This window comes from Lithobates pipiens, unplaced genomic scaffold (genome assembly GCF_037356315.1).
Source record: "Lithobates pipiens isolate NorthernLeopardFrog02 unplaced genomic scaffold, aLitPip1_a1.2 Scaffold_28, whole genome shotgun sequence".
In the NCBI taxonomy this organism is placed as follows: domain Eukaryota; kingdom Metazoa; phylum Chordata; class Amphibia; order Anura; family Ranidae; genus Lithobates; species Lithobates pipiens.
In genome coordinates, this window is record NW_027507789.1 from 184,613,757 (window position 1) to 184,902,114 (window position 288,358).

Genomic DNA, 288,358 nt, shown 5'->3' on the forward strand with positions numbered 1-288,358 from the left:
GGGTCATGGAACAGAAACAGCTCTCCTCAAGATTTGGGATGACGCCCTCGAAGTAGCAGATGACGGAGAGCCGTGTCTCCTCGTACTGCTAGACCTAAGTGCAGCGTTTGATACAGTAGATCACAATACTCTACTCGTCCGCCTCACAGAAGTAGCCGGAGTCCAAGACATAGATCTCCATTGGTTCGCGTCCTTCCTAGGAAATCGGTCACAGACAGTGAAACTAGGAAAATTCCTCTCCGAAACTCGGGCAGTCACCTGCGGAGTCCCTCAAGGCTCTCCGTTGTCACCCGTTCTCTTCAACATTTACATTCGCCCACTCCTTCAAATCATCAGATGCTCAGATCTCTGCTTCCACTCTTACGCTGACGACACGCAACTTTATTTCCGGATCAATGGAAAAAAAGATCACCAACAACAACTTGAAAACTGCCTCAAATCAATAGAGGACTGGATGACCACCAACTCCCTCCAGCTGAACCAATCAAAGACAGAGCTTCTTATCTTACACCCAAATCATAAGCCCGCAACCAAAACCTCCTGGTCTCCACCAACTGTCTTTGGGCAGACTATCTCCCCAAAGACCAAAGCGAAGAGTCTCGGGGTTATTTTAGACGCACAAATGTCAATGGATGCGCAAATAGGATCTGTAGTCAGTCGATCTCACCATCTACTGCGCATGCTTCGCAGACTCATCCCTTTTATCCCAAAGAATGACAAAGCAGTGGTAGTTGGAACAATCATTAATTCAGGACTGGACTACGCAAACTCGCTTTACATAGGATTACCACAATATCAACTTGCGCGATTACAACTGATCCAAAACACGGCGGCAAGGCTGATAACAGGAAAAAAACCCTGGGAATCCATTTCTCCTTCACTGAGGAGCTTACATTGGCTAACCGTAAAAAATCGGATCACGTTCAAGACCCTTTGCCTCACCCACAAATGCGTGCATAGAGAAGCTCCGCAATACCTAATGGAGAAAATAAATCATTACACACCAAACCGCAGTCTTCGATCAGCCAACAAAAACCTCCTCCTCGTGCCCAAAGCCCGGTATAAATCCAAGGGTGATCGGAGATTCGCTGTCCAAGGGCCTTTGCTATGGAATGCTCTACCAATCAACATCCGCCTGGAAAAAAATCACCTGGCTTTTAGGAAAAGACTCAAGACCTTCCTCTTTTAGCAGATGATCAAAGCTCGCCACAGCGCCTAGAGGCGATTCAGTTCGCATTGTGCGCTATATAAGTATTTCATTCATTCATTCATTCAACCAGTCAGTAAGTGGTAATGATATGCTGTAACCTCTGGCAACCAATTGTAATTGCTGTCTGATCTGCTGCAGTAAACTGATTTTGAGTCTACCTGCTACTTTTTGTATGTCTCAGAGGAGGTGGAGATAGAGAAATTGCATAGTGGGCACCAAGGGGTGGTGGTGTTGGGCTGGGGGGGGGGGGGGGAAATGTTTGCCCAGGGTCCAATCGATATTATAGACGCCCCTGAGGTAGAGTTGTGAAGAAGGCTGCTTGTAGTTAGCAGCAGGAGCTGTGGAGAAGGCTGAGTGTAGCTAGGGACAATTGTAGAGAAACCTGGGTGCAGCTAGTAACAAGGGTTGTGGAAATTGGGTGTAGTTAGTGATGGTAGTACAGTAGTAATAATGACTGTAGAGATGGCTGAGTGTAGGTAGGTGTTAATTGACAACACATGGTGTAGTGAGTGAATATATTGGTACATAAAGTTGGTGGTATCTAGTATTGGAGAAGGGTGAACTTACTTAGTAACCACTAGTAAGAAAGATGCTGTAATGATTCAGGAAACAGTGGAGCCTGTCTTCTACAAGTAAGACACAGGCTGAGTCATATGTGAGAGGATGTTGCAGAGAAGGAATACACATAGCAAAAGAAGAGTAGTCAGTTTCTGCTTTATTTGTAGCTGGACTGATCGCATCATGCTGCTGTGTCTGCTGCTTCTCATTCTCCCCTATACCCACTCCTTGAATCTGGATAAGCTGAACCCCCAAAACTTTTCTGGACCCCATGGAAGCTACTTTGGATTCTCCTTTGATTTCTACAAGTCAGCAGATAACAAGTAAGTGCACAGAATATGCTGGGCTTGTACAATGTGTACAATACAGGAGAGAGCTAGATGGGAATTAAACAAACCTGTCATAGAAGGTTACACTCAACTTTTTTTGAGGCCCGTTAAATCTTATCTATAGTCTGGAGGCTGCAGGTGAGAACACCTTGTCTCAGTCTGTATGAATGAGACAGATGTATTAAGTTACTGTTTACTCAAAAATGTTTACTATAATATTTTTTCTTCCCCCGTTTTATTTAACTATTTTAGCGCTTACAGTGTTAGTCCACCCAAAACAGATTTTTTGAATTTGGGTGGGTATTGGCTAAGAAACCCACCATCAACCTACTTTTGTTGTAGACCAAGATGTCATACTTTAGGTGGGTATGGGCTGAGAAACCCACCATCAACCTACTTTTTTTGTAGACCAAGATGTCATACTTTGAGTGGGTATTGGCTGAGAAACCAACCATTAACCTACTTTTTTTGTAGACCAAGATGTCATACTTTAGGTGGGTATTGGCTAAGGAACCCACCATCAACCTATTTTTGTTGTAGACCAAGATGTCATATTTTGGGTGGGTATTGGCTGAGAAACCCATCATCAACCTACTTTTTTTGTAGACCAAGATGTAATACTTTGAGTGGGTATTGGCTGAGAAGCCAATCATCAACCTACTTTTTTTGTAGACCAAGATGTCATACTTTAGGTGGGTATTGGCTGAGAAACCCACCATCAACCTACTTTTTTTTGTAGACCAAGATGTCATACTTTGAGTGGGTATTGGCTGAGAAACCAACCATTAACCTACTTTTTTTCGTAGACCAAGATGTCATACTTTGAGTGGGTATTGGCTCAGAAATCAATCATCAACCTACTTTTTTTGTAGACCAAGATGTCATACTTTAGGTGGGTATTGGCTGAGAAACCCACCATCAACCTACTTTTGTTGCAGACCAAGATGTCATATTTTGGGTGGGTATTGGCTGGGAAACCCACCATCAACCTACTTTTTTGTAGACCAAGATGTCATACTTTAGGTGGGTATGGGCTGAGAAACCCACCATCAACCTACTTTTTTTGTAGACCAAGATGTCATACTTTTAGTGGGTATTGGCTGAGAAACCAACCATTAACCTACTTTTTTTGTAGACCAAGATGTCATACTTTAGGTGGGTATTGGCTAAGGAACCCACCATCAACCTATTTTTGTTGTAGACCAAGATGTCATATTTTGGGTGGGTATTGGCTAAGAAACCCACCATCAACCTACTTTTTTTGTAGACCAAGATGTCATACTTTAGGTGGGTATTGTCGGAGAAACCCACCATCAACCTACTTTTTTTGTAGACCAAGATGTCATACTTTAGGTGGGTATTGGCTGAGAAACCCACCATCAACCTACTTTTTTTGTAGACCAAGATGTCATACTTTGAGTGGGTATTGGCTGAGAAACCCACCATCAACCTACTTTTTTTGTAGACCAAGATGTCGTACTTTGAGTGGGTATTGGCTGAGAAAACCAACCATCAACCTACTTTTTTTGTAGACCAAGATGTCGTACTTTGGGTGGCTATTGGCTGAGAAACCCACCCTTACTTTTTTGTACACCAAGATGTCATATCTTTGCCTTTTTGATTTTCAAGCTTATTCCACCAGTCACAGCCTTTTTTTTATGAAGTTCTTGCTCTACTCTTGCCTTGTATTGCTGTGCCCTTACAGAATATGCAGCAAGAGGAGTAAGGCTCCCAAGAAGTCCGAGCTGGGAACTTTGACGAGGAGATTTTACCAATATACTGCCTTGGAGACAACCACCAGCATTTTTCTGTAGCTCAAAATTCATCCTTTAAAAGTTTCCTTCCTTGTAAGGAAGTTTTATCTGCTCGTTAAATGTTTGATTCACATTAGCATGTTAGGGTGAATTCTGTGATCTGGTCAGCTCTTTTACTTTGATTTCTGTCACTTACCTCTTAGAAGCCTTTCTCAAGCATCACTGAATCGAAAGTGCTATACACTAAAAAGAAAGACTTATCAACCTAAAAATTCCCCCGAGGTCTGTTAGTAACCAAAATAGCTGCACTGCATAAACAGAGTTTAATTTTAGACAAGGACGGCCCTCTTTTTCAAAGAATCCAGTGACGGCTCAACAGCTAGCAACTAAATACCAGAATTTTTACAACTTTATAGAACCGAGCAGCGTCTGAAAGATGGTGGAACAGGTTGAAAACTTCGGAAACTGAAAGGCTTTTTTTATCTGTGCAGCAAATAACAATACTCCAGGATGTACAAAATCAATCACACTAGCACATATACTTTACATGTCAATGTACTGAGGCCCCTCCATGGCATTAGCTGTTGCAAGGAGGCTTTGCTTGACAACTACTGTCTTTACATGCAGCAAGGTGAAATCTCCCAAAATGGGATGCAGGGTGGATAAAAATTGATGCTTTTTAAAAAAAAAATATATATTTTTTTATTTTTATCAAATTTATTTTAATAAAATGCTTTTGGAGTAAAAATCTATCTAAAGATAGTTTTCTATTTAAGATACATTAATAATTTAGTTTATTCAGCATGAAATGGAGTTAAGTTGTGTAGCATGAGGCATTATATTCTGCAATATTTTAATCTTTTGGTAAACTCATTCAATGAATCCAAGCTCTGCAGGCTGAGATACCATGCACTGCATTGATGCATTCACGCAATTTCTTAGTACCGATGAGATAAAAAAAAGTTCAGGAATATTCCTTTATTCCATTGTTTTGCAAATCTATGTACACTGCAAACTGTATGATTGAATTGGTTCTGATATTGCTGTTTTACTAACCCGACAACTTATTATTATAATTTTATTCTAATTTTATTCAAATTTTGTTTGCAAACATTAAACATTCTAACTACCAGCAACAATAAGTCCTTACATTTAAAGAGCACCTGTCACCTGTCACCACGTCCCTCACCTTGTGTCACTGCTGCATTCCATTAAAGTGAATGGGACTGTTGGTGAGTCAACAGCGGGTCAGAGGAGGAGCCGCTGCGGGACAGAGATGACAATTGCCCTTTAACCACTTAAAGACCAGCCGCCGCAGTTATATTGTGGCAGGTTGGCTCTCATGGTCGAATCGCTGTCATGGTACGTTTGTCTCTTTAAGCCCTTGTACACACGATCAGACATTCCGACAACCAAATCCGTCGGATTTTGTCCGAAACTGGTGTTGCATACACACGGCCGGACAAAGTTGTGGGAAAATCTGATCGTTCAGAAAATGATGACGTTATTTAGTTACGACGGGACTACGTTCAGGCTAGTAGCCAATAGCTTTGGTCTAGGAATTTGATCTGAGCATGCGTGGCACTTTGACCGATCAGAATTCTCTACAAACGATCAGACAAAGTCCGATCGGATCATGTTGTCGGAAAATTTTATAGCCCAGCTCTAAAACTTTGTCGGTCGGATATTCCGACGGAAACAGTCCGATGGAGCCCACACACGGTCGGATTATCCGACAACACGGTCCGATCGGACATTTTCCGTCGGAATGTCCGACCGTGTGTACAAGGGCTTAGACCGCCGGCCACCCGCGACCGCTCCTGAGAGAGACAGAAGAGAGATCTGTCAATGTAAACAGACAGATCCCTGTTCTGTCAGGGGAGGATACACAGATCGTCTGTTCCTAGTGATTAGGAACAGCAATCTGTCTCTTCCCCCAGTCACTACACTGCCCCCACAGTTAGAAACACCTCCTTAGGGAACATTTAGCCCCTTGAACAAAATATTACAGCGCACACATGCAAAAAAACGGCATTTACCTCCTGCAATGCAATTTAAAACACCTAGACATTTTCAAAAAACATTATCAAAAAATATGGGGATTTGGTCACACCATATTTCTATATGGTGCTTAACCTGCATGTCGTTTTATGCAAAAGACACTGTGGGTGTGCATGCCATGGGAGCACACGCGTGGGTCTTGTGGACTCTACGACTGCCGGCCACCCGCACACAGAGGCAGAACGGGGATCTGCCTAGGTAAACAAGGCAGATCTCTGTTCTGACAGGGAACAACATGGAGATCTGCTGTTCTTAGTGATCAGGAACAGCGATCTCTGTGTTGTCCCAGTGAGCCCAGCCCCCACACAATTAGAACACACCCAGCGAACACAGTTAACCCCTTGATCGCCCCTAGTGTTAACCCCTTCCCCGCCAGTGACATTTATACAGTAATCAGTGGCTATTATTAGCTCTGATCGCTGTATAAATGTCAATGGTCCCAAAAAAGTGTTTGATCTGTCTGCCGCAATGTTGCAGTCCCGCTAAAAATTGCTGATCACCGCCATTACTAGTAAAACAAAAAATTTGAATAAAAATGACACAAGCTATCCCGTAGTTTGTAGATGCGTAAACCAATCAATATACGAATATTGCGATTTATTTTTTACCAAAAAATATGTAGAAGAATATATATTGACCTAAACTGATGAATTAATTGTTTTTTTTTATATTTTTTTGGGGATATGTATTATAGCAGAAAGTAAAGACTTTTTTTTTTTTTTTTTTAATTGTTGGTCTTTTTTTGTTTATAGCACAAAAAATAAAAACCGCAGAGATAATATAATACCATGGAAAGAAAGCTCTATTTGTGGGTAAAAAAAAGGACATCAATTTTGTCTGGGTACAACATCACACGACCGTGCAATTGTCAGTTAAAGCGACATAGTGCTGTATCGCAATAAATGGCCTGGTCATTAAGGGGGCAAATCCTTTCGGGGCTGAAGTGGTTAAATCAACTTGATTTAAATCAAATCCACCCTGGATGCAGATGACATTAACCACTTGCCACTCAGTCCATTTCTGACATTTCCCTCGTACATGTAAAAGATGGCATTTTTTTGCTAGAAAATTACTTAGAAGTTGGGACCCCCAAACATTATGTAGAGACCCTGGAGAATAAAATGGTGGGTGTTGTTTGTCACATAATATTTGCTCAGCTGTTTTTCAAACACCCATTTTTTTGAAAAAATAAACTTTAATGAATTTTAGTGAACATAGACACAATATAATGGAAATAAAAATAAAAATAAAAGGATAGGGCGCGCTATGGAATTTGTTTAACAGGAAGTATATGTAATGTAATATAATGTAGGTAAGAGCAGCCTCTATTTTGTTTCCGTCCTATTGGATGGAACAGTAAGAAAAGTGGGGTAGAAAAAATAGATATGGCGCTATACCTTTTTGGACTCACTAAATTTAAATATCATAGGAATGTACAGATTTTTCAGCTTGCTGGCTAATGGTTTTAAACTCTATAAACTCTAAACAATCCTGAATGGACCAAAATATACTGGTATGATAAACCCAATAAATAATGTATCAATCAATATTAAATTATACATACAAAAAATAAAATACATATAAATATAAATTTTCCAGCGTGCTGGTTAATAAATGAAAAAATATGAAAATAGAGTGGGAATAAGAGTTGGAATAAAAATATATATATATAAATGTGAATTACTCAATAAATAATGCTAGTGTGCTAAACTCAGTCTATAGTCAACAGTGAAACTTCTTTAAAAAATATTTTAAAATTATATACTGAAAAACCCAATGTGCCTGTGACTATGGTGATGGCGTAACCCAAAGACTTTGGTATACAGATTCAATCAAATAACCATAAAGTAAAAACCAAAAAATTCAAATTTGTACAATTGTAGAACACAAGTGAAAAAGTGAAATATGAAAAGTGCAACAAATATATACACACTGTGTTAAATTTCGAAAAATTCCCAATTTTAGATATGAAAATTGGGAAGAAACAAGAAAAATTAAAGATATTAGTCCATAATACAAAAAATGTAAAAAATGTAAAAAATCTATAAGAAATATATAAGAAATAGAGGTTTAGTCCATAATATAAAAAATGGAAATTAAATAGTGGAAAAAGAGAGATTTTCTATGTATAAAAGAAGAATGGAGGGAGTAACTTCGCTTATCCGTTCCTGTTTATGAATTTTGCTCTCACCAGAAATACGACCCCGTCCGGGGTGGGTCAGCCTCCACAGTATAAGCCACTGTGTCGCTTCTTGGGCTGTCTTTGCTGGAATGCTGGGGAGATCCCTCGTTCTTCCGTGGGGGTGTTGTACCTCGTATTACATAAGGTAAAGAAGAGGACTTTCCATGGTATAGTATGTTTGCAACTCAGTTTATTTGTAACAACTTAAAAGTACTCACATTTAGTACGATAAAACAGGTATTGTAAAAAAGCGTTCGGAACTTCCGCTCGGCTAGCACGCCGTTTGCACTAAAGGTGTACGTATCTGGCCACGCCCTACGCGTTTCGTCATTCAGACGTCATCTGGAGCGGCCATCTTCATACACCTTTCCACTTATATAGGGTGTAGTTACCAATTGCGCATGCGCGGAAATTAGCCGCCATGCTTGCTAAGGGAATACCCATTTTATGCCGGCTATATAGGAAATGTGTTATTGTGTCTGCTATAAATCAGCTGTAAATAGACGCAGTTTGGGCTCATCTCCTATATAAGTGGAATATATACTATGACATCCTTAGTACTTCTAGCTCAATATCAGCATAGAAATTCCAATCAATACACAATATCTCTAAAACAGTATCTATGAAAAACTCTAAACGGGAAAAGGGAAAACTGGAATATTAAAAATGTGTATATGCTTTATCATACAGTACAAAATATAGAAACAGTTAACTAAAAATTCCAATTGAAATTACACTGAACGACGTCTCTGGTGTGCAGGTAGCTACTTAAATTCTAAAAATATAAAAGAATAAGTAAATATCTAAAAATAAGAAAATTACTTAGAAGTTGGGACCCCCAAACATTATGTAGAGACCCTGGAGAATAAAATGGTGGGTGTTGTTTGTCACATAATATTTGCTCAGCTGTTTTTCAAACACCCATTTTTTTGAAAAAATAAACTTTAATGAATTTTAGTGAACATAGACACAATATAATACCCCATTTTTTTGGGTAAAATATAAATGATTATGTTACACCAAGTAAATAGATACCAAATATGTCTCGCTTTAAAATTGCATGGGACGGCAACAAACTACTTTAAAATCTCCATAGGTGATGCTTTAAAGCAGAGCTCCACTTAAAAAGGGAAGCTCCGCTTATCTGCCTCCTCCCCTTTCGGTGCAACATAGTAAATATAGGGGGCTGGGAGTGATTTCATTTTTTTAATTATTTTATTATTTATTTAATTTAACCACTTCTGGAAGGTTTTACTCCCTTCATGACCAGGGCATTTTTTTTTCTATTCAGCCCTGTGCTACCCTACCTGGCAATTGCTCAGTCATGCAACACTGTACAAATATGAAATTTATATCATTTTTTTTTCCGCACAAATAGAACTTTCTTTTAGTGGTAATTGATCACCATTGAGTTTGACATTTTTTATTAAATAAACGAAAAAAGGCCAAACATTTTGAAGAAAAAAAACTATATTTTCTTATTAAACATATCCAATAAAAAAAAGGGATAGATATATGGACTTTTATTTTATTTTTTTAATGTTTTTACTGGTAATGACGGCGATCTGCGATTTTTAGCAGGACTGCGACATTGTGGCGTACAAATCTGACCCCAAGTTCAGTGATCAGTGCTAAAAAAAAAGCACTAATCAATGTATAAATGACACTAGCAGGAAGGGGTTAACACTAGGGAACGATCAAGGGGTTAACTGTGTTCCCTGGGTGTGTTCTAATTATGTGGGGGCTGGGCTCACAGGAACAACACAGAGATCACTGTTCCTAATCACTGGGAACAGCAGATCTCCATGTTGTCCCCTGTCAGAACAGGGATATGCCTTGTTTACATAGGCTTATCCTTGTTCTGCCTCTGTTTGCGGGTGGCCTTTGCCTTTTATGTTGCTACATGCTTTTCCAGGGTTTGTGGATAGGCAGCATTGAATTCAGACATAGTCTGGCAACTAGCACTTTCAGGAGTAGTGATGGACGAACTTCCGACGGGACGTTTTGCGAACGCGGACCGGGAACGCGGCCGATAGTTCGCAAACCTTAACGTTCGCGGCGGGCCCCATTGACTTCAATGGGAGGCGAACTTCGCAAACCTACAGGTCAAATGTGCAGCCACAAAATAATTAATAGCTGTGCAAACATAGTCCCACCACATGGCCAATGACATAACACATGTATGAGGTAAATCTGGGATCGACAACTACAAGCATTCTTTTTTTATATGGGAAATTGTTGTGACAATTCAGGACTGTGGAGCGCATGAAGGCAATGGAGGAGAGGGAAGGTCAGGGTAGGCAAAGAAGAGGGTGCAGGAGATGATCACCAGCAGCGTGACATACAGCAATGACACCTGCACCAAGATAGAGTCATCTGACACCAGCACCGTGATAGAGAGCACTGACATCAGCAGCGTGACATACAGCAATGACACCTGCACCGTGATAGAGTGATCTGACAACAGCACCGTGATAGAGAGCACTGACATCAGCAGCGTGACATAAAGCACTAACACCAGCACCGTGACATACAGCACTGACAGCAGCACAGTGATAGAGAGCACTGACATCAGCAGCGTGACATAAAGCACTAACACCAGCACCGTGAAATACAGCACTAACACCAGCACCGTGATAGAGAGCACTGACAGCAGCACCGTGATAGAGAGTACTGACATCAGCACCGTGATATACAGCACTGACACCTGCACCGTAAGCAGCCTCAGGAGGAAGTCAGCATAGCACAGAGATGGTGGGGAACCCCTCATAATGAGCATAGCACAGGGATGGTGGGAGCCCCTCATAATGAGCATAGCACAGGGATGGTGGGAGCCCCTCATAATGAGCATAGCACAGGGATGGTGGGAGCCCCTCATAATAAGCAGCCCCAGGAGGATGTCAGCATAGCACAGGGATGGTGGGAGCCCCTCATAATAAGCAGCCTCAGGAGGAAGTCAGCACAGCACAGGAATGGTGGGAGCCCCTCATAATGAGCATAGCACAGGGATGGTGGGAGCACCTCAAAATATGCACAGCAGAGGTACAGCCCCAGGAGGAAGTCAGCACAGCACAGGGATGGTGGGAGCCCCTCATAATATGCACAGCAGAGGTACAGCCCCAGGAGGATGTCAGCACAGCACAGGGATGGTGGGAGCCCCTCATAATAAGCAGCCCCAGTAGAAATATGACACCGCTCAACCTCTTCAAAGAGGAGGGTACGGGCATATAGTACGGTGTGCTTTTTTTGGACAAGGAAGTGAGCCAAATGAAGAAAGAAGGTCTCTGTGCTCGATTAAAAAAGTTGTTAATAGACATATACATGGTCTACTGGTCACATGTGTTGAATTCCTCCGAGATCCATGCCTCATTCATTTTTAGAAATGTGAGGTAGTTAACACTGTCGTGAGCTAGGCGAGTACGCTTATCGGTCACGATCCCCCCTGCTGCGCTGAACGTCCTTTCGGACAGGACACTGGACGAGGGGCAAGCCAACAGTTCGATTGAAAATTGGGCAAGCTCTGGCCAGAGGTCAAGCCTGCCCACCCAGTAGTCCAGGGGTTAATCACTCCTCACAGCGTCCACATCGGCCGTTAACCCGATGTAGTCGGACACCTGACGGTCTAGGCGTTCCCTGATAATGGATCCGGGTGACACCTGTCGATGGGTCGGCTGAAAGAATGACCTCATATCCGAAGTCACCAACACATCTTCAAACCGGCCTCTTCTTGCAGGCGCTGTTGGATTGGTACCCGCAACTCCTTCTCTGGGAGTGGGAATTGCTCCTCTGCCAGCGCACGCAAAAGCATAATGCAGCATTTCTCGAAGCAAGGCCTGGAAGTGCTCCATTCTGCCAGCCCTCTGTGACGGCGGTAACATTTCCGCCATTTTGTGTTTGTACCGGGGGTCTAAGTACATTGCCACCCAGTACTGGTCCTTGACCCTTATGCTTTTTATACGGGGGTCCCTATTAAAACACTGGAGCATGAAGGCCCCCATTTGCACTAAACTGGAAGCGGTGTGGTGGCCTGGCTCCTGCTCATCATCCAGGATAATGTCGTCCTCTTCATTCTCCTCTCCCCATCCACGCACAACAGGGATCCCAGAAAGGTTTAAAGTATGCTCTTCTTGCTCCTCCTCATCCGCCCCGGCACCATCCTCCTCTGACTCCTCTTCAGACTCCTGTTGTTGACTTGTCTCAGATAGCGTAGCCCCCCCTGAGAATTCATCCAGCATTGCGACTTCCTCATCTTCCCGCTCCTGCTCCTCCACAGTTTGATCAATGACATGACGCAATGCACGCTCCATAAAGAAGGCATAAGGTACCATGTCACTGATGGCGCCATAGCTGCGACTGACCAGTTTGGTGATCTCCTCAAATGGGCACAGAAGTCTGCATGCGTCGCGCATGAGCAGCCACTGGCGCAGTGAAAAAAAACCCAGCTCCCCAGAACTTGTTCTGCCGCAGAGTTCATACAGGTAGACGTTAACTGCACATTTCTGCTGGAGCAGCCTATCAAGCATATAGAAGGTTGAGTTCCATCGCGTCGGGCAATCGCAAATAAGACGTCTGACCGGCAAATTGTGTCGCCGCTGAATGTCAGCAAGGCAAGCCATGGCCGTGTAAGATCTTCTGAAATGGGCCGAGATTTTCCTTGCCTGCCGCAAGATGTCCTGGACCCCAGGGTATTTGACAACGAATCGCTGCACGACCAAGTTTAAGACGTGTGCCATGCATGGCATGTGCGTGATTTTGCCCTGTTTCAATGCGCTAAGCAGATTGGCACTGTTGTCACACACCACTTTACCAACTGTCAAATTGAGCGGTGTTAGCCACTGATCTGCCTGTGAACGCAAAGCTGAAAGGAGTGCCGGGCCAGTGTGGCTCTTGGCTTCTAGCCACAACAGACGCAGCACGGCATGGCAACGTCTCACCTGGCATGTCGAATAGGTTCTGGGGAGCTTGGGCGGTGCAGCGGAAGAGACGCTAGCAGCGGAAAAGGAGGAGTCAGCCGAGGAGGAGAGGGAGGAGGATGGAGTAGGAGGAGGAGGAGAAGAAGAGTCAGGCCTGCATGCAATCCATGGCGGTAAAACCAAATCTACATGGGTGCCACGGGTTACATGCTTGACGGCCGTCAGAAGGTTCACCCAGTGGGCAGTAAAAGTGATATACCTTCCCTGCCCGTGTTTGCTAGACCACGTGTCTGTGGTCAGATGTATCTTGGCACCGACACTGTGTGCCAGAGATACATTCACTTGCCGCTGAACATGGCCATATAGCTCTGGGATGCCCTTCTCCGAGAAATAATTCCTTCCTGGGACCTTCCATTGTGGTGTTCCAATGGCCACAAATTTGCGAAAGGCCTCCGAGTCTACCAGTTTATATGGCAGTAGTTCCACGACTAATCTGTTGACTGCAAAGATTGCAGATGGCAACGCTATTGTCAGCAGCGGACACGTTTAATAAAAGCCCACACTGCGGAGCCATGTGCCGGTGTCCTGGGAGCGCCAGATGTGACCGTACATGGTCGATGACTCGCTCCTGATACATTTGCATTCTGCTTTGTCCCTCCTGTGCAATGTAAGTTATTCCTGCTTCTCCTCCCTATCTGCTGGTCCATATCTCCCTCTGAACTCCCCTCCTCTTCCTCTCTTGTGGGCACCCACGTGACATCACTAGACACGTCATCATCAACGTCACCTTCCCCACCGCTATAAGTAGAGATCTCGGAGTAGGCAGCAACACCGGGGACCAACCTCCTCCTTGGGCTGATCTGGGTACTGTCGTCAGACTGCTGAGTAGCGGTTGTTTCTACCTCCTCTTCCTGATCCAATACCAAGAGTGGCTGCGCATCAGAAATGTCTTCTTGATATGGATCGGAAAATAATTCCTGTGACTCAAGCGGAAGGTATGTGGTGGTGGTGTTGGTGGTGGTGGTGTTGTTGGTGGTAGTGTCTTTGGGAGTGCACATAGCAGAGATTGAAGAAGAGGGTGCAGATCGAGAGGATGAGGAGGGTGCAGAAGAGTAAGGCTGAGCGAGCCACTCAACCAAGTCTGGTGCGTCCTTTAAAGTAATTGAACGCACCTTCTGCAACTTCCCACTTTGGCTCAAGCCTGTTGCTCCTGCCCTACCCCTACCACCCCTGCAGAAGGGCCTGCCTCTTCCTCTGCCTGTCATTTTTTAAATGACCCTGTGACAAAACTCTCAGTCCCTATACCGATGAAGGACTGCTGCAGTATAGGGCAGCGGTCAGCAGTAGTGCACCTCAACCCTATGTATTGTGGACCTATACCAGTCCTTATAGAATAGCAGACTGTACCTCACTCAACCCTATGTACTATAGCACCCTACACCAGGTTATTACCAGTCCTTATAAGGACCTTTGTGGAACAATTAGGTTGTGTGTGAGTGATTAGCAGACTGTACGTCAGTCCCTATACCGATGAAGGACTGCTGCAGTATAGGGCACATTGGGGAGCATCAGGGCACATTGGGGCACATCAGGGCATATTGGAGCACATCGGGGCACATCAGGGCACATCGGGGCATATCAGGGCATATTGGAGCACATTGGGACACATTGGGGAACATCAGGGCACATTGGGGAACATCAGGGCACAGCGTTTACCAGCCAGCATGCAGAGTAGCGCAGGAAGCGTGTGTAATAAGTTCTCTCTCCGCTCCTCCCTGGTGGCACCTCCTCTCTTCTTGTCCATCCCAGATGATGTCACAAGCAAATAGGGGTAGATGAGAAGCGAGAGGAGGGATTGTGTGGAGGAGGGACAGGGACCAACTACTAAGACCAAATGGCCATCTCTTCTGCAGACAGTCAGTTCAAGGAATATTCAGAGTGAGGGAGGGGTACCCCAGCTTTGGCAAATTTATTTTCAAAAATGCTAACTGCTCCATTAGCTGGGGGGACAACTGGGATCTTTGGGGTGACAGGATGTTTCCCGTCACAGAAAACACCCGCTCACTCTGGACACTTGTCGGAGGGCAGGACAGTAGCTCCTTGGCAATATCTGCGAGGGCAGGCCACTCCTCGCTCTTCCCCTGCCAAAAAAACATTGGATCTGTGGTGGGGTGCACTGGTGGGGCTGACAAATAGGACATGACAACCTCCTTTGCTGATATGGGTGTCTTGGGGTGCACTATGCTGGAGGTTCCCATTAGGGTGTAAAGTGCCTCAGCCAAGACAGAAGATGCTCCGCTGACAGGAGCTCTGCTCACTTCACTAGATGTAGATGATGCATGGGAGAGGGGGTCTTCAATATCTTCTTCCTCCTCTTCCTCTTCTCCCAGACTTACCATCTGCCTTTCCCTCTGACGCACCCTGTCGATTAGTCTGTCCCACCATGTTGTCAGAGCACTACACTGCACAGCCATTTTGCACTTGATGCGAGGGTCACACATGGCAGCCAGCATCAGTTCTGGGCAAGAGGCGGTCAACTCCTGCGTGCGCCTGCCCAACTCCATCAGAAATGTGTTTAGCAGAGCCAACACATCAGGTTGAGGGCCACCACCAGGCAAAGGTTTCTCAGCCGACTTGAACTGCTCCAATTTGCTCTGAAGGTGGTTGAAGAGTGGGAGCACATGACCAATGCTGGCATCCTCGCGGCTTAGGTGTTCTGTGACAGAGAGGAAAGGTTTGAGGACTGCCACAATCTGCCCGATTATGGCCCAGTCCTCCCTGCCTAAAGGTCTCTCTATGCCAATGTTATGATCACAGGCCATGGCATGGAGAGCCTTCTGCTGCTCAAGGATGCGTTCCAGCATTGCTAGGGTTGAATTCCACCTAGTCCCCACATCCTGTTTTAGGCAGTGTTCTGGAAGGCCTGCCTTCCTCTGTTCCACCCTGAGGAGGTGGCTGTCCCTCACACTCCGATGGAAGTGGCCAGCCATCTTCCGACAAGAGTCCACCACTTTGGACAGCCTTCCATCGCCGCCAGAAATGGTCTCCACCAACCGAAAACTGTCAGTTCCCACCTGGTGGAGCGCACACCCACAAAGCTGCCATCCCTTACAGCCTTCACCATGTTGCTGCCTCCATTAGTGACAACATAGCCAATCCGGTAGTTGCTGTCTGCCTGTCCAAACCACTGCAACAACATTTTCTGCAGGGCTTGCAGGATGTTTCGCGCTGTGTGCTTTTCATCAAGCACCTCAGCGTGCAGGAGGAAGGAACGGTACCCATGTTTGTCAACTACTGACGAGGATCCAGATGTTTGAACTACATCATGGGACACCTTGGCCTGCCACCAATGTGCCGTCAGGGACAGGAAGGCATGCTGGGCACTACACGCACTCCACAGGTCAGTGGTCAGGTGCACTGCCTGTCCACCTGCCCTTCCAATCTCCTCCTTGAGCACCCCGACACTAGACCTGTATAAGGCTGGCACCACAGTTTGGCTGAAGGTCGTACGTGATGGCACACGGTACTGTGGTGCAACAGCCTGCATCAATTGCTTGAAGGGCTCACCTTCCACCATGTTGAAAGGTGCTCCTCCAACTGCAATGAGCTGGCCAATCAGGTGTGTTATTTTATGCACCTGCGCCCGAGACATACCCTTACTCTGAAAGCCACCAAAATCTTCCAGGGTGGCCTGGCTGGTATGGATTGGATGCGGGATGGTAACAGCATTTTTTTCTGCCTTAAACTGGCTGGTGGTGCTGGCACTCATGGTGGCTGTGGCGGTGCCACTATTGATTCCCCTTTTGGTGTTTGGAGGAGTGGCCATAATACTTTTTTCCCCTAACAGCACTGCATGGTGGTGCACAGGCATGTGCTGGTTCATGCCACTGTTACTGAGATGCCCTATGTCTCGGCCCTGGCTGACCTCCCTGCCACAGTGATTGCATTTGGCCTTCTGACCGACACCAATTCTTTTAAAATGCTGCCAAATGCTGGAACGGCAGCCACCACCTCGGACACTGCCTGATGGAATACCTTCCACTGCAGTGGTCACAATCTCTTTCTGAGGTTCGGCAGGAGCGGGAGGAAGAGACCTGAACATCCCAGGTATATTGGGTGCTGTGATGGATTGAGGTCTAATGGTTGCATTGGCCCATTCTGATGCTGGAGGCTTAGAAAGCACTTGGGCAGGGGTCTTTTCAGGAGAAAAAAGTAGTGGGGACTGAGGGGAGATACTTTCTGGGCTGTCGGTGGTGCCAACATGGATAGCGGGCTGGAAATTAAATTTGTCTACAACAATGTCAGGAAAGCCTGTTTCCACCTCTTTCACATTGACAAGGGAACAGTGATCATTAGAAGCAGTAAACTCTGTCTCCTTGCTGACCACTGCCAAGTTCCCTGTAGTGCTGATGGTGATGGCACTGGCAGCAATGGTGGTGGTGACATCATCATGAGCCTCGGCCTCCTGACATGTTTCCTGCTGCATGGCCAGGATCTCCAGCTTTGGCTGCACAAATGTATGTGCACTAGGAACCCCTTTGGCCTGCCCTCTTCCATAAAAGGTACCAATGGGCAGCATGTTACCAGCAGCAGTGGCAGAGGTGGTAGCGCCACTTTTGCTATGAATTGTGCTGCTGGTTCTAGGAGGTAAATCCTGGAACAGCTGGCGACATGCAAATGTCTGCTGTTTGCCAGGCCCTTTACCACCAGCATTCTTCACTCCCAGTCGCCTCAGCTTTATGGGAGGTGAGCTGAGCTCAGAGGGCGCAGAGATAGAACTTCCCACCTGCTGCACATGTACACGGCTCATAGCTCTCCCTCTCCCAGCAGCACTCTTACTGCTTTTTTGGCCTTGTTTGCTGCTCATTTTTCCTTTAAAAGTTAGAAAAATGTAGTAAAAAAAAAAATATGATTTTGATTGCAGCAAACTAACACCAAAATCACCAAATGTACAAAAAAAATATTATACAAACAGAAAATAACAAAATATTAACTAAATGAAACAAGAAATGAAAAAAAAAAATTATCTCTCAAAACCAACCAAAAAAGGAATAAAACCAGAAACTAAACACTAAGGCCGCGTACACATGGGCGGACTGTTCGCTCAACTTTGTCCGCTGAACAGTGTTTCAGCGGACAGTCCGCTCGTGTGTGGAGCTTCAGCGGACAGTTTCAGCGGACAGTTTGACGAACAAAGTTTTTCGGAAATTCCGAAAAACTGTCCGCTGAAACTTGGTTTGAGCAGACAGTCCGCCCGTGTGTAGGCCACTTTCGAAATGAGCAAACTGTTCCCGCTCGGAGGAAAGTCTGCTCATTTCGAGCGCGTGTGCAGGTAGGCGGGGCCCGCGAAGGAGACGTCGCGGGCCCCGCCGCCTGGTATGGACTTAAAGGGGAACCCCCAACGCCGAAAAAAATCGGCGTGGGGGTCCCCCCAAAGTCCACAACAGACCCTTGTCCGAGCACGCTACCCGGCCGGCCAGGAAAGGGGGGCGAGCGAGCGCGCCCCCCCTCCCGAGCCGTACCAGGCCGCGTGCCCTCAACATGCGGGGTGCCTTGGGGAAGGGGGGGCCGCGCGGCCCCCCCACCCCAAAGCACCTTGTCCCCATGTTGATGAGGACAAGGGCCTCTTCCCGACAACCCTGGCCGTTGGTTGTCGGGGTCTGCGGGCGGGGGGCTTATCGGAATCCGGGAGCCCCCTTTAATAAGCCCCCTTCCCCAAGGCACCCCGCATGTTGAGGGCACGCGGCCCGGTACGGCTCGGTACGGCTCGGGAGGGGGGGCGCGCTCGCTCGCCCCCCTTTCCTGGCCGGCCGGGTAGCGTGCTCGGACAAGGGTCTGTTGTGGACTTTGGGGGGACCCCCACGCCGATTTTTTTCGGCGTTGGGGGTTCCCCTTTAAGTCCATACCAGGCGGCGGGGCCCGCGACGTCTCCTTCGCGGGCCCCGCCTACCTGCACACGCGCTCGAAATGAGCGGACTGTTGCCTCGTGTGTGGGTGAGTCCGTTCATTTCAAAAGTTGCGCGGACTTAGTATGACGAACAAAGTTTGCCGTATTTGTCCGCTCAAAAAGTGCCGTGTGTGGGCGTGTTCGTTCATTCAAAAGTTTGAGCGGACTGTTTGACGAACTTAGTTTCGGCAGACAGTCCCCGCGTGTGTACGCGGCCTAAGAGATGATACACTTGCAAACTACAACTGATATAAACTAAAATGAACAATGAAAAACTAAGGATTGCAAAGATATTCGCTCAGATGCACAGACAAATAATCGTGTGATCTGCTCCACTACACTAACTAACCCACAAAGGGAATTCACATGATCGGGCCTGCCCTGTAGGCCTCAGCAGCAGAAGAAAACCTCTGATTGGTCAACCAAGTCACATGTTGTTTCCGTAGTAACGAAATTTGGACATATTGTCATATTGAGGTATATATTTTTTCCTTTAAATTCATCGTAAAGAACGTTCATACAAGTTAACGAACCTAACGACAATTCGTATTTCGTATGAATTGAAATTGAATTTCGGACACGAAATACGAAGTACGAATTAATTCTAACACGAACCGGAACAGAACGGAACGAAACAAATTTATTGACGGCGCCCATGTCTATTGTGGACCTATACCAGTCCTTATAGAATAGCAGACTGTACTTTACTCAACCCTTTGTACTATAGCACCCTACACCAGGTTATTACCAGTCCTTATAAGGACCTTTGTGGAACAATTAGGTTGTGTGTGAGTGATTAGCAGACTGTACGTCAGTCCCTATACCGATGAAGGACTGCTGCAGTATAGGGCAGCGGTCAGCAGTAGTGCACCTCAACCCTATGTATTGTGGACCTATACCAGTCCTTATAGAATAGCAGACTGTACCTCACTCAACCCTATGTACTATAGCACCCTACACCAGGTTATTACCAGTCCTTATAAGGACCTTTGTGGAACAATTAGGTTGTGTGTGAGTGATGAGCAGACTGTACGTCAGTCCCTATACCGATGAAGGACTGCTGCAGTATAGGGCAGCGGTCAGCAGTAGTGCACCTCAACCCTATGTATTGTGGACCTATACCAGTCCTTATAGAATAGCAGACTGTACCTCACTCAACCCTATGTACTATAGCACCCTACACCAGGTTATTACCAGTCCATATAAGGACCTTTGTGGAACAATTAGGTTGTGTGTGAGTGATTAGCAGACTGCAGCAGAAGGGCAGCAGTCAAGTATAATATTCTTTCTATATTTGGAAGAAAGAATATTATACGTGTACAAGCCTATTACCATACCAGTCCTGAAAATAACCTTTGTGGAACTAATAGTAACAGCTACTGATTAAACTGACCCTCACTGCCTCACACACTGCTTCCTGCCTGTCCTTATATAAACTGACAAAACAGAGGCTACTGGAACAATAACTGGAATATCACTTTTGTGGACCTGATAGTAACAGCTAATGACTAAACTGGCTGTCCCTGCAGCACACACCGTCCTGTCCCTTTCTCTAAACTGACAAAGGACACTCAGGCTGCTGCAACAATCACTAGGACAGCACTGCCTATCCTGAACTACACCTAACACCTATACCAGTCCTGAAAAGAACTTTTGTGTACCAAATAGCTAGCGATTTGGGTCACTGCAATCTCTCCCTGCTCCACACAGCAACCTCTCCCTATAGTGACAGAAGAAAGAATGTAAAATGGCCGCCGGATCGTATTTATAAGTTAGGGGGAATGTCCAAGTGTCCATGTGCTGTAATATCTCAATTGGCTGTCCTGTACCCCATGATGGATGTGTCATCATAGGTCAAAGTTCTTTTACACAGTAAACATGGAAGTCCGCCGGGCGAAGGGCGCCAATAGTCCGCCAAACGGGTGGACCGCGAACAGCCGAAATTCGCCGCGAAACGACCGCCGGGCGAACCGTTCGGCCATCACTATTCAGGAGGCAAGCAACAGCTTATTTCATATTTCTGCCTTGATACAAAATATGAGACTATGAGAAGAACCACTGCTTTGCCATAAAAAGCATAGACACAATCCAAAAAAAACTCTTGCTATTCTGTCAATTGAAAAAATGCAGTGTGCTCAATGATCCGATAGTTTTCAAGGAAATGGAATCTGAGCTACGCACATTCTTACAGGAAAATCGGCCCTTGGATACCTCCACGACTACGAATTGGACAGCCCACAAGGTTACTATTCGGGGTAGAATTCTCCAAATAGCAGCATGAATAAAGCGTAATTGAGAGATCATAATTAAGCAAAAGGAGGAGGAACTTCAAACTCTTTTAAAAGAACAACGCAAATCTCCACAAGTCGACATCCGACATGAAATTAATATGGCAAGAACAGTATTAAACTTACCTTACCACCCATGCGCAAAAAGTTATCTGTTAGTCATGTCATAAATTTTTAAACAATGGGAGATAAACCCGCTACCTTATTAGCGAAAAAACTGACTCTGAATGTATACTCACTGACCTTAAATAAACTGAGATTGAAGAATGGTCATCCAACCCAAAACCCCGAGCTGATTGTAAATAACTTCTACTCCACTTTATATGCTAAACCAGAGAATAGGGAAGATGCATTTTTTCATGCCTTACCTTCTCTGACACAGGCTCATATGGAGCTTATGGATAAAGAATTCTCAGAGACAGAAATTAATCTAGCAATAAAAAATTTACATCTGTCTAAGGCCGCGGGCCCAGATGTTTTTTAGGCACTTACAATAAGAAGTACCGCGAGATCCTGGCTCCACACCTCTGTTCATTTTTTTATGAACTTAGGCAAGGAACCCACCTACGCACAAAATACGGTGTATATACATGCAATACCAAAACCAGATAAGGACCATGGAGGTTGTGCAAACTATCTACTTCATTGATAAATGTTGACCTTAAAATAATGTCCAAAATAGTAGCAGCAAGACTAAACTTGTTCCTTAGCCAGTATATCCATCCTGATTAGGCACAAATATTACCCAACCACCAGGCATCTGACCAAACTAGGAGAGTGATAGATGCAATCACAGAAATTCATTCCAACTGGGAGGAGCAGGGGATTTGACGGGGCATGTTGTTATCCTTAGACATACATAAAGCCTTTGATTCATTGTCCTGGGACTATCTGTTGCATGTCTTGTCTCGGGTTGGCTTTGGACTGCGATTTTTGTTGCTGTTATAAGTTTTATACAGTTCGCCAACCACATCCTTACTGGTAAAGGGTTAGGCCGCGTACACACGCGGGGACTGTTCGCCCAACTTTGTCCGCTGAACAGTGTTTCGGCGGACAGTCCGCCCGTGTGTGGGCTTTCAGCGGACAGTTTCAGCGAACAGTCTGCTGAACAAAGTTTTTCGGAAATTCCGAAAAACTGTCCGCTGAAACTTGGTTTCAGCGAACAGTCCCCTCGTGTGTAGGCTTGTTCGTCAAACTAAGTTCCACGCATGCTCAGAAAGGATTTACACACCGAAAGTTGTAATGCAGTGTATAGGACGTCGTATTTTCCGTCCCGTCGTACGTGCCGTTCACGTCATCGCGCACGGTTTCAGCAAACTGTTCGTTCGTCGTGTGTGGGCAAGTCCGTCCATGCTAATATTGAGCGGACTGTTCGCTGAAACTGTTTGACGGACAAAGTTGAGCGAACAGTCCCCGCGTGTGTACGCGGCCTTACTCTTTGAAGGACGACCTCTGTCCCCACTGTTATTTGTCCTGGAGCTAGAACCACTTGCCATTAAAATACTCAACAGCATAGATATTAAGGGGATTAAGTGCGGAGAAAGGGAACATAAATGTGCCCTCTTTGTGGATGACGTTCATCCTCCAAACCGTTTTTCTATACTCCAACCTTTCTCAATAATATCTCATCTTAGAACAAACCATGATAAGTCTCAGGCAAAGAATATATCTTTACAAGAAAATATAGTTGTGACCCTCAAGCAATCCTATAGTTTCCACTTGAAATCCGAGGCTCTCCCATGCTTAGGAATAAACATTACCCCCTCCTTGCACACTCTATATTCCAGAAATTATCCCACCCTATACAGATGCCTCACTGCCGAGATGGCTAAATGGCAACTTCACCTTCCATCATGGTTTGGCAGACTGCACTCTCTGAAGATGAATATCCTTCCAAGGATATTATATTTTTTCCGTACCATCCCGGTGGCGCTGGTTTGATCTGACTTTGCAGCTTTCCAAAAAAGGTAATTTAGTTTATCTTGGGTGACAAGAGACCGAGGGTAAACATACGCACCTTATTTACACCCAAAAGACAGGAGGTTTAGGGGTTTCGGATCTACTTAAATGCTTTCAAGCAGCCCAGCTGGTTGAGCTGATCACATTTAATTCTCACCAGCCCTACCCCCTGTGGATGGGAGCGGAGTCTTAGGCCGCGTACACACGCGCGGACTGTTCGCCCAACCTTGTCCGCTGAACAGTGTTTGGGCGGACAGTCCGCTCGTGTGTGGGGCTTCAGCGGACAGTTTCAGCGGACAGTTGGCCGAACAAGGTCTTACGGAAATTCCGAAAAACTGTCCGCTGAAACCTTGTTTCAGCGGACTGTTCGCTCGTGTGTAGGCTTGTTCGGCCAACTAAGTCTCGCGCATGCTCAGAAAGGATTTCCACGTCGGAAGGTTGCATTGCAGTGTATAGGACGTCGTATTTTTCGTCCCGTCGTACGTGCCGTTCACGTCATCGCGCACGGTTTCAGCAAACTGTTCGTCCGTCGTGTGTGGCCATGTCCGTCCATGCTAAGTTTGAGCGGACTGTTCGCTCAAACTGTTGGACGGACAAAGTTGGGCCAACAGTCCGCGCGTGTGTACGCGGCCTTACTCTTGCAAGTCGGGACCGATTTCCCATGTCATGGTTACCCACAAAAGAATGGCCTGCAATTTTATGCCCTGCCCTTCCCTTCCCTTTCACTTTCACTGGGAATCTGGGACAGACTCTCTAGAGTTCATAAATTTAAATCTTCTAATAGCCTAAAATCTCCTGTGTTGCTCTAGAACAGAGAGTTCACCCCGGGCCTCTCACCACAGACTTTTGATTGGTGGACTAATAAAGGTTTTCTACGCATAGCTGAACTTTTTCATCATAAAGGTATTTTAACAAAACAAGCCTTAGTGGAGAAATATCAGCTGCCGAATTCAGAACATTTTAGATATGCTCAGATAGCACATTTTTTGAGTACAATATCTTGTAAATCTGATATCGTTACTATGACATCAATGGAATATCTATGCCACAAAGGCCGCGTACACACGCGGGGACTGTTCGCCCAACTTTGTCCGCTGAACAGTGTTTCGGCGGACAGTCCGCCCGTGTGTGGGCTTTCAGCGGACAGTTTCAGCGAACAGTTTGCTGAACAAGGTTTTTCGGAATTTCCGAAAAACTGTCCGCTGAAACTTGGTTTCAGCGAACAGTCCCCTCGTGTGTAGGCTTGTTCGTCAAACTAAGTTCCGCGCATGCTCAGAAAGGATTTACACGCCGAAAGTTGTAATGCAGTGTATAGGACGTTGTATTTTCCGTCCCGTCGTACGTGCCGTTCACGTCATCGCGCACGGTTTCAGCAAACTGTTCGTTCGTCGTGTGTGGGCAAGTCCGTCCATGCTAATTTTGAGCGGACTGTTTGCTGAAACTGTTTGACGGACAAAGTTGGGGCGAACAGTCCCCGCGTGTGTACGCGGCCAAATACTACAAAATCTGAGGTCACATATCAGAGATTTATGGTATTTTAACTTCTAACTCAACTATATTGTGCTATATGGAAAAATGGGAGCAGGAGATCAACGAGACTCTCGAGCTTAATAAATGGCATTCAATAGCTCAAGCAGCCTCGAGGTCTCTTATAAAGAACTCCATTATAGAGACAAAACACAATATATTATATATAAATATATATATATATTGTGAGGGGGTTAGCTCGGCAGCGGGTGTGTGTGACCCCCTGGATGGGTTCACAACACAAAATTAGGCACAGCAGACAGCGTTGTAGGTGCAAAAAAACAAAAGATGCGGTTTATTTATGCTACATGCAGTGAAACATATAACATTCAAACAAAAATAAAACATTAAAATAAATCCTGGTCAGCTTGACCTCTAATTACACACTTAGATTCCCTGTCTACCAACTGAGTGCAGCCTTGTGCTGCACCAGTCCCTGTCTCTGTTGTAGAGGTTTGCCACACAGGCGTTAACTCACCACACAGAACAGGTGTCACACTCCCCAGTCTATACAAACACAAAACTGGTTCCAGGATGGAGCATCTCCCTAAGCATGCTGGGGTTTTTTGTAGAGGTCTTAATGAGCCCACTTACTTCAGCTGGGCTCATTAACTCTTCCCCTCTAATTATACAAGTCTGCATAAAGCCTGAATCTAGGGCACACATATTTCCCATCCTGGATACAACCAGGTGACTTTACCTGCGTGCTGCCACATACCCCCCCCCCCTCTTGTTTCAACCTTGGGGTTGTAGCACAAGCAGTCAGACATGCATGTATCCGAGACAAAGCATCCACATTCCCCATTTTAACACCAGGGCGATGCTTAACTGTAAAGTTAAATTCTTGTAGGGCCAGGAACCACCTATTTACCCTTCTATTGGTCTCCTTGTTCTGAGCCATCCACTTTAAAGGAGCGTGATCAGTCACCAGGTCAAAGTGCCTACCTAGCAGATAGTACCGAAGGGAATCTAGAGCCCACTTCACTGCTAAACATTCCTTCTCAATCGTGGCGTAATTTACCTCATGGGACTTCAACTTCCTGCTGAGGTAAATGACTGGGTGCTCTTACCCGTTCCAGACCTAGGATAACACTGCTCCTAACCCAACGTCTGATGCATCAGTTTGTACAACGAAGTCCTTAGAGAAGTCTGGCTGGCTAAATAAGGCTGTTTTTAAGGACTGAAATGCTTCTTCAGCCTCTGGGGACCATTTAACCATGACAGACTCTTTCCCTTTTATCAGGTTGGTGAGGGGCACAGCCTGAGAAGCAAAATGGGGAATGAATCGTCGATAATAGCCAGCGATTCCCAGAAAGGCTCGTACCTGTTTCTTGCTGTTGGGACGTGGCCAACTCTGTATGGCCTCGACTTTATTGACTTGGGGTTTTATCACCCCCCTCCCAATAGTGTACCCAAGATATTTGGCCCCCTCCTGTCCAATGGTACACTTCTTTGGATTGGCCGTAAACCCAGCTTCCCGGATAGAGTCTAGGACTGCTTGTACTTTTGGCAAATGTGAGACCCAGTCTGTGCTATGGATAATCACATCATCCAAGTAAGCTTCAGCATATTTTTGATGGGGCCTCAGAATCTTGTCCCTTTTCCGCTGGAATGTTGCCGGTGCATTCTGTAACCCAAACGGCATTCTCTTATATTGGAATGCCCCATCTGGGGTTACAAACGCAGTTTTCTCCTTGGCCGACTCGGCCAGGGGAATTTGCCAATACCCTTTGGTGAGATCAAGAGTTGTCATGGGGTAGGTGTCAAATTTTGTAACTTTATTCAATTGTCGAAAATCGTTACAAAACCGCCAGCTCCCATCAGGTTTGGGCACTAGTACGATAGGACTGGACCAATCACTCTGGGACTTCTCTATCACACCCAATTCCAGCATCCTTTGAACCTCCCCACGTATTGCCTCCCGTCGGGCCTCTGGTATTCTATAAGGTTTTAGTTTTACCCTTTCTCCTGGCGGGGTGATAATGTCATGCTCTACGCCAGATGTTTGTCCCTGCAGCTCAGAGAAAATCTCTTTGTTACGAAGTACAAACTATTTAACCTCCTGTTGTTGGGCTTTCGATAAGGTGTCTGCTATTCCAACCTCAGGAACTAAGCAATCAGGCTGTGCTTGTGACAAAGTCTCTGCGACTAGGGATTCCCTATCCCTCCAGGCTTTCAGCAGATTGACGTGATAGATCTGCTCCGGCTTTCGCCTTCCTGGCTGTCTAACCCTGTAGTTCACCTCACTAATTTTTTCAACCGTAGGGACTAGCACCAAGACCCTATCCCCCGGGGAAAAAGTACGGGTCTTGGCCCCACGGTTGTTCACCCTCTGCTGTGCTAACTGCGCTTGGGTTAAATGTTCCTTTACAATTGGCATTACCTGTGCAATCCTATCTTGCATCAGGGCGACATGCTCAATCACACTCCTGTGAGGAGAACTCTCATTTTCCCAAGTTTCATTGGCGATATCCAGCAGCCCTCTTGGGTGTCTCCCATAGAGCAACTCGAAGGGTGAGAAACCCGTAGAGGATTGGGGTACCTCCCTAATGGCAAACATCAGATAGGGTATTAGACAGTCCCAATTCTTTCCATCTCTATCCACCACCTTCTTTAACATTTGTTTTAGGGTTTTGTTGAATCTTTCAACCAACCCATCTGTTTGGGGATGATACACAGATGTACGCAATTGTGTCACTTTGTACAACTTGCATAATTCTTTCATAACCCTGGACATAAAGGGTGTACCTTGGTCCGTAAGCAGTTCCTTACAGATACCCACGCGGCTAAAAACAAGAGATAGCTCTTTGGCTATGGTTTTGGCCGAGGTATTTCGAAGAGGAATTGCTTCCGGATAACGGGTGGCATAGTCCAATATAACCAAAATGTACTGATGCCCCCTAGCAGACTTCATTATCGGACCTACCAAATCCATTGCGATCCTCTCAAAGGGGACCTCAATGATAGGAAGAGGTACCAGCGGGTTACGAAAATGTGGCATAGGTGCCGACTTCTGACACACAGGGCAGGAGGAACAATAATTTTCTGTTTCCTTCATGACCCCAGGCCAATAGAATCTCTGCAGTAGGGATGAGCTTCGTGTTCGAGTCGAACGTACGTTCGACTCGAACATTGGCTGTTCGTCCGTTCGGCGAAATCCGAACTCTTGGTCCGTTCGCGTCAAAATTCGTGTGGCGCTCATGGCCCACAATGCACTGCGATGGCGCAGTGCATTGCTGGCTCATGATTGGCCAAGCATGCACTGTGACCTCGCATGCTTGGCCAATCGCAGCGCCAGCAGCGAGGAGAGCCATGATTGGTCACAGGCAGGATGCCTGTGGCCAATCATAGCTCAGGCTGTGTAGTGCACGCCCCACACTATATAAGGCCGCCATTGAGGCGGCCTCGTGTAGTGTGTTGGCATCTGAAGCAGTGGGTGTTCTGTGTACCTTCAACACAGTACACACCGATCGTTTTTGGCTGATTTCCTATCTTGCTCTTGTGTAGTGGTTATTGTCTGTGCCCTGACCGCAGTATACACCACTATATTCACCTCACCTATATAGCTAGTGATCTATCTTTAATAATAGAGCTTGCAGTCAGTAGTGTTAGGAGATAGTGCGTGCTGTCTGCGTGCTCTGTACCCAGTACATACCGCTATAATCCACCTACATAGCTCTTCTCTATTTGAGCCCACTTGCCATCTGCAGGAGTTATTGGAAGTTGTGTGTGCCTCCAGCACAGCACAGTATACATCTGTATACAGTGGTGTGAAAAAGTGTTTGCCCCCTTCCTCATTTCCTGTTCCTTTGCATGTTTGTCACACTTAAGTGTTTCGGAACATCAAACCAATTTAAACAATAGTCAAGGACAACACAAGTAAACACAAAATGCAATTTGTAAATGAAGGTGTTTATTATTAAAGGTGAAAAAAAATCCAAACCATCATGGCCCTGTGTGAAAAAGTGATTGCCCCCTAAACCTAATAACTGGTTGGGCCACCCTTAGCAGCAACAACTGCAACCAAGCGTTTGCGATAACGTGCAATGAGGCTTTTACAGCGTCCTGGAGGAATTTTGGCCCACTCATCTTTGCAGAATTGTCCTAATTCAGTTACATTAGAGGGTTTTCCAGCATGAACGGCCTTTTTAAGGTCATACCACAACATCTCAATAGGATTCAGGTCAGGACTTTGGCTAGGCCACTCCAAAGTCTTCATTTTGTTTTTCTTCAGCCATTCGGTGGTGGACTTGCTGGTGTGTTTAGGATCATTGTCCTGCTGCAGAACCCAAGTTGGTTTCAGCTTGAGTACACGAACAGATGGTCGGACATTCTCCTTCAGGATCTCTTGGTAGACAGCAGAATTCATAGTTCCTTTTATCACGGCAAGTCTTCCAGGTCCTGAAGCAGCAAAACAGCCCCAGACCATCACACTACCACCACCATATTTTACTGTTGGTATAATGTTCTTTTTATGAAATGCAGTGTTCCTTCTACGCCAGATATACTTGGACACACACCTTCCAAAGAGTTCCACTTTTGTCTCATCGGTCCACAGAATGTTGTCCCAAAAGTCTTGGGGATCATCAAGATGTGTTGTGGAGAAATTGAGACGAGCTTTGATGTTCTTTTTGCTCAGCAGTGGTTTTCTCCTTGGAACTCTGCCATGCAGGCCATTTTTGCCCAGTCTTTTCCTGATGGTGGAGGCATGAACGCTGACCTTAACTGAGGCAAGTGAGGCCTGCAGTTCCTTGGACGTTGTTGTGGGGTCTTTTATGACCTCTTGGATGAGTCGTCGCTGCGCTCTTGGGGTAATTTTGGGCGGCCGGCCACTCCTGGGAAGGTTCACCACTGTTCCATGTCTTCGCCATTTGTGGATAATGGCTCTCACTGTGGTTCGCTGGATTCCCAAAGCTTTGGAAATGGCTTTATAACCCTTTCCAGACTGATAGATCTCAATTACTTTCTTTCTCAATTGTTCCTGAATTTCTTTGGGTCTCGGCATGATGTGTAGCTTTTAAGGATCTTCTGGTGGACCTTACTGTGTCAAGCAGCTCCTATTTAAGTGATGCCTTGATTGTGAACAGGTGTGGCAATAATCAGGCCTGGGTGTGGCTAGAGAAATTGAACTTAGGTGTGGACAACCACAGTTATAGTATGTTTTAACAAGGGGGGCAATCACTTTTTCACACAGGGCCATGATGGTTTGGATTTTTTTTCACCTTTAATAATAAACACCTTCATTTACAAATTACATTTTGTGTTTACTTGTGTTGTCCTTGACTATTGTTTAAATTGGTTTGATGTTCCGAAACACTTAAGTGTGACAAACATGCAAAGGAACAGGAAATGAGGAAGGGGGCAAACACTTTTTCACACCACTGTAGGGCCTGGGGGCCACACGCATTTCCTTTTTTTAATATGGGTACAGGGTTCCCCTTAATATGCGTACAAGACCCAAATAGGCTGGTAATGGGCAGGGAGGGCTACCCATGCCATTTTTCTCAATAATTTTCAACCATATTGCAGGAACCAGATATAACATTAAAACCGCAAGCAGTTTTAAATGGTGTTATTTCCGTTTAATGTAATTTTGTGCAGGGACTGTTCTAAACACGGGAAATACGTGGCACTTCACAGGCATACTACAGACACCCCCCAGGCACCATATTTAAAGGAATATTTCACTTTTTTTTTTCACTTTCATTGTCAGTAAAATCAGTGCTCCCGCCAAAACGGCCATTTTTAAAAACATTTTAGGCATTGACCCATGTCCCCTGGGGCAGGAGGCAGGTCCCCAAACCCTTTTTAGGACAGTATCTTGCATATTAGCCGTTAAAATTAGCACTTTCCATTTCGAACGTTCGAGTCCCATAGACTTCAATGGGGTTCTAACGTTCGTAACGAACGTGGGGTCCGTTCGAAAGTTCTGGTACGAACCGAACCGGGGGGTGTTCGGCTCATCCCTACTCTGCAGTACCCTCTCTCTGGTTTTCTCGGCCCCCAGATGACCTCCCAGAATGTGCCCATGGGCCAATTCTAACACCAACTTCCTGTAAGGTTTGGGCACCACAAGTTGCTCAATGGTTTCTTCTGCCCTTTGAGACACTCGATACAGCAGGTCCCTTTCCATAGTGAAGTACGGGTAAGTGCAAATCTTATCTGGGTTCACTAACTCGCCATCTATTTTCACCACATTTTCCCGTGCCTTTATTAGGGTGGGGTCTTTTAACTGTTCTGTGGCAAAATTTTCCCGGTGAACCTCAAGATCCGAAAACTCCACAGACGGCATGTTTTCATCTGAGGATGTTGGCTTCTCCCCAGTTTCTCGAGTTTCCCCCGCCAATACCGACAAGGGAAATTCAGGAGAGTCCTCACCACTCCCAGAGGAATTCTGGTCATCTTCCTGGTCTATAGGGGCACCAGTGGGGGGCTCAGGACAATCCCAGAGTTCCCAGAATTTTGGAAAATCCCTTCCCACAATAGCATCATGTGGTAAGTGAGACACTAACCCCACCTGATGAGAGAGGTTACCTTTGGGGGTCTCAAAAAACACTGAAGTTACAGGATACTCTCGGGTGTCCCCATGCACACAAATAACAGCCACCTTCCCAGAGACCTTTGTAGTAACTAATTCAGCTTTTATCAATGTTACAAGGCTACCTGAATCCAGCAACACATCAACATTTCTACCATTAATACGCATTTTACATAAATGTTTCTCAGGTCCCCGAATGGCAGTGCATGCAACTGTCGCAAACAGCGACTGACGTCTCTCCCTTCTAAAGTCACATTGCATAGGCTCATCCACAACTGGGCAATTGGCTGCAATATGTCCCTCTTGCCGGCAGCGGTAGCAAATAATCTTTTTCGCTGCCTCTTGCAGCCTGGGCTTCCCGGGCTGCTCCCGCCAGACCTTATGTAGAACTCCCATCCTCTCACTCTCTCCACCCTCACCCCTTGGAGTCATCTTTTTTTTTTTTTTTTTTTTTTAACAGAAAATTTTATTAGACAAATCAGCATTACATTGCAAAGTACAGTAGATCCGATATTACACAGTTGTAGAAAGGAAAAGAAAAACCACCTTCATCCAGTATCCATTCATATATCAATAATCCAGCAGTACAGATAACAGGAGTATCCATTACCCTATCATAAATGCAGGACATCCCCAGCGGAACTTCACAGCCATCATGCAGGTACCTAACATTTGCGCGAGCCCGCGGAAGGGGGAGGCCAGGGAGGAAATGGCATTGGAGTCATCTTACCCGCCACTGGGGATGATCTGGTCTTAGGGTGGAAAGTCCGTGAGTCCCTGGAAGAGGTGGTCAGGCTCTCTGTAGCCAAGTACCTCTCAACCAGATCCACAAGTTTATCTGCATTTTCTGGGTCTCCATGGCTTACCCATTTTTGGATGGCAGTAGGAAGAGCTCTCAGGAAACGATCCATAACAACACGTTCCACAATGTTTGGTGCGGTCAAAGTCTCTGGCTGCAGCCACTTCCTGCTCAGGTGAATGAGATCATACATTTGAGACCTGGGGGGTTTTCCAACCTGAAAAGTCCAATTATGCACACGCTGAGCCCGGATGGCCAGGGTAACACCCAGCCATGCCAATATTTCTGTTTTTAGCACCACATAGTCTTTTGCTTGGTCAGGCTCTAGGTCATAATAAGCTTTCTGCGATTCCCCAGTTAACAGAGGGGCCACCAGTCCAGCCCATTGCTCCTTAGGCCACTTTTCCCTTTCAGCAGTCCTTTCAAATGTGGTCAAAAACACCTCCGGATCATCCTCTCCAGTCATTTTTGTCAGTAAACGGCTCACACCAAAGGATGAGGTATTATTGTAACCACTTGCCTCATTGGTCTGCGGACGTTGCTGTATTAATGTCTCTATTTGCTGTTGAAAACACTGCTCTTGCTTCTGCAACAGGTCTATGAAGCAGGCTTCAGATTGCTTCTGGGCTTGTTGCTGAGCTTCCAGACTATGCAGGTGAGCTTTCTGCTGAGCTTCCAGACTCTGCTGGTGAGCTTTCTGCTGAGCTTCCAGACTCTGCTGCAAAGTTGCATTTGTCTGCTGCTGGGCTGCAAGGCTCTGTTGTTGAGCTGCAAGGCTCTTTTGTAAACCTGCATTTGTTTGCTGCTGATTTGCATTTGCTTGCTGCTGGTTTGCATTTGCTAGAGCCAGCTGTCTCAGTATCTCCTCCATGCTGGCCTTAAAAAATAAATTAAAAAAACCTGCCAAAATTCTCCACCAACTGTGAGGGGGTTAGCTCGGCAGCGGGTGTGTGTGACCCCCTGGATGGGTTCACAACACAAAATTAGGCACAGCAGACAGCGTTGTAGGTGCAAAAAAACAAAAGATGCGGTTTATTTATGCTACATGCAGTGAAACATATAACATTCAAACAAAAATAAAACATGAAAATAAATCCTGGTCAGCTTGACCTCTAATTACACACTTAGATTCCCTGTCTACCAACTGAGTGCAGCCTTGTGCTGCACCAGTCCCTGTCTCTGTTGTAGAGGTTTGCCACACAGGCGTTAACTCACCGCACAGAACAGGTGTCACACTCCCCAGTCTATACAAACACAAAACTGGTTCCAGGGTGGAGCATCTCCCTAAGCATGCTGGGGTTTTTTGTAGAGGTCTTAATGAGCCCACTTACTTCAGCTGGGCTCATTAACTCTTCCCCTCTAATTATACAAGTCTGCATAAAGCCTGAATCTAGGGCACACATATTTCCCATCCTGGATACAACCAGGTGACTTTACCTGCGTGCTGCCACAATATATATATATATATATATATATATATATATATATATATATATATATATATATTATATTATATTATATAAACTATAAAATATGGTGGCCGTGCCCCAGAAGTGAGGTGTTTTTGGATAAGAGTATATTATAACATTTTTCCCTCACACAAATTAACCTGATCAAATCTCCAAAACAGTCGTTAATAGGTAGTGTGGTGGAGGAGACACTGAGACATCAGAGGAGTCTCATCACCTTTATATTTGTGTCTGCAAAAATTATAATTTCCAAGTACTCTCCTGGATTATGATAAATGAAAGGTTAACGGCTACCTTACAGGACAAAATTAAGCTGTTTTAAAAGGTGTGGGATCCTAGTATAAGATTGTAGATTCTATAATAAATTCTTTTTTTTTTTCTTTTTTTTTTTTTTAACTATATTCTTGATAATAATTAAGACCTTTTTTTTAATCTGAGGTCATCTTATATTAACCTAGTCTAAGTTGGTTTTATCCTTTCTTATACAACGTATGACATAATCTTTTAAGCAGTTAGATCCATGCTAAAATTGTTTTAGTTAAGCTACTTTTAGTTTATGTTGGAAGTACAACTCAATATTATTACCATATATGTGATCTTTTCTTTTGCTGCCACCATACAGTATGTACTTATGTATGCTAATTGTTAAAATTCTATAAACAAATTTGACAAGGAAAAAAAAAAGGTGTGGGATCCATGGATCAACTATCCGACTACTGATCCCAGGACTTTGCCCGCTTAGATTGTCTATTAGTGTCTATTAGACAGTGAAGGTTGGAGAATGGAGTTCCTTACCCCCTTTCCCCTTCATCTGGCCCCCTTTCTCCATTTGTAACTATACTCCTTTCTATTGTTAACTAAGGGAATAGGCTACTATTGGTGGCTTACATAATGAGATTGCCCCCCCCCGTGACGGAGGCTGATCATCATTGAGAATTTGACAAGGAAACTGAGGGATTAACCATTTTACTCACCTGAGCCCATTCGTTCCCTCGGCGGAGACACGCTCTACTGCTCATTGGATAGATTTATAGCAGTGCAGCCATTGGCTCCCGCTGCTATCAATCAAATGATGGGGGGGCGGGGCTGAGTCCTGCAGTCTGTGTGAATGTACACAGAAGCAGGACTCGGGAGGGCGCCAGCACGGGTGTCCACCTTAGGAGAGCCTTCTCCAAAGTGGGCACTCGATGCCGGGAGGAGCTACTAGCGCCACCGGGGATCCCAGAAGTTGATGAACTGAACAGTGGAGGCAAGTATGTTTTGTTATTTAAAAAAAAAAAGTGAGGGTTTACAACCCCTTTAAGTCTAACCAGACTATTGGCATACTTCTCTTGCTTCTAACATTAACTATAACTAGATACTCTCCTCAATAGGTCATGTTTGTTATAGCCCTTGTGTTTTCCTTTGACATATAATTTTTTACAATGGAGAATGTGCTTACTTGTCAATTCTACTGTCTTTGGATTGATATATTGCAACCTGTCTATTTTTCATCTATTTTGTAAAATTTTCAATAAAAAATATCGAAAGAGAAAAAATGCAGTGTAGGTGTCAGCATACAATTCACCGAGTGTGTCTCTTGTTGGAAAAGGTCGATGAAAGTTACAGACATAATAATAAATGTCCTTGGTAAAAACTTTTTATAGCTTCAATCAATTATGAACATGTACATGTAAAATGTATACTGTATGTTCATAATGAAATGTAAAATTATTGTAAAATTAACACAGTCACTTCATATATGGAAGGTATGGCCTTGTTTTTTAGCAAGAAATATCTGTTTGGAACATTATAATATGCAATCTGCATCCTTCCACAATTAAATCTTGTAACTGTAGCACCCTCTACCTTGGATAGGTAGGTGCTAGTGTAGGTTTTTGTGTAAGTTGCCAGTGCAGGTAAATTTAAGCACGCCTATGCTACGAGCTAGGCCTGTTTATTTTCATCTGGGGGCAGGGGAGTGGTTTAGTATAGCAGTAGGTGTCTGACATGTACTTCAGCTCTTGGGTGCCTCCTCTGTTTCCAGGGAGAATGTTCTGGAAAAGGGGTAGGGCAGAGAGCTGGAGTGACATGGGGTGCATGTGAGGAGCTCTGACCAATCCCCAACTAGGACTGGCAGGGGGCAGGCCTCCTACATATACCCATGGTCAGCCTATTCAGGGGGGGGAGTTGTCAGCTGGGTGAACTGGATAATGGAGTGTTAGACTATCATGTCTGAGGGAACCCCTATTTCTGGGGGGGGTGTACCTAAGGCGGGGAGCTCTGGAGCTGGTAGGGAGCCTCTCCTTAGAGGGTCATGGAGAGGTGTCCTGGAACAAGAGCTGGAGGACAGTTGGTCCGGAGTAAAGTCATTCAGGAAGGATCCAGGACAGGTGTCGTGAGTGGAAAGCACAGTGGAATGATCTGGAAGAGACATTCCAGGGGAGCTGGATGTAGAGCCAGAGGGAGAGACTGTGGGAGTTTGTGTCAAGTCGCTGCAGCCAGGAGGGAGGGCAGGATTTGCACGTTGGACTTGCTGGGATCAGTAGTACATCTACATATATTCTTCTCAAGTAAATCAGTTGCTACTACAAAGGGATTCTGCAGGCCCCCTTCTACAAAGTGTGTGATTTGAGGCTAGGACGGAGGTTCACCTTGCAGCAGGACAATGACCCCAAACACACTGCTAAAGCAACACTTGAGTGGTTTAAGGGGAAACATGTAAATGTGTTGGAATGACCTAGTCAAAGCCAGACCTCAATCCAATAGAAAATCTGTGGTCAGACTTAAAGATTGCTGTTGACAAGCGCAAACCATCCAACTTGAAGGAGCTGGAGCAGCTTTGCAAGGAAGAATGGGCAAAAATCCCAGTGGTAAGATGTGGCAAGCTCATAAAGACTTATCTAAAGTGACTTGGAGCTGTGATAGCCGCAAAGGTGGCGCTACAAAGTATTGCCTTTAGGGGGGTGAATAGTTATGGACATTGACTTTTTCTGTTATTTTGTCCTATCTGTTGCTTCACAATAAAAAAAAAAAAATGTCTTCAAAGTTGTGGGCATGTTCTGTAAATGAAATTAAAATCCTCAAACAATCCATGTTAATTCCAGGTTGTGAGATAACAAAACATGAAAAATGCCAAGAAGGTGAATACTTTTGCAAGGCACTGTATATGGAAATATACATCGTCTATTGTTAAAATGTATTTTACTATTTCCTAATTCAAAACAATAAAAATCATTGGAAAAGTTAAAATTAACACAGCTTGAAAAAATGTTTGTTGTTCGATTTTTCTAGCTTTTTAAGTACCGTACATGATACATGTCTGCATGACACATAAATCTTCCTGCTTTCTTCTCATAGAATGAACATAGTTGTGGGGGCTCCCAAACTGAACACATTGGTTGCGAATGTCAGTAGTGGCGGAGGTGTGTTCTTATGTCCATGGGGGTCACAGACCAGCAGCTGCTCCCTTATACCTTTTGACGATAAATCAGGTAAAGTTGAACATGAGTTGAATAAAGTGTATAATAATATAATTATTTTCTATATATCACTAGTACATTCTTTAAGTTCTTTATAAGAATGAACATCTATGGGCAGCAGAGTTTCCCCCTTGGCAACATTTCTAACCCCTTCTCTAACCCACCAATTGACATAGATAATGCCAAGTACACATGATCGTCTGTTTTTTTTTCTTTTCGCATGCTAGTCGCCATATAGAAAATTAAGAGGTTACTAAAGTTACAAAAATTCTTGTACGACAGAATAAAAATGAGAAAACTATGTAATGTATTGTATTTGTATTGTTTTGGATGAAAACTGTACTGATTAAACAGAAAACATATGATCTGGTATAGTAGAAAATTTTTCATGCTTGTCTCATTGGATATTTTTGCATGACCGGTCGCGATCGGTTCTTGAAAGCCATGTACTAACGATCAGTTTATCGTACAATCGCTTCATTTTTCACACAATTTTCTGATTGGTGTGTACGGCAAGGATTGCAATAATTACATTGTAGCTGGGGCCCCCTGGATGTCCACCAAGGTTGCCTTGTGCATGATCTGGCTCTGGGCAGCAGTATGCACAAACAGAGATAATCTTGAAATTGTAATTGTTTAAAAAAATGTGCTCCTGTCTACTTTAGATACCTGCAGTTTGTTTTACCAGTTTTTTCAGATTTTTCCATTCTGGGCACCCCTGTCTGTCCTTATGCTCTCAACCACTGAGACACTGATACTATATTCTAAATCTGGTATTTGTTCCTTCTGCCATTCACAGGAGACACATTTAATAACGGCGAAGGGAGAATAACCATTTATAAGTCCGATCAGTGGCTTGGAGCAACTGTCAAAACTTGGGAGTCCAGCATAGTGGTATGATTCTATTTTTTTTACTCTGTTATAATATATATAGACGCGGCATCACCCAGATAAGTGTATAAGTAACACACCTATCACAGGGAACCAAAGTTAAAAATTAGGCATGATTATTTTAAAGTAACTGTATAGTGGTTTTGTACAAATTTTCTTTATTTTATCATGATCAGGACTCAAAAAACAAAAATGTTATACATGTTTTTAGGTTAGGTAACTATAGAATATTGCGTAGTAATATTATATAGTGTTCTATTGAGCCAACAGGTGGTGCTCTAGTCTCATTTTTCAAAGCAAAGCAATGTATCATTCTCAGTAATCGGACTAAGGGAGATTATTTTGTCTGCTGTGCTGCCTCTATAGCTACCCTATTTTGTTTAGTGCTCTGGGAATTCTCTGATATGTATTATACATGTTCTTTATAACAACAAAAAATTGTTCTTGTGCACTACAAACTGCAGACAAAACATGTGAGCCCATCATTAACTACTTGCTTACTGGGCATTTAAACCCCCCTCCTGCTCAGAGCAATTTTTAGCTTTCAGCGCTGTCAAACTTTGAATGACAATTGTGTGGTCAATGCTACGCTGTGCTCAAATTACATTTTTATCATTTTTTTCACACAAATTGAACTTTCTTGAAAAACAAACAAACATGTTTCATAGTTTGTTTTTGCAAACGGGTAATTTCATTGATATTTGTAGAAAATTTCCCACTTCTTTCTGACACCTCCAACACTTACTTGATGTATGAGGGAAATATTTTTGAAGTTTTTCTGGTGTTCTGTACCACTGTGAAATTATTTTATAATTAGTTTCTTGTAGTTTTGTACATGTTGATGTTTTAAAGATAGATTGTATCATATTTTTCTTCTGCTCCTCGGAAAAAGTCCTTCCTAGGTCTATTTCCCACTTCCGAAAGAAGGGTAGCTGAAAATTTTCTACTGGTTTAATCAATAACGCGTACATTTTCGAAATTACATGCGTAATTGGCTCCTTTTCCATACAGATTTTCCCAAATGGCGTGTAGCCACGGTCTAATAACTCTGGCACTATCTCTGTACTTAAAAAATGTCCTAGTTGTGCCGCCTGCCAGAAATCTAATTGGAAGGGGCCTTTTCTATCCATCATCTCCTGCATTGTTGGCCATTTGCCTATTTTTATGAAATGCGAGGCTTGATATATTCCTTTTTTAATCAGCTTGTCAAAAGGTCCTTTCTGTATGCCTGGTATGAATCGGGGATTACCTAATATAGGGACTAGAGGGGATATCTGTGTTGATATCTTATTCTTAACTAAGAGATTGTAACATATCTGTAGTGTGGGTCCTATTGTAGGATGTAACTTCGTATCCGATGTGAGGTTTCTATAGCACCAAGGTGCCCTATGTAATAGCTCCCTACATTGTGCTTGCTCTAAATTTACCCATATTTTCTGGTCTCCATGTCGACACCAGTCCAACAGTCGGCCTAGATGTATTGCCTGATAATATTTATATATGTCCGGTGTTGCCAGTCCCCCGTATTGCTTCGGTAATGTTAATAGTGTCCTCCGTATCCTTGGTTGTTTATCTGCCCATATAAATTTCATGAATAATGTTTGTATAGTTCTAAAAAATTTCCTTGGCATTAGAATTGGAATTGCCTGGAGGAGGTACAGGAGTTTTGGCAGAATATTCATCTTGATTATATTATTTCTTCCAAACCAAGAATGTATTCCCCTATGCCATCTCTCCAGGCATCCACGTACCATCTTCAATACCGGTGCAAAATTTAATTCATATATTTTATTGGGGTCTGTTGCAATCATTATTCCTAAATATTTCAGGCCTTGATCCGTCCAATTAAATTTGTAATTTAGTTTTATTAATCTCGTCATTTTCTCTGGGACTGCTATCATCAAGGCTTCTGACTTGGAACAGTTTATTTTAAAGTAGGATAGTATACTGTATGCCTCAATTTCCTTAAATAGATTTGGGAGCGAAATTGTCGGATTCGTCACTGTAAAAAGCGTATCATCTGCATATGCTGCCACTTTATTATGAGTTCCTCCTATGGTTATTCCTTGGATATGCCTGTTAAGCCTTACTCTACATAGCAGTGGTTCGAGGGTCAACGCGAATAACAAAGGGGACAGTGGACATCCCTGTCTGGTCCCATTTGTTATCGGAAAGGATGAAGATACCACTCCGTTTACTCTTACTTGAGCTGTAGGTTTTTCATACAAACTTGCTATCCAGCCTATCATTTTCCCCCCTAACTTTATATGTCGGAGTACCGAGAACATGAACCCCCACCCTACCCGGTCAAAAGCCTTTTCTGCATCTGTTCTGCATTTGAAATTTTCTACATATATTTTGGTCATGCCCAAAAATTGAGAAATATTGGAAGGACGTACGAGAGATTATTCAACAATTCAGTGAAGTAGAAATACGGGAGGACCCAGCAGTATTTCTCTTGCATTTGTCAGAGATCCCGGGGAACATATATAGGAATTCCATCCTGTGTCACTTGGTAAACACAGCCAAGGCATGTATAACACTTAGGTGGAAACAGACACAACCCCCTAGTGTGAGCATGTGGCTGAAGAAAGTTGAGGAGGTGAACAGGATGGAAGACCTAATATGGACAGCTAGGAAAAGAAGAAAAACCTACTTAGAAATATGGACACCATGGAATCTTTATATCTCTTCGGAGGAGGGAAAGAGACAGATTGATGCGATCTAAGGGGGAGGAGGGGGAGATATAGGGGAAGGAGATGAGAATTTCCACTCTCCCCCTCCCCTTCTTGGTTTGTGGGTGTGTTGAGGGGGGTGGTTTGGGGTGGGATTTAAATTTTTTTTTGGGGGGGGGTAAACAAGGATGGAAATAAAGGGGGGAGATGAGAAATAGGAAGATAACAATAAAACTTTGGCCTGGCTGGGAATAGTACCAACCCAGGACCAGACATAGGGTATGTGGGACCGAATTCAGAGGGAGGAGTTTCCTCGACGTCGTCCCCATACATTACCATCAACTTAGCTTTTTTTTTTTTTCTTGGATTTATATATTACACTATAAGGGAAGCAAGAGGTAAAGGAAATAGAAGGAATTGTTATGTTTTTCTTTTTACTATGTATAAATATGGAAATTCGATGTATGATATTCAGACTGTTTATGTAAAATTCCATTCTTGTATTGCAAAAAATGTCATTGATATTTGCTGATGAGGCTGCACTGATGGGCACTGATGGGCTGCATTCAAGGGCACTTATGGGCTGCACTGATGGACACTGATGGGCTGCGCTGATGGGCACGGATAAGGCAACACTGATAGGCACTGATAAGGCGGCACTGATGGGCACTGATAAGACGGTACTATTGGGCCCTGATAGGGGGCACTGATGGGTGGCACTGATGAGTGGCAATTATGGGTGGCACTGATGGGTAGCACTGATGGGCACTGGTAGGTGGCACTCATGGGCACTGGTAGGTGGTATTGATAGGCAGCACTGGTGATGAGGCACTGATTGGTGACATTTATAGGGCACTGATGGTTGGTACTGTGTGCACTGGTAGATGGCACTGGTGGCCACTGGTAGGTGGCACAGGTGGGCACAGAAGCCTCTTCAGAGGCTCTCCACGGTCGGAACTGAGGTCCCTCTCAAAGCCGCCGGAAAAAATTGCCTATTACCTGCTCTTTTTATATCACATGCTCAGCTGTCATTGGCTGACAGTTGATCATGTTGTAAGGGGTCAGAATCGACCCTTTACTCCAATCTGTGATCAGCCAAGTCTCATAGACTCATAGGGTGCACAGGGCGCTCAAGCAGGAGAGGACGTCTATAGACGCCCTCCCGGCAAAGTAGGTCTACCCTGTAGCCGTCTTTCAGCTATAGAGCAGACGGGAAGAGGTTAAAAGATAAGGCAAAATCTAAAAAAACAAAAAAACACAAGGAATATAGCAACACTAATAACTTGTTAAAACAACAAAAAAACACTTGGAAGTGTACAATTCCTCTAAAAGAGAATTTTAATGTATACCGTGCTGCTTTCAAACAATATAAAACTAGTTAAACTACCATTTTGTAACCTTTATGCTATTTGAAGGGCATGAATAATTGTAGAGCCGGAGTTGAGGAGTTCAAAATCCATTTGACCTTGTTGTCCTGTTCTTCCAGGCCTGCGCTCCCCTTCAGCATTATAACTTTGAGGACCTCAGTTCTAGCAAAACAGGGGATTCGGGGACGACTCCATCAGGGGCATGCTACTTTACTGAGGACCTGAAAAATTTCTATGAGTTTGCTCCTTGTCGACAAACCAAGACGGAGAGACTTTTCAGATGGGATCGCTATGGTGTGTGACATTTAGCAACTGGATATATCTTAATAGATGCAAGAAAAAGTGTCCGCAGAAATGGTTCTTGACTCACATATCCATAAAGAGGAAGTTCACCCTGTGCATGTTAATTGAGTTACCAACAGCAAGGAAACACTAGTTCCTTACCAAATGCATTCCTGTTTGCTGTCCATGTTTTTGTTCCTATGCTTTTGGAGTGCCAATTGTGTCCAGTGACACCAAGCTCCCCATGGTGTCGCGTACCCCCTCTCCTCCTATCCTCTGCCTTTGATCTGTGCTGTGAAATGAGGGTGCGAGGCACAATAGTAGAGCTGTGTGCGATCATCCATGCAAGATCACCCAGGTGCTTTCTACCTAGTCCACTGGGGACAGAGTCCCTCTGTGTTTACATCCCAGCTAGCTGAATCTACCTAATCCAAAATTTTAATAAAAAAAAAAAAAAGTTATTAAAAAATATCTAAAGGTGTTTTTTTTTTTAAACAAACATGTCATACTTACCCTCCTGCTCAGCAGGTGCCCAGGCCCCACTTTTGAATCGCTGAGGCCTGGGCCCAGTACAGGAGGGCTGGCTGTACTGCCTTATCAGCGGTAAGTGTATCCCTCCCAAAGCCCCACCCCAAATATATATATTTTTTAATACTTTGCTTTTTCAAGCCAATGAAATTACGAGCAGGGACCTCTGCGGATTTTCTCTGCAGAACTCTCGGCGTCACAACACTGAGTGCAGGACACCATGGTGATGTCCTCTCAAGGGGAAGGTGCATTCCATTCACTTTTTTCTTAAAATACTCTTTAAAAAAAAACAAAAAAAAACTCGATAAGCAATATAACTTCCACCTACGATAATTCGATTTTAGCTTACCGATGGCTGATAAGATAAAGGCATTCTAAATGGCTTCTATGCATTACTGTCCTTTTTACATTGCACTGCCCTGTACAAAAGAATAACTGAAATGTGGAAATGTCTTTGTGTCTTCTATTATACAGCAAAAGATAACCGCTACTGTGAGATTGGATTTAGCACAGAAATAAGCAAGGTAAGTTCAATTCCTATAGTTATAAAAACAAAAAAAAAGAATGCCAATTAACAACATACTGTATACCTGCTTCTTTCTGCACCTCTCCATAACGAAATATATTTAAAGCAAATCTCCAGGTATAAAAAAAATTAATGCAACTCTATTTAACCACTTCAGCCCCGGAAGGATTTGCCCCCTTAATGATCAGGCCATTTTTTTGCGATACGGCACTGCGTCGCTTTAAATGACAATTGCGCGGTTGTGCGACACTGTACTGTACCAAAATGATGTCCTTTTTTACCCAAAAATAGAGCTTTATTTTGATGGTATGTGATCACATCTGTGGTTTTTATTTTTTGTGCTATAAACAAAAAAAAGACCATTTAAAAAAACAAAAAAAAAACTTTTTTTTTTTAACTTTCTGCTATAATACATATCCAAAAAAAAATATAAAACTGTATTCATCAGTTTAGGCCGAAAATATTCGTCTACATATTTTTGGTAAAAAAAAAGAAATTGCAATAGGCGTATATTGATTGGTTTGCACAAATTATCACGTCTACAAACTACGGGATAGATTTAGGGACTTTTTTTTATTGTTATTACTGGTAATGGCAAATGATCTGCAATTTTTTGCGGGACTGTGATATTTCGGCGGACAAATCTGACCCCAAATTACACTTTTTGGGGACCAGTGACATTATTACTCTATTACTTGCTATAAAAAGGCACTGATCAATGTAAAAATGACACTGGCAGGGAAGGGGTTAACACTAGGGGGTGATCAAGGGGTTAAGTGTGTTCCCTGGGTGTGTTCTAACTTAGGGGGGATGGGCTCACTAGGACATTACAGAGATCACTGTTCCCGATTATTGGGAACAGAAGATCTCTGACATGTCATTAGGCAGAACTTGGAATCGCCTTGTTTACATAGGCAGTTCCCTGTTCTGGCTCTGTACACAGTAATTGCGAGACACCGGCGGACATCAAGTCCGCAGGACCTGCCGGCACCCTCCCGCAGCGCCATCCACCTAAACTGACAGGCCGGGCAAATAGAACATTAGTCAGAGAAGCAGCTAAGAGGCCAATGGTAACCCTGAAGGAGCTGCAGAGATCCACAGCTCAGGTGGGAGAATCTGTCCACAGGACAACTAATACTTGTGCACACCACAAATCTGGCCTTTATGGAAGAGTGGCAAGAAGAAAGCCATTGTTGAAAGAAGGCCATAAGAAGTCCCATTTGCAGAAGCCATGTGGGGGACACAGTAAATGTGTGGAAGAAGGTGCTCTGGTCAGATGAGACCATAATTGAACTTTTTGGACAAAAAACAAAATGCTATGTGTGATGGAAAACTAACACTGCACATCACCCTGAACACACCACCCCCATTGTGAAACATGGTGGTGGCAGCATAATGTTGTGGGCACACCAAAGGTTTTAATAAGAAAACATGCAATAAATTAGAAATACACATTGAAGGAAGGAAGATATAATGTGTAGGCCACTGTTTTGATCTTACGAAAGATACAGAAAGGCCCAGTATACCGAGTGCAAGTTTTAGTGAAGAAACTTGGTAGGAGGGTGCAGGTAGATGTTGGCGGTCAGCATGCAGTCTGTATCTATCACTGTCACATTGTAAGGATTCTTGGATCTGCACCCAAGTGGAACAAAGTTCACAAAGATGTTCCTCTAATGCAGGGATTTCTTGTGGAACAAATGTGTCAGGCGACATGGATGGCTGGAACCCATAATTTGCCGTAAATGGATACAATCGGGAAGTGGCATTGATGGCACTATTGTGAGCAAACTTCATCCAAGGTAACAGGTCTGACCAGTTGTTATGGTGGTCAGAAATATAGCAATGTAGGAACTGCTCCAAGGCTTGTTTGGTCCGTTCTGCGGCCCCATTGAATTGCTGGAGATATGCCAAGGAGAAGGAAAGTTGAATTCCCAACTGTGCACAAAAAGCTCACCAAAACCTAGACACAAACTGGCTGCCCTTTTCCGAGATGATAACCTTAGGTGACCATGTAACCGAAAGACCTCTCGAGCGAAAATTGATGGCAGTTCTTTGGACGTAGGCCTCTTCTTTAGAGGAATACAATGAGACATTTTCGAAAAACCAGTCAACCACATTAAGAATAACTGTGTTGCTTTGGTAGTTGGATAAATCCACAATAAAATCAATAGACAAGTGGGTCCAAGGCCTCTCTCCACTGAGTATGTGTTGTAGGAGGTCCAGTGGAAGGTGTCGGTGTCATGGTGAGCACACATGGGACAAGCGGCTACAAAGGCAGTTACATCAGCGCTGAGACTAGGCAACCATAATTGTTGGGACGTAGACCATATGAGTTGATTCTTCCCTGGGTAACCAGCTGCCTTGGGAGAATGATAGGTCTGGAGCAAAGCAGTGCAGAGATTCTGAGGGACAAGGCAGTGGTCATGAGGTTTTTCAGGTGGAGAATGGATCGGAGAGGCAAGAAATGTGCTTAATGTTAATCATTAAGCACATTTCTGTTATGTGAAATGTGTCTATCTTGACCACTGCTGGTGTCCTCTGGTGTCATTTTGGATATTTTCATATTCCAATAAACTTTACTTGGAGCCCAGGTGAGGTGCAGCCGTTTCTTATTTTGACAATTTACCACAGAGGCGAGCTGGGGCTAGCACTCCGGTGTGTGTTCCAGTGAGCGTATTAGTTACACCTGGAGCGGTTAGTTCATTTCATTAGGTATGGGAGGTGAAGGAAACATTTGTGGGAATGCAAAGCTCGGAGAAAAACATACAGGTGGCTTCCGCAATCACCCGTTAATGGAAGGTCTCTCTCGGAGTCTGGTATCAATAAAAATGGCAAACGAGATCAACTCAAGATTCCTAGATACAGTATGTCTCAACATTCCTAGATATGTCTACGGCTGCAATCTCATCTTTAATGTTATCCAAGAAACCATGAGGGCCTCATTGTTCCAACCAAGTTCTGCTGCCAGAGTACAGAATTTAATGGCATAGTTGGCAACAGTTCTCGTACTCTGATGGACATGGGGCTTTTGGCAGCAGAAGTGGAGCTAGACGGAATATCAAATACCCTTTTAAAGGAGGCCACAAACTCAGGGTAATTCTGAACAACAGAATTTTGCATCTCCCATAGAGGGTTTGCCCAAGCCAAGGCTCTATCAGAAGCAAAGAAAGAATGATGCCTATTTTGCTTCTGTCTAGGGAACGTCTGGGGCAGCAACTCAAAATATATTCCAACCTGGTTGAGAAACCTTATGCAGTGAACTGGATCACCCCCAAAAAGCAGAGTAGAACCAGTCATACCTCTCACAGAGGTGATATTAGAGGCAGGTGCCTGCACAGAGATGGGAGCAACAGCAGAGACGACCTGCGACGCTGGCTGTACTGGAACAGCCAGGGTGGGAGGATCCAGGTGAGGAGTTTGAATCAGGAGCATCTGTAACGCTATGGCAAATTGATTCATTCAATCTGGAAAAAATATTACATTTAGGTGGATTGCCTGCATCTTCTGAATTCATGGCCTTTGCCTAATGTCAGAGACCATGAACCAGGCAGAGACAGAAAATGCAACAAATCACACTTTTAATGTAATAGTATGAAACATAATACAAATCATGACTGTAGTCAAAAACAAAAACCAGGGTAAGGAAGCCAAAATGGGTAGTCAGACATGTCGGTGTTCGGGGCTAGGAATCAGTGTTGTCAGAGGCCAAAGATCAGGATCAGGAACCTGAAGAAAAGTCAGCCAGGCAAAAGTCAAACAAGAACACAGCAGAGAAACACACTGGATATGTTGACCAGGTGAAGGCCCTGAAGGAATGTGCAAGGTAGCTTAAATAGCCAAAAGGGACTGGCTGTAATGGTAACCAGGTGAGTCACTGAGGAACCAATAAGTGGCTGGTAATTATCTGACAGCCGAACAGCCTGAGCACTGAGAAGAGAGCTGTAAAAAGCTCAGCCCTGACACTGACAGAGCTTGAGGTAGTTTGCAAAGAAGAATGGGCAAAGATTTCACTCTCTACATGTGGTAGAGACATACCCAAAAAGATTTTCAGCTGTAATTACAGTGAAAGGTGGTTCTAGAAAGTTCTGACTTGGGGGAGGGGGGCTGAATACAAATCCCCACAACACTTTTTAGATAATTATTTGTAAAACATTTTGAAAAGCACTTATCATTTTCCTGCCATTTCACAATTATGTGCCACTTTGTGTTGGTCTATCACGTAAAATCCCAATGAATACATTTACATTTTTCATTACATGACAAAATGTGGAAAATTTCAGGGGGTATGAATACTTATTCAAGGCACAGTATGAATATTTTATTTTTGCTTGCCTGGAGTTTAGTTTTAAGAAAAAAAATGAGAATCATGAAATCTGTCAGTAATCCTACTGAAGACGGCTACAGACAGAAAATGTTATTATCTTCCTAGTCAGCAATCGCTGGAGAATAGGTTTAAAGTGTACCTATGGTTTTGTAGCACACAACGTAAAAGATATTAGTATCCATGATTCTTTTCACTATGAAGGTTTTAGTGCAAGTTAAACGAATGACACCTCCCACCACCAAGGCTCACCCTCTTAATAAAGTATATGTATGCTACTACAGAAGTTTTTAGCAGTTAGGTTGGAGATGAGTTAGGCATGTCAACCATTTTTAAAGGAAAGCTCCAGGGTGAAAACTGAAGGTGAAAATGGTTTTAGAACCAGACAGCAAATTACACATTCTTTCCTAATGCATTTTTCTGAATACAAGATGACCCTGTCACACAAACTTATTTAATAGCATTACACAATTAATAGTGATAGCTGTTTTATGAATGATAATTTATCCCAGTATCAATGGTAAATGGGGGCATCAGATCCCTGCCCTCATCACCAACTCGTGACAAAGGACTAGCCAATTTCACACCACGCTGTCACTTATGCAAAAATGCCACTCTCATCTGCACCCTGCACAAAGATTTTTGAGCTTGTGGGACCACAATCTAGGTGCCAGCAGCTTGAGAGTGATCATCACTGGATTAAATTAATTAAGCAGTTAACCTGTCATGGTTATGCAGTAATCTTCCTCTGTCTGCTTACCTCACCTCATGTGTTCAGACTAAGAGGCCAGCCACTTCCACCTGGTGGTTTTTATAACCTCTCCTCTAAGCATGGCTCAACCCCAGGCCCTATCAGGGAACTCTATATTAACCTGCGCACTGCAAGCCAGCGGTGCTGATCAACCATTGTGTATTCACTGTGTGTTTGGCTTCCTGTTTCTTGCTTGCCATGTGCTCTACGTTTGTCTCTGTTACCGACCTTGGCGTGTTCTCGATTATTCCTGTCTGCTCGTGACCTGACCTTTTGGCATGTCCCCGACCATCCCTGTCTGCCTGTGACCCTGAACCTTTGTCGTGTACTCTGTTGTTCCTGTCTGCTAGTTGCCCTGACCTCTGCCTTATCCCTTTACTATCCTTGTTGTTCCAGCCTGCTGTTTACTTCTCCTGTAGTCTACCGTGACCTGTGAGACCCTAGGGGGTGCGACCTGGAGCCAGACTGCAGCGCAGTCCATCCTCACCACTACAGGCTCTGGTGAACACCTGCTGGCTCTTAGACTCCGCGCCCTGGGGAATCTATGCTCTAGCTCCAACTGGGATCTGTGTTATGATCCAGTAGACCTGCTTCCTGAACCTCCCTGGGTACTATCCGCAGCAGTCAGTCCCAGGGTCCACTATCTTAGCGGTGCACTTCCGATTCCTACAGAGTGCATCTGTCACCTGGTCTCAGGTGACCTGACATAACCCTTTAAACTCCAAACTGCCACCAGATCACTTTTGGGCCTATAAACCCTTCACAATATTAGCAAGAACAATTGTGAAAAATAAATGTCTGTACACACACTGTCACCATAGACAGGTATATTCAGAGATCTACTGTATATAGTAGCGCCCTTCAAGAGACAGAGATTCATTTAGTTTGCATTAAAGGCTTAGGGACAAGGTTAACACTTTTCAAAATAAGGTTTAATAATGAAAAGGTGAAAAGGTCCAAAAAAAAAAGAAAAAAGAAAACTAACAGAAAAGGGGTGTTACAAGCAATAAAGAGACAATAAAACAACAGAGAAATAAGAAAAGGGTTGGAAAAGAAGAATACTTGTAGTGTCTTTGATTTTAGCAGAGTTCAAGTTCAGTGCAAGGTGTTATTGGCTTTCATAACTTGACAGATGTTCCTTGGTTGATGGGACATGAGCGCTGTCCAAATGTGGATGCATTCCACTTTTCTTCACATCAAGGGGGGTGTTGACAGAGACCATCTGACCAATCATCTGGTCTAAGGGGTGGTGGCTGGGATGTCACCACGTTTACGACCACGTCCAGGATACAGTTTTCTATAAGTAGTCATACCTCTGAATATCTACAGTTTACATTTTTCTAACCAGCAGATTATTGTCCAGTGTGAAATTTGCTTTGAAATATAAATATGGCAGGTTTCAGATGTCTACTTTACTTTGGAGGGATAAGGGATGCCAGTGGTTCTCCATATGATCTGACATAGGGGTGTCTGGACTTGAAAGGTTACACATTAACTGAGAAAAGTATATATGACTATATTCTGGCTGCACTGTTATTTTAGAAGTTATGATTCCATAACTCTACCTAGAGGTAGATATGTGTATTGTACGGATTCCAACTGAAGTATTTATGACCCAACATCTGTTAACTCTCTCATTCCTCAAGCAGGCAAGCTCGACAGTTTTATAGCCCCTGAGATGTGTATTGAAAGATTGATAAGAGAGGACTGCATTGCTGCTCAGGGTTGTGGATTGTATGGACTGAAAGGAGGGGGAAGAGAGGAAAAGGTTACTGTGCCCATGCCCTTCACATGGCAACATGGCTGATATGAGCTGAGACATGAACAAAATGGTTGCTACACACACAGCTATATGTGTGCCCTGTATGCATGACCATTACACTGGAGGGGGGGCTATAAAAGTTGCAAAGCCTATGTACATGGTCTTTTTTTCTGTCAGAATCACCTTTCTTCCAATTCCAAGCCAATTGGAATGCAGAGGCAGCTTGATGAAGGTCAGTATGAGGTTTAGATGCATTTGTAAAGGAACCCAGATGAAACTTAAGCTCATCATACACTGTGCAAATTCCACCTGGTTTCTTAGGGATTGGCCAAAATTAGCTCAGTGGGTGATTCTTCCAGTTTTGCTTCATTCAACAAAAGTTAATCATTTAATCAACTTTTTTCATAGAGCCTGCTGGTAAATTTCCAGTCAGTCAGCAGCTGCATCCATCAGGGCATTTTGACAGCCTACAGGGCCAGCTGTGAAAATACATAGCCCCAGCACAAGATCCATCCATTGTCACTGTGTAGCATGGATAGAGGAATCTGTTTGTTTTTTGTTCAGCCCATAGGATGAAAAAAATGATCGTTGTGTGGCCAGCTTAAGCCCTTGTACACACGGTCGGACATTCCGATGGACAATGTCCGATCGGACCGTGTTGTTGGATAATCCGACCGTGTGTGGGCTCCATCGGACTGTTTTTGTCGGAATATCTGATGGACAAAGTTTTAGAGCTGGGCTATAAAACTTTCCGACAACATGATCCGATCGGACTTTGTCCGATCATGTGTAGAGAATTCCGATCGGACAAAGTGCCACGCCTGCTCAGATCAAATTACTAACAAAATAACATCATCACGTTACGTATGATCAGATTTTCCAACAACCTTGTCTGACCGTGTGTATGCAACACAAGTTTCGGACAAAATCCGATGGATTTTGTTGTCGGAATGTCCGACCATGTGTACAAGGGCTTAGAGGTATTTCAAAGTGAATGCCTTTGAAAACATGCTGCATTTACCTCTCAACACAAGCCCTTGGGCAGCTATGCACAACCATATAAAGGATGTTTACTTCAAGCTTTTTCAGCTACTGTTGATTAAGCAACTGTACAAAGTTCTCTTTTTCTTCTTTTTTTTTTATAGAAAGGTGTTTTGCTAGCTGGAGGACCTGGCGGGTATTATTTTGATGGTAAGTATTCCGCAGTAGCTTTATAAAAAGCACATTTTAGGTTTCTTTATTTCTATTAGTGTCCACATACTCAGAATAAAATGGCCAATGCGCAGAATAAGCCAATGACCTTTATAAATAATGCAACCAAAAAAATACGCTTTTCCCCTGATAGTATAGATATGCAAGCCTCTGTTCCATGAGGACCTTGAACTGTGACCCTAGTGCTTTTCTATATACTGTGGGGAAAATAATTATTTGATCCCCTGCAGATTTTTTAAGTTTGCCCACTTACAAAGAATGAATGAATGAATGAATGAAATACTTGTATAGCGCACAATGCGAACTGAATCGCCTGCTAGAAATGAAGGGTCTATAGTTTTTATCATAGGTGTATTCTAAATGGTAAAGACAGAATATGAATGTGCTTGCCAACAAGGGTTTCTCCACCAAGTACTAAGTCGTGTTTTGCTTGGGGATCAAATACTTATTTTATCACCTGAACTGCAACTCAATTTATAACATTTGTATGATGTATTTTTTCTGGAATTTTGGTTTATATTCTGTCTCTATCATTTAAAATACACATATAATAAAAATGATAGACCCTTCATTTCTTTGCAAGTGGGCAAACTTACAAAATCTGTAGGGGATCAAATTATTATTTTCCCCACTGCACATATCTAAATCCATAAACGTACCATATTGCACCTTTCCATTCTTTAGATGTGGTGCCTACTTTGTTTTCTCAGACTTTTTTCCTTTAGTTTCACCTTGTCATCCTGCCAGTAACCCACTTCCTGGCCTAAGGTGACAACATTCACTGCCTGTAATGCATTAGGGTAATAAAGGCTCATCGGCTAGACTTGCTTTACCAGGAAAACCTTCCCACTACTTCTTGCCTGTGAAGTTCTCATGCAATGGCCATCTTATGTCTAATAAAGGCTATGTTCAGCCAAAATTGATGTTTTTGGTGTCTGATGGATGCTGCCAGGCAGCCTCACTCTTTGACTTGTTGCATTTTTCTTGGCCTCCAGCAAAAGACACTGTGTGAAACTAAAGATCTTATCAAAAACCGAATAAAAATGTAAAAGTTGATTGAAGCAGATGGCAACGTTATTTTTGGTTTTGGCGTTTCCTGTAAATCTGGCTTTGCAGCAATGACTATATTTAGTTACATTCTAGGATAAAGAGATTTTATAGCACATTTAAGTTGCATCTCTAATGCTTTAAACTTTGACATAGTGGTGTTCAAGCAGAAACCCCAATTAGTGGGTTAAATGTTTACCCAATCAATAAGCATTTTCATTATATTCTGGTGTCCGTGCCTCATTGTTTTTTCTGTCATCCAGGACTCTACGTTACAATCCCTCTTTCCAGTATCCTAAGAAATTCTGCAGCCATAAGAGAATTTTCTGACCTCTACATGTCAGAGGAAGTTTCGTATTCGTCTAACGCCTATAAAGGTATAAAAACTTGAGCGTGTTCATAGGGTATATAAAGAGTTTTATGCAGCATTTATAGCAATATATCTCTTAGCCCTTGTACACACGGTCAGACATTCCGACAGAAAATGTCCGATCGGACCGTGTGGTCAGATAATCCGACCATGTGTGGGCTACATCAGACTTTTTCCGTCGGAATGTCCGACCAACAAAATTTGAGAGCTGGATGCAAAATTTTCTGACAACATGATCCGATCGGACTTTGTCCAATTGTTTGTAGAGAATTCCGATCGGACAAAGTGCCAAGCATGCTCAGATCAAATTACGAGACCAAAGCTATTGGCTACTAGCCTGAATGTAGTCCCGTCGTAACGAAATAACGTCATCACGTTCCGAACGATCGGATTTTGCAACAACTTTGTCCGACCGTGTGTATGCAACACCAGTTTCGGACAAAATGCGTCGGAATGTCCGACCGTGTGTACGGGGGCTTAGACATCTCAGCCAAGCTACAGTATTGATGAGACTAACCAAGTGTTTGGTTTTATCGCTGCTGTAGATGTAAATTAGCACTAGTATCATTACACTGGATAATAGTTTATTATAGCATATTATAGCAAATGAGCCTGGTAGTCTACATATAACCAAACCTTTTTCAGACTAGGGAAGGGTTTAAAGTGGAGGGCCACCCTAAAATAAAAAAAATTATATTCTTAAAAAAAATAAAAAATATATATATTTTTAACTTACCAGAAACCCCTGTTACTAGGCAGTCTTCCTAATCTGCCTCTTCCTATTCCACGGTGCTTCCTCCTCTTCGGCGATCGGCCCCGTTACCTTCTGGGACATGTGTGTGTCCCAGAAAACAATGGGGCCATTCACAAAGTGCCGCGTAACTCGCGCATGTGCAGTGGGAAACGGGCAGTGAAGCCGCAAGGCTCCACTGCCTGTTTCCCTTCATTAAGATGGCGGCGCCAACAGCCGATCTGATGGACAGATCGGCCTCCGGGGGGCCGACATAGCGGGCTCACTGGACAGGTAAGTGTCCTTTTTAAAAGTCAGCAGCTACAGTGTTTGTAGCTGCTGACTTAAAAAAAAAAAAAAAACGCGGCCGGAACGCCCCTTTAACCTCTGTCAAGTTTATATTGTTAGAAAGAAACAGAAACGGGAGGCTCTTAGCCCTTGTACACACGGTCGGAGAATCCGTCGGAATGTGTCCTATCGGACCGTGTCGTCGGATAATCCGACTGTGTGTGGTATGCATCGGACTGATTCCGTCAGAATATCCTTCGGACCCAATTTTCCAACATGTTGGAAATATTTCCCGACCAACTGGGCCAGTCGGACATACTCCGATCATGTGTAGAGAATTTTGATCGGACCAAGTGCCACGCATGCTCAGATCAAATTCCTACATCAAAGCTATTGGCTACTAGCCTGAATGTAGTCCCATCGTAACGAAATTACGTCATCACGTTCTGAAAGATCAGATTTTTCGCCAACTTTGTCCGACTGTGTGTATGCAACAGTTTTGGACAAGATCCGACGGACAAAATCCGATGGGCAAAATCCGACGGATTTGGTTTTGGAAATCTCCGACCGTGTGTACAGGGGCTAAGAGTAACAGTAGGTTAACAGTTAAAGTGTAACTAAACCCAGGACCCTGCATTCACTATATCTGGTCTCCCACAGTACACAGAACATGGAAATACAATTATTTTAGTAAATATGAACTGCCACATACCTTTTCTCATCAGCAATATATAGAAGTCTTGTGACTTCTAATGCCGCGTACACACGATCAGATATTCCGACAACAAAATCCTGGATTTATTTCCAACGGATGTTCAACGGAAGTTCAATAGCCAGTGCGGCTCTTCTGCTTGATTCCGAGCATGCATGGAATTTTGTGTGTCGGAATTGTGTACACACGATCGTAATTTCCGAGAACGGATTTTGTTGTCAGAAAATTTGAGATCCAGCTCTCAAATTTTTGTTGTTGGGAATTGGCGACAGCAAATGTCCGATGGAGCCTACACATGGTCGGAATTACAACAAGCTCACATCAAACATTTGTTGTCGGACAGTCCGAACGTGTGTACGCGGCATTTCAGTGTTTGGCCGAGCACTGGTTATCTTGTAAGAGGAGTTTTCCTTCTCCTCTGACTGTCCTATGAGGCTGCATGGCACCTGAACCCCTGTCTCAGGGCCGGTGATAAGGCAGTACAGTTGACCCTCCTGTACAGGGCCCAGACCCAATCGGTTCAAAAGGTGGGTCCGGGTACCTGCCGAGCAGGAGGGCCAGCTGTATTGCCTTGGGACTCTTATGAATCCCCCTGCAGCACTGCCTGCTGGCTTTCTCCCTCTGGCTGACGGAGGCAATATGCCACCTCACCACCTGATTTAACCCCACACTAATGCACCACAATAGCATGGTTTGCACATGGTTGCAGGGCACTTGCAGGGCACTTGTAGAGCAGCACAATTTACGTGAATGGGTCAATTTTGTCGTGCAGAGTATTGAAATAATGCACTGGACACTTCTTGTATACAGCAATACGCTTTACTTTCATGGAGAAATTTCAGAACATGTCTTTTCATGTAACAGAAAGCAGGAATATAAGAGAACACAAACACTGAGAAAGATAACACTTCCTTTGATTACATTACCATAGATAGACACTACAGTGCCACTTGCTGGATAGATAGGTATAATGCATACGGTATACAGTTGTGCTCATAAGTTTACATACCCTGGCACAATTTATGATTTCTTGGCCATTTCAGGAGCCATCACATTACCAGCAGGCTCCCATGGCCCAGCTGTTGTTGGTGCTCCCTACACTCTACCTTCAGCAGCTATTCGCTGACACAAGAGAGTCGGAGCTGCGGGTTCACATGACTGGACTGGAGCAGATCAAAAATCAGTACATTCACACATCTTCTCTTTTTATACAGATTTTAGATAGACGGAATGGGGAGAGAACCTTTTTAAGAACAATTTAAATGCTGAAAATTTAATATTTTTTTTTAATAATTTGGATTAATTTATTTCTTTTAGGTTTTGCAGTTGCTTATGGTGAATTTACGGGGGATGACTCTCCAGGTAGGGTAAAGGATAGAGATGCTATATTGATGTTAACAGAATATTTTGAAAACTAGAATCTTCCACAGTCCACACCATATCTGTCCCACAATAAAGCCTATCAAGGCAGTAGACCTAGTGATACATGACCTTCTATGCAAATCAGGAGTCCCTAAACCTGGTGCACATAATATGACACTATTGACCTACAACTCAGTAACTATAACACTGCCCCCCTAAAATTATTTCTTTCTAGAAGTCATTAATTGAATGGAAGGACGTTGGCTCTGATTTTTGAACCGGAGGTTGCCAAAGCCATAGAGAGGAAGACACTATACAAAAAAAAGGCATGTGTAGGCACCTCTGAGTGACTGCGTTTATTCTGGCTATGTTGGCTTCATGGGTTTTACTGTGGAACAGGTTTGCTTTAAATTAACATAAGTCTATGAAAAGGTAAATATTGTATGTGGTTGGAAAAAGAAGAAACCCCCTGGGAGTGGGACTTTAAGGGCACTACCATAGAAATCAATGATATAAAATAAAACATTTATTGAAAAAGTATGTCATAGACAAAAATACTGAACATGGTCATGAATACTAGAAAAGGATAATATACAACAACTGGAGATACAATATCCTGTATCCAATGCTTTTCAGAGCTGATTGTCGTCTCTTTCATCAGGGATTAACAGATGTATATAATCTATGAAATTCAAATACAAACAGTCAACAGTATGTGTCGGTTCACACTACAGCGACTTGGCATCTGACTTGTCACACCTCAAGTCACTGGACATAAGAAAATCCATTGAAGTGAATGAGAACTGTCTTAATGTACACTACTGAAGTCGCTCCGACTTCAGAAAAGGTTCCTGTACTACTTCAAGGCAACTTCTAGGCGACTTGTACCCATAGAATTCAATGGAAGTTGCCTCCAAGTCGGATCTCCAGCTATATTGAAGCGACTTTACAGGCAAACCCCAGAGAGATGATTACAGCCAAAGTCGCCTGTCCTGGAGGCAACCTTAAGTCGCGCTGAAGTCGCCTCCAAATCGCCTTGCAAAGTCGTGCTGTAAGTCGGGTTGCCCCTGTGTGAACAGAGCCTTAGTTTAAACATTTCTCTAGTCACATACAAATATTAGAGAAACGTATGTTCAACAACTCACATCTGGTTCAGTTGTATAGGCATGAAAAATCCATGTTCACATTAAAAACACTGTCACGTGAAATCTCCAGCGACTCTGCCCACTTTGTGCCTGCTTTAAGATAAATATTTGCAATGGAAATGCCCCATTGTAAACTGTTGTTTCTGAAAAAATATATGATTGTGATAAAATGATGGGACTATGCCCAACCGAAAGAAAGAATTGGAAAAAGGGTCTGGACAAGTCCTTATAGAAACCACCCCCCGAACACCGGGGCCTGAGAGAGGGGAGATCTGGAAAAGAAGCAGATGGACAAATAGATGTATATACAGTATCTCACAAAAGTGAGTACATCCCTCACATTTTTGTAAATATTTTATTATATCTTTTCATGTGACAACACTGAAGAAATGACACTTTGCTACAATGTAAAGTAGTGCGTGTACAGATTGTATAACAGTGTAAATTTGCTGTCCCCTCAAAATAACTCAACACACAGCCATTAATGTCTAAACTGCTGGCAACAAAAGTGAGTACATCCCTAAGTGAAAATGTCCAAATTGGGCCCAATTAGCCATTTTCCCTCCCTGGTGTCATGGACTTGTTAGTGTTAGAAGGTCTCAGGTGTGAATGAGGAGCCGGTGTGTTAAATTTGGTGTAATCGCTCTCACTCTCTCATACGTTCAACATGGCACCTCATGGCAAAGAACTCTCTGAGGATCTGAAAAAAAGAATTGTTGCTCTACGTAGAGTTGACCTAGGCTATAAGAAAATTGCCAAAACCCTGAAACTGAGTTGCAGCATGGTGGCCAAGACCATACAGTGTTTTAACAGAGTGGGTTCCACTCATAACAGGCCTCACCATGGTTGACCAAAGATGTTGAGTGCACATGCTCAGCGTCATATCCAGAGAATGTCTTTGGGAAATAGATGTATAAGTGCTGCCAGCATTGCTGCAGAGGTTGAAGGGGTGGGGGGGTCAGCCTGTCAGTGCACAGCCCATACGCCGCACACTGCATCAAATTGGTCTGTATGACTGTTGTCCCAGAAGAAAGCCTCTTCTAAAGATGATGCTCAAGAAAGCCTGCAAACAGTTTGCTGAAGACAAGCAGACTAAGGACATGGATTACTGGAACCATGTCCTGTGGTCTGATGAGACCAAGATAAACTTATTTGATTCAGATGGTGTCAAGCGTGTGTGGTAGCAAATATGTGAGGAGTACAAAGACAAGTGTGTCTTACCTACAGTCAAGCATGGTGGTGGGAGTGTCATGGCCTGGGGCTGCATAAGTGCTGCCAGCACTGGGAGCTACAGTTCATTGAGGGAAACATGAATGGCAACATGTATTGTGACATACTGAAACAGAGCATGATCCCCTCCCTTAGGAGATTGGGCCGCAGGGCAGTATTCCGACATGATAACGACCCCAAACACACCTCCAAGATGACCACTGCCTTGCTAAAGAAGCTGAGGATAAAGGCAATGGACTGGCCAAGCATTTCTGCAGACCTAAACCCTATTGAGCATCTGTGGGGCATCCTCAAATGGAAGGTGGAAGAGCGCAAGGTCTCTAACATCCACCAGCTCCACGATGTTGTCATGGAGGAGTGGAAGAGGACTCCAGTGGCAACCTGTGAAGCTCTGGTGAACTCCATGCCCAAGAGGGTTAAGAGGGTTAAGGCAGTGCTGGAAAATAATAGTGGCCACACAAAATATTGACACTTAAGGCCCAATTTGGACATTTTCACCTAGGGGTGTACTCACTTTTGTTGCCCGAAGTTTAGACATGAATGGCTATATGTTGAGTTATTTTGAGGGGACAGGAAATTTACACTGTAATACAAGCTGTGCACTGCTTTGCATTACATTGCAGCAAAAGTGTGATTTCTTCAGTGTTGTCACATGAAAAATAATCAATTATTTACAAAAATGTGAGGGGCGTACTCACTTCTGTGAGATACTGTAAGTACAAAAAAGTTAAAAAAAATGCTAAGTGAACAATGGAAAAAATGCTGATGATACCCTACCTAGCATATATGGTCACTACTGGACCCTGATGTCAAAGCCTGGGAAGGTTGAAAATCAGCAACTGCTGAAAAGGAACCCAAAAATGTGAAGTAAGTATTGCTGCTGTGGAAAGACAGACAGTACACATCCCTGAGTTGATATATATAATGTTCAAAAAGGGCATTGAAACCACTTGAAGCAGGGAATAACACTAGATAAATAGCACTCAGGAGAGGACAGTCATGTTCCATCAGTCAACAAAATGGTAACGGAGGATGAAAAAAAGGTTACTTACTGGTGTTAAACTCCAGACATGAAAAGACATCACCGGCTTGTCCTGTCAGTGGCCATATAGCCATTGAGCAAGGCCAGGATATATAAAGGAAAATCAGCTGGCCTTTATATATCCTGGCCGTGCTCAATGACAATATGGCCACTGACAGGACGAGCCGGTGATGTCTTTTCATGTCTGAAGTTTAACATCAGTAAGTAACCTTTTTTTTATCCTCTGTTACCATTTTGTTACCATTTTGTTGACTGATGGAACATGACGTTCCTCTCCTGAGTGTTATTTATCTAGTGTTATTCCCTGTTTCAAAAGGTTAATGCCCCTTTTGAGCATTATAAACTCAGGGATGTGTACCGTCTGTCTTTCCACAGCAGCAATACTTCAAATTTTTGGGTTCTTTTTCAGCAGTTGCAGATTTTCAACCTTCCCAGGCTTTGATATCACGGTCCGATAGTGATGTTATGCTAGGTATGGTATCACCAGCATTTTTCTATTGTTGACTTAGCATTTTTTTGTACTTTTCTGTACTTATATACATCTATTTGTCCATTTGCTTCTTTCCCAGGTCTTCCCTCTCTCAGGCCCCAGTGTTTTTGGAGTTTTTCTATAAGGACTCTTCCAGACCCTTTTTCAATTCTTTGTTTGGGTTGGGAAGAATCCCCTCATTTTTTCACAATCATATTTTTTCAGAAACAACAGTTTTTTACAATGGGACATTTTCGTTGCAAATATTTATCTTAAAGCAGGCACAAAGTGGGCAGAGTCGCTGGAGACTTCATGTGACAGTGTTTTTAATGTGAATAGGGATTTTTCATGCATATACAACTGAACCAGATGTGAGTTTCTGAACATATGTTTCTCTCATATTTGTATGTGACTAGAGAAATGAACTTAATGTTGACTGTTTGTATTTGAATTTTATAGATTATATACATCCTGTTAACCCATGATGAAAGAGACGACAATCGGCTCTGAAACACGTCGGATAAAGGATATTGTATCTACAGTTGATGTATATTATCCTCTTCTGGTATTCATGACCATGTTCAGTATTTTTGTCTATGACATATTTTTTCAATAAATTATTTTTTATTTTATATCATTGATTTCTTAGTGCCCTTAAAATCCCACTCCTAGGGGTTTTCTTCTTTTTCCTGTCTCTATGGGATGTGGCACACTGGGAATTTTATATCATTAGAACCCCCTTCATATTGTATGTGGTTATTCATTTGATGCTGGTTTCAATGTCTTATAAATGTCATGTTTAAAGCCTATCGTGAGCATGTGTGCCTCAATATCATGGCATCATTAGCAAGTCAGGCTATTGGAGATTTAAGCTGGCCATACACCAGCAGGAATTTGTTCGAACATTCACACAGAAATTCTGAAAAATCACTTGTCAGAGCCAACTAATTTTGTTGAAAATCCCTTAAATTTTTGTCCACATCTAGTACTTGTATGGAATCCTAGACTTATTGAACGTGAGCATTACAATATGTACAATTTTTCCTGAACAAAGATTACATTCACAGTAAGAATTTTGTTTATTCAGGAAAATTTTCCATCCTGCTCCTTTGACTTTTCTTGTCGCTAAGGTCTTGTCATGGTCATGCAATAGAGTTCGTCTGCTTACCTGTCTCCATGTGTTCATTTCTAGAGACCAGCCGAGCCTCACCTGACTGCTTTTATAATCCATCCTCTGGCATGGCTCCACCCTAGCTCCTATCAGACTACTCTATATTAACCTGTGCACTGCTAGCCAATCCTGCTGATCAACCTTTGTGTGTTAGCTTCCTGTTACCTGCCGTGTGCTCGTCTACTGTTTTCCGTTACCGACTTTGGCGTGTCCTGACTATCCCTGTTTGCCTGTGATCCTGACCTTTTGGCGTGTCTCCGACTATTGTCTGCTTGTGGCCCCGACCTTGGCTTTGTCCCTCACCATCCCTATCCTCCTGTTGCCTACTGTGGGTGTGAGCTGGGGGACCCTGGGGGTCATGACCTGGAGCCAGTTGCAGCCAAGTCCATCCTCACCACTCGAGGCTCTGGTGAACACCTGCTGGCTCTTAGACTCCGCGCCCCAGGGAATCTTACGCTCTAACCCCGGTGGGATCTGTCTTGGTGTTCTGGCGGCCCTGCCTTCCTATCACCTTGATATCTGTCCGCAGCAGTCAGCCGTAGGATCCACAACCTTGCGGTGCACTCCTAAGCCCTACGGTGTGCATCTGTCACCTGGGCTCTAGGTGACCTGACAGTTTGATCAGCCATGGACCCGGCTGACGTGCCGCTTCCTGCAGTCGATCCTTTGCAGGGCATAGTTCGGAGACTTGAAACCCAGGAATCTAATCAGACTCAGGTGATGCAATTCCTTCAAGATCTGGCTTCCCGCTTCAAGCAGCTACAGGCTTCCTTGGGGACCCCGAATCTGCAGCCTCAAGTACAGTCTGCGACTGCACCTATCGCACCAGTCGCATCCACGCATTCTTTAGTACTGCCAGCTCCGTCCCGTTTCTCTCGGGACTCCAAGGCCTGCAGGGGCTTCCTCAGCCAATGCACCATTCATTTTGAGCTCCAGACTCAAAACTTTCTGTCTGATCATGCAAAGGTAGCCTATATAATTTCCCTCCTCTCCAATGAAGCTTTAGCCTGGGCTGCTCCCCTGTGGGAGAAAAATGATCCAGTGGTTTCCAGCCTGTCCAACTTCTTGAAGCTCTTTCGTAACATCTTCGAGGAGCCAGCTCGGGTTTCTTCTGCGGCTAGTGCCCTTTTATGCCTTCGCCAAGAATCTTGTTCAGTGGGCCAATATGCACTTCAGTTCTGTATCCTTACAGCAGAATTGAGCTGGAACAATGAGGCCCTGGTCGAAACCTTTTTACATGGCCTCTCTGATCGAGTAAAGGACGAATTAGCAGGAAGAGCTATCCCCGCCGGTCTGTAGCTACACAATGAAGACTCTCGACAAAGTATTAAAATGCAAACAAATTAGACTCTAAACGAAGATCAGACTTGTCTATGCACTAATTTTCTTACCTGCCAGTTACGGTTGTGAAAGCTGGACATGACTGAAATAGGATAGAAAGAAGATCAAATCATTTGAGCATTGGTGCCTAGGAAGGATTTTATGTGTGCCGTGGACAGCATGTAAAACTAATACCGGTACATTGATTTTGGAAGAGATCAAACCGACTATGTCACAAGAAGCCCAAATTATGACGTTACGACTAACATATTTTGGTCACACTGTCAGAAGAAGAGAGATCACTAGAGAAAGATAATGTTTGAGAAGATCGAAGGAACAAGGCGAAGAGTAGGGATGAGCTTCGTGTGGCCAGTCATAGCTCAGGCTGTGTAGTACACGCCCCACACTATATAAGGCCGCCAGCGCGGCGGCCTTGTGTAGTGTGTTGGCGTCTGTAGCAGTTAGTGGGTGTTCTGTGTACCTTCAACACAGTATACACCGATCGTTATCGGCTGATTTTTCGTTCTTGCTCTTCTGTAGTGGTTGTTGTCTGCATGCCCTGACCGCAGTATTTCACTACATTCACCTATATAGCTAGCGATATATAGATCTTTTATAATAGAGCTTGCAGTCAGTGTTAGGAGATTGTGCGTGCTGTCTGCGTGCTCTGAACGCAGTATACACCGCTATAGCCACCTATATAGCTAACTATCTTGCTCGTTTTAAATAGAGCTTGCAGTCAGTGTTAGGAGATTGTGCGTGCTGTCTGCGTGCTCTGAACGCAGTATACACCGCTATATCCACCTATATAGCTAACTATCTTGCTCGTTTTAAATAGAGCTTTCAGTCAGTGTTAGGAGATTGTGCATGCTGTCTGCGTACTCTGAACCCAGTATACACCGCTATATCCACCTATATAGCTAACTATCTTGCTCGTTTTAAATAGAGCTTGCAGTAGGCGGTAGGAGATTGTGCGTGCTGTCTGCGTGCTCTGAACCCAGTATACACCGCTATATCCACCTATATAGCTAACTATCTTGCTCGTTTTAAATAGAGCTTGCAGTCAGCGGTAGGAGATTGTGCGTGCTGTCTGCGTGCTCTGAACCCAGTATACACCGCTATATCCACCTATATAGCTAACTATCTTGCTCGTTTTAAATAGAGCTTGCAGTCAGCGTTAGGAGATTGTGCGTGCTGTCTGCGTGCTCTGAACCCAGTATACACCGCTATATCCATCTATATAGCTAACTATCTTGCTCGTTTTAAATAGAGCTTGCAGTCAGCGGTAGGAGATTGTGCGTGCTGTCTGCGTGCTCTGAACCCAGTATACACCACTATATCCACCTATATAGCTAACTATCTTGCTCGTTTTAAATAGAGCTTGCAGTCAGCGGTAGGAGATTGTGCGTGCTGTCTGCGTGCTCTGAACCCAGTATACACCGCTATATCCACCTACATAGCTCTTCTCTATTTGAGCCATCTACCATCTGCAGGAGTTAGTGGAAGTTGTGTGTGCCTCCAGCACAATATACACTACCCAATTGCTGGTTTCCCCAACTCCCTTCAGGCCAGTACCATGTCTGGAAGGCCAGCAAGGAGAGGCAGACAGGCGCGAGCCGATAAAAGAGGGCAAGCAGGCTCTGTGTCTAGAGACAACAGTGCTGGTCGTGGACGCGGTGTATGGTCATCATCAGCACGTGGCCATGGGACACGCTTGTCCTTCTTTTCGGCAGCTGGACATGTTGAGCCGCAACATGCCAACGACTTGGTAGAGTGGATGACCAAGCCCTCGTCATCCTCCTCATCCTCTCTCACCCAGGCTCAGGGTACTAGCAAAGCAGCTGCCAACGCATCGTCTTCCCTCCTCTCAATGTCATCATCAGTGACTCCTTCCCTAGACCCACCACGTCCTCCTGAGGAGTCTGAACGCTTTGAGCACAGTGTTGGGTACATGCTCCAGGAGGATGCCCAGTGTTTTGTAGGCTCTGATGATGATACTCAGCTAGAGGAAGGCAGTAACGTGAATGCAGAGAGAGGGGATGCTCAAGAAGGACAGCAATCTGGCAGTCATGTTCCACAAGCTGCAGCATACTGCCAGGTTTGCTCCAGCAATGAAGAGGAAGGGGATGATGAGGGCACTGACTCCACGTGGGTGCCTGGTAGGAGAGAGGAGGAGGAGGAGGAGGCACATGTCCAACGAGGCAGGATGCCCTCTGGGGGCCAGCTTAGGGGCAGCACAGTCTTTTGAAGATTACTGTACAGCTGGGCAGAGTTTAGAGAGGGTAGGATAAGCAACACAAGTAACCAATCAGTTGTGCTGCCAGAGAAGGAGCATGCTGATAGGAGGAGAGAGCAGAATGACAGCTATTAGTTCTTTGGTGTGCTGCTTATCCTTTCACTGTCCAACCACAGGCTGGGGTGGTAGACCCATATGTGAAAGTGAAGTTGCAGCAGAAAAAGATTTGGTCCCCTTACCTACCAGACAGAACTGTGCTGTTTGGCAGAGCTGTGTAAATCTTAGGGCTGGATAAAAAGATACACATTATTTGGCAGGTAAAACTGTTCCCTTTTATGTATTTCAAATGGATATTTAGCGGTTTGCCTAGAGTTTGCCAAGAGTGTTGTCTACAGGGCAGCGCACTCCTGAACCCTGCACTCTCTACTGTATGTAATGCACTGCCAAACTCTGCACTCTGTATGTCTGTATGTAGCGCACTCCTGAACCCTACACTCTGGTATTTAACATTGCCCCATTAAGTCCCACCCACTGTTAGTGCAATTTGGCCACACCTACCATTTGATGAAGCATGAGGGGGGGGGGGTGTTAATGATGGGTGGTGCAATTGGGGTGTAGTGAGTTCCTGTGTGAATTTTCTGAGAAAGAGAACCTTTCTTCCTTACCCTTACAAATTATTTTCAAAAGAACAACGGTTTCACTTTAACACAGCTGACTATTTCCTTTCTTGTAGAAATTGTTCTTGGAAGCCCAACCCACTCAAGCAGAGGCATGGTAAGTAGTGATGGCCGAACGGTTCGCCCGGCGGTCGTTTCGCGGCGAATTTCCGACATTCGCGGTCCGCACGTTCGAACGCCTTTTTCCGTCGTTCGCCGCGGCGGACTTACGTGTTTAATGTATACAAGAACTTTAACCTTTGGTGACACGTTTATCATGTGATACAGGACAGCCAATTGAGACATGACAGCACATGGACACTTGTACATTCCCCCTAACCTATAAATACACCCGATCCGGTGGCCATTTTACATTCTTTCTTCTGTTAAGATAGGGACAGGTTCCTGTGTGGAGTAGGGAGAGATAAACCACTAGCTATTTGGTACACAAAAGTTCTTTTCAGGACTGGTATAGGTGTTAGGTGTTGATAGGTTTGCTGTGCTGCTGATTCTTGCAGCAGCCTGAGTGTCTTTTGTTAGTTTAGAGAAAGGGAAAGGACGGTGTATGCTACAGGGACAGCCAGATTAGTCTTTCATCATCATCATCATCATCATCATCATTAGCTGTTACTATCAAGGTCCACAAAAGAGCTGTTCCAGTAACCACTAATCGTTCTCTTTTTTTGCCAATTTGTATAGGGACAGGAAGGAAGCAGTGTTGTCAGGCAGTGAGGGTAATTTTAAAGACTTGCTGTTATTATTAGTTCCACAAAGGTTCTTTTCAGGACTGGTATCAGTGGTACAGTAATAGGCTTGTACATGTATAATATTCTTTCTTCCAAATATAGAAAGGATATTATACTTGACTGCTGCCCTTCTGCTGCAGTCTGCTAAACATTCACAACTCACTTGTTCCACAAAAGTTCTTATAAGGACTGGTAACTTGGTATAGGGTGCTACGGTACATAGGCTTGAGTGCGGTACAGTCTGCTGTTCTGTAAGGACCGCTATCGGTCCACAATAGATAGGGTTGACGTGCACCACTGCTGACCGCTGCCCTATACTGCAGCAGTCCTTCAGCGGTATAGGGACTGACGTACAGTCTGCTAATCACTAACACACAACCTGCTTGTTCCACAAAAGTTCTTATAAGGACTGGTAACTTGGTATAGGGTGCTACGGTACATAGGCTTGAGTGCGGTACAGTCTGCTGTTCTGTAAGGACCGCTATCGGTCCACAATAGATAGGGTTGACGTGCACCACTGCTGACCGCTGCCCTATACTGCAGCAGTCCTTCAGCGGTATAGGGACTGACGTACAGTCTGCTAAACACTAATACACAACCTGCTTGGTCCACAAAAGTTCTTATAAGGACTGGTAACTTGGTATAGGGTGCTACGGTACATAGGCTTGAGTGCGGTACAGTCTGCTGTTCTGTAAGGACCGCTATCGGTCCACAATAGATAGGGTTGACGTGCACCACTGCTGACCGCTGCCCTATACTGCAGCAGTCCTTCAGCGGTATAGGGACTGACGTACAGTCTGCTAAACACTAATACACAACCTGCTTGGTCCACAAAAGTTCTTATAAGGACTGGTAACTTGGTATAGGGTGCTACGGTACATAGGCTTGAGTGCGGTACAGTCTGCTGTTCTGTAAGGACCGCTATCGGTCCACAATAGATAGGGTTGACGTGCACCACTGCTGACCGCTCACCTATACTGCAGCAGTCCTTCAGCGGTATAGGGACTGACGTACAGTCTGCTAATCACTAACACACAACCTGCTTGTTCCACAAAAGTTCTTATAAGGACTGGTAACTTGGTATAGGGTGCTACGGTACATAGGCTTGAGTGCGGTACAGTCTGCTGTTCTGTAAGGACCGCTATCGGTCCACAATAGATAGGGTTGACGTGCACCACTGCTGACCGCTGCCCTATACTGCAGCAGTCCTTCAGCGGTATAGGGACTGACGTACAGTCTGCTAAACACTAACACACAACCTGCTTGGTCCACAAAAGTTCTTATAAGGACTGGTAACTTGGTATAGGGTGCTACGGTACATAGGCTTGAGTGCGGTACAGTCTGCTGTTCTGTAAGGACCGCTATCGGTCCACAATAGATAGGGTTGACGTGCACCACTGCTGACCGCTGCCCTATACTGCAGCAGTCCTTCAGCGGTATAGGGACTGACGTACAGTCTGCTAAACACTAATACACAACCTGCTTGGTCCACAAAAGTTCTTATAAGGACTGGTAACTTGGTATAGGGTGCTACGGTACATAGGCTTGAGTGCGGTACAGTCTGCTGTTCTGTAAGGACCGCTATCGGTCCACAATAGATAGGGTTGACGTGCACCACTGCTGACCGCTCACCTATACTGCAGCAGTCCTTCAGCGGTATAGGGACTGACGTACAGTCTGCTAATCACTAACACACAACCTGCTTGTTCCACAAAAGTTCTTATAAGGACTGGTAACTTGGTATAGGGTGCTACGGTACATAGGCTTGAGTGCGGTACAGTCTGCTGTTCTGTAAGGACCGCTATCGGTCCACAATAGATAGGGTTGACGTGCACCACTGCTGACCGCTGCCCTATACTGCAGCAGTCCTTCAGCGGTATAGGGACTGACGTACAGTCTGCTAAACACTAATACACAACCTGCTTGGTCCACAAAAGTTCTTATAAGGACTGGTAACTTGGTATAGGGTGCTACGGTACATAGGCTTGAGTGCGGTACAGTCTGCTGTTCTGTAAGGACCGCTATCGGTCCACAATAGATAGGGTTGACGTGCACCACTGCTGACCGCTGCCCTATACTGCAGCAGTCCTTCAGCGGTATAGGGACTGACGTACAGTCTGCTAAACACTAATACACAACCTGCTTGGTCCACAAAAGTTCTTATAAGGACTGGTAACTTGGTATAGGGTGCTACGGTACATAGGCTTGAGTGCGGTACAGTCTGCTGTTCTGTAAGGACCGCTATCGGTCCACAATAGATAGGGTTGACGTGCACCACTGCTGACCGCTGCCCTATACTGCAGCAGTCCTTCAGCGGTATAGGGACTGACGTACAGTCTGCTAAACACTAATACACAACCTGCTTGGTCCACAAAAGTTCTTATAAGGACTGGTAACTTGGTATAGGGTGCTACGGTACATAGGCTTGAGTGCGGTACAGTCTGCTGTTCTGTAAGGACCGCTATCGGTCCACAATAGATAGGGTTGACGTGCACCACTGCTGACCGCTCACCTATACTGCAGCAGTCCTTCAGCGGTATAGGGACTGACGTACAGTCTGCTAATCACTAACACACAACCTGCTTGTTCCACAAAAGTTCTTATAAGGACTGGTAACTTGGTATAGGGTGCTACGGTACATAGGCTTGAGTGCGGTACAGTCTGCTGTTCTGTAAGGACCGCTATCGGTCCACAATAGATAGGGTTGACGTGCACCACTGCTGACCGCTGCCCTATACTGCAGCAGTCCTTCAGCGGTATAGGGACTGACGTACAGTCTGCTAATCACTAACACACAACCTGCTTGTTCCACAAAAGTTCTTATAAGGACTGGTAACTTGGTATAGGGTGCTACGGTACATAGGCTTGAGTGCGGTACAGTCTGCTGTTCTGTAAGGACCGCTATCGGTCCACAATAGATAGGGTTGACGTGCACCACTGCTGACCGCTGCCCTATACTGCAGCAGTCCTTCAGCGGTATAGGGACTGACGTACAGTCTGCTAAACACTAATACACAACCTGCTTGGTCCACAAAAGTTCTTATAAGGACTGGTAACTTGGTATAGGGTGCTACGGTACATAGGCTTGAGTGCGGTACAGTCTGCTGTTCTGTAAGGACCGCTATCGGTCCACAATAGATAGGGTTGACGTGCACCACTGCTGACCGCTGCCCTATACTGCAGCAGTCCTTCAGCGGTATAGGGACTGACGTACAGTCTGCTAAACACTAATACACAACCTGCTTGGTCCACAAAAGTTCTTATAAGGACTGGTAACTTGGTATAGGGTGCTACGGTACATAGGCTTGAGTGCGGTACAGTCTGCTGTTCTGTAAGGACCGCTATCGGTCCACAATAGATAGGGTTGACGTGCACCACTGCTGACCGCTCACCTATACTGCAGCAGTCCTTCAGCGGTATAGGGACTGACGTACAGTCTGCTAATCACTAACACACAACCTGCTTGTTCCACAAAAGTTCTTATAAGGACTGGTAACTTGGTATAGGGTGCTACGGTACATAGGCTTGAGTGCGGTACAGTCTGCTGTTCTGTAAGGACCGCTATCGGTCCACAATAGATAGGGTTGACGTGCACCACTGCTGACCGCTGCCCTATACTGCAGCAGTCCTTCAGCGGTATAGGGACTGACGTACAGTCTGCTAAACACTAACACACAACCTGCTTGGTCCACAAAAGTTCTTATAAGGACTGGTAACTTGGTATAGGGTGCTACGGTACATAGGCTTGAGTGCGGTACAGTCTGCTGTTCTGTAAGGACCGCTATCGGTCCACAATAGATAGGGTTGACGTGCACCACTGCTGACCGCTGCCCTATACTGCAGCAGTCCTTCAGCGGTATAGGGACTGACGTACAGTCTGCTAAACACTAATACACAACCTGCTTGGTCCACAAAAGTTCTTATAAGGACTGGTAACTTGGTATAGGGTGCTACGGTACATAGGCTTGAGTGCGGTACAGTCTGCTGTTCTGTAAGGACCGCTATCGGTCCACAATAGATAGGGTTGACGTGCACCACTGCTGACCGCTCACCTATACTGCAGCAGTCCTTCAGCGGTATAGGGACTGACGTACAGTCTGCTAATCACTAACACACAACCTGCTTGTTCCACAAAAGTTCTTATAAGGACTGGTAACTTGGTATAGGGTGCTACGGTACATAGGCTTGAGTGCGGTACAGTCTGCTGTTCTGTAAGGACCGCTATCGGTCCACAATAGATAGGGTTGACGTGCACCACTGCTGACCGCTGCCCTATACTGCAGCAGTCCTTCAGCGGTATAGGGACTGACGTACAGTCTGCTAAACACTAATACACAACCTGCTTGGTCCACAAAAGTTCTTATAAGGACTGGTAACTTGGTATAGGGTGCTACGGTACATAGGCTTGAGTGCGGTACAGTCTGCTGTTCTGTAAGGACCGCTATCGGTCCACAATAGATAGGGTTGACGTGCACCACTGCTGACCGCTGCCCTATACTGCAGCAGTCCTTCAGCGGTATAGGGACTGACGTACAGTCTGCTAAACACTAATACACAACCTGCTTGGTCCACAAAAGTTCTTATAAGGACTGGTAACTTGGTATAGGGTGCTACGGTACATAGGCTTGAGTGCGGTACAGTCTGCTGTTCTGTAAGGACCGCTATAGGTCCACAATAGATAGGGTTGACGTGCACCACTGCTGACCGCTCACCTATACTGCAGCAGTCCTTCAGCGGTATAGGGACTAAGAGTTTTGTCACAGGGTCATTTAAAAAATGACATGCAGAGGAAGAGGCAGGCCCTTCCGCAGGGGTGGTAGGGGTAGGGCAGGAGCAACAGGCTTGAGCCAAAGTGGGAAGTTGCAGAAGGTGCGTTCAATTACTTTAAAGGATGCACCAGACTTGGTTGAGTGGCTCGCTCAGCCTTACTCTTCTGCACCCTCCTCATCCTCTCGATCTGCACCCTCTTCTTCACTCTCTGCTATGTGCACCCCCAAAGACACTACCACCAACAACACGACCACCACCACCACCACCACATACCTTCCGCTTGAGTCACTGGAATTATTTTCCGATCCATATCAAGAGGACATTTCTGATGCGCAGCCACTCTTGGTATTGGATCAGGAAGAGGAGGTAGCAACAAGCGCTACTCAGCAGTCTGACGCCAGTACCCAGATCAGCCCAAGGAGGAGGTTGGTCCCCGGTGTTGCTGCCTACTCTACTTATAGCGGTGGGGAAGGTGACGTTGATGATGACGTGTCTAGTGATGTCACGTGGGTGCCCACAAGAGAGGAAGAGGAGGGGAGTTCAGAGGGAGATATGGACCAGCAGATAGGGAGGAGAAGCAGCAATGACTTACATTGCACAGCAGGGACAAAGCAGACTGCAAATGTATCAGGAGCGAGTCATCGACCATGTACGGTCACATCTGGCGCTCCCAGGACACCGGCACATGGCTCCGCAGTGTGGGCTTTTTTTAACGTGTCCGCTGCTGACAATAGCGTTGCCATCTGCAATCTTTGCAGTCAACGCGTTAGTCGCGGTAAGCCCAATACTCACCTAGGGACGACCGCCTTAAGAAGGCACATGAGCAGCCATCACCGAGCCCAGTGGGAGCAACGGAACACACAAAGCCACACTGCAGGCTCTCACCGTCCAGCCTCGTCTTCTACTTCTCCTTCTCCTCTCTCCTCACAATTGTCCTCCACTCCACCTTCCATCACGCCAAGCTCACATTTTTCTGCAAAAAGGCAGGCTTCCGTGGGCCTAATGTTTGAGCGTAAAAAAATGATGACGCCGGATAACCCTCTTGCCCAACGGTTGGCGGCTGGCTTGTCAGAACTCATAGCCCGCCAACTACTGCCATATAAACTGGTGGACTCGGAGGCCTTTCGCAAATTTGTGGCCATTGGAACACCACAATGGAAGGTCCCAGGAAGGAAGTATTTCTCAGAGAAGGGCATCCCAGAGCTATATGGCCATGTTCAGCGGCAAGTGAATGTATCTCTGGCACACAGTGTCGGTGCCAAGATACATCTGACCACAGACACGTGGTCTAGCAAACACGGGCAGGGAAGGTATATCAGTTTTACTGCCCACTGGGTGAACCTTCTGACGGCCGTCAAGCATGTAACCCGTGGCACCCGTGTAGATTTGGTTTTACCGCCACGGATTGCATGCAGGCCTGACTCTTCTTCTCCTCCTCCTACTCCATCCTCCTCCCTCTCCTCCTCAGCTGCCTCCTCCTTTTCCGCTGCTAGCGTCTCTTCCACTGCACCGCCCAAGCTCCCCAGAACCTATTCCACATGCCAGGTGAGACGTTGCCATGCCGTGCTGCGTCTGTTGTGCCTGGAAGCAAAGAGCCACACTGGCCCGGCACTCCTTTCAGCTTTGCGTTCACAGGCAGATGAGTGGCTAACACCGCTCAATTTGACAGTTGGTAAAGTGGTGTGTGACAACGGTGCCAATCTGCTTAGCGCATTGAAACAGGGCAAAATCACGCACGTGCCGTGCATGGCACACGTCTTAAACTTGGTCGTGCAGCGATTCCTTGTCAAATACCCTGGGGTCCAGGACATCTTGCGGCAGGCAAGGAAAATCTCGGCCCATTTCAGAAGATCTTACACGGCCATGGCTCGCCTTGCTGACATTCAGCGGCGACACCATCTGCCGGTCAGACGTCTTATTTGCGATTGCCCGACGCGATGGAACTCAACCTTCTATATGCTTGATAGGCTGCTCCAGCAGAAACGTGCAGTTAACGTCTACCTGTATGAACTCTGCGAAAGAAACGGTTCTGGGGAGCTGGGTTTTTTTTCACCGCGCCAGTGGCTGCTCATGCGCGACACATGCAGACTTCTGCGGCCATTTGAGGAGATCACCAAACTGGTCAGTCGCAGCCATGGCGCCATCAGTGACATGGTACCTTATGCCTTCTTTCTGGAGCGTGCATTGCGTCGTGTCATTGATCAGGCTGTGGAGGAGCAGGAGCGGGAAGATGAGGAAGTCGCAATGCTGGATGAATTCCCAGGGGGGGCTACTCTATCTGAGACAAGTCAACAACAGGAGTCTGATGAGGAGTCAGAGGAGGATGGTGCCGGGGCGGATGAGCAGGAGCAAGAAGAGCATGCTTTAAACCTTTCTGGGATCCCTGTTGTGCGAGGATGGGGAGAGGAGAATGAAGAGGACGACATTATCCTGGATGATGAGCAGGAGCCAGGCCACCACACCGCTTCCACTTTAGTGCAAATGGGGGCCTTCATGCTCCAGTGTTTTAATAGGGACCCCCGTATAAAAAGCATGAGGGTCAAGGACCAGTACTGGGTGGCAACGTACTTAGACCCCCGGTACAAACACAAAATGGCGGAAATGTTACCGCCGTCGCAGAGGGCTGTCAGAATGCAGCACTTCCAGGCCTTGCTTCGAGAAATGCTGCATTCTGCTTTTGCGTGCGCTGGCAGAGGAGCAATTCCCACTCCCAGAGAAGGATTTGCGGGTACCAATCCAACAGCGCCTGCAAGAAGAGGCCGGTTTGAAGATGTGTTGGTGACTTCGGATATGAGGTCATTCTTTCAGCCGACCCATCGACAGGTGTCATCCGGATCCAGCATCAGGGAACGCCTAGACCGTCAGGTGTCCGACTACATTGGGTTAACGGCCGATGTGGACGCTCTGAGGAGTGATGAACCCCTAGACTACTGGGTGGGCAGGCTTGACCTCTGGCCAGAGCTTGCCCAATTTGCAATCGAACTGTTGGCTTGCCCCTCATCCAGTGTCCTGTCCGAAAGGACGTTCAGCGCAGCAGGGGGGATTGTGACCGATAAGCGTACTCGCCTAGCTCACCACAGTGTTAACTACCTCACATTTCTAAAAATGAATGAGGCATGGATCTCGGAGGAATTCAACACATGTGATCAGTAGACCATGTATATGTCTATAAACAATTTTTGGAATCAAGCACACAGACCTTCTTAATTCATTTGGCTCACTTCCCTGACCCAAAAAAGCACACCGTACTATATGCCCCTACCCTCCTCTTTGAAGAGGTTGAGCGGTGTCATATTTCTACTGGGGCTGCTTATTATGAGGGGTTCCCACCATCCCTGTGCTGTGCTGACTTCCTCCTGGGTGTTCTTATTATGAGGGGCTCCCACCATCCCTGTGCTGTGCTGACTTCCTCCTGGGGGTTCTTATTATGAGGGGATCACACCATCCCTGTGCTGTGCTGACTTCCTCCTGGGGCTGCTTACGGTGCTGCTGTCAGCGCTGTATGTCACGGAGCTGCTGTCAGCGCTGTATGTCACGGAGCTGCTGTCAGCGCTGTATGTCACGGAGCTGCTGTCAGCGCTGTATGTCACGGAGCTGCTGTCAGCGCTGTATGTCACGGAGCTGCTGTCAGCGCTGTATGTCACGGAGCTGCTGTCAGCGCTGTATGTCACGGAGCTGCTGTCAGCGCTGTATGTCACGGAGCTGCTGTCAGCGCTGTATGTCACGGAGCTGCTGTCAGCGCTGTATGTCACGGAGCTGCTGTCAGCGCTGTATGTCACGGAGCTGCTGTCAGCGCTGTATGTCACGGTGCTGCTGTCAGCGCTGTATGTCACGGAGCTGCTGTCAGCGCTGTATGTCACGGAGCTGCTGTCAGTGCTGTATGTCACGGAGCTGCTGTCAGCGCTGTATGTCACGGAGCTGCTGTCAGCGCTGTATGTCACGGAGCTGCTGTCAGCGCTGTATGTCACGGTGCTGCTGTCAGCGCTGTATGTCACGGAGCTGCTGTCAGCGCTGTATGTCACGGAGCTGCTGTCAGCGCTGTATGTCACGGAGCTGCTGTCAGCGCTGTATGTCACGGAGCTGCTGTCAGCGCTGTATGTCACGGAGCTGCTGTCAGCGCTGTATGTCACGGTGCTGATGTCAGTGCTCTGTATTACGGTGCTGCTGTCAGTGCTCTGTATCTCCTGCACCCTCTTGTTTGCCTACCCTGGTCCCTGACCTTCCCTCTCCTCCATTGCCTTCATTAGCTCCATAGTCCTGAATTGTCAGAACAATTTCCCAAATAAAAAAAAAATGCTTGTAGTTATCGATCCCAAATTCACCTCATACATGTATTATGCTATTGTCCAGGTGGTGGGACTACGTGCTACCCCCTAATAATTACCCCGTGGCCGCAAATTCGACCTAAAGGTTTGCGAAATTCGCCTCCCATTGAAGTCAATGGAGCCCGCGGCGAACGGTCGTTTTCGCGAACGTTTGTGTCCGTTCGCGTTTCGCGTTCGCGAAACGTCCCGTCGGAAGTTCGTCCATCACTAATGGTAAGTGCTGAATGTGGAATGTATCTGTTGAGAAGTCTTATAATATGATGTCCAGTACAATCCACTGACCTACAATTCAATGTGTGGAGCTGGGCAGTTTGTGTATATTTATGTTGACCAGACATGCATCTATTTTTCATATGATTGATCATTCAGTCTGATTTAATTTAGTCCTTTGGATATCTGTTAGGTCACTTGCAACCAGACCAGTCACTTTCCAAACTAGACGTTTTAGAATAATTTGGTTGCTTCACATAATAATCAATTTTCTGTCAAAATATTGAAACAATTGATTCATCAAACAATAGCCAGTGCTACAGAAATGAGTAAAACAAGGAGTATTGAAAATGAACAAAATGACTCAAAGTAACCAATTCGATTTTAGTTTTTTGGACTTTTGATGGGTTGCTGTGGTCTACTGCAATGGTCTCCAAACTGCGGCCTGGGATGCTGGATGTGGCCCTTTGATTTCCCTCATCCAGCCCTACTATTTCTCCTACTGATTTGAGGCAATATTCCTCCCACTGATCCCAACAATAGGGCATAATTCTGGCCACTGACACCATCAATGGCATACTGTTCCTCCTATTGACATAACCAATGAGGCACTATTCCTCACCCTAAGACAAAAGATGGGGCATTGTTAATATCACTGATGCAGGACACTTTCTACTCCCACTGGCCACAGTCCAGCTCCCCCCTAAAGTCTGAAGGACAGTAAACTGACCCTTTGTTTAGAAAGTTGAGACCCCTGATCTACAGTATTTTACAATATTTTTTCTATGATTTGATCATAAGAACATTATTTTATCCAATATATACTGTAGTTCCGAATTTGTGACTGCACTGCCAGGGAGTCATTTCCAAATGATTTGTTGGTGCCTAAGCTTTTGACTACAAAGAAGTTATTGGCAGGAATTGATGAAACGCCTAAATTTAAGTATAAAATCACTTTCATTAATGCTGAGAGATGCACATTCTTTACAATAAATGCCAAGCCTCTTGCTTTTTACATCCAGTATGAAATATTGAATAGTTTGTTTGTAGACTAAAATCAATGTCTTATCGGTCACAGGTTGAAATCTATTCAAACAGGAAAAAAATGATTAGCTTCAGAGGAGAACAGGTGAGCATAATGACAAGTAAGTTTGTGGTCCTAGGAGGATCTTATTTGTAAACCATCAGCTGCTTTAGACAAAATTGGTTCAGGGCTGGTTCACACTGGTCCGCCATGAGCCCTGACTTCCATAGCACAAGTCGCATTACATGTCAAAATGAATGGTTCCCTGTGAGCACCATTTTAACTTGCCCGGCTTGTATCAGTCCGACTTCCTGCACTACTTTGGTCTGGCTTGGGTACGATTTCAGACCACTGATTTGAAAGTAAGTTGCATGCAAGTCCGATCATCGTCTTAACTGATCCGACTTGTGGCATGCGACTTGTGCTCTGAGGATCTTGAAGGGGAACCCCATGCCAAAAAATAAATAAAAATGGCGTGGGGTTTCCACCACAAAGCACCTTGTCCCCATGTTGATGGGGACAAGGGCCTCTTCCCAACATACCTGAGTGGTGGTTGTGGGGTTCTGCGGACGGGGGGCTTATGGTAATCTGGAAGCCCCCTTTAACAAGGGGGCCCCCAGATCCCCCCATGTGAATAATTATGGGGTACATCGTACCCCTACCCATTCACCAAAAAATGTAAAAAAATTTATAAAAACAGTAAACAATCCTTTATTAAAACTAGTCCCAACATGTCTTCTTTCTCCAGTGATGTCTTCTCCCTCCTTCGATTCTTCTCCCTCCGTTGCCCATGTCTTCTCCCTCCTCTGGTTCTTCTCCCTCCACTGCCAAGTCTCCTTCCTCCGGTTCTTCTCTCTCCGCTTACGATGTCTTCTTCCTCCAGTTCTTCTCCCTCCGCTTCCAATGTCTGTTTCCTCTGGTTCTTCTCCCTCTGCTGCTGAAGTCTTATTTGGCTCTTCTGCTTGTTCTTCTCCCAACACAAGCTCCCACAGTTGTGCCAGCTCCACTCTCCGATGGTCCTTTTATAGACGTGGAGCGTGGCCATCCAGTGATGTCATCCGGGTGACCCACCCCTTATGAAGTTACCACCCAAAGTATGATGGGGCAGTGATGTTATAAGGGGGCAGGGTCTCCAGATGTCGACACCCATTCACTGAAGTTGCATGAAAGTCGGACATGAAGTTGCAGGGCAAAGTCGGATCAGAAGTCGTGCAACTTCCATGAATAGTGTGAACATAGCCTCAAGCAGAAAGGTTACTTAGATTATGATGAGATTTATCGACTGACATAAAACAGTGGACCTTTAGACTACTTTCACACTGAGCCGCCCGGCCGTTGTGGCTCTTTAGCGCTGTTTTAGCCGCTTTTAGGCTGTTAGCAGAGCGTTTTTTATCCCACAAAAAAGGTAAAAACTACAGTTTTGCATCATTTTCAAATCGCTTTTCAGGCGCTTTGGAAGCACTGCCTATTAATTTCAAAAGGCAATGTTCTGCAAGACTTTTCATAACTTCCCGCAATCGCACTGCCCCAGTGTGAAAAGACACACTGCAATGAATGGGAGGCGGTTTCAGACGCTTTGCAGAGGCTATTTATAGTGCTAAAGTGCCTGAAAACTGCCCCAGTGTTAAAGGGGTCTTAACCACTTCATCCCCGGAATGATTTACCCCCTACCTGACCAGAGCGTTTTTTGTGATTCGGCACACGTCGCTTTAACTGACAATTGTGCAGTCGTGCGACGTGGCTCCCAAACAAAATTGACGTCCTTTTTTTCCCACAAATAGAGCTTTATTTTGGTGGTATTTGATCACCTCTACGGTTTTTAGTTTTTGCGCTATAAGCAAAAAAAAGAGTGCCAAATTTGAAAAAAACGCATTATTTTTTACTTTTTGATATAATATGTATCGCCCAAAAATATATAAAAAAACATTTTTTTCCTCAGTTTAGGCCGATACATATTCTTCTATATATTTTTGGTAAAAAAAAAATCGCAATAAACGTTTATTGATTGGTTTGCGCAAAAGTTATAGCATCTACAAAATAGGGGATAGTTTTATGGCATTTTTATTAATAATTTTTTTTACTAGTAATGCTGGTTATCAGTGTTTTTATCATGACTGTTACATTATGGCGGACACATCGGACAATTTTGACACATTTTTGGGACATTGGCATTAATACAGCGGTCAATGCTATAAAATTGCATTGATTACTGTAAAAATGTCACTGGTAGTAAAGGGGTTAACCACTAGGGGGCGGGGAGGGGTTAAGTGTATCCTAGGGGCATATTTCGAACTGACTGGGGGCATGGCTGTGTGTGGCACCACACTGATCGCTGCTCCTGATGACAGGGAGCAGACGATCAGTGTGCTGTCATTAGGCAGAACGGGGAGATGCTGTTTACATCAGCATCTCCCTGTTCTTGAGCTCCATGACACGATCACGGGTATCCCCGCAGTGATCGAGTCCGCGGGACCCACGTGCACGGTCATGGAGCTTGCGGCAGGATGTTCAACCCCACTATAACTTCAGTCATCTCAGAGATGTGCACTGAGAGGAATGAAGGTGTAGAATTAGGTGTTCCAAGCACTTCCGGTCAATCTGCTAGCGGTACACCAACATCCGATTGTAGCAGGCAAATTTCCCTACCACAGTTGCTAAACTGGCGAAAGAAATTCAGTCCCAGCCATCCACATACTCAGCGGCTGAATGAAATTTGGCTAAATGCTAGTTTGGCTAAATTGCTAGCACTATAACTGCTGCCTTTTGAGCTGGTAGACTCTGCCCCCTTTTGAGAATTTGTGAAAATGTGCGGTACCTCAGTGGCAGGTTCCCAAACGCCTTTTTTTTTTCTCGGAAGGCCATTCCGGCTCCCTACCGACATGTGGAAGGCCAGGAAAGTCTATAGGTATTTCCGGTCATATAATGCCAGTGCTCGGCTGGCTGACCTCCAAAAGGAATGCAACCTGCCCAAGAAACGCCTCATCTGTGATATGCCCACCAGGTGGAACTCAATGTTGGCAATGGTGCAGCGGCTGCATATGCAGCAGAGGGCCATCAATGACTACCTGTGTGAGTATGGCACCAGGACAGGGTCAGGGGAGCTTGGCTTTTTTTTGCCACGCCAGTGGCTCATGTTCAAGGATGCATGCACTGTCCTGTCACCATTTGAGAAGGCCACGAGGATGGTGAGCAGTGACAGCGCATGCATCAGTGATAATGTTCCTCTTGTCTACCTGTTGGGGCACACGCTGCGTGGAATAATGGACAGGGCACTTGAGGCAGAACAGAGGGAGGAAGAGGAGGACTTCCTTACCTCTCAAGGCCCCCCTTTATCCAGACAGTATTCCTACGGCCCGCTGATCTCACAGGAAGAAGAGGAGGAGGAGGATGAGGATTGTATCAGAATGGAGGTGGAGCCTAGCACTCAGCATCACCAACAGTCTTCAAGGGATCGTTTTCAGTCCCCAGAAACCCATAGACTTGTACGTGGCTGGTAGGAGGAGGCTACGGATCAGGTCGTCCTTAGTGACCTGGAGGACTCCGGACTGAATGCCTCAGCAAACCTACGCTGCATGGCCTCCCTGATCCTGCAAAGCCTGCAAAAGGACCCTCGGATTTCTGGGATCAAGGAGAGGAATCAGTACTGGCTGGCAAACCTTCATGATCCACGTTACAAGGGCTATAGTGGCGGAACTTAATCCAGTCATAGCAGAGGGATCAGAAGATGAAACATCTTCGGGAGGCCCTGCAGAAAGGTTTGTGCAATGCGTTTTCAGAGCCTGGGAGGTTACAATTTCCTGTTCCTCCTGGACAACGTGTTGCTGAGGCTTCAGTCAGTCACAGAAGGAGCGGTGGAGAAGGTGGCCATCTGACCGATGCGTTCAGACAATTTTTTAGTCCGCAGCCCCAAGGTCTGATCGGTTCCAGCAACCATCACCAATATCTGTTGTACATGGTGCAGGAATACCTAGGGGCAAGATCAGACATGGAGACCTTTCCAACTGAAAATCCACTAAGTTACTGGGTCTTGAGGATGGATCACTGGCCAGAGCTTGCACAGTATGCGATTGAGCTACTGACCTGTCCTGCATCCAGTGTTCTTTCGGAACGCACCTTTAGTGCTGCTAGAGGCTTTGTAACCGATCACAGAGTACACCTGCTACCAAGCACCTGATGCTGATGTAACCAATTAATTTTTTTATGAATGTGAGATCCCTTCGGAGACTGCCTATGCTGATGCTGAGTGACTATCCTTTTATGCTAAGTGACTGAGTGATCCTATTCCTCCTCAATGTTCATGTTGATAGCTTCTAAGACCATTTTTGGTTCTGGGCACAACCACCAGTGGTTAAGGCCCAATTTTTACTGTAATATTTTGCAGCGGTGCTCGTTCCTGCGCTCAACAAGAGTATCTGTGAGGGGCGCAGTGTTGTGGCACCACCACTGCCTAAGGCCCAATTTTTCTGCCCATGTTTTATAAGGGTGTGCAATTACAACTTTTGATCTAATGTTTCACAGCAGGGCCTGCTCCTGCGCTCAACAAAAGTATCTGTGAGGCTTCCACCACTACCACCGCCTAAGGCCCAATTTGTCTGCCCCTGTTTAACAGGGGCATGTAATTACAATTCTTGATATAATATTTCACAGCAGGGTCCGTTCCAGCACCCACCAAGAGTAACTGTGAGGGCTTACAGTGTATTGGTACCACCAATACCTAAGGCCCAATTTTCCACAGAGTGTATAGGGCAGGCCGTATAGTATATACAGGCGGTCCCCTATTTTCAAAATTCCGACTTACAAACTCTCTCCTGTAAGGGTTAATATGGGAAAAAGATGTCTCCTCCACTGATTTATCACTAATCCTTGTTTCGGTTTTTCGGTTGTCTCACTGATTTTCATCCATATTGCCGGAACCAGACATTACATTAAAGCCTCAAGACGTTTTAAATTACTTTTATTCCTTTAAAAATTTAATTTTGTGCAGGGACTGCACGGGAGGCACGCGCCACTTTAAAGGCATAGCATTGACACCCCCCAGGTACGATATTTAAAGGAATATTTAACTTTTATTTTTTCACTTTAAGCATCATTAAAATCACTGCTCACGAAAAAACGTCAGTTTTTAAAACGTATTTTTTCCATTGATACATGTCTCCTAGGGCAGCACCCGGGTCCCCAAACCCTTTTTAGGACAATAACTTGCATATTAGCCTTTAAAATGTGCACTTTTGATTTCTCACGTTTGAGTCCCATAGACTTTAACAGTGTTCGAATGCGAACTGACTTCGGTCCGTTCGCATATTCTGGGTGCGAACCAAACCATTCGGCCCATCCCTAATGTATAATAATCGATTTGTGTGAAAGGTAAAGCATCACATTTCTAGTGTGACTGTGATAATGTGACGGGCAATCAGGGACTGGCACTAACTGACGCTAGCTTCAAGAACATTAACTGACTCTGACATCACTAGTGACACCAATACAGTGATCATTGATAAAATATTCATACCCTTTTAAATTTTCCACATTTTGTCATGTTACAACCAAAAACGTAAATGTGTTTTATTGGGATTTTATGTGATAGATCAACACAAAATGGCACATAATTGTGAAGTGGAAGGAAAATAATAAATGGTTTTCACATTTCAAATCAATATCTGAAAAGTGTGGCGTGCATTTGTATTCAGCCCCCTTTACTCTGATACCCCTAACTAAAATTTAGTGGAACCAATTACCTTCAGAAGTCACCTAATTAGTAAATATAGTCCACCTGTGTGTAATTTAATCTCAAGTCTATCGCACAAAAGTCCATGCATGCTCAGAATCAAGTACGAGCCGGAAGCACTCGGTCTTGTAAAACTAGCATTTGTAATGGAGATATCACATATGTCTTGTACGTCACTACGTTCGTAATTGTTGGCCAACATTTGTGTGACCGTGTGTATGCAAGACAAGTTGGAGACAACAACCTTCGAACAAAAATCCATGGTTTTGTTGTCGGAAAGTCTGATCGCGTACAGAAAACCTGTTAGGCCGCGTACACACGGGCGGACTGTTCGCTCAACTTTGTCCGCTGAACAGTGTTTCAGCGGACAGTCCGCTCGTGTGTGGGGCTTCAGCGGACAGTTTCAGCGGACAGTTTGACGAACAAAGTTTTTCGGAAATTCCGAAAAACTGTCCGCTGAAACTTGGTTTGAGCGGACAGTCCGCCCGTGTGTAGGCCACTTTCGAAATGAGCAAACTGTTCCCGCTCGGAGGAAAGTCTGCTCATTTCGAGCGCGTCCCCAGGTAGGTGGGGCCCGCGAGGGAGACGTCGCGGGCCCCGCGCCTGGTATGGACTTAAAGGGGAACCCCAACGCCGAAAAAAATCGGCGTGGGGGTCCCCCCCAAAGTCCACAACAGACCCTTGTCCGAGCACGCTACCCGGCCGGCAGGGAAAGGGGGGCGAGCGAGCACGCCCCCCCTCCCGAGCCGTACCAGGCCGCGTGCCCTCAACATGGGGGGTGCCTTGGGGAAGGGGGGGCCGCGCGGCCCCCCCACCCCAAAGCACCTTGTCCCCATGTTGATGAGGACAAGGGCCTCTTCCCGACAACCCTGGCCGTTGGTTGTCGGGGTCTGCGGGCGGGGGGCTTATCGGAATCCGGGAGCCCCCTTTAATAAGGGGGCCCCCGGATACCGGCTCCCCACCCTATGTGAATGAGTATGGGGTACAATGTACCCCTACCCATTCACCTGTAAAATAAAAGTACCCAAAAAAAAACACAACACACGAGATAAAATATTTTATTGCACAGCTCCGGGGGTCTTCCGTCTTCGGGGGTCTTCTCGCCGGACTCCTCCGCTATCTTCTTGTAGCTCTTTTGCTAGCGGAGGAGTCCGGCTTTCTTCCTCCCCGCCGCTGGCCTCTTCTCCCGACTTCGGGGGTCTTGTCCCCCTCTTCGGTTCTTCTGCCGGGCCACCGCGCCTTCTTATAGCTCTTTTGCAGGCGGTGGCCCGGTCTTCTGTCGCCGCTGTCGCCTTCCGGACGCCTTCCGGTCGCCTTCCGTTCTTCTTCTTCTTCTTCTCCAGGAGATGTTGACACGTCGCTCTCTCCGGCCGGAATGCCAGAGCCGCGCTGTGCGGCCACTTATATAGTGACAATGGGGCGGTGTCACATGGTATATGTCACATGGGTTGATGTCACATGGGGACTATGACATCGTAAGGGGGCGGGGTCACCATGTGACCAACCCATGTGACATATACCATGTGACACCGCCCCATTGTCACTATATAAGTGGCCGCACAGCGTGGCTCTGGCATTCCGGCCGGAGAGAGCGACGTGTCAACATCTCCTGGAGAAGAAGAAGAAGAAGAAGAAGAACAAGAAGAAGAATGGAAGGCGACCGGAAGGCGACAGCGGCGACAGAAGACCGGGCCACCGCCTGCAAAAGAGCTATAAGAAGGCGCAGTGGCCCGGCAGAAGAACCGAAGAGGGGGACAAGACCCCCGAAGTCGGGAGAAGAGGCCGGCGGCGGGGAGGAAGAAAGCCGGACTCCTCCGCTAGCAAAAGAGCTACAAGAAGATAGCGGAGGAGTCCGGCGAGAAGACCCCCGAAGACGGAAGACCCCCGGAGCTGTGCAATAAAATATTTTATCTCGTGTGTTGTGTTTTTTTTTTGGGTACTTTTATTTTACAGGTGAATGGGTAGGGGTACATTGTACCCCATACTCATTCACATAGGGTGGGGGGCCGGTATCCGGGGGCCCCCTTATTAAAGGGGGCTCCCGGATTCCGATAAGCCCCCCGCCCGCAGACCCCGACAACCAGCGGCCAGGGTTGTCGGGAAGAGGCCCTTATCCTCATCAACATGGGGACGCGCGGCCCCCCCTTCCCCAAGGCACCCCCCATGTTGAGGGCACGCGGCCTGGTACGGCTCGGGAGGGGGGGGCGCGCTCGCTCGCCCCCCTTTCCTGGCCGGCCGGGTAGCGTGCTCGGACAAGGGTCTGTTGTGGAAATTGGGGGGACCCCCACGCCGATTTTTTTCAGCGTTGGGGTTCCCCTTTAAGTACATTCCAGGCGGCGGAGCCCGCGACGTCTCCGTCGCGGGCCCCGCCTACCTGCACACGCGCTCGAAATGAGCGGACTGTTGCCTCGTGTGTGGGCGAGTCCGTTCATTTCAAAAGTTGCGCGGACTTAGTACGACGAACAAAGTTTGCCGTATTTGTCCGCTCAAAAAGTGCCGTGTGTGGGCGTGTTCGTTCATTCAAAAGTTTGAGCGGACTGTTTGACGAACTTAGTTTCGGCAGACAGTCCCCGCGTGTGTACGCGGCCTTAGAGTCTGCAAAAGACTTGAGACTGGAGCAGAGGTTCACCTTCCAGCAGGACAACGACCCTAAACCTACAGACAGAGCTACAATGGAATGGTTTATATCAAAACATATTCATATGTTATAATGGCCCAGTCAAAGTCCAGACCTAAATCCAATTAGGAATGTGTGGCAAGACTTGAAAATTGCTGTTCAGAGGCGCTCTCCATCCAATCTGACAGAGCTTGAGCTATTTTGCAAAGAGGAATGGGCAAACATTTCATTCTCTAGATGAGCAAAGCTGGTAGAGATATCCCCAAAAAGACTTGCAGCTGTAATTGCAGCAAAAGTTGGTTCTACAAAGTATTGACACGGGGGGATGAATACAAATACATGCTTTTCAGATATTTATTTGTAAAAAAAATTAAAAAACATTTATTGTTTTCCTTCTACTTCACAATTCTGTAACACTTCGTGTTGGTATATCACATAAAATCCCAGTAGAAATACATTTACGTTCTTGGTTGTAACATGACAGTGTGGAAAGTTCAAGAAGTATGAAAACTTTTTCAAGGCACTGTACACTGTCACTGTACTAATGACACTGGGTGACAGGGGTGATCAGGGGGGCAATCAAGGGGTTAACTGTGTGCCTAACACGTGTTTGTGTGCTGATTTTAGTCACAGACAGTCTGGCTTTTCTCCCTAAACAATAAGTGAGACCAGAAATATATAACCAACCAAATTTATGTTCTGCGTGTTCTTACTTGTTCTTATTCGGTTGTCGCAGCTGTTTAAAAGGGGACTTTTTTGTTTTTTTGTCGGCCCCTACGTGGTTGCTGTGTAGTCCACCTATTCTGCTCTACTTGCCTCTCTAGTGGCACCCTCACCAAGAAACCAAAAACCAAGTGAAGAGAATCTTATCAATGGGCTCACAGAATGTTAAATATCACCTTAGAGATTCTTATCCACTAAAAACTGAAACAATAAAAAAAAAATGCTGGTGGTGGATTATAAGGTAGCGCCGGCTCCTGACGATCATGTGCTCTGTGTTTTTTTCAATTTAATGTTCCTAAAACTACAGTTGGGTTTTAGGGTTAATTATGTCAAATTATGGTTTCAGTACCAGTCTAGCTGGATTGCACTGGGTTCTCCTTGGCCACAGGTGTCGCTGTCACTCCTGGAAAGTGTGAGAATGCAGTTTAGCTAGGTGTATTGTGTGCCATTCTTTCTCGGAACCAGCCCAGTGGGTGTGTCATCCTGCTGCGCATTCTGGGAAAGGGTATTTAAGGTACTGAGATCACGTGCTTCCGGTTTCCGGTCCAGAAGATCTTTCTGTCTGTTTGGTCCTGGTCCTCCTGACCAGCCCCCATGGCCCTCATGGCCTGGGGTGTGGATCCATCCAATTCCGAGTCTCGGGGATGGATAGCCTGGGGTGAAGTAACTGAAAGGAGGATTCAAAGGTGGTCCGGTGCCGTCTCATCTGTGGAGAGGCCCAGCAACTGGAGAAGCACCCAGGGGTGGACTCTTCGGGAGAAGGCCATGCATAAGGCTGGCTTCTCAGAAAGAGCCTGGAGGCTCAGTTGAAGGGCACTAAATGGATCTACACTCATTCTGTATCGCGGGACCGGCTGCAAGATACTGGTGCCGTATGATAGTTCTCTAAGTTTGTCTATATCCCTCAGTTACATTCAAGTCTGTGGCAGAGACTTTATTCAAGTATTCTACATCCAAGTCTGTGGCAGAGACTTTGCTTTACTTAAACACTCTATTGGCTACTAGGCCTAGTGAGAGGAGGACTATCCGGTAGCTGTGAGAATCCAGTTGTGAACGGTAATTCTCTGGATTTCTATAGTGAGAGACTTCCTATCTTTTACAGTTCCAAAAGTACCTGAACTTCCTTCCTAACCCTCTACCCTTCATCGAGAAGTGGTTTTACCTATTTTTTCTAATAAATATTCCAAAAAGAGGATCCAGTGTCAGTTTCTACAATTCTTTGGGCCATCTACCTTGGGAAACCCCTAGACACACACAAGGTCAAGAAGGTAACGGTAAGCCCAATAAAACCAGCAGCTCCTTCGGGGGTCAGTGCTACAATAAAAAAACAGAGAAATCAGGGGGTTCTTTAACATTTTTGGAAACTCCCTCTTTTAATGGCACATCCAACATATAACGTGTTGTTCAGTACCGTATTTACATTTTGTTTTCTGCAGATTGCCTCCTATTTTGGCCATTCAGTAGCTGTTACAGATATCAATGGAGATGGGTGAGTCTCATTTGTTGCAAAATATAATTTCACTTGAATGTAGAGCCATCTAGTGTTACAATCTGATTGTCTACAGATTCAGTATAAAGAAAACCTCTCTGTTATATTACATAATTTAACCACTTGCCGACCGCCTAACGCCGATGTACGTCATCAGAATGGCACGGGCAGGCATAAGCACGTAGATGTACGTGATTTGCCTCCCGCGGGTCGGGGGCCCGATCGGGCCCCCGCCCGGTGCCTGCGGCGGTCGGTTTTCGTTCGGGAGCGATCCCGGACGAGGGGACGGCCATTCATTCATGGCCACCCCCTCGCGATCGCTCCCGACGAATGGAAATCCCCGGTGACATCACTTCCTCTCCTGTAATGTAAACACAGGAGAGGAAGTGATGTATTCTCTCCTCCGTGTCGGTATTTTTCGTTCCGACACGGAGGAGAGCGGATCAGTGAGTTGCACCAACACATCCCACACACAGTAGAACATGCCAGGCACACTCACACCCCCCCTTTACCCCCCGATCACCCCCCCAATTACCCCTGCCCCCCAGTCACAGTGACACCAATGTCATTTTTTTTTTTTTTTTTTTTTTTTTTGCATTGGTGTCATTTGTGACTGTAATAACTGTTAGGGCAGTTAGGGTTAGCCCCCTTTAGTTCTAATGTACCCCCCTAACCCCCCCAATAAAGGTTTAACCCCGTGATCACCCCCCGTCGCCAGTGTCACTAAGGCTGGGTTCACATTGCAGCGGTTTATGAGAACGAATGTGATTCGCACCGCACTGCAGTGCAAATCACATCCGATCTCTGTGCGATTCGAGTTCAGCCATTCGCCGCACCCGCCGCACCCGCCACACCCGCCGCACCCGCCGCAAATTCGCACGGGACCCTTTTTTTGGCCCGCAGCAGAATCGGATCGCATGGGTGTTCACACCATGCGATCCGAGTTTGCAGATCGCACTGCGATATGCGAACTGATCTGGGGGTGTCAGTAACATTTCACTGACACTCCCAGCAGTTCGCATAGGGCAGTGTGAACTGCCGCCGGGAGGCATGCGATGCGGGAACCCGCCGCGGATTCGCGGCGTTTCCGCATCGCTCCAGTGTGAACCCAGCCTAATAAGCGATCATTTTTCTGATCGCCGTATTAGTGTCACAGGTGACGCTAGTTAGGCAGGTAGGTATTTAGGTTCGCCGCAGCTTTTTATAGCGCTAGGGACCCCCATATACTACCGCATAAAGCCCCCTGATTGCCCCCTAGTTAACCCTTTCACCAGTGATCACCATATAACTGTTACAGGTGACGCTGGTTGGTTAGTTATTTTTTTATAGTTTCAGGGCACCCGCCATTTATTACCTAATAAAGGTTTAACCCCCTGATCACCCGGCAGGTGTCATTTGTGACTAATAACTATTAGGGCAGTTAGGGTTAGCCCCCTTTAGTTCTAAGGTACCCCCCTAACCCCCCCAATAAAGGTTTAACCCCGTGATCACCCCCCGTCGCCAGTGTCACTAAGGCTGGGTTCACATTGCAGCGGTTTATGAGAACGGATGTGATTCGCACCGCACTGCAGTGCAAATCACATCCGATCTCTGTGCGATTCGAGTTCAGCTATACAGATAGTATGGCTGAATTCGTGTCGCACCCGCCGCACCCGCCGCAAACTCGCACGGGACCCTTTTTTTGGTCCGCAGCAGAATCGGATCGCATGGGTGTTCACACCATGCGATCCAAGTTTGCAGATCGCACTGCGATATGCGAACTGATCTGGGGGTGTCATTAACATTTCACTGACACTCCCAGCAGTTCGCATAGGGCAGTGTGAACTGCCGCCGGGAGGCATGCGATGCGGGAACCCGCCGCGCATTCGTGGCGTTCCCGCATCGCTCCAGTGTGAACCCAGCCTAATAAGCGATCGTTTTTCTGATCGCTGTATTAGTGTCACAGGTGACGCTAGTTAGGCAGGTAGGTATTTAGGTTCGCCGCAGCTTTTTATAGCGCCAGGGACCCCCATATACTACCGCATAAAGCCCCCTGATTGCCCCCTAGTTAACCCTTTCACCAGTGATCACCATATAACTGTTACAGGTGACGCTGGTTGGTTAGTTATTTTTTTATAGTTTCAGGGCACCCGCCATTTATTACCTAGTCTCACTAGTGTACCCCTAAATTTAGGGGTGTCTACTTTCTAAAATGGGGTCATTTGGGGGGGGGGGTTTGTGCCATCTTGGCATTTTATGGCCTTCAAAACTGTAACGCCCTTAGAAAGCCTGAAGGCGGTGCTTGGTTTTTGGGGCCCCGTACGCGGCTAGGCTCCCAAAAAGTCCCACATATGTGGTATCCCCGTACTCAGGAGAAGCAGCAGAATTTATTTTGGGGTGTCATTTCACATATGCCCATGGCATGCGTGAGCAATATATCATTTAGTGACAACTTTGTGAAAAAAAAAAAAAGTTTGTAATTTTCCCGCAACTTGTGGCAAAATATAAAATATTCCATGGACTCAACATGCCTCTCAGCAAATAGCTTGGGGTGTCTACTTTCTAAAATGGGGTCATTTGTGGGGGTTTTGTGCCATCTTGGCATTTTATGGCCTTCAAAACTGTAATAGGTAGTGAGAAGTGAACTCAAAAAATTACGCCCTTAGAAAGCCTGAAGGCGGTGCTTGGTTTTCGGGGCCCCGTACGCGGCTAGGCTCCCAAAAAGTCCCACATATGTGGTATCCCCGTACTCAGGAGAAGCAGCAGAATTTATTTTGGGGTGTCATTTCACATATGCCCATGGCATGCATGAGCAATATATCATTTAGTGACAACTTTGTGAAAAAAAAAAAAAAAAAAAAAAGTTTGTAATTTTCCCGCAACTTGTGGCAAAATATAAAATATTCCATGGACTCAACATGCCTCTCAGCAAATAGCTTGGGGTGTCTACTTTCTAAAATGGGGTCATTTGTGGGGGTTTTGTGCCATCTTGGCATTTTATGGCCTTCAAAACTGTAATAGGTAGTGAGGCGTGAAATCAAAAATTTACGCCCTTAGAAAGCCTGAAGGCGGTGCTTGGATTTCGGGGCCCTGTACGCGGCTAGGCTCCCAAAAAGTCCCACATATGTGGTATCCCCGTACTCAGGAGAAGCAGCAGAATTTATTTTGGGGTGTCATTTCACATACGCCCATAGCATGTGTGAGCAATATATCATTTAGTGACAACTTTGTGTAAAAAAAAAAAAAAAATTTTTTTTTTGTCATTATTCAATCGCTTGAGGCAAAAAAATAAAATATTCAATGGGCTCAACATGCCTCTTATCAATTTCCTTAGGGGGTCTACTTTCCAAAATGGGGTCATTTGGGGGGGTTTTGTACTGCCCTGTCATTTTAGCACCTCAAGAAATGAGATAGGCAGTCGTAAACTAAAAGCTGCGTAAATTCCAGAAAACGTACCTTAGTTTGTAGATGTGACAACTTTTGCGCAAACCAATAAATATACAATTATTGACTTTTTTTTTACCAAAGACATGTGGCTGAATACATTTTGTCCTAAATGTATGACTAAAATTGAGTTTATTGGATTTTTCTAATAACAAAAAGTAGAAAATATCATTTTTTTTCAAAATTTGCGGTCTTTTTACGTTTATATCGCAAAAAATAAAAATCGCAGAGGCAATCAAATACCATCAAAAGAAAGCTCTATTTGTGGGAAGAAAAGGACGCAAATTTTGTTTGGGTACAACATTGCATGACCGCGCAATTACCAGTTAAAGCAGCGCAGTGCCAAAGTGTAAAAAGACCTCTGGTCATTTACCAGCAAAATGGTCCGGTCTGAAAGTGGTTAAGAAATAGGCTTTCAGTAGCTTTGAGAAAATAATGTGTTTTGAATTTTATTATGGTAATTGTATGAAAGGATTTGTTAGACAAACCCTATTTTATTTGACATTTGTGAGAACAGGGATCCAAACTCAAAGTAATCGCTGGGTACATTTGGGTCCTGAGCCGTTGGGTGAGGATTACTTTATTAGAGAATAAACTTTATTCATATGGATGCCGAATCAAGCTTTTGGTCCTGATATATCAGTATTTTCTGTGTTGGAATTCAGACAACAAACAGGTTTAATGTTAATTTAAAGGTAGCTGAGTAAGAGTTTGAACTTGAATGATAGCGGAGTAAGAATATGTTTATACACTATATTACCAAAAGTATTGGGATGCCTGCCTTTACACGCACATGAACTTGAATGGGTTCAATATTGAGTTGGCCCATCGTTTGCAGCTATAACAGCTTCAACTCTTCTGGGAAGATTGTCCATAAGGTTTATGTGTGTGTCTATGAGAATGTTTGACCATTCTTCCAGAAGCACATTTGTGAGGTCAGATACTGGTGTGGACGAGAAGGCCTGGCTTGTAGTCTCCATTTTAGCTCATCCCAAAGGTGTTCTATCAGGTCAAGTTTCTCCACCCCAAACTCGCTCATCCATGTCTTTATGGACCTTGCTTTGTGCACTGGTGCGCAGTCATGTTGAAACAGGAAAGGCCAACCCCAAACTGTTCCCACAAAGTTGGGAGCATGAAATTGTCCAAAATGTCTTGGTATGCTGATGCCTTAAGAGTCTCCTTGACTGGAAATAAGGGGCCAAGCCCAACCCCTGAAAAACAACCCCACACCATAATCCCCCCTCCACCAAATATTTTGGACCAGTGCTTAAAGCAAATTCCATAAAGACAGGATGAGCAAGTTTGGGGTGGAGGAACTTGACTGGCCTGCACAGAGTCCTGACCTCAACCTTTGGGATGTATTCGAGCGCAGACTGTGAGCCAGGCCTTCTCTCCAACATCAGTGCCTGACCTCACAAAGGCGCTTCTGCAAGAATGGTCAAACATTCCCATGGACACACTCCTAAACCTTGTGGACAGGCTTCTCAGAAGAGTTGAAGCTGTTATAACAGCAAAGGGTGGGCCAACCCAATATTGAACCCTATGGACTAAGACTGGGATGCCATTAAAGTTCATGTGTGTGTAAAAGCAGGTGACCCAATACTTTTGGTAATATAGTGTATAGCTGATCTTTGCTGTCCAATCAGAATGACAGCTACTGTACAAAAGCTCTCACTTGTTGACATTGATTCTATATGTTTATTTGCAGGCTTGATGATCTACTGGTGGGAGCTCCCCTTTTTATGGAGCGCAAGTCAGGTGGAAAGTTCCTGGAAGTTGGGCAAGTCTACATATATCTGCAGAAGAGGGCCAGGATTCTGGACAGGAGCTCTCAGATCCTCATGGGGAATCGTGTGTATGGACGTTTTGGTGCATCCATTGCTCCTCTAGGAGACCTGGATCAAGATGGATACAATGGTATCAGGCGACACTTATTTGTGTGTATTCTCAAAAAAAAAAAAAAACACTTTATTCTAAAGATAACAATAAATCTAGATTGGAAAGAGACAAATGTCCATTAAATCCAACCATAACAAAATATAAATCTTTATATAAAAAAATAAAAGCTTGCATCCCAACCCCTAACCATTAGTTAATCCAGAAGAAGTAAAAATAAAAAAACCTTTATATTCCATTAAAGGAGCTTGACATCTTTTTAAAGGTTGGTCCATACCGAACATTTTTGGCAAATTTAGAAATCTAGTGTTTAGTTGACTAACCTCAGTCGTCTTATATCTAAATCAATGATAATCTCTACTTCATTCTCCATAATTATTTAAAGGTCAAATAAATACGCAGAAGAAGAGCAGGACACCTTGTGAAGGCCGTGATGGTGGCTGGAGCTTGAAATCTCCACTTCATAGTTGCATAGTGATATAAGAAGCTACAGTTAGTTCAGTTTGGAAGAAATGGAAAATTGTGCTGGGAGTCTAGGGTTATCCTATTGCTAAAGGAGTTATAGTAGTAGTTGGACAAAGTATCTAGATTATGGGCTGGCAGCTTCACCACACCAGAGGGGCTTCCATTGTTTCTTTGGTATGTAACTTGAGTCAATCTAAGACTGAAGCACCACCCTTCATGTTAAATGTCTAGATATTTAACTACTTCAGCCCCGGAAGATTTTACCCCCTTCCTGACCAGAGCACATTTGACAATTTGGCACTGCATCGCTTTAACTGGTAATTGCATAGTAATGCAATGCTGTACCCAAAGAAACATTTTTCCACAAATAGAGCTTTCCTTTGGTGGCATTTTATCACCTCTGCGGTTTTAATTTTTTGTGATATAAACGAAAAAAGACTGAAAATTTTGAAAAAAAAAAAGATATTTTCTACTTTTTGTTATAAAAAATACAATAAATTCAATTTTAGTCATACATTTAGACCAAAATGCATTCAGCTGAATGAAAAAAGAGATTGATTAGTGGGTATGCCCACCATTAGAATACCGGCCTGCATCCACCCACTGCTAATGATGGACTTGCAGTTTTTTTAACTATGGAGGTGAAATCACCTCCTACAGCACTGGAGTCGCTGATTTAGGCATCGTAACAACAAACGCTGTTGCTGTCAAGATAAATAAATCAGTGCTGCAGCTGAATGGTGTACCTGAAAAGCAAACAATGGTAACAATAAAACATTAACTCAATAAAACAACAACAATCTGTGCCAAAAAAAGAGTAAAAAATATATGCCGACGCATGGGGGCAATCCACCCCTGATGTTAGGAGCAAATCGCCCCTCCACCCCTGCCCACAATGCTTCGGCATATATGCTCCTTTTTGGTGAAATCATCTCCGAAAGCGCTCGAGTTGCTCCCTATGTAGTCTGGGCAGTTCTTGGGCTCCATGTGACTATCTTTTCCCTCATAAACCATAGTACTATATGTATAGCCTGTTACCCTTTCACAGAGCTTATACATCTTGACCCCATATCTGGCAAGCTTGCTGGGAATATACTGTTTGAAAGACAAGCGGCCAGAAAATTTAATTAGGGACTCATCAATGCAGACAAATTGATCGAGGGTAAACAAGGCTGCAAACTGTTGGTTGCAGTGGTTTACGAGGGGCTGAATTTTGTAACAAGCGAATGAATATTCGCTTTCTAACACTGAACTGCCTCTCCACCAATCAGGAAACACGGGTGTGTTATCCATCACCTGATTGGCTAAAACGACAAGTGCTATGACTGGATGCCTATCAGGAGGAGGAGAGGAGATGCATGGTGGACACAGCTCACAGCCGTCACCCGCTGTCCCACCGAGATAGGGTAAGTGCCGGGCAGACAGCGGGCGGGGGGGTGTTACAGTGTTAACTTTTAAATGGGCACAGTGGCTGCTTTTGATGGCACAGTGGCTGCAACTGATTTTATTTATAAAAAAAATTATTTATTTATACAGGTGTGTGGAGGGCTGACATATATACAGGGATGAGTGGGCTGACATATATACAGGTGTGTGGGGAGATTGACATATATACAGGTGTGAGGGGGCTGACATATAAATAGGTGAGTGTAGGGGGGCTAGCATATATACAGGTGTGTGGGGGGCTGACATATATACAGGTGTGTGGGGGGCTGGCATATATACAGGTGTGTGGGGGGGGGGCTGGCATATATACAGGATTGAGGGGGGCTAAGTGTGTACAAGTGCTCTGACAACGGAGTAGCAGTCCCTGCTAAGGACAGGCGTACCCGACCCGACCCTGTTCTTCTGTTGTTGAGGTGCAAGAACCACAGGGCTCCCGTATGAAGCAGAGAGGCAGTACTAGTGCTGTTCATCCTTCTGGTGAACTGGCAAGCACCAATGGCCTAGTACACCCTGGTCTTACATCCAGCATAGCAGTATCACGTGGTGATTGTGGCGAGTTCCATAAGCGCAGTTCAAGCTGGTGTGGTGGCTAGCACAAGTAGTGTCCAGCAGCCACCAAGAAGACAAATACAGACCTGTCAAGCCCATAGTGCCCTTCCTGCAGAATATACCAATCCTAATTGGGAGCCCACATGGGCGTCCGCAGAACTTTTTTCAAGGGGGGGGCATCATTTTAGGGTCACCCATGCACCGCCCCTTTTGGACAATGTAATTATCACATTATCATGACTACAGATGTAGTATCGTTCCTAGGATAAGTAATGAATAATGGCCAACAGACCCTCTTACCAGACCCAGCAAAACTACAGCAATGATCCCTCCGGCTGGACAATTGCTCACTGTGGGTTCCCCGGGGGCGATTCTGGTCAGTAGTATAGCATGTCTGTACCCTGGTAGTGGCTCAGTCTTTCTCTCTGGTAGTGCTAGGCAGCGTGGCTCTCTATGATGGTGCTGGGCAGCGTGGCTCTCTCTGGTGGTGGTGGGCAGCATGGCTCTCTGGTGGCGCTGGGCAGCATGGCTCTCTCTCTGGCTTCCGCCCACCACACTCCTTATTCTTTTTCCTGTAGTGCTCTCGCCCTCAGCTTTTTTCCAGGCTGCAGTCTCTCAATCTCTCTCTTGATCTAGCTGTAGCCTCCTCCCTGTGGAAAATGGGGCCGGCAATCTTTGGGACTACATGTTCCATGATGCTCTCCTCTCCTAGTCTCCTTTGATTGGCCCTCAGTTATGGCCAATAGGAAAGGAATGGAGCAGGCAAGAAGCTGGGCAGGGAATCTGGTAAGAGCCGCCATCTCTTTTCCCTGACAGGAGAAGGGGGGTGAGTGGGGGAAACCTCTGATAGTCCGCAGCTCGCCTTTCTCCTGTCACAGTGCCGCCGAGTTCTCTGCTGGACTGAGCAGGGAAAAGAACCCGAAGTCACACTACACTGATGTAGGGGCTTAACAGCACCTTAAAGGGATTGTAAAGTTATTTTTTTTTTAAATAACAAACTTGTTATACTTACCTCCACTGTGCAGCTCGTTTTGCACAGAGTGACCCCAAACCTGTTCTTCTAGGGTCCCTCGGCGGCTGTCTCTACTTCCTCCCGCAAGTACTTCTCATGTTCATGCGAGCTCCCTTGCATGGTGAGAAGCACTTGCGGGCACGCTCCCGTGATACAGCCGGCGGCTATAGCTGCTCACTGTATCACGCGGTCCCGCCCCCCCGGCGTGCAGCATCATTGGATGGGATTGACAGCAGCGCGAGCCAATGGCTGCGCTGCTTTCAATCCATCCACTCCAGCCAATCAGCGGCCAGGCTGAGTGGCAAAGAGGACGTCGGGGGTGAGCGTGGGACTTTCGAGGGGTCAGGTAAGTAAAACGGGAGGACTGGGGGCGCCGGCACTGTCAGATGTTTTTTCACCTTAATGCATAGAATACATTAAGGTGAAAACACATTTACCTTTACAACCCCTTTAATGGTGGCACCCGGGTGTGGGCTGCCCACACCCCGATAGCAACGCAACTGTGCTGAATTTAAGATCCAATTCCTGATTCCGGGGGGGGCACTTGACTCCCCTTGCCCCTACCTGTGGCCGTCCATGGGAGCCCACCACTTCTGCAGCACCAGTACTCCCCCCATTCACTAGCCAACACAGAATTCAGGTAGAAACTGTTGATTTTACATCACTTGATTTTTATTCGCTGTTCTTCACGGAAGATTTCTATAGATCTATTGTGGACCAAAGCAATTTGTATGTCAATTCATCACCGCTAATTCCCAGTTGACCCATGCCAGAGATTGGAAACCTACTACGGTTTCTGAATTTAGTACCTTTCTGGGCCTATCCCTCCTCATGGGCATAACTCACTTTTTTTAGTTATGCCCATGAGGAGGTATAGGCCCAGAAAGGTCCACTGACCCAATTCACCATATGCCTGTGTTCTCTGCATCCATGACCAGGGCTAGATACGAGCTGATCTTGCAGTTCATGCATTTTAATGACAATGAACTCTGTCGTCCTTGGGGTGACCCTGAATACGAGCTGCTCCAAAAAATTAAGCCCCTCGTAAACCACTTTAACCAACAGTTTGCAGCCTTGTAATTCAGGCATCCAAAAAGGGGCCAGGCGCCTGAATAGGGGGTGTCTACAGTGGCCATGAATAGATTCATGCAATGCAATGCATGAATCTATCCATGATACATAGAGGTGGGTGGAGAGAGAGGAAGGCTACGGTGTGCCCACACCACCACTGTCTGTTTATATGACAGCCCCCCACACACACATATATATATGGCAGCCCTCCAAATACACAAATCTGTAAACACACAAGGCTCTGGCCCCTCCCTGTACACAATCAGCCCCCCTCCATTTCCTTCACAGCCCATACTTGTAAAGAACTTCTTCCTACCTGGTCCGAGCTCGTTTTCACAAAGCTGACATTTTGCTTGCACAGAAAAGCCCAGTACACGAGGGGTGCACATGCACATAGTATCCAGAGGTGGCAGTAAAGAGCTCAATGTCAGAGCTCAATGACACAGAGAGCACACGCTGTGAGGTAATTTCTGTAATGCACAGCACAGCTCCCCTTCACCCATCCTGCCTTCTTCTGGTCCAGGGCCCCTTATAGTTGGAACAGCTGTACCCGTTGACCTCTAAATTTACAGGTACAACTAGTGTGACTCACAGGCAAAAGGAGCAACTGGTTGTCAGCTACTGCTTCAATCTCTACCAAAAAAACTGTTAGCATTCGCAGGGATCAGTCCTGGCTTTGCGAATGCTGCAGTTATGTGTGTTGTGTTTTGTAAGTGACAGTGATCAATTGATACTGCATTTGGGTGGGCTGGGCTGGGCAGAGGGGCTATATGCAGGTGCTAGCATGTATCTGGGCTGATCCCACTAACACCGCATTTTTGGGAACCCTAAACTACTGTGGATGCTAGTATAGATCTGATCAAATCAAAGATATTGATCTGTTCAGACACTATACTACTAAGAGAGGTGTATGGTGTGTGTGTGGGTGTTAGCGCTACTGGCACTAATCTGACGCTGCCTGGGGGTGGCGCTGACCCCATCTCAGCCCTCGAAATTTGTGCTCGCCTGCTCACATTTGGCGAGTAAAAAATTAGGAGGGCTAGTATGGACAGCTATGCTGTCCCAGAAATGTATTGCCAGTGCCCCCTGCCGCGCTGCGATCCTCTACACACAATCACACCAAAGTCTGACAGATACGATGATGACGTATCGCCGAACTAAAATAAGGAAGTTCATAGCCAGTATCCAATAGCTGCCCTAGCATCGGTTTTGGTCTGTCAGACTAGCATACAGACGAACTGATTTTTCGACCGGACTCAAGTCATTTGGAAAGATTTGAAACATGTTCTAAATCTAAAGTCTGTCTGATTTTTTGGCAGCAAAGGTCCGATGAAGCCCCCACACGGTCAAATTGACAGATTTGTTCCGTCAGACCTTTGCTGTCAAAGTCTGGCCGTGTGTACACGGCATAAGAATACTCAGGTGGTTCAGTATGTCACTGTCATTTCCTCAATCCTGAAATATTACATTTGGTTCTGTCCTTTGCAATTATTTTTCTTCTCTAGATGTGGCTGTAGGCTCTCCTTTTGGAGGTCAATCTGGAGCTGGCTGTGTTTACATTTACAAGGGTGAAAAGTCAGGGTTGTCGACACATCCATCGCAGATCTTGGAGAGCCCCCAAGTGGCACCATCCAGTTTTGGCTTTTCATTGAGAGGAGGGAAAGACATTGATCACAATGGATATCCAGGTAATGAACAAAATGCAACCATATAACCCCCAATGGAATTTCAGAGAACCTACCAGCCTTTTTACTATTCAGTATCATGCATCCAAGTACTGTGCTCACCCTTCTTTCTTCAGCACCACTAAAAACTGAACTCTTTGTCTTGCAGATTTGGTAGTTGGAGCTTTTGAAGCCGACACAGTCTATGTCTTCAGGTAAGAGATTTTACATTGATTTCCTTGTAAAAATATTACATGGGATTTTTATAGGATATATTGTGTATTTGCATACCTGGAAGTGACCCCCACTCCATGTGCATTCTTCAAAAATAATACATCTTGTTATAGATGTTCTAGAAAAATGTTTTTTATGTATAATTTGTGATTATGGTACACTGAGGTCGCCATATTTTTTTTTTCAATTTATGATCAGACATGGAGTGTCTGCGGGCAACAGTGAAGCATGTTGGAGGTTCCTTGCAAGTTTGGGGCTTTGTTTCTGCCAATGGAGTTGGAGATTTGGTCAGGATCAATGGTGTCCTCAAAGCTGAGAAATACAGGCAGATAATTATCCACCATGCCATACCATTAGGAAAGCATCTAATTGGCCCCAAATTTATTCTTCAGCAGGACAATGACTCCAAACATGCAGCCAATGTCATTAAAAACTATCTTCAAAGTAAGGAAGAACACAGAGTCCTGGAAGTGATGGTTTGGCCCCCACAGAGCCGTGATCTCACCATCATCGAGTATGTCTGTGTTTACAGTGCCTATAAAAAGTATTTATCTATTTATTTTTTAACATTTTGTCATGTTACAACCAAAAACGTAAATGTATTTTATTGGGATTTTATGTGATAGACCAACACAAAGTGGCAATTGTGAAATAGAAGGAAAATGATAAATGGTTTTCAAACTTTACAAATATATATGTGAAAAGTGTGGTGTGTATTTGTATTCAGCCCCCCTGAGTCAATACTTTGTAGAGCCACCTTTCGCTGCAATTACAGCTGCAAGTCTTTTTGGGGATGTCTCTACCAGCTTTGCACATCTAGAAAGTTCAATTTTTTCCTATTCTTCTTCGCTAAAAATCTCAAGCTCCATCAGATTAGATGGAGAACAGCAAGTCTTGCCACAGATTCTCAATTGGATTTAGGTCTGGGCTTTTTAGTGGGCTATTCTAACACATGAATATGCTTTAATCTCAGCCATTCCATTGTAGCTCTGTCTGTATGTTTAAGGTCATTGTCCTGCTGGAAGGTGATTCTCCACCCCAGTCTCAAGTCTTTGGCAGACTCTAACAGGTTTTCTTCTAAGATTGCCCTGTATTTGGCTTCATCCATCTTTCCATCAACTCTGACCATCTTCCCTTTCCCTGCTGAAGAAAAACATCCCAACAACATGCTGCTGCCACCACCATGTTTCACGGTGGGGATGATGTGTTCAGGGTAATGTGCAGTGTTATGCCCCATACACACGATCAGATTTTCTGACAACAAAATTCATGTTTTTTTCCGACTGATGTTGGCTCAAACTTGTCTTGCATACACACGGCAACACAAATCTTGTCGGAAATTCCAATCGGCAAGAACGCGGTGACGTACACGTACATCGAGCCAAAAAAAATTAAGTTAGAATAGCCAGTGCGGCTCTTCTGTTTGATTCCGAACATGCATGGAACTTTGTGCGTTGGAATTGTGTACACACGACCGGACTTTACGACAACAGATTTTGTTGTCAGAAAATTTGAGATCCAGCTCTCAAATTTTGTTTGGCGGAAAATCCGATGGAAATTTGTGCGATGGAGTCTACACAAGGTCAGAATTTCCAACAACAAGCTCCCATCAAACATTTCCCATTGGAAAATCCGACCGTGTGTAAGCGGCATAAGTTTTCCGCCACACATAGCGTTTTGCTTTTAGGCCAAAAAGTTCAATTTTGGTCTCTTCTGACCAGAGCACCTTCCACAAGTTTGCTGTGTCCCCCACATGACTTCTTGCAAACTGCAAATGGGACTTCTTATGGCTTTCTTTCAACAATGGCTTTCTTTTTGGCACTCTTCCATAAATGCCAAATTTGTGGAGTGCACAACTAATAGTTGTCCTGTGGACAGATTCTCCCACCTGAGATGTGGATCTCTGCAGCTCCTCCAGAGTTACCATGGGATGCTTGGCTGCTTCTCTGATTAATGCTCTCCTTGCCCAACCTGTCAGTTTAGGTGGATGGTAAGTTTGCAGTTGTGCCATACTCTTTCCATTTTCGGATGATGGATTGAACAGTGCTCCATGAGATGTCCTAAGCTTGGGATATTTTTTTTATAACCTAACCCTGCTTTAAACTTCTCCAAAATGTTATCCCTGACCTGTCTGGTGTGTTCCTTGGCCTTCATGATTTTGTTTGTTTACTAAGGTTCTCTGAGGGCTTCACGGAACAGCTGTAATGATACTGAGATTAAATTACACACAGGTGGACTCTATTTACTAATTGGGTGACTTCTGAAGGCAATTGGTTCCACTAGATTTTAGTTAGGGGTATCAAAGTAAAAGGGGGCTGAATACAAATGAATGCTGCATTTTTCAGATATTTATTTGTAAAAAAAATTGAAAACCATTTATCATTTTCCTTCCACTTCACAATTATGTGCCGCTTTGTGTTGGTCTAGCACATAAAGTCCCAATAAAATACATTTACGTTTTTGGTTGTAACATGACAAAATGAGGAAAATTTCAAGGGGTATGCATACATTTTTTAAGGCACTGTAGTTCTCCAAGATGTTTGGAACAACCTACCGACTAGAAGAATTGATGCTGGTTTAAACCAAAGGGAAGTCACACCAAATATTTATTTGGTTTAGATTTTTCTTCTGTGCTTCTTACTTTGAATTTTGTAAATTGATAAAAATAAAAAATAAATATAAATAAATAAATAAATATATATATATATATATATATATATATATATATATATATATATATATATATATATATTGGAAAGTATTCTTACTTTACAGCATTTCTTTGCATCTGCCTAAAACTTTTGCACAGTACTGTATATATACCGTACAGTATATACATTATTTTAAAGAGAACTTTATACGTTGTAGAAAGGTAAAATTATTTTGATGCTATAGTCTCCTTCTTTGATCCTAATTTTTTTGTATTCTTTGTTCCAGAGCCCAACCTGTAGTTCTGCTTCATACTTCCTTGATGTTCACTCCAGATTCCTTGAACCCGGACCTGAAGAACTGTAAACATTCCGGTAGTGATGTCAGCTGGTGAGTCAGCTGTTAGAGCAGCTTAATTTTTCTGACATTTTCTGTGATCTTTATCATATGGATTAGGAAAATATATAAATAAAATAAAATGGTGTTCCACCAGGTCAAATAATGGGGCGGGATTGTGTATTTAGAAAGCCAGCTCAAAGGGATCTTGGGATGGTGTCACTAGAGTTGAATCACCCAGATCCTCTTAAGATGTTCCTCCACTGCCCACGATATGCTTAATGCTCTCATAAAGGTATGGAGGGATAAAAGGAGCATATCAGACTGTAGTATGTTCAATAAAATGTATTGTTTAAAAAGTATTACACTTACTTGGTAAAAGATCAAATCAGGCATCAGTGCAAAAGAAACAGAAGCTTCTAACCATCAAAATGACCGCCACATACTGGTAAACACGATGACATCACATGTCATGACTCCTCCCTGCACGTTTAGTCATCAATGACGTTGTCAGGGGCGTGGTCAGCACACAACATTGTGCTTTATATATAAGACAACCGGGGTGGAAGTAATTGCGTTCCACTGACAGGAAGAAGAGGGGACATTCCTCCCGTACTAGTGGAATATGTATAACCTGTGCGGTCCACACACAGGATGTTGAAACAGCGAACCTCCCGTTCCGTTCAAGAGAGGCAAGCAGAAACACACTCTATATTAAAAAATGACAAGAGGTAATAATTGAAAAAAATATCAATGGGAAGAATAGTGCCCTGTCATTGGTTTCAGTGCTAATAATAATGCCCCATCATTGGTATCAATAGGATTAATAGTGCCCCATTGTTGGTATCAATGGGCGGTATAGTGCACAATTATTGGAATCAGTGGGAGGAATAGTGCTCCATCATTGGTGTCAGTGATATTAATATTGCCCCATCGTTGGTATCAGTGGGAGGAATAATGCCCCATCATTGGTATCGATTGGAGGAATAGTGCCATCATTGGTTGCTGACAGTGGGGGGAATAATTTCCCAAGGGCCAGGTAAAAGCAAGAAAAGGGCCGAATCTGGTCCCCGTGCCGCAGTTTGGAGACCACTGATCTATGATAAACTCAGGTTACTTGACCCCCACTGTGCTTTGGGACACAAGAGAAGGGAAAAAGTAATAACAGGAAAACCCGAATTCTGCAGGAATTAGCACCTTCAGCTTTTCTTATTATGAGGTTCAAGGGGCATCGGTTGAATCTACAAGTAAAGTAAAAACCAAATTTGGGAAGGGCCAGTGGCCTCCCAGATTACTACATTAGTAAAATTTGTAGATATATAACATTCCTGTGTATTCATTAAAGTGATTGATATGTCTGTGATTTCTTTAGTTTCACAGTGAGCGTTTGTGTCCAGACCTCTGGGAAAAGTCTACCCAGCACCTTGAGTAAGAATAATTCATATACCTTTTTTACATAGCATGTACCTACTCTTATAGGGCTTGTATATACTGCCAATTTTCCTTACCCATGTTCAACTGTACTTAACATACTGTGCCCCAAATTAGACTGGTGTAGCATGTAAGTCATCCCTTGCTAGAATTTAACGCTACCCATACACTTTAGAACCTGATTGTATAACATTTTTAGAAGTATCAAAAAGTATCAAAGCTATGTAGCATGAGGATTTGCCTTTAAATTTATAATAAAGGATATTTTTTTTAAATTAAAATAAAAAAAGATGTTACCTGCTCTGTACAATTCAGTCCCTCAGCTCGTCTTTTTTTGTCCCACACTGGGACTGTCCACTCCTCATTCCTCCGGATGCCCCCTTAGCACGCCGTGTACTATGGGGGCACCTGTGCAGACACGCTCCCGATCCAAGCTGTGTACGTCCACACACAACGACGGTAGGCCACACCCCTGCACCTTCCTAACAAGAGTTTGCCAGCAGCAGAATCCTATGGCTCCCTCTGCTCTGCCCTCAGTGTCTCCTGTGAGACCAGGAAGTGAGGAGAACGGTGCTGAAGCGGGGACAGTGCTGGATCAATGAGAGGAGCCAGGTAAGTGTTTAGGGGCAGGGGAGGCTAGGACAGATAGTGGAGCATTTTTTTACCTTAATGCAGGGAATGTGTTAAAGTAAAATATAAGTTTGAACCACTTCACACATTCAATTTAATTTATATTCAGTCAGACTCGCTCTCACTCTACACAGTTATTTGTAGATCTAATGAAGATTGTACAATCCAGTTGTGTTGTATATGCTCAGCTTGAGGCTCATAAATAATAGCAGTGTAATAAAATATCAGAAATCCAGTTGATTGCTCATTTATCTAAAGCTGGCTACACACAAAATTACAAACATTACAATCAAATTGTACAATATTTGGAAATCTTCTTAGATACAACGGCTGTGCAGTATCTTACCTGACTGGATACAAATTGAATAGATGGTTTAGGCCTTGTCTGGTGATGGTAGGCCCCTGCACTATCTGTATGTACACTATATTGTCAAAAGTATTGCGACACACCTGCCTTTACACCCACATGAACTTTAGTGGCATCCCAGTCTTCGTCTGTAGGGTTCAATATTGAGTTGGATCACCCTTCGCAGCTGTAACAGCTTCAACTCTTCTGGGAAGGCCGTCCACAAGGCCTAGGAGTGTGTCTATAGGAATGTTTGACCGTTCTTCAAGAAGAGCATTTGTGAGGTCAGGCAGTGATGTTGGGGTGGGGTGGAGGCACTTGACTGTCCTGTACAAAGTCCTGACCTCAACCCAATAGAACACCTTTGGGATGAATAATCCCAACATCAGTGCTTGACCTCACAAATGCGCTTCTGGAAGAATGGGCAAACATTCCCATAGACACACTCTTATGCCTTGTGGACAGCCTTCCCAGAAGAGTTGAAGCTGTTATAGCTGCAAAGGGTGGGCCAACTCAATATTGAACATTACAGACTAAGACCAGGGCCGTCTTTAAGGCAGGGCAAAAGGGGCAGCTGCCCTGGGACCTGTCATTGTTGTGGGGCCCAAAGCAGCTGCCTCATACTTGCCAGCTATCCCAGTTTACATTCCCTTGTCCTTTGAAGTTTTAGTCCTGTGCTGCTACTAATGCTGCCCAGTTCTGCCCTATTGTTGTGTACAGATGACTCACCTGCAGACCTGTGTTTACATGTAAATACTGGCATTCATATGTAAATAGCAGTGACATGCATATGTAAATAGATGAGGCCAACTGCATTGATATGTAAATAAAGGCAGCATTCATAGGTTTATCATGCCCCCTTGCAGTGAGGAGAAGATGTGCTGTAACCTATAGCAACCAGTAAGCAGCATTACTGTACAGTCAATCAACAAGCAGAAATGTGCTGTAACCTCTAGCAACTAATCAGTCAGCCTTAAGGAGTGCTGTAACCTCTAGCAACCAGTCAGTAAGCAGTAATGATATGCTGTAACCTCTGGCAACCAGTCGCAATCGCTGCCTGATCTGATACAGTAAACTGATTTTAAGTCTAGCTGCTATTTTTTGTATGTCTCAGAGAAGGTGGAGAGCGAAATTGCATGGGGGGAGGGGGGCCCTAAGAAAATTTTTGCCCAGGGTCCAATCAATATTAAAGACGGCCCTGACTGAGACTGGGATGCCATTAAACTTCATGTGCGTGCAAAGGCAGGCGTCCCAATACTTTTCACAATATAGTGTGTGTGTGTGTATATATATATATATATATATATATATTTGTACAGTTGTACCTGACTGTTTGTCGATTCCTTGGGTAAGCTTGTTCGTTGACTCCTTGGGTAAGCTCTAGGGACCTGGACTGGTACACTTGAATGCCTTTTCTTGACAATTTTTTTATGAGGTAGATCACCAGGTCTTTCCTCAACCCATCCCAATTGCTCAGGCTTGGGAACGGCATGTAGACTGTGATAACACATGTGAAAAGCCAAATTGTACCACTAGGGCCTCGCATTGTATATATTAGGGTCAATTTAGACAGGAACCAAATGAGAAATACACTGACACAAAGTCAGTGAGCCAACCAGGAAACAGAGGGGGCAGAGCTTAACCATGGCTCAGTAACTGAATGGACACACAGAGCAGTGACTTGGCTCAGATGCCCCCATAACAAGTTGCTTGCTGTAGGGGCACTCGGCAGGAGGGAGGGGCCAGGAGCATCGGCGAGGGACCAGAGAAGAGGAGGATCTGGACTGCTCTGTGCAAAACCACTGTACAAAGCAGTTAAGTATAACATGTTTATTATTTTCAAACAGAAAAAAACAAGACTTTAATATCACCTTAAAGTGGTTGTATACCCAAATTTTGAACTTTTACCTACTTGCTTATTATAGGCTTACCTGTAGGTAAAATGAATATCTCTTAAACCTGTACGGTTTAGGAGATATTCACTTTGCATGCACCCGCTGGCCTCAGCGGCGCATGCGCTGTGAATGCCCGGCTGAAGGTCTGGCAAACGCTGCCAGACCTTGCCGGGAAGAAAACTCCCATGCGCATGCGTGGGAGTGATGTCATTGCGGCTCCGGTGCTGTGAGTGCAAGACACGCCATGGGCCAAATTTCAGCTCCCTTTTCATGGACCGGGTGAGATACTGACACCTCGTTCTAAGGTAAGTATTTCATAATGAGTTAGTATGCGCTGAATACTAGCTCATTATGTCTTTTCCTGACATGTTTTTTTTTTTCTTTTTTTTTCTTTTGTCCTGCGGATATACAACTGCTTTAAGCTACCAGCACGTCTTTGTAGTGTGGGAAAAAGACTCATGCAAGTACTGGGATTACATGCAAACTTGATGCAGGTAATGTCCTGGCTGAAATTCTAACCAAGGACTGCAGTGTTGAAAGGCACCTGCAGTATATAGTGGCTGATAAATCTAAAGGAGAGATTATACAAAATAATTCCAATGATAATGTTCATCTTTAGAATATTCTAAAAAAATATATATATATATTCTGGAAAGATCAGTTGTAGGAAAGATCTTTCTGTAGCTGGCCATACACATTACAATGTGATTGTACAATCTTCATTATCCTGAGATATATTTTCACATTCATTCATTCATTCTTCATTTGCTGACCTGGGGCAATGCCGCATTGCAATAAATCAGCTTCCAGCTAGAGATAGGAGTTGGTAATGGTTTGAATCTAATTGGTGGCTGGGGTGATTGGAGGCAATGGTAAACATGGGTAAAGGTTTGTTAGTAAGGTTTAATAAGGTTTGTTTGTTTAATGCAGAGATGTTGGGTATCATTCTTGCCTAACTGAACACCCGTTATGTCACCTTGTCTCTTTATCAAGGCCTGTCTGCTGACATCCAGCTTGACAGTCAGAAGAGCCGATTTTTCCGCAGAACCCTCTTCACCGATTCATTGCAGCCCAGCAAAAAAATCACTATGGAGAGCCAGAGCAATTCACAGCGGACCTGCACCAATATCAAGGCCTATCTGCGGGTGTGTGTCTGTCATCAAATTTCACAACCTTAATCAGCTTAGCACTTGTTAGCATTACCAAATCATGATGTTATTTTGAGTAAAGTACCCTTTTATTGTTGTGAACAGTTGCTTCCTTTAATAATTCTGGCCATATATTATGTAATAGCTTGTAGGGGAGGTAGGTGTTGTGTGGTGGTTGTCAGGTCCTCTATGTTCCCCTCCTTGTTGGGCACCAAGTGAAGGTCACATGAGAGGCCTACCCCGGGGTGGATTCTTCTGGGCTAAGCTAAGCACTTTGTACAGGGTCACTGACGTGCAGATAGGGTACCTTTACTTGATAGCGTACCTTTACTTGAGCCACGCTCATGACAAGGTAGATGACAGACATGAACGAACTATAATAAGCTCTCACTTGATGTACTAATTATCACCTTGGTTACTTGTGCATTTAGGAGAGACACACAGAGCCAATGCCCTCTTCACCTGTCCACCTGTATCATCACTACCTCACTCCCAGTAACGGGTCCTGCCGTGCACCTAGTGCAGACTCAATGCACTAAACTCTTCCTCTTTCGTACCTGTGTACAGGATGAGAGCCCTGGTCATGCAGATCTGCTCCTGTTGCTATGGGAGATGAAACACGGCCAAAGGAGTGCGCACAATATCTCCCTCGTTGAAAGAGGCTATCTCACCTGCCACACGTATTCACTTAATGACAGACTGCTAGAGAAACCTTTGTTAGCCTTGGTAACCATTTGTGTCTTTCCAATTGTACTGATGACTTCATATCCCAATGTTTTAGTGACCCAAGCTGTAGGCTTTATGTTGCGGTTACATACATTCCACCCCTTTAGTATCTTCGGACCAGGCAAAAGCAAAGTTTCAAAAGCTTTCCCTAAAGTATAAATTAACATGATGGCAACGACAAGTGACTGACAAGATAAAGTGCAAACATTCCCTAACATCCCTAGTCCCAGTAACTACAGGTTTATGGCTGCCCCAGCATACCTGTGCAAGTAAAGTCCAATGTTGGTTAAGTCTATGTCTGGAATTTAGCTCCAGCTTCCGCAGGACATGGGTCATTCAGACTCCAGCAACGTCACCAGGCAGAGCATTGCTCTCTGAGTGTGTGTAAGGCCTGTCCCCCCTCCTTTTATAGCACACAGGACAAGAAGATCGGACCCAAGTCAATCCGAGAGTAAAGTTAACCCCTAACTTCCCACTCTGGCAGCAATAACCACTACCTACCTACACGCTTGATTCCTTAATCAACACAGTCAGTCTTCATAGGGGAATCTCTCCTGCTGCACAATTGTATTCTGACAGCAGGAGGTTTCCCTGCTGTCAGAATACAATGATCACTTCTGCCTGCTATAGCCCACCAAAAAAAAACAACTTCAGTACAACCAGCCTGACCATAGATTAATCAAAATTTGGCCAGTACCTGCTGAACAAATTTCAATCCGTCCATGGTCAGCTTAACCTAAAGCAGACAGCCTGGGTCCCACTGAATCTTAGCACTGTGATAATTTCATAGCAATATACTGTATATATGTATGTGAACACAAGTTAATTAACCCGACAACAAGAAGATCTAGGGGTGCTCTATTTGCATATGGCATTTCAAGAGGGATTTCTGCCCCACCATATGTCTCAATCCAATGTACAGAGCCTAAAACTAACCTGAGCCTATATAAATTCTATCCTGTGTTTATTTCAGGGTGAAAGTGAGTTTAAGGATAAGCTGAGCCCAATAGTTGTCAGTGTGAACTTCAGTTTGAACACTGCGCCATCTTCTAGCGTCTTACCACCTATAATACACGGGAACACCTTCCTACAAGAGCAGGTGAGCTATGGATAATGTAGACCCAGAGCCAGGTACACTGATACTAATATAAGTACTTGCGAGAAGTCTCATGGTGTAATTAATCAAATCCATTTTGTGAAAAATGTATTTCCCTGGCCTTGTGTTTTAGATACATATATTACTGGATTGTGGAGAAGACAATATCTGCATTCCTGACCTACAGCTAAAGGCCAGCTGGTGAGTTCTCCTCCAACATATCATGATCAGTCCTCCCAGCCTTGAGTTCCCTTGCCTTAAATTAGACCTTCCAGTAGCTTTACAGTTCTGCAAAGGGCTTTTTTTCTGGGGGAACTTGGGGGAACTCAGTTCCACCACCTCTGGCTCAGACCCTTTGGTGCCTGCTCACCACAATCACTTGTAAACACAGAAGTCTGGTTTCTCTGTTTACAAGTGACAGCTCTGCATTCTGCATGTAATGCAATCCTAGTATTGAATGCCCCTTTAAGACTCTCCTACTGTTTTTGTGAAATCTGACTGAACACACCTACCATTTGATATGATTTGGAGGGTGTGTGCAGGGGGAGGGGTTTTGTGGGGCCGTGGTTAAGTTCCAGCACCTATTGTTTGAGAAAAAAAAGCCCTGGTTCTCCATAAATACATTCTTGGTATGTCATAATATACAGAAATAAGAACATGCCACCTTCATCATTAAAAAGTAGTCTGAGTTCCGGTCTATTGACTTTATCTAGGATGCAAAGATGTCATCAGTCTGCTGAAGGCAGGAGGGTGCACTTCTTCAAATACAAGTGGAGGCGCAAAAACTTGGAACCATAAGTAGGGTTGCCACCTGTCCAGGGTTCACCCGGACAGTTCAAGTTTGGAACTATGCGTCCAGGTTTGAGACTGCCTGAAACCCGGACACATTATTCAGACTGGACCATGGCTTCCCAGCAGGGTTACTGGCTGCAGTTATTTAAGCTGAGAGTGTCTGTTACACCCTCTTTCACACTGCCTAAAGCCAGCACCCCCCCCCCCTCCCAAACACACAGACAGGAAAGGAGAGAGGGCTTGATCTGTATCTCTTACTCTCTTAATTAGAAGTCCAGCAGCCTCAGATACATCTGGGTGAGAGGTGCTGACTGCCAAGGGGTGAGTGAGCTCACCATCCATCCCTGTCTGTGACTGAAGTCTCTCCCCTTCTCTCTCCTGCCTCTGAGAGAGTACACTTAGGTAAATCAGGGTTCTCAGAGCACCCTTTACATCAGAGTTCCCCTTTCTACCAAAGGGCACACTGATCCTTCTTACATCAAAGTCCTCTCCGTACATCAGAGGTCTTAGTGTTCCACCTTAACTCAGGGTTCCCAGAACATCCCTTATGTTAGAGTCCCCAAAGTTCTCCCTTACAGCAAACAGGGCTGCCATCATATCGGAGCTGAAACCAAGTTCCAGGAGCTTGGGTGCACTTCTTCAGTCTCTACTCTCCTACTGATCAGACTGTTCATTATATCTTTTGTAGCAAGTCACAAAGTGAGGGGTTGCAGTAGGGGCTGATCTGTGTCAGACACACAGCCAACAACTGCACAAGCAGCTCAACCCAGGGAGTAAATGTTGACCCTGGATGAGGCTTGAACACAGATGGATCAGTTCTTCTGGAAAGAAACACAGCTGTCAGGGGAAGTACTGTGATCGCAATTTGAGATATTCAGCACCTCAAGGTGTTACAATTTTCAATCAAATTACTTAGCATACAAGCTTTTACCATGTAAATATATATCTGATGCTATGTCCACGTTAAGCAATATTTTAAACAACAATCATCTCATTATAAGACATTGCTGATTTATGTTTGATAAATAATTTGGAGGAATGTTTAGTCTTTCACAATGTATTAGCAGAATATTATATCACCCACACAATGCACTGTTGAGGCATTGGATCCATTGTTGTTGGATTATACATGTAGCTGGGTGCTTAGCTAGCAGGGATGAAGCAACTACTGAGACATCAAGTTGCAGCTGCTCTATGTGTTCACATGGGACGTCTGTGCTGATCTAGCCAGTGCTGTTTCGCTTCCAACCACTAGAGGGAGCCTGTAGGACATGAAGCACCTGAGAGACTCTGATGCATAACAGTTATGGCTTGTGGGAAACCAAGATCACCGAAGGGACTCGGCTATTGTGGCAGATGGGGGAAAGACTTCAATAGCCAGGAGCGGGTTTAACAAGGGAAGAACCAGAGTTAGTTTTTCCTGGACAGAAAAGGAAGGGCAGGCTTTTCGCGAGAACCAAGGCAGTGCACACCTCAGCTGTGTCCAGTAAAGCACCATCATCTTTGAGTCTGTCGGGAACCGGTTACACAGAGAGGAGACTCATGCTGAGAATATTGCCACAGGAGTCCATGTTTGCCTAGGATCTGAACCAGAGTTTTCTGTGCACCCAGGACTGGTGAGCAGCTACTGGTTGGCTCTACATTAGCTCTGCTAACAGTGTGAGACCAACTGTCCTGCAGGGACATTGTAACACTGTATGCTGAATTCTTCAAGGAATAGTATTTTAAGTGCACCAACACAAAATTTGGGCCCCACCAAATAGCCAACAGAAGGTTGAGAGGGGAGAGTCTACTAACTACTGACTGCTATCACAGTGTTTGCCCATAGGTCTTTCCCTAGCCAAGGACACACTTTGCAGGTTATATACAGAAAGTGCACCATTGGAACAATTACTGATTGCTGACAGACAGGTCAACTGTTTAGCCACTGTCTTATCATTATTTGACACTATTTATTGCTGCTGTTTTTTTTTTATGTATTCGTATGTATAACTGCCAATTGTGAATTGCTATAACCTGATGCTTTTTAACTGTTACTCAACTTAGGGTAATAACTTTTCCCACTGACCGATTCATTATTGCACAGTTTCTTACATCATGTGCTCCCTTCGGGGATAGGCGATACATGTGGACATTTTTTTGTTTGTCTTCTTTTATAGGAGTAAAGATCCCCTTGTTATTGGAGCGGACAATCTTGTACAAATCCACTTTGATGCAGGAAACCTTGGAGAAGGGGCTTACGAAGCAGAATTGCATGCTACACTTCCCCCTGGGGCTCATTATATGCAGATTTTGGGAGAAGCTGAGGTGTGTATATTTATAAAAATAGGCCTGATCACTTGGAGAACCTGGGACATACCCTTGATGGTGATATTGGTTTATCTCACAAAACACCGGCCTCGAGTAGAGTAGTGAAAATGGCAGAGTGGGCCTAACCCTCTAACTCAACATTCCTTTTGCCAACATCTTCCATTACTCAATAACCTGTTGGCTATTTGGATGGTGTTATGCCTACATCTGTAACCATAGTTCCATAAATGATGACAATGAACTTCTGTCTCTTTTAACATTTTATGTTACTATGGATTTCTAGGAGAAGATTTTGTGCACTCCAAGAAAAGCGAATGACACAGAACTTGTGGTGTGTGAGCTGGGTAACCCCATGAAGAATGGAGCACAGGTGAGACATACAAGAGTGTGGATGGAACAAGGAGATGTACCACTACAGGGTAGAGCAGTAGTGGTTAATTTACATGTTATAGGGGCCTCAACTGCAGCCCTTAACACCAACTTAAGTGGCCACATATACTATTCAGTATATGTAATTCTACAGAAGACTGATAGGGACTGAGCACATGCAACAGGAGATGGTCAATATCTGTGGACGTGTTACAGGGGAGATTGGAAACACGGTCACACAAGACTGTTAGAGATCACTTCCATTACAAGCCCTTTACAATCAAATGTCCCCACTCCCACTAAGGACTGGTAGGGTCTAGGAGCCGCACAACAAGTACAAAGGGGCCACATGTGGCCAAGGGTCTGCAGATGGGGCCCTAGCGGAGTAGAGGCTTTAAAGAATCAGAAGATTAATACTTCAAGGAACCATTTTTGAGACTCCATTAGGAACTTAAATACGTGTGCTTATATTGAGCTTAACTTATGAGACCATTCATTTTGATTTCCAACCAAACAAGTAACCAAATAAAGTAGTCATACAGTCAAACTCTTGACAGTATAGAACTGACCATTGAGTTTTTTTTGACAAATATGCTTTCCAGAGACCAGATTAGCTTTTTTTTTGTGTTAAGATATTCTTCCTCTGCCCCATGGTTTACAGGTAAGTTAAAGCAGTAAAATGATTTGAACCTGTGTGGACATGGAATTACATTTTGGCTGCGGTTTGCAAGCCACCTTAACCATGTGCTGCTTGTCCTCTTCTTTTCCATGTATAGATCAATGCAGAGCTTCTACTTAGCATCAGTGCCCTGGAAGACAGTGAAGGCAACTTCTCCTTCCCAATGCAAATCAAAAGGTGAGACCTCCAATCTGTCATATGGTTTTTAATGAAAAAAAAAAAGAAAAAAAAACTTCAATCGCGCAACCTGAATAAATTGTGCTCACAAATTTCCGTGCCCAAACCACTCCAAAAAGATCAATAATCAGTTAATCAGTGATAAAAAAATACTTATTGTTGATGAAAAATATCCCTGTTATACCACTCATAAAATATATAAAAAAATATAAATCAATATGTGAAATATATGGTGAATCTGCCTCTCACGCAAACCAGCAACAACAAAGAAATTTTTTTATTAATTAAACCAATAAATAGAGTCCCCTGTGTTGTGCCAAACACTCTCACTCAATAGAACTACAAGTTTTAAACATCAGATTTGTGATCTTAACAATTTATCCTAAATGATCAAAATGAATAGTTTGCCTTAACATAATGCACATCAACTCATGAAATAACGCACATTAATGAGTGTGCAGTAAAACATTACAAGGGTTCAAAAGGCCCCCTAAATTCACAAGCATACAGTGGGTATAGATAAGAATCATGCCCCCTCCCACCTTAAAATCACATTTTGTTGCTTTTCAGCCCGAAATGAAGACAGGCACAGTTTTTGCTTTATCTAGCTGTATTTACTAGTGCAACTTATAACAACCAAATGAAAGATATAACACCAACGTGTCAGAAAAAAATTTAAAACCTTCAAAAACAGAATCACTGAGTTAGGTGTAGCTAGTCACCGTTTTAATGGCACACAAAACCATTTGACTTTCAGCTATGATCAGCTGTGGTCATTTTGATCAACTCAGCATGAAAAGAGCTTTTCTGGAGCATTTCAGTCCCTGGTAGTGCAACTGAAGCAATCGACTACAAGTGGCAGGGCAATGTCACTGGGATCTACGGGATAAAGTTGTAGACAGGCACAAGTCAGGAGATTAATACAAACAAAAAAATGTCAAAGGCTTTATCAATGCCTGGAAGCACAGTGAAGTCTATTATTAGGAAGTGGAAGGTACAAAAAAAGCCACTCCTCAAAAAAGGCTGCAGCTAAAAAGTGAGCTTTGCCAGAAGGACCCTTTAAAACTCTGAGGCCACATGGGAAAATGTGTTATGGTCGGATGAGAGTAAAATTTAATTATTTGGCCTCCACATAAAACGAAATGTCTGGCGGAAATCCAATACAGCTCACCATACAAATAACAACATTCCTACAGTAAAGCATGAAGGTGGTAATATACTGTTATGGGGATGTTTCTCTGACGCAGGGACTGGACCAGTTGTCACTAGGGATGCGCTTCGAGTTTGCCTGTTCGCCTGTTCAGTGAACAGTGAACAATTTGGGCTGTTCGCTGTTGGGCTGTTGGGCTGTTCCCAGCAAATTCGAAAAGCCGGAACACCCTATACAAGTCTATGGGAGAAATCTAAAGTGCTAATTTTAAAGGCTAATATGCAAGTTACTGTCCTAAAAAGTGTTTGGGGACCCGGGTCCTGCCCCAGGGGACATGGATCAATGCAAAAAAAAGTTTTAAAAACGGACGTTTTTTCAGGAGCAGTGATTTTAATAATGATTAAAGTGAAACAATAAAAGTGTAATATTCCTTAAAATGTGGTACCTGGGGGGTGTCTATAGTATGCCTGTGAAGGGGTGCATGTTTCCCGTGCTTAGAACTGTCCCTGCACAAAGTGTCATTTGTGCAGGAAAAAAAGTCTTTTAAAATCACTTGCGGCTATATTGTCGGCTCCCATAATACAGAGAACACTCAATGAGTGTTCTCTGTATTAGCCGACAATTCATTCATTCATTGATTAAAAAAAAAAAAAAGCGTGGGGGTTCCCCTTAAATTCAATTACCAGGCCTTTCAGGTCTAGTATGGATATTAAGGGGAACCCTGTGTCAAATTAAAAAAAAAAATTGACGTGGGGGTCCCCCTAAATATCCATACCAGACCCTTAAGGTCTGGTATGGATATTAAGGGGATCTCGCATCAAATTTAAAAAAACATTTGACGTGGGGGTCCCCCTAAAAATCCATACCAGACCCTTTATCCAAGCACGCAACCTGGCAGGCCACAGGAAAAGAGGGGGGACGAGAGAGCAGCGACGGGGGATCTCTCAGTCCAGCGCTGTCCATGCATCCGTCTTCTATCTCCACTGCGGAGACACTGCGGGGATTCCAGCGCTGACATTTCTTATATTAGGAGGGCGGTGCCACCCGTCACCTGTCCCCACCCCCTCTGACGCTGGTGAGGAAAGCTATGGGGTTCCCCAGTGACGTATGGGTGACCCCGCCCCCTCTGATGTAACGCAGGTTTCCTTTACATCAGAGGGGGCGGGGTCACCCATACGTCATTAGGGAATCCCTGGCTCCCCTCACCAGCATCAGAGGGGGCGAGGTCAGGTGACGGGTGGCCCCGCCCTCCTAATATAAGAAACATCAGCGCTGGGATCTCTGCAGTGTCTCCGCAGTGGAGACAGAAGACGGATGCATGGACAGCGCTGGACTGAGAGATCCCCGTCGCTGGATATAATCATCCATCGCTGGACCCCGGAGATCCGTCGCTGGATAGCAAGAGTGGATTAGCACCGCTGGAATCTTTTTTTTTATTTTTTTTATTTTTAATACAGGAATTTTTCAAAAGTGTGTTTGTCTTATTTAACCATTTTTACACTTTCTTTGTGAAATGGTAGGGGTACTTTTGTACCCCCTTACCATTTTAAACAGGGGGGGTGGGATCTGGGGGTCCCCTTGTTAAAGGGGGCTTCCAGATTCTGATAAGCCCCCTGCCCGCAGACCCCCACAACCACCGCTCAGGGTTGTGGGGATGAGGCCCTTGTCCACATCAACATGGGGACAAGGTGCTTTGAGGAGTCACAGACCCCTAAAGCATCCTCCCAATGTTGAGGGCATGTGACCTGGTACGGTTCAGGAGGGGGGGCACTCTCTCGTCCCCCCTCTTTTCCTGCGGCCTGCCAGGTTGCGTGCTCGGATAAAGGGTCTGGTATGGATTTTTAGGGGGACCCCCACGTCAATTTTTTTTTTTATTTGATGCGGGGTTCCCCTTAATATCCATACCAGACCTGAAGGGCCTGGTAATTGAATTTAAGGGAACCCCCACGCTTTTTATTTTTTTATTTTTTAATCAATGAATGAATTAATGAATTGTCGGCTAATACAGAGATCACTCATTGAGTGTTCTCTGTATTACGGGATTTGACAATATAGCCACAAGTGAATTTAAAAGACTTTTTTTCCTGCACAAATGACACTTTGTGCAGGGACAGTTCTAAGCACGGAAAACATGCACCCCTTCACAGGCATACTACAGACACCCCCCAGGTACCACATTTAAAGGAATATTACACTTTTATTGTTTCACTTTAATCATTATTAAAATCACTGCTCCTGAAAAAACGGCCGTTTTAAAAAAAAATTTTTGGATTGATCCATGTCCCCTTGGGCAGGACCCAGGTCCCCAAACACTTTTTAGGGCAGTAACTTGCATATTAGCCTTTAAAATTAGCACTTTAGATTGTGAACATTTGAGTCCCATAGACTTTAATAGGGTTCTAAAGTTCACACAAAAAGTTTAGGTCTGTTCGCAGGTTCTGGTGCGAACCGAACAGGGGGGTGTTCGGCTCATCCCTAGTTGTCACAATAGAAGAAAAATGGATGAGGCAAAATATTGTCAAATTCTTAAGGAAATCTCTTGTCTCCTGCCAGAAAGTTGTCATTGGGAAGAAGGTTTACCTTCCAACATGACAATGACCCAAAGCACAGAGCAAAAATGACCACACAGTGGCTGAAGGAGAAAAAGGTGAATGTACTTCATTGCCTAGTCAGAGCCCAGACTTAAACCACATTGAAAATCCGTGGCATGACTTGAAGACTACTATCCACAAACATTAACTGAACTTTGCAGTTCTACAAAGAAGAGTGGGCATATATTGCAAAGTCTAGATGTGCAAAGTTAGTAGAGACATATCCCAACAAACTAAAAGATAATTAAAGCAAAATGCGGTTCAACAAAATACTGACACAAGGGGGTGATCCTTTTTCCAACTGATTTTGATTATTTTTTTCTGACATGTTTGTGTTCTATCCTTCACTTGGATGTTATATGTTGCAAATACAGCTGGATAAAACAGAAACGGTGTATGTCACCATTTCCATCTGCAAAGCAACAAAATGTGATTATTTTAAAGGGGTGATTCTTTTCTATACCCACTGTACATTTGTTTTAACTTGGTACTGTAAATGAGCTAGTGGTTGCTCAATTTTCATGTTGTGGTTAAATGTTTTTTCTTGTTTGTTTCAGCCGCAACAGTCAGAATTCAAGCAGTTCGGTTGTATGGGTGCATTTAATTGTGACAGTTAAAATATTACTAGATCTTCGGGGGTAAGTGTATTAAGACTTTACTGCTGAACTACTTTACTGTTGAACTGCTGAGGCTACATTGCAACAATACATGGCTGAAGTACAGGTAATGCAGTTGCTTTAGGTTACAAGTGGAAAAGGACCACTTTGGCATTCTTTGCATTCTTCTTCATTGTTTCTTGATCTAACACACCCTGGCAACAGGAAAGTGAGGAGCTGATTGGTTGATCAAACTATGTGCAGAGCAAAACAATGATCTTCTCGTAGTTTCTACCTTTGGGTCTGTTAAATTTGCCACTGAAAGTGTTTTGTTATATCGGTTTCCTAAGTGCAAATAAAAATACATGGTTCACCATGTTAGGTCCATCGTGCCCTGTGCACTCTTCCTGGAGTATAGTTAGCTCTCTCAGTTATTTTCTTTGGACCAGGGGTCTGCAAACTTTCTAAATCAATGGCTGGTTTATTGTCCTTCAGACTTTAGGGGGGCCGGGCCATGGCCAGCAAGAGTGGAAATTTTCCTATTATTAGTGGGAGTAAACATTTGGTATTAGGGGGAACAATAGTGCCCAAGCATTGGTATCATAGGGAGGAATAGTGCCCCATTATTGGTGTCATAGGGAGGAATAGTGCCCCATTGTTGGTGTCATAAGGAGGAATAATGTCCCATTAATTGTGTCAGAGGGAGAAATGGTGCCCCATTGTTGGTCTCGAATGGCAGAATAGTATCAGTGGGAGGAATAGTGCCCCAAGGCAAGGCAAGCAAAGGGCTGCAGTTCGGAGACCACTGCTTTGGACTATAGAATAGTGTCTATGTTGTGGAGATTGGGATGGGGGAGTTAAGTAGTTCACAGGACACAGTATGGGAGCAGGGTCAAGCAAAAGGAACCACAGCGTGAAAAAAAGGGGCTGGGTGTATAGGGGCAGGGAATTGGGTAAGAGGGGAAGAAGCCTTCCCACAGTCTAAACTTTGCCACTCTTGCCATCAGGAGGTGGTTGATGAAGGAAATGTCAGTATTTTAAGGGTAGGCACGTACTTGGACCCACAGGTCTACCTTGGCTGCTTAAAACAAAGACTGTGTCCAGATGAAACAAAAAAACTGGTACATTGTTTAGGAGGTGAGGTCTGTTAAATAGGTGAAAGAAAGGGTCAATCTAATAAAACCATGTTTTTCAAATTTGCTCTTCCGTGTGGTTTGCAGAGACAAAAAATGTCCTCCATCTGATTTAGTTCTCTGATTATATGTTATCAAACATTCATTGGTAGAGATATTGACTGCTTTCAATAGAGAGGGATGCAAGCCTTTGTCGCATTTAACAGTTGTGGCATAAGCAATCTTTTATAGCGTTTTGATGACATAGGAGTCAGATGAAGTAAGTGCCTCTGGGTCATCCCCCAACTGGTCATCAATAAGTTTGATCTCCAGATCAGGTACTCCAGACCAGAAAGGTCTCAGAATTGGACAACTCTAAAATATATGCAAGTACAGCCGGGCCAAAGTTTTTGAGAATTAAACAAATATTAATTTTCACAAACTCTGCTGCTTCAGTGTTTTTAGATCTTTTTGTCAGATGCTACTATGGTATACTGAAGTATAATTACAAGCATTTCATAAGTGTCAAAGGCTTTTATTGATAATTACATTAAGTTTATGCTGAGTCAATATTTGCAGTGTTGACTCTTTTTTAAGACCTCTGTAATTTGCCCTGGCATGCTGTCAATCAGCTTTTGGACTACATCCTGACTGATGGCAACCCATTCTTGCATAACCAATGGTTGGAGTTCGACAGAATTTGTGTTTTTCATTTTTTTTTGTTCACCTGCCTCTTGAGGATTGACCACAAGTTCTGAATGGCATTAAGGTCTGGGGAGTTTCCTGGCCATGGACCCATCATTTCAATGTTTTGTTCCCCAAGCCACTTAGTTATCACTTTTGCCTTATGGCAAGATGCTCCATAATGCTGGAAAAGGCATTGTTTGTCACAAAACTGTTCTTAGATGGTTGGGAGAAGTTGCTCTTGGATGATGTTTTTGTACTAAACTTTATTCATGGCTTCTTAGGAAACATGGTGAGTGAGCCCACTACCTTGGCTGAGAAGCAACACCACACATGAATGGTCTCAGGATGCTTTATTGTTGGTACGACACAGGACTGATGGTAGCACTCAACTTTTCTTCTCCGGACAATGATTTTTCCGGATGCCCCAAACAATCGTAGGGCATTCAGCTAAGAAAATTACTTTACCCCAGTCCTCAGCAGTCCGATCACTGTATTTTTTGCAGAATATCAGTCTGTCCCTGATGTTTTTCTTGGAGAGAAGTGGCTTCTTTGTTGCCCTTCTTGACACCAGGCCTCAGAAGCACTCACACCTGCCAGCCACCATTCTTGAGTAAGCTCTGCACTGGTGGTTCCCCAGATCCCACAGCTGGATCAACTGTTGGAGATGGTCCTGACACTTGCTGGACTTTCTTGGGCTCCCTGAAGCCTTCTTCACAAATGCAGTGGAAATGTTTTTTGGGGATTAAGTTCATTTTCATGGCAAAGAGGGAATTTGCAATTAATTGCAATTCATCTGATCACTCTTCATAACGTTCTGGAGGATATGCAAATTGCCATCACAAAACCTGAGGCAGCAGACTTGTGAAAATTAACATTTGTGTCATTCTCAAAACCTTTGGCCATGGCTGTATGTGTCCTCTTGTTGGAGACAATGCCAACACTGAGAGAGCACCTGCGGTAACATTTTTTTTCAAGGGTTGATGGGTTCCTGTGCCAGCATCTCAAAAAATGTAAAGTACGTTTCTTGAATGTAACAGAAAGATGAGGCATGGGTAAGGCACTATACTTTTCTTATGGTGTCCTGAAAGACTGATGCCCAAGTCAGTCTCCCACTCTATGACATTTGATTGTTTTTTAATATATATAAAGAGTCGCTTTAACAGTTGTTCTGATAAGATACCAGCCACACAGGAGGGGGATTGTCAAATGTCGGACATACAGTACAATGTAAGAGGGAGCAGTGAGGCACAGCCATTGTGTAGCACTTTAAAGCAGGAAGCAAAACATGGGTATGCAATGAGCAATCATGGCTGCCCCCCCTCCCCCCCCCGTGTACATATATAATTACAAATTATAAAAAGAAACAAGTTTTGTAACATATTAACACACACTATCACTAATCAGATTATTTACATCAAGCTGACCACTTTAACATTGAATGTACTATAAAATTGTTTCATAAAATTTTAAGCTAATTCAAAAAAACACAAAGCAATCACTCAGGTGTTAAAGGTATTCATTTATTGCATGCATTTAGAGGAATAACGCTGAAAAAAGTAATACTCCATATCATCGCTATTATCATGCTATTACCTTTTGTACCACCACCCCCTCCCTTTAGAATGTAAGCTCTACGAGCCGGGCCCTCCTGTACCTTTTGTATTGTACTGTAATTGTGTTGTTCCCCCCTATACATTGTAAAGCGCTGCGTAAACTGTTGGCGCTATATAAATCAATAATAATAATAATAATATCATTCCCCAGGAATTCACACCCTTCTGATGTTGTACTCCCCTTACCCAACTGGAACCCTAAAGAAGAATCTGATAAACCACTGGATAAAGGGGAGATAGTGACCCATGTCTACGAGGTAATCAGTTAAAGGGTTTTTCCATATTTTATAACCCATACCTCCCAATCGTCCCTCATTTAGAAAGACTGTTTCCCTACTGGAACCAAATCCATTTGTTGTCTTCTTTCCTCAGTTGTCCTTTCATTTGATCTGATGCATAGACCTTAATAAAAATACCGTATATAATTTAAAGTGTATGTAAATTCCAACAATAAACATCTTGTGTGCTTTCTTTTGGTCTGTTAATAATACCACTAAAAGCGAGGGATCTTATGTATTTCTGTGCACTCTGCAAGGAGCGTTTGTTGACACCCTAGGTCAGGACTACAGAACACCTCCCTTTATGTTATCAAAGATGATGAAGGGGGATGTTTTCTGTAATCCTGTCCTAAGGTGGCAATGCTGCTCCTCCATAAATACAATACAATGAGTGAGTGTCGCCACCCTAGGATAAGAAGTGTGATACTGGCAGGATCACCAGGTGAAAATAAACCTGAATGAGAACTAATATAACCACCAGAGTAAGTGGCATTATATGACATTTGTGTTCTTGGCAAAACTGAGATTGTTAAAGATTGGCTGGGGGTTTGGGATTAGTTAGGATTTTGAATTTGCAATGGAATTGGTATGATGGTGTCAAATAAAAGTGTAGCACCCCAACAATAACTCTATTTTTATCCTTACCATTAGTTGCACAATGCTGGTCCAGGCACTGTCCACGTCAAGTTGGTTATTGAGAGTCCTGAACGCTATGAAGAGGACATTTTCCTATATCCACTGCGTCTGAAGCCTGATGAACAACTGAATTGCACCTCTGCCAATCTCAACCTTTTGCAGGTCAGGAGTGTAATGCTCAAATCATAAGACTTAGGCCCCTTTCACACGGGGACGCTTTGCAGGCGATACAACGCTAAAAATAGCGCCTGCAAAGTGCCCTGAAACAGCCGCTGCTGTGACTCCAATATGAAAGCCCGAGGGCTTTCACACTGGAATGGTGTGCTTACAGGACGGTCCAAAAAATCCTGCAAGCCACATCTTTGGAGCGCTGTAGGAGCGGTGTATTTACCGCTCCTAAAGCACCCCTTTCCATTGAAAACAACGGGGCAGCGCTACAAACCTCCGCTGCAGCGGCGCTTTGCAGGCAGTTTTAACCCTTTTTCGGATGCCAGTGGGGGGTTAAAGCCGCCCCGCTAACGGCTGCTTTACTGCCGATTTACTGCCAGCGACCGCAACTCTTCAGTGTGAAAGTAGCCTAAAGGGTGGTGTTATCGACTTTATAGTCGTGGGTAAAACTCAGACTTGCCATAATTATGCTAGAGGGAAATTAGGACACAGTAAAAAAGGCTTTAGTTGTTTACTTAAGGAAGAAAGTGGGAAATGAGAGGAAGCTGTAAAGAAAAAAACTGAAGGAAGAGATACAAAAATAAAAACAAAGTCCAAAAGTCTTGCATGACAGGGACAGAACGTTGCCACTCTTTAACATGAAGTGCTTAAACAAGAACCTTCATGGCTGGATCACCACCAATTATTTTAATGAGAGGTACAGATTAGAAAATTACTTTTGAAGTTACCTCAACATGCTAAAGATTTTATGGAATTTTAATGATTGGATTTGCATATCCAAAAAAAAAAAATATATATATATATATATATATATATATATATATATATATATATATGCATACATACACTATATTGCCAAAAGTATTGGGATGCCTGCCTTTACACGCACATGAATTTTAATGGCATCCCAGTCTTAGTGTGTAGAGTTCAATATTGAGTTGGCCCACCCTTTGCAGCTATAACAGCTTCAACTCTTCTGGGAAGGCTGTCCACAAGGTTTAGGAGTGTGTCTATGCGAATGTTTGACCATTCTTCCAGAAGTGCATTTGTGAGGTCAGGCACTGATGTTGGATTAGAAGGCCTGCCTCGCAGTCTATGCTCTAATGCATCCCTTGTTCTATTGGGTTGAGGTCAGGGCTCTGTGCAGGTCAGTCAAGTTCCTCCACCCCAAATTCGCTTAACCATGTCTTTATGGACTTTCCTTTATGCACTGGTCCAAATAATTTGGTGGAGAGGGGATTATGGTGTGGGGTTGTTTTTCAGGGGTTGGGGTTGGCCCCTTATTTCCAGTCAAGGGAAATCTTAAGGCATCAGCATACCAAGACATTTTGGACAATTTCATGCTCCCAACTTTGTGGGAACAGTTTGGGGATGGCCCCTTCCTGTTCCAACATGACTGTGCACCGGTGCAAACCCCCCCCCCCCCCCCCCCCCCGTAGCCAGCCTATTGAGAATCGTTCATAGTGGAAGCTCTGCTGATTTTATCATCCAATCATGTGCAAGATATGCTGTTTTTTATTTTCCTTGCATGTCCCCCTCGGATCTACAGCGACTGCACTTCCAAGTGCACTTGCAATGCAAAGTGGATTTTTCTTTAGTAAATAAACCCCATAGTGATAGTTTTGATAATGTTATAAATTTGAATTTGAATGTAGCCAACTGGCATTGGCTAAAATTGTACTTATTATTTGTGCTTCTCAGCTGGACGTTGCAGAACCAACTAAAACACCTTCAAACTTCACTAAGGGAGGTGATCATAACGTGAGGAAGAGAGAGGTGTCAGGAATGGATCAAGATGGTGGGACTACAGGGACCGAAAACAGTACAAGCACCAAAGATGGACCCAAGCACAAACAGCCTATTACGCTGGTAACAATCATTACTGTATCTTCCATGACCCATATCTACACTGTTTGGTTCGGTAGGACAGAAAACTACATAGAACCAGCAAGGAAAGATCTGTGCCAATGTAATTGTAACCTGCTAATTGTATGCATCAGTCTACAGCAGATGTAGCTGATCCCTACACATCCTCCATGTCATTTCAGACATCTGGATCTGCACATATGTGGACTTAGGGGTCTATGCATAAAAAATTAGCCGTGATTATATATATATATATATATATTTTACAGGGCTGCAGTGACTCAGCTTGCTGGAAGGCTGAGTGTGTCATTGAGAATCTGGATAAGGGAAAGAGGGTGACGGTAGCACTTGAGTCCGTACTATGGATTTCCAGCTTCATGAAGGTAAGTGTAAACATTTATTGGTGATTACCAACCAGGGTCTGCTTAAAATAGTCCCCATGTTTCTCAGGGGCTTGTAAGTAAAATATATTTGTTAAAGGAAACTTGTACTAAGAAAAATACAACATCTGCTGATCTATGCTAGTCACCCGTTTGTCATTTTAATCCTCTCTCTTCAATAACTGCTGAGGCACTGCTCAGGAACAAAGTATGCAGGTCAGGAGATCACGATCAGTGGCAAAGTTATCACACTAGGTTTCCGATTTATATTTAATAAATTGTGATCTACTGGAGGAGCTAGAAGCCATATGGAAAGCCTTAAAATGAACCTGTGCTTTGACCATGCAAGGTAGTAAATCATACTGGGCCCTCCGTGTGGGCTCAGCCTTTCGTGCGTTAGCCCTTGTACACATGGTCGGACATTCTGACAACCAAATTCGTTGGATTTTGTACCGACGGATTCTGTCCAAAACTGTTGCATACACACAGTAGGACAAAGTTGTCAGAAAATCCGATCGTACTTAACGTGATGACGTTATTTCATTAGGACGGGACTACGTTCAGGCTAGTAGCCAATAGCTTTGGTCTAGGAATTTGATCTGAGCATGCGTGGCACTTTGTCCGATCGGAATTCTCTACACATGATCGGACAAAGTCCGATCGGATCATGTTGTCGGAAGATTTTATAGCCCAGCTGGAAAACAGTCCGATGGAGCCCACACACTGTCGGATTATCCGACAACACGGTCCTATCGGACATTGTCCATCGGAATGTCTGACCGTGTGTACAAGGGCTAAGAGGTTCCATTTGTAAAGTAGAGGTCTATATACAGTGGGGAAAATAAATATTTGATCCCCTGCAGATTTTCGTAAGTTTGCCCACTCAAAAAGAAATGAAGGGTCTATAATTTTTATCATAGGTGTATTTTAAATGATATAGAGACAGAATATCAACCAAAGATCCTGAAAAAAACACATGATACAAATGTTATAAATTGAGTTGCAGTTCAGTGATTAAAATAAGTATTTGATCCCCTACCAACCAACAATGATTTTGGCTCCCACAGACTAGCTACATTATGTACTCACGTGGTACACAGATTAGTCCGGTCAATTTAAGAAGGTGCTCCTAATGACAACCCCTTATGTGTATAAAAGACACCTGTCCACAAAATCTCTTTCTTCCATTCAAACCTCACCATCATGGGCAAGACCAAAGAGCTGTGAAAGAACAACAGGGACAAGATTGTAGACCTGCACAAGGCTGGAATGGGCTACAAGACCATCAGCAAGAAGCTTGGTGAGAAGAAGACAACTCTTTTGCCCCATACACACGGTCGGACATTCCAACCACAAAATCTGTCAGATTTTTTCCGATGGATTTTGGCCAAAACTTGTCTTGCATACACACGGTCACACAAAGTTGTCGGAAAATCCGATTGTTCGGAACGAGGTGACATTATACACGTACGATGGGACTACGTAGAGGTCAGTAGCCAATAGCTGTCATCTCCAATTTTTTCTCCAATTTTTTTCTGAGCATGTGTGGCACTTTGTGCGTCAGAATTCTCTACACACGATCGGAAAAAGTCAGATTGGATTTTGTTGTCGGAAAATTTTAGATCCAGTTCTCAAACTTTTTCTGTCGGAGCCCACACACGATCAGATTTTCCAAAAAACTAATCCGATCAGACTTTTTCCGTCTGAATTTCCGACCGTGTGTATGGGGCATAAGAGCGATTATTCAATTATTCGCAAAAGAAAGAAACACAGAATAACCATCAGTCAGTCAACCTTTGTGGTGATCATGACAAAGTTGGGACCACAGTCACCAAACAAACCATTGGTAACACAATATGCTGCCATGTATTGAAATCCTGCAGCACCTGCAAGGTTCCCCTCCACAAGAAAGGCACATGTACAGGTCCGTCTGAAGTCTGCCAATGAGCATCCAAATGATTCAAAGAAGGAATGGGAGAAAGTGGTCAGATGAGACCAAAATTGAGCGCTTTGGCATTAACTTGACTTGCTGTGTTTGGAGGAAGAAAAATGCTGACTTTGACCCTAAGAACACCATCCCTACAGTCAAGCACGGAGGTGGAAACATTATTCTCTGGGACTTTGCTAAAGGTACAGGCCGACTTTGCCACATTGGGGGGCCTATAGACGAATTCATGAATTGGATTCGGCCTCAGATTTAAAAAAAATGTAATATTACTTTTGAAATGACACTAACATATCAAAGCTAATATGTGAATTTTGATGATTGGGTTTTTCATATAATTTATATTTCCTCCTAAATATTATTTTTCTTCAACAGAGACCTCAGCAGCCGTTCAACCTGACTTCCCGAGGTTACTTCCAGGTGACCGGTGTCCCCTACAGGATAAAACCTACCACTGTTAAGGACACAGAAAAGCAAGTACGTTCCGTGGGGTCCCTATTTGTGAGCACTTTTGGAGGTCCATTAAACACAATTGTCAATAAATTGCTTATGCAGCTCAGCTTACAGTGTCGGGACAGTCTCTGAGTGCTGGGATGATGGCATTCTGCACATGCGCAGGATTGACATCATCCCCCGCTGGCCAATGAAGAGGCACAAAGACCAGCACTCTGAAGAAGATGCCGGAGCTGGTGCAGGACCATTGAACAGTGACTGTTTGTGATGGCGAACAAGAGGGAGTAATTTAGACAAATTGACTTTCACAGTGTTTAATTCGTTTTTTTTTTTAAAGCTTTTAAAAGACATATAGAAAGTAAAATAATTAACCACTTGCCTGCCGGGCACTTTCACCCCCTTCCTGCTCAGGCCAAAATTTTAATGATAAAGTGGCACTGATGGCACTAATGGTCACTGATATGTGGCACTGATTAGGTGGCAGTGATGTACACTGATGAAGCGGGACTGATGAGGCTGCACTGATAAGTGACACTGATAGGCACTGATAGGTGACACTGATGAGGAGGCACTGATTGGCAGCACTGGTGGGCACTGATTGGCAGCAATGATGGGCATTGATTGACAGCACTGGTGGGCACTATTAGGACTGCACTAATAATCAGAACACTGATAATCAGTGCCCTGATTATCAGTGCAGATGTCCCTTTAACACAATTCGGTTATCGGCTCACTTCTCTCTTCCTCACACTGTCAGCATGAGGAAAGAATAGCTGATAACCAGCTTGTGTTTACATCCGTGATCTGCTGTGTGCAATGAAAGCTGATCATGGATGTAAACACAAGCCAGTTATGGCTGCCGTGTTTGGCCCTTTACCCCGATCTGTGATCAGCTGAGTTGGAAGGACACCCCACTGGCAAAGTAAGCCTGCATTGTAGCCATCTTTTGGTTATAGCATGGACGAGAAGGGTTAAAGAATATTTCCAGGTATTGGTATGTTATACATAGTTACATTGGTCCAGCTTGGAATACATAATAATACATATCTGGCCGATGCTGCTTCAAGTTGGAAATCACTGAAGTAGACTTCGCTACTCCAGTGATCTTCACTTGCTTCTGGGCCCCATTCCGAGCAGCTGGTCTGATGCATTGTGAGCACAGTAGGCTGGCTGCTCAGCACAGGCGCCATTCAGAGAATGCTTTGTATTTTACTGAATGAATGCAAAGCATTCTCTGATTGGACAAGGTGAAGAGGTGGGGTGGTGATGTTACACTTTCCACCTCGTCCTCATTTTGCATTCATTCAGAAAATGCAAAGCATTCTCTAAATAGTGCCTATGCTGAATGGCCGACCTACCGTCTTCACAATTCACAACCGCTCAACGCTGAGCCCAGAAGTAAATGGAGATGACTGGAGTAGTGGTGTATTCTTCAGTGATTTCCACTTTCCGGCAGCATCAGCCAGGTATGTCATATATTGTACATAGGTGCAGTATCCCACAAAAGTGAGTACACCCCTCACATTTATTTTATACACATAATATTTTATTACATCTTTTCATGTGACAACACTGAACAAATGATACGTTGCTACAATGTAAAGTTTGTATAACAGTGTAAATTTGCTGTCCCCTCAAAATAACTCAACACACAGCCATTAATGTCTAAACTGCTGGCAACAAAAGTGAAAATGTCCTAATTGGTCCCAAAGTATCAATATTTTGTGTGGCCACAATTATTTTCCAGCACTGCCTTAACCCTCTTGGGCATGGAGTTCACCAGAACTTCACAGGTTGCCACTGGAGTCCTGTTCCACTACTCGATGACGACATCACGGAGCTGGTGGATGTTAGAGACCTTGCGCTCCTCCACCTTCCTTTTGAGGATGCCCCACAGATGTTCAATAGGGTTTAGGTCAGGAGATATGCTTGGCCAGTCCATCACCTTTACCCTCAGCTTTAGCAAGGCAGTGGTCTTCTTGGAGGTGTGTTTGGGGTTGTTATCATGTTGGAATACTGCCCTGCGGCCCAGTCTCCAAAGGGAGGGGATCATGCATTGCTTCAGTATGTCACAGTACATGTTGCTATTCATGGTTATCTCAATGAACTGTAGCTCCCCAGTGGTGGCAGCACTCATGTAGAGCCAGACCATGACACTCCCACCACCATGCTTGACTGCAGGCAAGACACACTTGTCTTTGTACTCCTCACCTGGTTGCCGCCACACACGCTTGACACCATCTGAACCAAATAAGTTTATCTTAGTCTCATCAGACCACAGGACACGGTTCCAGTAATCCATATCCTTAGTCTGCTTGTCTTCAGCAAACCGTTTGTTGGCTTTCTTGTGCATCATCTTTAGAAGAGGCTTCCTTCTGGGATGACAGCCATGCAGACCAATTTGATGCAGTGTGCGGAGTATGGTCTGAGCACTGACAGGCTGACGCCCCACCCCTTTAACCTCTGCAGCAATGCTGGCAGAACTCATACGTCTATTTCCCAAAGACAACCTCTGGATATGACGCTGAGCACGTGCACACATATTCTTTGGTTGACCATAGCGAGGCCTGTTCTGAGTGGAACCCGTCCTGTTAAACCGCTGTATGGTCTTGGCCACCGTGCTGTGGCTCAGTTTCAGGGTCTTGGCAATTTTCTTATAGCCTAGGCCATCTTTATGTAGAGCAACACTTCTTTTTTCAGATTCTCAGATAGTTCTTTGCCATGAGGTGCCATGTTGAACTTCCAGTGACCAGTATGAGAGAGCAAGAGTGATAACACCAAATTTAACACACCTGCTCCCCATTCACACCTGAGACCTTGTAACACAAATGAGTCACATGACACCGGGGAGGGAAAATGGCTAATTGGGCCCAATTTGGACATTTTCAGTTAGGGGACAGAAAATTTACACTGTTGTGCAACCTGTACACTCACTACTTTACATTGTAGCAAAGTTTCATTTCTTCAGTGTTGTCACATGAAAAGATATAATGAAATATTTACAAAAATGTGAGGGGTGTACTCACTTTTGTGAGATACTGTGCATTGATCCAATCTGAACCAAAGTAACTGTATATTATAACAATAACTTGAATTATTCTTAAAAAACCACAAGGATACAGATAGACAATAATGTGGTTACAGAGCATCAAGATAAGCAGAAAATATTACAGTATGTATTGGCCTGGTTGGATAAAGTGGTTGTAAACCCTTACAAACCACTTTGACCTACAGGTAAGCCTAGATTAAGGCTTACATGTAGGTCCAAGAAATATCTCCTAAACCTACATGGTTTAGGAGATATTTGCCAAAACACAGGCACCGCTGTCGACAGGGCATGCGCCGTCGACAGCGGCGCGCAGGCACAATGAGCGTGCCGCTGTCAATGGCGATATGCCAGGAGTGGCGGCTCCCGTGCGCATGCGCGGGAGTGACGTCATCGTGGCTTCGTTGAATGACAGTGGCGGAGCAGCGAGACTCACTGAGAAGATGGATGCTCAAGACTACAGGGGACAGCGGTGACTTTGCTGGATCCTATGTCAGGTAAGTGACACATAATGGACTACTATGCGATGCATAGTAGTCCATTATGCTTTACCTTTGCAGGGAATCAAAGCGGAAGTAAACCCATCAGGGTTTACTTCCTCTTTAAGAGGACAACTGGCAACTGTGGTTTGGATTAAAGTGGTACAGTATGCTAGGTTTATGTGTGTTGAAGGTCGTAGTGATGGTGGTGATTGTTATGTTGCAGGATTGTACATCATATGGCATTTATCGCTATTGCTAGTAGAAAGAGCAGAAAGAATAGGAAAAAGCATAGGTCAAAAAGAATCCAGCTGAAGGATGGAGAAAAGAAAGAGTAGTGGAAAAGAAAAGAAGAGTGGAAGAATAAGAGGAGGGATGGGGTTTAGCGGGATGGAAAAAATTAAGAATGAGAAATTAAGGGACAGGAGTTGTAAACCAGCCGGGTCTAGCCAGGCATATGGCAGCCTTGGTTTTGGGGAGGATGAGGTGGTCTCAGAGCGAGAGAAAGGAATGATCTAGGTTTATACAGTGATTGTATTCTATCCATGGGTACCCTTTTTTAAAAAAAATTCAGGATAGGTGTCATTAAGAATGGCAGTAAATGTATTGTGTACCATAGTGACTGTTTCACCTCCACAAAGTTAAGGGTCAGTTGCTTCCAAGATTTGGCCACCTTGCAACAAGAAATATGAAAGACGCTCATTTCTTTCCGCATATGCAAAGGTCAGAGATTGGCTTATGTGTCAAAGCTTCCCAGGGATTGCACATCTGTAGTTTATAAGACAGGCTCTGTGAAATGTATGACACAGCAATGCCTACTACAGGAATACAAGGAAGTAAATGTGTAGGGAACTTCACAAAGTTTACAAAGGTCAAGCTTGTTCAAATTAACAGGGAGAGGTTATGGGTCATTGAAAAACAATGTGGTAATCAATGTAATGATTTTAAATTTTAGACATATATAAAACTTAAGCTATGATTTCTTACAGTATTTTTCCTCTCTGATATCCCTTCCTCTTACCTCAGGCAGTCACGGTGGTTCAGTGGGTGACTCCGGATGGACAGAAAGAGATTCCTACATGGTGGATAATCCTAGGAGTTCTCGGGGGGCTGCTTATCTTGGCATTGTTTGTATTTGTCATGTGGAAGGTGAGCTGCAAAATGGCCGCTGTCATGTCAACTGCTTTCCCATGAAAGTCAATCTAAGACATTTTTGATTTACTTATTATAAATAAATATTAATGTTTTATCATTTTATTTTGTAGCTGGGATTCTTCAGAAGGACACGACCTCCATCAGAAGATCAGGAAGATTTAACGGCAGATAAATAATGGACTATTTACATTTTATTGCCTGTGCTTTTAAAAATAAAAAAAGAAATTAAACACAAATGCATTATAGTTTTGTACAGTATTGTGAACACCGGTAACTGTTTACCATTGCCAACTTGATATTAAAGTACTGAAGTGTTAGCCTTTGTAGCCTTCATGTTGTATGTGTTATACTTGTAGATTCTCTATAGTTAAAATGGAACTAAACCCATTGATTTAACTAACGGTTTCCCAAAACATTGCATTCAAGGCATGCCAGAAATGATAACCATCACAGTTGCTTGTGCATGGATACCAGTTTAAATGTGCAGCAAAATGGCAACTGCAGATCAAACATAGGCTAAGATATTTTTATGTGTAGCACTGACCCCCAAAGGAGCTGCTGGTTTGATTGGGCTTACCGTTACCTTCTTCTCCTCGATTTGTGTCTAGGGGTTTCCCGTGGTAGATGGCCCAGAAACTTGAGAGACTGACGACAGATCCGCATAAAGGGATTTTTATTTGCAAAACGTAGACAACGAACAGTCTCTTAAAATAGGATCAGAGGGTTAGGAAGGAAGTTCATGTACTCGAATGCCGCGTACACACGATCGGAATTCCGGCCAGAAAAAGACCGATGAAAGCTTTTCATCGGAAAATGCGACCGTGTGTATGCTCCATTGGAATTTAGCTGTCAGAATTTCCGCCAGCCAAAAATTTATAGCATGATCTCAATTTTCCAGACGGAAAAACTTTCTATTGGTAATTCTGATTGTGTGTATGCAATTCCGACACGCCAAAAATCACGCATGCTCAGATTCAACTACGAGATAGAAGCTATTGGCTACTGGCTATTGAACTTCCTTTTTCTAGTCACGTCGTCACGTGTTCTAGTCACGTCGTATGTGTTGTACATCACCGCGTTATCGGAATTTGATGTGACTGGGTGTAGGCAAGACAGCTTGAGCAGAATTCCGTCTGAATTCCGTCGGGAAAACCATCAGAGCTTTTTCCGACGAGAATTCCGGTCATGTGTGAAGGGGTTAAAAATCAGGCGGCATTAGGGTCAAAGTCAATAATGAAGGACTTGCTTACTTTGACTAAATACAGAGAATAGCCATTCACAACTAGATGTTCACTCAAGTTGGATAGTCCCTCTCTCACAAGGCCTAGCAGCCAACAAGGTGCTTTACTAGGGAACAAGTCTCTGCCACAGACGTTGCTGTAGAACATACAGGAATAAGTCTCTGCCACAGATGTTGTTGTAGAACATACAGGAAACTAGAACTTGTGGAACACTCGTGTGATACCTGGATCTTTCAGCCAGCTTGGCGATACCCACAAGACTGGATTCACTTAGGTACTTCATCCCCACCAGGATCTTGCTAAGAAACCAACCGTGCGTGCCCTTCTTCTGAAGAATCCTCCCCTGGATAGCTACGAAGTTACTGGGCCTCTCCAACTACCGGAGATGGCCCCGGACCACCTCGGAATCCTTCTTTAGTTTCCTTGCCTCGGGCTAGCCAGCCCTGAGATAATAAATCCGCACCCCAGGCCATAGCCTTCCTGGGGGCTGGTCAGGAGGACCAGGACCATGGAGTTAGAACATCCTTCTGGACCAGAACCCCGAACCACATGACATCCGCATCTTAAGTACCCTCTCCCAGGAAGCACAGCAAGAGTGACACTCCCACTGGGCGGGCCCCCGAGAGAAAGGTAACCTTAAAGCACCCAACCAGATTGTGGTTCCGTGCCTGCCAGAAGAGACAGTGCTCCCTGTGGCCAGGCTGAACATCCTATAGTCCAGTCAGACTGATGCTGAGGTCCAAATTTGGAACAATTGTACCCAAACCAAACTGCAGTTTAGGTGTAACATTAACTTTCAAAAAACATAGCGCGTGCTCTTCAGGAGCGGGCGCTACATATGTATTATGTGTAGCGGCCACAACCTTTGCTGTGCGGCCATGATTTGTTGGGCTTACCATTTACCTTCTCCTGGCCTGCTCCTCCGCTTCTAGGGGTTCCCAGGGTTGATACCCAACGACTTGTACACTGATACAGACAAAGTCCTTTCAAAAAGGTTTATTTTGCAGTAGAACTTTCACAACACAGTCTCTTAGGGAACAGAAGGCACGGGTGAAGAACTCAGGCACCTTGAACTGCAGGTTTAACATAGTCTCTATTTCCACCCAGAGAGTAGCCACTCGCAGCTGGGCACTTCAAGGCTGAACAGATCTCTAGCCAGAGATCATGGCAGTCAGCACGTTGATTCAAAACTTGAACAATAAACTGAAAGCATACAGGAACCTTTTTCCAACCATACCTGGAACGTTTCCCACTTCCTTTGTGGTACTGGAAAAGTGTGAATTCGTAAATGTCCTTCCCAACTCAGTACCCAGGCACTTCTCAGGATGCCACTTGCCGGTCCTCCTCCGAAGAGTCCTCCCCGGTCACTTCCACGAGCTGTGGTGTCCCTCCAAGCCGAGAGTACACCTGGACACTTTGAATCCTCCCTCAGTTACAGCGCCTCGGACCAGCAGGTTCCGAGACTCGGGAACGGATGGATCCCTACCCCAGACCGTACTGGTCTATCAGGGGCCACTGACAGGAACATGTTGCAGGATGTCGAACACCCCGTGACCAGGACAACTCATGGGGCTACCCCGGTCCTGGAACCAGAATAGACCACATGGGTCTCACGAACAACTCCGGAACCCCGAACACGTGACCCACACCTGTTTAAGTACCCCCTCCCAGACTCCTTAGTGGGCCCCGGCACTCCCGCTGATTGGCTCCGAGAAGGCCGATACCAAAACATCCAATCAGACTTGGTTCTGGCCTGTCATGTGCTCCTCACCGTTCGCATGACCAGGCAGAACTTCTAAACACAGCCTGGCCAGACTGGCGTTAGGCCTACCTACAATAATTAACCCTCAGAACCTTTATTGTCCTGAGGATAAAAACTAAAATTTACAATGCGTGTGACATTTGATCCCAAATGTCATCCGCTACACATCCCCCCAGCCATTTAGACAATGTCCCCATCGCCTGGGTAACAACCGGGTTAAAAATCTTATTCAGTAACAAAAACTAACAGCGCCTGAGTTCTTGTTTTTAGTGTTGGGGAAGGGAAAGAAAAAGAAACATGTTCAAACATTTAACATTTATCACAATGTCACATCAATGCTGTATGCTCACCACCCAACTAGCTATCCAGCCCACCCACTCCTCCGATGATCTTGATAGCTGATCTCCATGTATCCTGAAAAAGAAAACATAATGCAAAAGGCAACACTGTACACTATACACCCTAAAGTTTGAAGGGCAAAATTCCGGCGTGTATACATCGGAATTTCCTCCTTCAACAGCATATGAAATGTCCACTCTAACACCTTCTAATCATTAGTGAAAGAAAAAGTCTCTGCGCACTATCACTATTTCCTGCCGACTCACGCCACCTAGTGGTCAGAGCTGCTGTAACTACAAGTCCTTTAACAAGTGAACACGTTGGGCCCAAAAGCCTGAAGAACTTGACATGCATTCTGTTGTGGAACCACCTGTCTAACTACCCCAGAGTCTTTGTGAATTGCAGAAACACTGAAAAATTTAAAGACACAAGGAAACTCCTCCTTTTCTTGCTGCAAACTTTCTCAAAACTTTGCTCCAGAAACAGTTCACCAATAGAACCTTGGGTCAGGTAGACTCAGATCTTTCCCATTGGCATCAACTGTAGTGATGAAGTAGATAGCGCTTTCTTTTTCCGGGCGGCATTTTATAATTTTGTCACTGTAGATGTGCCGACCGTAGCTCCAGTGTAACAAACAGTCCCCTAATCCATTTAGCATTTCTCATATGGCAACATCTCTTACGGGGACTATGAGACCTTCAACCGGTCCCAACATTTTCCTTATGTCCCCTTTGTAATGTCCATGACTTCACCCAACTCCGAAGAAATCAAGTCCATACTCTGTTGCCGCCCGCTTAACCACTTGCTTACTGGGCACTTAAACACCATTCTGCCCAGACCAATTTTCAGCTTTCGGTGCTCTCACACTTTGAATGACAATTACTCAGTCATGCAACACTGTACCCAAATGAATTTTGTGTCCTTTTTTTCCCACAAATAGAGCTTTCTTTTGGTGGTATTTGATCACCTCTGGGGTTTTTATTTTTTGCGCTATAAATAAAAAAAGACCGAAAATTTTGAAAAAAAACGCATATTTCTTTGTTTCTGTGACAGAATTATGCAAATTATTAATTTTTCTTCATAAATTTTGGCCACAATTTATACTAATACATATCTTTGGTAAAAATAACCCAAATTAGTGGATATTATTTGGTCTTTGTGAAAGTTAGAGAGTCTACAAGCTGTGGTGCGAATCGCACAAAATGTATCACATCTGATGTACTGGTGGCCAATCTCATTTCTTGTGACCCGAACAAGTCAGGAAAGTACAAATACCCCCCAAATGACCCCTTTTTGGAAAGTAGACATTCCAAGGTATTTAGTAAGAGGCATAGTGAGCTTTTTGATGTTGTCATTTTTTTCCCACAATTCTTTGTAAAATTAAGATTTTTCATTTTTTTTTTCTTCACAAAATTGTCATTGTAATAGGTTATTTCTCTCACATGGCACGTGTATACCACAAATGACACCCCCCAAAAAATTCTGCTACTCCTCCTGAGTATTACAATACCACATGTGTGTGACTTTTTCACAGCCTGGCCACATAGAGAGGCCCAACATGCAGGTAGCGCCATCATGTGTTCTAGGAACATAAATTACACATCTAATTTGTTGACTATTTATTACACTTTTGAAGCACCAGGACAATGACACGTGACACTGATGACAGATGGCACTGATACGTGGCAATGATGACAGGTGGCACTGATGACAGATGGCACTAATATGTGGAACTGATGACACATGGCACTAATATGTGGCACTGATGACACATGGCACTTATACGTGGCACTGATGACATGTGGCACTTATACGTGGCACTGATGACACGTGGCACTTATACGTGGCACTGAAGACACGTGGCACTGAAGACACGTGGCACTAATACGTGCCACTGATGAAAGATGGCACTAATACGTGGCACTAATACGTGCCACCGATGACAGATGCCACTAATACATGGCACAGATGATGCGTGCCGCTGCAGCCGTTCATCTCTCCCCTCTCACACTGTCTGTGCGAGGAGGGAGAGCGGCGCTGAGAGATGATCTCATATGTTTACATATGAGATCATCTCCCATTGGACACGCCGATCACGCTGTAAACGGCCGCTGTGATTGGCCGTTTACAGCGATCTGTGTTTGCCTGTCCCCTGGGGACACAGCGAACACAGAACTTCCGCGATGCGCGCCCGCAGCGGCGCGCATTGCGGAAGTAAACATCAGGACGTCCAGGGACGACCACCCAGACGAACGCGCCTGCTCTACGGCCGTCATTCGGCCATAGGGCGGGCGCGAGGTGGTTAATAAAAAGTCTCTGGGATGATGTACACAACCTCCTTTGTGAAATGAACCTCACATTAGAGATCCTCCATCCCATCAGAGGTCCCTCCCTTCACATCAGTGGTCCCTCCCTTCACATCAGTGGTCCCTACCTTTACAATCAGAGGTCCCTCCCTTCACATCAGTGGTCCCTACCTTTACAATCAGAGGTTCCCTTATTACATTAGAAGTTCCTCATCACATGACAGGTTCCACCACCACATCAGCGGTCCTCCCATTACATCAGAAGCTGCACTTCACATTATAGGCCCTACCATCACATCAGAGGTCCCCCCATTACTACAGAGGTCTCGCCATCGCATCAAAAGTTCACCCATCACAGTCAACCTTATACATGGCTAAACACGAGTCCTCCATTCACATCAGAGTTTCCCCCATCACATCAGAAGTTCCCACATCACATCAGAGGTCCACCATTACATCACAGTCACCCTTTACATGGGCTGGCTATATATGATTCCTTCAATCATATAAGTGTCCTCCCATCACAGAGCTCCCCAATCAAAGAGCCCCCATCCCACAGCCTCCCCCCATTCACATGGTCCCCTCTTTACATCAGAGCCCTACCTTTTGCCTCCAGTAGTGTTTGGGGGGGAGAGAGGAGGAGGTCTGCATGAGGCAGACTTCCATCATCCCCTGAATGTTAGGGGCAGCTGGGTATGTCGCCTGCCCTAAATCAGAATCATGCATTGTCATGGTGCAGGTGAGCTGCTCGCCATCACCATAGAAATGAATGATGCCATGTTACATAGTAAGGTTGAATTAAGACACCAGTCCATCTAGTTCAACCTGAGTGAGCGTTGGTGTGTGTCTACAATTGTCCCTATCCCTGTACATTGTGTTTAATTAAGATGCTCACCTATTATATTATCATTTATTTAAGGTCAATTTACACAGCGCTCCACACATACATCACACACTCACATTGGTCCCTACCCTCAAGGAGCCCACATTCCAAGGTCCCAACATTCCAAGGTCCCAACATTCCAAGGTCCCAACATTCCAAGGTCCCAACTCACATTCATATACTAGAGCCAATTTTGGACAGAAGCCAGTTAACCAACCAGCATGTCTTTGGCGTGTAGGAGGAAACCGGAGTACCCAGAGGAAACCCACACAGCCAAAACATGCAAACTCCAGACAGGTAGTGTCATGGTTGGGATTTGAACCAGCGGCCCTTACTGCTAGGTGAGAGTGCTACCCACTACACCACTGTACCGCTCATGTGTCCTAGAATTAGATTGTTACTGGTTGTTATGGTGCTGGAAGCCGGCCCGCCTGCACTGCGCCAACTCATAATGCAGATTCAAGGCAAACTGAGTCCCATGCTCGCGGCACCCCATGGGAAGCCAGAAAACCCCCCCGGTTAAGAAACACTGAGCTAGAGCTCTGCTTTGATACTGCTATTGATAGATGGGGGATATATAATGCTTTACTTTACTGTACACCATTAGAAATGAATGGAGACTGCCATTGCTGACCTCTCCTTCTGGGAATCTCACTTCTCTGGCTGTCAAGTTGATGCTAAAGTTTCAGAGCTGTGATAACAAATTATAACATTTTTTTATGCACATTCATAGCATGAGTGTTCTGTAAACCAAAAAGGTGTTATAGCCAGACACAGCCAGGCAATTAGTATTTTTCATAAGGATGCCAGTACTCTTGGTTCCCATACTTTTCAGAAAACAGACTTCTAAGAGGTTTAGTATTTATACAAGGGTGCCATCTAGTGGAATATATTGTGTATGACAGCCATTGCAAAACAAAAACAATCTCTTCTTGTGAACACAATAGCACTGGAAAATATGTACTAAATTTGAAGCAGCATTAAAACAGGAGGATTGTCAATGATTTTTTTTTCTACTCCAGTACTGCTTATGCACTTTCAGAAATCACTCACACACAGAAAATACACTTTAAACCCTAATGGAGGACATACACGCTTTGATAAATGATCAATTTAATTTCTGATTGATCTCCTTTAATAGGAATAACCAATCTATAGATGACAACTCATTCAATCTATAGAAAACATTTGGGGAAGTGGATTTCAATCAAAAGGATAAAATTGTTATAGATCATAAATGCAATCACATGCATTTCTGTTTCCATCATGTAATCCCATAATCTGATTGGTCACAATAGTAGAGTGGGAGTGGTTTAGATCCCTCTGACAGGTCTTTATCACTGTCTGGGTCCCCATTGTGGAGATTTACCCCTCACTCCCTCCGGGGTCAGAAGGACAGGAAGTGAGCGGAATTTCTCCCATAGCTACCCAGACAGCAATAAATAAGGGGATAAGGAGCATATACTGTACACAGGGCGCCCGATGTGAATTACAGAGTCTCTTTCCAGGGGTGAATGCTTTAGGGAACTACTAGGATCCCCCAAATGGTTAGAAGGGAACCCATCCTGAGAGAAATATGAAGAAGTCCATTTCTGACCATCCTCTGAAAATGCTAGACTCCTGGCTGGCTCTGGCTTCCAAGCTTTCTTCATCACCGCATGTTTATTCAGAACTTCTGTTCTCACTTGATCCCAATCAGTGATGGAGAATGAACAGAAACCAATGGATCAGGATAACAGCCAGGCAACTAGTATATTCAGAAGGAGACGTCGGCAGTCCCAGTCTCTGTATTCTCCCAGGACAGGTTTCCCATAATAAACAATCCAGGGACTTTACAATAGGGTTGCCACCTGTCCGGTTTTGACCTGGACAGTCTGGGTTTGGACACATGTGCCCGGTTTTCAAGCCGTCTGAAACCCGGGCACATATAGCATCAGTTCGAACTTGATTGGCGCATCCCGATTCCCACGCCCGCCATCAGTGTTACACATTTATTACTGCCTGTGCGCTCTGCCTCCAAGCCGAACTCAGCGTTGGGCAGCAGGCGTACCTATTCAGCCTGTGATTGGCTGAATAGGTCACATGCAGGCGGTGGAAATGAGGATCTCTGACTGGTCCGGTAGACCTGATCACTTATGGAGGCGGGGCTGCATTGTGGGTGATTGCGGCTGCCCGAAGTCCCGACACCTTACCTAGCGTGTGCTGTGCTGTGTCTCCTCAAGACCTCACTGAGTGAGGTATCTTTCTCTCTCTGCCCTCTCATCCCCCTCTGTAAGCCACTCCCCATCTGTCAGCTCCCCTCCCCTGTCAGCTCCCCTCCCCCTGTCAGTTACCCCCCTCTATTAGCTCCCCTCCCCTGTCAGCAACCCCCCTGTCAGTTACCCCCTCTGTTAGTTACCCCCCTGTCAGTTACCCCCTCTCTGTTACCTCCCCTCTGTCAGCTACCCTCCCCAGTCAACTACCCCCCCTCTGTCAGCTGCTCCCCTGCCCTGTCAGGTACCCCCCTCTGTCAGCTACCACCCTCTGTCAGTTACCCCCCTCTATTAGCTCCCCTCTCCAGTCAACTACCCCCCCTCATTCAGCTATTCTCCCCCCGTCAGCTACTCCCCCCCTCTGTCAGCTCCCCTCCCCGGTCAACTACCCCACCTTATTTAGCTATTCTCCCCCCTCATTCAGCTATTCTCCTCCTCTGTCAGCTATTCTCCCCCTCTGTCAGGTACTCTCCCCATCTGTCAGCTTCCATCCCCTGTCAGTTACCCCCCTGTCAGCTCCTCTCCCCTGTCAGCTCCCCTCCCCTGTCAGTTACCCCCCTCTGTCAGTTACCCCCCTGTCAGCTCCCCTCCCCTGCTGTCAGCTACCCCCTCTGTCAGTTACCCCCCTCTGTCAGTTACCCCCCCTGTCAGCTCCCCTCCCCAGTCAACTACCCCCCTCATTCAGCTATTCCCCCCATCAGCTACTCCCCTCTCTGTCAGATACTCCCCCCGTCAGCTCCCCCTTATTCAGCTATTCTCCCCCCTCATTCAGCTACTCTCCCCCCTTTGTCAGTTACCCCCCCTGTCAGTTACCCCCCTCTGTCAGCTCCCCTCCCCTTGTTAGCTCCCCCCGTCAGTTATCCCCCTGTCAGTTACCCCCCTCTGTCAGCTCCTCCCCCCTCTGTCAGGTACTCCCCCCTCTGTCAGCTACTCTCCCCCCTCTGTCAACAACTCCGCCCCCTGTCAGCTACTCCTCCCCTCTGTCAACGACTCCTCCCCCTCTGTCAGCTACTCTCCCCGCTTCTGTCGGCTACTCTCCCCCCCTCTGTCGGCTACCCCCCTCTGTCGGCTACTCCCCCCTCTGTCTGCTACTCTCCCCCCTCTGTCGGCTACTTTCCCCCCTCCCCCTGTCGGCTAATCTTCCCCCTGTCAGCTACTCTCCCCCCTCTGTCAGCTACCCCCCTTTGTCAGCTTCCATCCCCTGTCAGTTACACCCCCTCTGTCAGCTCCCCTCCACTGTCAGCTACCCCCCTCTGTCAGTTACCCACCCTCTGTCAGCTCCCCTCCCCAGTCAGCTACCCCCCTCTGTCAGCTACTCCCCCCCCTCTGTCAGCTACTCTCCCTCTGTCAGTTACCCCCCTCTGTGAGCTACTCCCCCCCCTCTGTCAGCTACTCTCCCTCTGCCAGTTACCCCCCTGTCAGTTCCCCCCCTGTCAGTTACCCCTCTCTGTCATCTACTCCCCCTGTTTGTCAGCTACCCACATCTTTTTACCACCTTTCTCTCTCACCCCTCCTCCCTCTCAGCCCCCTTTTCTCTCCCACCCTCTTCTCTCTCTCTCTCTCACCCCACACCCCCAACACTCTCTTCTGCCTCCTCTCCCCCTCACCTCCTCCTCTCACCCTTTCTCACTTCCCTCTCCCACCTCTTCTCCCCATCAGGGGGCGAGGTCCCCATTATTCCTAACAGCGGCCCTGTGAGTGAGTGCACAAGTTTGGATGTATTTTGATTCCTGTGTCCTGCCGACGCACTGGGCACAGCGATGCAGCACCTGCCTCTACTTTGCCTACTCTCCAAGCCCCCCAACACAATGGAACCAAAGAAGGACAATAGCACTACAGTAGAGCAGCTTTGCTCCGCTCTCACACTTCCTGGCTCAAAACAGCTCTCGGTAAGGCAGTCTAATGTGGGTATTTAGGGGCAAGGGACACTTATGGGGGGGTTCCCTGATCTAATAGAGGTCTCTAATTGGGGTGCTAATAGGGGTCTAGGGGGGCTGATATAAGGGGACCTAATGGGGTGTCCTCTATGGGGGGCCCCTACATTTTGGAGGGGGTAACGTTGACCCATATTTTATGAAGGGGGGTGACAATGACCCCTGTGTTATAGGAGGTAACACTGTTCAATAAAGCATGACACATTATTGCTTGTCCTTAATTGGACAAGATAAAGTTAGTATCTGATTGGCTACCATGCACAGCTGCATCAGATTTTGCACTCTCAATTTTAGTAAATCAACCCCATAGTCTGCTTCTAGATTTATGTCCTATCTGTTCTCTCGCTACAGTGAAATGAAGGAAGAAGAGATCGGCTCTAGTCTGTATTGGGAGAGCTGATAATTATTAAACAATTAGTCCAGAGATCTATAAACATTGAATATGACGCATTGTGTTTTCTTTTTACAGCCCCTGGACATGGAAATGGACGACCGACTTTCTCCATCGGCTATAATGCCAAAAACATCAAAGAATCCAGGAGAGGAGATATACTTACCCCAGTTCACATACATCAACAGCATGTGGGCACGCATGTGAATCTGCATTAGACAATGACATCGTCCTGAGAAGATTCGGAAATAACAATTCTACGCATGTTTGACAACTTCGTAACATCAGAGAATTTTTACCACCATCGTTTACACCGCAGATGGCTGATCCAGGGAGTAATCCGATCGCCTTCGGGGGTCAGGAAGGAATTTTTTCCCTATTGGAGTAAATTATACCATAAGGGCTTCATAAGGGTTTTTTGCCTTCCTCTGGATCAATAGGTGAGTTCCATACTGTACCATCAGCTGTACTTACCTCCCAGGGTGATGAACTGTTAGTGCCCACAGAGCCTGTGTAGTGGTCCGGGGATTTGAAATCCTTGCCCTTCTCCGTCCGGATTTCAAAGCTACTACACAGGCAATGTGCCCACTGACAGCGCACCACAGATGGTTGATCCACATAATAATCCGATCAACTGGGAGTTATGGAATTCACCTGCAAAACATGCCATCATCAATTCCTATACATACAGAAGAGACCACCAAGGACTTGTGTCCTGCACCTACAGCGTCTCTCTAGAAACCATCAAGCTTTGTGCCCTGTGTCAAAATACAAGATGACACCACCAAGAATTTCTTCCCTGTAGCTGCAGTGTTTTTATACTGGAACCGCTACGCTTTGCTCTATATGTATAGGAAAAAAAAAAAAAAACTGGCCAGAGAGGGATTACTTTGACGCAGTTGGCCAGCTTAAACATGTATTGCGATACATGTGAACCAAAAATCCCTTTTTATGCAACGTTTATTTGAAATGGAAAGGGTGTATAGCAATGTGCAGAGCATTGATTTATAGATTCTTTTCTCCCAACACAGGTTTTCAAGAGCTGTCAACCTTGGCACCGCCCAATGCAATCTTTCGCCAATCAGAACGTGTTTTTGTGATTTTCTGTCTCCTCATCCCCCCCCCAGTCTCCTGCATACTTGCTCTGTGTGTCGTGCTGAATCCCCCCCTTCTCTATCTTCAGTGCCATATGATGAGAGAACCCAGAGGAGGAGCACAGCTATTCTGCTCACAGGACATGCAGGGAGAGAGGTGAGCTGAGGGAGGATCATCAGTTTGGGGTGGTAAGCTGAGCACAATATCTGGCAAAGCTTAATGCCAGGAGGGAAGTTTATGTGGAAATTTGTGAAGGGTTGGAATAGCAGCGAGTGTGTGTTGGAGCCCTGCAGAGTTTGCAGCCCCCCCCCAAGCTAACATACATCTCCTAAGCAGGAACACATCACTATCTCCCCAAGCATTCTGTCCAGATAATGTGCAGTTTATTTATGACCTTTCCATTTAACCCTGTGTTATCCAAACTCTGTTCAATGAAAAGTGTAAACTCACCACATAAACACTCTATATACAAAATAACATTCCTCAATAAAGATCAGAACACACATTTGCCTGGAAGCACAATAGAATGAATGCTGATTATTCAGAGAATTACTGTATTTATGTTTATTGGTGATTGTTTTGTTTTTATGTACTAACAGTTAAGCTTCATACACACAATACGAAAATTGGATGAAAAATACCACTTTTGAAGTGTTTGTGCATATGAGCGTATCATTTTTATTTTTTTTTGGTGGGGGAGTGGATCTTGGGTGGGACTTTCCACACTTTTTTTCCACAGGACTTGACCCCTGGATGATAGTAATGATAAAGTTTGACAGGGGTTGTCCTGAGTTATAAAGGGGGGTGTTATTGATGACGTGGGTTGTCCCAGGTTATGCGGGGATCTTAGTAATGGTGGGGTTTTCCCAGTTATAAGGGGTGTAGCAGAAAACCTCTAGTGTTGAATCACTATCGTTAATTCAATCATATGTGGCCTATGCATTGATTAGCCAATAATAATCTTTTTTGTACCAGTATCTTGTTTGGAGGTTATTTTTTATATGGTGAAAATGTGGACTAGACTCCCTCAAGAGCTGGTTCTGGCCAGCTCAGTAAATTGCTTTAACCACCTCAATACAGTGCAGTTACACCCCCTTCCTGACCAGACCAATTTTCAGCTTTCAGTGCTCTCACAGTTTGAATGACAATTACTCAGTCATCCAACACTGTACCCATATGAAACTTGCGTCCTTTTTTCCACACCAATAGAGCTTGCTTTTAGTGGTATTTAATCACTAGTGGGGTTTTTTTTTGTGCTATAAATAAAATAAAACTTAAATTTTGTGAAAAAAAATGCCTTTTTCTTTGTTTCTGTCATAAATTTTTGCTAATTAGTAATTTTTCTTCATACATTTTGGCCAAAATTTATACTGCTACATATCTTTGGTAAAAATAACCCACATTAGTGTATATTATTTGGTCTTTGTGAAAGTTATAGAGTCTACAAACTATGGTGCCAATCACTGAAAATTGATCACATCTGATCAGGCCTTCAGTATATCAGGTGAATCTCATTTCTTGAGACACTAATGCCCCATACACACGATGAGATTATCGGACGAATGAACGTCCGTTTTTTATTGCATGCTAATCTCAGATCGAATCTGATGAGTTTACTAAAGTCACGAAAATTCCCGCACGACATAAAAAAAATTCGTACGTGGTGTCATGTGTTGTAATGCATTTGTATTGCATTTTCGAACGATAGCTGTACTGATTACACGAAAATCGTACGATCTAGCATCGTACGAAAAAAATTTCAGTGCACGTCCGATAGAATAATATCGGATGTACTGTTCGAATCGGCTCTCGAAAGCTCTGTACTAACGATCCGATTATCGTACGATCGCATCGAAAGCGGTATTTTCCGTACGATTTTCGTATCGTGTGTACGGGGCATAACAAGTCAGGAAAGTACAAATACCTCCCAAATGACCCATTTTTACAAAGTAGACATTCCAAGGTATTAAGTAAGTAGCATGGTGAGTTTTTTTAAGTTGTCATTTTTTCCCACAATTCTTTGCAAAATTAAGATTTTTTTTATTATTATTTTTTTTTTTACAAAATTGTCATATTATCAGGTTATTTCTCACACACAGCATATGCATACAACAAATTACACCCAAAACACATTCTGCTACTCTTCCCGAGTACGGCGATACCACATGTGTGAGACTTTTACACAGCCTGGCCACATACAGAGCACCAACATTGAAGTAGTACCTTCAGACGTTCTACGAGCAAAAATGACTTGATCTTAACTTAACTAACAGTTATAGGTAAAGTTGATCCAGGGTATATCCGATTGCTTCTCGGGGGGGTCAGGAAGGATTTTTCCCCTGCTGGAGCAAATTGGATCATGCTGTGCTGGGGTTTTTGCCTTCCTCTGGATCAACTGTGGGTATAGGATTGTCTAATTTTTTTTCCCCCTTTTATTTGCTGAGCTAGATGGACTTTTTTCAACCTGACTAACTATCTAACTATTTGTTAAAGTTTTTTTTCTTCTTGAATGTCTATGTGTTCTGACTTTTCCCTCTTGCATTAAACAAAATGATTTGAATTGGTCCTCCAGCCAACTTGCACCATGTAACAGATCTCTTCTGCATCATCTGTACATTTCACTGGGTTTCCTCCGTGGAATTTCCCTAAAATATGGCAAGAATGCTAGTTTAAGGATCAGCACTTCTTTCTCTGGTATTTAGCAGTAAATTCCAGCCGTGTCCCACCACCTGCTAAAAGCCGATAAAAGTACACAGTCTTATTGCATTATTGGTTCACCAGAAATGGAGGGTCTGTACATATTCAATGGGGGGGATTTACTAAAACTGGAGAGTGCAAAATCTGGTACAGCTCTGCATAGAAACCAATCAGCTTCCAGGTTTTTTTTTTTGTCAAAGCTTAACTGAACAAGCTGAAGTAAGAAGCTGATTGGCTATCATGCACAGCTACACCAGATTCTGGGTGCACCGGTTTTAGTAAATTTCCCCAAAGTGTGTTCTTCTTGGTGCTGTTTGTTTGGTCGTCCTCAGACTTATTAAAAAAACAAAGTACAGTAAGGCTCCATTCACACCAGAGCGTAGCAATTTACTGGCATTTTTGGGTGTTTTTGCAACTTTTTACAAGCGTTTTACAGCTTCAGGAGTTTTTGTTTGGCCAATAGAAAGCACTAGAGGAAGGAGAGGGAAAGGAGATTAGGGGTGGAAAACGAGTGACAAAACATGTAAACCGCTCAAGTCAGGCATTTCTATTGAAGTCTATGGGGCCAAAAAACACTTGTAATCTGCAAAAAAGAAGCTCATGCACTTTTTGGAGGTTCAAGCTTTTTGCTTCAGTTTACAGAATACGTGTATGTGAACAGAGGCCATTGAAATAAATGGGATTTGGTTTGCTGAGCATTTTAGAGCTTCAAGCAGAAAACCTCTCAGGTGTGAGCGGGGCCTTAGCCCTTGTACACACGGTCGGACATTCCGACGGAAAAGGTCCGATGGGACTGTGTTGTCGGATAATCTGACCGTGTGTGGGCTCCATCGGACTGTTTCCGCCGGAATATCCGACCAACAAAGTTTTAGAGCAGGGCTACAAAAATTTCCGACAACATGATCCGATTGGACTTTGTCCGATCATGTTTAGAGAATTTAGTGCCACGCATGCTCAGATGAAATTCCTAGACCAAAGCTATTGGCTACTAGCCTGAACGTAGTCCCATCGTAATGAAATAACGTCATCACGTTCTGAACGATCGGATTGTCCGACAACTTTGTCCGAGTGTGTATGCAACAGTTTCGGACAAAATCTGTCGGACAAAATCCAACAGATTTGGTTGTCAGAATGTCCGACCGTGTGTACAAGGGTCTGATGAGGTTTGTAATGCATTGGCCCATTCCAACCAAATACATTAGTGATAAAACAGCGAGGGAGAGTTTTCTTCCTGCTGTTCTTCCTCCTTCCCTTCCTTGCCTCTTCCCCTACCTTCCTTTACTCCTTTCCTTCCACCTTCCCTTCTTTTGTTCCTTCCTTCCTTCCACCCATCATCCCTTCCCTTGCATCCTTTCTTTGACCCTTTCTTTCACTTCAGTCCCTTTCTTTCTTTTTCCCTTTCCTACTTCTCTTCCTTCTTTCTGCCATCCCTTCTCCAGCTTCCTTTCTTTGAAGCTTTCTGCAACTGCAATTCTTTTCTTCCTTTTTTTATCTTCCCCTCCCCTCTCATCATCCCCTGTCCCCCTTCTTAAAGGGGAACATTATAGTGTCTCTTACTCTGAATCAGCTTGGCTTACTGACACCTCATCAAAGATAGTGGCCCCCAGCAGAAGTCTCAGGGCTTTTGAATGCCTACACTAATAAACAGCATACATAAAAATACACTAAATGCACATATAATCTTATATGTACTGCCCACCACACTTAGGTGGGTGCTAAATAGGTTTAGAGTAAGTGTTAGGTAAATTTAACCAGGGCCTTGCACTTTTAGGCCTGGTTGTTTGGTTTGGACGGGAGGAGGGTAGAGAGGGGAGGGTGTGGCCACCTGCATTCTGACCCTGAAAGATCTCCCTTACCTTCCATTGGAAATGTTCTGGAAGGAAGGCGGACTGGGGTGCAGGCAGCTTGTATGGAGAGCTCTGGACCAATCATTAAATTGTATTGGCAGGGGCAGGACTCGCATATAAGCTGGGGGTCACATGCTCTGGGGGAGGAGAGAAGGAGCAGAAATGTAAGCAAGAAGGAGCGGGCTTGAAGGCCTGGGGGTTCAGAGACCCCAGCGCTGGATAGCAGGAAGGGGCTTGAAGGCCTGAGGGATCAGAGACCTCAGTGCCGGATAGTCATTACAACCACCACAATGTACTCTGCAGGAGTGGACCAGGCATCACAGCTTAGGATGTATCTGACCATGCGGAGCGGGAAGTAGCTACAAAAAGGACGGAGTAAATTGGGATCGACTTTCGTGGCCATCATGGACTGTTGATGGGAGAGAGCAAAGGGAGTGCAACCCAGCAGTGCTTATCCTTCAAGGACTTTCCTGAACTGACGCCGGGGGGATTGCAGGAGTCAGAATAGGCAGATGAGGCCTGGGGCTTCCAGTATCCCCATACCACAATGTCTTTCAGAGGGGCATTGGTCAGTTCACTATAGGAAAGGATATGGGGACAGAAATGGGAACCAGAGTTTAGAGGCAACTCATATCCTCTAACAGCAATGTAACATTCTCTAAGCAAGAAATAAAAATTTTCAAAGTTCAATGGACTGTCTGCTGTTTGTGAAATTCGTGCAGGGGTGGAAGAACGGAAGCAGTTAACAGAAAGGTATGAACACAGCCAGCAGCACCCATGTAGTGTGCTACATATAGAAAGATGGTTGCTGAAATGGTCTGTTTACAGGGTCTCTTTAAGGAAATCACGATTGCATTAAAAGACAACTTGCTAGTTGTACAAACTTCAAGGGTCAAAAGGTAATGGTCTCTAGGGGATAAATTGGCATATGGCATGGTAAAGAAATTGCTGATAGTAGAGGAAATAGTGCAAAAATAAACATGAGAAAGAGCATGTGATAAAATCAGTGATGGGACGATATAGCACGGTACGGTACGGTGGTGTTAAGGGAAGTTACTGAGAAGTAGCATAGAGGTGGGAGCTGTAGAGAAGATATGTGCTGATATATATGTTTAGATTATAGGAGGAGGAGAGCTCTGAGTGTGAAGGAGAGCTCTGAGCAACTCACTGTTGTAACGGAACTGAACACCATGCTGCTCTTTCTGCTACCTCTGGTGCTTTTCTATACTCATGCCCTAAATCTGGATATACACAACCCACAGATCTTTTATGGACCTAAAGGAAGCTACTTTGGATTTTCCATTGACTTCTACCAAACTGCAGATAAACGGTATGTATATCAAATGAGAATCGCTCAACATGCTTTATAGTAGAGAGTGATGGCTTCCCTTTAGCAGTCATTCCATCCATCATAGATATTTCAGGCAAACGATAATCTGCCATTGAGCGATATAAGGCCCACCCAGCTACCAAGGTCGTTTCAATTAGCTTTACCTGACATATTAGGTTTTTCATTCATGTTTTAGTTACTAAGACTGCATCAGAAGGACTACTCCCATCATTGCTAACATCCCCCTTATAACCCTGGACAATCGCTCTCAACCCCCTCCATCACTAACACCCTCTCGTAACTGTGGACTACTCCCTCCATCACTAACATTGCCCTTTAAAACCCTGGTCATTCCCTGTCAGTGCCCGTCATCACTAACCCCCTTCATATCCAGGATCAACCCTTATCATCACTAACATAACCCCCCATAATCTGGTACAACCTTTGTCAACCCCCCTATCACTGACACATAACCCCTTTTAACTCGAGACAACCCCCATCATCGCTAATACCTCCATCGCTTACAACCTGGTCAGGACAACTCCTCCATCACTAACACCCCCTTGTAACTCGAGACTTCTCCCTCCATCACTAACATTGCCCCTTAAAATCCTAGTCATCACTAACCCATTCCTTATCCGGGAGCAAACCCCCCTATAACCTGGTACAACCCTTGTCACCCCCTTCTGTCACTAACACATAACCCCTCTTAACTTGGGACAACCTCCATCACCACTAATACCTCCGCCACTTATAACCAGGTCAGAGCAACCCCCTCCATCATTAACACCCCCTTGTAACTACTCCCTCCATCACTAACATTGCCCTTTAAAACCCTAGTCATCACTAACCCCCCCCCCCCCCATATCCAGGAGGAACAAACTCCCTAATAAGATGGTACAACCCTTGTCAACCCTCTCTATCACTAACCCCCTTTAACTCAGGACAACCCCTGTCATCACTAATACCTCTGCCCAGTGGTGTATTTTGGTTTTGTGCTGCCCTAGGCAAGACTAAGATTGGACAGACGCCCCCCATCTAGATTTGTCACACTACTTCCTTTCATATGAGCAGTCCAATTTGAAATTGAGGAATTTCTCCTCTATGGAGCAGCAGGTGCAATCTCCAATCTACTCCGGTCCCCTAAAAACAAACCGCCTGGGCGGATCGGATCAGATCGCAGTCAAGTGTAAATGGACAGCAGAGTTTGTTTACATCTGACCACCCATAGAGCAGAGCGGGCTCCGCAGAGGGTGTGCATGGCGCACTGCACAGCAACAGACAAGCAGGTAAGTAACTTTAATGCAGAAGGGACGAAAGATGTCTGTTCTGCGTTAAAATCCCTGCCTGTCCGCACATTTTAAAACTCAGAACTAAACTTCCACTTTAATATAGGTCTTACAGTTTCAGGCAGGTTCTCCCCTTTAAATTCATGCTGTGGCTGAGGTGCCCCACTTTCTGCCAGAGAATGCGTATGGTAGCATGATGCAATGTGGGCAGGACCTATGCTGGAGGAGTGTGACCTCACAGGGTACAATTGCTAAATCACTCCGCTCCTCCTGCCCACCCCATAGAAAGGTTTTCTTAGTGACACTGCAAATACTGTTGCAGTGTAGCTAAGCAACAGTAATTGCAGTGTCACTAATGCCGCATACAAACGACCGGACTTTCCGGCAGACTAGGTCCGACTGGATCAGTCCGTCGGACATTCTGATATCGTGTGTGCTAATCCGATCGGTTTTCATTCAAAAAAATCCGATGGACCTAGAAATAGAACATGTTTCAAATCTGACTCAATCTCTATCGGGAAAACCGTTTGTCTGTATGCTGGTCCGACAGACCAAATACGACGCAAGGGAAGCTATTGGCTACTGGCTATTGAACTTCCTTTTTCAGTCCCATCTTACGTCATCACGTTCAAAATGAACGGACTTTCGAACTGACTTAGTCCGTTCGTGTGTGGGCATGTCTGTTTGATCAGAAGTCCGTCGGAACTATGCCAAAATTCGGGAAGACTGTTGGACCTTTTCTGCCGGAAAGTCCGGTCGTGCGTATGCGGCATAAGAATGCTTTTCTATGGGGTGGGCAGGAGGAGCGGAGTGATTTAACAATTGTACCCTGTGAGGTGCTGGCACCACTGTGAGTAACCAGACAAGCTAACAACAGTGTGTGTCACAAGACTTTATCTGCATTGGCAACCTATGAGCTGTAGTACCTAGTGTGAGCCACCCCCCCTGCACTCCCTGGGTATGCCACTACCCCTCATTCTCCCCTCATTGCAGAACTCCCCCCCCCCCCCATTAAACTGAGTGCCCACCCTCTGCTGCAAAGTTTACTACTACTGATTATACTTACTTCAGTTTATCTGCGCCAAGCTCCCTTCTTCTGCCATTTGGATGACGTCACCTCAGAGGCCGGGACTAGACGTCACCTGTCAGGTGGGATCTCACTCTGCTGACAGAGAATGCAAAGTAGTTTAGACTGGTGTGGGGTGCAGGAGCGCACTCGACACCCCACTACAGCTCTGCTTTCTGTGTCATGTATCTTCAGCTGGGAGACTTTAACCCTGGGGCTGCCTGCACACTGAACCCGGTCTGCATCCACCTATTCTTCCAGTTGTTATGCCCAGAGCTTCTGCCCCTTCCACATCCCGTAGTCCCGGCCCTGCTGCCTGTCACCATGTTCTGCTGTGCTGGATAAATGTGCGATCAGGCTGGGGGTGGCGCCGCCCCCCGGCAAGTGCCACCCTAGGCCTGGGCTTTGTTGGCCTAGACTAAAATACAGCACTGCAACTGCCACATATAACCTGGTCAGGTCAACCCCCTTCATCACTGATACCCCTCCTCCTTAGAATTCAGGACAACCCCCATCATCACTAACTGCCCAATTCTTACTTGTGTGGTCTGATACAGCATGTTAACCATAGATATATCGCATGTTAATGTGTTCTGCACACAATGAGTAGTAATGCATTGCTGTGTGTTGTCACATGCTGCTGGTTTAGTGCATTTGGGTGACATTCCAAAGGTGTTGCGGTGCATTGCAGTAGTGTGTGCATTAGAATGTATACTATGCAATGTAGGTAGATCATGGGTGATGGAAGATGCTAGAAGGTTGCTGTGTTTAGCTTCCTAAAAACATCACAGCCCCCTACCTCAGTACTCCTCTCAAGATACCTCAACCATGATTCATACCTTCCAACTTTCTAAAATATAAAAGAAGGACACTTTATATCAAAAGGTGTGTCACAGTACACAGTACAAATAGAGAGGGTTTTTATCCCAAATAGAAACACAAACACCAATAAAATTTTTACAAAAAGTCTAATGCCACGAACACAACATCGGAATTCTCGTCAGAAAAAGCTCTGATGGTTTTCCCGACGGAATTCAGCTCAAGCTGTCTTGCCTACACACGGTCACACCAAATTCTGATCGTTTAGAACGCGGTGACGTACAACACGTACGACAGGACTAGAAAAAGGAAGTTCAATAGTCAGTAGCCAATAGCTTCCATCTCGTAGTTGAATCTGAGCATGAGTGATTTTTGGTGTGTCGGAATTGCATACACACGATCGGAATTTCCTATAGAAAGTTTTTCCATCGGGAAAATTGAGAACATGCTCCCATGGAGCATACACTGGGTCGCATTTTCCGATGAAAAGCTCTCATTGGTCTTTTTCTGGCCAGAATTCCGATCGTGTATACGTGGCATTACCCTTCCCCACTCAAAAAACTAGAAATAAAAGTTGTTCCCTTACAATACACTTTAATGTCTTTTTTATGTCCCTCAAAACCAGCGTTTCTCAACCTTTTTACCCCAGGGGAACCCTTAAACTAATCTTCAGGTCTTGGGGAACGCCTGATAAAACCATTCATTGGGGGTCAGTGGGAACAATGCCCCTTACTTTGGTGGTCAGTGAGAAGAATGCCATTTTTTACAGTGGTGGTAAGAATGGCCCTCTTACAGAAAGCTATAAAAATCATTGGTGTCCTACAAGTGGCATTGGCTCAGAAGTATGTAGGTACCATCAAACAAGAGGTAAATCAACCCCTAGCCATCTCTGGAGGAACCCTGGTTGAGAATGGCTGCTCAAAACACTAGCCCGAGACTGGAGCAAACCAGGATCTTCCCACAATGCAATGCCAAGGTATCAGAGGCCTAATCCTGGGATTATGAAGAGGAGGGTGGCGTGTCCCTCCTACATTTGCTGTAAGGGCACTCTAAAGTGCAGCAAACAGAAAATACTTATTGGTGCCTGCTGGAGCCTGGCAACCAAGTGTTAGATTTTAGCATTTTTAGAGATTAAGGAGTTGCTTTTAGGCCCCATTCACACCTGAGCGTTTTGTAGCTTGAAGCCTGAAGCTACAAAACGCTGGAGGGGAAAAAAATCTATTATTCTCTATGGAGATGGTTCACATCTCCACTCCAAGTCGCTGAAGCCGAACGCCTGAAGCTCAAACAAGTTCTGGACCGTTTTTTGACGCTCGAATCGGGCAGATTCTCCTTCGCTGCTAGAAGCCATTCCACCTAACAGGTACTTGCTACTGATAGTCTGCTATTAATACATGAACTTTAATGGCATCCCAGTCTTATGTCCTGTACACGCGGTCGGATATTCCGACGACAAAATCCGTCTGATTTTTTTCTGACTGATTTTGCCCCAAACTAGTCTTGCATAAACGCGATCGCACAAAGTTGTTGGAAAATCTGATCGTTCAGAACGAGGTGACGTAAACCACGTACCACAGGACTATAAAGAGGCCAGTAGCCAATAGCTTTCATCTCGTAATTTATTCTGAGCATGCACTTTGTGCATCGGAATTGTATACACTCGATCGGAATTTAAACAATCAGATTTTGTTGTCGGAAAATTTTAGATCCAAATCTCAAACTTTGTGTGTCGGAAATTCAGACGGAAAAAGTCGATGGAGCCCACACACGATCAGAATTTCCAACAACACAGTCCGATCGTACATTTTCCGTCGGAAAGTCCGACTGTGTATACAGGGCATTAGTCTGTAGGGTTCAATACTGAGTTGGTCCACCCTTTGCGGCTAAATAGCTTCAATTCTTCTGGGAAGGCTGTCACAATTCCTCTGGGAAGGCTGTTGTGTATGCATTAACCCTCCCCCCTACTTTTTAATAACGCCTTTTTTGTATTTTTGTATCATAAGCCGTTGTTGACCATTCCCTTTTATTTTGCTTTCTTGGGACTCTCTTGTCCCTCCTCCTCGTGTTTTTTCATACTAATGTGGACAAGGAGGCCTGGCTCACAATCTCCACCTTAATTCATTCCAAAGGTGTTCTGTCGGGTTGAGGTCATTGTGCAGGCCAGTCAAGTTCCTCCACTCCAAGCCCGCTCATCCATGTCTTTATGGACTCTGCTTTGTGCACTAGTCCAAATAATTTGGCGGAGGGGGGATTATGGTGTTGGGATGTTTTTCAGGGGCTGGGCTTGGCCCCTTAGTTCTAGTGAAGGGAACTCCAAGACAGAAATGTCCAAGACATTTTGGACAATTTCATGCTCCCAACTTGTTGGGTATGGCCCCTTCCTGTTCCAACATGACTGCACACCAGTGCTCAAAGCAAGGTCCATAAAGACATGAATGAGTGAGTTTGGAGTGGAGGAACTTGACTGGCCTGCACAGAGCCCTGACCTCAACCCAATAGAACACCTTTGGGATGAATTAGAGCGGAGACTGCAAGCCAGGCCTTCTCATCCAACATCAGTGCCTGACCTCACAAAGGAGCTTCTGGAAGAACGGTCAAACATTCCCATAGACACCCTCCTAAACCTTGTGGACAGACTTCCTAGAATAGTTGAAGCTGTTATAGCTGCAAAGGGTGGGCCAACTCAATATTGAACCCTACGGACTAAGACTGGGATGCCATAAAAGTTCATCTGCATGTAAAGGCAGGTATCTCAATACTTTTGACAATATAGTGTATATTTTGGCCTAAATTTATGAAGAAATTAGATTTTATTGGATAATTTTTATAACCGAAAGTAGAAAATATCAGGTTTTTTTCCAAATTTTCGGTTTTCATTTATATAATAAAAAATTAAAAACCTTGTGGTGATCAAATACCACCAAAAGAACGTTCTGTTTGTGTGAAATAAAGGATAGAAATTTCATTTGTGTACAGTGTTGCATGACCGAGCAATTGTCAGTTAACGTAGTACAGTGCTGAATAGCACAAAATGTCCTGGTCATGAAGGGGGTAGAACCTCCGGTGGGCAAGAGGTTAACTTGTATCTATATAGTCCATTGTATAATTATACTGCACAGCATGGATTATATACCCTGGTCATTTTTATTTTAGGATGAACATTATTGTTGGGGCTCCCAGATTGAACTCATCAGAAGAGGATGTCCGTAATACTGGAGGCGTATTCCTGTGTCCATGGGGGTTAGAGGCCACAAATTGCTCCATGATACCCTTTGATCAAACAGGTGACAACCCAATATTTCAGATATGTTTGCTGGCAACCTGAATCACATACTAACCTATTCTATTTCTTGAATACACCCCAGTGGAATTATTTAGAATAATTTAGCCACATCCACGTTTTGCTGATGCAAAAGCCACTACCAGGGAGATGTCACCCTTTCCCTGGTAGGGTACCCATTGCATTATGTTGCCTAAGGGCCCATGATGCTATTAACATGGCTCTGCCCAGTTCTGAGATCCCCTGACAACAATTTTCATTTACACCTACCTTCTGCAGCTATTACAAAGTCAAATGAGGGTGTCATGCAGCCCTGATGGATGCTGTAAATTGTCAAGCAAATTGAGGGACACCCTTGTAATAGCCACAGCAGAGCGAAACTGCAGATTCCAGAATGTATTAGTATTATTTAACTCCTCTATGTGTTCCTCCTTCTGTTTAGCTATATATGTCTAAACGGCATATCTTGATATAAAAATTGCCATTTTCATAGTTTGAATACAAATGTGCACACAGGCACTGGCGCTGAGTTTAATGTGGAACAGTAGGCTGTGTGTAGATGGGTGCAGCGTGTTTTCTGCGACAATAACACACATAGTCCAAGTGCAATTTGAAGAACTCTTATTGAAATAAGGCAAAACAGTTCACAATAAACCCAGTTGGAAGACAACCCAACTGGGGTCACTCACAAATCCCAACAGGGTATAGAGGGCAGTTTTCATCCGAAATAGCGCCTGTTAAGAAGCGCAGAATGTGGCCTGGCCATATCGTGCCCAAATGGGAAGATGTCCAGAGAAGTTGCTCATCAGGAACCTTTCCTGCTACTAGTACTGTCCCTGACGTACAAGGTACCTATCACGATGATACCCACTCGTGAATGCACGTGAAGCTTGGAGGCCAGGGCCATAAATAGGCTCTGCCTCACCCAAGATGGCCATCAACATCACATGGGGTGGCAGCATCCAATCGGATAGCTTCCCCAGTGATCAAGGAAATAATAGAGGAACCATGTTCCTCTTGACTTCCTCTCCAAATGCAATGCCACTGCAGACCAGTGATACCTACAGTGGAGAAAGTAGACCTCATCTACCTACGTGCGCTACTCAATGTCAGGGCAGCAGCTACAAAAGCATACAAAATACTGGGGAAATTTGGAAAATGTTTAAAAGGTTTAAAGGTGGTAACTACATGAATAAAAATGTGAGAGGTTTAATTCATAAAGCAAGTTTGGAAGACTAGATTCTAGCTGTCAATGACAGCCTGTCTTGTCACTAATATGGATTAGCAAATTACTACAAGCATCTCATTGACTACTTTTCTTTTCACTCAGTTTTGATATATAAAACCATGGATTACAAGACTGAAATCAATAATAGTCTATCAAGTGTTTTCTTGTATAGGTGACCAGGCAGAAACTGAAGATGGCAAAATGAGCATTGATAGGTCTGATCAATGGCTTGGAGCAACTGTTAGAGCTTGGAACACCAGCATTGTGGTAGGTGTTATTTTAAGTCTATTGAGCTGGTCAAAGACTTTGAATGGCAAGTGGACGTTTCATTCGGCAAACTGTCGCTCATACAAACAGTTGTTCCATTAACATAGATGCTGGGATTACCTTGTCCTACAGAATTATCCAGACACCGGTTTACTCTCATGGGAAGCAATAGTAATAGACCAAACACAAAAACACTGAAGCTGGTTAGTTTCCCCAGAGATGGGCAGGGGTTTTGCTGCTAACTAGACATGACCATCATCACCCTAATCAGCCAGCTATTTAAAAATTTTCATATTTAGATGGCAACAATGTATTCAACTGTGTTTTACAGAGAACATAGATGTTTAACAGAAGCTCCCAAGAACCATTTTGGTCAGAAACCAATCATTCTACCAACCAAAGGACAACGCACAAACACAGAAAATACATACATTGTTGATACAAATAAAACGCTTTGTTGGAGTTGAGGCAAAGACCCCTAGGTGCATAGTAGGGGTACAATTTAGCCATTGTGCTAACTGGATCTTTTGTTAATTAAAGTGGAGCTGGCAAAGCCTTTGTTTTTCTGGATAGAGTAAGGGAAGGATATAATCCCTGTCACATTTGTTTGCCATCTGTGCTGCATTAGCAGGATTTCCCTTAGTGTCTATAACTATAACAAAGTGAGAGAAAATCCCACCAATGTATGGGAATCCCTGGTAATCACCAGCGTTACCATCAGCTAGAGTCCCCATTAGAAGATTTCCCCTCTATTCTTGTTCTGATGATTACGCAAAATGTGGGATTTTCTTTCACTTTCCATTATAATGGTCACCAGGATAAATAGGTCCCAGAGCTGTGTCCCAGAAGGCAATACTGTTCCTATAAGTAAGGTGTGAGAGGGTATGACCAGAGACCTCTCACTGGCTCCTAGAATGTTGACTTGGCTCTTCCTACTCTCTCTGAGGCTCAGCGGTGTCAGGTGAAGTGATGACCTCCTTACGATCAGGCGGTGACACCAGGCTCAATAGTGGCGTTCCCACAAACCAGGAGATGTCCACTTCTCAGCCTTTCTGCATCTCCACCATGACCCAACACCAGCCTTTTACACAATGTGTTTTTTCCACCATATCATCTATGCAACTCCTGAGTTCCGGAATTGTCCTTCCATTTTTTCCCCATAGAGCTGTAATCCCAGAGCCAATCTGTAATGCAGGCTTTATCTCATTGGGGACCACATTCCCCACAAGTCATAGTTGCTCCCAGCAGGCTCTGTGCTTCCCAAAATCCACAGCAGCTCCGTTTCCTCTTCCTCTCTGTGATCCAGGGTGATGGGCAGGGCTTTCCTCCAGCTCTCTCTATGGCTACATACAGTCTTCCATACATATCGGCTTACTCAGAATAGCTACACCCAAGGTTGTAGAAACTCCAAAGCCGAGTATCGTTAAAGGTTTTTCCCAAAATGTTCATTATAACTCAGCATTGCAGTTAATTCATCTAAACCCCCCTTGTGTCACAGGTAAGGAGCAAAGCTTCCAAACAGGGAAAATGTTTGTAACCACTAGCAAACCTGGCTACATACAATTCAATTTATATCAATAAATATGAAGCATAGTTTTTTTTTTAAATTATAGTGGGAGAAGGTATCTTACAATACAGCTGAAGTGTTTTTATAATTGTAGGTCCAAGGTACTCAACCATAACATGAACTGATATATACCACATTTCAGTGAAATTGAACTTTTTTGTAACTAATACCAGTGTCTTATTTTCTGTGACTACTAATGTCCTAACCTTTGTTATCACCCCCAGGCCTGTGCCCCATTCCAGCGTTATAACTTTGTGAATCGCAATGATAATTCTGATGAATCAGGGAAAACACCCACTGGGGCCTGTTATTTCACTGGCAACCTGAAGAACTTCCATGAATTTGCTCCTTGCCGTGACACTAAGACAGAAAGATATCACTTCTTTGAGGACTCAGGTCTGTTTGTCACTACATGTGGTGTCTTTAGATCACTATTAGCCCAGGAGGAAGGGTCAATGGTACATTTCATGTGATGTCATTAAATCACCAGTAGTCCAGGAGATGGGAACATGGTAAACTCCATGTGATGTTATTAGATCACTAGTAGTTCAGGATGTGAGCCAAAAGTACACTCTGTGTAATTCCATTAAATCTCTAGTAGTCCAAAAGGTGGGGCAATGGTATACTCCATGAGATGTCATTAGATCACTATTAATTCAGGAAGTGATGTCAGATGACTAGCATTATTGGTGGCATGGCAATCGGAATGCTCTATGCGATGTACTTAGATCACTAGTATTCCAGGTGGCAAGGCAATGGTACTTTCCATGTGATGTCATTAGATCACTATTATTCCAGGTGGCAGGGCAATGGTACCTTCCATGTGATGTCATTAGAGCACTAGTGTTCCAGGTGGCAGGGCAATTTTACCTTCAATTTGTTGTCAGCACAGTGGTGTAGTGGTTAGCACTCTCACCTAACAGTAAATAGGGTCACTGGTTCGAATCCCAACCACGACACTACCTGCCTGGAGTTTGCATGTTCTCCCTGTGCCTGTGTGGGCTTCCTCCCACACTCCAAAGACATGCAGGTAGGTTAATTGGCTTCTGTCCAAAATTGGCCCTAGTATATGAATGGGGACCTTGGATTGTGGGCTCCTTGAGGGTAGGGACCGACATGAGTGTGCAATGTACAGGGATAGGAAAAATTGTAGACACTCACTCAGGTTGGACTGGATGGACTGGTGTCTTTATTCAACCTAACTAACTATGAAACTATGTCATTAGAGCACTAGTGTTCCAGGTGGCAGGGCAATGGTACCCATCATGTGATGTTATTAGATCAATATTATTCCAGGTGTCAGGGCAATGCTACTTTCCATGTAATGTAATTTGATCACTAGCAATTCAGGTGGCAGGGCAATGGTACCTTCCATGTGATGTCATTAGACCACTAATATTCCAGCTGGCAGAGCAATTGTAACCTCCATGTGATGTCATTATATCACTAGCATTCCAGGTGGCAGGAAAATGGTACCCTCTATGTGAAGTCATTAGACCACTAATATTCCAGGTGGTTGGGCAATGGTACCTACCATGAAATGTCATTGGATTACTAGTACTCCAGGCCACAGGACAATGGTACACACTTTATAAATCATGCCAAAAAGGGCATAAAAACAAATCAATGTAAAGTGCAGTAAACCATAGCAAACAATCGCAAATCATCTTCCATCAGTTTGACCTGCAAATTCTGACAAAAAATGTAGTTGAATGGCTACGCACGGGTATATCAGCAAACTCCCCCTGTACACTATAACATCATAAAAAAAAAACAATGATGCAGATACCCCCGACTGCCTCCCCTCCTCTCTTTCCAACCTGTCCCCGCTCTGTCTATGTTCACTTATCTACTCCTTTTTTATTCTTTCTATCTCCATAAAACATTGTGCTCATTGGCATAACTACTACTGGTGGCAGGCCTCAACCTTTGTCCTTGAAGATAGCACAACCATTATGATCTATTACAACACTCAACTTAATTGTCTACAGATGCTTTTTGTATGGGTGTTTAAGAGCTGCTGAGCCACCTTTGGAAATTTTGCTACCTGTTACTGTACACATCAGTGACCATGGATGTAATATTGTATGTTTCCAATGATCCTTCCTGAAGTGCCTTGCTGTACTTATTCGTTTATGTAAAAAACAATAAAAATATTGAAAAAAAAAAACCCAATGAACTTATCACTGTGCTAATACTACCCATATTGTTCTGCAAACTGCTCGGACAATATGCCTCTATTTTACAACAATTGAAAGCAGTTGAGCTCAGACTTCCCACAAACTCCCTTGTAGGTACAGCATAGTAATGTTATTACTGAGCGGGTAACCAGGACCTAAAACAAACATTGTGTAATTGTATCGCATTTATTTTTCAGCGCAAGATAACCGGTTCTGTGAGATTGGATTCAGCGCAGATATAAGCAAGGTGATTTTATAACAAGGATCAGATTGGGTTTGGGGGTGGTTGAAGGTTTTTGGTCTTCAATCAAGGCTCCCAAGGAAGGTCTGACTTTGCTGGTGGAGGATCTGGGTAAATCTGAGTGTAGGAACATCAAACCTACACAATCTGGCCAGAGGCTGCTTATAATTTCTTCCTTTTATTTGTTCTAAAATTTATAAAACATGCCAATGTGTAATGAGAGCAGTGTTTCAGTTGGAGTCCTCTATGTCCTACTATGATACTACCAACCATAGGACTGCTCTGATAGATGCTTCATGAGATCTTCATGCAGACATACCAACAAACTGTTTCCACAAATTAGCTTTTTGCAGATCTCTGGACTTTTAAACCCTGAAAAAGTTGGCATGCTTGTGGGGAGGCGCAGCATGGTGTGGCATCAGTAAAAAGTAACTCCAGCTGCAGAGAAAATAACTCGCATTAATGTAGAATCCAGTAATTCACAACCCCAGCAGGAATGCATCCGACCGGGAACACTTGCGACATATAACAGAAATGTGCAGTGGAGCAAATCTCAGATGTGCCCACAGCATCTGTCTTGATTGCGACCTGGCCATTCCATACCCAATTAGGGCAGTCTCCAGGTAGGATGGCATGTTCTTATCCTTTCCCTGCTCATCTGGAACCTCCTCCTGCTGCTAATCACTGTCTCTGTCAGACGGGTGACCTGTCCCTACACTATTCACATGTGAAATGCATGCCTAGCATGGAATCAGGGCCTTAAATAGGCTTTGCCTGACTCAAGATGGCTGCTAGAATCACATGGGGTGGCAGCATCCAATCAGAAAGCTTCCCCAGTGACCTAGGAAACCGTAGAGGAACTAAGTTCCTCTTGACTTCCTCTCCTCCTGCAATGGAGCTGCAGTTGAGTGCCACCTGCAGTGGAGAAAGTAAACTGCACCTGCCTACACGCTAAGACCCCAAAAACACATAGGGGAGTTTTATGAATGTTTGAGCAAATAAAAAAAGACAACCTAAATATCTGGAATTCAGATTGTTTTTCTGGGAATCTTAGGTTTATATGCAGCAAGGGGCACTATGTCTTGTTTCCCACATACAGTATAAATTTTATTTCCCCTCTTTTGGGACAGTTTAAACTATTGGATCAGTGGGTTTCACTGGCATTGGGAGCAATCATTTTGAAAAGTTATAAAATAAAACAAAATAATGAAGTGGACCAAAAAACATTACAATTTCCCTTGAATATAAGAATCAGTTTTATATATATATATATATATATATATATACATATACATATTTCTTTTACAGAAGGGTGTACTACTAGCAGGAGCACCTGGAGGCTACTATTTCGAAGGTAGGTATTCTGCAAGAGAATATAGTTGACTGAGTTTTGTTATTCTGGTTGGTCCTTGGCAGAGGAGAAGTAAAAAGCCAGACCTTTTGTGTATGTAATATGTATTTGATGTTTGCTAAATTCATATTCTGTGACTTTCCTGGATGTGCAGGATATTTTGTCATTATATAAGTAAATACTTGGCAGTATTGTTCTGTTTCAAATGGTGCTTTGGGCATCGACATTCCTCCTCAGACCCAGTCTGTCACCTGCTGACTTGGCACTATCCACAGGCAGCTTAAAGCGGTTGCATAGTCAATTGTATAACTTTTACCTACAGGTAAGCCTATAATAAGGCTTACCTGTAGGTAAAAAGAATATCTCCTAAACCTGTACGAATTAGGAGATATTGCCCCTGCAATGAGCTGCTGACTTCAGCGGTGCATGCGCACAGGGGATTCTCGGCTGAAAGCCCAGCAGATGCTGGACTTTGCCAGAAAGAAGTCTCCGGCGAGCATGCGTGGCAGTGACGACATTGCGGCTCCAGCCACTTACAGCGCTGTAGTCACGATACCCGGAAGACACGCTGAGGCAACATGTCAGCTCCCTATTCCCAATTCTGTGCAGTCAGTGTTGTAAAACCTCTGCCAGGCAGCACAGCCAGGGAGATCACTCTACTACTTCTTGCTTTAGCTTTACTGCTTCCTGGATCACCTACCAGTTAATTAGACAGAGGTAAGAAAGGCATCTGTATAGCTAAAGCAGGAAATAAGAGTGTCAATTGCCTGGCAAGTGCCTATGTCTATGCCATGTGTGTTAATCACAAAATCAGCTGAACAGAATTATGAATCCTTTGGTGGGTAAACAGCACACATATACTGTATGTGTTCCAACTGTGTTTTTACTAGTTTGCCTGATGTTCAGGTTTAGGTCCCATGACCAGCACTCTGGTTCTTTTTTGTTCTCCCTTATTTTATCCTATCCTCTAGGACTATATGCAGCAATACCTCTCTCAAACATCCCACGAGCATCAGACTCCATAATACAGAAGTATCCCGGCTTGCGTATGTCAAGAGAAATATTTGTGAATGACTCGTATAAAGGTACATAGAGATAACATCTTCTATGATCAGAAATGTAGGAATCATGTACTAGCCTCAAGAGTGATCTTGATTTTCTTCCTCTTTCAGGTTTTGCAGTAGCTTATGGTGAATTTACAGAGGATGGTATTCCAGGTGCAGTATGGAAACATGATTTTTGCACGCTGAAATCAGCCTTTACATTGGACCACGGTCCCGGGACCCATAAATTAGCCTGACAAGGCTTGCATCAAAAGGGAATTAGTTATTCTTTTGATAACAAACATAACCCGACATTTCATTTCTGAATAGGCATTAATAGGTTGATTCACCCGCTGGCTTGTCACATCTCTTAGAAAGACCTATGGTAGATTCCTCCAATGAAAATGTAGCGGTACCCCCCGTTGGATATTTGTGTCTCCCATTGATTAATCGATAGCCAGTTACACAATATTTTCACACAGCTAGGTGCACACACTCTTCTGCTCGTTGTCTCCAATAACCAGTCCAGGGGATGTGTGTTTGTTTTATTTGGAGAATTTTGATAGGGAAGGGAATTAGTAGGATACTCCAAATTTACAACTCTCTCTGTAGAACTGTGGAGCAGATTATTCTGCTGAACTATAAAGCATTTGTATGGAATGAACAAGCTCCTTTGTAACAGAAGGAACTCAGTGGACTTTGTTTCTTTAAGACACTAGCTAGTGTCCCCTTTAGCTCACACACCCGGTATGCTGACTTCTAGAACCGAGAGGGGGATTTCAGCAACACACAGTCTCAGGGATCCCATCAGCTTGCACAGGAACCCCGGGTTGTAGCTTTCAGGCGTCGGGCCCTCAGGTCAACCACCTGAGGCTGCATGGCATGCTAGAGAAAGGCAACTGCCTCCTCCCCACCTAAACCTTTCTCTTTAGATGCGGTCTAGACTGGAACCCCAAGCCCATTTGTGCCTCAGACTTAAATAAAGGCACCCAACATTCGTTGGGCACATCCAACCTGCAAGGTTTCCTCCCACTGTGCAATATGCCTTCTTGCTATTGGATCAGTGTGAAACATCAAGACGGCATGAGCAGCACCAGAGCACACTGAGTAGAACTCACTAATCAATCACTGCTCTCTGTTAAGCAGGCATCACCTACATTTGCCTGTCTGCTTCTCTGTTAAGCAGAAAAGCCAAAAACAATATACACTCTCTAGCACCTACTGTACCTAGAAGGGTGCTACAAACACAAGGCTCTTTTTTGTTCCACACTTCCTGCCTTTCCACTCCTATTCTTTATATTGGTATACAGTAAATGAGTGTTAAAGGGCTACCTAGCGTCAAGGTTTTCAAGCCCGTTTCCAGACAGGGGACCTCGGTACAGCTTTACCAAGGCTCCAACTACACCCCGTTGGTATCTTACATACTTCAGGTTACATTGGCCCTAGGTCTGATCAAGAGTCAAAAATACACTTTATTCCCAAGGGATTAACTGCTCAGTGGTTCCAGGTTTAGTACATAGAGAATGATATCCAACATCTGAGGCCCAGATGATGGGTGTATGCACCCGTGGGGAACCTTGCCGGTCACCACCTCTGATCGACCCTCCCCCACTAAACCGCCACTAACTCCTATCCCAAACAGGCTGCTGAGGTTCATTCTCCCCATGTATTGGTTGTGCTTTGTGTCTTACAGAGCCTCACTTCACATGCTATTTGTCTTCCATAAACACATTTTTGAAATGTATCTTGCTCTTTGTTTCATTATCTAATGCAAAAAGTTATTTTACAGTTAACCAGTACAATGAACACCTGAGATATGGTCCATATACATGGTAGAAGTACATCCAAAAGTTATGGTAAATTTTCAAAAGTATGGCTACTAACCCACTTGTCCCATTATTTGGGGATGATATGGTGCTGTACAGTAACAAATGTAGCTACCCTTGAAGAGGAACACCTCCTGGTGTCTTTACTGCATGTCTTCTTCATCGGTAAGAATCTCTATTCAGCTCTTCCTCCATCTTGAATATCATATGGGTGATATTTTCATACAAGGCAGAGCCTACAATACATACCCGCTGGGGAGGGACCAACTAACGGGACATTAACCTCCTGTTAATGGCCAAACCCTTAATCGGGCAGACTGGTAGTGCAGAAGAAGAGAGGGTTGTGTCTGACCAGAAAGAGAGGGGTGTCTGACCCAGGCTGCTAGATTACAGAGTAAAATAGGCAGTGAGGTCAATCTGTGGTGTCTATAAGTCACTTCTTTCCATCCTAGGTGTTTCAGGACCTATTCTAGTGGAGGCTAAAATATAACAATGTGGTTTTTATTTTACAGAAATCATCGTCAGTGCTCCAAACTATAAAAACAAAGGATTGGTTAGTACAGTAAATTATTGCTACTATGACTTCTTACAGGGTAAAGCAATGTTGAAGACTTGAATGCTAAATGCAATAGGTCATGTTTGAATTAAAGCTCAAACTTTTTTTTTGTTTTGTACCGAGAAGGTATTTTATCTCACTTCCTGTCCTTCCCGACAGCGCATGACAAGTACAGGAAACTATGAAATTTCCCGCACTCTGGAACAGAGACACCAACACAACTTTCTATATTAGTGTGGGCAAGGATTGGATTGCATTGTCAGATTTTTATTGCTCTCTGGGTCTTTCTGTTCCATGCCAAATGCACCACAATCAATTTTTCTTGTGGGATCACCGGGATAGGGATACAAATTGGACGTGAGTTCTGTCTCTTACTCACTCTGTTGAAAATTAAAGGAAGGGTTTTGACTGGAGTTGGTTATGTTTTTCATCTAGTCATTCCTTTGCATCAATTGTTTTACAAGAACATTTAAAACTTATCTCACAAGATTTTTAATGGTTTATCAATGCATCTGTCTGTTTTACTCATTTAGTGTCACCCAAAATGATTGCTTACCTAGCTGCCTTGTTTGTCATTCACTGAAATATTTAATTTTTTTAGGCACAAAAGTCTCAAATCTTTTTTCAACATGGTGCACTATGTTGGTTATTTGGCACATGTCAAGTGTGCCAAAAAAGTGTGAGAAACACAATAGTTTATCGGGCCCTATGTCTTTATGGAGCAAATTAACAAAAACAATAAAGAAAAACTTTTTACAACCTGTTCATGCCTAATATTATACTGACGCAAAAGACTGCCTCTTCTCCTTGGCACAAGTCTTTAACCTCAACTCAGGTCTTATCTCTTCCAGGTTGAAATATACAGTGGTCCGATTACACTTTCCAGAATCCTAGGAAATCAGGTGGGTTTATCTGTATCATTGTCAGGATAGGAAGTGACAGGAAACCTCTCCAATAGGGACAAGAGGGACAGATAAAACCTTTTTAGTAGGGTGAGAAGGGTTAGAACTTCTGACAATGTTTTTATTACTGTTCATGTCTTTAAAGCTGAACTGCAGGATTAGCAAATATTGTTGAAATACAAAAGCCATGTGTATTCGTACTAAAATCTTGGTGTGCTTTGTGTATTTCTTCCAGTGACCCAGTGCGAAACTTTTCCTTTGTGTACTAACAACTTCATGCCCACGCTATAGCTGAAAGATGGCTACAGCGTGGCTCTCTTGTTCTGGGAGGGCGCCCATGGATGTCCTCCTAGAACTGCGCTTCCTGGCGTGATCCAGCGTGATATGTTTTCAACTGTGTCTAATCACAGCTGATCACATGTAAACCTTCTTGCCAGATATCGGCAACATGAGGAGAGGAGAGCCAATAACTGTCAAGTGTTACAGGGGACATTTACATACCTCCCAATTTTTTGAGATGGGAATGAGGGACACCTATTACCATTACCCTGCTACGCCCCCCATAAAGGAGAATTATACAAAAAAAAAAGATTCATTAAACCCACAAGTGCTTTTTTTATCATTTACCACTACTTTATAATGGCTTTTGAAATTTACGAATGCAGAAATTTAGAAATTGGATGAAAGGTTTAGCGCTGGGAAACACTTTTTGAAAGATAAAAAGTGCATTTTATATACAACTATATAGATCAGACCAAAATGAGGGACAAATGAGGAGGAAAGAGGGACATAGTTTCAAAATCAGGGACAGTCCCTCGAAATCAGGGAGAGTTGGGAGCTATGGACATTTACACACAATCAGGGCACTCATCATCAGTGCTTTGACTGTCAGTGCAGCCTCATTAAGCCAATCAGTGCTGCCTATTGCTGTCCATCAGTGCCACCTATCAGTGCTGCCTTTCAGTGCCGCCTATCAGTGCCAATCAGTGCTAGCTATCAGTGCCTCTTCATTGGTGCCCATCAGTGTCTATCAGTGCCCCATATCAGTCCAGCCTCATCAGTGCCTATCAGTGCAGCCTATCAGTGCCAATTAGTGCAGCCTCATCAGTGCATATCAGTAAAGGAGAAAAATTAAGTAGTTAATACAGCCTCATTAATGCCAATCAGTGAGCATCAGTGCTGCCTATTGGTGCCCATCAGTGCCCACCAGTGCTAGCTATCAGTGCCTCTTCATCAGTGCCCATCAGTGCCGCCTATCAGAGCCCATCAGTGCTGCCTATCAGTGCCCCATATTAGTGCAACCTCATCAGTGCCCATCAGTTCCCATTAGTGCAGCCTCATCAGCGCACATCAGTATTTATTTTCAAAATGTTATAACAGAAACTACGAAAAGCATATTTTTTTTCAAAATTTTCTGTCTTTTTCATTTGTTTAGCAAAAAGTGAAAAAAAAAACAGTGTTGATTAAATACCACCAAAAGAAATATTTATCTGTTTAAAAAAATTGTAAAATGTCATATAGGCACAGTGTTGCATGATCGCTCAATTGTCATTCAAAGTGCAACAGCACTGAAAGCTGGATTGAAGTGGTTAAAGAATGCTCAGTGCTGCTCTCTCTCCTGGTGCAGGGTGACGGGTCTTGTCTTTGCCCCTCCTGTAGTTTTCCTGCAGGCGGCCTGTAGAATGTAGGCCTGCTGGGCCCTTGTCACAGCCCTTCTCTTTGTAGGTTATGTACAGTACAGTGATGATGTCACCACTACTTTTAAAAGGTAATAGCTGGGTTTTCAAAGGCATTTCAGTGCACACAAAGTGAATATATATCCCTTTGTGGCTACTGAGGAATTTACTAATATTATATGGTTCAAAAAAATATATTGTATTTCTATATTGAGGAATCTATTTAAATGCAAATCTTTGTACCTGGAGTCCAGATTTAGGACAATTGCACCCTGCTCGTCTTGCCCAAGGCTCACGGGGATAGGAAGTTGGGAAAAGTTTCTCCAATAGGGGTCATAAATCGAAATAAAACGCTCTCAGAAATATTAATATTATTCTGCAAAAAAATCAATAATTAATTTGAGTAAATTCAGGAGCAGTAATACATAGGGAACTGGGAGAAAAAAATAAACATTTTAGATTGTAAAAAAACTGTAAATGGCACATTGTAATGAAAATCCTCTATGCATTATGTTTTTTTCTGAATAGCATCTAATGTGTGTTTTTTCCTCTTTTTTTCAGATTGCTGCTTATTTTGGTCACTCAGTGGCTGTTTCAGACATCAATGGTGATAAGTGAGTGTTCATATCAAGAATATGGTTGTATGAATAGATTCTACAAGTTACATGAAGGGTCCTCTAGTGCTTGTTTTGGGGTACTGCAGTCATAGTATAATTACCTTTGTTTTGTTATGCCTTGTACACACGGTCGGACATTCCGACGTCAAAATTCATCAGATTTTTTCAGACGGATTTTGGCCCAAACTTGTCTTGCATACACACGGTCGCACAAAGTTGTCGGAAAATCTGATCGTTCAGAACGAGGGGGCGTTCAACGCGTACGACGGGACTATAAAGAGGCCAGTAGCCAACAGCTTTCGTCTAGTAATTTATTCATTTTTTTTTTTTAAATTCTTTATTTAATTTTACCATCTTACATCTTTTATTTTTGGGTACATGCATAAGAGGTGCTGGATCTCCTATTGGTAATATCCAGATTTGAGAAGGACTATTTTATTGATTAGGCCGACTCACTTTGGTGAGGCTGCTCATATGTACCAGAGCACCCCCAACAAATGAATAGGGGGTTCTGAGGGAAATTCAAAGGTGTAATAAGCAGTAAGGGCATCACAACTGGTCATAGAGTCCAGAATAGGTTTTAATTAGGGCTGGGAAAATGAAAGATTAATTCGTCCATTAATCGTACATTTTTTTGATCGATCAAAATTCTTTTGATCCGTACTTACCTCTCCGCCAGCTTCCAGGTCTTCAGGGAGTTCCGTCGGAGATCCGGTGACATCACGGACATCAACGTCACTGGACTCCTCCCCCCTTCCCCAAGTGCCTCCGTCTGCTAACGAAGGGAAGGGGGGAGGAGTCCGGTGACGTCGATGTTCCGTGATGTCACCGGACAGCCTGGACAGTGATGGTAAATATGGATGTGGTTAACTTTGATCATTCAGTGAGCTAAGTGTAGGAAAATTTGATTTCCTCCGTTTTTAACATTGTTCCAAAAAAAATAACAAATTGTAAACACTCTGGTATCTCGGCGTGAATGGCTAAAATGATGCCTACTTGCCTACTATAAAGTGACTGACAGTCAATATACTAGATAAGTTTTAGAATTAAAGTTAAACTAACTTTCTACGTTTAATTAAAAAAAAAATACTCACATCAGTGCTACAGTTTGAATTTAAACGTATTTGTGTGAACTGTGAAGTTAAGTCATGGATCGTGGAAACGAACTAGTGTCGGGTGATTGTATATAGTGTATACCACATTTACCACTGACTAATGCAGAGTTGCAATGCAAGGAGATCAGCTAAAAGTAGTTGGATCTGTATGTGCGTTGTAATTAATCTAAATTAGTCGATTAATCGATTTTTTTAAATCGATTAATCAAACACGAAAATTTTAATCAGTAACATCCCTAGTTTTAATTAAAGAATTGATTAAAACAGAAACAAAAAAAGTAACCAATGAATTTCTGAGAACTTATACATGTGATCTCAAAATGTACTGAGTGCAATGGGATATTTATAATACTTGTAAATGTAGAACTGGATAATGCCGCTTGCAGGTTGTTCAATACAGAGCTCTCTTTTTCTGCCAATTATTTGGTAAAAAAATATTCTGGACTCTTTGACCATTGATGTAATGCTCTTACCTGCTTTTACAGATTTGAATTTGTGTCTGTGTCCCTGTTGCAGATTTTCCCTCAATTCTTGCCACAGACACAATAAGTGAGAAAAAAATGGGGTCACCGATAGAAGTTAAAAACCTGAAACATTTAGCTCTTCCCAACTCAACCCACAAAAAAAAAAGGCTGTAGCTAGTTTTTAAAGTGTTACTAAACCCACAACAGTAAAATCAGTCTGTATATGCAGTAAAGTATGCTTGTTATACTCACTGTGGAACCTAAGGGGTTAATCCTCTGCATTGTGTAAAAAGGCTGTTTGAGGTCTCTTCTGATCCTCGCCTTCTTCCACTGTCCCCAACTCATCTCCGAATAGTACAGAGGGTAGGGGACAAGGTGCACATGCTCAGTTTGGTGTGTATTGCTAGAGAGTTTTTTTTCTTTTTTTCTTGGGAGAGTGCATGTGATCAGCTCAGGGCCAATCAGCAGAGGGTCAGGGGTTCTGCAGTCTTATAGGACACTGAGAGCAGTCTGAAACCTCCTCCTACAAGCTTTAACCAGACACAAGACTGCTATAGACTGCTGCTGAGAAAATGTATTTAGCAGTTTACAGTGGGGAAAATAATTATTTGATCCCCTGCATATTTTGTAAGTTTGCCCACTTACAAAGAAATGAAGGGTCTATCAATTTTACCATAGGTGTATAGAGATAGAATATCAACCTTTAAAGCGGGAGTCCACCGGGAGTCCGCCGTTTTTTTTTTTTTAAAAAGCCAGCAGCTACAAATACTGCAGCTGCTGACTTTTAAAATAAGGACACTTACCCGCCCAGCTTGCCCGCGATGTCGGCACCCGAAGCCGATCTCTCGATTGTCTCTCGGGTGCTGCCGCCGCCATCTTGGGTATGGGAATCAGGAAGTGGAGCCTTTCGGCTTTATTTCCCGGTTCCCTACTGCGCATGCGCGAGTCGCGCTGCGCAATAAGGATGGTCCCCGCTGTGTCTGGGATCTGTGTGTTTCCCAGCAGGCAGCGGGGGACCTTCGGAAAGGGGCGTAGATTCTGCGGAAAGGGGCGTACCTTCTGCAGAATCTACGCCAGAAGTGGGTGCAGACAGGGCCGGATTAACATAGGGGCTGATGGAGCTGCAGCACCAAGCCCCTGCCTTAAAATAGGCCCACCCAGCCAGCAGCATAAGCCCGATTTTTTTTTTTCCTGTCCATAAACTTCTATGGGACAGGAGAAGTGTGTGTAAATGTAGGGGTGTCTGGCTGCATCTGTGTTTGCTCACTGTGGTTATTACAATGTCACAGTGCACAGTTCCCCCCCTACACAAATGGGAGAGGCTGAGTTGGCTCTGCCTTTCCCCTCCCCCTCTGTGAAGTCTGTGCAGTGAAGGAGCCGTGTGGGTGGGAAACACCGGCAGATAGAAGGTGAACAGGATATCTCTGAGTGATGAGCCTCCAGGGACCGTCCACATGTGAGCTCAGTGACTGGTTTCTTATATCCCTTTCCCTCGTTTTTAACTTTTTTCTCCAGCAGTAGCTGTTATAACTGCAGCCAAAGTGTTTAGAATTGTGTCATCAGCCTGTGGCAGTGCTTGGTGGTCCCTTGTGCTTTTAGGTGGTTCACACTGATTTGCTGTGTTTTGGCCCATTGCTGGTGTATCCACAGTTTTCCTGCGTTTTACCCCCAGTCCTATAGATTTCTATTAGGTTGTTTGTTTTTTCTGCATTTTCTGAAAGCGCACCAAAATTCCTGCATGCTGCATCTTTGGCACACTGTCAGAAAATGCAGCAAAAACCTGCAACCTGATATAAATCAATAGGACTGCAGCTAAAACTGCAGATACATGAGCAGTGCAGCCAACTGCAGCACACCAGTGTGAGCCCAAAAGCTTGCACACACAACCCTGTACAACTTGGTCTAAACAAAACTCCTGGCATACAGCCATACCATCCCAGCTCAGGAGGGGTGGGGGCTCCAGGGATTTGATTGACTATGCAGGCCCTGTCTCTTCTAACCAATTGGGGAGAGTCTTGGAGGCAGTGGCAGGCTGCTGGTGGTAAGTGGCACACTGTATCTGGTGACAGGCTGTGGGTGGCGAGTGGCACACTGTATCTGGTTGCATGCTGGTGGCAAGTGGCACACTGTATCTGGTGGCAGGCTGCTGATGGCAAGTAGCACACTATCTTGTGGAAGGCTGCTGGTTGCACACTGCTGCTGGTGGCAAGTAGCACACTATCTGGTGGAAGGCTGCTGATGGCACACTGCTGGTGGCAAGTGGCACACTGTATCTGGTGGCACACTGCTGGTGGTAAGTGGCACACTGTATCTGGTGACATTCTGCTGGTGGCAAGTGGCACATTGTATCTGGCATGCTGCTGGTGGCAAGTGGCACACTGTATCTGATGGCAGGCTGCTTGTGGCAAATGGCACACTGTATCTGGTGGCATGTTGCTTGTGTCAAGTGGTACACTGTATCTGGCATGCTGCTTGTGGCAAGTGGCACACTGTATCTGGTGGTACACTGCTGCTGGTGGCAGGCTGCTGATGGCAAGTAGCACACTGTATCTGGTGGCAGGCTGCTTGTGGCAAGTAGCACACTGTATCTGGTGGCAGGCTGCTTGTGGCAAGTGGCACACTGTATCTGGTGGCAGGCGGCTTGTGGCAAGTGGCACACTGTATCTGGTGGAAGGCGGCTTGTGGCAAGTGGCACACTGTATCTGGTGGAAGGCTGCTTGTGGCAAGTGGCACACTGTATCTGGTGACATGCTGCTGGTGGCAAGTGTCACACTGTATCTGGCATGCTGCTGGTGGCAAGTGTCACACTGTATCTGGCATGCTGCTGGTGGCAAGTGGCACACTATATCTGGCAGGCTGCTTGTGGCAAGTGGCACACTGTAACTGGTGGCAGGCTGCTTGTGGCAAGTGGCACACTGTAACTGGTGGCAGGCTGCTGTTGGCAAGTGGCACACTGTATCTGGTGGCATGCTGCTGGTAGCAAGTGGCACACTATCTGGCATGCTGCTTGTGACAAGTGGCACACTGTAACTGGTGGCAGGCTGCTTGTGGCAAGTGGCACACTGTAACTGGTGGCAGGCTGCTGTTGGCAAGTGGCACACTGTATCTGGTGGCATGCTGCTGGTAGCAAGTGGCACACTATCTGGCATGCTGCTTGTGACAAGTGGCACACCGTATCTGGTGGCAGGTTGCTGGTGGCAAGTGGCATGCTGCTGGTGGCAAGTGGCACACTATCTGGTGGCAGGCTGCTTGTGACAAGTGGTACACTGTATCTGGTGGCAGACTGCTGGTGGCAAGTGGCACACTTAAAGAGGGATTCCGCCCAAAAAAAAATATTAAAAGCCAGCAGCTATAAATACTACAGCTGCTGACTTTTAATAAATGGACACTCACCTGTCCCGGGTTCCAGCGATGCCGAGGCCGATCGACCGCTCGTGCCTCGGCTGCTGCCGCCACCATTCTAGGTGAGGGAATCAGGAAGTAAAGCGAATCGGCTTCACTTCCCGGTTCCCTACTGCGCGAGCTGCGCCGCGCAATAGGAAATCTCCGCGCTGTCACTGGGACCCGTGTGTGTCCCAGCAGACAGCGCGGCAGGGCAGGAAATGGCGTAGACTCCCGTGGGAGTCTATGCCCGGAAGTGGGTGAAAATACCCCCCTCCCCCCTGAAAGGTGTCAATTGTGACACCGGATGGGGGGAGGGTTCCGATCAGCGGAGGTTCCACTTTAGGGTGGAATCCCGCTTTAATCTGGTGGCATGCTGCTGGTAGCAAGTGGCACACTATCTGGCATGCTGCTTGTGACAAGTGGCACACCGTATCTGGTGTCAGGTTGCTGGTGGCAAGTGGCACACTGTATCTGGTGGCAAGTGGCACACTGTATCTGGTGGCAGGCTGCTAGTGGCACTGTATCTGGTGGCACACTGTATCTGGTGGCAAGTGGCACACTGTATCTGGTGGCAGGCTGCCAGTGGCACACTGTATCTGGTGACAGGCTGCTGGTGGCAAGTGGCACACTGTATCTGGTGGCATGCTGATGGCAAGTGGCACATTGTATCTGGTGGCAAGTGGCACACTGTATCTGGTGGCAGGCTGCGGGTGGCATCTGGCAGCAGGCAATGGTGGCAAGCGACACACTGCATCTGGTGGGAAGTGACAAGCTCAGGTTCCCACTGATAATGCATCATGGTGAGTTGAACTATTTCACTATATATTACAATGTAGTAATAGAAATAATGGAATTTGATCATCCCGATGCCATATCAAGCATAGCGTCAGGATGATTTTAAGTGCTAAGTGCCATTTGCCTGAAAAATCACCCCCCGCCACCTATTTCCCCATCAACCCGAGACTACATCCCCCCTCTTTTTTTTTTTTGGGAAGGGGGGGATCTCCCTGAATGGCAGTTTGGAAATGTGGTCTCCTATGTTGCTGCTGTTGAGAGACCGCATAGCAGGTGGTATTGGGGGTGTTCCTGCTGCTCAAAGGCTGCACGGCCGATATTACTGGTGAAAGTATATTTAATTTGTTTTAGCAAAACATTTTTGCATTTTCATTTTGTTTCCGTAAAAAAGGCCCACCAAAATCCTCAGCACCAGGCCCATGATGCTGTTAATCTGGCCCTGGGTGCAGATACCTGTACTGTACAGGTACCTGCACCCCCCTCCCCCCTGAAAGGTGCCAATTGTGGCGCCGGAGGGGGGGGGGGTTCCAATGAGCGGAAGGTCCACTTTAGGGTGGACCTCCGCTTTAAGTTGTCAAGTGACAGCCAAGAAACCTTAAAGCGAAACTTTAGTCATTTTTTCATCTTTCCATCTATTAAATCTTCTGCCCTTGTTGTTTTAAATTTGGATAGTAAAACTTTTTTTTTTTCCGCCAGCAAATACCTTATACAGCCCACTTCTTGTTTCTTGTCTGGTAAAAAGCCTAGGCTTATGACATGCACAGCTTTCCCTCTCACTCTCGTGAGAGTTTGCCAGGAAGGGAGGGGGGATGAGTCATAAAAGGGCCAATGAGAGCTGCAGGGCTGGAGGTGTGCCTGTGTGTAAATCCAGGACATGAACAGACAGCAGCTTCAGCTGCCCACATTTAAAATGATTGCAGCCAAACTCAGTGGAGGGAGATTTCTGAAGCATATTTGGCAAGTACAGAATCACAGTTCATATAAAATAATATGCAAAGTGGTTGGAGGGAAGCTTCAGAATGGCAAAAATGTTTTTATTACAAATTATGGGAGCAGACTGCAGTTCCTCTTTAAGGAAGATCTGCAAAGAGTGGACCAAAATCCCTCCTGAGATGTGTGCAAACCTGGTCACCAACTACAAGAAGCGTCTGACCTCTGTGATTGCCAATAAGGGTTTCTCCATCAAGTACTAAGTCATGTTTTGCAAGGGGATCAAATACTTATTTTACTCGCTGAACTGCAACTCCATTTATAATACTTTTATCATGTAATTTTCAGGATTTGTGGTTGATATTCTGTCTCTATCATTTAAAATACACCTATGAAAAAAATTATAAACCCTTCATTTCTTTATAAGTGGGCAAACTTACAAAATCTGCAGGGTATTAAATAATTATTTTCCCCGCTGTATATTTACTAAAACTATTGCATTTCCATTTTCTGTGTACTGTGGGAGACCAGATATAATGAATGCAGGGTCCTGGGTTTAGTAAAATTATCAGGCTTCATGTTTGGCGTGCCTTTGCATTTTCGTAAGTGAATGCGACCTAGAAACGAATTAGAGCTTAGTGTATCAAGGGATGCATAGTTTATAATTGGCTAGTCACATTTGTATTACAGCTTTTATGTATATTTTATTCAGCCTTGATGATTTGCTGGTGGGAGCTCCTCTTTTCATTGAGCGCAAGGCAGGCGGAAAGCTCCTGGAAGTTGGACGAGTCTACGTTTATAAACAGAACAGCCTCACAATTCTTGACAAAGACCCTCAGATCCTTAGCGGGACATATGTTTATGGGCAGTTTGGTGCATCCATTGCTCCCCTAGGAGACCTGGATCAAGATGGCTACAATGGTATGACAGGAGGCATTTCTATGTTTAAATGTTAATAACTGTCGTGGATAAACCACCATACTCTCTTGCGCTATTAAGCGCCCTTCCAGCTTTTCAGTATAATGCATCTTTAAACAACCCGTGTCTCCCACATTTCCCCCAGTAAACAGACATAGTCACCATGTCAGCCCCATCGCTCATTCATCTGCCCCTCCTGGGCAGAGGCTCTTGGCTTTTATTCATGAACAACAAAAGAAAGTGACAAACAGGAAGTCATGGCCCCAGCAGCCAATCGCTTCCTTCATACAAAATGATAACATAGGAAATGACACTACACAGGAAATGACACTACACAGGAAATGACACTACACAGGAAATGACACTACACAGGAAATGACACTACACAGGAAATGAAATGACAAGGCATGTACACTGCTCACCGCCCAACTACATCCACCATCTTAGTCAGCATGGAGCCCACTCAATACTGCTCAGAGTAACCAGTATCTAGTAAGATCATGCTACTTGTTCTTAGAGGCTTGAGAAGATCTGTGGGGACATTGCTACTGGTGTTGTCAATATAGGGTATGAGTATATTAACAAGGCAGATATCAATGCCCTCTTATTAAAGATATGTATCCAAAAGGGATAGCGTAACCAGACACACAGATATAATAATATGTTTTTCTCATTATGCGGACTTCACTTCTCTAATGTGCATAGACATTATTGAAGGTAGGAAGCCCAGTGCATTGCGCTTGATACTTACAAACTGGCAAATTCACACACACACACACACACACACACACACACACACACACACACACACACACACACACACACACACACACACACACACACACACACACACACACACACACACACACACACACACACACACACACACACACACACACACACACACACACACACCACGTCTCCAAGCCCATGAGAAGGTTTTCATACTGAAGGTTTTACCGCTGGTCCCGATTCAACCCAAGTGCACTCTGCTAGAGCGCTCCTTGGTTAAATCAGACACAGGGAAACAGGTGACAACAATCCATAAAACACACATAATAAACAGAACAGCCTCACAATTCTTGACAAAGACCCTCAGATCCTTAGCAGGACATGTTTATGGGCAGTTTGGTGCATCCATTGCTCCCCTAGGAGACCTGGATCAAGATGGATACAATGGTATGAGCGGAGGCATTTCTATGCGACTACCAGATCATCTTTTGCTATATACAAAGTTTAGTAGTGTAAGAATAGGAACAAGTTTGTGTAGTACCTTCATGATCTGATGTACTCAGAGGTCCCCATATCCTTATTCCACTTTACTAATGATAAATGATCTAATGCAATTGTAGCTCCTTTTATAATATTTTTCCCAACCTGGCTAGCCCAATGTAGACTGCTCTACTTAGAAATACGGAAAGGAGTGCCAGAGCAAAACCAGATAAAAGAGTTTAAGATAAAGTTAATTGTTGGTTAAAAAAAAAAACAAGCGTCGGTGGCAACACCACTCACCTTTATCTGGCCCAAGAGTTGGAACCAACATTGAACTCCTTAAGTACATGGAGTAACAACCTGACAGCAGGTGCTGAGCAGCAATGGGGGCCCCATCTGAGTCCAATGTCCATCAAGGTTTTATCCTGCATTGAGCCCTGATGAAAAGGGAAGTGATATTGCCCCTGAAACATGTTGACAATTTGTTTTATATGATTTTTTTTACCAACAATTAAAATTGTTTTATCTAGTTTTGGTCTGGCATTCCTTTCTGTATTTCTCTGGTTTGAACTACTGTTGGGATCCCATCAAGGGAAGCCTTGTTGTGTGGAAGCCACCTTGCCAGAGCTATTGAGCTTGTTTGAAGTTTTCCATCATCTGTTTACATGCATAAGTCTAAAAGTTCCCAGCACCTATTTAATTATGTTGTTCTCTAGACTCCTCTTCCATCAGCCATAAAACTGATCTTATCAGAATCCTTTCTCTTTTCCTCATAAAAAGCCTGAAGCATTCCAATGTCAGGTTCTACGTAAATCTGTACATTTATTCTGCTGGTGGGCTACATGATATTTCATTTTTGATTTCCCGTTTTGTGAAACATGAAGTACTCAAATTCACTCACTAACAGATTGTCTTTTTCTAGATGTGGCCGTAGGTTCTCCTTTTGGGGGACAGTCTGGAGCAGGCTGTGTATACATATACAAGGGTGAGAGGAGCGGTTTGTCAACACAGCCATCGCAAATTCTGGAGGGCCAACCAGAGACCTCATTCAGGTTTGGCTTTTCTCTGAGAGGAGGGGAAGACATTGATCAGAATGGATATCCAGGTAATAAACTGTAGCTAAGCAGAAATACAACCCAATCAAAGACATGCAGGTAGGTTAATTGGCTTCTGTCCAAAATTGACCCTAGTATATGAATGGGGACCTTGGATTGTGGGCTTCTTGAGGGTAGGGACCAATGTGAGTGTGCAATGTACAGGGATAGGGACAATTGTAGACACTCACTCAGGTTGAACTGGATGTACTGATGTCTTTATTCAACCTTACTAACTATGAAACTATGAAACTATGTCTTCTTTTATTCAAAAGGGTTCAGGTTTGTACTTTTAAATATCTGTGATTGAAAATATAACGTCATTTAGAGCCAATGGCTAAAGTTAACAGAGTGCGGGTTTATCTGCTGCTGTGTATGTTCCCTGATTTCATTTCTACTTAGTGGCACTTTCCATAGTCTACAAATGAGATTATAAAAGGCAGGGTGTATGATGGGCTGGATTTCATGGAATAATGTCAATCCCAATATGCACTATACCTCCTTGTATACCCACTGCAGATTAGTTAAGTGCATCGCTAAGAAAAAAGTGTCATAGAATGCAAATAATGCCAGCTAGACCCTACATGTCTGCTGGTTTTAAGCCAGTTTGGGCAAAAATTACTTCAGCCCAGGGGAGGACTGACTTGGGCTGAGGGGGGCTGCAGCAATCTTGTTTGGCTTCTTATTTTACAATAGACCTCTTACCATCCTCTTTTTTAGCATATATATGTCAAAAAGTGTGTTACAATGAACCATGTGTTCTGTCTCAAGGACATATAGCTAACCTACTTGTCCCAATAACTTCACATACCATATTTCTTTGATCTCAGTTTTATTAGAACAAGCCAGGTGAAATTTTTAAGTTCTCTAAGGGGTGATGGCGATGGATTGAGAAATACATGTTTTCCTTCCTGCAATGTCTTGTAGAAAATGGTGGCTGGTTCACTTCCTGTGAAAATTCTACCCAGAAGTCCCTGCTTGTTGACAACTTCCAAATAAAACAGAACTGAAGCAATACCAAAAGAGAACACTAGATGGCGCCTGTACTCCACATATGATTGTCTTATGTAAATCACAAAACCTTACATGTAAATTTAACAACACAGGTACAAATAGTCAGTGTAAACCTGTGATAAACAGAACACCATGTTCTCACAGTTAGCTCCCAGCTTTCATCGCGGCTCCAATCATTGTGCACCATGAAATTTTAAGTGTGATGCGCTTTCTTTAGCTCACATGGAAGCCAGACCTGGAAATAAATTAACAGAGGAGCTACATGACTGAGGGAAGAATATTCCCAGGAAAGTGAAATGTAACGCGAAGGTGCATACAAATACAGCAGTAATTGGAGTTCCATGTCACATGGGAACTGTTGATTGCTGGGATGTCATTGTAAAAAAATTAAGTTGTCCCATCCTCATTTTTCTTTTACTCCCTCATTTTTTTTTACTAAAAGGACTAGGGATGCTCTTCTGACTTTTAATAAAAACACACTCACCTATCCCACGATCTAGCGATGTGGCCGCCTGAACCCTCTGTTCTCTCCCTCTCCTCTTCCCGGTGCCGGCATTTCACGCGTTGGCAGCCGGCTGTGACAGCTTGCGTCTTCACAGCCGGGTGTGCACTACATCTTTAATAGTCAGGCAATCTTCTGGGACCTGAGACATGTCTCAGAAGATTGCAGGGAGGGGGACAGGAGACCTTCCACTCGGATTGCACCGGCAGTCCGAGCAGACGTGGTAGCGGGTACCTGTCAAAACTAGGTACCCCCCCCCACCAAAAAAATGATATGCCAAATGTAGCATTGGATGGGGAAGCATTGCTTAAAGAGCTATTTTATATTTTGGGTGGAGCTCCGCTTTAAGTAGAAAGGAGAGTCTAGTCCACATACCCCAAAATAACATGTGGTGGATCCAGGCAGATGTGGGTGAGCTCTCCATCTCTCACCCTTTTACTCTAGCCTTGAGCACAACCAAGCTAAGCATAACAAGGTCAAGAACAATAGTACAAAAGTACAAAAAATATCCTTGCCTAAAGCAAGTAGGATATAATGGGTAACTGCACTGTGTCCATATCATTGTATTTTACTTTTCCTTATTTCATAAGCTCATTTTGTTATTTATAGATCTGATTGTTGGAGCATTTGAAGCTGACGCAGTCTATGTCTACAGGTATGAGAACATAAATAGAACAGTAATGCATGACTAATGTATATTCATAGTTTACTTATGCCTAAAATAGAAGTATTTTCCCCTATTAATTAAAATACACTACCCTCTAAAACTTTGTCTCGCGTTTCACTGTGGACGGCAGTACGACCTATGTTTTGCTTGAATATGTACTAATTGCCATTGACTCTTGTAGATACTTTTGTGCTGTTAGCATAGCATGATTAAAAAGTGGATGACATTGTTTCTTGTCAACCATTTTATCTATTCTTTTACCGTTGTCCTTCCTGCTTTTCCTGTCTTTGGCCTCTTACTTGCTGCAATTTTCCGCCATTAGTTATTAGAAATGCTTTTAACTGATATTAAAAGGTCATATTTGGGTCTAATCTACTAAATAAATGAATTGGTCTTGAACAATCCTAGCTGTGGTGGCAGTAAACACTTAGAGTCCAGTGGCAGTAACAGAATTTAAGTTAAAGTTCAGTAAAGCACAACTACCCCATGGAGAGAAGACAATTCGACCTGGTGCACTCACAGAATGATGCAATGAAGAGTATAACAGCAAATCTAGGATGCACCAACAATGTCTGTCTTGAGGGGCTGAATGTGGCCTGGCCATATCTAACTGAGGAGGGTTCCAGGAAGGATAGCATGTCCCTGCTGTTTCGTTTCCCTAATCATCTGGAACCTCTGTCTACCTCTAATCACTGTCCCTGATAGATAGGTGACCTGTCTCTACATTACCCACACACGAAATGCGTGCCAAGCCTGGGAGCCAGGGTCTAAATAGAAACTGCCTGACCCAAGATGGCCACTAGAGTCACATGGGGTGCCAGCATCCAATCGGATAGCTCTCCCAGTAACCCAGGAAACCATAGAGCAGGGATATGCAATTAGCGGACCTCCAGCTGTTGCAAAACTACAAGTCCCATCATGCCTCGCCTCTGGGTGTCATGCTTGTGGCTGTCAGAATATTGCTATGCCTCATGGGACTTGTCGTTCTGCAACAGCTGGAGGTCCGCTAATTGCATATCCCTGCCATAGAGGAACCATGTTCCTCTTGATTTCTTCTCAATGTCTCAGTTTCTATCCCTTCCCACTTTACTAGAAATGCAGCTTTGTTTTTGTCTGCTTCCCCGTTGGTTAGTGTTCCCACCAATAGCTTATTGTATATACAATGTTTCATCTAATTGCTGCTAATCAATGGGCATTGATCTAAAACAGAAAAAGAAATATACATTTTTGCATGTCCTTTTTTGTATCCTTGTTTCAGGGCCCAGCCGGTACTCCTTCTCCAAACCTCTATGAGATTTTTACCGGACTCCCTGAACCCAGATCTGATGCTCTGTGAACTGCCTCCTTTGGGTTATGTCACCTGGTGAGTACGTGGCTACTAAATAAAGACCTAAAAAAGTTACATTAAAGGACATGAAAATAAAAACGTAACATTCTCACCCAGGTATCTACTAACTGTTTTCCTATGGTGGCGGCCTCCTACTTTGTTTATATCCACATTGCAGAAACCTTGTCTGGCGCTGTCTGTGCCCTCAATGGGGTTGAACATGAAAGACCATTTATTTAATTTGTATGTGCGCAGCCCAACAAACAAAGTCAATTGGGAAAAAGGAAATTCATTCAGTTTAATAACATAATGTATTTGTATTTATTTGTTTTCTGAGAGCGGCATAGTACTCTTTGATAATCAGCCGAATATTTTTGCATTAACATTTTTCATTATTATAAAAAATGCACTACATGAAATGGAAACATATTGCAATAGATACAGTAATGTATAAAAGTGAAATAGGATAATTCCTACTTATTGTGTTTGGGTTGGATGGAGGTGGATCCATCAGAATCTCAGAATTATAACAAAACTTATCCAAAATTCATTTTGTTCCATTCGTTAATTTCGGATGCACGTGACACCAGTCGATATTGTCCAATCAGCTCCTTCCATTTCTCTTTGAGTTGGATTCGCAAAGATCATATAACCAATCTTGTGAAACAGTAAAAGAATAGCAGAGCTTCTGAAAATATGAATTGATTTGTGACGATGAATATAAAAAAAAAAACAGTAAAAGAATAGCAGAGCTTCTGAAAATATGAATTGATTTGTGACGATGAATATAAAAAAAAAAACAGTAAAAGAATAACAGAGCTTCTGAAAATATGAATTGATTTGTGATGATGAATATAAAAAAACAATCTGATTATCCAAATTCCGAAAAACAAATCATTCTAACATAAGGATTATGGTGAAAGAAAATGTATTTACTTAACAAATTAAACCGAACAGAAGCTAAACAAATTTTTCTATCATTCACATTTGTAACTTTATATATGGTAATTGTAGTTCAAGGTCACCAAAAAGAGCCATCGGACTTCCTGAAAGACATAACACACTGTCAGTGGATTTAATTCTCCAGCTTTGGATGGACTGGTCTTTTAACCAATTTTTGCTTTTTGTTTTCTAGTTTCAACGTGAGCATTTGCATCCAGGCCTTCGGGAAAAGTCTTCCTGAGACACTGCGTAAGAACAACTCAATTGTATGCCTGTTGGGTAGAATCACCCGCTGAATTTTTATTTTTTTTTACACCTGGAATTAGCAAAACACCTGGGCTTAAACCTTCTCTCCAAAAAAAAACAAAAACAAAAGAAAAACACCCTGCAGGACAAAGGCATAGTGAGCTAGTATGCATAGAATACTAGCTCATGAATTACTTACCTGAGATCGAAGCCCCCGAAGCAACCCTTGTTCACCTCCTCTGTCTCCGCCATGATACCCGGAGTGACTTCTGGGTATTGCTGCTCCGGCGCTGTGACTGGCTGGAGCAGCGATGACATCACTCCGTCGCATGCACGCGGGAGCCGTCAGTGACAGCATGATCGCCTTCACTAACAACAAGCTCAATGCGCCTGCGCCTTTGTCTATAGCGTGCATGCACCATAGACATCATTCCTTGTTTTTAGGAAAATATCTCCTTAAAGTGGTTGTAAACCCTTACAACCAACTTTGACCTACAGGTAAGCCTAGATTAAGGCTTACCTGTAGGTCCAAGAAATATCTCCTAAACCTACACGGTTTAGGAGATATTTGCCGAAAGACAGGCACTGAGCGCACCGCGGTCAACGCCGATATGCCGCGAGTGGCGGCTCCTGTGCGCATGCATAGGAGTGACATCATTGCGGCTTCGCCGAATGACAGCGGCGGAGCAGCGAGACCCACCGAGAAGATAGATACGCCGGACTACAGGGCACAGCGGTGACATCGCTGGCTCCTCTGTCAGGTAAGTGACACATAATGGACTACTATGCGATGCATAGTAGTCCATTATGCTTTCCCTTTGCAGGGAATGAAAGATGAAGTAAACCCATCAGGTTTTACTTCCTATTTAAGCGCGTAATCTAGGCTTACCTGTAGGTTAAAGTGGTCTGTAAGCGTTTACAACCACTTTAAGTTCCCAGCTCCTCCCACATTCTGGGTGGATTTCTATAACTATTAATTTTACATTATGGGTGAAGGGGCAGGAAATGTAATGCTGCGTATACACGATCGGAAATTCTGCCAGCAAAACTCAGATGAGAGCTTTTTGCCAGAAAATGCGACCATGTGTATGCTCCATCGGTCTTTTGCTGGTGGAATTGCAGCCAGCAAAAGATTGAGAGCATGTTCTCTATTTTTCGGTCGGGAACAATTCCTATCTGAAAATGCGATCGCCTGTACAAATTCCGACGCGCAAAATTCCTACGCATTCTCGGAAACAATTCAAACCATGCTCGGAAAGCATTGAAATTCATTTTCTCGGCTCCTCGTAGTGTTGTATGTCACTGCGTTCTTGACGGTCAAAAGTTCAGAGAACTTTTGTGTGACCATGTGTATGCAAGACAAGCTTGAGTGGAATTTCGACTAAAAATCCGCTCGTGTGTACGGGGCATAAGAATCTGAAAGGGTCTGGAAGCATTTTTCAATTCTTCAGAGACATATGAAATCAATGGGTGACTCACCCCATCAACATTTACTTGAAATTAAAATGTTCGTTTTGGATGGGCTAAAGCCACTTTCTATGTTGCTCTTATTTTTTTCTTTTCAGGTTTTTCCATGGAAATCCAGCTGGACAGTCAGAAAAGCAGATTTCTGCGCAGATCCTTCTTTTCCTCACTCCAGCCAAACAGTACAATCACTGTGAATGTTAAAAGCAACTCACAACTGACCTGCACTAACACCAAAGCATTTCTAAAGGTGTGTGCCCCGCCACTATTGCATATTCTGTTTTATATATCTGTCAGACTGAACCTATTTTGTTATTTCCCATAGCATGGCACTGAGTTTAAAGACAAGCTGAGCCCCATAGCTGTAACAGTGAACTTTAGCATGGAGACTGAACAATCATTGAGTGTTTTACCACCTCTGATACAAGGGAACACCTTCCTGCAACAACAGGTGAGATCTGATCAGGAGAGAAGACAGGCTTGGTTAGATATGAACATCTCCAGGAGGACAAAAGGGCATTCTTTATTGGTACACATTTAAACTGAAAATAAAACATCAGGCTTTAACCAAGAGGCTTTAACGAGGCAGGATGCCCTCCAAGGGCCAGCTTAAGGGCAGCACACTGACTGAATCACACCGCAGAGCTCCGCCTATGCAGGGCGCTGCCTCTGCGCGCTACTCCAAAAGTTCTTTGGTGTGGGCCTTTTTTGAGATGAGTTCATCAGATCGCACCGCTGCTATTTGCAACATATGTTTCAAACGTATCTCGTGTGGCCAAAACATCAGCCGCTTGGGTACCACATGCTAGACCAGACATATGTCGACCTGCCATGCAGTTCGTTGGCAAGCGTACCTAAAAGACCCACACTAAAGAACAATGCAGACCTCTCCTTGCTCCTCATCAGCTGGGATCTCCAACCCCACTAAACTTTCAGTCCTCTCTGAAACCTGCACTGAGAGGAATCAAGGTGTAGAATTATGTGTGTCACAGCCAAGTACTTGCGGGCAATCTGCTAGCGGTACACCGATTGTCCGATTGTACCAGGAAAATTTTCCTGCCCCAGCTGCTGGACCGTTGAAAGAAGTTCACTCCCAGCCATCCACATGCCTAGCGGTTGAATGCTAGCTTGGCTAAATTTCTAGGATTTCAACTGCTGCCCTTTCAGTTCGTAGACTCGGGCCCCTTCTGTGAGTTTGTGCAATGCACATTTTCTCAGTGGCAGGTTCCCAAACACCACGTTTTCTCACGGAAAGGCGATAACGGCTCTCTACCGGCATGTGAAAGCCAATGTCCATATTACCGCTGACTCATGGTCCAGCAGGCATGGACAACGACGTTACTTATCTTTCACGGCGCATTGGGTGACTCTTCTGGCAGCTGGAAAGGATGCAGGACAAGGTGCAGTAGTGTTGGAGTTTGTTCCGCCACCACGCCTCCAAAATGCTACTACTGGTGATTGTGACACACCTCTCTTCTCCACCCCTCCTCTTCTTCTTCCTCCATGGCCTCTTCCTGTGCTTTGTCCTCGGAGCCAGCGGTGCCCCATAGGCGTTCAAGGGGCTACGCAAGTACGCAGGCAAAAAGATGCCATGCCGTGCTTGCGCTGGTGTGCTTCTGGGACAGGAGCCACACTGGGGCAGATATTCTATCAGCTATGCAGGGGCAGGCTGAGAGGTGGTTGACGCCACGCCAGCTTAAGCCAGGAATGGTGGTTTGCGACAATGTCACCAACCTCCTCTCCGCCCTCTGACAGGGACAACTGACCCATGTGCCCTGTGTGGCTCACATCCTTAACTTGGTGGTGCAGCGGTTCTTGGGCAGGTACCCAGGCTTACAGGATGTCCTGAGGCAGGCCAGGAAAGTCTGTGTGCGTTTCCGCCGGTCATATAATGCCAGTGCTTGCCTGGCTGGCCTCCAAAAGGGATTGAACCTGCCCAAGAACCGCCTAATCTGTGACATGCCCACCAGGTGGAACGCAACGTTGGCCATGCTGCAGTGGCTGCACATGCAGCAGAGGGCCATCAATGAGTACCTGTGCGACTACGGCACCAGGACAGGGTCAGGGGAGCTCGTTTTTTTTCCACACGCCAGTGGGCCATGATCAGGGATGCATGCACTGTCCTGTCATCATTTGAGGAGGCCACGAGGATGGTGAGCAGTGACAGTGCATGCATTAGTGACACTGTACCTCTTGTCCACCTGTTGGAGCACACGCTGCATGGAATAATGGACAGGGCACTTGAGGATGAACAGAGGCAGGAAGAGGACTTACTTGCCTCTCAAGGACCCCTTTATCCAGACAGTGTTCCTGCTGGCCCGCCGATCACACATGAAGAGGACGAGGAGAAGGAGGAGGAGGATTGTGTCAGCATGGAGGTGGAGCCCGGCACTCAGCATCAGCAGCATTAGGGATCATTTACAGTCCCAAGAAACCCATGGACTTGTACGTGGATGGGAGGAGGTGGCTGTGGATCATGTCGTCCTTAGTGACCCAGAGGACTCTGGACCGAATGCCTCAGCTAACCTATGCTGCATGGCCTCCCTGATTCTGAAAAGCCTGTGGAAGGATCCTCGTATTCAGCGGATCAAGGAGAGGGATCATTACTGGCTGGCAACTCTCCTTGATCCACGGTACAAGGCTAAGGTTGCGGACCTTATCTTGCCGTCACAGAGGATGAGACATCTTCAGGTCTTCAGGTCTTCAAGGTCTGTGCAACGCGTTCCCAGAGACTGCGCGATTACAATTGATCCAAAACACGGCGAATCCATCTCTCCTTCCCTGAGGAGCTTACATTGGCTAACCGTAAAAAATCGGATCACGTTCACGACCCTTTGCCTCACCCACAAATGCGTGCATAGAGAAGCTCCGCAATACCTAATGGAGAAAATAAATCATTACACACCAAACCGCAGTCTTTGATCAGCCAACAAAAACCTCCTCCTTGTGCCCAAAGCCCGGTATAAATCCAAGGGGGATCAGAGATTCGATGTCCAAGGTCCTCGGCTATGGAATACTCTACCAATCAACATCCGCCTGGAAGAAAATCACCTGGCTTTTAGGAAAAAACTCAAGACCTTCCTCTTCTAGCTGATGATCAATGCTCGCCACAGCGCCTTGAGGCGATTCAGTTTGCATTGTGCGCTATACAAGTATTTCATTCATTCACTGGGAGGTTACAGATTCCTGGTCCTGGACAACGTGTTGCCGAGGCTTCGGTCAGTCACAGAAAGAGCGGCAGAGAAGGGGGCTGCCTGACCGATGCGTTCAGACAATTTTTTAGTCCGCAGCGCCAAGGTACGATCGGTTCCAGCAACCATCACCAGCATCTGATTTACATGGTGCAGGAATACCTAGGGGCAAGATCAGACTTGGACACCTTTCCCACAGAAAATCCTCTGGGTTACTGGGTCTTGAGGATGGATCACTGGCCAGAGCTTGCACACTATGCAATTGGCTACTGGCCTGTCCTGCATCCAGCGTTCTTTTGGAACGCACATTCAGTGCTGCTGGAGGCTTTGCAATCGATCACAGGGTGCGCCTGTCCATCGACTCGGTTGATCGACTGACCTTCATAAAGATGAATCAGTCTTGGATTACCACCAGATACCAAGCACCTGAAGCTGATGTACCGAATATTTTTTTTGAAATGTCAGATCCCTTCAAGACTGCCTATACTGATGCTGAGTGACTATCCTGTTATGCAAACTGACTATCCTCTTGCTCCTCAATGATCCTGCTGATAGCTTGGAAGAACATTTTTGGTTCTGGGCGCCACCACCAGTGGCTAAGGCCCAATTTTTCAGCCCCTGTTTAACAGGGGCGTGTAATTACAATTTTTGATGCAATACTTTGCAGCAAGGCTCATTCCTGCACTCCAACTAGAGTATCTGTGAGAGGTTGCAGTGTTGTGGCATCAGCACCAGTGCCTAAGGCCCAATTTTTCAGCCCCTGTTTAACAGGGGCATGTAATTACAATTTTTGATGCAATACTTTGCAGCAGGACTCATTCCTGCTCTCCAACTAGAGTTTCTGTGAGGTGTTGTGGCACCAGTGCCTAAGGCCCAATTTTTGTGCCCCTGTTCAACAGGTGCATGAAATTACAATTCTTGATATAATATTTCACAGCAGGGCCTGTTCCAGCACCCACCAAGAGTAACTGTGAGGACTTACAGTGTTATGGCACCAGCACCACCACCACCAGCAAAGGCCCAATTTTTCTACCACTGTTCAGCAATTGCATGTAATTACAATTCTTGATATAATAGTTCACAGCAGGGAGTTCTAGCACCCACCAAGAGTCACTTTGAGGGCTTAGTGTTGTGGCAACACCAACACCTTTCAAACATCCAACTTAGGCCGCGTACACACGCGGGGACTGTTCGCCCAACTTTGTCCGTCAAACAGTTTCAGCAAACAGTCCGCTCAAAATTAGCATGGACGGACATGGCCACATACGACGAACGAACAGTTTGCTGAAACCGTGCGCGATGACGTGAACGGCACGTACGACGGGACGAAAAATACGACGTCCTATACACTGCATTATAACTTTCGGCGTGTAAATCCTTTCTGAGCATGCGCAGAACTTAGTTTGACGAACAAGCCTACACACGAGGGGACTGTTCGCTGAAACAAAGTTTCAGCGGACAGTTTTTCGGAAATTCCGAAAAACCTTGTTCAGCGGACTGTTCGCTGAAACTGTCCGCTGAAAGCCCACACACGAGCGGACTGTCCGCCGAAACACTGTTCAGCGGACAAAGTTGGGCGAACAGTCCCCGCGTGTGTACGCGGCCTTACACACGTCTCCTACTTGCAAACGGAAGGAGACAACAGGAAGTGAGATGAAATCTACCCCTAGGAAGGGAAATTCTCTCCTGCAAGAGTTGATATGGGAAAAACGTGTCTCCTCTCCACTGATGCTTTATCCCAATCCTTGTTTTATTAAAAAAAAACAAATTTTCAAAAATCATTTGTCATTGGGACAGAAAGTGAGGTGAAATCTTCTGAAGAGGTGCACAGACAGCAAAAAAAATGTTACAGGGGTGATAACCCTTCCCTATGTTTTCCAAAAAGCTTAAAAATAGATTTTTTGACTGGAGCTACACTTTAAAAATGTACCAGTTCAAAATTACAAACAGATTCTACTTAACAACGAACCTACACAGTCCCTGTCTTGTTTGCACCGCCTGTATACCGCTGTTCTGAGTATATAGGGCCTGGGGGCCCCACGCCTTTCCTCTTTTTAATTTGGGTACGGGGTTCCTGTTAATATCCGTATAAGACCCAAAGGGGCTGGTAATGGGCAGGGGGGGGGGGGGCTACCCATGCCATTTTTATCAAAGATTTTCATCCATATTGCCGGAACCAGACATTAAATTAAAACCGCAAGCAGTTTTAATAAATAAATAACTTTTTTCCGTTCGAAATTTAATTTTGTGCAGGGACTGTTCTAAACACGGGAAACACATGGCACTTCACAGGCATACTATAGACACCCCTCAGGCATGATATTTAAAGGAATATTTCACTTTTTTTTTTTTTACTTTAAGCATCATTAAAATCAGTGCTCCCGAAAAAATTGCAGTTTTTAAAACTTTTTTTTTTGCATTGATACATGTCCCCTGGGGCAGGAGCCGGGTCCCCAAACCCTTTTTAGGGCAAAAACTTGCATGTTAGCCTTTAAAATTAGCACTTTTGATTTAGAACGTTTGAAAGTTTCTAAAGCTCCCGCAAATTTTCAGCCTGTACGCAGGTTCTGGTGCGAACCAAACCGGGGGGTGTTCGGCTCATCCCTAGCGGTGACGTGCAACACTATGACGAGCCGAGAAAATGAAGTTAAATGCTTCCGAGCATGCATCAAATTTTTTCCAAACATGCGTAGGAATTTTGCGCGTAAGAATTGCTACAGACGATCGGAATTTCTGATCTGAACTTTTTCCAACCGAAAATTTGAGAACCTGCTCTCAATCTTTTGCTGGCGGAAATTCCGCCAGCAAAAGTCAGATGGAACATACACATGGTTGAAATTTCCGACCAAAAGCTCACATTGGACTTTTCCTGGCGGAATTTCCGATCGTGTGTATGGGGCATAAGTCATCTCTCATACTATTAGATAAGAAGTCTGACCAACAGTTGACAACTCTACTAGATATCCCCATATCCATGGAATTCAGGTACTTGGGAATGCAGGTTACACCTAATCCTCTAGAGTATATTACCTTAAATCTGCCCTCCTTACTTAATCGCTGCAGGGATCGGGCAAAAGTGTGATCTAGATTGAAATTATCTCAGGTAGGCCGGATAAACTTGAAAAAAATGATCTTGATGCCACAGATTTTATACATACTTCACAACTCCTTTATGGTTGTTCCATTGATGCAATTTTGAGTGATCGATTCCATTTTCGGGTCCCTTATGAGGATAAACTCTACAGCCAGGGTAAAATTGGAACAGTTACAGTGCCCCAACGAAGCAGGTGGGATGGCACTTCCAAACCCATAGTTGTACTATATGGCCTCCCAGCTCCAGCACATAGCCAGGGTCTTGTAACCTGCTAGTGCTCCGGTGTTGAACTTGGACCCTACGGCACATCTTCTCTGGTTTACAACAGGAAGGAGGAGGCATTATGGTTCTCTAAATCAAACCAGCTGTATTCACCAGGGTTAACCCCATATGGGGAAACAAGAGGTACTTGGAGTTGGAGAAATTATAATATGGCACAAGATGGCAACAGTACGGGATTACTCATATGACCCAAATATTTAGGGATGGCAAACTACGTCCATTCCATGCTCTGCATTTGGAACTTAAACTCCCTGCCTCTATGCTGTTTTATTACTTCCAACTCCAACATGTGGTCAAGGCCCAACCGGAAATGGATGCGTAGACTCAGAGTACCAAACCCATTTTCCATTATATGAGGGAAGTGATCTCGTACAAAGGCTTTATCTCATGCAGCTACTCTATGCTGCTCAACAAGTTCCTGCCTGACAGCACTACAGGGGTTCATTTCCAAATGGGAAGGGGACGTTGGAGCTTTCGAGGAGGACCAATGAGAGGAGGCACTTGCAACAGTTCCCTGGTGCTCCTTAAATGTGGCCCAGAGACTGTCCCAGTTGTATCTACTCCAACGTGTCCATTACATGCCAGCAAGACTGGTGAGAATGGGTTTGTGTGATGATCCTTCCTGTATAAGATGCATGAGGGGCCATGGTAACCTGATCCATATCCTATGGTGCCCATATTTGCATATCTATTGGAAGGATGTGTTGGGAACTATTAACCAAGTAATTCAGGTCCATTTCACTGGACACCCTAAACTGTGTTTGTTGGGAATTATGGATGATATCCCTGAGGAAGAAGGCTCTAGTCTAGCGATCGCTAGGGCCCTTTTCCAAACCATGAAATTCATTTTAAGGCACTGGAAATCAACGGAACCCCCCACAGAGAAGGAGTGGCTGTATCAAATGGGCGATACTATCAGGCTGGAAAAATACATTTACCAGCACAGGGTTAGTGTGAAAAAATTCAACAAAATCTGGGCGCCTTAGCTGGACGTTCCTGGTCTTGCTCCGGCTGATCTAGTTATGGACTGTCTACTATTGTAGGAGGGATATGATAGTCACTGGAATATAAACTAGGGTCTCCTTTCTTCACAGAACTCTACTGTTTAATTATTTTTTGTCTGATCTAAGTAGTATGCGGTTGTACTGAGTTTATATGATTTAGTGTTACATAACAAAGGTTGAAGGCTTATGCCTAATATGTATCAGATCTTGTATACGGTGCTGCTTCTCATTTTTTGTTTTTTCAATAAAGTTCTATTTCATTTAAAAAAATCAAATCCACCCTGGTGCCGACCTACCGTATCTCACAAAAGTGAGTACACCCCTCACATTTTTGTAAATATTTTATTATATCTTTTCATGTGACAACACTAAATAAATTACACTTTGCTACAATGTAAAGTAGTGAGTGTACAGCTTGTAGAACATTGTAAATTTGCGGTCCCCTCAAAATAACTTCACACACAGCCATTAATGTCCAAATTGGGCCCAAAGTGTCAATATTCAGAGAGTTCTTTGCCATGAGGTTCCATGTTGAACTTCCAGTGACCAGTATGAGAGAGTGAGAGCGATAACACCAAATTTAACACACTTTCTCCCAAATCACACCTGAGAACTTGTAGCACAAACAAGTCACATGACACCAGGGAGGGAAAACAGCTAATTGGGACCAATTTGAACATTTGCACTTAGGGGTGTACTCAGTTTTGTTGCCAGCGGTTTAGACATTAATGGCTGTGTGTTGAGCTATTTTACTGTCCCCTCAAAAGCTGTTGAAGCTCTGGTGAACTCCATGCCCAAGAGTGTTAAGGCCGTGCTGGCAAATAATGGTGGCCACACAAAATATTGACACTTTGGGCCTAATTTGGACATTTTCACATGGCTGTGTGTTGAGTTATTTTGAGGGGACTGTTATACAAGCTGTACACTCACTACTTTACATTGTAGCAAAGTGTCATTTCGTCAGTGTTGTCACATGAAAATAAATAATAAAATATTTACAAAAATGTGAGGGATGTACTCACTTCTGTGAGATACTGTATATACACTATATTCTCAAAAGTATTGGGACACCTCCCATTACACACACATGAACTTTAATGGCATCCCGGTCTTAGTTTGTGGGGTTCAATATTGAGTTGGTCCACACTTTGCAGGTATAACAACTTCATCTTTTCTGGGAAGAACATTCAAGTTCCTCCACCCCAAACTCACTGACCCATGTCTTTATGGACCTTGCTTTGTGCACTGGTCCAAATCATTTGGTGGAGGGGGGATTATGGTGTGGGGTTGTTTTTCAGGGGTTGGGTTTAGCCCCTTAGTTCCAGCATACAAAGTAATTTTGGACAATTTCATGCTCCCAACTTTGATGGGACAGTTTGGGGATGACCCCTTCCTGTTTTGACATGACTGTACACCAGTGTACAAAGCAAGGTCCATAAAGACATGGATGAGTGAGTTTTTATGGGCGTAGGTTAGGGAAACCCGCATCCAATTTGCAATAGTGTGAACCCAGCCTAAAACGACATGGGGTATAATTTTTGAAGTGAAGCTGAAGCAAAAGCAAGGTGTAAACAGGACTGTAAGCTAACCATTTTATTTAGTGACAGGGGCTTTCACTAGTGTTCAGAGAGCTTTAACAAAGTGCGTTCAAAGCCTTGTTTTGAAGCAAGTGTAAACTAGCCTTAGGGCACAGAGAACAATAATAAGGGTCTAACCCTTTCCACTCTATTAAACATTTATTTTTGTGTGTGTCCCCGTTGGGGAGATTCCCATAATTTCCTGCCTGGAAGTCTCCCTAGTATGTGTTTTCTGGGCAAAAAACAAACCAATGTGCTTCTTTTTTCCTAGTCAGCTGACAATAGTGTTTCTCCTGCACTAAAATCCTAAGCAGTGTTGTCAGTGCTGCCCAATTTTCCCCTGTTGAACTACAGAACCTCTCCCCTTATGTTATGGAGGTGAGTAGAGTGGATAGTGTTCTGTAATCTAACAAGGCAGAACTGGACAGTGCTTTCCAGCACCATTTCTGTTTTCTTGCAAACAAAATAGTAGTTGTGTGCATGAATATAGTAGCACTATGCCATAACATCCTCAGTATTTTGTATGACAACGTCTCCTTTCTCCTTCTTCTATGAGTTTAGATTCATATTTCATTGGGTTGTGCAGAGAACAATATCTGTGTACCTGACCTACAACTGAGTGCCAGCTGGTGAGTCTACCTCCGTTACCCCGACTGTGGGCCATTAAGTCTTTGAGAAGGCATTCTTATTTTGGGCTAGCTAACAGTCTGTTTCCTTCGTAGTGAAGAACCGCTCATCATTGGTATTGATAATTATGTACAAGTTAACTTTAGTGCTATGAATTTTGGAGAACGGGCCTATGAAGCAGAGCTGCATGCCTGGCTCCCCTCTGGGGCTCATTACATGGACATCTTGGGAGAAAGTAAGGTATGTAGAAGTAGAGAAACTGCATCCACAGCAGGCCTTTAACCTATGTCAAGGTGATGTCTTATGCTGATTTCTTCCCTTACCATCACAGTTCTCATTTTGTTACTGTGCTTTGGAGGAAGAGTTTATAATACTGTATGTACTGGCACACTTCTTATCATACTAAAGATTGGACAGAGCTTAGTGTGTTGTGAGGACACCATGAAGATCACTTACCGTCTTTGCTAACATGGTCTTCTCTACCAGGAGAAGATTCTGTGCAGTCCAAGAAAAGAAAACAACAGTGAGCATGTGGTGTGTGAGCTTGGGAATCCCATGGACAATGGAACACAGGTGAGTCTTTAGGTCAACTCCCTCAATTGTGCTTTGGCTCAGCTAGATTGAATCTTCCACCAACTTCTTATATCTCTCAGAGACGCTGATGGCTAAATTTCCTTACAAGCCACCATTGGCTAATACATACAAAGTTGACGTTGGAGAGAAGAACATTGCTGTAATGAAACACCAATCCTAAAGTGAAAGTCCAGCCTAAACATTTTTTATTGTTTTGTTTTGGCTAGAACAGGGAAGCATTAGAACCCCTGTCAGATTTTTACTGCTAAACACAAGTAAACTTGAGGAACTGGATAGAGATTTTTAATGAATCAATCGAAATATCACTGGACACACTAGCTCCAACTCGGCAGGGCTCTGCAAAATGAGGACACCCCTTAAAAATGGCAGGACATCCCAAAGTTGAGTAGCTACCTATATACAGCCTAATGAGAGCACCAAACAGTCCAACTGTCCAAATATCTCATGGAGATTCCAAACGTAAGGAGACAACGTCGTCTCCTTATGTTTGGAATCTCCATGAGATATTTGGTGCCAAGTTCTACAGCTGTTCACGGCTTGGATGGTTTACCGACCCCCTTCAATCGGAAACCATAAGGGATTCAAGACGAGGAACCTTGAGGCTAACCATCATCCGGCTGACTATACCTGGGTTTGTGTGATCAGAGCCCCCCATAAGCCTTCATGACACGCTACTATACGGTGGATGTGTCCAACCTATCCGGTAAGAGTATCCACCTTCAATAATTACTTCATAATCTGATTCCAAGAATTTCTAAGGCCTGAGAAGGTTGGGAGTTTTTAACGTCATGAATGCCAGTTGAGAATTTCATATGTTCCACAATGGGAGGTACTCCATCTTGAAGTTATGGTGGACTGGTTTCACGATTGTGAACATCCTCTTGGGACTCTAGTGGACCATTGTTTATCATTTTTTATTTATTTTTGTACACATACACTTATTTTATATAGGTGCCTTTTAGCGCTGCACTTATTTAATTTATTTAGGAACAAACAGGCAGTCCCTAACCCGTTTGCAACTTGGGGACCCTCTGTATTGTCCTCGTGGCAGCAGTTTCACCAAACAGGAAGGGAGGGACAATATCCAGCAGAGAAACAGACAGCAATAAAAAGCAACCCCCTGCTCAACATAATAAAGCTCACTTATTTCTGCTTGTGTTGCTGTTGGAGATTTTCCCTTTTTTCTTGTCTGGTGAAATTGTTGTCACCATGACAGTTAATGAGGGAAAATCTCTCTAATATAGCCCCAAATATCAGTAAAAACCCAACATGGGTTCTTATTCCTTCCCACTCAACCCAACGCTAGAAAAGTTTGGCTTTTTATCGATGTGCATTGTAGTACTTTATTCACATCAGAGAGTGCAGAGGTGACGTGACTCGGCTCTTTCATACAAGAGGGCCATTACGTCAATTTAGAGATAAAGTTTGGAGCACAAGGAAAATGTATTTTGTCTGCTGACTCCCATCACTGCATATTGTTCTGTCACTTTCATCTAGGTCCACGCAGGGCTACAGCTGAGCATCAGTTACCTGGAGAACAGCGAGGGCAACTTCTCCTTCCCCATGCAGATCCAAAGGTGAGATTGATCTATTTTATGCCTCTTTGTAGTGCCAGAATCGTTAATTTAAGCACTTCAGCCCTGGAAGGATTTACCCCCTTGATGACCAGGCCAATTTTTGCAATATGGCACTGTGTGGCTTTAACTGACAATTGTGCAGTTGTACGACGCTCTAACCCAAACAAAATGTAAGTCCTTTTTTTCCCCACAAATAGAGCTTTCTTTTTGGTGGTATTTGATCACCTCTGTGGTTTTAATTTTTTGCACTATAAACAAAAAAATTATAATTTTGAAAAAAAATCTGTCGCTCGGCTCTCGGGTGCTGCTGCTGCCATCTTTGTTAAGGGAATCAGGTAGTGAAGCTTCACTTCCTGGTTCCCCAATGCGCACACCTGACTCGAACTGCGTGTTCCCACTGGTCCCTTCTGTCTCCTGGGACCCGTGTGTCTCCCGGAAGACAGGGTGGGGGGGAATGGGAAGTGGCGTAGATACCCGCGGGTATCTATGTCCAGAAGTGGGAGCAAAATACCTGTATTAGACAGGTATCTGCTCCCCCCTCCCCCCTGAAAGGTGCCAAATGTGACACCGGAGAAGGGAAGGATTCCGAAAAGCGGAAGTTCCATTTTTGTATGGAACTCCACTTTAAGCATTTTTTTACATTAAAGAGTAAGAAAAGATTTAAACCTGTCAGTTCATTTGTTGCTGTCTGTGTCCCAATATGGAGATTTCCTTTCATTTCCTGTCCTGGAGATGCAACAGGAAGCAGCAGAAAATCTCTCCAATGTGAGGGAAAATCCTCTTAGTCTACACTATAACAGGTAACAATGGTCTAAAGGATAAACAGAAAGCAATGGAAACTTGACAAAGGGTATAATCCTTTTCTACTCTATTCACAACTAATAAAAAGGTTTTGCCTTTACATACACGTTAACTGACCAGAACAAAATTAAAGCAGAGCTTCAATCATTTTTTCAACTTTCCATCTATTAAAGCGGAGGTCCACCCTAAAATGGACCTCCGCTCATCGGAATCCCCCCCCCCTCCGGCGCCACAATTGGCACCTTTCAGGGGGGAGGGGGGTGCAGTTACCTGGATAATCCAGGTAAATGCACCCACTTCCGGGATAGCTGTCTGCGGAAAGGGGCGTAGATTACGCAGTAGGGAACCGGGAAATGAAGCCGAAAGGCTCCATTTCCTGATTCCCATACCCAAGATGGCGGCGGCAGGACCCGACAGACGACCTAGCGATCGGCTTCGGGTGCCGACATCGCGGGCGCGCTGGACAGGTAAGTGTCACTATTTTAAAAGTCAGCAGCTGCAGTATTTGTAGCTGCTGGCTTAAAAAAAAAAAAAAAACGCGGAGTCCCGGTGGACTCCCGCTTTAAGTCTCCTGCCCTTGTTGTTTTAACTTTGAATAGTAAAACATCTTTTTTTCTGCCAGTAAATATCTTATACAGCCCACTTCCTTTTTCTTGTCTGGTAAAAAAGCCTAGGCTTGTGCCATCATGCACAGGTATCTCTCTAACTCTGTGAGAGTTTGCCAGGAAAGGGGAGTCATAAGAGGGCCAATGGGAGCTGCAGAGCTGGAGGTGTGCCTCTGTGTGTCTTTGTAAATCCAGGAAGTGAACAGAACAGTTAAAATGGTTGCAGCCAGACTCAGTGGAGGGAGCTTTTTGCAGCATATTTGGCAAGTATAGAACCACATTATATATAAACTAAATAGGCAAAGTGGTTGGAGGGAAGCTTTAGAATGGAAAATATGTTTTTATGACAAATGATGTGAGCAGACTACAGTTCCTCTTTAAGGGGAACATGTCACTTTTTCTTCGGAAAATATTAGTTGCCTGACTGGTATATTGATTCCTTGGTTTCAATACTTGGAATCAGTGACCCCAAAGCAGTATGCAGGTAAGAATGTTTCTCTGACTGAAAATATTGAAGCCTTATGATTGACCTATCCGCCAGGAAACCATGATTTTATCATTTCATTTGCATACAGTGTTGCATGACCGAGCAATTGCCACCTTAAAGTAGCGCAGTGCTGAATAGCGAAAAAATGTCCTGGTCATAAAGGGGATAAAGCTTTTCAGTAGTCAAATGGTTAATATGTATTTCTTTGGTATGGGTTTTCTGTTCAATTTGTGTAATTTGGTAAAACATAGAAAAAAGAAATTTTATGAAAATCAAACAGATAGATCTGCTGCACCTCTTTCCATAGAGAATGCTGGCTGGCACCAGGAAAATCCCTCCTAATAATGCTATTTTTTGGTAAAGTGATCATGGCAAAATCACGTGTTATTTTTTTTTCTTTTGTTTAAGCCATAACAGTCATAATTCCAGCAGTCCAATGGTCTGGATAAATTTGAATGTGTCCGTACAAGTGTCAGCAGAGCTCCATGGGTGAGTATATTGGAGTATATTGGACATTTGTCTTGTTATATACTCTGCCCCACTTAACAGATTCATCAGAGAAGGATCTGTCTATTCTTAATCTGGCCCATGCAGTTGGAGATTCACTCCCTTTTTTAAAGTCATGTTTACTATAGAGATAGAACATAGACATGGGCATGAATAACAACGGGGCATGTTTATGGGGGAAAAAAGGAAAATTGAAGGTGTTTCCAGATGTACAGGCTTAATTGATAACAGAGGGCAAACAGCAATGGTGGATATTACTTCTTACCAGCCAATTAGATCTCATATATTAGAGGCATAAATGAACAGACCATAACTGACTTTTTATTGGCTGCCATTGTTAATTTTTTAAAACTACTACGGTACTTTGTGCTATGGCCTTGCATGAGGCCAATGTAGGAAACATGGAAGTTGACATTGCTGGCTTCTTGTGAAAACTCGAATTGCGTGGCTGTCATTCTATTCCCCTAGCTTCAGTACTTTGAGGTTTTTATCCTTCAGATAAGGACTTCTGACTTGCACTTGGTTTTCTCCAGCTGCATGTTTTTTATTTTTTGTTTTTTTATATCAGTGATTCAGAGTAGTATTGAAATCAGTGGGTCACCAAAACAGTCAGTGAAACAGCATTTTCAGAAGGTGATCACTGATGGTGGCCCAAGATGTTACTGCTCTTCTTGCAATTCTCTAGGAGTGCCCAACCAGCTGAGGTCTTTCTTCCATTACCTAAGTGGAAACCACGAGAGGAGTCCAGTAAACCAGAGGACAAGGGGAAGATAGTGACTCATGTCTATGAGGTAATCCTGGTCACTTATCACACTTTCCTTTGATTATATGTAATAAAGACACAATAAAATTATGATAAAACAGATTTAAAGATGATGAAATAAGGTCCATTCCCTGTCAAAGGAAACTATATTATCCAAGACAATGGTAACATTTTATCTAAAATAGAAACAAGGTTGTATTCCATTAACAAATGCTTCTAATATTATTTATAGCAGGATGGTCATAAAATTAATGGTACAAACTATAAAGCAGAACACTAATTAAAAAATTTTTTTTAGCATTTCTGAGGCCCCTTTCACACTTGTAGGACCTGAAAGTCACGCGATTTTGCAGCCACTTGAAGCAATGCCTGTGTAATGTTGAGGTCTAGGGACATCAAGTCACCTCAAAGTCGAACTAAAGTTGTACAGGGACTACTTTTAAGTTGCTGCGACTTGAAGTCACACAGATTTGAACGGTACGCATTGAAAATCATGGAGTATTACTTGCCATTAGTGATGGCCGAACGGTTCGCCCGGCGGTCGTTTCGCGGCGAATTTCCGACATTCGCGGTCCGCACGTTCGAACGCCTTTTTCCGTCGTTCGCCGCGGCGGACTTACGTGTTTAATGTATACAAGAACTTTAACCTTTGGTGACACGTTTATCATGTGATACAGGACAGCCAATTGAGACATGACAGCACATGGACACTTGTACATTCCCCCTAACCTATAAATACACCCGATCCGGTGGCCATTTTACATTCTTTCTTCTGTTACGATAGGGACAGGTTCCTGTGTGGAGTAGGGAGAGATAAACCACTAGCTATTTGGTACACAAAAGTTCTTTTCAGGACTGGTATAGGTGTTAGGTGTTGATAGGTTTGCTGTGCTGCTGATTCTTGCAGCAGCCTGAGTGTCTTTTGTTAGTTTAGAGAAAGGGAAAGGACGGTGTATGCTACAGGGACAGCCAGATTAGTCTTTCATCATCATCATCATCATCATCATCATTAGCTGTTACTATCAAGGTCCACAAAAGAGCTGTTCCAGTAACCACTAATCGTTCTCTTTTTTTGCCAATTTGTATAGGGACAGGAAGGAAGCAGTGTTGTCAGGCAGTGAGGGTAATTTTAAAGACTTGCTGTTATTATTAGTTCCACAAAGGTTCTTTTCAGGACTGGTATCAGTGGTACAGTAATAGGCTTGTACATGTATAATATTCTTTCTTCCAAATATAGAAAGGATATTATACTTGACTGCTGCCCTTCTGCTGCAGTCTGCTAAACATTCACAACTCACTTGTTCCACAAAAGTTCTTATAAGGACTGGTAACTTGGTATAGGGTGCTACGGTACATAGGCTTGAGTGCGGTACAGTCTGCTGTTCTGTAAGGACCGCTATCGGTCCACAATAGATAGGGTGGACGTGCACCACTGCTGACCGCTGCCCTATACTGCAGCAGTCCTTCAGCGGTATAGGGACTGACGTACAGTCTGCTAATCACTAACACACAACCTGCTTGTTCCACAAAAGTTCTTATAAGGACTGGTAACTTGGTATAGGGTGCTACGGTACATAGGCTTGAGTGCGGTACAGTCTGCTGTTCTGTAAGGACCGCTATCGGTCCACAATAGATAGGGTTGACGTGCACCACTGCTGACCGCTGCCCTATACTGCAGCAGTCCTTCAGCGGTATAGGGACTGACGTACAGTCTGCTAAACACTAATACACAACCTGCTTGGTCCACAAAAGTTCTTATAAGGACTGGTAACTTGGTATAGGGTGCTACGGTACATAGGCTTGAGTGCGGTACAGTCTGCTGTTCTGTAAGGACCGCTATCGGTCCACAATAGATAGGGTTGACGTGCACCACTGCTGACCGCTGCCCTATACTGCAGCAGTCCTTCAGCGGTATAGGGACTGACGTACAGTCTGCTAAACACTAATACACAACCTGCTTGGTCCACAAAAGTTCTTATAAGGACTGGTAACTTGGTATAGGGTGCTACGGTACATAGGCTTGAGTGCGGTACAGTCTGCTGTTCTGTAAGGACCGCTATCGGTCCACAATAGATAGGGTTGACGTGCACCACTGCTGACCGCTCACCTATACTGCAGCAGTCCTTCAGCGGTATAGGGACTGACGTACAGTCTGCTAATCACTAACACACAACCTGCTTGTTCCACAAAAGTTCTTATAAGGACTGGTAACTTGGTATAGGGTGCTACGGTACATAGGCTTGAGTGCGGTACAGTCTGCTGTTCTGTAAGGACCGCTATCGGTCCACAATAGATAGGGTTGACGTGCACCACTGCTGACCGCTGCCCTATACTGCAGCAGTCCTTCAGCGGTATAGGGACTGACGTACAGTCTGCTAAACACTAATACACAACCTGCTTGGTCCACAAAAGTTCTTATAAGGACTGGTAACTTGGTATAGGGTGCTACGGTACATAGGCTTGAGTGCGGTACAGTCTGCTGTTCTGTAAGGACCGCTATCGGTCCACAATAGATAGGGTTGACGTGCACCACTGCTGACCGCTGCCCTATACTGCAGCAGTCCTTCAGCGGTATAGGGACTGACGTACAGTCTGCTAAACACTAATACACAACCTGCTTGGTCCACAAAAGTTCTTATAAGGACTGGTAACTTGGTATAGGGTGCTACGGTACATAGGCTTGAGTGCGGTACAGTCTGCTGTTCTGTAAGGACCGCTATAGGTCCACAATAGATAGGGTTGACGTGCACCACTGCTGACCGCTCACCTATACTGCAGCAGTCCTTCAGCGGTATAGGGACTGACGTACAGTCTGCTAATCACTAACACACAACCTGCTTGTTCCACAAAAGTTCTTATAAGGACTGGTAACTTGGTATAGGGTGCTACGGTACATAGGCTTGAGTGCGGTACAGTCTGCTGTTCTGTAAGGACCGCTATCGGTCCACAATAGATAGGGTTGACGTGCACCACTGCTGACCGCTGCCCTATACTGCAGCAGTCCTTCAGCGGTATAGGGACTGACGTACAGTCTGCTAAACACTAATACACAACCTGCTTGGTCCACAAAAGTTCTTATAAGGACTGGTAACTTGGTATAGGGTGCTACGGTACATAGGCTTGAGTGCGGTACAGTCTGCTGTTCTGTAAGGACCGCTATCGGTCCACAATAGATAGGGTTGACGTGCACCACTGCTGACCGCTCACCTATACTGCAGCAGTCCTTCAGCGGTATAGGGACTGACGTACAGTCTGCTAAACACTAATACACAACCTGCTTGGTCCACAAAAGTTCTTATAAGGACTGGTAACTTGGTATAGGGTGCTACGGTACATAGGCTTGAGTGCGGTACAGTCTGCTGTTCTGTAAGGACCGCTATAGGTCCACAATAGATAGGGTTGACGTGCACCACTGCTGACCGCTCACCTATACTGCAGCAGTCCTTCAGCGGTATAGGGACTGACGTACAGTCTGCTAATCACTAACACACAACCTGCTTGTTCCACAAAAGTTCTTATAAGGACTGGTAACTTGGTATAGGGTGCTACGGTACATAGGCTTGAGTGCGGTACAGTCTGCTGTTCTGTAAGGACCGCTATCGGTCCACAATAGATAGGGTTGACGTGCACCACTGCTGACCGCTGCCCTATACTGCAGCAGTCCTTCAGCGGTATAGGGACTGACGTACAGTCTGCTAAACACTAATACACAACCTGCTTGGTCCACAAAAGTTCTTATAAGGACTGGTAACTTGGTATAGGGTGCTACGGTACATAGGCTTGAGTGCGGTACAGTCTGCTGTTCTGTAAGGACCGCTATCGGTCCACAATAGATAGGGTTGACGTGCACCACTGCTGACCGCTCACCTATACTGCAGCAGTCCTTCAGCGGTATAGGGACTGACGTACAGTCTGCTAATCACTAACACACAACCTGCTTGTTCCACAAAAGTTCTTATAAGGACTGGTAACTTGGTATAGGGTGCTACGGTACATAGGCTTGAGTGCGGTACAGTCTGCTGTTCTGTAAGGACCGCTATCGGTCCACAATAGATAGGGTTGACGTGCACCACTGCTGACCGCTGCCCTATACTGCAGCAGTCCTTCAGCGGTATAGGGACTGACGTACAGTCTGCTAAACACTAATACACAACCTGCTTGGTCCACAAAAGTTCTTATAAGGACTGGTAACTTGGTATAGGGTGCTACGGTACATAGGCTTGAGTGCGGTACAGTCTGCTGTTCTGTAAGGACCGCTATCGGTCCACAATAGATAGGGTTGACGTGCACCACTGCTGACCGCTGCCCTATACTGCAGCAGTCCTTCAGCGGTATAGGGACTGACGTACAGTCTGCTAAACACTAATACACAACCTGCTTGGTCCACAAAAGTTCTTATAAGGACTGGTAACTTGGTATAGGGTGCTACGGTACATAGGCTTGAGTGCGGTACAGTCTGCTGTTCTGTAAGGACCGCTATCGGTCCACAATAGATAGGGTTGACGTGCACCACTGCTGACCGCTGCCCTATACTGCAGCAGTCCTTCATCGGTATAGGGACTAAGAGTTTTGTCACAGGGTCATTTAAAAAATGACAGGCAGAGGAAGAGGCAGGCCCTTCCGCAGGGGTGGTAGGGGTAGGGCAGGAGCAACAGGCTTGAGCCAAAGTGGGAAGTTGCAGAAGGTGCGTTCAATTACTTTAAAGGATGCACCAGACTTGGTTGAGTGGCTCGCTCAGCCTTACTCTTCTGCACCCTCCTCATCCTCTCGATCTGCACCCTCTTCTTCACTCTCTGCTATGTGCACCCCCAAAGACACTACCACCAACAACACGACCACCACCACCACCACCACATACCTTCCGCTTGAGTCACTGGAATTATTTTCCGATCCATATCAAGAGGACATTTCTGATGCGCAGCCACTCTTGGTATTGGATCAGGAAGAGGAGGTAGCAACAAGCGCTACTCAGCAGTCTGACGCCAGTACCCAGATCAGCCCAAGGAGGAGGTTGGTCCCCGGTGTTGCTGCCTACTCCGAGATCTCTACTTATAGCGGTGGGGAAGGTGACGTTGATGATGACGTGTCTAGTGATGTCACGTGGGTGCCCACAAGAGAGGAAGAGGAGGGGAGTTCAGAGGGAGATATGGACCAGCAGATAGGGAGGAGAAGCAGCAATGACTTACATTGCACAGCAGGGACAAAGCAGACTGCAAATGTATCAGGAGCGAGTCATCGACCATGTACGGTCACATCTGGCGCTCCCAGGACACCGGCACATGGCTCCGCAGTGTGGGCTTTTTTTAACGTGTCCGCTGCTGACAATAGCGTTGCCATCTGCAATCTTTGCAGTCAACGCGTTAGTCGCGGTAAGCCCAATACTCACCTAGGGACGACCGCCTTAAGAAGGCACATGAGCAGCCATCACCGAGCCCAGTGGGAGCAACGGAACACACAAAGCCACACTGCAGGCTCTCACCGTCCAGCCTCGTCTTCTACTTCTCCTTCTCCTCTCTCCTCACAATTGTCCTCCACTCCACCTTCCATCACGCCAAGCTCACATTTTTCTGCAAAAAGGCAGGCTTCCGTGGGCCTAATGTTTGAGCGTAAAAAAATGATGACGCCGGATAACCCTCTTGCCCAACGGTTGGCGGCTGGCTTGTCAGAACTCATAGCCCGCCAACTACTGCCATATAAACTGGTGGACTCGGAGGCCTTTCGCAAATTTGTGGCCATTGGAACACCACAATGGAAGGTCCCAGGAAGGAAGTATTTCTCAGAGAAGGGCATCCCAGAGCTATATGGCCATGTTCAGCGGCAAGTGAATGTATCTCTGGCACACAGTGTCGGTGCCAAGATACATCTGACCACAGACACGTGGTCTAGCAAACACGGGCAGGGAAGGTATATCAGTTTTACTGCCCACTGGGTGAACCTTCTGACGGCCGTCAAGCATGTAACCCGTGGCACCCGTGTAGATTTGGTTTTACCGCCACGGATTGCATGCAGGCCTGACTCTTCTTCTCCTCCTCCTACTCCATCCTCCTCCCTCTCCTCCTCAGCTGCCTCCTCCTTTTCCGCTGCTAGCGTCTCTTCCACTGCACCGCCCAAGCTCCCCAGAACCTATTCCACATGCCAGGTGAGACGTTGCCATGCCGTGCTGCGTCTGTTGTGCCTGGAAGCAAAGAGCCACACTGGCCCGGCACTCCTTTCAGCTTTGCGTTCACAGGCAGATGAGTGGCTAACACCGCTCAATTTGACAGTTGGTAAAGTGGTGTGTGACAACGGTGCCAATCTGCTTAGCGCATTGAAACAGGGCAAAATCACGCACGTGCCGTGCATGGCACACGTCTTAAACTTGGTCGTGCAGCGATTCCTTGTCAAATACCCTGGGGTCCAGGACATCTTGCGGCAGGCAAGGAAAATCTCGGCCCATTTCAGAAGATCTTACACGGCCATGGCTCGCCTTGCTGACATTCAGCGGCGACACCATCTGCCGGTCAGACGTCTTATTTGCGATTGCCCGACGCGATGGAACTCAACCTTCTATATGCTTGATAGGCTGCTCCAGCAGAAACGTGCAGTTAACGTCTACCTGTATGAACTCTGCGAAAGAAACGGTTCTGGGGAGCTGGGTTTTTTTTCACCGCGCCAGTGGCTGCTCATGCGCGACACATGCAGACTTCTGCGGCCATTTGAGGAGATCACCAAACTGGTCAGTCGCAGCCATGGCGCCATCAGTGACATGGTACCTTATGCCTTCTTTCTGGAGCGTGCATTGCGTCGTGTCATTGATCAGGCTGTGGAGGAGCAGGAGCGGGAAGATGAGGAAGTCGCAATGCTGGATGAATTCCCAGGGGGGGCTACTCTATCTGAGACAAGTCAACAACAGGAGTCTGATGAGGAGTCAGAGGAGGATGGTGCCGGGGCGGATGAGCAGGAGCAAGAAGAGCATGCTTTAAACCTTTCTGGGATCCCTGTTGTGCGAGGATGGGGAGAGGAGAATGAAGAGGACGACATTATCCTGGATGATGAGCAGGAGCCAGGCCACCACACCGCTTCCACTTTAGTGCAAATGGGGGCCTTCATGCTCCAGTGTTTTAATAGGGACCCCCGTATAAAAAGCATGAGGGTCAAGGACCAGTACTGGGTGGCAACGTACTTAGACCCCCCGGTACAAACACAAAATGGCGGAAATGTTACCGCCGTCGCAGAGGGCTGTCAGAATGCAGCACTTCCAGGCCTTGCTTCGAGAAATGCTGCATTCTGCTTTTGCGTGCGCTGGCAGAGGAGCAATTCCCACTCCCAGAGAAGGATTTGCGGGTACCAATCCAACAGCGCCTGCAAGAAGAGGCCGGTTTGAAGATGTGTTGGTGACTTCGGATATGAGGTCATTCTTTCAGCCGACCCATCGACAGGTGTCATCCGGATCCAGCATCAGGGAACGCCTAGACCGTCAGGTGTCCGACTACATTGGGTTAACGGCCGATGTGGACGCTCTGAGGAGTGATGAACCCCTAGACTACTGGGTGGGCAGGCTTGACCTCTGGCCAGAGCTTGCCCAATTTGCAATCGAACTGTTGGCTTGCCCCTCATCCAGTGTCCTGTCCGAAAGGACGTTCAGCGCAGCAGGGGGGATTGTGACCGATAAGCGTACTCGCCTAGCTCACCACAGTGTTAACTACCTCACATTTCTAAAAATGAATGAGGCATGGATCTCGGAGGAATTCAACACATGTGACCAGTAGACCATGTATATGTCTATAAACTATTTTTTTAATCAAGCACACAGACCTTCTTAATTCATTTGGCTCACTTCCTTGACCCAAAAAAGCACACCGTACTATATGCCCCTACCCTCCTCTTTGAAGAGGTTGAGCGGTGTCATATTTCTACTGGGGCTGCTTATGATATCCCTGTGCTGTGCTGACTTCCTCCTGGGGGTTCTTATTATGAAGGGATCACACTATCCCTGTGCTGTGCTGACTTCCTCCTGGGGGTTCTTATTATGAGGGGATCACACCATCCCTGTGCTGTGCTGACTTCCTCCTGGGGCTGCTTACGGTGCTGCTGTCAGTGCTGTATGTCACGGTGCTGCTGTCAGCGCTGTATGTCACGGTGCTGCTGTCAGCGCTGTATGTCACGGTGCTGCTGTCAGCGCTGTATGTCACGGTGCTGCTGTCAGCGCTGTATGTCACGGTGCTGCTGTCAGCGCTGTATGTCACGGTGCTGCTGTCAGCGCTGTATGTCACGGTGCTGCTGTCAGCGCTGTATGTCACGGTGCTGCTGTCAGCGCTGTATGTCACGGTGCTGCTGTCAGCGCTGTATGTCACGGTGCTGCTGTCAGCGCTGTATGTCACGGTGCTGCTGTCAGCGCTGTATGTCACGGTGCTGCTGTCAGTGCTCTGTATTACGGTGCTGCTGTCAGATGCCTCTATCACGGTGCATGTGTCATTCCGGTATGTCACGCTGCTGGTGATCATCTCCTGCACCCTCTTCTTTGCCTACCCTGGTCCCTGACCTTCCCTCTCCTCCATTGCCTTCATTAGCTCCATAGTCCTGAATTGTTAGAACAATTTCCCAAATAAAATAAAAATGCTTGTAGTTATCGATCCCAAATTCACCTCATACATGTATTATGTCATTGTCCAGATGGTGGGACTACGTTTTACCCCCTAATAATTACCACGTGGCCGCAAATTCGACATGAAGGTTTGCAAAGTTCGCCTCCCATTGAAGTCAATGGGGCCCGCGGCGAACGTTCGGTTTCGCGAACGTTTGGGTCCGTTCGCGTTACGCGTTCGCGAAACGTCCCGTCGGAAGTTCGTCCATCACTACTTGCCATGTGACTTTGCAGTCCCAAGTCGCAGGGCAAGTCGCACAAGTGTGAAAGGGGCCTAACTGCACTATTTGCAGATCTCTAAATATAACGTTCTGGGGATAGAGAGTGGCCACACACAGCTCTTGATTTTTGTAGTTTTTGCACAAGTGTTCTGCATTGAATAAAAATTAAAGGTTTTTATAATTACAGAAAGGGTTGTTTTTCCGAAATTAGATGTGAACAGTGCTTACCTAAGTTAGTATCCATCCAATCATGTTACACTAAGGTGGGGAAAAAAATTGATGTAAGTTTGTCATTTAATTTGCTATCAAGTACTCCAGTTACGGTATGTTTAGTACATTTATCTCCAGTTTTCTATTTGTGTTAATCCCTGTCCGTTTTTTTTTTTTTTTTAGCTATACAATGTTGGACCAGGCACACTCAATGCCAAGTTAGTTGTTCAAAGCCCAGAAAATTATGAGGGAGATGTCTTCCTGTACCCATTACGTGTGAAGAATGATAACAAGATGCAATGTACTATGGTCTCCGACCTCAATTATTTACAGGTCAGAAGAATATGTCCTGACTTATTTCGGCAAAATTGTTAAATGGCGAAAAGGTGAATGGCAGCAAGCATTGCTATAGGTTCTGCACCCTTTTAAAGAGGAAGTAAACCCTGGTGGGTTTACTTCCTCTTTCATTCCTTGCAAAGGCAAAGCATAATGGACTACTATGCATCGCATAGTAGTCCATTATGTGTCACTTACCTGACACAGGAGCCAGCGAAGTCACCGCTGTCCCCTGTAGTCCGCCGCATCCATCTTGCTGGTGGCGTCTCGCAGCTCCGCCGCTGTCATTCGGCGAAGCCGCGATGACGTCACTCCCGCGCATGAGCACGGGAGTCGACACGCGCGGCAGCTCCATTCTTGGAAATGCCGCGCTCAGTGCGCCTGCGCGCCGCTGTTTACGGCGCATGCGCCGTAGACAGCAGTGCCCGTTTTCGGGCAAATATCTCCTAAACCATATAGGTTTAGGAGATATTGCTTGGACCTACAGGTAAGCCTTAATCTAGGCTTACCTGTAGGTCAAAGTGGTTTGTAAGGGTTTACAACCACTTTAATGCTCATTATAATAATATAGTGGAGAAATGTAAAATAATGAACTTGGGGCCTAAGAACATAAAAGCAAACTACTCACTGGGGGGAGAACCTCTGGGGGAGTCAAGGATGGAGAAAGATCTGGGGGTCCTAGTGGAAGACAGACTGAGCAATAGCATGCAATGTCAAGCTACTGCTACCAAAGCCTGCAGAATATTAGCATGCATGAATATGCAGATATACTCCAGAGATAAAACTATAATCCTGCTACTTTATAAAACTCTGGTCTGGCCACATCTGGATTATTCTGTCCAGTTCTGGTCACCAGTCCTCAGAAGGGATGTGCTGGAAATGGAGAGAGTTCAAAGAAGGGCAACTAAATTACTAAGGGGACTGGTGGACCTCAAATACGAGGAGTGACTACAAGCACTATGAATGTGGCACTCTTTTCCACAATTGGTGTTGTCAGTGGGGAGTATTTATATTTTTAAAAGACTCTTGGACGTGCATCTTAAAGTACACAATATACAGGGATAAGGGAAATGATTATCGACACTGACACATGTACACCTACACAGGTTTAACCGGATGGACTATTGTCTTTATTCAACCTTACCTACTATATAACTATAGTTTTATGACTATTTTTAGTTTTATTCTGTATTCTTGATACCACAAAAATACACAATATTTTGCAGATTTTGTAGATAAAGGGGCATAATTATATGTGATCATGTAGAGCCACCAAACACCTTTTTAAATGCCATTCATGTCAATGAATTCTGCACAACTCCAAAGTAATATCTGAAAATGTAGCTCATCACTTGCTTACAACACTTAGAATCTTGTAATGGCACCTGAACTATATACATATTCATTTAATTGCATATTGTCTACCTTATGCTAATGCTGGCCGGATAAACTGGCATCCAGCCCGGTTGTATATGGTTCCTGAGCTGCTGGACCCTATAGCGGCCACCTGATCTGCTGTGGCTATAAATAAGGCCTTGACAATAACATTTTTTCTTCTGTTCTGTGTTCCTTAGCTGGACATCATGGAGGCAACTAAACCACCTGTAAGCTTCAGCAAGTCAGATGGCCGTAGACTAAATAAACGGGAGGAACCAAATAAGGACCAGGATGTTGGTAACACTGGAAGTGACAACAGTACCAGCTCAGGAGATGGGTCTCAATACAATCAATCCATTATACTGGTAACACCATCTGACCTTTGAAAATAAAATACTGTAGGTCTATTCAACAGAAGGGTGATACATTACCCTTCCAATATAAGTTATATTTTAGCACCGTGACAGCACTACCACAAATATTGGGATTACGTTTATTAAGGTGCAGAATTGGATGACATCTCTTACAATCTCTCTCTCTTTGTCTCTCTACATTATTGCTCAAGTCCCCAAGTTAGACTTCTATTAAGAGTCTTTCCCTTTCTTCTTTGCTGCAAGCAAATTCTTTCCAATTTCTATATTCTGTTCTTGCTATGTCCTCTTGAATCCCACCTTCTCACCACAGTATGGGTGTTCCTTTTTGAAATCTCCCTCAAGGTTTAGACAATACAATTTTTTGCCAGTGCGGTTTTAATCCAGTTGTATGTCAAGGCCTGCTCACCTAAACCTACACAGAGGATTTTCTTGTTAAAAAAACCTACATAGAGGATAAATGTAAACAATGTAATCCTAACAGTCTCCTCTGACTGGCACCATTCCCCCTTGTACCAATTTAGTATCAGTGGGCAACCTTGTTCAGGAGCTTAGGCCTACCCTGAGCCAAAGAAATCCTCTTCTTAGTGAGCAGGTCTTCTTATAGGATAAAGAATAAACATACTTCTACTTGCAAGCATGCAAGTAACTGTATTTTCCATTAGCCTCTGCTGAGAATAGGCCATGCATATACCGTATATTCAGTATCACATGGCCCTGCGACCTTCGAACAGGAAGGCCGCTGTTCTTTTCTGTTCATAAATGGGGTCACCCACTAGCCTTTTTTTATTTATTTTTTTATTTTTAATGTGACACTAGTGTTCTTCAGTTATTTTATACAGTGTTTTATAGATGTGAAATACCCTTCAAAAATGTGCCCCCATAAGGCATCATTACATTATGCTACAAGTAATTAGTTAAAAATATCATCAAATTTAGAGGCAATGCCATTACTCCTCAAATGTACTAATATACTGTATATAATTTATTGCAGAACTGTAACAATACCAACTGCTGGGAAATGGAATGCTATATTCAGGGCATTGCTAAGGGACAAAGCGCAGTGGTGAAACTTGACTCCATTCTATGGGTGTCCAGCTTCATGAAAGTAAGAACATGTTTAATACTTCCATAACATAGTTTTGCACCCTCTACAGGAGACAGAAAATGGGGAGGAACTTCAGGAGGAAGTAGGTACAGCTTGGTCAAATGTGAGCATGGTGTGGAATGTGGATTGACCTTTAGAGTGACATATAATGTGCCAAAATTTGGGTACCTGAATGTATCTATTATGGCCTTTTGTCTGCTATGTAGAGCAAGCCTTGGGACCTCCAGGCCTTAGTCCAGTGGAAGGTACATAAAAGATACAAAAATGTATATTTTCTTGTTTACCCACTTCCAGGATCTCATAAAAAGTCTCACCTCTTGCCCTTTTTCTTTGTTTTGTAATCATGAAATAACTTGACATTCTTAACTGTTGGTTCCTTTACCAACGGGTGGTCTGCCATTGACTGGACAGTGGAGGCTGGGTGAGATGAAAAGTGCTACCATTATACTACAGAACTACAGTATCTCACAAAAGTGAGTACACCCCTCACATTTTTGTATATATTTTATTATATCTTTTCACATGACAACACTGAAGAAATTACAATTTGCTACAATGTAAAGTAGTGAGTGTACAGCTTGTATAACAGTGTAAATGTGCTGTCCCCTCAAAATAACTCAACACACAGCCATTAATGTCTAAAGCGCTGGCAACAAAAGTGAGTACACCCCTAAGTGAAAATGTTCAAACTGGGCCCAAAGTGTCAATATTTTGTGTGGCCACCAATATTTTCCAGCATTGCTGTTCCCCCGTTCGGCGAAGTCCGAACATTTTGGTCCGTTCGCGCCAAATTCGCGTGGCGCTCACGGCCCACAATGCACTGCAATGGCGCAGTGCATTGCTGGCTCATGATTGGCCAAGCATGCACTGTGACCACGCATGCTTGGCCAATCACAGCGCCAGCAGCGAGGAGAGCCATGATTGGCTACAGGCAGGATGCCTATGGCCAATCATAGCTCAGGCTGTGTAGTGCACGCCCCACACTATATAAGGCCGCCAGCACGGCGGCCTTGTGTAGTGTGTTGGCGTCTGAAGCAGTGGGTGTTCTGTGTACCTTCAACACAGTACACACCGGTCGTTTTCGGACGATTTTCGATCTTGCTGTTGTGTAGTGGTTGTTGTCTGCGTGCCCTGACCGCAGTATACACCGCTATATTCACCTCACCTATATAGCTAGTGATCTATCTTTTATAATAGAGCTTGCAGTCAGTAGTGTTAGGAGCTAGTGCGTGCTGTCTGCGTGCTCTGTACCCAGTACATACCGCTATATCCACCTACATAGCTGTTCTCTATTTGAGCCCACTTGCCATCTGCAGGAGTTATTGGAAGTTGTGTGGGCCTCCAGCACAGCACAGTATACATCTGTATATACCCCTTTATCTCTGGTGTTCTATAATAAAGGCATCTGCAGGAGTTAGTGGGTGTTCTGTGTACCTTTAACACAGTACACACCGTTCATTTTCGGACGATTTTCGATCTTGCTGTTGTGTAGTGGTTGTTGTCTGCGTGCCCTGACCGCAGTATACACCGCTAAATTCACCTCACCTATATAGCTAGTGATCTATCTTTTATAATAGAGCTTGCAGTCAGTAGTGTTAGGAGCTAGTGCGTGCTGTCTGCGTGCTCTGTACCCAGTACATACCGCTATATCCACCTACATAGCTGTTCTCTATTTATTTTTTTTGTGTAATCAGTATTTATTGCAATATAACAGAAACAGAAACATGAAAAACAATACAGGTCCAACATCACAGTGAAGTGCAATACTTATCGGCCTAAAAAAGAAAGCCGTTCCAGTGCTAGAGTAACATCCTGTAAGTTGAACATTTAAACAGACTTAAAGAGAGAGGTCTTAGAGTCATAAAGAGAAGGAGAATGTCTTGGGTATATACATACATAGCAGGCGGGCTGGGAAACCCAGATAAGTGCCAGGGTAAAAGGAAAAAAAAAAAGAAAAGAAACAATTACCTTAACCAATAGTGGGTCAAAAACCGGCAGAAAGGGACCTGAGAAATGGACACCGTCCCGGCACTAGGGTAGAGGGGGGGGGCCCCAACAGCCGCCAGCTGCCCCCTCCACCGCCAGCGCATCCCGGGAGCCGGTGTCACCACAGAGGGTCGGCCGGGACGCCTCCCTCCGCCAAACTCAGAAATTCTTGCCTGGCAGCCCAAGCGTCAAAAAAGGGATCCCAGCCCACCACCTACCAGCTTCGGCAGCTCAGGCTACATGACATTCTGACCCAAGAAAGGTGGAAAGATGGGGAAGAGGAAAAGGAAAAAAGAAAAGGACAGCATAGGGTAGAAAGGAAGAACGATAGGGACAGGAAGAGAATAGGAAAGGTAGGTCAATTTACCTGAGTATAGTCACCAAATGTCCGCTCCGTCCGCACCGGGCACACCACTCCCCAGCTTCAATATTCGTAAGCAGCATTCCTTCGCTAAAAGCTTCCAGGGGGAGATCCAGTCCCCCCCTGGGCTCCGCCCAGTCTGAGAGTTCTAAGGGTGGGGTCTGCCAATTCCAGCAGAGCCACGTCTAAACTGGAGGGCATATGGTTAGGATCCGACGCATACATCGACCAGGGTCTCCAGATATCGTGGAAACGGTCCTCTAGGCCTTTACAGGTGGCGACCCAGTGCTCTGCCTCTTTCACCGCATGCACTCCCCTGCACCACTCTTCTCGAGTGGGTATTCCAGGCCGCTTCCAATATAACGGAATCAGGCGTCTGGCTGCATTCAGCAAATGTGCCAACACGGAATTCTTATAAACCCTAAGCGGGACCGAGGGCACCTGCAGAAGGAAGTGCAGCGGCGAGAGAGGAACCTCAATCCCGGTCACAGCCTTCACTTGACCCTGTATGTCTTCCCAGAAGGGACGAATTAGGGGGCACTCCCACCACACATGAATTAGGGTTCCTCGCTGTCCACATCCCCTCCAACAGGACTCCGATGCGGAGGGGTAAATACATGCCAAGTCTGCCGGCACCCGGTACCAGCGTGCTAATAACTTAAAGTTGGTCTCCTGAACCTTGGAGTCTCTAGAGGACGAATGGGTGAGGGAATAAAGGTGTGCTAACTGCGTCTCCGTGAACGTCATCCCCAAGTCAGTCTCCCACCGTCTAATATAAGCAGGAGTAGTCTGGTAGCTGGCCGAGTCCAACAGCCGGTATAACTCAGAAACCAGGTGTGGAGTCGGCTCCTCTGCAAGAAAGATGCGCTCAAACGGGGTAAGGGTCCGGGGATCCCTAATAGTATGACCATGTGCCTGAAAAAAGTGGTGTAGTTGTCGGTATCTCCAGAAGTTCATTCGGGAGCCACAGCTACCGACGGGCAGGGCTTCATATGGCATAAGACCACCATCCCTCAAGAATTGCCTACAACTAGCGTTCCCATCGTCAACCCAATTCCCAAAGAAACCCATCTGTTCTCCCGGCGGGAACCATAGGAAACCACCCAATGGGGCCACCGGGGACATAGGGGGAGCCAGCTTAAGTGTCGCATTGAGCCTGTCCCAAACTGAGAACACATGGGTCGTCAGAGGGGAGGTCGTCTCCGCCAGGCCCCTATATACCCGGGGCAGCCAGGGCGCGTAAGCTAAGTTCCTTCCCGCCAGAAACTTCTCTAAAGGGACCCAGAGTTTTGTTCGAGAGTGGAAATGCCAGTCTAGAATCTTCTGGAGGGCCACCGCTTGATAATACTGTCTAATGTCTGGGACACCCAGTCCACCCCACCTCTTTGAACGACGCAGTATCCGTAACGCTATTCTAGGTTTACGGTCGTTCCATATAAAGCGAGACATCATACTACTTAAGCGGTCAAAGAAGCATTTGGGTAAGGGGATCGGAAGCATCTGTAAATAAAAGAGTACCCGGGGTAGGACATTCATCTTTATGACGCTCACCCGACCAAACCATGTAAACGCCGTCCCCGTCCATTGTAAAAGATCTCTTTTGATCGCATCCAGTAAGGGTGGGTAATTAGCTAAGTACAGGGTATCGTAGCGGTTCGTTAAATGCACTCCCAAGTATCGCAGGGACGACATAGTCCAAACGAAGGGAAAGGCTGCCTTGAGGGATGTTATGAGATGCGGGGCTAAGTGGACAGGGAGTATTTCCGACTTTGAAAAATTTATCTTAAAATTAGATAATGACCCAAAAAGTTTCAGTTCCCTCATCAGATTTGGCAGAGAGAGCAGGGGGTCCGTAAGGTGAAACAACACATCATCAGCATAAGCCGAGAGTTTGTGTTCTGTGTTACCAACTTGGAGGCCCTTAATATCAGGGCTAGCCCGCACCGTGCGGAGAAACGGCTCCAGCGCCAGGGCAAATAAGAGGGGTGAAAGAGGACACCCCTGCCTCGTGCCGTTTCTAATGGGGAACCGGGCCGACAAAATCCCATTCACTTTGACCTGAGCACAAGGTGTAGAATATAGGGCTGCAATCGTCGTCAACATCCGCTGGCCCAGCTGTATAGAGTGAAGAACCTCTGTCAGGTAGGACCAGTCTATGCGGTCAAAGGCTTTTTCAGCGTCAGTGGACAACACAATATACGGATGCGGGACCGGGTGGGAGCGGGCCCAGTGAATAAGATGGACCGCTCGAAGGGAGTTATCCCTGGCTTCCCTCCCAGCAACAAAGCCTGTCTGGTCCGGGTGGACCAGGCCAGGAATAAGGAGCTTCAGTCTATTTGCTAGAATTTTCGTCAGAATCTTTATGTCCAAATTAAGAAGGGAAATAGGGCGGTAGCTCTGGGGAACGGTGGGGTCCTTGCCCTCCTTCGGCAGCACAGTAATATGCGCCAGAAGGGCTTCCGGGGGGATGGCACTGCCCCCAGCGATAGCATTAAAGTAGGCGCACATGGGAGCCTGTAGCTGGGGTAAGAAAGTTTTATAGTAAACCTTAGTAAATCCGTCCGGACCAGGACTCTTACCATTGGGCAAGGACTCCACCGTGGCCCCAATCTCCTCTACCGTAATTGGGAGTTCCAGGGCAGCGGATTGTTCTTCGGTAAGCTTCGGCAGATCAGCCGCCGCCAAGTAGGCACGGGTCGCTTTGAGTCTATCCACTCGGGTCGCGGGGGAGATTGTAGAGTCTAAATTATATAATGTTGTGTAGTATTCACGGAACCCGGCCGCTATTTTAGAGGATTGAACAACCGGAACCCCTGCCGAATCGTGTAATTTGTGAATATAGGTCTGGGCATGGCGTTTACGGAGGGCACGAGCCAGCATCCGACCGCACTTATTCCCGTGTTCATAATACTTGTGAGCCAAAAAGCGAAATTGTTTGCGGGCTTGGCGGTCTAATAACCGCAGAAATAATTCCCGTAGCTCCGTCAGGGCCGACAAAGCCTCCGGACTCCCATTAGTCTTATGAGCAAGTTCAGCTTTCTGAAGGGCAGTATACACCCGCGTAAAATCCGCCTGACGAGCTTTTTTAAGCCTAGACCCCTGAGAGATTAATGCCCCCTAACTACTGCCTTATGAGCTTCCCATATAACCCCTTCACCTATCTCAGCCGGTGTATTCTCCTTAAAGTAGTTAGTCAGCGTATCCGTGACCTCCTTCACCGCTATGCCATCGTCCAATAAATTATCATTAAGCCGCCATGTCCAGGCCCTCTGCTGAACCATGGGCAGGGCAAAAGCCACCGTCACTGGGGCATGGTCTGAGATGGAAATGACGTCTATGGTCGCGGACTGAAGGAGTTCCAGGATATTACGGTCAACGTAGATGTGGTCAATCCGTGTGTACACATCATGTACCGTGGAATAATAACTATAGTCCCTATCAGAGGGGTGCAGTGTCCGCCAACTGTCCGACAGGAAATGGGATTGCAAAGTCTTGCGGTAATGTTTAAGGAATTTATAGGAATGAGAGGGTCTCGCATGGGATGTGTCTAGTTGGGGGTCAGGGCTTACGTTAAAGTCTCCTCCTACAATTAGAAAACCTTCCCGAAACTCCGCTAGACGGTCCAAGGTACGGTCAATAAAAGTAAGTTGGTCAGCGTTAGGGGCATAAAGTGTCGCGAACGTATAGAGTTGTCCAGCTATAGTGCCCTTCAAGAAAACATACCTGCCCTGGGGGTCAACCCTGTGAGCAGAGGGTTGGAAGGGGCAGGACTTATGTATGCCGATGGCTGTACCGCGCGATTTAGCTAAGGGAGAGTTGCTTAGAAACCACTGGTTGAAAAGATGGGTGGGCAATTTAGGGGACGACTGATGCGTAAAGTGAGTCTCCTGAAGGAAAATCACCTGTGACCTCAGCCGCTTCAGTTCCCCCCAGAGCTTACTACGCTTATGAGGGGAGCATAGGCCCCTAACATTGTAAGTGCTTACCCGCAATGTAGCCATCCCGAAAGTCCAGGTAGGGACATGCTCGCAAAGTGGTGGTGCGCCCGGTGCAGACGGCAGAGCATCAGAGCAGACCTAAAGAGAGAAGAGTCAAAAAGAGGAGGGCAGTCAAGAGAAGAGAGGGGAAGAAAAAGGGGAAGAAAAAACATACATGTGAAAGATATACAAGGTACAACTGATAAAACATAGCGGCCGAGGCCTGCTAGGGGTAGAAAAAAACTAAAAGCTATGGCGAGGTCCCCACCCCTCCCAAAGGGGGGGTGGGGCCCAAGCCACAACTCCAGATCCCCATCAGGATCTAAGCCCGTACAGAAGAAAAAAAAAGAAAAAAACGGGCATCCTACTGGGGGTACGTGGAATCCCATAACAAAGAGGGAAGTGGGTCCCCATCTCCGCCCACCGCACCTGACTTAGTGCGATAGAGGGGGGGAAAAACACATGAAGCAGCAATGATTAACAGTTCACAGGGTTCACAGGGTCCCCACGGCAGAACCATAGAAATAAAAAAAAAAAAAAAAAAAATTATGGCCTTTAAAAAGAGAGAGAAAAAAAAAAAAACAAATTGAATTAACTGCCAATGCGAACCAAAAACCTGAACCAGCACAGGGTGCCGTGGGGAATTCCAAGTAAGTCAAGTCAAGGCAACCCAGAGTTCTTCAGATCACAGGAGCATGTCCTTGGGAAAAAGTTTTGGTACCCTCAGGGACCCAGGGCAGCAGCGTCCGTGGAAGGATCCCTGGATTGTCTCCTGTGGCGTCGTCTGCGGTTCTGACTTCTAGCGGGCAGCCACGGTTGCGGTGTCGGCAATCTAACAGCTGCAAAGTCCGAAGGGTTCCTCCAGTCCGGGAAGTCTACCTGTTCCAGCTCCAAAGCCGCCAAAAAATGTGGGAGGTCATCCTTAGTGCGGAGAGTCACGGTCTTACCGTCCCTGGTAACTTGTAGGGCAAAGGGAAACCCCCAGCGGTATGGCAGTCCAGCCTCTTGAATAGCCAGCAGGAGGGGGCGCAAGGCCCTGCGTTGCATAAGAGTGCGCCTTGAAATGTCCTGGTAAAAAGCCAGGTGTGCACCATCAAAATCAAAATAGGGTTTCCCTCTCATTTTCTGCATTATACGATCTTTAAGCGTATACTTATGTAGCTTACAGATAATGTCTCTGGGATTATTCACATCTTGAGAGGGGGGTTTCAGGGCCCTATGTGCACGGTCAATTTCCACAGTAGCTGTAGCAGGTAAGCCTAGGATCTCCTTAAAAACACCCTCCAGGGTAGGAACAATGTCCCTAGCTCCCGTGGCTTCAGGTAGGCCCCGGATCCTAATGTTAGCTCTGCGACTGCGGTTCTCGGCGTCGTCTAACTGGCAAAGCAGGGCCTCAATCTGACGGCCTTGTGCATCACATTGGTCCTGCAGCATAGTTATAACAGGGAGAGCCTCCTCAAATCTCTGCTCCAGGGACTCCATCCTACCCCCCAGGTGTACTGTGTCTGCCTTAAGCTGTGCAATGTCCTCCTTAAACGCCTTCTCCACTCTATCTGCAAAGCGCTCCAGGTCAGCTTTGGTGGGGAGGGACAGAATATGGCGCCTGATATCCGCATCAGCCAGGGGGTCCGGTTCGTCCGGGGCTTCTGGCAACAACCCGGGGGACCGTGGGGAGGTCGGGGGGGCCGAATCACTCACCGACTGCGGGGAAGGTATCGGCGAGGCATCCCTCCGATGCGACTTTGTGGCCGTGGATGGCGCGGCCTTGCCAGCTTTCAGGGCCTTGCCGGCCGGCGCCATTTTGGAGGCCTCCCGGCCCTTCTCCTCCTGCCCCGGGAAGAAGTTGTCCAGCTGTGCTTGCCGCGAGCGGTCCACCCGTGAGTGCTGGGATGACGCCCGGCTCTTGTGGGACATCGCTGTGTAAGGATGGGGACAGATTCACCCTCCGTGCGCTGTTATCATGCGGCGGTGAGACGGAGCTGAGGAGACACACGTCTTCACTCCTCCATGGTCAGGCCACGCCCCCAGCTGTTCTCTATTTGAGCCCACTTGCCATCTGCAGGAGTTATTGGAAGTTGTGTGTGCCTCCAGCACAGCACAGTATACATCTGTATATACCCCTTTATCTCTGGTGTTCTATAATAAAGGCATCTGCAGGAGTTAGTGGGTGTTCTGTGTACCTTTAACACAGTACACACCGATCGTTTTCGGACGATTTTCGATCTAGCTGTTGTGTAGTGGTTGTTGTCTGCGTGCCCTGACCGCAGTATACACCGCTATATTCACCTCACCTATATAGCTAGTGATCTATCTTTTATAATAGAGCTTGCAGTCAGTAGTGTTAGGAGCTAGTGCGTGCTGTCTGCGTGCTCTGTACCCAGTACATACCGCTATATCCACCTACATAGCTGTTCTCTATTTGAGCCCACTTGCCATCTGCAGGAGTTATTGGAAGTTGTGTGTGCCTCCAGCACAGCACAGTATACATCTGTATATACCCCTTTATCTCTGGTGTTCTATAATAAAGGCATCTGCAGGAGTTAGTGGGTGTTCTGTGTACCTTTAACACAGTACACACCGATCGTTTTCGGACGATTTTTGATCTTGCTGTTGTGTAGTGGTTGTTGTCTGCGTGCCCTGACCGCAATATACACCGCTATATTCACCTCACCTATATAGCTAGTGATCTATCTTTTATAATAGAGCTTGCAGTCAGTAGTGTTAGGAGCTAGTGCGTGCTGTCTGCGTGCTCTGTACCCAGTACATACCGCTTTATCCACCTACATAGCTCTTCTCTATTTGAGCCCACTTGTCATCTGCAGGAGTTATTGGAAGTTGTGTGTGCCTCCAGCACAGCACAGTATACATCTGTATATACCCCTTTATCTCTGGTGTTCTATAATAAAGGCATCTGCAGGAGTTAGTGGGTGTTGTGTGCCTCTAGCACAATATACACTACCCAACTGCTTTTTTACCCAACTCCCTTCAGGCCATTACCATGTCTGGAAGGCCAGCAAGGAGAGGCAGACAGGCACGAGCCGATAAAAGAGGGCAAGCAGGCTCTGTGTCTAGGGACAACAGTGCTGGTCGTGGACGCGGTGCATTGTCATCAGCACGTGGCCATGGGACACGCTTGTCCTTCTTTTCGGCAGCTGGACATGTTGAGCCGCAACATGCCAACGACTTGGTAGAGTGGATGACCAAGCCCTCTTCATCCTCCTCATCCTCTCTCACCCAGTCTCAGGGTACTAGCAAAGCAGCTGCCAACGCATCGTCTTCCCTCCTCTCAATGTCATCATCAGTGACTCCTTCCCTAGACCCACCACGTCCTCCTGAGGAGTCTCCTGAACTCTTTCAGCACAGTGTTGGGTACATGCTCCAGGAGGATGCCCAGTGTTTTGTAGCCTCTGATGATGACACTCAGCTAGAGGAAGGCAGTAGCGTGAATGCAGAGAGAGGGGATGCTCAAGAAGGACAGCAATCTGGCAGTCATGTTCCACAAGCTGCAGCATACTGCCAGGTTTGCTACAGCAATGAAGAGGGAGGGGATGATGAGGGCACTGACTCCACGTGGGTGCCTGGTAGGAGAGAGGAGGAGGAGGAGGCACATGTCCAACGAGGCAGGATGCCCTCCGGGGGCCAGCTTAGGGGCAGCACACTGACTGAATCACACCGCAGAGCTCCGCCTGTGCAGGGCGCTGCCTCTGCACGTTATCCTAAAAGTTCTTTGGTGTGGGCCTTTTTTGAGACGAGTGCATCAGATCGCACCGCTGCTATTTGCAACATATGTCTCAAGCGTATCTCGCGTGGCCAAAACATCAGCCGCTTGGGCACCACATGCTTGACCAGACATATGTTGACCTGCCATGCAGCTCGTTGGCAAGCGTACCTCAAAGACCCAAACCAAAGAACAAAAGCGGCCCTCTCCTTGCTCCTCATCAGCTGGCATCTCCAACCCCACAAGACCTTCAGTCCTCTCTCAAACCTGCTCTGAGAGGAATGAAGGTGTAGAATTAGGTGTGTCACAGCCAAGTGTTTCCGGGCACTCTGCTAGCAGTACACCCACGTCCGATTATAGCAGGAAAATGTCCCTGCCCCAGCTGCTGGACCGGCGAAAGAAGTTCACTCCCAGCCATCCACATGCCCATCGGTTGAATGCTAGCTTGGCTAAATTGCTAGCACTTCAACTGCTGCCTTTTCAGTTGGTAGACTCGGCCCCCTTCCGTGAGTTTGTACAATGTGCGGTTCCTCACTGGCAGGTCCCCAAACGCCACTTTTTCTCATGGAAGGCAATTTCGGCTCTCTACCGGCATGTGGAAGGCAATGTCCTTGCCTCGCTGGACAGGGCGGTCAGCGGTAAGGTGCATATTACCGCTGACTCATGGTCCATCAGGCATGGACAGGGACGTTACCTGTCTTTCACGGCCCATTGGGTCACTCTTCTGGCAGCTGGGAAGGATGCAGGACAAGGTGCAGTAGTGTTGGAGGTTGTTCCGCCACCACGCCTCCAAAATGCTACTATAGGTTGTGACACTCTCTCCTCCACCCCCTCCTCTTCTTCTTCCTCCATGGCCTCTTCCAGTGCTCTGTCCTCAGAACCAGCGGTGCTCCGTAGGCATTCCAGGGGCTACGCAAGTACGCAGGCAAAACGATGCCATGCCGTGCTTGCGCTGGTTTGTTTGGGGGACAGGAGCCACACTGGGGCGGATTTTTTGTCAGCTCTGCAGGGGCAGGCCGAGAGGTGGTTGACGCCACGCCAGCTTAAGCCAGGAATGGTGGTTTGCGACAATGGCACCAACCTCCTCTCCGCCCTCCGACAGGGACAACTGACCCATGTGCCCTGTGTAGCTCACGTCCTTAACCTGGTGGTGCAGCGGTTCTTGGGCAGGTACCCCGGCTTACAGGATGTCCTGAAGCAGGCCAGCAAAGTCTGTGTGCATTTCCGCCGATCATTTAATGCCTGTGCTCGGCTGGCTGAGCTCCAAAAGGAGTTGAACCTGCCCAAGAACCGCCTTATATGTGACATGCCCACCAGGTGGAACTCAACGTTGGCCATGCTGCAGCGGCTGCACATGCAGCAGAGGGCCATCAATGAGTACCTGTGCGACTACGGCACCAGGACAGGGTCAGGGGAGCTCGGATTTTTCTCACCACGTCAGTGGGGCATGATCAGGGATGCATGCACTGTCCTGTCACTGTTTGAGGAGGCCACAAGGATGGTGAGCAGTGACAGTGCATGCATCAGTGACACTGTACCTCTTGTCCACCTCTTGGAGCATACGCTGCGTGGAATAATGGACAGGGCACTTGAGGCAGAACAGAGGCAGGAAGAGGAGGACTTCCTTGCCTCTCAAGGCCCCCTTTATCCAGACAGTGTTCCTGCTGTGCCACCCATCACACAGGAAGAGGATGAGGAGGAGGAAGAGGAGGAGGAGGAGGATGATTGTGTCAGCATGGAGGTGGAGGCTGGCACTCAGCATCAGCAGCAGCAGCAGCAGTCTTGTAGGGATGATTTCCAGTCCCAAGAAGCACGTGGACTTGTACGTGGCTGGGAGGAGGTAGCTGCGGATCATGTTGTCCTTAGTGACCCAGAGGACTCCGGACTGAATGCCTCAGTTAACCTACGCTGCATGGCCTCCCTGATCCTGCAAAGCCTGCGGAAGGATCCTCGTATTCTTCGGATCAAGGAGAGGGACCATTACTGGCTGGCCACTCTCCTTGATCCACGGTACAAGGGTAAGGTTGCCGACCTTATCTTGCCATCGCAGAGGGAGCAGAGGATGAGACATCTCCGGGAGGCCTTGCAGAAAAGTCTGTGCAACGCGTTCCCAGAGACTGGGAGGTTACAAACTCCTGGTCCTGGACAACGTGTTGCTGAGGCATCGGTCAGAAGGAGCGGTGGATAAGGTGGCCGTCTGACTGATGCTTTCAGACAATTTTTTAGTCCGCAGCCCCAAGGTATGATCGATTCCAGCAACCATCGCCAGTGTGTGATTTACATGGTGCAGGAATACCTAGGGGCAAGGTCAGACTTGGACACCTTTCCCACCGAAAATCCTCTGGCTTACTGGGTCTTGAGGATGGATCACTGGCCAGAGCTTGCACAGTTTGCAATTGAGCTATTGGCCTGTCCTGCATCCAGCGTTCTTTCGGAACGCACCTTCAGTGCTGCTGGTGGCTTTGTTACCGATCACAGGGTGCGGCTGTCTACCGAATCAGTTGATCGACTGACCTTCATCAAGATGAATCAGTCTTGGATCACCCACAGCTACCAAGCACCTGAAGCTGATGTAACCGAATAATTTTTTTGGAAATATCACATCCCTTCAAGACTGCCTATGCTGATGCTGAGTGACTGTCGTGTTATGTTGATTGTCTATCCTCTTCCTCCTCCGATGATATGTTGGAAGAACATTTCTGTTTCTGGGTGATGCCATCAGCCCAATTTTTCTGCCCCTGTTTAACAGGGGCGTTTAAGTACAATTTTTGATGCAATGCTTTGCAGCAGGGCTAATTCCTGCAATAAAACTAGAGTATATGGGAGAGGTTGCAGTGTCGTGGCACCAGCACCAGTGCCTAAGGCCCAATTTTTCTGCCCCTGTTTAACAGGGGCGTTTAAGTACAATTTTTGATGCAATGCTTTGCAGCAGGGCTAATTCCTGCAATAAAACTAGAGTATATGGGAGAGGTTGCAGTGTCGTGGCACCAGCACCAGTGCCTAAGGCCCAATTTTTCTGCCCCTCTTTAACAGGGGCGTTTAAGTACAATTTTTGATGCAATGCTTTGCAGCAGGGCTAATTCCTGCAATAAAACTAGAGTATATGGGAGAGGTTGCAGTGTGGTGGCACCAGCACCAGTGCCATCAGCCCAATTTTTCTGCCCCTGTTTAACAGGGGCGTTTAATTACAATTTTTGATGCAATGCTTTGCAGCAGGGCTAATTCCTGCAATAAAACTAGAGTATATGGGAGATGTTGCAGTGTCGTGGCACCAGCACCAGTGCCTAAGGCCCAATTTTTCTGCCCCTGTTTAACAGGGACATGTAATTACAATTCTTGATATAATATTTCACAGGAGGGCCCGTTCCTGTGCCCACCCAGAGTAACTGTGAGGACTTATAGTGTTGTGGCACCAGCACCACAACCACCAAAGGTACATTTTTCTACCACTGTTCAACAATGGCATGTAATTACAATTCTTGATATAATCGTTCACAGCAGGGCGCTCCAGCGCCCACCAAGAGTCACTTTGAGGGCTTACAATGTTGTGGCAAAACCAACACCTTGTTCCGCCATTTCTGCAGAGCATATAGGGCAGGCCCCTACTTTCAAACATCCAACTTACAAACATCTCCTACTTGCAAACGGAAGGAGACAACAGCAAGTGAGATGAAAAAAGATGGACGACAAAACAAATTATACAGGGGTGATAACCCTTCCCTATGTTTTCCAAAAAGCTTAAAAATAGTTTTTTTGACTGGAGCTACACTTTAAAAATGTACCAGTTGAAAATTACAAACAGATTCAACTTAACACAACAAACCTACACAGTCCCTGTCTTGTTTGCACCGCCTGTATACTGCTGTTCTGAGTATATAGGGCCTGGGGGCCACACGCATTCCCTTTTTTTAATATGGGTACGGGGTTCCCCTTAATATGCGTACAAGACCCAAAGGGGCTGGTAATTGGCAGGGAGGGCTACCCATGCCATTTTTCTCAATGATTTTCAACCATATTGCAGGAACCAGATATAACATTAAAACCGCAAGCAGCTTTAAATGATGTTATTTCCGTTAAATGTCATTTTGTGCAGGGACTGTTCTAAACACGGGAAACACGTGGCACTTCACAGGCATACTACAGACACCCCCCAGGCACCATATTTAAAGGAATATTTCACTTTTTTTTTCCACTTTAATCGTCATTAAAATCAGTGCTCCCGCCAAAACGGCCGTTTTTTAAAACTTTTTTTTGCATTGACCCATGTCCCCTGGGGCAGGAGCCAGGTCCCCAAACCCTTTTTAGGACAGTATCTTGCATATTAGCCGCTAAAATTAGCACTTTTAATTTTGAACGTTCGAGTCCCATAGACTTCAATGCGGTTCTAATGTTCGTACGAATTTGGGGTTCGTTCGAAAGTTCTGGTGCGAACCGAACCGGGGGGTGTTCGGCTCATCCCTACTCTTGGGCATGGAGTTCAGCAGAGCTTCAGATTGCCACTGGAGTCCTCTTTCACTCCTCCATGATGACGTCACAATGCTGGTGGATATTAAAGACCTTGCTTTCCTTCACCTTCCGTTTTAGGATGCCCCACAGATTCTCAATAAGGTTAAGGTCTGGAGACATGCTTGGCCAGTCCATCACCTTTACCCTCAGCTTCTTTAGCAAGGCAGTGGTCACCTTGGAGGTGTGTTTGGGGTCGTTATCATGTTGGAATACTACCCTGTGGCCCAGTCTCCAAAGGGAGGGATCATGCTCTGCTTCAGTATGTCACAGTACATGTTGGCATTCATGGTTCCCTCAATGAACTGTAGCTCCCCAGTGCCGGCAGCACTTATGCAGCCCCAGACCATGACAGTCCCACCACCATACTTGACTGCAGGCAAGACACACTTGTCTTTGTACTTCTCACCTGGTTGCCGCTACACACGCTTGACACCATCTGAACCAAATAAGTTTATCTTGGTCTCATCAGACTACAGGACATGGTTCCAGTCATAGGCATGCACAGCCTATTGCATTAGGGTGTGCACCCCAAAGCTCAAACACACATGCTTGTGTGTGTGTATATATATATATATATATATATATATATATATATATATATATATATATATATACATACAGGGATTTTTTTTCATCTGGAACACAGGGGAACGTAGTTCCGGTATCTCCAGCATTGAATGTATGTAATAGCAATGGGTGCTGGGGTGTGCTAGTCTATTAATGCTGGGGAATCTATTGTTGTTGAAGGGGATCTATTTTTGGGGAGTAAGGGTTTCTATTATTGCTGGGGAGATCTTCTGTTGCTTGTGGGGCTATTGTGGCCTGTGGTGGGTCTTATGTTGTTGGGGGGTCAACCATTGCTGGGAGGGATCTACTGTTGAGGGAGAGGTCTTTGTTGCTGACTGCTTGATGGTCTATTGATGCTGGCTGCTGGGAAATCTATTGTGGCTGCAGGGGATCTATTTTTGCAGTGGCGTCTATTGTTGCTGGTGGAGGATCTATTGTTGCTGGGGTTGGTCTTATGTTGCAGGGGACAATCAGTGCTGGGAGGGATCTACGGTTGAGGTTACGGTCTAATGTTCCTGGCTGTCGGAGGGTCTATTGATGCTGGCTTTTGGGAGTCCATTTTTGCTAAGCTGGATCTATTGTCGCTGGGGTGTCCATTGTTGCTAGATTCCCTTTCTTCCACTTTTACTTCCTTTCTTGTTATTATTAACAAATTCCATACAAAATACTTAGCACCCCAAAATTATACTTGGTTCTGTATTGTTTAAAGGTGTAAGGGGTGGACAAAGGAATTTATATATATATATATATATATATATATATATATATATATATATATATATATATATATATATACACACACACACTATATTGTCAAAAGTATTGTGACACCTGCCCTTACACGCACATGAACTTTAATGGCATCCCTGTCTTAGTCCGTAGGGTTACATATTAAGTTGGCCCACCCTTTGCAGCTATAACAGCCTCAACTGTTCTGGGAAGGCTGTCCACAAGGTTTAGGAGTGTCTATGGGAATGTTTGAACATTCTTTTGTGAGGTCAGGCACTGATATTGGATGAGAAGGCCTGGCTCGCAGTCTCCGCTCTAATTCATCCCAAAGGTGTTCTGTTGGGTTGAGGTCAAGACAGTCAAGTTCCTCCACCCCAAACTCGCTCATCCATGTCTTTATGGACCTTGCTTTGTGCACTGGTCCAAATCATTTGGTGGAGGGGTGATTATGGTGTGGGGTAGTTTTTCAGGGGTTGGTCTTGGCCCCTTAGATCCACTGAAGGGAACTCTTATGGCATCAGCATACCAAGACATTTTGGACAATTTCATGCTCCCAACTTTGTGGGAACAGTTTGGGGATGGCCCCTTCATATTCCATCGTGACTGCACACCAGTGCACAAAGCAAGATCCATAAAGACTTAACAAGGGTGGTGGAAAATTAACTTCAAGTGCAAAAATTCACATTAACTAAAACATATAAAATTAAGTGTAATAATCTAATAAAATAAAGTGCTATAATGGTGGGAACCTCCCAACTAAAAAATTTTTGCACTTGAGGTTAATCCATATGGCAAATATCTACAGGAGGGGTTTCCACCATCCCTGCTAAATTTCATTTGTTATGTCTTATTTTCAGTTTGATGTGGATTATATGTGAGATTACGTATCACAGAGACCAGTATTGTGGTAATATTGAAGTTTATTGAGATTTCCATACATTGGAGGGTTCCACCATTATTGTAAAGTTATTGATTAGTAAGTTAGTGCTGCACTTTTTTTTGGTGGTGTGGGAACACGTAACAGTGCTTAGCGGCAGGCCTTTTACTGACACTTTTTTATTTTACCTCCAGTAGTTTACCACTGATTCACAACACTGATTGACAGCACTGATTGGCACCACTGATTCACAGCACTAATGGGCACTGATTGGCAACACTGATAGGCAGTACTGATAGGCACTGCTTGGTGACACTGATAGGCAGCAATGATTGGCACTAATAGAAAGCACTGATGGGCCCTGATTGACACTGATAGGTGACACTGATTGGCAGCACTAATGGCACTGATAGGCAGCACTCATAGTCAACACTGATGAGCATTGATAGGTGGCACTGATTGGCAGCACTGATTGGCACTGACAAGTGGCACTGGTTGGAAGCACTGACAGAGGAGAGGGGGGTAGCACATTGAGCATATATTGGGGCTTGTAAGAGCCGTTCAGAGTGTGACACTGTCATATATTGTAACTGTATGCAGGGAGAGTGAAAGGAGCTGTCAGAATTCAGCAGTGATGTCGGGGGTGGGGGGGACCGAGTAGCTATCGAACACCAGCCAATTATTGGGCTTCTTAAGAAATGGGGCGCATCCACATATACATAGCAGCCCACCCAGACCCTATCCCATTGGCTGGTGTTCGATAGCTGCTTGGTCCCACCCACCCCTGACATCACCACTGAATTCTGACAGCTCCTCTCTCTCTCTCTCTCTCTCCCTGCATGCAGTTACATTGCAATACACGGCAGTGTCACACACTGAGCAGATCCTACAAGCCCCAATATCTGCTCAATGTGATACAGTCTAACAAGCAGAGTGGGGTACTCATTGCTTGTATGCAGCCTTTCACAGCAGCCCAGGCAGATCTCGGTAGACAGCTGGCATGGGGCTACACAAACACTGCACGGGTGATTAGGGTGTGCCCAGGCACATCCCGTGGGCATGCCTATGGTCCCAGTAATCCATGTCCTTAGTCTGCTTGTCTTCAGCAAACTGTTTGCGGGCTTTCTTGTGCATCATCTAGGGAAGAGGCTTCCTTCTGGGCCATGGAGACCAATTTGGTGCAGCGTGTGGCGTATGGTCTGAGCACTGACAGGCTGACCCCTTCAACCTCTGCAGGAATGCTCATACGTCTATTTCCCAAAGACAACCTCTGGATATGATGCTGAGCACATGCACTCAACTTCTTTGGCCTACCATGGTGAGGCCTGTTCTGAGTGGAACCTGTCTTGTTAAACCACTGTATGGTCTTGACCACTGTGCTGCAGCTCAGTTTCATGGTCTTGCCAATCTTCGTTTAGCCTAGGCCAGTGATGGCGAACCTTGGCACCCCAGATGTTTTGGAACTACATTTCCCATGATGCTCCACTACAGTGCATAGTGCCAGAGCATCATGGGAAATGTAGTTCCAAAACATCTGGGGTGCCAAGGTTCGCCATCACTGGCCTAGGCCATCTTCATGTAGAGCAACAATTCTTTTTTTCAGATCCTCTGAGAGTTCTTTGCCATGAGATGCCATGTTGTACTTTCAGTGACCAGTATGAGAGAGTGAAAGCGATAAAACCAAATTTAACACACCTGCTAATGGCTGTGTGTTGTGTTATTTTTGAGGGGACAGCAAATTTACACTGTTATACAAGCTGTACACTCACTACTTTACATTGTAGCAAAGTGTCATTTCTTCATGGTTGTCACATGAAAAGATATAATAAATTTACAAAAATGTGAGGGGTGTACTCACCTTTAAGAAATAATATATATATATATATATATATATATATATATATATATACAGAGAGAAAGGTCCATACCTTCCTCCATCTTACTTGAAGAAAATAAAATAAATAGTGCAACCCAGCCTGATAAGAAGCTAACTGGCTTTCGAAACACGTTCCGTGTCTACAATGCATGTATCTACAGTGGCGTTGGGGATTCCAGTCCTAGACTGAGCACCGGTTGCAGTTGTAGTGACAGCAGCTTCCTCCATCTTCAGCATGCTTCATCTCCAGCCAGTGGCCAAGGCTGGTGGTTTTCTGGCTGCCCCTCAAACTTTCCTGGGTCCTAAGTCACCTTTATACCATGCATACTATTGTGAGTGCATTTTTATTTTTCAATGGATTGCCATATAGTTTCATTTAATGCTACACTATGGGATTGCACTGTTGTTTCTTTTGTTTTTTTTCCCCATTGGTTGGAAAGTGAACGCAAAACTTTAAACACTGTTGGTATACATCATCAGTATTGTCAGTTACCAATCTTATTGCACAATTTTCACCCCTTATTTTTTATTTGGTACTTTACGTTTGTTACCCATTTTGAGCCTGGTTTATCAGACCACTGCTGAGCACTGTAGTTTGTCTGGGCTTGATAAGCTCACTCATTCACATATTCATTTCTTCCTCCATATTAACATATTCTGAGGTTAAAGGGGTTGTAAACCGACATGTTTTTTCACCTTAATGCATCCTATGCATTAAGATGAAAATACACCTGACAGTGACCGTTCCCCCAGCCCTGCGTTTTACTTACCTGGAACTTGACCCAAGGCGACGCGCTGTCTCTCTGCCCGGGGTTCTTGGGTCTTGATTGGATAGATTGATAGCAGTGTAGCTATTGGTTCCTGCTGCTGTCAATCAAATTCAATGGCGCAGGCCTCTATGGATGCCAAATTCTGGACTCGGGAGTGCTTCTCCCAGGGGGTTATCTAACATTGGGAGGAGCCACAAGAGCCGCCAGAGGACCCCAGAAGAGCAGGTTCGGGGCCACTCTGTGCAAAACGACTTGCACAGTGGAGGTAAGTATGATATGTTTGTATGTTAAAAAAAAAAAAACCCTCACAGTCACTTTAAGGTCAATGCTGTTGTCTGTAAAAATTGTCCTGGAGTGTCAGATGCCTGTGACCCCTGCCTGCTGAGAAGTAGTTGTTGGATAATGAACCCACAGCTTGCAGATGGGGGCACGAGCATCTAATACCCCAGAACTATTGAATGTTTCAAATTCTAAAGGTAGTTCTAGTGCTTTATCTGAACAAAGATAGGTGACTGGGACCATCAGAGATGTAAGTATAATATATTTTGCATGCAGTTACTTGTAAAAAACAAAATCCTACAACAGTATTCTTTAGGTGAGGTTTTAGAAATGAATTTAAAATTCATCCACATGTGCATTCTGCTTTCTACAGATCAATGGCTTATTGGAATCACATGGGACAGGGAATATAGGTAGTGCTTAGTTAAACCTCTCTTCTAGCAGGTTATGGTCTGTTTCTTTCGTGACTACACAGATACAGTGCAGTATAGAAATAATCATTTATGGTTCCTGGGATGACAGCATTGTGCTTTCAGACTCTGGAAGGAGTACAAGTCACAGTCAGCCTAGAGACCCAGTGGGACATTTCTTTTGCTAGTGCAGTGCTGCCAGAAGTTTGTGCATAGCAGCCAGAAGTTAAGCGGTCCTTGAGTTCCGGGGTATCCCTTGCTCCTCATCCCTATCCAAGTTCATTGCTCTCCATTAAAGACACAAAAATAAACTTCTAGACGAATCTTTTAAGCCATCGGAAAGAATGCGGAAAATGCTGTGTTCTCCAATGAGGGAAATAGGACCAAATTCACCAACAGCTCCTGCAGGGGTAGCACTACATTTTTAAAGTTAGTTTCCCTTTAAATTCATTTTAAAAAGTTAAACTTTTTAACCACTTGCCGACTGTACAAGCACTGTCTTCCGGGTTCAGGGCGCACGTGTGCCCCCCTTGGCCAATTCCCTCTGTGATTGTACACACCAGGATTTTATCAACAGGTTTTAGCCAATGATTCATGGCTGAGACTTAATGATCAGCAATCACAGCTCAGAGCCATATTTTGGCCCAAATTTATGAAGAAATTTGAATTTTTTAAAAATTTTATTGGATATGTTTTATAGCAGAAAAAATAAAAAAAAAATCCTCAAAATTTTCCTAATAATAATAATTAAAAAAAAAAGCAGTGGTGATCAAATACCACCAAAATAGGGTTAGTTTTATTAGGAATTTTTTTATTTTTATTTGGGTACAGTGTTGCATGACTGCGCAGTTAAAGTAGCACAGTGCTAAATCGCAAAAAAATGGCCTGGTTATGAAGAGGATAAAACCTTTCTGTGGTAAAAATTTTTTACTATGTCCACTCCTGACTTTTGTTTTCTCACCAGAGACCCCAGAAGCCGTTCATTTTGCGCTCCAGAGGTTACTTTCTTATGACTGGCACCCCCTACAGGATTCAACCTGTAACTTTGTTGGCTGCAGAAACATATGTAAGTTTCCTAGTAGCAGTTTACGTTATGCAGGCAAATCAATGGACTATTACGATATGTGTATATAAACATATAGTGCAGTGCTGCAGAATATTTAATACTGTGAATGCCTAATCAATCACAAAAGACAATAATAATATATTAATAAACATATAGATGTGTAAACTAAAAGACCTTTATAAATATATATTCCACCACTGTGCTCTAAAAGACCTTTATAAATATATATTCCACCGCCGTGCTCAAATCTTCATAAACAAATGAATTAGTGCCACTGCCACCAGGTGAATTGAGCGCTCACCTCACTTTTGTAAATAACAGACCTATTTTACAACTCCCACCAGTCTCTGAAGTGGATGGAAAACTTCCAGCCTTATATCTAGTACTCCCATTTGGGCCAATACTCCTCACACGGACAACATGTAACACAAAGGCAATTCTATAGCGCTCTCCGTTTAAATAATTTAATAAGATTTCCCAATAAAAATACACTTACAAGAAATTAGATTAAAAACGGCATGTTTAAATCACCAAATGATTATCAGACTGCTCACCACACAGGATCCTACTGAAGAAGCCAATCCAATGGCGATATGCGTATAGGAGGGAGGAGTTCAGTCTTGGACATCACACAGCTGCTGAAAACCGAACATTGTGGTGAACAGTCTGGAAATCATTTGGTAATTTATACATGCTGTTTTTAATCTGATTGTATTTTTATTGGGCCACCTTAATACCTTATTTAAATGGAGAGCGTTATAGAGTTGCCTTTGTTTTACATGTGGTTTGTATGAGGAGTATTGGCCCAGACGGGAATACTACATCTAGGTGATGTTGTGAGGACACTAGCACGCTACAACCGCGGTTCTTTTGAAAAGTTATCTCTTCTGCTCGATTTTACAAGTTGTTTGCGAGTACCCCTTTTTTTAATAAATTTGAGATCATTCCCGTATGGGCTTCACTATGCGCCTCTTTATTTCCTACTTGGGGTGCATTCATCTTCCTCATTGCGAGTTGGAGTCACATTAATTACCTGGTAGTGGAGGCTTCAGAGGATCCTTTACCCCGGGAGCTCCTGTACTGATTACACTGTGTGAGAGTGGATGACGCTGCGAGTTGGAGATATTGGATGTGCCATATACCCATATGCCTGCTTTATCTGGCTTTCAGGATAGAAGAATCGATGTGAGCACGGTGGTGTGTTTGGATATACAATGAAGCTGGTGTGAGGGTTTTACCTCCTTCGTTTCATCTTTGCTCACCATTTCTTTTGGACTTTATTTACTTTCCATTTTTAGTGCTGCATTTGGACTTTTTTAGACCCCTTTCACACTGGGGCGTTTTTTAGGCATTTTTCAGGTGCTTTAGCGTTAAAAAAAGGCGCCTGTAAATCGCTTGAAAGAAGCCTCATCTGCAGTCCCAATGTGAAAGCCCAAGTGCTTTAAGAGCCCTTTCACAATGTCAGCGCCCAAAAAACGCTGGTAAAGCGCCGCTTAAACTAGCAGTGCTTTACCAGCGTTTTTCGAGCGTTATTGGGGCGCTTTTAACCCCTGCTAGTGGCCAAATAAAGGGTTAAAAGCGCCCACAAAATGCTGCTGCCAATAGCGCTTTTCAGGCGTTTTACAGGCGCTTCCCATTGATTTCAATGGGAAGGGGCGCTTTAGGAGCGTTGAATTCACTGCTCCAAAAGCGCTGCAAAGAAGCTGCTTGCAGGACTTTTTTTGACGCCCTGCCAGCGCAGCGCCTCAGTGTGAAAGCACTCGGGCTTTTACATTGGGATTGCAGTTGCGGCTTCTTTCAGGCGCTTTTTTTAACGCTAAAGCGCATGAAAAACGCCTGAAAAACGCCCGTGTGTGAAAGGGGTCTTATTATTATTTTGTATTATTATTATTATTATTATTATTATTATTATTATTATTATTATTTATATTGCAATCAACCATATTTATGTCAGCTGCTAGTATCTCTTATGTGCCCTACAATATGAGCGCGGATATTACCCAACAGTATTTATTAGCTATCTTACAATTTTTATTGTCTTTTGTGATTGATTAGTAGTTGTTTACAGTAGTGAATATTCAGCAGTGCTGTAACTTAGTGTGGTGAATTCACTAATAGGTGTTGAGCAGCTACTGAACACAGAGTTTGATATATAGTTATTTGTTTGATCACTTAGTGTAGGGGTTACAATAAAAAAAAAGATTTTTTTTCTACAGCCTACCTGTAAAATCCTTTTCTTGGGGTACATCATGGGACACAGAGCAGCCATAATAATAACTAACTACCGTATATACTCGAGTATAGGCCGACCCGAATATAAGCCGAGGCCCCCAATTTACCCCCAAAAAACTGGAAAAAATTATTGACTCGTGTATAAGCCGAGGGTGAGACATGCCTGTCCATCCCTGTGTGTCCGTCCATCCCTGTGGGTCCATCCATCCCTGTGTGTGTGTCCATGCATCCGTGTGTGTGTGTGTGTGTGTCCATGCATCCGTGTGTGTGTGTGTGTGTGTGTGTGTGTGTCCATGCATCCGTGTGTGTGTGTGTGTGTGTGTGTGTGTGTGTGTGTGTGTGTGTGTGTGTGTGTGTCCGTGCAGCCTACCTGTGTCCAGCCTGCCTGTGTCCGTCCAGCCTGCGTCCCGTCCAGCCTGCGTCCCGTCCAGCCTGCGTCCCGTCCCGGCCCGGCCCGTCCCGTCCCCGAGCCGAGCCTCCGTCCTTCAGCTCTTCGTCGGCGGCCATTCTAGGATTCAAAAGCCGCGCCTCCGTCGGTGATAGGCGGAACACTCAATTTCCCACTGACTGCTGTTCCGCCTATCGGATGTCCGTGATAGGCGGAACACTGAATTTCCCAGCAGCCTGTGTTCCGCCTATCACGGGCATCGTCTCATCCTCGTCCGTAGTACGAGGATGAGACGATGCCCGTGATAGGCGGAACACAGGCTGCTGGGAAATTCAGTGTTCCGCCTATCACAAGCGAAGGCGGAGCCGGAGGCGCGGCTTTTGAATTCTAGAATGGCCGCTGTCTGTCTGCTCGACACGCTGATCGAGCGGGCAGACAGCGATGACTCGAGTATAAGCCCGAGGGGGGCACTTTCAGCCTCAAAAAAGAGGCTGAAAATCTCGGCTTATACTCGAGTATATACGGTAACTGGGTTATATGCCACCTATAGGTGAGTGTACACTGGCAAACCAAAAATACATGAAGTTCTCCCCTATATAACCCCTCCTACACAGGAAGTACCTTAGTTTTGTAGCAAGCAATAAACTTCCCAGACAAGAGGGGGGATCTCTGTGTCCCGTGATGTACTCCAAGAAAAAGATTTTACAGGTAAGCTGTAGAAAAAAATCCAAATTTCTTTATCGTACATCACGGGACACAGAGCAGCTATAATAACTAACTGGGATGTCCCCAAGCAATGCTTTTTGAGAGGAGCGAACCACCATGAAGAAACCAGCTAATAATCTTTTGCAGGGTAATTCAACAGACCAGTTTTTTTTAACCAAAGAATCCTGCGCCTATGTACTGACAGCAGGGCCAACCCAGGACACGTTGTTGTATGGAATCCTTAAGCGCATCTACTGTGAAACATAAGGCACGAGGTAATTCTGCCAAATCCTCCGCAGATACCCCTTGATCGGGAACAGCTACCCGCTTCACCTGGTCCTTTAAAGACTGACAGATACTAATAGCTGCCACTGCCCGTTGTGCAGCAGACCCAGCAATAGCAAATTAAGTCTTTGATAAAGACTCCAATTTCTTATCTGCTGGATCTTTAAACACCTGGGCATTATCTACAGGACAGGTAAGACTCTTATTCACAGCGGAAATGGCAATGTCCACAGGTGGCATACTCCATTTTCTTATAAACTTTTCCACCATAGGGTACAAAAGTGCAAACCTTTTAGGAGGGATAAAAAGTTTATCAGGGTTATCCTAGTCAGCATATATAATCTGCTCTAGCAACAGATGCAGGGGAAAAAATTACACCTGGTCCTTTAAAAAAGTAAGAGACTGCAAATACATTCTTCGGTTTAAACAAGTGCAAAAATCGTTTTTTAAAACACTCACAGTCCCGCTGCAGGATTCTGCTAAAAAGCTTGATTCTAATCTTCCCCCATCATGGTGAGTCTCTGTCTCATGGACCTTCAAGGACAGGGTCCCCCTAAATATGGGGCCACTCCCTTGGACCTGTAAAGCACCCTGCCAGGATTTCGGTTATTTTTTTCTTACCAAGGGTCCGGATCCCAGGGTCCAGCACCCAAAGGGTCACATTACATGCAATACCTCCTAATCTTCTTGTGTAAACGAGGTTTGGGTACCATCCATTTTAGTGCATCACCGTCTGGATGGATCCAATTATTTAGCCCTTTAAATCCTTCAAGATCTGTTCCAGGACCATTCTCTTAGCTAGATCATGGAGAGCCACTCCAACCATGACCATCACCTTACAAGACACTGGCAAAAAAAATAGGGGGACTTCCTGTGTAGGAGGGGTTATATAGGGGAGGACTTCCTGTCTTTTTGATTTTTTTTGTGTCCATTCACTTATACGTGGCGTAAAACCCAGTTAGTTATTATGGCTGCACTGTGTCCCATGGTGTACGATAAAGAAAAGTATATATTTATAGGTGGCGCTGATTGCACACAACTGATTTATTACGTTATGTGGACACTTAAATTTCCAATGCACCTCAAATAACTAGAACATACAACACATCTCATGACACTAATGCAGCATGCAGGAAGGGAACATATTATGAAAGGTGCTATGGGTTGGATATCCGAATCTTTAATAGTGACTTTCTTAATAATGTGTCAGACAAATTTTTATAACTTTATTCTACATTCCACCACACTATCTTAAAGCGGGAGTAAACCCAGTTTCAAAAAACACTTATATTCCCGGCATGCCGGAAATGCTAACTTTCACATTGGTTGCGCTCTCAACAAAACTTTCAAACCATCCAATGGCTGGTTTAATAACGGATCACATGTGCAGCATTATGGCAGTTGAAGAATCATTAGAGGCCAAGATGGCAGCTTCCTTGACTGAAAATGATAGAAGGGTTTACTTCCACTTTAACACTGGTCTAAATCCACCCATAACTTGTTTTTGTAATGAGCTGAGTTAGCTGGAGTCAATTTTAGGTTTTGTACAGCGCTTTATGACCCAATACAAGGAGTTCTCTTTTACTTTCAATAGGTTTTTATTGAAAAAATGTAAAGAAAATTAAGTCATAGATTCATAGAGTCATAGAAAGTTACACAATCATATACTTTATAGTCAGTTATCGAGATGGTAAGGTTGATATATACAGTGCCTTGCGAAAGTATTCGGCCCCCTTGAACTTTTCAACCTTTTGCCACATTTCAGGCTTCAAACATAAAGATATAAAATTTTTATTTTTTGTGAAGAATCACCAACAAGTGGGACACAATTGTGAAGTGGAACGAATCTATTGGATTTTTGAAACTTTTTAACTAATAAAAAAATGAAAAGTGGGGCGTGCAAAATTATTCGGCCCCCTTGCTTTAATACTTTGTAGAGCCACCTTTTGCTGTGATTACAGCTGCAAGTCACTTGGGGTATGTCTGTATCAGTTTTGCACATCGAGAGACTGAAATTCCTGCCCATTCTTCCTTGCAATTTGCAAAACAGTTCGAGCTCAGTGAGGTTGGATGGAGAGCGTTTGTGAACAGCAGTTTTCAGCTCTTTCCACAGATTCTCGATTGGATTCAGGTCTGGACTTTGACTTGGCCAGTCTAACACCTGGATACGTTTATTTGTGAACCATTCCTTTGTAGATTTTGCTGTATGTTTGGGATCATTGTCTTGTTGGAAGATAAATCTCCGTCCCACTTTCAGGTCTTTTGCAGACTCCAACAGGTTTTCATCCAGAATGGTCCTGTATTTGGCTGCATCCATCTTCCCCTCAATTTTAACCATCTTCCCTGTCCCTGCTGAAGAAAAGCAGGTCCAAACCATGATGCTGCCACCACCATGTTTGACAGTGGGGATGGTGTGTTGAGGGTGATGAGCTGTGTTACTTTTACGCCAAACATATCGTTTTGCATTGTGGGCAAAAAGTTCGATTTTGGTTTCATCTGACCAGAGCACCTTCTTCCACATGTTTGGTGTGTCTCCCAGGTGGCTTGTGGCAAACTTTAGACGAGACTTTTTATGGATATCTTTGAGAAATGGCTTTCTTCTTGCCACTCTTCCATAAAGGCCAGATTTGTGCAGTATACGACTGATTGTTGTCCTATGGACAGACTCTCCCACCTCAGCTGTAGTTCTCTGCAGTTCATCCAGAGTGATCATGGGCCTCTTGGCTGCATCTCTGATCAGTCTTGTCCTTGTCTGAGCTGAAAGTTTAGAGGGACGGCCAGGTCTTGGTAGATTTGCAGTGGTCTGATACTCCTTCCATTTCAAAATGATCGCTTGCACAGTGCTCCTTGGGATGTTTAAAGCTTGGGAAATCTTTTTGTATCCAAATCCGGCTTTAAACTTCTCCACAACAGTATTACGGACCTGCCTGGTGTGTTCCTTGGTCTTCATGATGCTCTCTGCGCTTTCAACAGAACCCTGAGACTATCACAGAGCAGGTGCATTTATACAGAGACTTGATTACACACAGGTGGATTCTATTTATCACCATCAGTCATTTAGGACAACATTGGATCATTCAGAGATCCTCGCTGAACTTCTGTAACTGCTGAAATTTTGCACGCACCACTTTTCAGTTTTTTATTTGCTAAAAAAGTTTAAAATATCCAATAGATTTCGTTCCACTTCACAATTGTGTCCCACTTGTTGGTGATTCTTCACAAAAAATTAAAATTTTATATCTTTATGTTTAAAGCCTGAAATGTGGCAAAAGGTTGAAAAGTTCAAGGGGGCCGAATACTTTCGCAAGGCACTGTAAATATAATAAAGGGTCATGTTCGTATTTATGATACTAATTGGCATAAAGGGAATTTTCCTTCAAATCTATGGTCCAACTGCAGGAGTGGATTTTTAATATATTCTGATAGACCAGCCTTTCTCATTTTCCGCTTTCCGCTTTCCGGTTTCTAGAGGTTCCTTGAGCAAGGAGAAATTGCTGCCTCTCAGATAGATTAAAAGATCTTTGTTGTCTATGGGAACATATCTGTAAGAGGGGGATTCTTCCCATTGACCACAAATGTAAGGAGCATTGATCCCAGTGATCATCATGATAATGTGCTTTGAACTGTAGATAGAGTACTTACTAGCAAGAGTTTCTTAAGACTGTGATTGATTGGGAAAGGTTGCACTAGATGGAAGGTGGCATAGAAATATCGAAATATTCTATGGATGGACACAGATGGATGGAATAACCTGCTGCTCTGTTATAGCTCTGCAGACTCGTAGGCAGGTGCAGTCTACTTTCTCCATTGCAGGTGGTACTCAACAGCAGTGGCATTGCAGAGGGGAAAGAAGTCAAGAGGAATATGGTTCCTCTCTGATTTCCTGGTTCACCGGGGAAGCTATCTGTTTGGATGCTGCCATCTTTGTGACTCTGGCAGCCATCTTGCGTGAGGGAGAGTCTTTTTAGGACCCTGGCTCCTTGGCTTGGCATGCATTTCACATGTGGGTAGTTTAAAGACAGGTTACCTGTCTCACAGGGACAGTGATTAGTGGTAAGGAGAGGTCCCAGATGAGTAGGCAAAGTATAGGGACATGCTATCCTTCCTAGAGACCTCTCTATTCGGGCATGGACCAGGCAGACTGCACTCTGCCCCTCAAGACAGATGCTGTTGGCACATACAAGACTTCCTTTGCTGCACATTGCTGTTGTATGCTGTGAGTGTTCCCAGTCATGCATGTTGTTAGTTGCCAACTTTAACTTTAATACAAGTTCTGTTTTCTGCAATCGGACTGAGTATTTACTGCTTCCGCACCATGCTGCACCTCCCCACAGACTGTCATCCTGCCATGGTTTCTGAATAAGAAGCCGTGGAAGGGTGGAGGGTGGAGTTGGGAATTTTGGTGGGTGTGTGGAGCTATGAACATCAGTATAAAAATCTTGCCACTTGGGGTCCCTAAGGAATAAAATATGGCAGTAGACAGTTTAGTCAGCTATCATCTTATGTGACTGGCACAAGTATTGATCCAAGATGTACAGGAAAAAACAGACTAAATGTTGAGAGACTAAAACACTAAACTTCAAAAGGACATGCTATTTGGGGAGGGGGGGATCAGGGTTTAGAATCATGGATGATCCCTGGCTTGATTGGGTTAAAAATGATAAATTAAAGAGGAGTTCCAGTCTCACCCTAAAAAAAATACTGTAGCTGCTGACTTTTAATATGAGGATGCTTTCCTGTTCACAGATCCAGAGATTCTTTAGTTGGCTTTGGGTGCAGGCTCCAGGATCTTTAATTAGTGAAACCAGCAATGAAGCCTTCAGGCTTCAGACAATTTCCTGCTGCGCATTTACAAGTCAAGCTGTGCTATGTGAGTGATCTCGTTGTCTTCTGGGACCTGTGTGTGCCCCAGAAGGCTCGGGGGGGGGGGGGGTGGTTAAGAGGGGCCAAACATACTTGTAGATCCCCATGGCGATTTTACTGGGAAGTGAGAGCGGGTACCCGCTATAACTGGGTAACCCCTCCATCCCAAAAAAGTGCCAAATGTGGCAGCAGAGAGGGTGCAAACAAGTGGAGCTTCTCCTTTTGGGTGGAGCTTCATTTTAAAGGGTTACTAAACCCACAACAGTAAAATCAATCTTTCTATGCAGAAAAGCATGCTTGTTATACTCACTTTGGAATCAAAGCAGTTAATCCTGCGCATTGTATAAAACGGCTATTTGATTCTGTCTTCTCTGATCCTCCCCTTCTTCTACTGTCCCCAATCCATCTGCTTATAGTACAGAGCCTTGGAGGCAGTCAGCACGTGTTCCGTTTGGTGTGAGTGGGGGGGGGGGGGTGCAGATCAGCACAGGGACAACCAGCACTGTCCGGACAGAGGGTCATGGGTCATGGGCCATGCAGCCTCATAGGACAGTCATAGGAGAAGGAAAACTCCTCCTACAAGAAAAAAAAATCACAATAAGCTTATATTGATTGGTTTGCGCAAAAGTTATAGCGTCTACAAAACAGGGGATTACATGTGACCGGCTGTGATTGGACACAGCCGATCACATGGTTAAAGAGCCATATCAGTGGCTCTTTACAGAGATCTGTGTCCTTGCAACATGGCGCAGTCACGATCGCCGCGCTGCGTGCCCCCGTCATATGGCGTCCACCTGGTACGACGGTGGGTGGGCAGCAAGTGGTTAAAGCTAGTAGGAGTGTCTCTATCTATGAAGCTACAGGATCCCTGACCTTCTGTCTGGACAGTGCTGATTGGCCTGTGCTGATCACATGAACTCTCCCAAGAAAAATAACAACCTCTCTAGCATTGCACACCAAACTGAGCATGTGCAGCTTGCCCCTTAAGGCTCTGTACTATCAGGAGATGGATTGGGGACTGTGGAAGAAGGCGAGGATCAGAGAAGGCAGGATCAAACAGCCTTTTTACATAATGCACAGGATTAACCCCTTAGGTTCCACAGTGAGTATAACAAGCATGCGTTACTACAAATACAGACTGATTTTATTGTTGTGGGTTTAGTAACACTTTAAATATTTTTGAAAAAAAGGTATGAACACAGTATAAACCCACATAAGTGTAGAACAGGCATATGCAATTAGCGGACCTCCAGCTGTTGCAGAACTACAAGTCCCATGAGGCATAGCAAGACTCCCACAGCCACAAGCATGACACCCAGAGGCAGAGGCATGATGGGACTTGTAGTTTTGCAACAGCTGGAGGGCCGCTAATTGCATATCCCTGGTGTAGAATATAAAGCAATAAGTCAAATAAGATCAAGTCACATGAACATCCAGAAAGATACACTGACATAGGCCTCCAGTAGCATCAGTTCACAGTTGGTGGTCACATCTTAACAATTGAAGTGTGCTGACATCAGTATACTTTAGAATATAGTGGTCATTCCCTTAGGTTCCATAAACTACAATAAAGTGCTACTGTGCATTAATTACAACACATAATTGGATCACAAAGTGCATACACCATACTGTGATATCACTATCCACTTTAATAAATCACATCAATTATAATCCCATCAACTATGAAATGAAAGTGCTACAGTGCATAAATTGCAAAAAGTGCACCATTCCTTCAAAGCCCTGTGCTATGAGCAGTGGCTCCCACACACATCTGCGGGAGTGACATCATTGCGGCTCGGGCCAGGGCCCGCCAACCCAAAAGGAAGCCTGGGTGACAGCGAGTTTTAAGGTAAGTTTCACATAATGTGCTAGTATGAGATGCATACTAGCTCATTATAACTTTGCATTGTGTAAAAAAAAAATAAAAGTGGCTTACTACCGGTTTAATGGTCCACGGTTGAGAAACACTTTATTTCCTAATTTTACTATACTTTTTTCTTTTAGTTTCTGTCAGGTCACCTTGAGGCGAGGTGACAGATGCACACCGTAGGGATCAGGAGTGCACCGCAAGGTTGTGGACCCTACGGCTGACTGCTGCAGACAGGGGACAGATCCCACTGGGGTTAGAGCATAAGATTCCCTGGGGCGCGGAGTCTAAGAGCCAGCAGGTGTTCACCAGCGCCTCCAGTGGTGAGGATGGACTTGGCTGCAACTGGCTCCAGGTCGCGACCCCCAGGGTCCCCCAGCCCACACCCACAGTAGGCAACAGGAGGATAGGGATGGTGAGGGACAAAGCCAAGGTCGGGGCCACAAGCAGACAAGAATAGTCGGGGACACGCCAAAAGGTCAGGATCACAGGCAAACAGGGATAGTCGAAGACACGCCAAAGTCGGTAACTGGAAAACAGTAGCAGAAGCACAGGAAGATCACTGCATAACCATGACAGTTTCCTATCACATACAGGAAAGTATTGGCTTAAATAAAAGTGGTATTTAACAGTTAAAAAAAAAAGCAGTTTATAAATATAAAAATGTATATAGAAAAACATTTGTTCAAATTGGTTGTCAAAAACTGAAGACAAATTCCCAAATAACAATACTATTTTTCTGCAGGCAGCAGCGGGCAAAGTTTGTAGTAGAGATTACAGAGCATTTGAATGGAAATCAGAATTTTATATTGAGGAAAGTTCTATTTAATTATACAGCACTTGTCAGTGAAAATTGGAGACAATACATAAAAATAACTGAACTGTTATTAGCTTATTGCCATAAATAATTCAATGCGGTTTATAAAGTCATAAAAAGTTCCATATTTGAGCAAATCTACTTAGCCACAAATAGGGCTGTTTGACATCATTCATGAAATTTCACAAATAACTTTAAAGAAGCTCCCGTCAGGCGCTCTCTGTGACCACACATGACAACCCGTGTTTAGTATAACGGGGGAATTTTTCTAGGCTCTCACATGCTTCTCTCCTGTCTTTCGTCTCTCTCTTCTCCCCTCAGGCTGAGACGGTGGTTCAGTGGGTGACTCCGGACCACCAGAAAGACATTCTTGTGTGGTGGGTAATCCTGGGAGTCTTCGGGGGCCTGCTAATCTTGGCTTTGTTTGTATTGGTCATGTGGAAGGTGAGTTGCAAAATGGCCGCCGTCACGTCAATTGGGTTCCCATAGCAACCACTTAAGAAAAGAATGATATATTGTCTTGAATCTAACATATCATTTTCTGATTTTGCAGCTCGGATTCTTCAGGAGAAGGTTACCACCGACAGATGAGGGGGAAGAGCTGACTGCAGACAAATAATGGATGACTGCTCTTCTAATTAACGTGTTGTTTTTGTTTTTTTTTGTTTTTTTTTACTACTTTCCATTAAAATAATAAATACGTAGAACTTTAAAGAGCATTTCTCATGATTATTCTTTAAAAAGTTAGTTGAGAGCTATGCAGTCTTTAAACAAGGCCTCACATTTCAGTTGCCCAAAGGAACCTAACATTCCAGCTGTCATTTTCCACTTCGGATTAAGAAGTGAGACTAGGGCTGAAACAACTAATCGATTAATCGACAACTAATCGATTATTTTCATAATCGGCCAGTAACAAAATGGGGTTAAAGTTAATGAGGCTGATGATATTTACCAGATTGACCCTTTAATAGTATATCTATCCTCTAATAGTATATGCAGTATATATCCTCATATAGTATATACAGTATCTCTACTCTAATAGTATATACAGTATATCTCTCCTCTAATAGTATATACACTATATATCCTCTAATAGTATATACACTATATATCCTCTAATAGTATATACACTACCGTATATACTCGAGTATAGGCCGACCCGAATATAAGCCGAGGCCCCCAATTTACCCCCAAAAAAACTGGCAAACTTATTGACTCGTGTATAAGCCGAGGGTGAGACATGCCTGTCCATCCCTGTGTGTGTGTCCGTCCCTGTGTGTCCGTCCATCCCTGTGTGTGTGTGTGTCCATCCATCCATCCATCCCTGTGTGTGTGTGTGTCCATCCATCCATCCATCCCTGTGTGTGTGTGTGTCCATCCATCCATCCATCCCTGTGTGTGTGTGTCTCCATCCATCCATCCCTGTGTGTGTGTGTCTCCATCCATCCATCCATCCCTGTGTGTGTGTGTCTCCATCCATCCATCCATCCCTGTGTGTGTGTGTCTCCATCCATCCATCCATCCCTGTGTGTGTGTCCATGTGTGTGTGTCCGTGTCCGTGTGTGTGTGTGTGTGTGTGTGTGTGTGTGTGTCCAGCCTACCTGTGTCCCGAGCCTCCGTCCCGTGCCTTGCCTCCTTGCCTCCGTCCCGTGCCGTGCCTTGCCTCCTTGCCTCCGTCCCGTGCCGTGCCTTGCCTCCGTCCCGTGTCGTGTCGTGCCTTGCCTCCGTCCCGTCCCATGCCGTGCCTTGCCTTGCCTCCGTCCCGTGCCTTGCCAGGATCGCCTCGGCGGCCATTCTAAAATTCAAAAGCCCCGCCTCCGCCTCCGCCTGTGATAGGCGGAACACTGAATTTCCCAGCAGCCTGTGTTCCGCCTATCACCGATATCGTCTCATCCTCGTACTACGGACGAGGATGAGACGATGTCCGTGATAGGCGGAACACAGGCTGCTGGGAAATTCAGTGTTCCGCCTATCACAGGCGGAGGCGGAGAAGGAGGCGCGGCTTTCAAATTGTAGTATGTCCGCCGTCTGTCTGCTCGATACGCTGATCGAGCAGTCAGACGGCGATGACTCGAGTATAAGCCGAGGGGGGCACTTTCAGCCTCAAAAAAGAGGCTGAAAATCTCGGCTTATACTCGAGTATATACGGTATATCTCTCCTCTAATAGTATATACAGTATATATCTCCTCTAATGGTATATACAGTATATATATCTCCTCTAATGGTATATACAGTATATATATCTCCTCTAATAGTATATACAGTATGTATCTCCTCTAATGGTATATACAGTATATCTCCTCTAATAGTATATACAGTATATATCCCCTCTAATATATACAGTATCTCTCTTCTGTCTGTTATTCTCAGAGTGGATTCGATATTTTGCTCCCTAACCATATAGTTGGTTATTTATATTTACCACTGCATATAGAGATATTTAAGAATAAATTGCCTTTTTTTTAAACTTTACATATTAACTAAATTATAGACCACACTTTTTAAATTATAGACTACACTTTTTTTTTGCCTACAGGTAATAGAGCAAATGCTTGAAATGAACATGTGACCAGGCTATGGTCATTCAAGTATTTACATATTAGTAATACCCATTGCATCAGCTTTAAAACAATCCCTCAATGACCTCTGTGGCTGACAACACTCTGGAGCAATTCATTCTCAAATTTCACAGCAGATGCACTGAAGTCCTTTAAGTTGTTCCCTCAGCAGCCAGCTCAGCGAAAGGAAACCAGAACCAGTGTCTCTTTTGGAAGATCCCCCTTCTATTACTTTTCTGGGAACAACCTAAAATTTAGGATTTTCTTTAACCTTTGCTGATAATGGTAGGGATCAAATAAAGGGTGAATCTCTCTAATGGGGGCACAGATAGCAATAAAAACCCAACAGGTATTCCAATCTCTCTTCACTCAATCCAAACCTAAAAAACAAGTTTTGCCCTCAGTTATACTGCCGACCAGGCTTTTTCTGCCACTTTTTATTTACAAGTTTAAATCAGTATTTTTTTACTAGAAAATTACTTATAACCCCCAAACGTTGTACATTTTTTTAGCAGGGACCCTAGGGAATAAATTGGCGACCATTGCAATTTTTTTTATGTCATGTGGTAATTGTGCAGCAGTTTTGCAAATGCAATTTTTTGAAAAAAAAAATACACTTTAATGAATAAAAAATAAATTAAAAAAACCAACAATATACTGTATACCATATTTTTGTATAATGTTAAAGATTATGTTATGCCGAGTAAATAAATATGTAAGATGTCACACTTTAAAATTGTACACGAATGGTGACAAACGATGGGACTTAAAAATCTCCATAGGCGGCACTTTAAACGTCTTTACAGGTTACCTGTTTAGAGTTGCAGAGGAAGTCTAGCGCTAGAATTATTGCTCTCGCTCTGACGTACACGAATACCAATTACATATGCGTGCGCAACTTGTGTATGAATTCACTTTTGTGCTCAAGCACAGAGGACTGGGGGCGTTTTTAATTTATTTTTTTCTTATTTATTTTACTTTTTATTTTTACACTGTCCCTTAATTTTTTATTTTTTTTTAATCACTTTTATGCCTATTACAAGGTATGAAACAGTGAGAGTGGGACAGGCTTGGTAGTGCAGCCCATGTGACATGCTGAGCAGGGAGAGGCAGACTGACCCATTGTCACAATGCTCTCACTCTCTGTTAAAGCGGAGGTCCACCCTAAAGTGGACCTCCGCTCATCGGAACCCTCCCCCCCTCCGGTGCCACAATTGGCACCTTTCAGGGGGAGGGGGGTGCAGATACCTGTACAGTACAGGTATTCTGCACCCACTTCCGGGATAGCTCTCTGCGGAAAGGGGTGTAGATTACGCCCCTTTCCGCAAGTGCCCGCCCCTTTCCGCAAGTGCCCCGCTGCCTGCTGGGAAACACACAGATCCCAGAGGCAGCGGGGACCGTCCTTATTGCGCAGCGCGATTCGCGCATGCGCAGTAGGGAACCGGGAAATGAAGCCGAAGGGCTCCATTTCCTGATTCCCATACCCAAGATGGCGGCGGCAGCACCCGACAAGACGATCTAGAGATCGGCTTCGGGTGCCAACATTGCGGGCGCGCTGGACAGGTAAGTGTCACTATTTTAAAAGTCAGCAGCTGCAGTATTTGTAGCTGCTGGCTTTTTTAAAAAAAAAAAAAACGCGGAGTCCCGGCGGACTCCCGCTTTAAATTATAACAGCCCAGTGAGTGAGTACAACTCCCCCCCTTCCCTCCACAGAGATGGAAGAGTCTGCATTGGCTCTGCCCCCTCTCTCCCCTGCGTGTCCTATCCATGCTCCGTGCAGCCCGTGTGCTGAGCTGTGCTGCTTCTGAAAGGAATGTGGGGGCGGGGACATTTAAACAGTGTGAGCAACCTGGGAACATGGAAGTAAGTTATCAGCACTGTCCCTGTGTGCAGACTCTGCCCTCTCTCTCCCCCAAATCTCATTCACTCCCCCTCTTTCCTCTGTTGTCCTCCAGCGTCTTTCCATCATGTTCCCCATCATATTCCCATCATGTTCCTTTACCAGGGTTTACACTTGTGTGTTCATAGACATTGCATGTGATTCGCACTGAATTACTGTGTAAATCACATGCAATGTCTGTGCGATGCAAATTCAGCCATACAAACTGTACGGCTGAAATCACATTTGCACCAAAATGGAGAGGGACCCTTTTTTTGGTCTGCACTGGAATTGGATTGGATGGGTGTTTACACCTATGCAATCCGATTCCTGCACCATTTCACAGTTCTCACTGCGATTTGCACACCGATCTGGGGATGTCATTAATTTTACATTGACACCCGTAGCAGCTTGCAAAGGGCAGCGTGAACAGCCAACAAGCAACATGCAATGCAGGAATCTGCACTGGAATATCGCTGATTTCTGCATCACATATATGTGAACCAGGACTCCGGTGGGTTCACACTGATGCGCTGTGGTTCAGTTGCCTCAATTTTCACTGCAGTCCCACAGACTTCTATTAGGTTACACATTTTTGCACCATTTTCTGAAAGCGCACCAAATGTCCTCTATACTGAATCTTTCAGAAAACACAGTACAATTACCCCAGCTAATAGACGTCTGTGGGACTGCAGCTAAAAATAAGGGTTATATGCAGAAAAACTGCATATACCACAGCACTGTGACAAACTCCAGGACACCTGTGTGAACCCAAAGGCTTCAGGGTGCTGTGTAATGTAAAGGGGTCCAGGAGGTGCAGAGGGGTTTGTAATGTAAAGGCGTCCTGAGGTGCAGGGTGTTGTGTAATGTAAAGGGGTCTAGAGGTGCAGGGTGCTGTGTAATGTAAAGGGGCCCTGAGGTTCAGGGGGTTGTGCAAAGTAAAGGGGTCTAGAGGTGCAGGGGGTTGTGTAATGTAAAGAGGTCCAGAGGTTTACCGGTTTTGTAATGTAAAGGGGTCCAGAGGTGTGTAATGTAAAGGGATCAAGAGCTGCGGGGGGCTGTGCAATGTAAAGGAGTCCAGTTGTGGAGAGGGGGTACAAAGTAGTGACAAAGAGATATTGGGGGATGCAGAGGTATGCAGGGGACACAGTGCAGTGTTTTTACATTTTAAAGTGAGGGGGGTTGCCAGATATAGGAGTTGCCCCGGGTGCCGAATGCTCTAGGTACGCCCCTGCACAGAGAGGTGACTGCAGAAAAAGACAAAGTAGTTCATTGTGTGCCCTTTTTTTTTTTAGTTTTTCTTTTGTTTTAAATTTTCTTTTGTTTTTTCCCCCGTTAACTTTATTGTCTGACTATAGCTCTATGTTTGTTCCAAGCATGCTTGAAGCCATTTACTGTTGACTGTCTCACTACCTCTGCTGGAAGTTTGATTCGTTTTGCACTTTCCTCCAGTTACTTTGAGGTCATGTCCCCGTGTTCTTGATTTTGGTTTCATATTGAAAAAACTGCCCTCCTGAAAAAGATCCTCTCTTCTTTACCCTTTAAAAGCAAAAGATCAGCCTGGACTGGAAGTGACATCATGGTGATGCTCCGGTCCTCCAAGGCCAGAGAGGTGATCAAAGAAATGGTAAGCCAGAGAAACACCGCCGCTTATGAAAGTGTTTCAACAACTCATGAGCCACTCCAAACGATTTCATGAGAAAGCCTGGCTGAAAAAAAACAGTACTGGGATTATGGCTGATATCTTCATCCATAATCCCAGTAAACCACTTGCAAACTGTGCTGTGTGTGTGTGTATATATATATGTGTGTGTGTGTGTGTGTGTGTGTATATATATATGTATATATATATATATATATATATATATATGTACATATTGTGGTCGGCAAGTGGTTAAAATAGGAATATAGATTGCATTAATGCTAATTCAGGGTGTGTATATTATATTGTAGCCCTGATGAAGGAGGGGATTCCCGAAATGTCTTGGCTTTTTAATAGGTAGTGTAAAAAAAAAAATTAAAAAGGGACTTTAAACCAGAACTTCACCCAAAAGGGGAAATTCCGCTTTTCTGCCTTCTCTCCCCATAACCTCTTCAACTTTTGGCACTTTATTTTTGGGGGGGGGGAAGAGTGCTAAGTTTTGACAGGTACCCTCTCCCCCTTGAATTGCCTAGGCGATCCATGTGGAAGATCACCCCCCTCTTTTCCCACAGCCTTCTGGGACACGTTATCAGTCCCAGAAGGCTACAGGACCATTCACAAAGTTCAGCGTGGCTCGTGCATGCGCAGTGGGAAGCTGGCTGTGAAGGTGTCACACCTGGCTTCTCACACTAAACATGCTGGAGCGGGGTCCTAAAGAACAGAGAAGAGCCGGCCTGGGTGAGGACAGCGCTGGATCCCTGGACAGGTACTGTAAGTGTCCTTTTAATAAAGGTCAGCACCTACAGTATTTGTAACTGCAGACTTTAACATTTTTTTTTTCTAGGGTAAAGATCCTCTCACACTTGTTTGGTACTCTCGATCCTGTTTTTCTGATTGCAAATAAAAAAAATGACAGGGGATATGTACCTTTCATATTGTCGCTAGAGTTACGCTTTAAACATGGGGGCCAATATCTCTATAAAATGACTTTTTGTGTTTCCATTTTGCAGATATAGTTAATTTCTACATGTGCTTCCCGGATTATGTAAATTACTTTCAAACATACTTTACATACATTATATTAAATTGATGAGCACTAATGGATGTAATATTGTTGCAAATGGCATTGGGAAGAGCCCACTGAACCGCTTGCATGTCATCTGAAATTGGATGAAGTTTGAAGTGGTTTATCCTCGGCTCACGGAGAGTCTATTAAAGGTGATCTGGGGCCAAAAATTGCTTCCTACCCGGAGGCATCCCAGAGAAATGCACACAATTTTTTCCTTTTTTCAGGGTGACAACTGATGAGCCACATTACATGTCACAATACTCAGTAACAGTATAAAAGCTGCTCCGGTCCATTGACTTTGATGCCAGCAGGAGGCGACATTTCCTTCTTTCCTTCTTCCTCTTCTTTCCCAGCATCAGACTACATATTGTAACATTTAACCACTTAAGGACCGAGCCTCTTTCTGTGACTTGTTATTTACAAGTTAAAAGTTTTTTTTTTTTGCTAGAAAATTATTTAGAACTCCCAAACAATAATAATAAAATAAAATGGCGGTCGTTGTAATACTTTCTGTCACACCGTATTTGTGCAGCGGTCTTACGTTTTTATACGTTTTTGAATTAAAAAAATAAGACATCAGTAAAGTTAGCCCAATTTATATTTCATATTGTGAAAGATAATGTTATATCGAATAAATGGATACCCAACATGTCACATTTCAAAATTGCGCTGGCTCGTGGAATGGCGACAAACTTTTACCCTTAAAAATCTCCATAGGTGATGTTTAAAAAATTCTACAGGTTGCATCTTTTAAGTTACAGAGGAGGTCTAGGGCTAGAATTGTTGCTCTCGCTCTACCGTTCGCGGCGATACTTCACTCATGTGTGATTTGTCCTTTTCATATGCGAGCGCTACTCACATATGCGTTCGCTTCTACACGCGAGGTCATCGGGACAGGGCGAGTTTACATTTATTTTTTACCTTTTATTTTTACACTGTTTAAAAAAATAAATAAAAATTGTCACTTTTATTCCTATTATAAGGAATGTAAACATCCTTTGTAATAGCAAAAAGCATGACAGGACCTCTTAAATATGAGGTCTGGGGTCAAAAAGACCTCAGATCTCATATTTAGACTAAATGCAATAAAAAAGAAAAAATTGCCATTTAAAAAAATTATAAAAAAAAAAAAATGGTCCTTTAAGAGCTGTGAGCAGAAGTGACGTTTTGACGTCACTTCTGCCCAGCAATTGTATGGAGACGGGTGGGGGCCATCTTACCTTCACTCATCTCAATGCACAGCCAGTGAAAGGACCGGATCACCTCCGCTGCTGCCGACGGCTCCGGAAAGCAGCGGAGGGCACCGGATTGCGGCGGGTTTGGGGGGTGGCCCTCTCCCGCCGATCAATAAAAGTGATCTTGCGGAAAATCTGCTGCAGAGACCACTTTTATCCTGTAGCGATCTGCCCACTGAAGAAGGGATACCGGGGTTATAGCAGCTAGTGAGTACACCCCTAAGTGAAAATGTCCAAATTGGGCTCAATTAGCCATTTTCCCTCCCCCGGTTTCATGTGACTCGTTAGTGTTACAAGGTCTCAGGTGTGAACAGGGAGCAGGTGTGTTAAATTTGATATCGCTCTCACTCTCTCATACTGGTCAGGAAGTTCAACATGGCAAAATTGTTGCTCTACATAAAGATGGCCTAGGCTATAAGAAGATCGCCAAGATCCTGAAACTGAGCTGCAGCATGGTGGCCAAGACCATACAGCGGTTTAACAGGACAGGTTCCACTCAGAACAGGCCTCGCCATTGGTTGACCAAAGAAGTTTAGTGCACGTGCTCAGTGTCATATCCAGAGGTTGTCTTTGGGAAATAGACATATGAGTGCTGCCAGCATTTTTGTCTGCATGGCTGTCATCCCAAAAGGAAGCCTCTTCTAAAAATGATACACAAGAAAGCCCGCAAACCATGAATGCCAATATGTACTGTGACATACTGAAGCAGAGCATGATCCCCTCCCTTCAGAGACTGGGCTTCAGGGCAGTATTCCAACGTGATAACGACCCCAAACACACCTCCAAGATGACCACTGCCTTGCTAAAGAAGCTGTGGGTAAAGGTGATGGACTGGCCAAGCACATCTCCAAACCTAAACCCTATTGAGCATCTGTGGGGCATCCTCAAAATGGAAGGTGCAAGAGAGCAAGGTCTCTAATATCCACCAGCTCTGTGATGTCATCATGGAGGAGTGGAAGAGGACTCCAGTGCCAACATGTGAAGCTCTGGTGAACTCCATGCCCAAGAGGGTTAAGGCAGTGCTGGAAAATAATGGTAGCCACACGAAATATTGACACTTTGGGCCCAATTTGGACATTTTCACTTAGAGGTGTATTTACTTTTGTTGCCAGAGGTTTAGACATTAATGGCTGTGTGTTGAGTTATTTTGAGGGGACAGAAAATTTACACTGTTATACAAGCTGTACACTCACTACTTTACATTGTAGCAAAGTGTCATTTCTTCGGTGTTGTCATATGAAAAGATATAATAAAATATTTACAAAAATGTGAGGGGTGTACTCACTTTTGTGAGATGCTGTATATACCATAGTTTGTAGACAATTTACAGTGCCTTGCAAAAGTATTCACCCCCTTGGCTTTTTACCTATTTTGTTGCATTACAGCCTTTAGTTCAATGTTTTATTTAATCTGAATTATATGTGATGGATCAGAAATAGTCTAAGTTGGTGAAGTAAAATTAGAAAAATATATACATAAAACTATTTTTCAGAAATAAAAACTGATAATTGTCATGTGTGTATGCATTCACCCCCTTTGTTACGAAGCCCATAAAAAAGCTCTGGTGCAACCAATTACCTTCAGAAGTCACATAATTAGTGAAATGATGTCCACCTGTGTGCAATCTAAGTGTCACATGATCTGTCATTACATATACACACACCTTTTTGAAAGGCCCCAGAGGCTGCAACACCTAAGCAAGAGGCACCACTAACCAAACACTGCCATGAAGACCAAGGAACTCTCCAGACAAGTAAGGGACAAGGTTAGGTTATAAAGAAAATATCCATATCTTTGATGATCCCTAGGAGCACCGTCAAATCTATCATAACCAAATGCAAAGAACATGGCACAACAGCAAAACTGCCAAGAGACGGGCGCACACCAAAACTCATGGACCCGGTAAGGAGGGCATTAATCAGAGAGGCAGCACAGAGACCTAAGGTAACCCTGGAGAAGCTGCAGAGTTCCACAGCAGAGACTGGAGTATCTGTACATAGGACGACAATAAGCTGTATGCTCCATAGAGTTGGACTTTATGGCAGAGTGGCCAGAAGAAAGCCATTACTTTCAGCAAAAAACAAAATGGCACGTTTTGAGTTTGCGAAAAAAGGCATGTGGGAGACTCCCAAAATATAAGGAGGAAGGTGCTCTGGTCTGATGAGGCTAAAATTTTACTTTTTTGCCATCAAAGAAAACGCTGTGTCTGGTGCAAACCCAACACATCACATCACCCAAAGAACACCATCCCCACTGTGAAACATGGTGGTGGCGGCATCATGCTGTGGGGATGTTTTTCAGCAGTCGGGACTGGGAAACTGGTCAGAGTTGAGGGAAAGATGGATGGTGCTAAATACAGGGATATTCTTGAGCAAAGCCTGTACCACTCTGTGTGTGATTTGAGGCTAGGACGGAGGTTCACCTTCCAGAAGGACAATGACCCCAAACACACTGCTAAAGCAACACTTGAGTGGTTTAAGGGGAAACATGTAAATGTGTTGGAATGGCCTAGTCAAAGCCCAGACCTCAATCCAATAGAAAATCTGTGATCAGACTTAAAGATTGCTGTTCACAAGCGCAAACCATCCAACTTGAAGGAGCTGGAGCAGTTTTGCAAGGAGGAATGGGCAAAAATCCCAGTGGTAAGATGTGGCAAGCTCGTAGAGACTTATCCAAAGTGACTTGGAGCTGTGATAACTGCTTATTTGTCTTATTTCTTGTTTGCTTCACAATAAAAAAAAAAAAAAACAAACCCATCTTCAATGTTGTGGGCATGTTCTGTAAATTAAATGATGCAAATCCTCAAACAATCCATGTTAATTCCAGATTTTGAGGCAACAAAAAGGGGGTGAAAACTTTTGAAAGGCGCTGTAACTTTCACACAGACTAAATAATATACACTGATTTTTGGGGTATTTTTACCAAAGAAATGTAGCAGAATATATTTTGGCCTAAATTTATGAAGAAAGATTATTTTTTACAAAATGTTATAACAGGAAAATGTTCAGTATTTTTCCATTTATATAGCATAAAATAAAAACCCAGTGGTGATTAACTACTTGAGCTCTGAAAGGTTTTACCCCCTTCATGTCCAGGCCATTTTTTGCTATTTAGTACTGCGCTACTTTAATCGTTCTTGTCAAAACAATCCTATGAGGAGGTGAGTTGCCATCTAGATAAAGGAAGGCCCGTAGATGTGGTGTATCTGGATATTGCAAAAGCATTTGGCAGTTCCTCATAAACGTTTACTGTACAAAATAAGGTCCGTTGGTATGGACCATAGGGTGAGTACATGGATTGAAAACTGGCTACAAGGGCGAGTTCAGAGGGTGGTGATAAATGGGGAGTACTCGGAATGGTCCGGGGTGGAAAGTGGGGTCAGCCAGGGATCTGTCCTTGGACCAATCCTATTTAATTTATTAATAAACGAAGATGGGATAAACAGTTCAATCTCTGTATTTGCGGATGATATTGAGCTAAGCAGGGAAATTACTTCTCCGCAGGATGTGGAAACCTTGCAAGAAAATCTGAACAAATTAATGGGGTGGGCAACTACATGGCAAATGAGGTTCAATGTAGAAAAATGTAAAATAATGCATTTGGGTGGAAAAAATATGAATCCAATTTATACACTGGGGGGAGAACCTCTGGGGGAATCTAGGATGGAAAAGGACCTGGGGGTCCTAGTAGATGATAGGCTCAGCAATGGCATGCAATGCCAAGCTGCTGCTAACAAAGCAAACAGAATATTGGCATGCATTAAAAAGGGGATCAACTCCAGAGATAAAATGATAATTCTCCCGCTCTACAAGACTCTGGTCTGGCCGCACCTGGAGTATGCTGTCCAGTTCTGGGCACCGGTCCTCAGGAAGGATGTACTGGAACTGGAGAGAGTCCAGAGAAGGGCAACAAAGCTAATAAAGGGTCTGGAGGACATTAGTTATAAAAAGGTTGTGAGCACTGAACTTAGTCTCTCTGGAGAAGAGACGCTTGAGAGGGGATACGATTTCAATGTACAAATACCATACTGGTGACCCCGCAATAGGGATAAAACGTTTCCACATAAGGGAATTTTAAATTAAAACTAGAAGAAAAGCGGTTTAACCTTAAATTATGTAGAGGGTTCTTTACTGTAAGAGTGGCAAGGATGTAGAATTCTCTTCAACAGGCGGGGGTCTCAGCGTGGGGCATCGATAGTTTAAAAAAACTATTAGATAAGCATCTGAACGACCGCAACATACAGGGATATACAATGTAATACTCACATATAATCACACACATAGGTTGGACTTGATGGACTTGTGTCTTTTTTCAACCTCACTTACTATGTAACTGGTAACTGCGTGGTCATGCAACACTGTACCCAAAATAAATTTATATATTTTTTTCCCACAAAAATAGAGATTTCTTTTTGTGCTATTTGATCACCACTGGGTTTTTTCTAAACAAAAAAAGACTGAACATTTTGAAAAAAAGACTAAATGATATTTTCAACTTTCTGCCATAAAACATCCAATAAAAATGTAAAAAAATCGAATTTGTTTGTAAATTTAGGCCAAAATGTATTCTGCTACATGTCCTTGGTGAAAAAAATTCCAGCCTAAATACTTGTTATTATTTAGGCTCCAGCAAAATGGTGTCAGCCCCACTTCCTGATGACACGTGCTAGAGCCTGAAACGCATCACACTGGGAGCCCTCAACTTCCGCTCAGCAAGCTGAGACGCATTGCGCACTGCGAGTCACACAGCGACATTAGACCAGCTTCTGCTTCCTCTTGAGCAGCTTGTTTGTTTGCTGAACCTATGCTGGACTATGTAAGTGCTCATTTTAAGCAATTAAAAAAGCAATATCACACTCATGCCTTTTGTGGCTCTCTGTGGTGGAGCTATTTCACAGAATCACTTGATACAAGTTGTATGCAGTAGAGGATATGTAAGGTGAAGATGTGACGGACTGGGGTTTATATGGTCACAAAACAGACACCCCAAAGCAAAGTACATATTCGTTTTTTTTTTATATTTCTAAACATCTCCCTTCTATTCTATTAATAACCAGTAGATGGCAGAGAAGGTATACAAACAGAGTCTATATAAGGCCACACACCATGTGACTGGAAATTAAACTACTTCCAGCCATAAAGTCAGTGGTCATATCTCATGCTGTTTGTGTGATTCTTTCCAGGTATGTACTCTAAATTGTTCCTAATCTGTATTAACCTGTGATAGAAAGATTCCTAAACATCTTGAGCAGATGCAGAAAAAGTCTCAGCAGATTTTATGCTATAGTTTTGCTGTAATTAGAAGTTTAGAACAGCATGTGTCAGAAACAAGTGAAAAGTGCATAAGAACATGAAAATACTGCATTAGTCAGAACAAATGTCTATGATAAACACTAAACCTTTCTAAATAGGTATATTTAAACCTGATTTATTGGAAATTGCATAGATTTATAGAAGCACATGTTTTCTGTTATTTAATATAGAAAAAAACCTATTGTATGTAAAGCTTATGTATTGCATCATACAGACATGCAATGTGCACCATCTAGTGGTTAAAAAAGAGTACTACCATGAAAATATTTGTATTAAAGCAATGCATTGCTAGTATGATTATTGCACACTTAAAGTGTACCAGAGAGATAAAGATAATTATCTATAACACTGAACAACAGGGATATATATGTTATTAAATTTAGTAATGTTCATTGTTATAACTACGTTTTAAAATACTTTAGTTAAAATCGGTATTATATATATTGTTAATGTTTATAAACATGTGACTATAAAAATTTAAAAGATGTATTGTTATGTAAAAATTAAACTACTTCCAGCCATAAAGTCAGTGGTCATATCTCATGCTGTTTGTGTGATTCTTTGCAGTCCACGCCAAGCTGATCACCTTATCTCATCGCGTCTACAATCATCGGCTCTCTTAATTCACATTTTGAGGCCGGTAACATTTTGGGGGCTCGTGTGCCGGGATTCGTTGTGTTACCAGTGAGAAGGAAGTGCGAGACAAGCGTGAGCCTGCTACAGAGCTACAAGGAGAGTCCTGAGTGTCGTCTGCCTCGTGAGTGCAAGTCTTCAGATTGCAACAGAGATGGCGTCTCCTCGTCGTGCGCTGATGTGGGATATCCAGAAACAAATTCATCTGCTTAATGAAGAACAGCTGCATAGCCTCGCTATTACGCTGGAAGATGAAAGAGACGTGGACGTTCCATCAGTGACTGGTACCAACGAAATGGAACTTGTTGAATTTATTAAAGACTACTTGAGAAGTGATCAGCTGGAAAAGTTGGAAGATCAAGGTATGTCTTACCTACTCATCATCCAAGACAAGATCAATGAACTAAAACTTAACAAGGAAAGTACACCAACTGTGGACATTGCAACCGCTGCAAAAAAAATAAGTAGTGGGACTGCAAGGACTGAACAGGTATCGGAGGTGGTGAGATTAACTGATGTTGTTGCTTTATTGCCACGTAGAGAATTTAAAATGCATGGTGGTGTAATTTCAGATCATGGTTCGGACATGAGTTACAGTAGCGTGTGCAGACAAATTGACGAGGGTCTAACAGAAAAATTCCCTGAATCTGAAATTATACGCACAGTGTTGAGAATAATCAAACCTGGTAATTTTAAAGATATGTTGACTGACAAAGATGATCTTACTGTTGCTGAATTGAAAAGGTTTTTGAAGTCACATATGAGAGAACGAAGTGGTAATGAGTTATTTCAGGACCTTAGCAATGCTGCCCAGCAAGAAAGAGAAACAGCACAACAATTTGTTTACAGGCTAGTGGGGTTAAAACAAAAAGTTCTGTCCACATCACAACATGATAGGCGAGAGCTTAGCTATGACAAAAAACTGGTGCAAGGCATATTCCTTCATACACTCTATCAGGGACTACATGAGAAAAATTCTAATGTTAGACGAGATATCAAGCCTTATGTGTCTGATTTGACAGTAACGGATGACTTTATCATAGAGCAAGTCACCAGATCAGTTGATGAGGAAACAGAAAGGCAGAGACACTTAAACAGTGCACCTAAACATAAACCTATTACTGTTCATTCATCACAGACATCAGGGAATAGTGAAAAAGACACCTTGCAAAAGAGAGTTGAGGGAGACATAGGATGCATCCCTAACCTGAAACTGAGGATAAATCTGAAAGATGAAACTCCTGTCCAGAAACGCTACAATTCGATACCGAAACCCCTATACAAAGAAGTGAAAGAATATATCCAAAACCTTCTTGACCGAGGTTGGGTAACAAAATCTTCTTCTGCATACTCATCACCAGTTGTTTGTGTTCGAAAGAAGGACAGTAGCCTACGACTATGTGTTGACTTTAGGGAGTTAAACCGAAAGACTATCCCAGATAGACATCCACTACCCAGAATACAAGATCTGCTGGATAGCTTAGGAGGATTTACGTGGTTCTCAATCCTGGACCAGGGTAGTGCGTATCATCAAGGCTTTGTGCATGAAGACTCCAGACATCTGACGGCTTTCAGCACCCCCTGGGGACTCCTGGAGTGGAACCGTATTCCATTTGGATTAACGAATGCCCCAGCAGCTTTTCAGAGATGCATGGAGAATGTATTAGAGGGCATCAGAGACAAATGTTGTTCTCCATACTTGGATGACGTACTTTGCTACTCCAAAACTTTTCAGGAGCATGTCAATGATATTAGGCAAGTGCTTAGTCGAATGCGTGAGCATGGTATCAAACTTAGACCGAAGAAGTGTGAACTCTTTAAACGACAGATTCGATACCTTGGACGAATGGTGTCAGAAGAAGGCATAAAAATTGACCCAAAAGATCTTGAAGCGGTATTACATTTGAAAAGGAAAGAACCAAAAACAGTGGGAGGAGTCAGATCTTTGTTAGGATTCCTGAGCTACTACAGGTCCTTTATTCAAGATTTCTCTCGACTTGCTAAACCACTGTATGAACTTTTGCAGAACACTGAGAAAGAATCTGCTACATCCATCCCCAAAAACAATCGGAGGGAATCTACAAAGAAAAACGGGAACAAAGCACAAGTGCCATCTAAAACACTGATTCAATGGACACCCAAACATCAAGCTGTAGTATCCAGACTGGTGGACATGCTAACCAATCCACCAATTCTAGCATACCCTGATTTTGACTTACCCTTCGTCTTACACACTGATGCTTCCAATGAAGGCCTAGGTGCTGTACTATACCAACGACAAGGAGAAAAACTTTGTGTTATTGGGTTTGGCTCCAGAACATTGACTCCAGCAGAGCGCAATTACCATCTTCACTCTGGTAAACTTGGGTTTTTTGCTCTCAAGTGGGCAGTCTGTGACAAATTCAGAGATTACTTGTACTATGCTCCAACATTCACCGTTTACACAGACAACAACCCATTGACATATGTATTGAGTACTGCCAGACTGAATGCTGTGGGTCATCGCTGGGTTGGCGAGTTGGCCGATTTCCACTTCGATATCAAGTACAGGCCAGGTAAACAGAATGCAGACGCAGATATACTGTCACGATTTCTGGTGGAACTCACGAAGAATCTGAGTGAGTACACAGAGCTTGTACCATCTGAGGTTGTGTCAGCTATGTGGCAAGGGAGCAAAGCTGTTGACGAAGAAGAGGCATTATGGGTGGCTTCATTGACTCTTCACTCAGAAAGTGATGTGGCTGAAGAATTGCTGAAAGGACAGACAATCTGCCCAATGACTCAGGAGAATATCAGAGCATTACAACAAGACGATACCAACATTAGAGAAGTGGTCTGGCTTAAGGAGAACGACTGGATTCCAAACCACAAAGAAAAGGAGAGTATGACCAGCAAAACAAGACGTTTGATACATGAATGGAATAAACTCAGAGTCGATGAAGGAATCCTCTACCGACACTCTGGAACCCGAAAACAGCTAGTTCTACCAGAAAAATTAAAACCATTGGTCTTAAGAAATCTTCATGATGACATGGGTCACATTGGTACTGACAAGGTAACCCACCTAGCACGTGAACGATTTTACTGGCCATTTATGCAAAAAGACATTGATGAATATGTGCTGAAGAAGTGCAGCTGCATCAAACGAAAGCGTCCAAATATCACCGAAAGAGCACCTATGGGTTCGATTACTACCAGTTCACCTTTGGAGTTAGTATCCATTGATTATCTTCACTTGGAGAAAAGCAAAGGAGGATATGAGTATATACTTGTAATAGTTGACCATTTCACACGCTTTGCACAAGCGTATCCAACTAAGAACAAATCTGGAAAAACGGCGGCAGAAAAGATCTTTCAAGATTTCATACCACGTTTTGGCTATCCAGAGAAACTCCACCATGACCAAGGAAGAGAATTTGAAAACAACTTATTTCAGACATTGCAACGATTGGCAGGGATTTCTCATTCAAGAACTACTCCATACCATCCACAGGGTAACCCAGTGGAGAGACTGAACCGTACTTTGTTACAGATGCTTCGCACCTTAGAGGAAGAGAAAAAGTCAGATTGGAAAGAACATCTTCCACATATGGTTCATGCATATAATTGCACCAGGCATGAAGCCACAGGATACTCGCCATTCCTTCTATTGTATGGAAGATCTCCTCGTTTGCCAATTGACCTAATGCTCAACCTAAATTTGGAAAAGGAATCAGAAAGTCAACCAACATTTACTCAGAAATGAGCATCTAGAATGCAAGAAGCTTACAAAATCGCATCCGAGAATAGCAAAAAATCATCTGCTAAAGGGAAGAAGTACTATGACAAACAGATAAAAGGAGCACCTCTTCAACCGGGTGATCGGGTCTTAGTACGAAATCTCTCTGAAAGAGGAGGACCTGGTAAACTTCGTTCATACTGGGAAGAATCAGTACACAAAGTGGTAGAAAGAATCAATGATGGGCCTGTGTACAAAATTCAGCCTGAAAGTGGTAAAAAGACTATTCGAGTACTGCACAGAAATCTTTTACTACCAGTAAATGACCTACCAATTGAAGGACACATTCCAAGAGTACAGATGAAACAAAGACAATCAAGTAACAGAAAGGATACCAGAATGGATGTGGACCAGGAGGAGGAATGTTCAGATGAAGAAAGATGGTATTATCCTTATATACCAGAGACTACAGAAAGTCATGATTGTGTTGTGTCTCAACCAAACTCTCAAAACGTACAGAAAATCCCATTAAGAGTTTCTGCTGAGAAGTTCTATCCTACAACTACCACACCCAATCTTGAACAAGAACAAAATGATGGAACAGTAGTTGGCGACCAAATCTGGGCTACAGACATGGTGGGACTAGACACTGCAGAATTACCCTCATTAAGTCAGTGTTTCTCAAATCCAGTCCTCAGGCCCCCCCAACAGGTCATGTTTTCAGGATTTCCCTCAGATGAAACACCTGTGGTAATTACTAAGGCAGTGAAACTGATCAAATCACCTGTGAAAAATAATGGAAAACCTGAAAACATGACCTGTTGGGGGGGCCTGAGGACTGGATTTGAGAAACACTGCATTAAGTCAAGACTTACCTGTGAGCCAAGATATGCAAATGGAGAATGATGTTAATGGAGAAGACTCAACTCCTGTCAGAAGATCTACCAGACAAGCTAAGCCTAAAGAGATCTTTACATATGACACACTAGGTCAGCCAAGATACATACCAAGTCAGATTCACACCATACAAACTCCTACAATGCTAGCTACTCCCAGGACATGCCAGGTAGTTAACGTAGCTCCTTGGTGGCAACGAGTACCTATTTGGGTTACTTAAATCACTAAATAGTGTTCAGATACCAATTGAGTTTAATGTCGGGAGCCATTAACTGAAGGAGGGGAGAGTGTGACGGACTGGGGTTTATATGGTCACAAAACAGACACCCCAAAGCAAAGTACATATTCGTTTTTTTTTTATATTTCTAAACATCTCCCTTCTATTCTATTAATAACCAGTAGATGGCAGAGAAGGTATACAAACAGAGTCTATATAAGGCCACACACCATGTGACTGGAAATTAAACTACTTCCAGCCATAAAGTCAGTGGTCATATCTCATGCTGTTTGTGTGATTCTTTCCAGGTATGTACTCTAAATTGTTCCTAATCTGTATTAACCTGTGATAGAAAGATTCCTAAACATCTTGAGCAGATGCAGAAAAAGTCTCAGCAGATTTTATGCTATAGTTTTGCTGTAATTAGAAGTTTAGAACAGCATGTGTCAGAAACAAGTGAAAAGTGCATAAGAACATGAAAATACTGCATTAGTCAGAACAAATGTCTATGATAAACACTAAACCTTTCTAAATAGGTATATTTAAACCTGATTTATTGGAAATTGCATAGATTTATAGAAGCACATGTTTTCTGTTATTTAATATAGAAAAAAACCTATTGTATGTAAAGCTTATGTATTGCATCATACAGACATGCAATGTGCACCATCTAGTGGTTAAAAAAGAGTACTACCATGAAAATATTTGTATTAAAGCAATGCATTGCTAGTATGATTATTGCACACTTAAAGTGTACCAGAGAGATAAAGATAATTATCTATAACACTGAACAACAGGGATATATATGTTATTAAATTTAGTAATGTTCATTGTTATAACTACGTTTTAAAATACTTTAGTTAAAATCGGTATTATATATATTGTTAATGTTTATAAACATGTGACTATAAAAATTTAAAAGATGTATTGTTATGTAAAAATTAAACTACTTCCAGCCATAAAGTCAGTGGTCATATCTCATGCTGTTTGTGTGATTCTTTGCAGTCCACGCCAAGCTGATCACCTTATCTCATCGCGTCTACAATCATCGGCTCTCTTAATTCACATTTTGAGGCCGGTAACAAAGACACTTACATTTAATATCTGCCTATTGGATTGGGATCCAGTTTCTTCTGCACATGAATGACTCATGAGATACCTGAAGGGGATATATCATTGATCGCGGATTTCCCTATAAAATTCATGCTTTATGGTCACTCTGTGGCCGAGGCCATCTGGTGAGTGCATTTCATTATCACTTCGGGTGAAGCAATTTTATATCCAAGATTTGAAGCACATTGCACTTTAATTTATGGTGTTGGAGCATACACAAGAAGATTTGATCACATGTTTATCATGGACATTTTTGATTTATCATTTACTTGTGCACTTTATTCATTGATTTACACTGTATACTCATTATTATTTGTCCATTGCACCCTTCACTTTTTTTTTTTTTTTAATAAAAAAAAGATTTACCTAGGGCAGAGTTTTTCTACATTTTTCAGTCATGGGGCGCTTTAAAAGTTTGCAAAACCCTGAGGCACCCCAGTCTGAAATGTAAAATACATAAATGTTACTTATCTATGGGAAACCTGACCCTGGGATGATGTACACAACCTCCTTTGTGAAATTAACCTCACATTAGAGGTCCCCCCATCCCATCAGAGGTCCCTCCCTTCACATCAGAGGTCCCTCCCTTCACATCAGAGGTCCCTACCTTCACATCAGAGGTCCCCCCATCCCATTAGAGGTCCCTGCCTTCACATCAGTGGTCCCTACCTTTACAATCAGAGGTCTTCCCTTCACATCAGTGGTCCCTACCTTCACATCAGTGTTCCTCCCTTTACAATCAGAGGTCCTACCTTCACACTAGAGGTTCCCTTATTACATCAGAAGTTCCTCATCACATGACAGGTTCCACCACCACATTAGCGGTCCTCCCATTACATCAGAAGCTGCACTTCACATCCCATCACTATCCCATCCCATCCAATCACTACAGAGGTCTCGCCATCGCATCAAAGGTTCCCCCATCACCCATAACATCATAGTCAACCTTATACATGGCTAAACATGAGTCCTCCATTCATATCAGAGGTCCTCCCATCAATCAGAGTTTCCGTCATCACATCAGAAGTTCCCCCATCAGTTCACATCAGAGGTCCACCATTACATGGGCTGTCTATATATGACTCCTTCAATCATATAAGAGTTCTCCCATCACAGAGCTCCCCAATCAAAGAGCCCCCATCCCACAGCCTGCCTCATCATAGAGCACCCCATTCACATAGTCCCCTCTTCACATCAGAGCCCTACCTTTTGCCTCCAGTAGTGTTTTGGGGGGGGAGACAGGAGGAGGTCTAGACGAGGCAGACTTCCATCATCCCCTGAATGTTAGGGGCAGCTGGGTATGTCGCCTTCCCTAAATCAGAATCATGCATTGTCATGGTGCAGGTGAGCCGCTCGCCATCACCATAGAAATGAATGATGCCATGTTACATAGTAAGTAAGGTTTAATAAAGACACCAGTCTAATAGGAATAACCAATCTATAGGCGACAACCCATTCAATCAATAGAACACATTTGGGGAAGTGGATTTCAATCAAAAGGATACAATTGTTATAGATCATAAATGCAATCACATGCATTTCTGTTTCCATCATGTAATCCCATAATCTGATTGGTCACAATAGTAGAGTGGGAGTGGTTTAGATCCCTCTGACAGGTCTTTATCACTGTCTGGGTCCCCATTGTGGAGATATACCCCTCACTCCCTCCGGGGTCAGAAGGACAGGAAGTGAGCAGAATTTCTCCCATAGCTACCCAGACAGCAATAAATAAGGGGATAAGGAGCATATACTGTACACAGGGCGCCCGATGTGAATTGCAGAGTCTCTTTCCAGGGATGAATTCTTTAGGCTCGGTTCACACAGGGGGCGATGCGAGGCGACACGACTTGCCTCGCCGCGACCTGCCGTGACCTCAGCGGCGACTTGCAAATGACTTCTGTATAGAAGTCAATGCAAGTCGCCCCGAGGTCGCCCAAAAGTAGTACAGGAACCTTTTTTCTGAGTCGGAGCGACTTGAGTCGCTCCTCTTAGAACGGTTCCATTGTACAGAACGGGGGCGACTTGTCAGGTCGCGGCACGGCAAGTCGTGTCGCCTCGTGTCGCCCCCTGTGTGAACCGAGCCTCAGGGAACTACTAGGATCCCCCAAATGGTTAGAAGAGAACCCATCCTGAGAGAAATATGAAGAAGTCCATTGCTGACCGTCCTCTTAAAATGCTAGACTCCTGGCTGGCTCTGGCTTCCAAGCTTTCTTCATCACCACATGGTTATTCAGAACTTCTGTTCTTACTTGATCCCAATCAGTGATGGAGAATGGATTGGAACCAATGGATCAGGATAACAGCCAGGCAACTAGTATATTCAGAAGGAGACGTCAGCAGTCCCAGTCTCTGTATTCTCCCAGGACAGGTTTCCCATAATAAACAATCCAGGGACTTTACAAGATGCCCCCACTACCCTCATAGAAAACAAACACTCCACATTTCTTCACACTCCACAAGAAAAAAAATACTGAACCTCTGATTGGTTGCTATTGGCAACATGTATGTATACTTGTCCTAGAGAACATAGGGTGGTATACATGAGTTGCCAGCTAAAAGGGTAAACAACCTTGTTGCCATAGCAACCATTTTGTCTCCTTGTTTAAAAACCCCCGCTGTCAATATTACATTATATATATTATATTACTATATTATCTTACAGCTCAGGTTTGTAAACAACTTAACAAACTGGTAACTATGACAACCAGGTTGTTTACCTCTTTAGCTGTGGTCACTATGGGCAACAAGCATTTACCAATCTTTTTCCTTTACCAATAACACGTTTCATGTAACAAGTCTATAAAGTCGAATAATTCAAACCTCTCCAAACACCGCCATTTTTTTCACGCTGTATTTTAGTAAAACGACCCTCTGATTGGTTGCTATTGGTGACATGTTTGTACAATTGTCCTTTACACTTGGAAGGGAACATAGGGCCTGATAATATGAAATGTCTGATAACGATACAACAGCCCTGATGACTATGGAAACCAATCAGCTTCCTTATGTCATTTCAATCCTGGCTATAAAACAGACAGCTGGAGGCTCAGTGGTTGCTATGGGCAACACACAATTGTGCCATTAACACAAATTATGTGACAAGCCCATTAAGTAGAAGAGATTGAACTGACATCAGATTAATTATAGAGCAGAACAGAGCTTTATTGAGGGAAGAGGTTGAAGTAATTCCATGTAACCAGCAAGACAAGCAGTTCCCCAGACACCGTACTGCCCCTCCCCCACCAGCACCAATTATATAAAGCAGAACTCCGTAGAAATAAAGAGCCCATTGAAATATATTTGTCAGAACTATCTTGCCTGCCAAAAGATGGGGAATTCGGGTTCAGCCAGTTCTCTGATCCAGACACCACCATAGATGGCACCATCAGCTCCCGGATGTCCATGGCAGTTACAGGACACAGCCAGGGGAGGGCACACCTCCAGCCTGCTGATTGGTCATTCCTGTGTTTTCCCCGCCTGTAAGAATATTCAGTGTTAAGAGGAAAGTTCTGTGCAAGTCAACAGAGCCAACTCTTCCAGCCTGTGCAGTGATTACAGAAAGGTTACATAATGTTAGAAGGCTCAAATCACAAAGGTTTATTTTTTGTTTTGTTTCTTATTAAAAAAGTAAACTAAAAAAAAATGTTATTTTAGTCATGTGACTTCAAACATTTTTTAGTAGCACAGTGCTAAATATATGAAAAAAAATTGAAAAGTGAAAAAAGTCATCAAAAAAGTCAACCCTAAAAAAGTCCTATGACTTCAAATGTTTTTGAAACTAGTCACATGTTTAGCCATGTGACTTCAAATGTTTTTGAAAAAAAAAACGGTCAGTTTGATCATGTGACTTCAAATGTTTTTGAAAAAAAAAACGGTCAGTTTGATCATGTGACTTCAAATGTTTTTGGGGAAAAAAACGGCCGCTTTGATCATGTGACTTCAATCCTCAAATCTCATTGGACAGTGCACCTCAATGACATCAGAGCTCAGGGGTATAAATCGCTGAGAGCAGTTTGCTCAGATCATTCAAGCAGTGAGAGGTGTAGAGGAAGCATCGTTTTTTTCTGCTCCTTGTTTTGCTTGAATTTCTGAAATTTTCCACTATGGGGAATTGCTTCAGACTTTGCCTGCGCAAAAATAAGGATGATGACTTTTACCATCAGTCATCTCCAAAATCCTCAGGGTGTCATAGCCCTGCCTGTCCTGCCTTGGCTAAGGCTGGGACCAGTAACATCAGCACCTCCAACCTGATGGAGGTTTCTTCAACACCTTCAGGGCATTCAAGCCCTGCACATCCAGCTGAGACTGGAACCAATGACACCAACCTGACCATCGGTGTCATTTCAGGGTCTGGTAGCCCTTTCTGCCTCACCTCGGCTGAGGTGACTGCAGCCACCAATTCCATGTCTGGAGATGAGGACCACTACCAGTCATCTCCAGAACCCTCAGGGTGTCACAGCCCTGCCTGTCTTGCCTTGGCTAAGGCTGAGACCAGTAACATCAGTACCTCCAACCTTATGGAGGTTTCTTCAATACCTTCAGGGCATTCAAGCCCTGCATATCCAGCTGAGACTGGAACCAATGACACCAACCTGACCATCGGTGTCATTTCAGGGTCTGGTAGCCCTTTCTGCCTCACCTCGGCTGAGGTGACTGCAGCCACCAATTCCATGTCTGGAGATGAGGACCACTACCAGTCATCTCCAGAACCCTCAGGGTGTCATAGCCCTGCCAGTCCCACCTTGGCTAAGGTTGGGACCCACATCAGCACCTCCAGCATCACGGAGGTCCATTTGCAACCTTCATCACATTGCAGCCCTGCATGTCCAGATGAAGATGGAACCCCCAACAACAACCTAGGCAAAGAGTGTGTCCTTTTAGGACCTTGCAACCCTTCCCATCCTGCCTCGGCTGAGGCTGGAACCCCTGACACTGCCCCCAGCATGGTGAGTGTCTTTCCAGGACCTTCAGGATGTTTCAACTCAGAGACTGAAACCACCGGATACGACTCCACCGCACCAATCAAGGACATGACAATAACTCTGTCAAGCTTCATATTGCACTATGAGCTTGGAGAAGGAAGCTTTGGAAAGGTAAGTACTCATTCCTCCCCGTTAAATGACTAGCCCCACCCACAAAACACCCTTTCAACACGAGGACCCCCCTAATTGTTATCTTCTCTGTCATTCAGGTTGTTCTGGCTACCCACCGAAAGAGCCAGCAGAAGGTGGCCATCAAGTCAGTCATTAAGACTAGAAATACATACGACCTCGATATAGAACGCTACACCATGGAGAAGTCAGAAGGATGCCCCTTTCTTATTCAGCTATATGCCGCCTTCCAAACGCCCTTCACCGCCTGTTTTGTGATGGAATATGTCAGCGGAGGGAGTTTAAGTGAATTTATTTGGAACCATTCACCACTCCACAGTGAGACCATCAAGTAAGTTTCAAATAGAAAAGAAAGCAAACCTTATAGGATATTTAAGTCAATTAAAGCCTTTGTATTTATTACTTCAATGCAGTCAGGATATATATATATATAAATATATATATATATATATATATATATATATATATATATATATATATATATATATATATATATATATGCTCTTCTATTTAAGTGTTCTTGCATAGCTCTTGATCGCTCCTGGCGAATGAGAAGCTTCCCCGTTGTGTATAGTAAACACAGGCAGGGAGAAAGTGATGTCATTCTCCTCGGGGCGGTCTTTTTGACATGTAGGCACACATAGGCACACAAACCCCCCCCGATCACCCCCGCCCCCCCTCCCAGTCACAGTGTCACTGATTGCAGTGATCATTTATTTACTGATCACTGCATTCAGTGTCAGTTGTGACAGTAAAAAGTGTCAGGGCAGTTAGTGTTAGGTCCAGGGTAGCCCCCTATCACCCCCCAATAAAGGTTTAACCCCCTGATTGCCCTTAGAGTTAACCCTTTCACCCCCTTTTGCCAGTGTCACTAAGCGATCATTTTTCAGATCGCTGCATTAGTGTCGCTAGTGTTGCTAGGTAGCTAGTTATTTTTTTAGGTTCACCGCCAGGTTTTTATAGCGCTAGGTACCCTGATATACTACCCAATAATGGTTTTAATCCCCTGATTGCCCCTAGTTAACCCTTTCACCCCTTTTTGCCAGTGTCACTAAGCGACCGTTTTTCTGATCGCTGCATTAGTGTCGCTAGTGTCGCTAGGTAGCTAGTTATTTTTTTAGGTTCACCGCCAGGTTTTTATAGTGCTAGGTACCCCAATATACTACCCAATAATGGTTTTAACCCCCTGATTGCCCTTAGTTAACCCTTTCACCCCCTTTTGCCAGTGTCACTAAGCGACCGTTTTTCTGATCGCTGCATTAGTGTCGCTAGTGTCGCTATGTAGCTAGTTATTTTTTTAGGTTCACCGCCAGGTTTTTATAGCGCTAGGTACCCCGATATACTACCCAATAATGGTTTTAATCCACTGATTGCCCTTAGTTAACCCTTTCACCCCCTTTTGCCAGTGTCACTAAGCGATCATTTTTCTGATCGCTGCATTAGTGTCACTGGTGCTGCTAAGTAGCTAGTTATTTTTTTAGGTTCACCGCCAGGTTTTTATAGCGCTAGATACCCCCATATACTACCCAATAATGGTTTTAACCCCCTGATTGCCCCTAGTTAATCCTTTCACCCCCTTTTGCCAGTATCACTAAGCGATCGTTTTTCTGATCGCTGCATTAGTGTCACTGATGCCGCTAGGTAGCTAGTTATTTTTTTAGGTTCACCGCCAGGTTTTTATAGCGCTAGGTTCCCCCGATATACTACCCAATAATGGTTTTAACCCCCTGATTGCCCCTAGTTAATCCTTTCACCCCCTTTTGCCAGTGTCACTAAGCGATCATTTTTCTGATCGCTGCATTAGTGTCACTAGTGTCGCTAGGTAGCTAGTTATTTTTTTAGGTTCACGGCCAGATTTTTATAGCGCTAGGTACCCCGATATACTACCCAATAATGGTTTTAACCCCCTGATTGCCCCTAGTTAACCCTTTCACCAGCGATCACAGTATAAATGTCACGGGTGTCTCTGGTTAGTTTGCTTTTTATAGCATCAGGGCACCCACCATTTATTACCCAATAAAGGTTTAACCCCCTGATCACCCGGCGGGTGATATCAATTAGGTTTCAGGGGTCAGGGTCTGCGTCGCCCCAGGCAGCGCTAGGTTAGTGCCAGTACCGCTAACACCCACGCGCAAAGCATACACCTCCCGTAGTGGTATAGAATCTGAACAGATCAATATCTGATCAGATCTATACTAGCGTCCCCAGCAGTTTAGGGTTCCAAAAAAATGCATTGTTAGCAGGATCAGCCCAGATACCTGCTAGCACCTGCGTTTTGCTCCTCTGCCCAGCCCACCCAAGTGCAGTATCGATCGATCACTGTCAGTTACAAAACACTAAACACATAATTGCAGCGATCGCAGAGTCAGGCCTGATCCCTGCGATCGCTAACAGTTTTTTTTGGTAGCGTTTTATATTTAATTCCGGAAGGCAATGCTTGGTTTTCGTTGTCCCGTACGTGGCTAGGCTCCCAAAAAGTCCCCCACATGTGGTATCCCCGTACTCAGGAGAAGCAGCAGAATTTATTTTGGGGTGTAATTTGACTTATGCCCATAGCATGTGTGAGCAATATATCATTTAGTGACAACTTTGTGCAAAAAAAATAAAATCATTTTAATATTCCTGCAACATATAAAATATTTCATGGACTCAACATGCCTCTCAGTAAATAGCTTGGGGTGTCTACTTTCCAAAATGGGGTCATTTGGGGGGATTTTGTGCTATTTTGGCATTTTATGGCCTTCAAAACTGTGATAGGTAGTGAGGAGTGAAATCAAAAATTTGCACCCTTAGAAATCCTGAAGGCAGTGATTGGTTTTCGGGGTGCCATACGCAGCTAGGCTCCCAAAAAGTCCCACATATGTGGTATCCTCGTACTCAGGAGAAGCAGCAGAATATATTTTGGGGTGCAATTCCACATATAACTATGGCATGTGTGAGCAATATATCATTTAGTGACAACTTTTTGTAAACTTTTTTTTTTTTTGTGTCATTATTCAATCACTTGGGACAAAAAAAATATTCAATGGGCTCAACATGCCCCTCAGCAATTTCCTTGGGGTGTCTATTTACCAAAATGGGGTCATGTGGGGGGGTTTTGTGTTATTTTGGCATTTTATGGCCTTTGAAACTGTGATAGGTAGTAAGGAGTGAAATCAAAAATTTGCACCCTTAGAAATCCTGAAGGCAGTGATTGGTTTTCAGGGTGCCGTACGCGGCTAGACTCCCAAAAAGTCCCACACATGTGGTATCCCCATACTCAGGAGAAGTAGCAGAATATATTTTGGGGTGCAATTCCACATATAACTATGGCATGTGTGAGCAATATATCATTTAGTGACAACTTTTTGTAAACTTTTTTTTTTTTGTGTCATTATTCAATCACTTGGGACAAAAAAAATTTAATGGGCTCAACATACCCCTCAGCAATTTCCTTGGGGTGTCTACTTTTCAAAATGGGGTCATTTGGGGGGGGGGGGGGGTTGTACTGCCCTGCCATTTTAGCACCTGAAGAAATGCTGTGTAAATTCCAGAAAATGTACTCTAGGCTGAAGTGGTTAAAAAGAATAATAATTAAAAAACAATAATAATTTTTGAGTGAAAAAAATGTGAAAAAAAAATTTCAACCTTTTTACTATTTATACTTTTTAAAATATTAAGCTTTTTAACACTTTTCACAGTTACTCCAACCACTCCAACTACACAACAGTTACTCAAGCCACTCCACCCAGTTACTCCACCCACTCCAGTAGGTGGAGGCAAGAACACTTCACACAATTTCCCCAGAAATTGTAGTTTTTCTAGTTATTCTTATTCTTATTATAGCCAAATTTACTCCTCCCACATCTTTTACACTACATAGACGTCAATATACCGAAACTTGCAGATTATTCCCGATTGGTGTGCATTATGACCACCCTAAAAAAAATAAAAAAAATTTTTTTGAAGAAAACAATTTTTTGAAAATGAAATCTTTTGAAAATAATTTTCTTTCGGAAATTTTTTTGTAGAAAAAAAATCTTTTGAAAAAAATAATTTTTGAAACAACAAATCATTTTTGAAAATTTTTTTTTTTTTACATACAAATCTTTTGAAAAAAATCATTTTTGAAAAAAAAATCACTGCAACCACACAACAGTTAAAGCCTGTCCACCCAGTTACTCCGCCCACTCCAGTAGGTGGAGGCAAGAACAGTTCACACAATTTCCCCAGAAATTGTAGCTTTTCTAGTTATTCTTATTATAGCCAAATTTACTCCTCCCACGGCTTTTACACTACATAGACAGTAATATACCGAAACGTGCGGATTGTTCCCGATTGGTGTGCTATGACTTTGTGGAATGTTTTTCCGAAACATTTGACAAAAAAATCTTTTGAAAAAAAACAATTTTTTGAAACAAAAAATAATTTTTGAAAAAAAGTCTTTTGAAAAAAATAATTTTTGAAAAAATAAAAATGTTTAAAAAAAAAAAACACTCCAACCACACAACAGTTACTCAAGCCACTCCACCCAGTCACTCTGCCCACTCCAGTAGGTGGAGGCAAGAACACTTCACACAATTTCCCATAAATACCCCATGCTGGCAGCACATTGGAAAGCCTGACCACCGCTCTCACACACAGCTTTTCCCATAGTGGGCAATGATTGCACATGTGAAAGGAGATGGAGACAGTACATAGTTGCCTAGTAATGAGTCGCAGTGTACATGTGCATTGAGACACAGGCATAGGGGCAGTGTTGGAGGTGCCTATTCTTTAAAATGGGGCAGATTGGATCCTATAGGTGGGATCGCCCAGTAGATGTTTTTGGGATTTTGGTAAAAACTGCACCAGGAATTGCACCTGTCTCAGGTGGCACTGTTAATCACACTGGACCAGCCCCTTCCTGCCTCCCTCTGCCCATGGGTTCTGCTTCTATCTGAATTTAATTCTTTTATATGTAATTTTGTTTCAATCTAAACATTTCTTTTCTCTTTTACAGATTCATTGCAGCAGAAATAGCGTGTGGACTGGAGTTCCTTCACAGTAATGGCATCCTCCATAGGTAACTATTTCTATTCCATTGTATACCATATACCTATAATGTAATATAATGTGTGCAGAGGTGAGATTGAGGAGAGGCACACATATATACATGGGTACCTAATGTCTTCCCACTTTCCCAACCAACTGATATAAGAATATAATATAATATGAAATATCAGTTGGCGGTAAAGTGATCCTCCAAATCTGTTTTAGATGACCCGTGCCAGAAAATGACACTTACAGTCTTACTCTTTGCAGGGACCTCAAGCCTGATAATATCTTAATGGATGAAGAAGGACATGTCCGCGTTGCTGATTATGGACTGGCAGTAGGAGGTCTATGGGATGATAAAAGGACCACCGGTGTGGCTGGAACCAGAGGATTCATGGCTCCAGAGGTTTGTATATTTCTCCATACTCATAACTTACCTATTCAGTATATCCCAATTCATCAAATACCACTCAGATTTTTCTTTACACCCATTCCTTTTATTAATGTTCAAAGTCCTGAGAAGTCAGCGGAGTGCCATATACCTTTGTAACACTCCACTCTGCTTTATAAAGATTTATTTCTGTAAAGCAGCAGTATGGCCATTTAAAGGACACACAACAGCTTCATAAATACATCCCTTATGTGAATATGTGTTTGATGAATATACATTATAAAAGGGATTATATATAAAAGACTAAGTTGGGGGGCTTGTCCTTCCTATAAGATAATGGGGTCAGCCTATGCGGCCCCTTTAAAAATGAACTCAGCTTTTTGGGCTTCTTTGATGTATTCTGGTTTTCTGTTCTGACCAATGTACTTATTGATGTCTTTTCTTTGGATTGGCAGGTTGTCAACAATGACTTTTACCAGTTTGAACCTGACTGGTTTTCACTGGGAGTCATCACCTACATCTTGGCTACAAAGCGTATGCCATTTAGGAGCATGGACTTCGATGAGTACAGAAGTGCGGTGAACTTCAGCCACCCCTATTACCCCCCTGACATGGACCCGGACCTGGCGGATTTCATAAAAGGAGTAAGTAGGAGAAGAACCTTTTTTAACTCTAAATAGCAACAGGAACGGCTTCTGGCTACTACTGGTGCTGCTCTAGGGGTTTAATGTAGATTTGCTGACAAGTCTGGTCATTGGCTTGACTGTTGGGTAGTTTGGCTTCTTTGTCCCCCGGTAAAGGTTCAGTTATACATTCATGGAAACACTTTATCATGGGATTGAGGGGGCAGAAGATGCCACATGGGGTAAATCACTGATATGCACATTTCATAATTCTATCAAATCAGAAACACATTTATTTTTGCATCCAGCACCTATACTAGTCTATATGTGTGTCTTCACACGCTAAGATGCTGTATTGGGTTGAAAAGAACCACCCAGGAGGAGACGCACAGTAGTCAGAGTTCTTTCCTAATTTATACAGAGCCAAGTGATGTAACTTTTATTACTCATGTATACAAGTCCTCATCGATAACTGTTCATTATTTTATAGCTGCTTTGCAAATATCCAGAGGAGAGACTGGGGATCAGTGAAGACATCCGATCCCACATCTTCATGCAATCCATCGACTGGGAAGAACTAGAGGAAGGGAAAGCATTGCCCCCGTTCCAAGTGGACAAGGTAAGTACCCAAATCCTAATGGCAGGCATGTACTGGCCATCGGGACTACCGGGAGTTTCCCGGTGGACCGATGGCTTAGTGGGCCAGTTTTAGTGACAGCCAGTGGCATCGCTAGGGTGGGACTTTTGGGGCTATAGCCCTGCATCTGGGGCCCAGAGTCAGACCAGGAGTCCCCAACTACAGGGTCCCGGCCCATTACCGAGCCATGGGCTCTCTGCGGCCATGGGGCGGGCAGCATTGGATAGCCGGAGAGTGGGCAGGCAGCTCTCACTGCCTGCCCTCTCTCTAGTGACCTTGATGTAAGTGGGGGGCTGTCTGGGGACACTGATGTAAGGAGGGGCTCTGGGGACCCTGATGTAAGGGGGGTTCTCTAGGGACTCTGATGTAAGGGTGAGGCTTTTTTTGCGCAATTGCGTACAGTTTATATACTGTTTTTGTGAGTTTTTGCAAAATTAAAGTGGGCCGGTCTGGATGAAATCCAGGGCCAAATTTTTGCCCCAGTCCAGCCCTGCCTAATGGGATGATATTACTATATGTCTGATAGATTGGAGCAATGCTGTGTCCTTACAGATAATGTAGGGAACACAAACGTAATCCAGCCTGCAGGAAAACCTTACAGACTAACCAGTCAATTGTTCCCTTTTCCATGAGAGGAGAAGATAAGAACATAACTTTCTAGGCACCAGACACAATGGTGCACAGTTGTGAGTGGAAGAGAGATGGTACAATGGTACATGATACAATCTCTATGAGGTCTATGAGATGTGACGTCACCCATCACCATGTGGTGGAAGTGATGGTCATAGACACATAGGGGTTGATTTACTAAAACTGGAGAGTGCAAAATCTGGTGCAGCTCTGCATAGAAACTAATCAGCTTCCAGGTTTTATCGTGAAAGATTAATTGGACAAGATAAAGTTAGAAGCTGATTGGCTACCATGCACAGCTGCACCAGATTTTGCACTCTCAATTTTAGTAAATCAACCCCATAGTCTGCTTCTAAATTTATGTCCTATCTGTTCTCTCACTACAGGGAAATGAGGAAGAAGAGATCGGCTCTAGTCTGTATTGGGGGAGCTGATAATTATTAAACAATAAGTCCAGAGATCTATAAACATTGAATATGATGCATTGTGTTTTCTTTTTACAGCCCCTGGACATGGAAATGGACGACCGACTTTCTCCATCGGCTATAATGCCAGAAACATCAAAGAATCCAGGAGAGGAGATATACTTACCCCAGTTCACATACATCAACAGCATGTGGGCCCGCATGTGAATCTGCATTAGACAATGACATCGTCCTGAGAAGATTCGGAAATAACAATTCTACGCGTGTTTGACAACTTCGTAACATCAGAGAATTTTTACCACCATCGTTTACACCACAGATGGCTGATCCAGGGAGTAATCCGATCGCCTTCGGGGGTCAGGAAGGAATTTTTTCCCTATTGGAGCAAATTATACCATAAGGGCTTCATAAGGGTTTTTTGCCTTCCTCTGGATCAATAGGTGAGTTCCATACTGTACCATCAGCTGTACTTACCTCCCAGGGTGATGAACTGTTAGTGCCCACAGAGCCTGTGTAGTGGTCCGGGGATTTGAAATCCTTGCCCTTCTCCGTCCGGATTTCAAAGCTACTACACAGGCAATGTGCCCACTGACAGCGCACCACAGATGGTTGATCCACATAATAATCCGATCAACTGGGAGTTATGGAATTCACCTGCAAAACATGCCATCATCAATTCCTATACATACAGAAGAGACCACCAAGGACTTGTGTCCTGCACCTACAGCGTCTCTCTTTATAGAAACCATCAAGCTTTGTGCCCTGTGTCAAAAGACAAGATGACACCACCAAGAATTTCTTCCCTGTAGCTGCAGTGTTTTTATACTGGAACCGCTACGCTTTGCTCTGTATGTATAGGAAAAAAAAAAAAAACTGGCCAGAGAGGGATTACTTTGACGCAGTTGGCCAGCTTAAACATGTATTGCGATACATGTGAACCAAAAATCCCTTTTTATGCAAAGTTTGTTTGAAATGGAAAGGGTGTATAGCAATGTGCAGAGCATTGATTTATAGATTCTTTTCTCCCAACACAGCGCACCGCAACGCAAAGTCGCTTGTTGCGGTGCACTGCACATTCTGTTGTGCAGATTTGGAAAACATTCTGGAACAAGATGGATCAAGCAGAAGATTGTTTACTAGGAGCAATGCCATTTTATTCAGATTTAATGTGAGCCTCTCATTAAAGATATATTCTTCAACCCAGGGCTCGAGTCCTGCGGGAATGCGTAGGAACGGCGTCCCTGCACTATTTTCACAGCAGGAACGGCGTTCTCTTTGCAGGACTCGAGCCGCCCGAATGAGATGTATGCAGAGTAGCGCAGGAAGCGTTTGGCTGTAGTAAGTTCTCCCTCATTTCACGCAGTGCTGTTCGCTCCCCGGCGGCCCCTCCTCTCTTCTCGTCTATCCCAGATGATGTCACAAGCCAATGGGGATAGACGAGAAGAGAGGAGGGGCCGCCAGGGAGCGAACAGCACTGCGTGAAGTGAGGGAGAACTTACTACAGCCAAACGCTTCCTGTGCTACTCTGCATACTGGCTAGTCAGATGTGCCCTATAATGTGCCCCCTGATGTGCTATGTGCCCCATGCCCTGATGTCCTATGTGCCCCACTGTGCCCCATAATGTGCCCTGATGTGCCATGTGACCTGATGTGCTATGTGCCCTGTGCCCTGATGTGCTATGTGCCCTGATGTGCCATGTGGCCTGATGTGCCCCGTCTCCTTATGTTCTATGTGCCCCATAATGTGCCCTGATGTGCTATGTGCCCCATAATGTGCCCTGATGTGCCCCAAGCCCTCATGTACCCCATGCCCTGATGTGCCATAATGTGCCCTGATGTGCTATGTGACCCATAATGTGCCCTGATGTGCCATAATGTGCCCCCATGCGCCAGTGTTTCCCCATGCCCTAATGTGCCATGTGGCCTGATGTGCCCCATGCCCCGATGTGCCCCGTGCGCCATAATGTGCCATAATGTGCCCCGAGCCCTGATGTGCCCCATGCCCTGATGTGCCATGTGCCCTGATGTGCTATGTGCCCTGTGCCCTGATGTGTCCTGCACCCTTATGTGCTATGTGCCCTGATGTGCTATGTGCCCTATAATGTGCCCTGATGTGCCATAATGTGCCCTGATGTGCCATAATGTGCCAACGTTTCCCCCATGCCCTGATGTGCCATGTGGCCTGATGTGTCCCATGCCCTGATGTGCCCGCGCCCTTATGTGCTATGTGCCCTGATGTGCTATGTGCCCCATAATGTGCCCTGATGTGCTATGTGCCCCAATGTGCCACATACTGTGCCATAATGTGCCCTGATGTGCCCCATGCCCTGATGTGCTATGTGCCCCATGCCCTGATGTGCCCCATGCCCTGATGTTCCATTTGGCCTGATGTGCCCCATGACCTGATGTGCCCCGTGCCCTGATGTGCCCCGTGCCCTGATGTGCTATGTGCCCCATAATGTGTCCTGATGTGCTATGTGCCCCATATTGTGCCATAATGTGCTCTGATGTTCCCTATGCCCTGATGTGCCATGTGCTCTGATGTGCTATGTGCCCTGTGCCCTGATGTGCCATGTGGCCTGATGTGCCCCGCACCTTTATGTGCTATGTGCCCTGATGTGCTATGTGCCCCATAATGTGCCCTGATGTGCCAATGTTTCTCCCATGCCCTAATGTGCCATGTGGCTGATGTGTCTCATGCCTTGATGTTTTCCCCTGTGCCCTTATGTGCCCTGATGTGCTATGTGCCCCATAATGTGCCCTGATGTGCTATGTGCCCCAATGTGCCACATAATGTGCCCTGATGTGCCACATAATGTACTATAATGTGCCCCGATGTGCCCTAATGTGCCCCATGCCCTAATGTGCTATGTGCCCTGTGCCCTGATGTGCCCCGTGCCCTGATGTGCTATGTGCCCCATAATGTGCCCTGATGTGCCCCATAATGTGCCCTGATGTGCCATAATGTGCCCGATGTGCCATGTGCCCCATGCCCTGATGTGCCATGTGGCCTGATGTGCCCCATGCCCTGATATGCCCCGTGCCTTGATGTGCCCTGATGTCCTATTTTTTTATTTATTTTTTGGCGGGGGAGTGGATCTTGGGTGGGAGTTCCCACACTTTTTTCCCCAGGACTTGACCCCTGCTTTAACCCCCGTTCACACTGAGGACGTGTTTGATATTGTGCGAGTTCAGCTGAACTTGCACAAGTTCAGACCCACATTTCAGTGCGAGTTCGGGGGTGATTTGAAAGACATCTGTGGGGGTTCATGCATGGATGTCTATTGAAATTGCCCCTGAAGTTGCCAAAAGTAGTGCAGGAACTACTTTTAGGAATCGGTGCTGCGCTGCAAAGTCAGAATCGCACTGATTTGGACAGTGCCATTGCCTGCAATAGGCTCCGATTTGGCATGCAATTTGATATGTCAGATCAGCCCAGTGTGAACAGACACTTAGTACAGTCTCAAGCAATTGAAGATAATTAACCACTTCAATACATGGCACTTCCCCCCTTCCTGCCCAGGCCAATTTTCAGCTTTCAGTGCTGTCGCATTTTAAATGACAATTGCGTGGTCATGCAACACTGTACCCAAAATCTATTTTATAATTTTTTTCCCCACACATAGAGCTTTCTTTTGGTAGTATTTGATCACCACTGGGGTTTTTATTTTTTGCTAAACAAATTAAAAATACCGAAAAAAAAGTGTTACTTTTTTATTTACATAGTTACATAGTAGATGAGGTTGAAAAGAGACACAAGTCCATCAAGTCCACCCTATGTGTGTGATTATATGTCAGTATTACATTGTATATCCCTGTATGTATTTTAAACTATCGATGCCCTGCACTGAAACCACCGCCTGTGGAAGAGAATTCCACATCCTTGCCGCTCTTACAGTAAAGAACCTCTACGTAGTTTAAGGTTAAACCTCTTTTCTTTTAATTTTAGTAAATGGCCGCTCACCTTTTTAAGTTCCGTTGCACTGAAAAGTTTTATCCCTATTGTGGGGTCACCAGTACGGTATTTGTACATTGAAATCATATCCCCTCAAGTGTCTCTTCTCAAGAGAGAATTAGTTCAGTGCTTGTAATCTTTCCTCATAACTAATATCCTCCAGTCCCTTTATTCATTTTGTTGCCCTTCTCTGGACTCTCTCCAGATGGTTCCAGTACATCCTTCCCGAGGACTGGTGCCCAGAAGTGGGCAGCATACTCTTGTAGAGTGGGAGAATTATTGCTTTATCCCTGGAGTTTATCCCCTTCTTAATGCATGCCAATATTCTATTTGCTTTGGTAGCAGCAGCTTGGCATTGGTGAGCCTATCATCTACTAGAACCCACAGGTCCTTCTCCACCCTCCTGGGCACGCGCTAGCGGCTTATCCTGCTGGACGTCATATGACATCAAGTCAGGATAACGAAACAACTTTGCAGCCATCATATTGCTATATGGCGGGCGGGAAGTGGTTAAGAGGGACACCTCAAAAGGTTTGAGAGAAGTGAAGTGAAGTGTGCTGTCAAGAGGGCATGGGGGTACATCATTGGTGTCAGTGAGAATAAAACAAAGCCCATCATTCGTGTCAGTGGGATAAACCAAGTCCTATCACTGGTGTTAGTATAAGAAAATAAGTCCTATCATTGGTGTCAATGAGAATAAAATCGGTGCCATTGGTGTCAGTAATATTAAAATATATTCAATAATTGATGCCAGTGGGATAAAGTACATCCCATCCTTGCAGAATAATAAATCCCACCATTAGGGTCAGTTGAAATAAAATGAGGCCCACCATTGGTGTCAGTGGGATAAGTCCCATTGTTGTGTCATTGGGAATAAAACAAGTCCCATCATTGGAGAGAGAGCAGAGAGGAAGAGTGGAAAGTGATAAACAGAGGGGGGAGAGAACTGAAGAGATTGGGGGGAGGGGAGAGGAGGCCCCCAGAAGAAGACAAACTATGACTGGGGTAGGAATGGAAAGTTGAGCCCACACATAACCTCTAATGCCATGACTTCTGGGGTGGGGACCGCTGATCCAACTGCTCATCCAACTGGTCAAAGACAAACTCCCTGTGCACTAGTCATAGACGCATTGCTTTGCTGGTGTCAGGCTCTCCTCCTCCTACATGATATGGATATGGAGCTGTGCTGGGCAACTGGGTCCCCTGGCTCTTCTCCTAGGCCAGGGATATGCAATTAGTGGACCTCCAGCTGTTGCAGAACTACAAGTCCCATGAGGCATTGCAAGGCCCTGACAGCCATAAACTCAGAGGCATGATGAGACTTGTAGTTTTGCAACAGCTGGAGGTCCGCTAATTGCATATCCCTGTCCTAGGCTAACTTTTTATCCAATGTGACAGTTCAGGAAGAGGAAGGAGGTGTAGTCCTATCAGTATGGTCATGCTGGGGGTTGTAGTCCTCCTATCAGTATGGTCATGCTGGGGGTTGTAGTCCTCCTATCAGTATGGTCATGCTGGGGGTTGTAGTCCCCCTATCAGTATGGTCATGCTGGGGGTTGTAGTCCCCCTATCAGTATGGTCATGCTGGGGGTTGTAGTAACTCACCCTCTCCCTGGCTTTGCTGATAATGGCCCCTCACAGATTACTCCACTGCCCGCTCCTGTCCTCAGTGTTCATAGACTGAAGGGTGAGGACCCGGCTCCGCCACACTACTCCTCGTCCTCGGGGTCGTCCACTCTCCTCAGATTGCCATGGACCAACGACTTTACCGGACCCCTCTTGTCACCTGGAGGCAACCGCTCCATGGTGGGCGGGACCAGGAGGAGGGGCAGGGTGGCGCTCTGTGGTGGGCGGGGTCAGGAGGAGGGGCAGGGTCTTGCTCTGTGGTGGTTGGAGAAAGGAGGAGGGGCAGGGCGCTCTGTTGTGGTTGGAGTCAGGAGGAGGGGCCGGTTTTCTGACAAGAAGTGTCCCCCATTGGATAGTGTACGCCCTATACTGCGCAGGCGCAGCACTTGCGTTGTACAGAGGACAAGGAGACTCCGAAAGCCTCTGAAGATGAATGGCACCTGCGCACTTAATAGTACATTCTGTGGCACAATGCAGATGTTGTAAAATAGCACTTTGTAACAGGGCCCCTCGCTGTCTCGCTTCGTGCGCCACACTTCAGGCGTGGCCTCTCTTCGCTCGGCATATTTTTATTCTGACTCTATGTCCACTTGGATGGTGGGGCTTGAACCTGGACTCAGGGCAAAATGTACTATTAAGTGCGCAGGCGGCATTCATCTTCGGAGACTTTCGGCGCCTCCTTTGTCCTATGTACTGTGCAAGAGCAGTATAGGACTGACACTATCCAATGGTGCACATTTCTCCACAGGACACCGTGCGCCGGTCTATGGTGGGCAGAGTCAGAAGAATGGGCCAGGCTCTGGTCTATGGGGGGTGGAGTCAGGAGGAGGGAGTGCGCAGGGACCACAGTAAATTAAACCAAGAGTGTGAGGAACCCCCAGAATGCAATGCACGTCTGACAGGAATTGGCGGGAAGAGCTGGGGGGTGTGGTCATGCTAGTACTATGTGTGAGGAGAACTCTGACATACAGGATTGTATAATAATCAGAACTACCAGGGAACTAATAAAGGTTGAAATCAGAGTCCGTCTGACCAGACAGTCTGCACTGTATCTCCATGTGATGAGGGACTTTATTATTTATAGACTGCCTAATACAGATCACCACAATGTGGTCTGATCGGTCCATTGACAGTCATCTGCGGAACAGGTGTTCCCTACCAAAGGATTTTCCCTTAATTCCTGCCTGGTATCCAATCAGATTCTACCTTCAGCTTGTATAGATAAATTTTATAAATGAAAGATAAAAGCTGATTGGTTGCCATGAACATTGTAACTGGTCATTGAGGCATTAGGAGCTGACATATTGTTGGAATTCAATCTATACCCAGAGCCAAAACTAGGGGGGCATAAGGGAGGTCCAGAAGAGCATGTGGGGGACCAGAGGAGCACGGGGGGGCAAATTGATTCTTTGCCCCAGGTGAAGAATGCCTAGCTTAGCCACCGTGTACATCCATACACAACGATTTTACCCCCTTGGCACTGTCACCCCCTTCCTGCCAAGGCCAATTTTATCTGTCAACGATGTTGAACTTTGAAAGACAATTGCGCGGTCATGCAGCACTGTACTCGTATGACATTTTTATCATTTCTTTTACCATGGATAGAGCTTTCTTTTGGTGGTATTTAAAGCGGAGTTCCACCCAGAAGTGGAACCTCCATTTATTTGCTTCCTCCCTCCGGTGCCACACTTGGCACCTTTCAGGGGGGAACTGTTTTTGACAGGTCCCCACTTCTGGGAGATGGCGCTCTGGTGTCCTCCTCAGAAGTTCAGCCCCCCTCCTCCTTCCCCCCGCTGCTGGGCCAATTAGAAAGCGCACCGCGGTTCATGCATGCGCAGTAGGGAATCAGCTGTGAAGCCAAAAGCCTTCACTGCTAGTTTTCCTTAGTGGAGATGGCGGCAGCAGCAGCCGGGAGCCTATCCAAAAATCAGCTGGGGTGCGGACATTGCGGGCTCCATGAACAGGTAAGTGTCCATATATTAAAAGTCAGCAGCTACAATATTTGTAGTTGCTGACTTTTCATTTTTTTTTCCCAGGCTGAACTCCTCTTTAAAGCGGAGTTCCACCCAAAAGTGGAACTTCTGCTCATTTGTCTCCTCTCCCCTTCCGGTGCCCCAATTGGCACCTTTTCGGGGGATGGGGAGGGGGAACAGGATACCTGTCTTTGACATCCCACTTGTTCCCACTTCATAAAGTCCCTAGACATCACCATGAGGCTCCCTCCTCCTCACCCTGTCACCGGGCCAGTAGGAGAGAGGAACAGGGCCTCGCGCATGCGCAGTAGGGTTCCCAGCATGAAGTAGTAAGGCTATACAGCCGGGTTCCCTTACCTGCAATGGTGGCTGCAGCACCCGACAGCTGATGCAAACATCAGCTGCGATGCCGACATCGCTGGATTCCAGAACAGATAAGTCCCCTGTTATTAAAAGCCAGCAGACACAGTATTTATTCACCACTGAATTTTTATTTTTTTTGCTAAAAAAACAAAAAAAATTTGAAGAAAAAAAGTTTTCATTTCTATTATGCAATTTTGTAAATAAATAATTTTTTTCCTTCACTTCACTGATGAGCCGCCACTGACGAGCACTGATGAGACGGCACTAATATGCAGCACTGATGAGGCGGCACTGATGGTGAGGCATTAATATGCAGCACTGATGAGGTGGCAGCGATATGCAGCACTGATGAGGTGGCACTGATATGCAGCACTGATGAGGCAGCACTGACAATGAGGCACTAATATGCGGCACTGATATGCGGCACTGATGGGCACTGATATGCAGCACTGATGGGTGGCAATGGTGAGGAGGCACTGACAGGCATTACTGATGAGCACTGATTGGCGTCCCCCAGTGAGCACCGATTGGCATGCCTATGGCATACTCTAGGTGGACACCACTGATGGATCTGCACTGATAATCAATGCGCTGATTTTTAGGGCAGACCCCCCCCTGTCAGGAGAGCTGCTGATTGGCTCTCCTCTACTCGCGCCCTGTCAGAGCAAATAGACGAAAAGCTGATAACCAGCACTTACTGGTTACCATGTGATCAGCTGTGATTGGACACAGCTGATCACATTATGGTAAAGAGCCTACATCATAGGCTCTTTACCGATATCAGAGCTACACACTGCACTACCGATCACTGCGCTGCATGCCCTTGGGTGCTGCTGGATGTCACATGACGCCCAGTCAGGAAAATAAAACCACCGCCCGGCCGTCATTCTGCTATAGGCCAGGTGTTATGTGGTTAACATGGTCTGTTGCAAAGTGGAAAACTGTTATGTAGTCAGACGTATCAAAATATTACTTTTTTTTTTGGCAGCCATGAGCGCCGCATCCTCTGGACTAAAGAGAGGGACCTTCTGGCTTTTTATCAGTGCAAAACTCAAAATCCTGCATCTCTGATGGTATGGGGCTGCATTAGTGTGTATAGAATGGGCACCATCAATGCTGAGAGATATATTTAGGTTTTAGAGCAGCCTATGTTCCCATCCATACGACGTCTATTTCAGGAAGAGCCTTGCATATTTCAGCAAGACAATGCACACTGCATCTATGACAGCAGCATGGCTTCATAGTAGCAGAGTCCGGGTGCTTTACTGGCCTGCCTGCAGTCCAGACCTTTCATCGATGGAAACCATTTGGCACATCTTGAAATGCAAAATTAGACAAAGAGGACTCAGGACTGTTGAGCAATTAGAATCCTAAATCAGGCAAGAATGGGGCAAATTTCCTCTCCCAAAACTCTGGCAACTGGTCTCCTCTGTTCCTAAACAGGTACAGAGTGTTGTAAAAGAAGAGGGGGTGCCACATTGTGGTAAACATGGCCCTGTCAAAAGGGAGATTCTATTGCGATGGACTTCTCCAGTTCCGCCTAAGGTGTCTGCATGGGAGGATAGAGTTAATACTGTGTTACCCATCTACAAGCTAACATATATGAGTAGGGGGTGCCCTTGGAAGTTCGACAAGGTGTGGTCCCCCTGGACTGGATTCGCGCCTGGTTAGTGGTCCGGGAGGGAGAGGATTTTATTATTATTTTTATCCTGTTTCCTCCCCTTCCCTCTCCCCATACTTTCTCGCTTCCCTCACTGTTCTTCCTTGCTTCTCCCTTCTTCTCTCCTCCCCCCTTTCCTCCCCCCCTTCTTCCTCTTCTTCCCTCCCCCCTTTTTTCTCCCCTTCTTGTTCCCCCCCCTCCCCTTCCCTCCCCTTTCCTTCCTCCCCTGGTGGGCTGTATCACTGCAACTGGTATCCTAGAGCTTACTCGTTTCCATGTTTCACTCTGGTTACTACAATGACCTTGTATTTTGTCACCTGTATACCTTGTATGTAGATTCTGTATTTTGCTATGGTTCAATAAAGCACTCCTGATTCTTAAAAAAAAAAAACATGGCCCTGTCCCAGTTTTTTTTAATTGGGCCCACTTAGCCATTTCACCTCCCCGGTGTCATGTGACTCGTTAGTGTTACAAGGTCTCAGGTGTGAATGGAGAGCAGGGGTGTTAAATTTGGTGTTACCGCTCTCACTCTCTCATACTGGTCACGGGAAGTTCAATGTGGAAGCTCATGGCAAAGAACTCTCTGAGGATCTGAAAAAAAGAATTGTTGCTCTACATAAAGATGGCTTAGGCTATAAAAAGACCCTGAAACTGAGCTGCAGCATGGTGGACAAGACCATACAGCGGTTTAACAGGACAGGTTCCAATCAGAACTGGCCTCTTCATGGTGGACCAAAAAAGTTTAGTGCACATGCTCCGTGTCATATC

The 288,358-nt window shown here is 44.6% G+C and overlaps 2 protein-coding genes across 3 annotated transcripts; both read left to right on the forward strand.

Annotated features, from left to right (window-relative positions):
- The first annotated feature begins 1,848 nt into the window (after positions 1-1,848).
- LOC143935913 (integrin alpha-IIb-like) lies at positions 1,849-131,533 on the forward strand. Its single transcript, XM_077460103.1, has 30 exons — positions 1,849-2,091; positions 36,874-37,007; positions 37,795-37,889; positions 42,048-42,222; positions 43,213-43,262; positions 51,244-51,289; positions 52,621-52,734; positions 55,775-55,819; positions 65,166-65,206; positions 76,218-76,268; positions 86,665-86,717; positions 91,849-92,057; positions 98,085-98,267; positions 98,413-98,458; positions 101,415-101,516; positions 102,835-102,890; positions 106,758-106,909; positions 108,612-108,737; positions 108,868-108,935; positions 111,686-111,833; positions 112,120-112,206; positions 112,982-113,061; positions 117,360-117,440; positions 120,962-121,067; positions 121,740-121,886; positions 123,594-123,761; positions 124,028-124,141; positions 126,459-126,560; positions 131,088-131,210; positions 131,327-131,533. The coding sequence occupies exons 1-30, from the start codon at positions 1,874-1,876 to the stop codon at positions 131,390-131,392; spliced, it is 3,186 nt and encodes a 1,061-aa protein (XP_077316229.1). The 5' UTR covers positions 1,849-1,873; the 3' UTR covers positions 131,393-131,533.
- Positions 131,534-149,070: 17,537 nt separating this feature from the next.
- On the forward strand, positions 149,071-245,623 carry LOC143935914 (integrin alpha-IIb-like). 2 transcript variants are annotated; one of them, XM_077460104.1, is made up of 30 exons: positions 149,072-149,293; positions 155,621-155,751; positions 157,148-157,242; positions 159,034-159,205; positions 161,187-161,236; positions 162,539-162,584; positions 163,553-163,666; positions 163,754-163,798; positions 165,963-166,003; positions 166,858-166,908; positions 169,146-169,198; positions 176,602-176,810; positions 178,942-179,124; positions 181,239-181,284; positions 182,555-182,659; positions 183,759-183,814; positions 185,377-185,525; positions 185,601-185,726; positions 194,985-195,052; positions 195,146-195,290; positions 195,537-195,623; positions 197,142-197,221; positions 199,523-199,603; positions 200,307-200,412; positions 209,622-209,771; positions 211,349-211,516; positions 212,517-212,630; positions 233,651-233,752; positions 245,231-245,353; positions 245,463-245,623. In XM_077460104.1, the coding sequence occupies exons 1-30, from the start codon at positions 149,154-149,156 to the stop codon at positions 245,526-245,528; spliced, it is 3,102 nt and encodes a 1,033-aa protein (XP_077316230.1). In that variant the 5' UTR covers positions 149,072-149,153; the 3' UTR covers positions 245,529-245,623. The 2 variants fall into 2 exon arrangements, with proteins under 2 accessions (XP_077316231.1, XP_077316230.1); XM_077460105.1 differs by lacking the exon at positions 245,231-245,353 and having other exon boundaries at positions 149,071-149,293.
- The last annotated feature ends 42,735 nt before the right edge of the window (positions 245,624-288,358 follow it).

Coding starts and splice junctions, on each gene's coding strand:
- LOC143935914 (XM_077460104.1), top strand. CDS start 149,154: ATGCTGCTCTTTCTGCTACCTCTGGTGCTTTTCTATACTCATGCCCTA. Junction 166,004..166,857: donor ACTATAAAAACAAAGGATTG/GTTAGTACAGTA, acceptor TATCTCTTCCAG/GTTGAAATATACAGTGGTCC. Junction 197,222..199,522: donor TTCCCCATGCAGATCCAAAG/GTGAGATTGATC, acceptor CTTTTGTTTAAG/CCATAACAGTCATAATTCCA.
- LOC143935913 (XM_077460103.1), top strand. CDS start 1,874: ATGTTGCAGAGAAGGAATACACATAGCAAAAGAAGAGTAGTCAGTTTC. Junction 65,207..76,217: donor CCCACTCAAGCAGAGGCATG/GTAAGTAGTGAT, acceptor TATCGGTCACAG/GTTGAAATCTATTCAAACAG. Junction 131,211..131,326: donor TTGTATTTGTCATGTGGAAG/GTGAGCTGCAAA, acceptor TTTATTTTGTAG/CTGGGATTCTTCAGAAGGAC.